The 287,695-nt window shown below is 40.6% G+C and overlaps 10 protein-coding genes across 22 annotated transcripts in view; 6 read left to right on the top strand and 4 right to left on the bottom strand.

The window, feature by feature from the left end:
* Positions 1 to 2,458, bottom strand: part of GPX7 (glutathione peroxidase 7) — a 10,983-nt gene extending 8,525 nt beyond the window's left edge. The window contains exon 1 of the mRNA XM_068406839.1: positions 2,252 to 2,458. Within this exon, the coding sequence (XP_068262940.1) occupies positions 2,252 to 2,458 (207 nt within the window). The remainder of the gene's footprint in view (positions 1 to 2,251) is intronic.
* Positions 2,459 to 5,942: 3,484 nt separating this feature from the next.
* Positions 5,943 to 59,295, top strand: TUT4 (terminal uridylyl transferase 4). 7 transcript variants are annotated; one of them, XR_011048593.1, is made up of 32 exons: positions 5,943 to 6,052; positions 14,469 to 15,144; positions 16,861 to 17,024; positions 20,520 to 20,636; positions 22,813 to 22,990; positions 25,677 to 25,765; positions 26,691 to 26,742; positions 27,546 to 27,615; positions 28,607 to 28,733; positions 29,747 to 29,866; positions 30,250 to 30,471; positions 30,619 to 30,793; positions 32,852 to 33,594; positions 34,108 to 34,258; positions 34,841 to 34,927; positions 36,364 to 36,467; positions 36,845 to 36,902; positions 36,997 to 37,100; positions 37,756 to 37,845; positions 39,690 to 39,803; positions 40,917 to 40,994; positions 41,387 to 41,564; positions 41,930 to 41,977; positions 42,073 to 42,155; positions 44,024 to 44,139; positions 45,806 to 45,966; positions 46,902 to 46,999; positions 49,593 to 50,118; positions 52,712 to 52,885; positions 53,909 to 54,014; positions 55,017 to 55,093; positions 59,259 to 59,295. XR_011048593.1 is itself a non-coding variant. In XM_068405687.1 (31 exons), the coding sequence occupies exons 2-30, from the start codon at positions 14,583 to 14,585 to the stop codon at positions 53,998 to 54,000; spliced, it is 4,881 nt and encodes a 1,626-aa protein (XP_068261788.1). In that variant the 5' UTR covers positions 5,943 to 6,052; positions 14,469 to 14,582; the 3' UTR covers positions 54,001 to 54,014; positions 54,397 to 54,842. The 7 variants fall into 7 exon arrangements, 2 of the variants coding, with proteins under 2 accessions (XP_068261788.1, XP_068261787.1); XR_011048594.1 differs by lacking the exon at positions 59,259 to 59,295 and adding an exon at positions 56,482 to 56,661 and having other exon boundaries at positions 14,472 to 15,144; XR_011048592.1 differs by lacking the exon at positions 59,259 to 59,295 and adding an exon at positions 56,482 to 56,661.
* PRPF38A (pre-mRNA processing factor 38A) lies at positions 55,495 to 59,925 on the bottom strand. The gene is made up of 10 exons (XM_068405688.1): positions 59,745 to 59,925; positions 59,513 to 59,672; positions 58,839 to 58,960; positions 58,233 to 58,318; positions 57,949 to 58,059; positions 57,273 to 57,385; positions 56,714 to 56,740; positions 56,537 to 56,634; positions 56,139 to 56,187; positions 55,495 to 55,901 (listed from the first exon to the last, which is right to left on the bottom strand). Exons 1-10 carry the CDS (start codon positions 59,872 to 59,874, stop codon positions 55,859 to 55,861), a joined length of 939 nt encoding a protein of 312 aa, XP_068261789.1. The 5' UTR covers positions 59,875 to 59,925; the 3' UTR covers positions 55,495 to 55,858.
* Positions 59,926 to 61,052: 1,127 nt separating this feature from the next.
* Positions 61,053 to 80,225, top strand: ORC1 (origin recognition complex subunit 1). The gene is made up of 16 exons (XM_068406810.1): positions 61,053 to 61,150; positions 62,996 to 63,123; positions 64,499 to 64,668; positions 65,087 to 65,462; positions 66,123 to 66,420; positions 68,191 to 68,295; positions 68,640 to 68,841; positions 69,880 to 69,986; positions 70,781 to 70,882; positions 71,383 to 71,554; positions 73,276 to 73,383; positions 74,149 to 74,298; positions 75,540 to 75,659; positions 77,163 to 77,329; positions 78,510 to 78,597; positions 79,968 to 80,225. The coding sequence occupies exons 1-16, from the start codon at positions 61,062 to 61,064 to the stop codon at positions 80,160 to 80,162; spliced, it is 2,577 nt and encodes an 858-aa protein (XP_068262911.1). The 5' UTR covers positions 61,053 to 61,061; the 3' UTR covers positions 80,163 to 80,225.
* Positions 80,226 to 81,548: 1,323 nt separating this feature from the next.
* On the top strand, positions 81,549 to 116,760 carry CC2D1B (coiled-coil and C2 domain containing 1B). Of its 3 annotated transcripts, none has more exons than XM_068407170.1 (25): positions 81,549 to 81,631; positions 82,169 to 82,273; positions 85,270 to 85,411; positions 89,891 to 90,006; positions 90,993 to 91,112; positions 92,223 to 92,360; positions 94,388 to 94,661; positions 95,165 to 95,289; positions 95,430 to 95,505; positions 96,653 to 96,763; positions 97,094 to 97,224; positions 97,510 to 97,582; positions 99,571 to 99,683; positions 100,493 to 100,685; positions 102,965 to 103,137; positions 103,752 to 103,877; positions 104,397 to 104,455; positions 104,716 to 104,832; positions 105,328 to 105,401; positions 106,050 to 106,108; positions 107,936 to 107,987; positions 109,417 to 109,516; positions 112,935 to 113,025; positions 113,754 to 113,884; positions 115,590 to 116,760. In XM_068407170.1, exons 2-24 carry the CDS (start codon positions 82,208 to 82,210, stop codon positions 113,871 to 113,873), a joined length of 2,649 nt encoding a protein of 882 aa, XP_068263271.1. In that variant the 5' UTR covers positions 81,549 to 81,631; positions 82,169 to 82,207; the 3' UTR covers positions 113,874 to 113,884; positions 115,590 to 116,760. The 3 variants fall into 3 exon arrangements, with proteins under 3 accessions (XP_068263271.1, XP_068263272.1, XP_068263273.1); XM_068407171.1 differs by lacking the exon at positions 81,549 to 81,631 and adding an exon at positions 81,819 to 81,901; XM_068407172.1 differs by lacking the exon at positions 81,549 to 81,631 and adding an exon at positions 81,999 to 82,075.
* Positions 116,761 to 118,658: 1,898 nt separating this feature from the next.
* Positions 118,659 to 179,948, bottom strand: ZFYVE9 (zinc finger FYVE-type containing 9). 5 transcript variants are annotated; one of them, XM_068407164.1, is made up of 20 exons: positions 179,789 to 179,948; positions 166,722 to 166,809; positions 163,727 to 163,831; positions 156,245 to 156,349; positions 153,374 to 155,454; positions 148,146 to 148,245; positions 144,253 to 144,429; positions 143,750 to 143,919; positions 142,658 to 142,781; positions 140,790 to 140,912; positions 139,363 to 139,518; positions 131,649 to 131,873; positions 129,201 to 129,283; positions 128,360 to 128,464; positions 125,436 to 125,586; positions 123,908 to 123,988; positions 122,401 to 122,563; positions 121,139 to 121,244; positions 119,983 to 120,159; positions 118,659 to 119,158 (listed from the first exon to the last, which is right to left on the bottom strand). In XM_068407164.1, the coding sequence occupies exons 4-20, from the start codon at positions 156,312 to 156,314 to the stop codon at positions 118,997 to 118,999; spliced, it is 4,254 nt and encodes a 1,417-aa protein (XP_068263265.1). In that variant the 5' UTR covers positions 156,315 to 156,349; positions 163,727 to 163,831; positions 166,722 to 166,809; positions 179,789 to 179,948; the 3' UTR covers positions 118,659 to 118,996. The 5 variants fall into 5 exon arrangements, with proteins under 5 accessions (XP_068263265.1, XP_068263264.1, XP_068263270.1 ...); XM_068407163.1 differs by lacking the exon at positions 166,722 to 166,809; XM_068407169.1 differs by lacking the exon at positions 166,722 to 166,809 and having other exon boundaries at positions 131,649 to 131,786.
* Positions 179,949 to 199,687: 19,739 nt separating this feature from the next.
* On the bottom strand, positions 199,688 to 210,821 carry BTF3L4 (basic transcription factor 3 like 4). The gene is made up of 6 exons (XM_068406772.1): positions 210,714 to 210,821; positions 209,452 to 209,515; positions 208,427 to 208,540; positions 204,964 to 205,165; positions 203,106 to 203,165; positions 199,688 to 202,179 (listed from the first exon to the last, which is right to left on the bottom strand). The coding sequence occupies exons 2-6, from the start codon at positions 209,503 to 209,505 to the stop codon at positions 202,133 to 202,135; spliced, it is 477 nt and encodes a 158-aa protein (XP_068262873.1). The 5' UTR covers positions 209,506 to 209,515; positions 210,714 to 210,821; the 3' UTR covers positions 199,688 to 202,132.
* Positions 210,822 to 211,481: 660 nt separating this feature from the next.
* Positions 211,482 to 221,410, top strand: TXNDC12 (thioredoxin domain containing 12). Its single transcript, XM_068406643.1, has 7 exons — positions 211,482 to 211,668; positions 213,783 to 213,843; positions 218,570 to 218,622; positions 219,254 to 219,327; positions 219,884 to 219,953; positions 220,040 to 220,123; positions 220,565 to 221,410. The coding sequence occupies exons 1-7, from the start codon at positions 211,578 to 211,580 to the stop codon at positions 220,642 to 220,644; spliced, it is 513 nt and encodes a 170-aa protein (XP_068262744.1). The 5' UTR covers positions 211,482 to 211,577; the 3' UTR covers positions 220,645 to 221,410.
* Positions 214,908 to 216,576, top strand: KTI12 (KTI12 chromatin associated homolog). Its single transcript, XM_068406833.1, has one exon. The coding sequence runs from the start codon at positions 214,908 to 214,910 to the stop codon at positions 215,628 to 215,630; it is 723 nt and encodes a 240-aa protein (XP_068262934.1). The 3' UTR covers positions 215,631 to 216,576.
* A 7,665-nt stretch (positions 221,411 to 229,075) lies between the features above and the next one.
* On the top strand, positions 229,076 to 286,520 carry RAB3B (RAB3B, member RAS oncogene family). The gene is made up of 5 exons (XM_068405903.1): positions 229,076 to 229,149; positions 240,369 to 240,596; positions 274,145 to 274,263; positions 282,330 to 282,454; positions 286,134 to 286,520. Exons 2-5 carry the CDS (start codon positions 240,369 to 240,371, stop codon positions 286,319 to 286,321), a joined length of 660 nt encoding a protein of 219 aa, XP_068262004.1. The 5' UTR covers positions 229,076 to 229,149; the 3' UTR covers positions 286,322 to 286,520.
* Positions 286,521 to 287,695: the final 1,175 nt, after the last annotated feature.

Genomic DNA, 287,695 nt, shown 5'->3' with positions numbered 1-287,695 from the left:
GTTGAGTGACTGAACTGAAGAAAATGTTTTTCTCTTCATCTGCCAGAAAGCTTAGGGCGTTTAAAAGCTGGTTTAGCAATTAGCAGACTATTGTTCCAGGGGCTAACTAGTGACTCTCTTTAAAACATCAGTAGCACATACGTACTACTTATATATTATTTGCTTTCTTTTAATAGCTTTAAAATATTATGATAAATCTACATTTTAACATTACTTATCTCACTGCAGATTTAAGCGGGTTTATTTTAAGAAACAAATGGCAGTTTTAATTAACCTTTGTCTAACTTGATATTGAGCTCTGACAACATAATGACAGAAAGGCATGTGTTTTATTGCTGTAATTTTCTTTAAAATTGTGCACATGCATTCTCAAACAGCAGCTAGGCCGAACATTGATAGGTTCTCTGAATGCAAATCTTTTTGTTCCATGCAGAAGCTGGTCATCACTTTTTTGGAATGAACTATTCCATATGGCCTCGCAGAAATCAAGGAGCACCATTCACCGACGGCGTTACCTTTTCCAAGGTACGGCTCTAGAGATCTCCCTTATGAAACCAGTCACACCTTGAGGATGGCCTGGTATCATAGCACCAGTGGAGACAGACACACACCCCTAACCTGGCATGGTCATGAGATTCTAGATCAGGCTCTGCGGCTTGTTCCAGAGTGGATGAACACCCACAGCTCTCTTCAGGGTGGCTATAAGGAATTCCTTTGAGTTCCCCCTTTACTCCTATCCACGTGGATTCTGGCCCTGAGGTAGGCAAGCTACAGGTGGTATTTGCTTATTTAGACAGATTTGCAGATGACCTCCAGACAAAACATGCACCAGTACAGGATTTATTGACAGAGCCTTTGGAAGGAACTCCTAAAAAAAAAGCAAATATTGCTTAATATTAAATAGGTTCCATGGTTTTTCCAATATAGGTATTTGAGGGTGCATCGGACCAGTTCTGCTCTATCTGAATTTTGAATGGAGGCGGAGAAGGACTTTGACCAGTTAAGATTCAGACCTCTCATTTAGTCCAAATCTACCTGTATCCCTTTCTACTGAGCTCAGGAAAATGTACATCTCCTCCTGTGGGCCTTCTCTGCCTTCCTGCCAATGTTTTAGTGACCTGGTGCTGTGGACTAGTGAGCTCAGAGACCTCAGTGAAGTACCTGAGGAGGGGGAAAAGGAAGGTGGAAACACAAAGCTGGAGAGTAAGGGTGAAAGTGAAAAGTGGTGCCTGCCTTTCTGGGCAGCAGCTAAGCTATTGGACTGCCTGGCTGTGTCACAGAAGATGTATCACTTGAGCACTAAGGGTGGTAGTTGTGGCCTTATGTTCATTTTAGCTTCTGTAATTTGTGAACACGGCTATGAAAGTGTATAGTATTATGCACCCCATGTGCTAACCTCCCTTTTCAGTCTTGCAGAGGTACTGATCATCTTTCCTAGATAATCAAACCACAAAAAAAAAAAAAAAAAAGTGGTTACATTCAAGGAAATTGTTCTTAAAATGGGAAGGAAAGCTCTGCCTAGAACTCCTGAATGTAATTTGTAAATAAAATTTAAAAGACGTAAAAGTATATGTGTGCCTACATGACCTTCTTCATATTGCTCTGTCACACTAAAAAGTAACAAGGGGAGTAGCATAATGTTGCTACAATTTCACTATACAGTGATACGAAAATACTCAGTTTATCATGTCTCTCGCTTTTTTACTAATTATGATGAAATCTGTCAACTCCATTAGCCACTGATTAAATCCCATCTTTTTTTTTTAATGCAGAACATTAAAAAGGAATGGGATTTTGGTAAAACTAATTTGCTAAAAGTCATGCAGTTAAAAGGCAGAAATAAGCTCCACACGTAAGTTATACAAAGGTACAAACTTCCTGAGCTTCAAATTTAATAGCCGCAGCCCAGCGCAGTTCACGCTGCTGAATGAAAGGCAGGCAGGCAGGCAGGCATCCCCCGCCTGCCACGTCTACAGGCAGCAGCCTGCCCAAGGGAGAGACGCGGACACACACACACAGAGGTTAGACTGCAAAGGTTTTATTTAGAGTGCAAAGACTATGGAGCGGTATCAAAGGAAGCATGCAGGCAACGCTCCAGATCAGTTAAAGAAGAGCCGTAAACACCAATCTATCTGCATGCGTGCACCAAGTTAATGTACAACCTCGCCACCCCGACCTGGTGCTCGCAGACATGCAAGGACCGGCTGGTTAGTGAGCCCGGGCAGAGCCGCCCGTCGCCGTGGAGACTTACCGAGCCCCTGTATTTCTCCAGAGAGACTAGTTTGCCCCTGATGTTTACAACTTTGAAAGTGTAAAAATCAGGCTCTTTCTGCTGCGTAGCGGAAAATGCTAAGAGCAGGAGTGCTGCAATTGCAAGGACCATGGCTAGAGGGATGAGGAAAACTTTGGGGAAGGCAGAGGAAGGCTGGTGCTCCACACTGCCCTCAGGGTCTCGCATGCTGCGCGGCCGTGCTGCACACACTTGCCACGATAGAAACGCGCTGCCGTAAAGAAAGGGCTGCTGCAAACGGCGCTTTTGCAACAGTCTGGCTTCTGCGAGGGCTGGGGAGCTGCGTCCGTACCAGACCTCCGGAGGATGTACTTGGGGAGGATTCCAGTGCCCTTAAAATTGAGTGTTTCATGGTGGTAGTGGTGTATTAAGGCCATTTATGGGTACAAGACGAATGAAAGTGCTCGTTGGCTCAAGAATAGTGTATGTGTCTGTGGAATACCAGTCAGATTTAGAGATCTGCCTTAACTATGTCCTAGGAAAATAAGGGATAGAGTTACTGCGATTTTTTGATGGTTTTGCAAGTGCCTTTTTTTAGTACACTAACTATAGCATCTAGTAACTACGGTGTAATGTCAAAGGATACCAGTGGCTTGGTTGCTAGTGGTTACTGATGCAAGTGCTCTGAACAACAGCCACAGCATACAGTCAGCAAAAACAGAATTACAAACAAGCCATGCACAGTACCAGGTGAAACAAAGCACCGTTAGCCAGGCCTTCAGGCAATTCTCTGCACGCACCTGGTTGGCGATGAGTGACCAGACCACTGGTCTCGACAGTGTGATCTGGGAGAAACCACATTACCAAAGGGTTTTTAAGCAAGAAAGAGGCATTAAGCATCAGGAATTGAACTTGGTACCAAAGCTTTCAGACATACAGAGCCAAACCACTGCTTCAGTGCACTGATGCCATTCTTGGGTTGTCTGCAAGAAAAAATAGCCATTTGTACCATTTGCTACTGTGCCTGCTGGAAGAAAAGGATTTGTGTATATAAAGTAACAATAATAGAAAGCATTTGATGGTCATTGATTTCTTCTTGGACCAAGAAACAGGTCCTCCATTCCTATGATTCTGATAATTATTGGCAAAGAAAAGCAAAATGTCGTGATTTACAGAACACAATTAAGTAGCACATCCAAGGTGTACTGGAAATCCATCTTTTAAAGAGCAAATTCTATTTTGTAATCTCACTTTGTGATTGGTTTTTTTTTAACTGGGTTTTTGTAGATCTTTGACATCTTGATTAAATTTGGTTAGGTATTTCAAGCATAAGTGGCATTACTGTAAGTGAAGAAGCCATGTGTAACTAGTTGAAAAATTTAATTATAGCTTTTAAACATTTCAGATTTTTCATGTTTTTATGTATTTCAGCTTAAGTAGACATCCAGCATCACAAAATAATGCAATATGCTACAAAAATATATAGATGGAAAATCTTCTACCATGCTGTCTATGGGGAAGATATGCTGTGCTAAGAATGTGAAGTTCTCATCTCATCTTCACAGATAAGTGCTATCTTTCTGTATACTTTCCTGGCTGTAGTATTGACCAAGAACCATTCCTTTAGCAGACAGCCAAGTATGATTTCCTCATTTTATAAATAAATTATCTAAGAAGCTTTAGAGTTTCTTCAGACACACTGGAGACAGAGAATAGGGCTTTAATATAGTATATACATTTAAATACATTTTAAAAACTTAGTAAATACTAAAAATATTTTTAAAGAAATCATTCCAATGGTGAAAATAATTCAACATAAGCATTTTTTGGCCAGAAAATTAAAAATAAATCTACAATATATTTCTACATTTTTTAGGCATAATGATATAGTATTTTATGGGACTGAAAAATGAGGCATCATACTGCAACATGAGACAAGAAAGGTTTTGCTCTGGAAAGGGACTTTTATAAAATCTACTTCCTACAGTTTTAAGATTATTGCCTCTGATTTCTAGGTAAAATTTAGTGGCTTTCAGAATTATATTTTCTAGAAACTGAGCCCAGAATCTTAAAGTTTTTGATCACTGGCACTGAACAGGGAATTCTTCAAATAATGGTCACCTGGCAGTAGAATTCAGCTTCCTCTTTTACTGCCATGTTTCTATATTGCTCCCTGCAATAAAACATTCTTTAACATCAGCAAAGAAGGAAGAATTGCTTCTGAATACACAGAGAGAGAGACTATTGGCTTTATAACGATTCAAGTTTTCAGAGCCAAACTGCACGAACATTTCATATTAAAGTCTACCCAACTATTTGAATTAAATCTGATATATTCTAATAAATTTCAGCTTGCAGGAAAAATGCCAGTCAGGTTTGCAAACTGGTGTGTTTGCTCGCTAGCATGTCTAAATGTTGATCTAGCAGAGCTGTATCCAGGAGCAAGTATAATTTAGCTACTTTTGCAATTTACTCTTTGGCCTACTAAACCTAATAAAAATCTTTGTCAAATAGAACTGGACTGAAACCACCACCCAACTAACCTCAGCTGTCCCCAAACAGCATTGCAGCACTGCAATTTCTGTCACTGCTGACCAGGACTGGATTGGCACACGTTCCTAAAGGTGAAAGCTCTGTGCTTCATCCCATTAGCAACACCCTGAGCTATCCAATCCTCATTTTGTACAATGTGAACTTCAAGTGAACCACAAAAAATCAGATTAGCTCTAAGGTTCGCACTGACTTCACAATACATTCAGAAGTACGTCTTGCCAGTATTTATAGAATCCAATATTACAGATTTTGCAACTTTTGTTTACCTCTACCTACATAGACTCTCTGAGGTAGTGTTTCCAGCACTACTATTCACATTATTTTTCTTTCCTTTGAACCCCTTTATTAGTTCAACATTAATCTTTTACACTCGTTTTTCTGGAAGGGCCTCCTTAGCCTGGGCTAGGAAGTGCCAACAACATGACATTTCACTGCCAAGAAGGGGTAGTACTGTACTGGATCACCGAGAGATTGGCCTTACACAAGCACTTGCCAATGTCTTTAGGTCACCCTCCAGCACTGCCAAGAGCCAGGAGGGCTGGCTCTTCTCCCCCGAGACCTGCGAAACTGCCAGCAGACACACTGGCCAAGATGCTGTCCCCAGCTTGCAGCCGGGGCCAGATTCCTAGCCAAGGTCAGGGAGCCAGGAGCCACTTCCCCCCAGCCTCCCTGTTTACCACAGGCTTCTTTGTGTGGAGAACACCCGCCCTTCTCCACCCAACAGCAGCGTTGGGAGCAGAGGAAAGGGGGAACAAGGCCCAGGCTGCTGCGTGGGGCAGTCCTTCCAGGTGGGCCCTAACCCTGCTCCACAGGGCGTGGGGCCTAGTGTGCGTGGGGAGAGCCCTGGGATGAAAAAGGGGGGAAAAAACTGGGGTGGCTGTGGGGGATGAAGGAAAAAACGGAGCTGCGTGTTCCCGCATCCCCCTTTCCTGCCTCGGCGCTGGGGGAGGCAGACCCTGAATGCCGGGGGAGCTGGGAAGGGGGGGCCTGAGGCGCAGGGGAGCTCCCTCAGCGTCTGGGGCCGATCCGGGCAGGGCCGAGCATCGCCCTCCGCCCGCCGCCACCCCTCGCCCGCCCGGCAGCGCCGCCCGTCCTCCCGGCTCGCCGCCCGTCCTCCCGGCTCCCCCTCCCGCTCTCGCCCCACAATGCATCGCGCGGCGCGGCTGACATGGCGGCCGGGCCGGACTGAGCCGCTGGCGTCGGGGCCTCCAGCAGCCGGAGCCGGGCATGGCGGGGGCGCAGCCCCGGCAGCCCTAGCGCCGCAGCCAGGTACCGGGCTCCAGGGGCCGGGGGGGCCCCGCCCAGCTTCGTGGGCCTCCCCCGAGAGGAGGGGGTGGCTGGGCGCGCTCTGCCCTCTCCCCTCGAGCGGGGCGGGGGGAGACGGGCTCGGGGGGGGCCTGTCCGCGCCGGCGCCCCCCGCCTCAGCCCGCGGCGCCCCAGCTCCGCCCTGCCCCGGCCCTCCTGCCCGCGCCCCGCCTCGACGGCCCATCGCGGCCTCCCGACCCCGCGCCCGGGCAGGGTGGCGGCGCCGGGGCTGCCCCGCGCACCCGGCCGGGGGCGCCGGTCATGGCCCGGGGGGTGGCGGGGGGGCGGCCCCAAGGTCAGCGGGGAATCGGGGCCGGCCCCACGGCCGCATCCAGGCGGGCGGCCGTCCTGAGGGCAGTGCCCGGCTGCGCGCCCGCCGGGGTCTGCGGGGCTGGAGCTGGGTGCGTGCAGCTTGCTGTTCTCCCGCCCAGTGACATTGAATATTGGGGGGAGAGACCACTGCAGCTGGTGAGGCCCCCCGGGGAAATGCGCCCCTCTCCTGGGCTGTCCTCACAAGCTGTGCCCCTCTCCGCCGTTTCTTGCCAAAGAGAGGTTCTCCTTTCTGTGGGTTATGATGTGCCTGAAATGACACACAGGCATCCCTTCGCCTGTGTGTTTGTGCTCTTTTGTTGGCTTGTCTTGTGTACAAATACAGCTGAACGGCTTCTCTGCTTGTGCAATATGTTGCAATTTGCCAGTTGGCTGAATGTGTCATATTACCTGAGGCCTTCTTGCTCTTAAGGTTGTTTGTGGATATATCAAAGGAGGATGAGCTCGTAATGTGCAGAGAAACAATATAATCAGGTTTAGGCTAAGGCAGGGATTAGTGCATTAAAAAGATAGTTGTATCTAAGTATGGATCTAATAATTTTTTTTATATTCATGCCACCTCTATGTCACTCGGCTTCCTGAGCTCTGTGCCCTGGATTCAAGAGTCATTGCATTTGCTTGAAAATAGAGGATACGTGTTGTTTCTGGCTTTGTTTGACTTGTACTCCCAGTTTCAGTAGGTGCTTTTTGGATAGTCTGACCCCAGACAGTTATGACATAATTATTTCCGTGACAAAAAAAGTAAACCAGCCATGGAAGTATGACTTAATTACAGTATCTGGCAGAAGATGCTATATTAGGAGTGAGAAGTCTCCTTTACAAACATCAGTTTGGCAGTGAGCTATTTAAATCATGTTTCTGCTTAACTTTAGTGAACATACCTTCATAAAATTAGTTTTGGGATGAAATTACCATTTCTCAGAACATATGTATTGGGATATGTTCCTAGAAGATAGGTACAGAGGGATCAGAAGGTTCCTTCTGTGTTCTGTTCTTGCACAAAAGGCAGCTGCGACTTTTCTCTCGTACCTCAACTAGCAGAGGAAAAGAAACTGCCAGATGCAACGGGACACCTGCACGGTGCGGGGCATTTACTTGGTTATTCCTCTGAAGGGAATTGCTGCTACAGGAAGAAAGAGAAAGGGGAGCAGGATTTCCCTGTGTCCTACTTGAAAGCATGATATCCCTGGGGAGCTCCTCTTAAATGTCTTGTGGATCTGCTTGTCAGAGTAATGGTTTTGGATTGTGTATTCATATTGATACCGTAAGGCAGTTCAAAATCTTGCCCAGCTGAGAGTATATCCTGTTTTCTATTCATAATTGTGTTTGAAATTTTACAAAGTGTTTCTACTAAATTGACTTTATTTTTGTCCCTGTCTTAATGAAATAATGTAATACTGGGACTGACTTGTACTGAGAACTCATAGAAAGAAGGATCCTGCAATTTGCTTCGTGGATTAATTTTCAGAATGGAAGCAATCCAGGGGAAGTCAACATTTCTGATGCTTTTGGCACATTAAGACTATTTTGTATATTGTTTGATAAATGGTTTAATTGTACAGAAATGATAGATCAGTAACTCTTTTAACTTAGAAGTACAAAAAACTTACTAAATTTAGTAACAATGTATATGAATCTCATTTTTACTTTTTTTTTTTTTTACCAGGGATGCATGCATACACGTATTCATACTGTATCCTTGGTTGATAATCTTGGTTCTGATGTTTTAGAAAATCTTTGGGAAAAAAACAATTTATCAGATATTCTTAGATTTTTTTATTTCTGTTGATATATGAAATAATGTTTCCAGCAAGAAGTAACTTTCATATTTTAGTTGTTGGTGTTATCAAAGCTTGGGATTACAGACTTGGGAGTCTGTAATCAGTTTTGTGTTACAAACTGTGGTGACTCAGTCTGTGTGCCAACTATATAGATGCATTCTTGACAACTTTTCTAAAGCAGTGGTTTTCACCATATTTCTTTCAGTAGTGAAAGTGCTGGATCCTGGTAAGGCAGATGTAAGGATACTGGTAGAAGATCCATTTGCTGTAGTTTGTGAACTAGTTTGTGACTGGTATGAAGGAGTTAAGGGCTGTCCCTTCCTCAGGGATTAGAGTTTGGGTGAAGGGATCGCTATTGCTTAAATACAAAATCCAGGTAAACCTCTATGCCACAAATACATACTGCTGTATTTTTACCGAGCACAAGCACCAAGTGTAAATGGAGGTGTAAGAATTAAGATGGGCACATTGAGTTTAAATGCATAGCTGCCATTTAAGCCAGTTTCATGATCAGTTCCTGCTTCTGGAAGTTAGTTTAGCCTCTGAAAGGCTTTAAACGTATGCAGTGCTCTGCTGTTTTTTTCCAGCCTCCTCACCTGTATTGGTGTACAAGTGTTGTGTTTATTCTTAAAGTTAGAGCTACCTTGGATCGGTTTCCTAATCTGGTTACAGCATGTATCTTAGAGCATACAGCGACATTTGAGGCAGGTGGTACCCCTCTTCTGTCTCCAGTGCTTGCTTAAGTTGGTTGTGAAATGTTTAAAAGACTATTACAGTAAAACATAGGACCAGAACCAAAATGTACTAAAGCATTAGGAATCTCTATATGAAGTACAGAGGTAAGGGAAGCCATTGTAACATAGTTACACAGCTGGTGTGGCTGAGAGAGGAGTGCTTTCCTGAGTTTGGAATGGGAGTCATCAGCAGTAGTAGGTTCAGAAGGTGGTAGTTCTTGGTGTTTGGTGACGTGCCTCCTTTTTACCTTCTCAGTGAGTCATACCATGTTGTAGAAAAGACAGCAGGTGTCAATGCAAAGAGAAGATAATGTGTAACAAGCACATCTTGTATGGATCTCCTATGAAGCACATTCTGCTCATTTAATAATTTAATTGTAAGATATTTGCACCTACTTATGTCACTAAGTTTTGTATCAAGCAATGCCTTTCCTGTTACTTCCGCTACTCAGTAGTACTTTCGTAATTCAGATATAATCCTTTTACAGTTATATATATACACACTTGTTTATCTAATGATCACTCCTTAGAAGTTTTCAATCCTCCACGTTGTAAATACAACATCCTACTGGGTTACATATCTTCATTAAGTCCAGTGTGCTAGTTTTGTTGCATCCCTGTTCTGTGTGTTAAGTTTTGTGTGCACTGCATGGGATTCCTTCTAGATAGGTTTTGGTAGTATTATACTTACTAACCTAAATTCAGTAGCCTGTAGAAGCAGGAAGATCTGAAACACTGTATAGCACTTACATGTGTTACTAAGAATACCTATAGGTTTATTGCTGGTGGAGCCTGAGGCCCTTTAATGGCCAGTAATCTCTGATAGTTTTAGTTTTAAGTAGCTTGGAAAAACTAAGGATTGATAATAGTTTGTACTAAGTTATGTCTAGTTCATCGTAAAACAAACATAAATGTGTGATAACTTTTTTAAACTATTGGCATAAACATGGGAGAAGCTTAAATGATTTGTAGAAGTTTTCAGACACAAAAATGGGCCTAAGGCTGTAAACAGTCCAGAAAAGAGACACCCCCCCAGCACGTCAGGTCTGTCTATAGACTTTACCTGTGCTGCAATCTGAGCAGAGCACAGAAAACAACCTTTCCTTTTGTTCCTGTCTGTGGCTGTAACCTTTGTTTGCTGAATTTCCTTTTATTTTTTGTTGAGGAAGTTCAGCTCGGGTATATTGGTAATCAGCTGTGGGGGAACGAGGTTAATCACCGCACTGACTGTCGGAAGGTTGGCTGGGGAGATTTGAGCTTAAGGGAGAGTCATAATGGGACAGATAAAAGCAGGTTTCAGATAAAATACAGGTCTTTCTATCTCAGAGGAGGGAGTCCTTTATAGGAACAAGGTGATAACAATTATGTTTGTAGTACTTTCACAGTTTATATTTAATCTAGTACTCCCTGGGGAAACAGAACTTGGGAGACTCTTCTCTTACCCTGTAGTTGCTCTTCTACGCTCTTGTTGTTCCTTACTTTTGGACATTTCAGCCAGTTGGGACCAAATTTTAGAACATATTTGAAGTAATGTCAAAAGATCATTGGGTTTCTGTATGTTTTCTGGAAAAATCATGCCTCAGTAGAGCAGGGTCTCTGCTGAGGGGAAAGCAGAAGGAAGTTATGTTTCCTCTTAAGGAGTACCTAAGAACTAGTCAGTGTGTATGTTCCTTCAGCTACAGCATGTCTCCTTTGCTTGCCCAGTGGGCTGTGATTGAAAGTGTGACAGAGGAGCACAAAATGAATGCACAGGAAACCAGATCTATTCAGTTCAGCTGTTGATGAAGTGATTAAAAAAGAAATGCTTTGCAAAAGAACAACTCAGAATGCAAGAGCTCACAGTTTAACTTGGCCATCATCTTTGAAGAGGCCCCGTTATGGCAAAGTCTGACCCAAAATATACGCTTTTGAAAGAGTTAAATACAGTTGAACAACTTGAGAGGAAGGACTGGAAGGGTAGATGGGTAGAAATAACTTCTTGAAAGTGGTTTGTTTTTTCCCTGTTTGGAAGTAAGTGTTACCCTGAGATTTTGCAATTCAAATGCAGAATTTTTTAAGCTAGTCTGAGAGGAGGAAACAAAAGAAACTGGCAGAAATGAAAGTGAAACAATCTTGTTCCTTCCTCTTGTGAGCCTAAAATGAATTACACAGTAGTAAAATCGAAGCTGATTTTAAACATTTTTAATATGATTGCTGTAGGTATGTAGAGGCTTAATAATTTTCTAGAGTTTGAGGTCAGATGGTATCTTGTCTGACCTCAAGCTGGTGTATTTCAGCCAGATTATTTTTCTACAAAGTGCCAGGAGTTGAGCTAGATTTTGGAGGCGTAACGGACACTGTACGTTCAGAAAGCAGGGGAAACCAAGTCCTCTGTAGCACCAGGATATTGAATAAATGGAATAAGCTGAAATGATTTAAACAGGTGAATCATACTTCAGTTTGCAGATGCAGGTGAAAAACTCTGGTTTTGTTGCCAGCCTGCCTGGAAGAAGATTCGTCTTTGATTCCAGGTCTGGCAATTTGGTATGAGCCTGAGCTTGTGAATAAGACATGCCATCCAGGTTTCTAGAAAGATGCCACCTCAGCACTGATTCACTCCACTCTAGTGTTTTGTTTCCAACCATGTTATTCTTTTCGGAGGCACTCCTTTCTCTCCTCCCATTTCCCTCTCTCCCGTCTCTCATATGTAGATGGCCAATATCTGAGAGAGGAGGAAGGATCTTTTTGAGACTGTCTGGGGTTTAGTAGTGGTCTCTTTTTCTGTTTGTCATGTTAAGTTTCATTAGTTCATTTACTTTGCAGTTCTTTGTGAGATGGTAATGTGTTTACTATTGAGTATGTTACAGCAGTTTAGATTATTTTTTGTTTGCTAAAACATTTCAGTGATAAGAGCAAAAGAAGAAAAAAGAAAAAGGCAAAAAAAAAAATCCCAAAGTACAATAACATTATTTATTAGTTGGGTTATAAAGATAGCTTTTATTAGCAGTTTTCTTAATTGTTTTTTCCTGTTACATTTGTACATTTGATTAACATTTATATATTCTCTTCGAATGTTTAACTGTGTATTTTATTGAATGGATGAGATCAAATAATTTGAGCCTACAGTAGAATTTTTGTGGATTTTTTTTTAAACTTTCTTGTGAAATATGAATCTAACAATTTGACACTTACAAAGAGCAGAGCAAAATGAAGCCCCACTTCTCCTCCAATGCCAGAGTTTCATGGTAGCTTTAAGCTGGAAGTGGCGCCAAGAGAAGTTGTCCCCACCCTACTAGTTGTTTGTTATTACCAGCTCCTGCTCCTCCTCCTCCTCCTCCCTGTGCCAGCTTTATGTTAAGCTGGATTTGTTTTCCAGTTTTGTTCACTGCAGAAGGGAGGGAGCAGCCCGAGGACTGGGAGTGAGTAGCTGGGGTTGGAGAAAGGGTGTTATTGCTCCTGCCGGAGTTGGTGCTGACCTGCGCTGCTTTTCGGTGAACGTGGAAGTGTGGCCTTGGTGTGCTCCAGTCCAGTGCTGAAGGGTAGCGTGGATGTCAGAAATGAAAGTGGGAGTGATGTGTGTATGGGGGTTTTTGTCGTTTTGTTCCCCCCGCCCTTTTCAAGTTGAGCAACTAAAACATAAGGAATAGTTTAGAATTTGAACAATCCTACTCTCCTTTCTCTTTTAGTTACATAAAAAACCTTCACAGTAGAGCACATTTTAAAGATAGCGACATCCTGTACGTAGCTCTAACATCTCACCAGTCTGTAGAGCAGTGCTTTATACTGGTGGTCAGAGACTAGAATAATTTAGACAACGTGTGGAGAGCCTGGACTGGTCTTACCACGCTGAGGCTTGAGCAGTGCTGGTGCAGGAGGGCAGTAGTTCCTGCTGCTGAGGTAGTAAGAATTGCTATGGGAAAGACTGGCTGCAATCCAGAGGCAAATACTACTTAATCTTTTCAATTTTTGGTCTTTGACTTCCAGTCTGGAAGTAAGAGCCAGGTGTAATAAGTGCTTCATAGAAAATAGTTGTAATATTAACTAAATGTATTTGTGACATAAAATACTTAGCTGTTGGAATGAATTTAGTAATACAGATTTTTTTCTTTTATATTTTACTGAAGACTGTGATGCTGACATCAACTTCATGAAAATTCTTGTGGGTTTTGTTTGTTTGTGTTTTCTTCATTTTTGAAAGATAATATGCATTTTCAATTATGTCAGTAGAGGCTTAAGATAATAATTTTTAGTATGTGCTTTGTCTCCTGGAGTATTTTCTGATTTGTGTCTCTTTAAAGTGAGAGAGAGATAGTAACTACATTTTATAGCCTGAAAAAAAAATTACTGTCCTTTAGACTGATAATATCCAGAAAGTTTTTTTTTTTTAACCAGACATTTTAATCTGATCCTTCCTTCTAGTAGTTCTTATTTAAGTACAAAAGTACATTGTGATAGTTCTAATAGTTGTAATTCATTGACTTTTCTATTTTTCCTTCACTAAATGATAAGCTACTCTCTAAAGCCCAGAAATTTCCATGGAACATGCTTTTACCTACCAAATATGTAGGTGGCAGGAAAAAGAGAAACTCTCTATTCCTAAACTCCATATCTTGCTATAGTTGTATAAAATTTATTTTCTTCTATGTCTAATACTTCATTTTCCTAATTTTTTATTGCGATCTCAAGGTAATTTAAAAAAAAGTATACCTAAGTTCTTGTTACAGATTCCCCATTCATTGAGGGGGAAATCCTTACAAAAAGATCAACTTATTCATGCTTAGCTTCCCTTTGGAAAAACAATCTTTGAGTTGTCTCCAACATAAAGCTCAGATGATATACCACCTAAAGGACTGAGGTTTAGATAAGTAAAGTTAATCTGCAGCTAAACAAAATATTTAGTATTTGTGGGTTTTTTGGCTAAGCAAAATCTTATTTAATCGATGGCAGTTAACTTATATGAGAATTGTATGTGTCAGAAATATGCATAAGTATCGGTGGATACAGGTGGTAGGTCAGGTTTATTATTAATATTTTGAGCTATATCCCTAAACACTTTTTTTAAAAAAAATCAGTTAATAAAATGGAGCTTGCTTGCTGGAAACCGAATTAGTTTTCTCTAGTGGCTAATTTGAGCCGTGTGCTTATTGAGTGGTATTTTTTGGATGTGTTAAATTTTTTCTTTTTTTTTTTTTTTTTCCAGTGTAGTTGTAGACATCTTGGTTCTTGTTTTTTTCAGAAAGCCAAAAATAGGAAGGAAAGAGAAAAGCAAGCTGTTGGCAGGTTTATCACTGAGTGTTTTTTACCATGTTCTGCCATTTTTCATCTCTTCATATCCTCTCTTCTTTTAAATAGAAGTCAAGATGATACAAATTTTCATGAGTTTTACTTTAATATGGAATGTGTTATGAAAATTCACTTATGCCTGTGGGGGGAACATCCTACCTATAATAATTTGTAGTTAGACTCTTCTTTAGAGAGGTTTGTTTTAATGCATTGTCTACATAGAGCTTTGATATTTTTCCTTCAATTTAAAAATGTCTATCATTATTTCTTCAGTAGACAATCAGCTACTATCCTTGCCTGCATAGTGGATTTAAAATCAACTGCAAATTGCTGAAGAATTGCACTTCAAGTGGTCTCAAGAGACGGGAGAAGCAGGTCTTCACTATAATGGAAGAGGCCAGGAGCTCAAGGAATGGAAATCATGACCCAAGGAAGTCTGTCCGTCTTGTCTGTGAGGAAGGCAAAGCAGTCAAAGTTACAAATAATCAAAATTATAAACATAATAGAAATGACAAATCTGTGAAGGATGTTGGGAGAAGTTCTCCAAGTGGGAATAGCAGCAAAAAAAGTAAACAAAATGATGTTTGTTCTGAAAAACAAGGAGAAAATAAATCATGCAAAGTAAATAGTTGTATTCCTGGAACTAAAGATACGGGGTCAAACATTCAGGATCGAAGTCAAGGAAAAACAAAAAAATCTTCTAATTTATCGTTAGCAGTGGAAAACCTGAAACAGACAAAAGCTCAACCAGTGGGAGAAAACCTTCCAGGATCCCATGTTTCAGGGAATGGGGTCAGTACAGAAAGCTTAACAGCGACACAGAAAGGGAAACTGATGTTGGAAAATCCACTGGGTGTTCATACTTTGAAGACTAGTGTTGTTCAGACTGGTGATCCTGGTAAGACTGCTTCAGATCAAAGAAAAATGGAACAGAAGCCTGATGACTTCAGTGAGTATTATTCAACACTGCTTTATTCAATTTTCTTCTAGTAAAATTGTTAACAATCTGAAATGGGCTTTGAAATGTTTCTATTTGTGGATTTTTTTCACATATAGTAAGTTGCTGATTGCATTTAGAGCGAACGTACTAGTAATACAAGAATATTACTTAGAGTTTAAGAGATTGTGATGATAGCTGTCCTTTGTTCTCATGCCTAAGACCTAAACATCTTTGCAAGATCCTTACCGTGCGTGGGTTTCAGGCAATTTTGTGAATATAGTGTCTTGGGAGGGGGAACTCTTCATAGTATCATTGCCACTTAAGGAAATGCCGGCTATTACTGCTTTTCAGAAAGATCAGGGGAAAAACCTGCAAGAAAAGGCTTTTTTTTAAAGGTGGGGGAAAAATACCTTTTTTGTGTGTGATTGTTTTGCTCTTTTTGTGGTAAAAAAGTTTAAAATATGTTTTGGCAGGTGGCTTTTCAATTTAGGGAGCTCTGGAATACGTACCATCCATCAGTGGCTGCCCTTATGAGTGTTCAATTCTTATACATATTTTTCAATTTCAGAATTAAATATGTGGGTCAGGCTTTGTCTCACTTCAGGTTAACTCCTTAGTTCAGGATTTGTCACACTTTTTTCAAAATGCAGTTTTTTCTAATAAAAATGCTATTTTAAGATGCCGTGCTAGTGCAGACCCTCTGTTTGAAGTGTTTCCCACTATTGCAACAGCTACAGCAGTTGCTTGTATGGAAATACTAGGAAAATATTAAAGTGCATATTTTTTTAACTATCTTAATAAAATTTAACACGTAAAACAAGTTGAAATGGCAGCATCCCGTGATCAGTCAGCTTTTTGTAGACCACTGTCATGTACTGTAGGGACCATCTGTCACTGAGAAACCAGGACTTGAAAACTTGCTCAATTTTGATTCCTAGCTAATCTGGGGGCACAGATCTCATTTGAAAGGAAAGAAAAAAAGAAAAAAAAAGGAAAAAAAAAAACCAGAACATAAAGAACCCTCACTTTTGCTGATGTAAGAACTACTAGAATAATTTAAGATGTAGATGTTTGTACAGATGAGTGGACTATGAACAATTCATAGGCATCTGGAGAAACTGGCCTTTCAGAACTGACCTGCGTGTTTGTAAGTAGCAGCGTTCCAGAGCTCCATGGTTGGTAGCTGTGGGTGGCAAGGTGTCGTGTGTTCAGATGCAACCCCAGCAGCCTTCTAAATTGAGGGCTTGAAATGCCTGATGGCTGGCTCCGTGAGATCATTTGGGTGAATGAAGACAGTTCTGTGACTGTTTCCTTAAAAAATGTATTGTGTAAAAATTTTTCAGCCTAATATTTTTTATTTCTGTTACAGTAGAGCATCAGGATCTTGCATACTCTGTTCTGCATAACAAAAAAGCCCCTTTCTTGCCTTGAACTTAATAGAGACTGTGAAGTTATGACTGAAATACAAAATTAATCTACCATTTTTTTTCTCTTTTTGCTAGTACTCTTAGTAGCAGACTAGTCCCTGAAGTCTCTCCAAAATGCTAGTTAACATACTGGAAAGCTTCTAATATCTAAGGTGATTTTGGCCAGCCTTTGGACAAAAAAATGGAGTGTAGCTCTAATTTGTGTCCGGCTCCTTAGTGAGATGCTCTTAACTGCTCTGTACTTTCACTTTCCCTCTCCTTGAGTTACTCTGAACAAAATAACTATTTCTGTCTCTAGGTAAAATAAAGAATCCTGAATCAACTAAAGAACATACTTTGGAAGCTGATTATTTAGAAAACACTGCTGTTATTGATGAATCTAATCTGACAGCTGAACAGCAACTAGGATTGAAACAAGCTGAAGAACGTCTGGAAAGAGATTATATCTCCCGACTTGAAAAAGTAGGTTGAATTATTTGTCAGATAAAAAAGAAAATGGGTGTCTTCTTTCATTATCATCACCATATTTCTGGTTGGGTGGTATTTCTACTAGAACCTGTTGCCTCTGTTTCTTTCTTCTTTATAATGAATCACTTCAGTGATCTAAGATATTATCCCTAGTAGTTGACTAGTCATTCATCATGGCAGATGATGTGGATGGAAAACTTAGTGTTCCTTTTGTGGCATATGTAACCTTTGTAGGACAGTATTTTTCAATTCTACAGACCTAAAGGTTTACAATTCCATTACTTACCTAAGATTTTCTAGAAAGTCTGGTTACCTGGAAACTCAGAATACAGGATCGAAAGGAACCTTGCGCTATCTTCAGTATATTAGCCTTCCACCAGTCTGAGTCACCTACATTGAAGATGACTCCTTAAAAATGTTTGTCTAAACTGTTCTTAATATTCTTTCCAGTGAAACAAATTTTAAGGTCAGTATAGGTAGCCCAGAAGTTTTTCTTAATGTCTGATGTGTCTCTTGCAGCGTTTTAATGCCTCATGTGCTGTCTTAGGAAAATAAACATAAGTTCATTACTTTTTTCAGCAACTTTCTACACATTTGAAGATCATTACCATTCCTGCAGTCTTATCTTCTTTAGACTCCTTGTTCTTCGGTCTTAGGGATTTTTTAGTTCATTCTTGTTGCTTTTCTGTAGGCATCCGCCATGTAACTGGTATCCAAAATTGGACATGCAATTTCAGCTGAGGTCTTACATGTAAAGAGGAAAGCTGACTTCATCTGTCTGAAATACAGCATTTGTGTTTAGGATATCTGCTTTTTTAGCAGCAGTAGGATGTTGGCTTGTAGTTTGACCAGCAATGATCTCCATATCCTTTTCTTAAAAAATGCCCAGTCAGGTGTTCCCAGCCCTGTATTTTCTGCAGTTGATAATACCTAAGGAGGAAAGATACTTTGCTTTGGTATTATTTAATTGCAGCTTATTTATTCCATTTCTCTCATTTGTTGTGATCACTGAATTTTTGTCATCTTAGGTCTTTTGTAACCTCTCCCAACTTGGTATCTTTCGCATTTGTAGTCAGTACACGCTCTGTTGCATTTCCTAAGTCTTCAACAAAAACTCGAATGTTTCTGACCCCAGAAGGAACCGTGTTGAAAAATACTTGGCACATGCTTTTAGGCTGCTGGTGAACCAGTCTAGGTATGTGTGCTCTGAGGACAGTTTTCTGAGCAGTTTTGCTCCCACCTTACTCTTTATTTAGATAGTATTTATGGTCTCCTTTTGAGACTGACACTATGACAAGTGACAAAAACTTTGTAAAATTCAAGATGCAACATCTGCTGCTGCTCCTTCAAGCCCTATGATGTTATCTTTAAAAAAACAACCCTAAAATTGGTTTAGTGCAATTTGTTTATAGCAGATCAGTTTGTCACATGTGTTTTTATGTGCTTATTAATAACTTATTCTATTACAGTATTTTTCTGGGTGCTAATTCTGACTGGTCTCTAATTCCTTGGCTCATCCTCTTTAGCCTTTTAAAGATACTCTTTCCTAGTGATCTGGAACCTTCCCATTCTCTGTGAGTTCTTTAAAATACAACTGGCTCTGAGATGGATTAGCTCCCTGAATATCCAAGCACAAATTTCATGAGGCCTGGCTTGTTTGGATGCATCTATCTTACTCTAGTAGTAGTCTGTAGCTTTTTTTTTTTGTCTTGCTATTTTGAGTTCTTGCCCCTTTAATTGGTGTTAATCATAACTAGATGATTAAAAAGGCTTTACAGTAAAGGCAAAATAAAAGGCGTTACATGATTCAACCTTTCTGGCAACATCTGTTGACATTATACTGCAGATCAGCATTGTAAAGAAATACCCAATTTTAAAAAATATTATTATTGCTGGTATTCATTCAGCTTTAGAAGAGCGTTAAAATATTTTTGACCTACTTCAGTCATCAAGTATCGAATACTTGAATCTTACGAGCTAGCCAAGTGTAACTGTCTATAAGGTGTGTTTTCCAAATGGATGTTTAATTTAATCTTACTAGGTATCTGTCTCATAGGAAATATGGATGAAGAGAATTAGTAGTAAAAGCATAATGACTGTGTTATTTTGAAGTGATATTTACCCTGCAGTTGGAGGGTATCAGACCTTTTTTTTTTTTTCCAAAAGCAAAAGATCAGACTCAGTAAGTGGAAAAACTTGCCCAAATTTAGCAGTGGTTTAGGTTTCCGTATAGTAAGTCAAATTTGTTTAACTGATCTGTAGTCCACCTTAGTGTCTTAAAATGGTGTTCTCTGTTCGTTCGTTGTTATGTCACTGTTTAAACATCTGGTGTTTTCAGTATACTTTTCAGTTTTAGTAAATATAGATGTATTAGAATTAGGATGAAAATGTTAAGTAGGGTTTTTTCTCTCCCAGTTATAACTGATAGCAGTTATTGGAAAAATGCTAACAAGTCTGGAGGAAAACTAAGGCTTTTTGTTGGGCCCATTTTGTGTTTGCAGTGAGCATGTCAAAAGGTTTCCAATCTCTATAGCTGTGTTTTATTAGAGGAAGAAAATACAGCTGCAGGATGAGACAGATTAAAGTGGCGTAGTTATGAACATCCCCTCATCTTTGCAGAGGTGGCCCTTTCTGCCTTTTAGCTTAGTAGTTCTTGGTGGTTTCCTGGTTGAATGAACTCCACAGTATCCCCTCTTGGACCCTAGGAAAATAGTGATTCCCGCCCCCCCCCCCCATCATCTCTTGAGGCTTGGCTGCTGCTTGCAGACTCTAAGGAGTCTCCCAGGTGGCAGCTCTCCATTTGTGTGCTCCATCTCTCCCAGCCTGTCTGTACAAAAAGATGCTTGTTCTGCATGTTTCTCCAGTTCTGAGCATCCCAAATTATTCATCAAACTGGAATAACTTAACCCTTGTCAGAAGATTCCACCTTATCCAGAGTATAGTCATTAGTAAGTCAGGAACTGGCTCTCTTCCTCCTTGTTGGCCAGCCGCACCCTTTTTAATAGAACAAAAAATGCAGTACTTGCATAGTACGCTGTGAATATGCTAGCCAAACAACACCATCTGTCATAACACATAGTAGATAATGTGATGAATACTACTCTTTTTCTCATAGAGAAAGGAGAATAGATACTGATATTTAATAAACCCATAGTTATTAAAAGCTTGAGCTGACAAAGGAATGGCTTACTTGCCTTTGGGTCAGCCTTTAGAGGCATAAACTCTTCAGTCTTAATCTTGCCTCACTAAAATTCGCCGAGAAGTGTAATATTCAAGTCATCTCAGTTCCTTTCCTCGCTTTCCTCACTTGTCGTAAGGGTAAAAATTTATTTTCATTGTGTTTTTTGAAGATTACTTAGTGTTTGCAAATCACCTTGACATTACAAGTGTTACATAATTGTTAAATACAATTTATTATTCAAAGAATTGAGTTTTTCAGACACTATCGGCAGAAACATTTTCTTTTAATCTATGGCCATTTTTCCTCAGCGCTCCCCAGAATACACCAACTGTCAGTATCTATGCAAGCTCTGCTTAGTTCACATTGAAAATATCCAGGGAGCTCACAAGCATATTAAAGAAAAACGTCATAAGAAAAATATAATGGTAAGTTAACAAAATAAATTTTGACTGATGTTTTTTCTTTTTTTCTTTTTTTTTTTTTGTTTTTAAATATTCTTTTGTTATGTGGTATGTCTTCTTTGGTCATCTTCATTTAGGTGAAAGTTTGTGTGCTGAGCAGAGATCCACAAATTTCTGTTGCTCATTTTCTGTTTGAGAGGAAGGGCTTGGTGATCTGTCCAGGCAGAGAGGAAAGAACATTTTTGCTCGTTGCTTCTGAATTAGTGTCTCTGAGTAGTGGGCAGTTCATCGTACTTTTAATAACAGAATGCAAGGTAACTTAGGTGAGAAACACATTTAGTTTTTCTGTTTCTTCCAAAAATAATATTGTTGGTACCAAGACCTCCAGGGACTGGAGATGGGGTTGGGGATGTTGTTTTTTTCTGTTTTTTCTCTTTTTTCTGACTTGTGAAGTTTTTTTCTGCACCCTTTCTGTGATGGGTAAGCGGAGGGGATAGTATGTCTAGACTGAAAAAAAGAGAGTTGAAGTAGGGAGGGATTAAATTCCTGAGTCTCTCATCATCTCCCTGGGTTTATATATGTGTTCAATACAAAAAACAGTTCTAGGGCTTTCAAAGAGAAAAACAGTTTCCTTATCAGATAGCATGGTGTTACTGTTTGCTTTTCTTTAAAGAACTGTTACATGCATGAAATCCAGTAAAAGGTGCACAGATTTTCTTACCAACCCATTTTTGTAAATGCTGATGAAGAGCTAAAAATTCTTCAGTATGTCGGGTTTTGTGATTGAGATGGTTAAAATTACTCTTCCTAACACCATTCTGCAAAATTCAGTCAATTACTTACTTGTGTTTCCATGTATTTCTTACCATGCTTCTGTTTGCAATTAATGCTCTAATTGTATCATATATGCAAGCCATCACCTGGAAAACTCTGAATGCCATAAATCCATTACCTCTCCAAAAGTAACATTTTTGTATTATGTTTGATTATTATTTGTAAAGGATTCTGGTTCTCTTCTGTCTGCTAAATTGCATCATGGAAAAAAAAGAGAATAAAACAGCAGCAAACCAGCCCCATGTTTGACATGGAAACACTTTCATACCATGCTTTTCATCTGAGCATGGAGATGAGAGTTGAGGAATGAGGTTTCTTTACCGCTGAATGGAAACGCTAGAGGACAGGGAGCAGTTTCAGTTTTTAACACTTGTCTTCAAATAGCTTTATGTTGTGTGCCATGATATAGTGATAAGTGGTATGTAACTGTCTAAATGTTACTTCATAAAATATACCTGTTTTCAGCTCTAACTATGAGGTACATGACTATCAAACAAGCTTAGCAGCAGCTGTGGCTTCCCCACTCAAGAAAAACTCTAAAGCAGTGACATGAAAAAACCCCACAACCCTTTAAAAATGCACATATTCTTTCTTAGGCTAAATTTGTTGAAATAAGAACAGAAGAGTTGAGAGATGCAGCCTAGAATTAACCAGATGTTTTCATACTGGACTGTTTTCCTAGTGCATAATTATTTTCTGGTTAGTATTTATTTCTGTTGTCAGTCACAGATTTCATTAGTTGATGAATTTGTGAAACAAGTGGTTGTTGTACTTGCTCCCAAATGACTTGATGCATCTGACATATTTCTTGCTGCTGGATTAAATTGATTATAATTTCATGCACTAAAAATAGCACTTTCTGGCACCAGCTGTTTAGGCAGCAATGGGACTCAACATATCAAAATTTCTTGGAGCTAGGAATACTTTTTCTGCCTCTGGTATCTTTCCTTCAAGTACAGTCCACTCTGAAAAAATCTGTGTGACTCTAGAAAAACTTTCTCAGCTCAGTTACTTTTCTTATGTAGGAAAAAGTACAGCTTTTAATTTCCTTGGATGAATTCTGTTTCAGAACTGTCAGAAAGTGTGGTTCAGGAATGTAACATAGCAGATTTCCTCCCGAATTGCCAGCTGTGAAACAACATGTTCTCTTTTAAACACTGAGCATCTACTGTCATTTCTGTGAGCCACACTAGCACATTTACCAGTTAGGCCAGGCAGAGTTCCTACCTTTGGAAGGGGTCAGGACGCCGTGTAAACAGAAGAACACAGACAGCAAACAGTACGTTCTAATATCATGCAATAGTATGAGATAACCTTTTTCTCTTAAAATAGCAGTTTTTACTTTTATCATCCAACAATTATTCAGGAAAAACAAGAAGAAAATGAGCTGCGTGCCCTCCCACCCCCCTCTTCTGCACAGTTGGCTGCTCTGAGTTTTACACTCATTGAGGCAGCAAATGAACAAGGCATATCAGACGATGACTTCAGAATTCGTCAAGAAATTGTTAACGAGATGGAAAAAATTATTCAACAGCCCTTACCAGGTATTCATAGTATTCTTCATTTTCTTTAGGTGAAAATTTTTCTTTTTCTTTATTTTTACACAGATTTTGATACCTTCATTAATGGTGAATTAATGCATTTGGGGTTATTTTTATATTATACAATATTAATATATACAGGCATTTTAATACAAAATGGCAGTTGATTTAAAAGGAGTTAACAAACCTATAAAAAGAGGAAAATATGATTGTGCTTATTTTTGCTTCTTTCTGTTTATTGAAGCTATTGGTCCTCTTTGACATGATGATTTCTGGTGAAGATTGGAAATTTCCAGGGCATGAAGTATTTCCTTCCTGATCATGTTTAAAGCCTCAGCCACCGAGAATCTCCCTCAGGCTGTAGTCCTAGAAACCTTTCCACCTATACCTTACCTAGCATTACCAAATATCTGTGGCTGTTACAGTAGAGATTTTTTTTTTTAAGTGCACTTCATTAAGCTAATATAAATGTAGCAGGAGGGGAAAATGAGAAGGAGTTTGAAATGTAGAAAAAAAGTCTGAGTAGGTTAAATGCTTAGTCCCATTTTTTTGCTTCAGTGGGTCAATAAAGTTCAGTGCATTAATAAAGTTCATAAAAACTGTCTGGCTAAGTTGAATAGTAGTCTTCCCCCTCTTCCCCCTTCAGAAGTACAGTATGTTACTTCAGTAGGACATGTTAAACATTCAAATCCAATTTTTACAACTGTTGGCAAATAATATAATATAACAATAAAATAATCTTTGACATTTGCTTCTTTGCATTGATTTCTCATGATCTCTAGTTAATACACTGGGAGTTTGAGAGCTGATTTTTGGAGCTACAGTAATATTGACATTATGTTAACAATGGTTTGTTTTCCGGTGAATCTGAACAGAAGAAAGTATTAATCTCATTGACAAAAAATAAGTTTTTGAACTTTTTATTTCATCTGTATTGAAACTCAGTTGATATTCTATACTGTCCTTTTAGAAATACCTTCTTTTTTCCCTTTGCTCTGTAAAAATACAATAGTAAGAAAGATTTTGTTTGTTTGCTGCACGATGATCAGCTTTAGCTTTAGGAGCTATACTAAATATATGCCTTAAACATAAGGTGCTGAATAGAACAGGGGCTTATAGGGTAGAGATTTGCTAATCTGTTTGCTCTATAATATTGCCATATGTGGCTCCTAATGCAAACTTCTGTTCTGACACGCTGCTCAGTTTTCCACTGATAGTATATTAGCATAAGACAAAGCAAAGGAAATTATTGCTTTCACATAAATACTCAAGAAAATTACTATGTTAGTGTTACTCGGCTGGCTGACTTGTTTGGACTGATGAGCTGATGTGGAGGTGTAGTAGGAGTGGAGGGGGAGTCTGTAGTAGTAAGTGACAATTTGTTATTCCCCTTTTCAAAGCCCACTATGTTTTAGTGAATGTGTTTTCCCAAGTTGTAAATTAGGCGAAAATTAATTCATGCACAGTACAGAAAACATGGGATGTTCTGGCATGATTTTCTTTTGAGCTCACATTAGAACTATGCAAAAATTCTTACTACTATAAAAAGCCATTGGAAATAATTGCAGTGTATTGTTATTATTAACCATACAGAAATTCATTTTGAGAGAGCTGGTTTCTAAGTAGTGAAAAGTAGAGAAAGGTTTGTTTGAAGCTCTGTGTGTATTAGATTTATTTTCTCTTTTAAGAATTATTTTGTTATGGTTCTGTTTGAGAGAGTTTGGTCAGAACACAAATAAAGGTACTAAGAAAAAATATGAGAAAAACCCTCTTTGCTGTGAGGCTGGTTGAGCACAGGCACAAGCTGCCTGGAGAGGTCATGGACCTGGGAGCTTTTCAAAACCCAACTGGGCACAGTTCTGAGCAACCTGCTCTAAGTGACCCTGCTTGAGCAGGGTGTTGGGTTTGGAAGGGCTTGAGAATAGTCTCAATTTTCAGCTGACGTAAATATGTCAGAGCCCTAATATATATTCCTAAGTTTTCATCTACAAAAATTATGTCATGACGTAGGATAAATTATTGTTTATGGAGTAGAATGACATTTCTCATTACATTATTACTGAATAGTTACTTTCTAATTAGTTTAGATCTGTTGTACATCTTTGCAGGTAAGGACCTGTATTAACTATAAAAACACTTACTAAATGGATACTGTACTTTGTGTCTTGGATTATAATGAATTTACATTCCATATGCATGTTTTGTAATTAATTATGCATAGGAATTTGCTAATGTAATTAACAGATTGTAGCACATATACAATTTTTTTGTGACAGAAGTGTATGAAGCAACGAAGAATTTTATAATTGTCTAACTGCTGCAGTGAGATCAAGCTGTAGTTAACAAAAGCTGTTAAATAAAATCCTGCACTGAGATGATGACAGTTATTACTATTTTATATTTAATTTTATATTAAGAGCAAACAAAACCAAAGCTCCATTGCAAAAATACTTTAAAACAGCTTAAAAAATTTTGGACATTTGGTAATTACACTATTTGAATTACCCATTTTCCTGTGGTGCTGTATTATGGAAATGACTAGCCTTCACAGGAGTGAGAAAGTAGTTCAATATTCATTAGTCTGGGGGTACCGCTTGGGAGGTACAGTATCTAAAGCAAGGTATGTGTCATTCATTAAAGAATAATTTATTTACTAGCTGTTAAATAATTGTGTTTCTCTGTCTTCCAGACTGTTCACTGAGGATGTATGGCTCCTGTTTAACTAGATTTGCTTTTAAGACCAGTGATGTTAACATTGATATCAAATTCCCCCCTAAGGTGTGTAGATATTATCTTGTATTAACTCAGACTGTTTTTAAAATCAAGGGCATTCAACATTTATTTTTAATCCATTGCCTTCATCTTCTCTTGGGGCATACAGTGTTAGATGTTTTAGTCACTTGCAGATATATGTCACATCCCAGTTTACAGTTTACTGTGGTACAAAATTCCTGCAGAGCAGTATAACTCACCTTTAAACATTGAAGCTGTTGGTTCATGTTTAATATGTGATATTAGCAGCATGTTCTTGTCAGAGGCACAACTGCTGAACTTGCTCTTTTTTTGACTGTATGTGTTACAGGGGAATTCAAGATACCTGTTTGGGGTACAGACTTACACATAGCATTTTGAAGTGATACTGCAGTTAGGAAGCAAAATTGAGCCCTTTTGCAAACAGTTGTATGTGGAGTGTACCATGTCACTTTTTCACAAAGACTCAAAGGTGGTGCTAATTTTTAGCTTTTCTTTGAACTATTTACAGCTTATCTTTGAAACACCACTTAAGTTGATATCCGGGGAGAAAAGAAAATGCATATAAAAATGACAACCTTTAAAAACTCTTGGGAAAGTACTGACGTTAAATTCTTTACTGTTGTGCATTTCTGGTGGCATATGTTGACATTGAAATTGTTGAATATGTGGCAAGTATTTTGTTTTAATTTTAAGGAGTCTGTTTAATAGAACAGAAATATTAACTAAAAAAGCTGTAAACTAAAAAGGAAGCTGGCTAATATGTTTACTGGTACCCATTTTCATGGTGTGGACAGATACAGTTAACTTTTTAATTAATACTGATGTATGATTTCACTTTTGTGAAGGAACATAGTGTTACTAGTTGTGCAGCCTAAGTAGTTTTAAACAAAGTGTAAAATAAAATAGGTTAGTCTAAACAATCTAACCTGCTCTGATTTTGTCATTTTAGATGAGTCAACCAGATGTTCTGATACAGGTGCTTGAAATCTTGAAGAACAGCGGTGAGTTTTAGTTGCATCTCATTTCCATTTAATTAACATTCCAACTGCTGTTCAGTTGTTTTTACACTTAATTTTTCTGTAGACTTACTTTGGTTGAAAACTAATCCAGTTTTGCATCCGAGCTGTTTTTATGAATGTGATTTTTATCAATACCAGTGCTTGTGTGAGTGAGAGATGAGAACCTGCAGCAGGAGAATGGCAGCCCAGGTAGGACAGTTCAGATTGCCAGAATTTATGGTAATAGTGTTAGATGCCAGGTCAAAAGTGTTTAACTTTGTAGGAGGGATTCTAAGCAATGATCCCAAAAGCCACTTTCCACTTGCATATGAACATCAGTGAGAACTATTACAAGACCTCTGAAACTTGTAGCCTCCTTGTTCTGTCAGGAAGTCATCTAACCCTCTAATCTGCACATCCTGAACCAAGTGACACAAGTAGCATTGCATTTTTGATCCTTCAGGAAATTTTGATAGGTCAACTCTGTAAGTGGTTCTCAGACTATCCTGATGGTTTGTCAGAGATTTGACCTTGTGTCTTCCAAATGTTGTAAAGACAAAAAGGTTCTAGAAGAGATCCCAGCCCAGTTTCCTGACAAGGGTTTTTCTTTTCTTTTTTGTCTGCTGGCTGTGTGATACTGGTGGTGAACATCAAAAGCAAACAGAAAATATTGCTTACTAGTTAGCTACGCAGCACTTAATTTGAGTTGTTCTGTAAAAGCGTGGTATAAATGTAATAGTTTTAAAGACACTATTGGGAAAACTGTAAGAGACTTTCATACATAATGTTTTTTTCTCCTTGCTTAGCTGTCTACTCAGATGTGGAGTCAGATTTCCATGCCAAAGTTCCTGTTGTCTTTTGCAAAGATGTTAAAAGGTACATGTCATTGAAAAGGATTTATAATGAGATACCAATTTCTACTATGCCTGTTCATAGCAGCTGCTTGCCTGCAGTCCTGACAAGAAGTATTACTGTAACATTTAGCTAACGTTCATGTTAAAGGGGAATTGCTTAGACACAAAAATACAATCTAGAAAGAAAGCTTAGCTTTGTTTTTGTGCCTCGTAGAGCTCATTCGTTATAGGAGTCTGAAAATACCAGTTCTACTTTCAGTTAAATAGAGGAAAAGTGGAGTGGTTCTCAGTTTATATTTAAAATTTCTGCCAGCAGTTTAATATAAGGCTTTAAAAACATTTCATAAGGTACACATTACCAGTAAGGACACATCATCTGACAGTTTCAGTCAACTCCTAAGAAGTGGCAACCTCCAAAATGAAACATGGTTGCTGTATGATGTCAACATTGCTTTGACTGGCTAGAGGTATGTGATTGAAACTCCAGGGAAGTAAATGCAACAAGAGTGGGCATATCTTTTCCTGTGTTTGTAGATTATGCAAATGCCTTGGTAAGTACTAAGAAAATAGAAATAATTATTCTGAGAAACAAACTGAAAGTTTTTTGTGCAGCTGTTTTGTTGGACTTACCAGCTCTTAATATGGAGCAGGCCTGGAGGTTTGTTTTATTTATTTATTTATTTGGTATGTGGAAGATACACATGGGGTTTGAGTTGCGTTAAGATTGCACAGTTAAGTAGTGGCAGAACTTAGAGCAAATTCTTAATGTTGTTTTATATTTTTAGGTGTAATGAACTTCTGTAAGTTCTAGATCCAACTGATGAATTAATAGTAAAGAAAATGTGATTATATTCTGTAGCTTTTCTTTAAAAAGTTCAGGTTCTTACATAGGGAGATGCTGGTGCATGTTTTTATTATGGTGGATGTGATGCCTCACCTACTCCTGCCCCAAGCACCATCTGTATACACAAGGCAATAACTTTTTTTAATCTGTTTTACGTTTGTAATTACAGCGGTTTGACATGTAAAGTAAGTGCTAGAAATGATGTGGCTTGCCTTACAACTGACCTGCTGGCTGCACTTGGTAAACTGGAGCCTGTCCTTATTCCTTTGGTTTTGGCTTTCCGCTACTGGGCTAGAGTAAGTTTATAAATATTGAGGATAATTAAATATGTTTATTTCCTCTTTTTAAGTATTACATGCAATGTAATTTATAATATACCATGAATATGTTTGTGGAAAAGAACTTTGTGCCACTAGTTCACCTCTTACCTTAACAGGCCAGAATGAGACTGAAGATTTTGGTGTGAAACTGTAAATAGATATGAAGCTTCCACTGTTCTCTTAGCAAGCTATTACATTAGTTCCTTAAAACTAGTTAATTGATCCTTGAAAACCAGCTCAACAGAGCAGTTGGGTCTTGCAAACTTTCTGCTATAGAGATCACATTGAAAAAAGTTACCTTGCTCAAAAGAGGGTCTGTTGTCATACCCTGCTGGTGCTTCTTACAGACATCAGTGGTGATCACAGGAACCAAGTTATAATGTTCACAGCCAGTGTTTAACTGACTTGTAATTCAGTCCTGAAATTGCTGCCAGCCCATACTTGACTTAAAACATCTTGGCTTCATTGAAAAATCAGTTGCATGATATTATTATTGTTGCTTGATTTAGCAAGGTATTTTTACAAAAATTCCTGGTTTACAACATATAAGTAGCAGCAGTAGAAACTACAAAGAACTGTTCAAAGTCTAGTATGTTTATTACATCTGAGTTCCCATAGAAGAGATCAGTATCAGATTACAGCCAGATGCATAGAATCCCCACCTCCATACATGAGATATCGCACAATAACAAAAACCTGATAGTTGACTGAAATGCTAGATAGGAACATAAATGTGTCCCACAATCACAAAATATGATGAAACTGAAGAGAATAACATATAATAAAATAGTGTAACTTAAGACACTGTATGAATTACTATAATTTGCATTTTGTCTGTATGTGGCATGACAACTGCGGTTTCTGAGATAAAGGATTTTCTGTTTCACTCTAGTATATATCTCTTTTCTTTAATATTTGTTGTTATGTAGTAGATTTTAAATTAAAATGCTGATATTACATCATAAAAGTAATGATTTATTCTGTTACAGCTCTGTCACATTGACTGTCAGGCTGAAGGTGGGATTCCCTCATATTCCTTTGCCTTAATGGTGATATTTTTTCTTCAACAAAGAAAACCACGTATTTTACCATCCTATTTGGGCAATTGGGTAAGTGCTCTGGTAGTATAGTAACCTTATTGTTAAATTGTTGACGTTATTTCTGTGTTCTGCAAGGTCATAAAACGTGCAGAATTTGATTGCCTAAGAATTTTGTAAATAAAACACGTTGGTACTTAATCCTCACACGGTTGATGCCTGATGATTCTGATGACTTTTAAAAAAAAGGCAGCTGCTATAGCCTGTGCAATTGTGTCATGCTGTATTTTGGAGAAAAGGCAAATATTTTCTTCTTTAATTCTCCGAATTTCTTTCTCTGACATCAGTTATTCTTGAGGGGGATAATCACAATTGTCAGTGTTACCCTTGGTGAAAACTTCTGGTTGTATGTGTTATATACAGTCTTGTTTCAGAGCTACTTTAATTGTTGTTAGATTGAAGGCTTTGATTCAAAGAGGCCAGACGACCACCAGCTGAAAGGTATAGAAGAGGAGGAGTTTGTACGGTGGGAGTATAAACCACCAACAAATGGTGCAGCAAAAAACTCAGTTGGAGCAGAAAGTAAAACTAAAGTTGAACAACAAAAAGGTGGTGGTAAAAAGGTAACAAGCTCGGAAGTGGACAACCAAAGTAACGCAAAGGAGAAACACGGCAATGTGAGTCATGGCTTTATTTAATTGAAAACCATATTCTATGCCTTACCCTATTTTTTATCTTTAAACATTAATATTGGATGGAACTAGGAAAAAAATGGGAATTTTCAATTCTGGTTGCAGTTGAGCATTCTTGTCCATGTGTTTCAGTCTCTCTTAGCATTCAAAACCCCTCACCAAGTTTCACTGGGGCAACTGTGGTTAGAACTGTTGAAGTTTTACACACTGGAATTTGCTTTGGAGGAATATGTCATCAGTATACGGGTACAAGAACTCTTAACCAGAGAGAATAAAAACTGGCCTAAAAGGCGAATAGCCATTGAAGGTAGGATAATACCCTTTTAGTTCTGTAGTCATCCTACATTATTATCTTTATTCACCTAATACATACAGGTCTGTCACAAGATGTCTGGACAATAAATTAAATCAATAATTGGAGGAGAAAGTAATTTTTTTTTCTTTTATATTTTGTCAGATGTTTAGTCTGTTTAAAGACAAATTTTCTGTTTAGTAGTACTCTTTGCAGCTCTGGTCCTTGAAGTACGAAGTGTAAATTTGTCTCACTATTTATTAACAATTCTGTTCTTAACTCTATCTGTTTCATTCTCTCTATAAGCTATTATTTATTCCTTTTTAATAATTCTGATATTATGAATTTTCAGCACCTCTAGCTGCAATTCCAAAAACAGCAATGTATTTTGAGTGTTACCAGCTATCAGTTTATTTCCTCTGACTCTAATGCAGACTGAGCAGAGAGGTGAACTCTGATCAGAGTGAACTGGAGCAAACCCATCAAATGCACAGACACAACACCCCCCTGCCCCAGCACCCTTCCTTGTCCCTTTCCCCGTTGGTAGTATTTCCATCCTGTGAAACCCAATGGCATGTTATAGGCTATGCTTCAGGGCCTGAATATCCTGCTAAGGGAAGTGCTTTTTTTCAGGGCGTGAGACTATATGAATTTGAGGATACTACATACCTGAGTTATATATGTTGGGGAGAGAAAGAAAGCAAGCAAATTATTTTGACGATTACTTCTTTATCATTGGAAGACATCTTTATTTCTGTTCCTCGACTCAGAAAAATATATAAACAATACTTAACAGGGAAAGTCACAGAGCAATGCATGGCATTCTGAATTGGCCTTAAGAATAGAGAAATTGTATATTTGAGGAAGGTTAAGAAACAATTTAAGGTAATGTTTTTATAAAAGCCTAAATAAGGAATTTTGGACACTTTCTAGAGACGTTGATGAAGTAGCTTTTCTGTAACACACATGAGGTGATGAAGAGGACAAGGAGAAATAGGTCAACGAGAATCATAAAGATAGAGAATGAGTAACTAAAGGTATATTGAAGGATGAGTCAGTAAGGTACAAGAGGAGCAAGAAGGAAAAGTAAAAAGGAGGGGGAAAAAGCAATGAATTGGTGAGGCACATGTTGAGCAGTGGGTCTTGAGATCACTCCTGTGGCTTTAATTTCCTCTCCCAATTCTTTTTTTCAATCACTTTTAACTAGAGAGCTTTAAAACTAGAGTAGTATTTGGCAAGTGGGAAAGCTAGTATTCTAGCTTTAAAACTAGACTGGTATTTGGCATGTGGGAAACTAAAACCTGTAAGATGAAAGGGCAGATTATTGAGGAAGAAACAGGAAATAATTTCAAAAAACAGATTACATTCTTGTTCTGATACCTGCTATTGTTGGTCTTTTTGTGTGTTTTTTTTGTTTGTTTGTTTGTTTTATGGTTTTTTGTTTTACATTTTTGCTTTTGTGGTTTTTTTTAATGTTAAGTTTGTAACTGAAATTATGAAGTAACAGAATCTCAGTTTGATACTATCTTCCCAGGCAAACTTATAGCAACTATGCAAGTGCTCTTTTTACTTGGAAAACATGTTTGATCTAGAAATCGCTAGGAAGGACTAAGAATGAAATCTGGTGAGATTGGTTCATATAATCCTTATAACCTTAATGTTACTCTTAGAGAAATTAATTTCTTAAGGGAAATGCAAATCCTTCTTCAGTGAAGGAAAAAAGTTCAGGCAGGCCTACATTTATTTTGCCTTTGTATGTTTATTTTCATTTCTAGTTTAGAAATTGACCATAATGTAATGATACAATATACCTGTGGTTTTCTTTTTACATAACACTATGTGGAATGGTTTATGATAGCCAACCATTCATGGCCACACGTGTGTGGTGTTTTGTATGGAAGAAGTCCAAAAAACCTTGTGGGCCCTACATTCTCTTAAGTATATCCAAATAAATTTTGGATTATATTATAAGAACCTCTTTTTAACTGCCATATCATACCTTGGGTATTTCAGCTGCTTTAGTGAAATGTAGAAATTAAAGATTCCTAATGAAATTGCTCTTTTTCTTCCTAGATCCTTTTGCACTAAAGAGGAATGTTGCACGAAGTCTAAATAGCCAGATGGTATTTGAGTACATCCTGGAGCGATTTAGGACAGCGTATAAATATTTTGCATGTCCACAAAGTAAAGATGGGATTAAATCCAAGCCAGATACCAAGAAAAAAGAAAAAGGGAAAATGAACAATAAGAAATCTACAAGATCTGAAGAGCCTGTGGCCAACTGTTGCCTTCCACAAGGGGAAAAAGTTGTAGATAAACAAAATACAGAAAGTGGATGTAACATACCAGAGAATGAACTTGAATGTAATGAAGTGGTAGAAGCTGTAGCCAAAAGATGTACTTCCAAGAGCACGGACTCTTTGCTACTTTCAACATTGGACTCTAGTTATGATGAAGACAAAGAAGAAGCTTTATCCCTTATTTCTAATGAATGCTGTGAATTAAAGCAAAAATCACTTAAAGAGAGGGATGATTTAGAAATTTCAGTTTGCGTAACTGAAGGTGAGCTAAGCCAGCGTTGTAACTGCAGTGAACATCAGCCCTATGACACAAATTCTAGTAATGAATTTTCTGATGCTGAAAGTAGACAGAGTTTGGTAACAGAGTCTTCTCAGAAGAATAAGTGCACTGGCACACCAGCTACCTCGCCCAACTGCAAAGCAATGGTGGAAGCTCATGATCTCAAAGATGAAGGCAGACTCTCTACAGAAGAAATGCATTATGTGTTTGATAAGTTTATTTTGACTTCAGGAAAGGTAAGCTGGGTATTTAAGCAGTGCTGGCCATGTATCAGTGGGCTATTACTTTTAAATCACTAAAACGAAGGGTAAATGGATGACAGGATTCTCCCAGTGATTGTTTCAGTCTGTTACAAATGGTAGCTCTAGCCTTTTTAGAGTACCTGTTAATTCAGGACTGGAAAACACCAAATGTGCATGCCATTTGGATGAGGTGGTCTGTTGCCTGCATCTTATGTAAAGCACTCTGATTTCCACCAAAAAAAAAAAAATCCTGGGTTTTGTTTTTTGGTTATTTTGTGGTTTTTTTTCCCCCCCTCCTTTCCTGCTTTCTTGTAGAGTTTTCAGGTGCTTTTGTGCACTGTGAGAACGAAATGCAGCCTGTTGAGAGGTGGTGTTCTGTTCTTTGGAGAGACCCTGTTGCTGTTCAGATGTTAAATGTTCTTGGTTGTATGACTTACATTGAAATGTTAGGTCTGTTGAACTGTCTTGAAAGCAAAATTGCATTTGTGTGCTTCCCCCCCGCCAAAGCCACCAACTATAGTATGCAGCATCTGCAAACGGGATGGACATTCCAAAAACGACTGCCCAGAGGATTTCAAGAAAATTGATCTAAAACCACTACCACCAATGACAGACAGATTTCGGGAAATACTTGATATAGTGTGTAAAAGATGTTTTGGTAAGTTGGAAAAGTGTTTGTACTCCACTGTAAACTGTGATCTGGAAAAAAATAAAAACTTTAAGGTTAAATTACTTATTCCAGTAAATTCAGTGGGAGGAAGCTCTTCGAGGTACCTTAGGCTACAAATTCACCAATATTTTTATTTTCATATAACCCATCGTTGTGATACCAAATTCTTGTAACAGATTTGAGAAACTAATACCATACAGGATTTTTCACTGGGTTGTAAAAAGTTACTAGTGTTCCCAGAAATTAGGCTATAGGCAAAATTAGTTTTTGTGTTTGTCAAATTCTATGGCTTCTTTTGGAAAAAGCCCCTCTTGGGTGCTGTGGTGGGTTAACCTTGGCTGGATGCTGGGTGCCCACCAGGCCACTCTGTGTTTAAATAATTGCAGAAAATTCAGATGTCTGAAATAAAATCCTAACAACTCAAGTGATATCATAAAAAGGAAAAACACATATTCAAGGAAAATAAATATAACAACAAAAAAAATGTACCAAATACTTTCAGTTAGCCAAAAAGGTTCTTGAGGTTGCTGAATGTCACATCTGACTGTGTTTTAACTTGTTTTTACGTAGATGAATTATCCCCTCCTTTATCTGAGCAACAAAACAGAGAACAAATTCTGGCAAGTTTGGAAAGATTTATTCGAAAAGAGTATAATGGTATGTAACAGTAGGTAGTGATTCTTGATAATGCTTTCTTCATTCATGTTGTCCAGAGCATGAAGATGTAATTTGTCTCATTATTGCTCATTTTCCTTGCTTAAAGCAGCGGCATTTCTTTGCCCTCTGTATGTAAAGCTATCTTGCAGACTGCTAAACTGAACATCCCTCAATGCTACTCCATGGAAATGTCCCTAGAGTGGCGGAAGAGCTGCAAGGGTAATAATGCTGATACAGGACTGTTGCAGTCAGGACAAAAAGAAAGTTTGAATAGGCCCTGGCCAGTTGGGTTTAGTGTTATCTGGGTCATGGTCCAAGTACTTTTGTTGCCTAGTCACCAGTGCTTCAGTATCTTGGAAATCTTAATGAGTTTGTTATCTTCACATCTCTTTTATAAAATAGACAAAAGTATCTTACTGCAATACTGGAAGTCAAGGCACAGAGGTGCAAGGTGATTTTTTTGTAGGTGTTGTAAAACAGTGCTGGAGCCAAGTACCAAACCCAGGTCTCCTGAATTGCAGTCCATTGCTTTACACAGAAGGCCATCCGTTCTGCTGTAGCTGGCCTGTGATCAAGGAACTGTGAATTGCACTTCATCCACTGGCTGTGCCCTCCACTTACTGGCAGCAGCTGAGGATTGAGACCTGTTACAGAACCTTGAAAGACTTAAGATTTTCGATTCTATTAAAGGTTAGGAAAAAGCTGTGCATAGGTGTTACATACATTTTCCTAACTTTGATTTCAGTTGAACAGATAAATGTATTCAGTTAGGAAGAAATTGCTTCCTCTCAGTTATGAAGTTTTGCTTTCCTTTACAAGAATGAAAATACATTATAATATTGTGTTTCAAACAAAAATGTAAACAAAACAATTGGGAATGAATGTTCCATAAAGTATATTAATCTTATTGCTTGTATCTTCTTGAACACTATGTTACTGTTACAGAAACTTACAGGTTTACCAAATTTACCTAGTCACAGGAAAAATATGCAACCTAGATGAAGCATGAGTGGAACCAGAAATACTGCTTGAACTACCTTAAGAGTAGCTCTGTCTTATCTGTGGGGTAAAGCTGTACCGGTGACTGGGTTTGCACATTATTTTGATTTATTTAAAGCAGGAAAGTGCAGTCGCATACCACAAAACATTGCACCACATTTAGAGATGCCATTTAATGGTTATAGTAACTCTGTAACATACCTTACTTGTAAAAATTGCATGGACTTTATCCTGCCTTACTTTCTAGAAATAATTTTTGAAGTATTGTGCTTCCTCCTTTATCAAAGGTGAATTCTTAGAAGTGACATTGTAAGCTCTCTCTTAAAGCTCGTTTTTTATGGGCACCTACACATCTCAGTTAAGCAATATTCCATAGCAAGCACTAACCATTCAACTGTAAAAGAATTTATCTTTTTTTGGTCTGCTCTTTTGATCAGACAAAGCCAGACTTTGCTTGTTTGGCTCTTCAAAGAATGGATTTGGATTTCGGGACAGTGATCTAGATATCTGCATGACGTTGGAAGGCCATGAAAATGCAGAGGTAAGAGTTTTGAAATGGATAAAATTTACTATTTTAAATTCCAGAATTCTTTAAGGATTTTTAGTTCAGCTAAGATTTCTGTACACAGAAAAGGCAGAGTTTTGCTAGCAGTAGATTGGCTTGTTGCACTCTGCACAACTGAAGCAAGATATAGCCTATTTTACTTTTAATGCTGTATAGACACACATTTAGTGTACTGTAGATGTCCATGTAGAAATACGAGTCACCAGATTACGTAAATTCATGTGCTGGCTTATTGCTTACTTCTTTTTGTACATAGACTTTTCCTCTATGAAATATATGTTTGATAGTAAATGTGCTTGTTGGGACAGGATCCATGTTTTAACATCTGAAGCTGTGATACTTGTTTTTCCTAGAAATTAAACTGTAAAGAAATAATAGAAGGTTTGGCAAAAGTTCTTAAGAAGCATCCAGGTAGGTGTGTTAGAGTATTATTTGTTTTGTATTTACATTTACTATATGTGTAGTTAATGGAAATGTTTTATGTACTAAAGTGTTGCTTCCCTAGGTTTGAGAAACATCTTGCCTATAACAACAGCCAAAGTGCCTATAGTAAAATTTGAACATAGACGAAGTGGCTTAGAAGGAGATATCAGTTTATACAATACACTGGTAAGCTTCTGTTTGTGTTTGGTTTTATATTCAAAGAAAGCTTTTTAATTCAATGTAACTCACTCAAATAATCATTTGAGGGAATAATTTGAAACCAGAATTAAAATGCTTTTGTGTGTTTGGTTATTTTTCTACATTATTTAAATTCAGTGTACCACACCCTCAGCCCAACCCAAGTAGCTGTCTAACCTGATGGCAGAGCAGCGTCATGACACACAAAGCATTTTTGTGAATGCTCCTGAAAAGCCCTTAGTGCCACGTTCACCGTGGCCTTTCTGCCATCATGAATAGTACATCTCATCCCAGCTTATATCTAGCACAACGAAATTGCATGATTCCCTATGTAATGGCTTACATTCACCTGTGAAGAAGATGCAATTTGTGGAATTTGTTCCAATGTAAGTCATCCTACAGACTTACTTCTTTGCTGGTGTTTTCCAAGGTTCTTATTGTTGTTACTGCATGAATGCTCTCCTCATTACACCTTTCAGTTATGTTTGTGCGGGAAATGTTGCATGAATTTTACGGAATATTGTTGTGATTTTTTGCCCTCCAATTGTGTTATGCATCTCCTGTGCTTGAATTGCAAACTATACTATAATTAACCATAAATTACATTGAAACATCTGTTTGATTTCCCCCCCACTTTTCCCAGGCGCAGCATAACACAAGAATGCTGGCTACATATGCAGCAATTGATCCTAGAGTGCAATATCTGGGCTATACAATGAAAGTTTTTGCAAAGGTAATACAAAAAGAAGGTACATATGTGTATAATACAGTGTTTTCTGATACAGCCACTGAGTTTACCTTTTGCTAATACCAGCTGGAAAGGAGACAGTAGAATGTGATTAATATGAAGTGCACTTTCTTAAGCTGACTGTGCTCCATCTGACTGTGTGTGTCAGAATCAAGTTCTTTAGTCCTGGTATCTTTTGAAAGATTTCTGTCTAAGAGGAAGCTGAGGAAAGGAAAACTTTCATTTTTTTCAATTTCAAACTAGCTACAATGCAAAAAAAAACCCAAACCCTGAACAAACAAACAAAACCAGAAAAAATGTTAACTGTAAGATGTTGGGGCATGTGACTGTGCATGGGCTTCCCAAGTTTCCATATCTAGGACCACCCCAGAGATTACTGCAGGTTTCTTCTGGCCTGCCTGCCTTGTTTTAGTTGCTATAAAAGTCAGGAGGAGGTGTGCGTTGATGAATGAATGCCTAAGTCTCTACTTGATGTGCCTAGGACATAAAGTTGACTTTAAAAGTTTGGAAATAACAAATACCAAATCTCCTGCATCTTTTTTTCTTACTATACTCTAACAAAGAGTTATACTATGTAACCTTTGATAATTGAAACATGGTGTTTCTTTTTATTTAAGCTATGCTATTACATACACTTCCCAAACACATCCAAAGAAAGCTTAGTGAAACAGGGGCAAATAAAAAACAGGTTATAGAGAGTGTATCATGCTGCCAGATGTTAATATAATAAAATGCATCAAGATGAATAAAATAACTTTGTCCCAGAATAGACTGGACATATTCATCATACTGTCACCAAGACTAGTAATGATTTTGTTTGATGTGGTCACAGTAGTGCAGAATATTGCCATGTCTCTTCTGTGTCCAGATTAAAAATGCCGTGTGTTGATAATAAGGAATCTTACATTCTTTTGTAGTATTGCATACTATTGTATACATTCTAAAAATCTTACTGTAAAGACCAAGTTTCCAAGTTGTGGGACACACACTCTTGCATGTATATGTATGGAGGTGACTTCATAGCTATACGAATACTCTGTGTTTAAGCAAAATGCTTCCTCCTGTGTTTGTATTGGCAGAAAAAACAGGAACAGCTGTCACTGCTGCTGCTAATGTGAAAGTAATTTGTGAATCCCTGTTTTTTCCAGACCTAGGAGGTTAAAAATGTGTTGTTTGTTACGACACATGCTTGAAGCAAAGGGTAGCTTAGAAGCAGGTGTTGTAGAAAGGTTATACTGTAATAAGATTTTCAGGCATAGTAAGGTAATTCACTGATGTTTGTTTTATGCTCTGTTGTGCAGGCTGGACCATGGGTTAATTAGGTATGTGTATGTATGCTAGCAAAATGCCAGGTATTGCCTAAGTTGCCAGTACGACATGGAAATAGTTGCCTATTAATTAATTATTAAAAGAAAAAAGAGGAAAACAAAACAGTAAGGAATTACCAAACCAGCTCTGGTAACATGAGTTTAGGAAAGTTAAATTTTACAGTATTGAAACCTGGACATCAGATGTGGAGGTTTGTTGGGATTTCTGTTTTGGGGGTTTTGATTTGGTTTTTTCAATTTGGCACATCATAAACTAAAAAAAAAATATTTTGGCTACAAGAAGCTTTTCTGGTTTTATGTTAGTCAAATTATGCTGTGGATTTGCCAGATGGCACTTGACTCTAAGGACATTTATTTTTCAGGCTTCATAAAAAAATGTTTAGATATGAGATGAAAGTATTTTCTGTTACTGGTGGGATTTCTGTTTGCTCTCTGACATAGTTGTTAGTCTTGAATAATAAAATGTGAATTCAGTATTTTGTTTAAAATGTATTTTTTCAGCGCTGCGATATTGGTGATGCATCCCGTGGTAGTCTGTCTTCATATGCCTATATTCTTATGGTTCTGTACTTTCTACAGCAGAGAAATCCACCAGTTATTCCAGTTCTTCAGGAGGTAGGTTTTCCAAAAAAGAGGCTATGTCAATAGATGCATTGTTTCTTCAAGCCAAATATGAGAAGTCTGGGCTTTTAGGATCAGGGAGATGAATGAAATACGGGGCCCTTCAGCATTAGCAGGTTCCTAACTCCCACTTGGTTTTAGTGGGTAAAACTTAACAAGAAAATTACAGCAAAATCGGGAATCTGTTGGACCTAAGTTCTGCTGTGTTATTTACTTTGCGGTTTTGGTCTTATGATAATACTTACATGCTGAACAGGATAGAAAAAAAATTGGCAGGTGGTATGGAGAGAGGGAATTGTAATTATGAGACTACGCCAGATGCTCTTGAGATATGAGTCCAGCTCTTCCATCAGTTACTGTTGGAAGCATTATTTATTGCTCAACACCTTATCTGTAAGAGAAAAAGTTTATTTTATGATTTGATGAGGGGGAAAAAAGAGTACTAATGCTTTGGTACAACTTTAAAGATACTGTTTTACATGTGCCAGGAAACTTTATTAAGAAAATAACATTCTGTACCCCCATTGCATGGGTGGGGAGAATATAATTAGTCAGCTATTTATACCTCTTCCTGGATACACTCTGGAACTCCCAAGTACTTCTGAAAACGATCACTTTCTGACTTCTCTGTTGTCTCCATGCAAGAGGAAAATTGGCTTAAGCACTACAGTTGAGACTCAGACTTTCTTGCTGATACTTCAGTAGTAGTTGGGGGTTGTTATTTTATTGCTACCCTGAGAGTGTATTTAAATAACAGTGGAATTTCCCCTTGGCTTGCTAAAATCAAAATGTAATAGGAGTCATATAAAGTCTCCTTAGAGATTTTGTGGGCAAGAGGGATGTCGGAATCTTGATGAGGTAATTGTCATGTTTTCTTAGTTGCGAAAAATAAGCAAAAATAAAATATCCAAATAATCTGAGAGAGGTATAGCAATAATGCAAAAAGACTTTCAAGCTTTTTACCAATGGGAAACTCTGCCTATATAAGAAGTAATTGTTAAAATTAAAAGATTTATATTTTTGTATCATTTCTTACGAGCAAAACTGCAAGTCTTCTGTGGTGACTTTGAATTAGAGTGGTAACTGTGTCCCTCTCTATTTCGGCAGATATTTGATGGAAAACAGATTCCACAAAGAATGGTGGATGGATGGAATGCCTTTTTCTTTGATGACATGGAAGAATTGGTAATATTCTCATTCCAGAAGAGTCACTAAAACTTAAAGCTTGTTTTTATGGGAAAGTAATACATTCCTAACAGTGTAATATGTCAAAGAGTAGTTAAACTTCCATATCCATATTATAATAACTGCCCAAATGAGTCCTGTTTTGCTGAAGTGAGCGTCTGCTTTTTCTTGGTTTATTTTAAATCATTTCTAAATAATATAAATCAGGAAAAATACTTTTTACTCTTAATAAACAGTCCAGGATTGAGGTAGTGTTAACTGTAGTGATTTAACCTTACTTTAACCAAATGAAACTGTTCATGGTAGACAAACTCTTAATTAGAGAGGTAGTTCAGGAGGAGAAGTACTTTAGTAACTGTAGCTGAATAAGTTGTGTCTTCAATTGCATGCAGAAGAAACGTCTGCCTTCTCTTGGAAAGAACACTGAGTCACTTGGAGAACTCTGGCTAGGGTTGCTGCGATTCTACACTGAAGAATTTGACTTCAAGGAATATGTGATCAGCATCCGGCAGAAGAAGCTGTTAACTACGTTTGAGAAACAGTGGACATCCAAATGTATTGCCATTGAAGGTACATATCTGCTGAATTTTTGTTCCATTAATGAGGGAGTGATGAATGCTGTTGCTTGAGGGGTCTGTTCTCCTTGTTGCACAGGATCTTTGTGAGGAAACTGCCATCAATGTTTAAAAAAAAAAAGCATTGTTTGGAAATCCTACATCTTACAAAATAAGATTAGGCTACCGACCTTTAGTATATGTCAGTAAATTGCTCTTACTTTATTATGGTTAGTCACATTTTTAAAACACTTAGCATTGTTTTACTATCATCTACACTGTAAGTGCATTTAAAATTTAATTCTCTGTGTTAAAATAAAAAACTTTTGTTGCAGCATGTTTTTTCCAACTCTGATTTGTTTTTCTCCCTCCTTTACACAGATCCTTTTGACTTGAATCATAATCTCGGTGCTGGAGTGTCTAGGAAAAGTAAGCTATTAATGTCTACTAATGATTAATGTTCACTGATTTCTGGTGTTGTGCCTTTTCTGTTGTTTTCCAATAACTTTGTCTTTCTTCAATAGTGACCAATTTCATAATGAAGGCATTTATCAATGGGAGAAAATTATTTGGTACCCCATTCTACCCAACTGTTGGAAGAGAAGCTGTAAGTTTTCATAGTTTTTAGTATGTTTTTTACTTTACTTCATCCACTGAATTGATACCTCCAAAGCAAATCTCTTGTATATATTTATCAATTTGGTATACACAATATATGTAATTATATATGATCCGCATAAAATGCGCAGCTTAGTATTGGGCTCCTGCAAAATAAAATCCTTAGGAGTAGTTGGATGGCCCATGGATATTTTTGGCAGGTTTGGGGAAAGTAAGCTTGTTTTGGTTTTGGTTTTTTATAAAACTTTTCATTGTGTGACATTATGTATTGCAGAAAACTGCAAAATTGGCTTTAAAACCCAGAAACAGCTTTAGGAACTTTTCTAGCTGTTCATGTAGCTAAAGAAAACAGACTTGTGAGATGTTACATTCTACTTATTTTTCCAGTTGGTGGGGAAAGTAAGGAGTGCTGCTAAAGGAAGGAAAAGGATGATGATCAAGTTGTTTTTTTTATCAGTTGACTTTCAAAATTTGCATAGTGAGTCAGGGTCAGGAATGTGTTCATGCAACATCATATTAGAGAAGGTACTCCTCTGTGCTACAGGGTCGTCACTGATGCATAATAGAGAACTATTTTTTTTTTTTTTAATAGAAGCAAATAAATCAGCTGGAATTAATGTTTTTAACATCTACTTAGAAAGGTGTTTTCTAAGACAGTTTAGAGGACTGTTCTCCCAATGGCTTTCAACAGGGTTTCTGTTTCTAAGGGATCTTGAAAATATTTTGAAAGCTTTTATTTCCCCTCATCCTTCCCTATCTTCTCTTTTCCATGTGCTTACTTTATCTGTGTTTTTTCTGAGTTTGTATTAAATGTTCTTTGATGCAGTGACTGTGTTCTGTTTTGTGCCTAATAAAATAGGACCTGTTTTTATTGGGTCTTTTGAGTACTACTGTGATACAACTAATAATTACAGTGTGGATGTAGTTTTCTGTAACTGACAAATATGTGAGCGTATGTAATAAATATTATTGCTAATAAGTTTGTTTTTTTTTTATTGTTTGCATACATGTTCAACACAAGGCTATAGTGCTTCTGGAAAGCCCATACTGTGTGTTTGTATACATAGTCGGTTGTGTTGTCCTGCCTCATCTCAGATTTTCACTTAACATTTTACATAAGGATAAAAGACAAGACAGAAAGCAGCCTTAGCATGCATATGAGCTATCCCTCATGTGAAGGAAATAATGCCAGTAGTATTACATAGCATTTTATTTCTCCAAAGTGCCCAACAAAGAAGGAGTTCGTGATCTCCTTCCTGAGCCAGTGCCCTGTATTGCGTCTTAGGGGTACAGAGAGGAAACTGTAACAAAAATGTTCAGTAAATTACCTTTCTACAGTAGGACTTTGTTCCTGAACTGGGGTTAGGACATTTCTATTTGTATCTCTATTTCAGTCTTTCAGGCAAGGTAGTACTTTCACAGTGTTTATGTTTCTCAGAGGCTGTAAACTCTGGCCTTTCCACTGACACACATCAGAACTGCAGCTGACTGCAGGGATATAGGCTGCTTCGGAAAGCATACAAGCAGTGACTCAGATACCAAAATAGATCATATGCAAAAAATTGCCCTCTGAAGAGCCTTTGGGGAAGCAGAAGGTTGGCAGCAGGCTGGAGACTGGATAAGCTGTTCTGCAAATTCAGCCTTTGGCCCTAAGACTGAATACCCCTTTTTAGCTCAAACTGCTCCACATCTCTGAAAAAGCTGCCATTATCTAGAGGAAGAAAAGGACTAAGTATATTCTAAGAAGTAGTAAAATTTAGGGAACAATAGGAGATGAAAGCTGTCCATTTTGCTTTCATTTCTCAGTCTTGTAAGTGGATGGTTTATATATTGTATCTGTCTGATGTGTTTTGATAGGAATACTTTTTTGACTCAAAAGTGCTGACAGATGGGGAATTGGCACCCAATGACAGATGTTGTCGTGTCTGTGGAAAAATTGGTCACTACATGAAAGACTGTCCAAAGAGGAGGAGGTAAGTAATATACAAAGCTAATGTAGAATCTTTGAGATAAAATCAGGAGAGATTTGGATATTTGAAATTTTAATGGAAATGAAGATTATGCTGAATTGCAGAGAAAATCAAAGCTTCATACCATATTTTTGCTTTTCTTAAGACTATTTCTGGGCATCTCTTTAAATCTTAGAGTGTTTATGCAAGTACACACAGAGTAAAATCAACAGTCTATATTATGTTAATACTTTTGCTTCATGATCTATATGTAGTTACAGCTTACCTTAAAATTTGGATCACTAAATTATCTTTTTATAGTGTAAACATTCAGATGGAGACCTGACTGCACAATTTGTAACGTATTAAAATGGATTTCCTGTAGTGATCGTGTTCGGAAGACAGTGTTGAATTTGAATTATTCTGTAGATCTGATAACGTACCTCTGCAAGGCAGGTAAAAGTTAATTTATTAAAATCTAGGAGTAGTTAAAATGTACATACTTAAGGTGCATTTCTGTAACATCGTACTGGTGCTAGTCACTTAGTGATCTTGCACTTGTACATTAATTGCACTTACGAGTTTTGGATCCAGCACTCCTGCAAAAGGAGTCCCTAGTACATGGCAGGTCAACATCCCTCCAAAGAGGGTTTAGCAGGAATTGACAGAGAATGTGAACTCCTTGCATTTTTATGTCTTTGGATTTTTAATGACCCATTCAGTGTAGGTTGTCCGACTCCTCCTAAAACCTGTTGAAGCCCTTAGAATGCAGATTAAAGTCTGGGCTTTTTCATTTACTCCCTACGTTCAGTTGTGTGCTCCATAATTCTTCAAAAGATTCTTGGTCTTTTCCTGCTACAAAGTCCTTATTTACAGCTTTTTGTTCAGTCAGCAGAGTTCAAGATGCATGAAACTGGGCTGGAACCCTAAGGTCACAGGTTGACTATTCCTCTCAGCCGCTCCCTTAACATACTCCTCACAAGCACTAGCACATTGAATTGCATCACCTCCTTCCCTACATCTGCCTCAGGAAAAGAAGTTGTGATCTGCTCTTCACACAAACTGCTGCTACAGCACAGCCACACAGAATCTCTCAAATTATATACACAGCTCACAAAATAGTATTAATATTTAGCAATGTTACAGATACCATGTGGGAAAAGACCTTTATTTCTTGTCTTGGTTCCTGATCACTGATTCTTCTCCTGTTTGTATTAGTACTGAGTGTTGGAAAGAGTCTCAGTGCTTTCTTTCACATCCTGTCTAGGCTTAGGATGCTAATACACTCTTATAGAGAAATATGCCATCTCCAGTCAGGGGGAGGTTATATCTACAAGATACAGCTGACTTGTATATATTCTGACTCAGTGGGATTGTTGCATAGAACTACTCCCAAACTAACTGGTAGGTTAAGCCTACTTCACTGCAGGTATAATTCTGTGCTAATACAGTCAGATAGCTTCTGGACAGTTCTGGGGAGCTTTTAAGTTCATTAAGTTTATACAAACAGGTTGTTAACCAGCCCAGGTTCTGAAAGTGTTTTTCTGGGATTCCTAAGATATTTGTATTCTGGTACAGCTGTTGGTTATGTAACCATTTCCTTTGAACATGCCAATGTATCAAATTTACAGAGATTTTTTTTGTGTGTGTGTGTGGTTTTGTGATATTGCTAATAAAAATTATTATTCAGGTTGAAGAAAAAGGAGAATGAGAAAGATGATGAAAAAGAAGTGAAAGAAGATGATAGAGAAACAAGAGAGAAAAGGTGTTTCATCTGTGGGGACGTGGGTCACGTTAGAAGAGATTGTCCTGAATTCAAACAAACCCGTCAGAGAAATAATAGTGTGCCAGGTAAGTTAGTTATGTGGTGTTAGTATAATTTGAAAGTTCTGAGATCCCTTCTCTCTAGGTTTCTATGCTGACCTGGTAATTATCTTAAAAAATTTCTGCAACTAACAATTTCAGTCATTGCAAATACAGCTTTTAGTCTAAGTGATGCTTTTCTTCAAGGGGAGCAATGCCTCCTGAAGTACAGTCTTTGCATGAGTGGTAAAAATGTACTCAGCAGTAAATATAGTGTTCTTCAGGCTGTTGCATTATTTGTCTTCCACTCACAATGGGTGCATTTAGAAGTAGTAATAATAGTAATAATTGAATGCATTTCCTCTTCCAAATATTTTTCAAATGTTAGCTAACACTTCATCCTCTGTGAGAGGTAAGTAAATGTATTTTCATGAAAAATCAGTGGTCTTAAGCATACACGATGCATTAGAAAGCTTTCAAATTACTGTTAGTAGAGACAAGTCTAATTGCAAACCCATTCAAATTAGGCCTGCGGTACTTGAAAAAGTAGAGAAAGCAATCATAAATGAACTTCAGAGAGAACCTTGCTGCTTTTCTATGTCCTGATATCCCTTACTCTTTTTTTTTTTTTTTTCTTTCTTTGCCCAAAGGTTTCTGCTATTGCTATTTAAAATCCCACTGCTTACAGCAATAGTGTGGAAACCTGTATGAAGTAGTGCTTCCGCCTGACAGCAAAGTGAGCTTTGTTCATGCTAGAGTTTGTATTACTCCGAATTAGATTTGGGGTTTAGCTGCTACACCTATTCATGTCAGCTGTTGCCAGTAGAGGGAAAGCTTTCCACTTAAAGGAGAGGAGAGGTTAAAGTGATTTACCTACCGTGTGTCACATGAGAGTTAAGATATCACTGACTCCCAGTTCTGTGTTCATTATTTTGTCCTCCATAACCTTGTGGTTTTTATTAACATTTTTGTTCCTTGATTAGGCACCCAGTTGGTCCGAAACATGGTAAATTCACAGCTAGTGGCTGTGAGTCAGCAGCAAGTGGAACGACCCTTGCGCACTAGACAGTCATCAGAATGTGTAAGTGCTAATTAGCTATAGTATTGAAGTAAGCACACTGTAGCAAACCAGCAGTCCTGGGTCATGCTAGGAACAGGTTTGCACAGATTTTTCTCAACAGATTCTGGACTTTATAATGACAACATTGCACTCTGCCAGTTAATGAAATTTTGATTTATAATGTAGTGTCTCTTGGGGAACATTTATGTCTTTCAATATGGAAACTACAAATTTCATATGGGATAGCTTGCAATTCTGAAAGGCCAGCTTCACTGTCTTTGAGATTTAAGCTAGGATGCCTTTTGAAGTCTTGTGCTTAGTTGTTCTGGTGATGTAGAGTTACTAAGGGAAGTAAAGTATAGTTCATCATTAATATACGGGAGACTTAGGTTTGTGACTATCATGATTCTCCGTGGTTTAAGAGAACTGTCTTAAGGGACTGTCATGAACAGGCAGGGAACACGGATCATGCTCAAGATGTGATACACTGGGCAAAAGTCTGCCAGAGCACACTGGAAGCACAAACAGAACAATGGGGAAATTTTTGGTATTTTTCCCTTAGAATTTGTTGAAGTCTCTATAGAACTAGATAAAATATGTTTAACCTGCTTCTAAGTGGAGATGGATAGCAGAGGGTATTTGAGCAAATACAGATGTTGGCATTTAATGTTTTTGGAGTACAGACTACAGCAGAAATTCATTAATTTTAAGCTAGTAGTCTGAGAAACATATGCCTGCTAATGAAGCTGGCAAGCAAGAAAACATAGTAATCAGGGCTGCTGATCACTAATGCTCTTTGTTCAGTTTACTACTTTAGGTATATAGTATTTCCTAACTGATCATCAAGCATTTATTGGAATGTTTACTCCAGTAACAGAGACTTTATGACATCATTTTTGCTATGATGATATGCTGTTAAGGAGGGGCTGATACAGCCCTAATCTAAGTGAAGGGCTGAACTGCCACCATGCTATCACATAACGCAGGAGTATCTTTTTAGGAGCCTTGTATTTCTGCTTGGGAAATGGAAGCTGGACACGTGGGTGCACACACAGGCACATCATGCACGTTGGGCCTCCTGCATGTGCACATTCTTGTGTCATCTGGATGTCATGGATTCTGTGTTTGTGTTGCATGGTTGTCATTTGGCCAGGATTTCTTGGTGAATATGTGCTGTCCAGGGATTGTTTGAGAAGAATGGGAAGGGGGAATGTTAGTGGAGCAAGAGGGAGAGGAAAGGGAAAGCAGGAGCGTGGAAGCAGACCAAGAGGCTGGAGCTTAACATTTCTCCTCTCCTGCTGGCATGTCCGATGCATGCTTGTTGTGGTTTAATGTTTGCAGGAAGGCTGTAGTCAGTGCATGAGCTCTATTTTTATAACATTTAAACTGTTAAACTAGTTGTCTTTCAAATCCCAGGTTTTACCTTCTCTTCCTGGTTTGATAGAAAGGCATAGGTGGGACTCATGCAGGAGCAGGTGGAATAGCAGCAGGGAGCAATCCCAGCTTCTGGGCTTCAGCTTTTGCCCAAGCAAAGACACACAGCATGCTGCTCTAAGGAACGCTCTGAAAGGCTGGAACGGGGAAGTCCTGCAGACCTCTGGTTATTGAAGAAAAGTGACTGCCAATTTAAACGGACAGGCAAGCAGTCATGGATGGTGATAAGCTGCAGAGACCTTTAACTTCAGATGTTTGACAGCAGCTGAGTTACTTGGACCTTAGATGTCTGCTATAGTCTATGGAGGGAGACAGCAACTCCAGGGGGAGACTGAGATCTGAGATTCATGTAATCGTCTCAGGTTTAGGTAGCTATCTGTCATTTGAATTTCTCTTTGGAGGCACCTATCTTATGCCATGACCATCTTGTCTCAGTGCTTAAAATCAGATTAGGTTAATCTAGACACTGGTAAGAAATTTTGGCAGATAAACTAGGGAGCTCTTTTCCTAGCCACCCCGGTTCTTGAAGTGCTTCTCTGTTTAGTTGCAAAACCAAACAGATGAAATAGGTTCATGCCCGTTTCTGTTGCTGGTGAAACGGAAAGCTTTGTAAGAGCTCTGCAAAGACTGTAATAATTGCTATTTCTGTGCCTTCAGCTGTGGCCTAACATCAGGATATGGGCGGTGAAACTGGGTTTTTGGAGTTTCAATTTCTTGTTTAACAGATTACATAAAAATTAAAGAAATATTAGGGGCTCACTTGGGAATTACTTAAAAATGGGTGTGTAGTAATAAGAACAACTCTGTGTAGAAGTAAGGTAATTAGTTAATGAGATTCTGGGTTGTAAATAAGTAGGGTGGGGAAGGCACTGATGCAAAATCAGAAACAGATGTGTGAGGAGTCTAATGAAGAGCTTGGGGCTAATGTTTGCTCAGAATGATGTTTCTGATGGTGGGATGTGCCACATTAGCAGACCAAATTATCTAATGGTGAAAAACAGTGTCAGTTGAACTGCACTTACTTAAAGCAGCAGGAATTTGGGCATGGTATTTGGGGTGTTGCTGGGGACTGCTTTGCCTTTTTTATGAATAGGCTAATACAGTGGGTGCTTATTAAAGAGAAACACCATTAAATAGCTAGTGAACTAATCAGAAATACATACTTTTTTTTCCCCTCCAGTCTGATTCGCATCAGTCATCTTACTCTCCACAACCTCAACAATTTACACAGAATTCCTCTCAGCCAGCCTCCATTAACCAGACTCAGCCACAACCAATATCCCAGTCTAAGCACGTTCCGCAACCACAGCAGGGTGCACAGCCACCCCATCAGGTCCAGCTGCCTTTGTTTAACTTTCCCCAATCTCCCCCAGGTCAGTATTCCACCTTGCATAACCTGGGACTGCTTCAGATGCACCATCACCACCAAATTCAGCTTCCCAACACTTCTTGGCCTATTCATGGGCCTGTTATTCACTCTGCACCGGGTAACCCTCCTCATTCTACAAATGTTCCATTTTCTATGAGATCTGGCAGCAGCAGCACCACAAATAACCAGAGCAGTGTAAGCTTGAATGATCCCAGTATCATCTTTGCACAGCCTGCTGCCAGGCCCATGGGAATCCCCAGCACTTCTCATGAGGGACACTGGCACAATCCTGTGACTCCAAACTCACTGGTGAACAATGGCACTGTGGGGAATTCAGGTAACTCTTCTCTGTTGTATCAAACCTCTCGCACTTTGTGTACAAATGTTAAGTGTTACAGAAACAGCTAACTCTTTCAACTTGTTTTATATTAAAAATGTGATGCTTAAGAAACTAAGTCATTACCTTCACTATCTTAACATTTTCATAGGAAAAAAATTAGGCAAGTTGGATCATTGTAACTTTCAGGCATTGGTCCTATCTGCCATTAATGGCTGTGCGACACGTGAGAAATCATGCATTCAACTGAGAAATGTTCTAATAACTGAGTCTAAAGCACATTTCTGTGAATATGCTTACAAATACGGTTTCCGTTTATGTTGTTATGTAGTTTATTAGATGAATGCTGAGACTGCAACTACGAATTTAGAGACTGGCAGAATTATGGTTGTGCAAGTTTAATATCGCCTCCTTGCATTTAGTGCAATATAACATGATCTTATGCATTCTTTTTACCTGTAGTTTATCCTGCCACATTTAACTTCCATAATCTCAATGTCGTTTCCTGAAAATAATTCATACAGATTTTCTTTGCAACAAGTGGGCAACTGCCTTTTGCCTCATACCAAAGCCAAGTACCTTTGTATGTTTGAGGCTGAGAAAAACAGTATATAGTAATTAAAGCCCATGCAGTTTTCTGTGCAACATAAACCATGACAGCCCCTAAATTTTAACTGTGACCTTTAGATCATGATAATGGTCTTTTGATTTATTCTGAGTGTGTAACTCCTTCTATGTTTAAAAAAATATAGCCATCATACAATATACTAATGGAGTTGTTCATCATGAGATGGGAATTTTGAATCTCCTGCACAGCCTTTCTCTGCAGGAATGAGGTGATTGACAGCAATGGTAGATTTTTTCAGCTGAGTCAACGGTGTTGGATGAGGTATAATTCACCAGTGAGCTTCAGATATTTGTTGAGATATTGGAGACATATGTTTTTCTATTCGGAGCTTTGTGGGGAGTATATTTTAGAGGATGCAGAAACTGCTACGAGTGTTTTTTCTGTGCCTTCAGTGTGCTTTGTCCCTGCCTCTCCATTTCTGATCTTAATTTTCTGTCCAGGCTTGTCTGTCCCCTTCTCCGTGTCCACCTCAGCTCTGACTTTTTCTCAAGCAGCTCCTTCCAATCCAAGTCTTCTTACCTAGGTAGCTGCCTTCTTTCAGACAAGATCTCCAAATCCTAGTTTCTGCTCCGTTCTCCCTTAATGAGTCCTGTTTTTCATCGTCTAGTCAGTCAGTCCCTGTCTTCAGTCTCTTTTTCCTTTTGCTCTATCTCAGTTCCTTTGCTTCCACTCTCATTGTGCCCGCACAGAAGGTTTTCCAGTTTTCTTGTGCTTCAGTCACAGTATTTTTTTTCCCTTCCCGCAACTTCCATCTATTTCCAATCTCATCACACTCCTTTTCCTAGTTCCCAGTCTTGGTATTTTTCCTCTTTGTATTTTAATCAGTTTTGTTTCCTTTTTGGCTTAGATGCCATTAAGGCGGGGTCACTGGGTGGGTGCACAGTAGAGATGAGCTGTCTGCTCTCTGCTTGAAGCCTGCTTTCTTACTTGCTTGGGTCAGTTTTGGAACAGAAGTTTGTGGAAGCTTTGTCTTGGCTCACATAATTTTGAGATGGAAGGAGCGACTTTACTTTTTGTTCAGTAGACAATTGATTAGAAGTAGGATCATTAGAAGTTTCAGGCAGACCACTTTTTTTTCATGCTTACTCCAGAGCCATGCTTCATGTTTTATTGTATAAAAGTTACTGTTTTTTTTTAAACACATAGCTTGCTTTTATTTAATGAAAGTCCGTCTGCAAGGTTTTTTTATGATGAGCCTGAAGGGGATCTGATATACTGAGAAGGATAGTTACTCAAATTTATTTAGTTAGTTTAAAATGTACATTGATCAAGTTTTTAAATTAGCAGGCATTGCTGTGTTTTATAGAATTGGGAACTATGAACAAAAAGAGGAGAATTAGTAATACAGCATTTAGCATCAACTGTTGTGTGTCTTGCCTCCTTGGATGCTTGATTTCTCATCCTTAATGCTGCAGTAATACTGGATTTGTAAATGGAGTAGCTTACAATTTGTATACTTACTTCAAAAGTTTTAATTTTTTTCTCTAAAAATCAATTTTAAGTTGGTCCAATGATCTGTGTATCAGGTTTCTTAAGCATACAGGTATTAGTGGAACTCCAGTGTACATCCTCTGAGAATTATTTCTTGCAGTAGGATGATAGCTTTCATGTCACAGCTATGTCAGTGATAGTGAATATCTGTGTGGGATCAGATATTAGTAACATTGTTTAGACCTTGTATTTTTCATCATGAGAATGACATAGGAATAGTGAAATTGTAGGTCTTGATTATAGTACTGATTCATCGTCTGTCTTCCCTCCCACAATAAATTCTATTATAGTGAATAACGAAGTAATTTAGGTGGTAATTTTTATTGATGTGTATTTAAAAAAACACAAAAGATCAGCACATCAGACTAATCACATTAAGTCCCCTGCTGTTGTTTAAGATATAAACTGTATTTGTGACTTACTGTTTAATTATTTCAACTTGCAATGTGCTTTTCCCTTTCAATTGAAAAATAGATCAGGGTTTCCAAGGACAGTTTGGTAAAATGAACCCTCCTTCTGTCCCTTGGGACCATGGGACCCCTACCCATTTTCCTCTCCTCCGAGGAGCGTGGCCTTACAATATGCCTCAGAACTACATGCAGCAGGGAAATGCCAGCTACCCACCGAACAAACCTTTCTACCCTCAAGGTACTAGAACTAGTGTATGAATCAACAGCTCATGCAACATGTCTCTTTAACTGTCTCAAAGGCTTTAAAAGCCAAGGAATCATGTTTCACTTGCCAGGCTCCCTGGAACCATAGTGAATCCAAGAGTCAAATCAACGCTTCGGCTTCCTGGATGGATGGATGAAAATCTTTGTGGGAGGGACGGGGTTAAATCAAATTCTGAAATCTGAGCCAATTTGCAGTCTGTTGCACTTCTAGCCTCTTCCTTCTTCACTGCTGCTCTCGCTGCAGAGCCACTCTGCTTCAGTAGAGGTTGATTTGCCTGTGAGCGTGTTAAGAATATGAAGAAATTATTGTCCTAATTAATTTTATTTGGCTTTTGCCTTGTGGAATGACTTACATAGATTAAAAACTTGCAAGACCATAGACTAATTCAGGTTGGAAGGGGCCTCTGGAGGTTATTTAATCCAACCCATCTGCAGTCAAAGCAGCACTAACTTCAAAGGTAGATCAGGTACAGTTATTCGGGGTACTTTGAAGGGCTGACTTTATCTCAGCTCTTTCTGACGCTAGTGAATGGTAAAGGTGTTCAGCATCTGGCAGGATTGGGAAAGGCTGTAGGAAAAAGACCGTTGGCTCCACTAAGAGAGAAACTGTGCCCAAATTTTACTTGGAGGCTTTGCAATTACCATATTGCTGGGTCACCTAGAATAAAATGAGAGATACTTACACCAAATCCTTTTCTCAAAAGCTAATCTATTGGTTGTAGCAAGGTTTCCAAGTGAGATCCATATTTTAAAATCCTGAAATTATTTTTTGTTAAATAACTGAAGTAATGCAACAAAATGATATGTTGATGATTCTGAGGGTATTTTGGAGATAGGATTAATGCATTGTCCCATTAAATGGGCTAGTCGTACAGATAGCATTTGTGTCATTCTAGTAAATGGCTTTATTTCTAAGTAAGATTAATACATTGAATATAGCCAAGCACTGTTAAATATATTTAATTTGCTGAAGTAATTGTAATCCATTTTCTTTTAGCTGGTCCACTGATGCAGAGTAACCAGCGGTTCTCGCTTCTGTCTCAAGGACACCCACACTTGAATCTGAATTACATTCAACAGAAAAAGTGAAATTTAATGGGATGGTGAGTGGGTGGGGGGAGGGGAGGAAAAAAGTTCAGGTTCTGATTTAAAATCTTAATGCAACGTGTTTAGATACAAGATTATTTAAGACTGTTTTTAAACTGTATCATTTGTACATAGATAAGAACTATAGTTTTTACTGGTATCACAAAACTGAGTGATACAAATTTCATCTATTTTATTACCCTATTTTTAAGGGGAATTGTGTTTTGTTTTATCTTGATAAACTGTAAAGAGAGAGAATTTTTAAAATTAAGTTCTTTATTTTCTATTAGCTGTATTCATACTTTGGTTGCTTCAGACTTTATATATATTGTTCTAAAAAAAATAAAATTAGAAGGGGATTTCATGTGTTTAAAAATTTGTCACTTCTATTCTTTACAGAACTATGTAGTGCCAAAAAACTTTTTAAAAGAAAAATAAAACTGCAAAAAAAGGACGTAAGACTTTTTCCTCTTCCCTATTTGTACGCATGCTCACATTGAACTGTAATTAGGAAACCAGAATAATAAAAACAGCTTTAATTTAGATATCTTAGAGATAAAAGATGAGCAGCTTTAATGAGTCATACGCTCAGTATACCTGTTCATCCCCATGCTGGTGTCATCGCATGCACTGTTCACAGCCAATGTGTCTTGCTTGTAAAATACTTGATTTAAGGGAAGAGTATGCCTGCTTTTCTGTTCATTAACTTTGCAAAATAATGTGAAAATACTCTAGAAAAATCAGGCTGTACTATGAAGTAATTTTAAAGAGGGCTTTCCATAAATTCACTTGGCATACTACTTTTTGTGTTGTCAACACTCATTGGGCAATATGTGAAAATACTGAAGCCGTATAAATGCAGTGTTCAGGAAATAAACCTGTCTGTCCCTGCTCCTGCAGCAAGACTGTGAATAAATGGATGGTACACAAGGGGTTTAACACAACTGATTTCCTGTGATACCTAATTAAATGTACTAAGATGAGAACTGTAACTTCATTATTCTTCATTTGAAAAACAGGGACTTGCTGAACGATAACTTCATTGAGAGAAGGTGGAGCTGAGGATAATTGTGTTATATTCTGTCCCCTGTCAGAGGTAGGCCACAAACTATGCTCAAAGTAGCAGTTTACTGTCATTAAATACACTGAGTAACTTCTTGCTTGAAAAGAACTAAGTAGTGCTTTGTACTACTTGAAGCTTCTCAACTGTCTGATAGTAGCGTCAGAAGCAGCATGTCGTTAGACTTATGGATGATTCTTACAAAGGAACCAGTAACAGCTGTGTTGGAGAGTTGCTTTAAGTCAGCTCCTGCTTTTAGCACACACACTGGATGATGACAGCCTTACTTCCTTTCCTGTACTGGAGGTTTGAGATAGTTCAGGCTAGTAGCTCTTCAGTGTTTGTAACTCGAACACACTCTCACTTTGGCAACTGAATGCAGTGGCTGTTTGGCAAAACAAAGCCCTGATTTAAGAATGAAGCCAGCTTCAACTAGGGGACATCTAAACAAAGTTATTATGAAAGAAACAGCAAGGAGCCTTTAAAGACAAAGTGTCCCCCTTTTTTTTTTATTGCTCTTCACTAGTTTTTACAGGCCTTGGGAAAAAAAAAAACCAAACAGAATTTGAGGATTGTTTTTTAAATTGTTTATCAGGAGAATGAGTAACTAACTACATAAAAAGTATCCTTAGCTTTCTTTTAATTAAAAAACGCAACCAAAGATGACTTGTACAAGAGGAGAAGGATTAAAGAAATAGACTGCTAAAGCAGCCAGTACATATCCAGCTGTCCTGTAAAGCAAATAGGACAGTTATTAGACTGCAGTTCAAGGTCCTTAAACTGTGTGCTGGATTTAGTTAGTTATTCATTCCCTCGCCGACTCTTCTTGTGACTCTTCTTAGATCTGAAACAGAAAAATAAATAGTGATTGTTTAGAAAGACCAAGGTGATTCATAGCAGTCAGTGGTGTTTTCTATGGTCAAATATGGATAGTGTGACTTGACTACAACACTGAGGGAGCTACCGTATGAAGTATTTGATCTCCAGCACTGTAAGAAGACCTTCAATCCCCAAGCTTAAATGACAAGTAAGAGCTCCTACAGCAGTACAGACACCCTTAAGAAACAGGCCAAGCCTTTACCTTTCAGGTGATTTGGAATGACTTCTGTGTCTGTGACTACGATGATGCCCTATGAAATGAAAAGGTAACAGTTACTTCCATAGACCGTGGAATTATTTTTTGTTTTGCTAATGCAATCTGCTTCTTCTAGTGACCAAGTGTCCTAGCTAATGCCAGAACAACCCTAGCCTTAATTAGGCACTCAAATTAACCTCCTGGCAAATACCTGAAAAACGTACTCAAGACAATTTTGCATGTATTAGAGGAGTTCTCCAGCTGTGCTTTCATATAACTAGAAGTTTTATGGGCCAGATTAAGCACCTATGCTATCTTCTTGATACCACGACACAGCTTTTTCTTGCAGTGGATGTTCTGCTGATAAAGACTTGCCAGAGTTAATCTGTAAATGACAAAACTACCTGGAGATTTAGATCTTGATCTGTGGCGCCTCTCCCTGGATCTGCTCCGGTGTCGTCTTGGGCTTTTGCTGCGATGCCTCTCCCGGCGTGGTGATGGACTGCAAGAAAGGAAGCTTTTAAGACAGACTTACTAAAAACGCACACATTCTGAGATTAGATAATAGAATAAAAGACTACCTTCTTCTCTTTGGAGAGCGGCTTCGCCTGTAATTGAGGGAGAAAAGAAAAAATCGCTAAAAATCATCAGCAGAACCAGGTTTAATTCCCATATTCTCCAGCAACAGCACCAGGGCTGCCCTTGCACTCCCCTGTGCCCCAGTTAGCCTGTGTTTGGCCTCCTGCACAAGAGGCAGTACACGCTTCTGAACTGGCCCATACAGTGAGCAGATGAGGTCAGTAATGAGTTTTTCCTGGCTTGTTATCAGTAAGAAAATTAACAGGATTTCTGTGCAGCCTCTGGCTTACATGAAAACAAAGCCCTTGGTTCTCCTTAATATCTTTGCTCTATTGTCAAATTTAGCTAAAGTTGACCAGCAAGCTCAAGAGTTACTGAAGGACTAGAGAAACAGGCAGACAGGTTGACTGTGGCTGTCCCCTGCAACTCCTCACTTCAGAAAGTGGCTAAAGGAACTGGGAGGCATAAGAGATTCTGGATGAACTGTCCACTTCTGTGCCTTGCTCCAGCCATCTGCAGTACAATAAGTAAAAACATTGCTCAAGAAGAGTCATGCATCACCTTCTTGGAGACCTGCTTCGGCTCCGTCTGTATCGCACAGCTGGAGATCTGCGAGGTTTGTCAAGGTCTCTGTAGCCTCTTCTGCGGTGGTCAGGAGAGGGTGCTCGCTCCAGCTGGAAACAATGGCAGGAGGGGGGAGAAAGTTCTGTAAGTCTTGTTTCATCAAGGTTTTTATCTATCAGTAAGGATTTCTGAACAATTAATACAAATTACAAAAGTCATGCAATCAAGCTTCCCCATCCTCAAGTATTTCATATTCAGAAATGAGTGCCTAAGCTTGCCAAGTGGAAGTTAGAGTGGCCACATCGGATACTGTTGATTTTTAAGTACAGCAGAATTGACAATGACGGTCATCATAACCTTCATCACCACCTTTAGTTCTCTCCATTATATATGTCTATAAACCAATTTATCTGAAATATGTTTAACACAGAACAGATCTAGATTTGTGAATTTCAGGAAACACAAAAGCTTGGCGAACACAGAGCAGTTGAGAATTGCTTCAGGGTCTAACAAGTTCCCACAAGCAGCTTAGATGAAAATATGTTAAGGGGGGAGATAAGAGTTGCAAGCAGCCTCCTGGTGCCTCCCCTCAAATATTTCTCATCAGCCATAAAGTGTTCTGCGGTGGTTCAGCACCAGCTGTAACTATCCCTTTCCAAAACAGTTCACCAACCTTTTCATCTTCCTCTTCCTCCTCCTCACTAGATTCTACATCATCCATATCTTCTTCCAAAGCACTAACACGAGGCTCGAGCTGCTCAGCTTCTTCCAGAACATATCGTTTCTAGGAGAAATTACAACTTTCATCTTACATAACCCAAGTAAGAACAAACACATAAGGAGGCATCTCGTGTGCCAGAAGGATCTGTATCATCGCTTTATGCAACAAGCCAGTAGCTGATACAGCTGTTGAATCTGATGAAATAAAGAATTCCATAACCATCTACTTTTCCAAACCTGTAATCGAGGCAGAATGATATCGCATACACGTTCCTCGTGGAGTAGTTCATCAATAAATTCATCCACGTGCATCAGTTCAAATTCTGGGGCGAAAAAAATAGCATTTAAAAGACAAAGAAGATTAACACTAGTGGCTAGGGTAAAGATGAAACTCTTCAGACAATTTATGTCAAGTGGGTTGGACAAACAACACTTCAAAAATCATTCTCAAAGATGAGGAAAATCATTAGGCTTATCTTGCAATGAGAGGAAATTACAGCACAGCTAGGATTAGTAGATTCACTGTGCTTAAACCAGCACTCAGAGGGTGGTTCTTTGGTATTTATGGGACTGGACTGCCTTTCAGTGCCCAACAGAAAACACAAGCCCTTGGGGAAAGCAAAATAAGCAAGGCAGTTCTCATTTGTACAAGTCAGCAAAACCAGCAACAGGCTATCCAAAGGATAAATAACTAAAAGTAAGTTTTCAAAAAGGTGGTTGTGCCACAATTTTTTAAGCTGATATTACTGAATAGAATATTTACTTTTATCTAGCATAATATGTTTTTTTAACAAAAGGTCATCTATAAAGTACCAGGAAACCACAACTACATAAAGTGCTTACCCCCATTTCTGTTCTGACTTTTTATTTTTCGATAGTCATTGTACAGTGGTTCCAGATACTTGTAGCAGTCAATGGCAGTGCCTGTCAATCTCATGTACAACGCACCCAGCATTCGGACATACCTGAAAAGCAAACCGTTTCACATATCTGAGCTTTTTCCATAGTTAGTAGTTTTATCAGATAAAAGTTTTTCCTGTAAGTTTCTGAGGAAAATCAGTGCACTAAAATAAATAGAAAACTGACCATTTAGACTTTCTCCTTCAAATACTCAAGTGTGTACATATATGTACTCAAGTATACATACATAACCTCTGTGTGGGCTGCTCATGCATGCAGGAATTGCATTGTCACTCACAGACATGAAAGAAATACTGAAGAAAAAGTAGATTAATGCAGCTCCCTGAATGCATCTCGTTCTAGATACTTCAGGCAGAGGTGTATTATCACAGAGAGCACACGCCACAAAAGCAAGCGGTTCCAGGAGCCCAAGTGACAAAGCGAGCAGTGTTTTGAAAGCAAGAGGACGGATGCGCTTTCTAGCAAGAAGAGTTTATCAGGGCCCACTAAAAGTGAAACCCTGCACCGAGGCTTCCTTGGCTGTTTTGGCCATCTACGTTTCATTCAGTACGACAACCACGCGAGGAGACAAACAAGCCCATGTACTGCCAACGTACTTGAAGTCCTCGTTCTTTATGAACTCCACGATGATGTCCTTTTCGGGCTGGATCTGCAGCATCTTCAGCGTCAAGCACAAGAAGGGCGTAGGCTTAATGTTCCCGCCATAGACGCCCCCCACGTACTTCAGCTCCATGGCCTTGTCCACCACCAGCTCGGCTAGGAGAGGGACGGGCCGTCAGCGCGGGCTCCCCGCCGAGCCCCCTTCCGCCCCCGCCCGCCCCGCCGTACCCGTCAGGCCGAAGCACTCCTCCTTCCAGTACTTGGACTCGTAGATGCGGGTGCGGATGATCTTCTCCACCAGGTACTGCGGGTTGGTGCCGTGGATGCTGTGCGCGTCCTTCACCGTCCGGTTCGCCATGGCCGCCGCTACACCGCTCCCCCCAGCTCCGCGGTGGGCCGCCCCGCTCCCCTTCCGGGAGGGGCTGCAGCGGCTTCCGCTTCCGGGGCGCCGCCGCCGGCCGCCATCTTATGTTCGGGCAATGACATCCCTGCGGCTTCGGGGCGCCAGGCGCAAACATGGCGCGGGTCCTGCGCGGCCTCTTCCCGCCCCTTCCGCCATGTGCGCGCGCGGCCGGGGAGGCGGGGCCCCGGTTGGGCTTTGGCGCGAAATTCTATCCTAGAGCCGGTAGGAGCTGCCGCTGCCACCGCCGCGCACGGGGTCCGCTGAGGCGCCGCGGTGAGTGGGCCTCGGCCCTGCGGTCCGTGAGGGACGCGGGCGGGTTGGTGGCTCTGGGAGGGTGGTGGAGCACCTCGGTGTCGCTGCGCGGGTCCGACCCGGCGGCGCTAATGACCCCTTCCCATGCCGGGGCCCCGCAGGCCGACCGGGAACCGGGCAGCGGCCCGAGGCGGGGGGCGGGAACCCTGAGGTAGGGCCGTGCCTGAGCTCTCCGCTGCCTCTTGTAAACCGACGGGCTGAGGTGGGCGAGGGGGAGCAGCACTGGCGGCGGGGGTGGCGTCTTCTTGAGCCCTGCGGCCTGTTTCCAGAGGGAACATTCTTATTTGGGGAAAAAAAAAACCACCCAAACATAAAAATTGAGCGTAAGCGAAACGTTCGTGACGGTCTCATCCGCCTGGTCGCTGTGGGGTCTGGACGAAAAACAGCAAGGTGAAGTCTTAAAGCGGCCGGCTGTACGCCCCGGCCATCGCGGCGGGCGGCCGGCGGGCCCCCGGGGCCGGGGGAGCGGGGGGGCTTGGCTATGGGCAGAGAATGGCTGATAACCTCCTCCGAGTCAGCGAAGTAGCCACTAACAAGGGAATCGCCTGTTTGTCAGGTGTGTTAGTCAAGCGCTGGACGTGAAAAAAGCCATTGAAGAACAATCCACTGCTAAACACCGTCCCTTTTTCCTCCTCCCTCAGGGGAGGCGTCTGGAGGCTTGGGGGAAGGTGGGCTTCTCTGAGTCAGCCCGTGCACGCCACGTTCGTCGTACACACGGAAAGAATTGATGGTGTTTTTATGTATCTGGCCATCTTGAGCCTTTCCCTGCTTTTATTTTTAAATAATAATTTAAAAAATTGTTTATTTGTGTTAGCTTTTCCTTGGGAATCATGAACACCCGTCAGCAAAGCAAAATTATCTACTCCTGGTATGGAAAACCCATGAGCTCAGACAGAAAACTGAGGACTTTCCAGTACAAGTAAGTAACGTTTATTTCTGGCTTGCTCAGGGAAACTTAATTAATGAAGGTTTCTTTACCTTTCTGACATCATTTAGGTTAATGTGGCAGTCAGTGAGAATATGAGTAAGGTTTTGAGCATTGTGTTATGATATTGTATGTGTGTTACCGGAAAATAGTAACCAAGAAAACTCTCCAAACCAAATGATAGTTTAGAAAGCTGACATTGGTTTATTGCAGCGCTGGGTGCATGGGGGATCTCTCCTCCTAGCATGCACACCTAGGAACAAAAGCTTGCTCCTTATATACGTAATTCCAAGAAAAGCCCACCCATTCCAAAAAAAAACTTATGCATAATACATTATGTAATGCATTATGTAATGTCTTTATGCATGCATACTAAATTGGGGAAGGGGTCTTGGGTGGTCTCTGGGGGTTGCTGGTGGTCTCAATCCCCCTTTAATCGTGCTTCTGCGCAAGCGTGGTTGAGGCCTTCTTGTTTACAAGTACATGTGTTCTCAAGAAGAAGATATCGTTTTGGACTTATCTCTCCTCTGACACGAGTTTATGAATCAAGTTAATTTAGACATCACAAAGTTGTTCTTTACAGTTTTGTTTTGTCTTTTGGCCCTTTTATAATTAGCAGAGACCTTTGTTTTTTCTGGGACTAAGCGTAAACAGCATGAATCATTATTTACTAGAACCTTGTTATCAATCCCATAAACAAACTCTTATCTACAAAACATGTAGTTTGCTTCAGAACCTATTGTTATTCTCTATTATTCTAGCTAAAAGGAAAATTATTGTCAGGAAAGTTTGTTCTGTGTAAAGGTAACACAGAGCAGGCCTTTTAGAGCCTTCTCTGAGGCCTACAGTTGCTAAACCGTTGCTAACTCTGAGGCCTACAGTTGCTAAACCGTTGCTAACTCTGAGGCCTACAGTTGCTAAACCGTTGCTAACTCTGAGGCCTACAGTTGCTGAACCGTTGCTAACTCTGAGGCCTACAGTTGCTGAACCGTTGCTAACTCTGAGGCCTACAGTTGCTGAACCGTTGCTAACTCTGAGGCCTACAGTTGCTGAACCGTTGCTAACTCTGAGGCCTACAGTTGCTGAACCGTTGCTAACTCTGAGGCCTACAGTTGCTGAACCGTTGCTAACTCTGAGGCCTACAGTTGCTGAACCGTTGCTAACTCTGAGGCCTACAGTTGCTAAACAGTTGCTAACTCTGAGGCCTACAGTTGCTGAACCGTTGCTAACTGAGGCCTACAGTTGCTGAACCGTTGCTAACTCTGAGGCCTACAGTTGCTGAACCGTTGCTAACTCTGAGGCCTACAGTTGCTGAACCGTTGCTAACTCTGAGGCCTACAGTTGCTGAACCGTTGCTAACTGAGGCCTACAGTTGCTGAACCGTTGCTAACTCTGAGGCCTACAGTTGCTGAACCGTTGCTAACTCTGAGGCCTACAGTTGCTGAACCGTTGCTAACTCTGAGGCCTACAGTTGCTGAACCGTTGCTAACTCTGAGGCCTACAGTTGCTGAACCGTTGCTAACTCTGAGGCCTACAGTTGCTGAACTGTTGCTAAATTGAACCGTCTGGTATCATGTGTATAACAAAAATGTTATCACAAAGCTCTTGAGTTATAGATTGTAAAATGTATAAACAAAAACATTAATTAAATATGTATATAAGTGTTAACTATCTATTTGAAATATATATGAAAGCTTTTAATTGGGAAACTCAATTGCAGGCTTTGCAAGAGGGAGTGTAACTAGCTGTAAGATTGACAGGCCGTCAGCTTTAATGATATGTGAATTATAAAGAATATGAAATCCTGCTAATCTGCATGTGTGTGGATTCACTTTCTAGAGGAATCCTTATTAAATCAGAAAGAAGCAGAACAGAAACCTGTATACAACTTGGCGAGTTTATTTTAGTAGAAGGGGAGAATGCAGATCAACCTTTTGTGGCACAGCTCCTGGATTTATATGAAGATGGTAAGAGAAACAAAAATTTACTTCCTGTCTGAGAAATCTTAAAATGTTTTAAAGATATCTATTTCATGGGGATATATTTAGCCCATAACCCCATATCACTGCCCTAATTTATTAATGAAATTAGGCTTTGGTAATCACTGCATCTGTATTCACATGCTCCCCATATATTTGGGGCTGATGACTAATTTCAACTGATTTTGATGGAAAAACAGAGAGCTTAAAGACATTGAATTTTTACAACCTTTTTGCTTAGCTGTCTAATTTAAAAGAAATGGTCCTTTAGGAAGGCAGTGTGAGCTCATGCTTTATTTAGAGGTTGGAGAATCCAAATGGAGCAAGAGCACTGCAGCCCTGGCACTTGCATTTCATTGGACATAGGGGAGTTTAGCAATAAGGTACAAGGCTGAATAAATGGAGCTCATTACTTCTGTCTCTTGTAGAACTCTGTTTCTAGAAAAAGGTAGATATTAAAAGATAAATCATGGAAGGTGAGTGATACAAAGACTATGTCGGAGTCTGAATTAGAAACTACTCGTTAGCTATGTCTGATTTCTTTGAACAGCTTTTGTTGTTTGTTTGGGGTCCTCATAATAATTTTTTGAGTTTTTTTAATTCTTTACTTTTAAAAAACATAAATACATGTCACTCCAACTTATTTACTAATGCAGATTCATTGTAATATAACTGAATATTCTTTTCATGATGGACTGTAACCTGTGAAACTTCCTTGAAAAGATTTTCCTTTTGTTATGTATCTGACAAATTTGTTAAAGATATGTAGCTTTGTTTTTCATTCAAAGATGAACACCTTAAAATGTAGAGAGGAACTTAAGATTCAGTTGTAATATGTTTTAAATGTTTCTTTTAGCTCTCAACACTGAATCTGTTCATAGCATTTAGTCAGACTTTCTTCTAGACATTTCAACAGTAGGATTCTCTGGTTTGTTAGGCAGTTAATAAACATGTTTCTGGTTTACCTCTAAAATAGCATTGAAATTACAAATACTCTTCTGAAATTTCTCACTTCTCCTTTTGTGTCACTCTTTTCAGTCAGTGGGGTCTGATTAGATCATATTTATGCAAATAAGGAACCTATTCATTTGTGATAGTGAACTGGTGGATCAGCTGGTCTGCAGGTATTTTGTGATTGAGACCCTATGTAGGCATTATCTTAGTCCTTAAAAGTCTCAACTTGAACATTTTAATTTAGCTTAGAAAATGGGAAGTGTAATCTCCTATCAGATGCTTTCTCACCTGTGTCCAGGGAGGATTTCTATCCTTGATGGCATTTCAGCTAAAGTTACTGAGGTCTGGTAATAACTGTTTGCGATACAATAAAATTCTTAATGTTCGCTGATTTTTTTCATTGTTACAGGTGCTCAGCAGAAACGTGCCGTTGTGCAGTGGTTCTGTCGTACTACAGAGATACCTCAGAATAAACGGAAACTGCTTAAAAGAGAGGTTTCTCCCCAAGAGGTGTTTTTTGATCAAGTTTCAGGCTTTGACACTGATATCGCTGTGGAGACCATTATTAAAAGCGTCATGGTATGTACTGCAACCCCTCTACACACAGAGGGAAGAAAGAAGCAAACAATTTGAAAAGGATAATAGAACAGTGCAGCTACTTTATTCCCTCCCAAACCAAATGTGTGATGTGTATTTGTTGATACAGTTAACATAGGATAGTTGAAAACTGTTGATATTCTGTCTTTCCTCCATCCCAAAATGACTTTGGTTATTGCCAGCCAGCTTATTTAGAGGTTTGCGTGGAAAGAAGTAACGTGATGGGAGTCCTGTAGTGCAATAAACTTATGCTAATATAAATGTAGGTTGAAGGTGTTGCCCTACATAATGAAGGATTGCATGAGTTCCAGTAATAAGATCTATGAATAGAAAATAGTTGAACACTAAATTAACAGTAAATGTTAAGGTATGTGTGTTTTGGTATTTTCTGTTTTTACAGGTAATACCACTACATCTGGGGGAGGAACTACCCGTTATATTAAACAGGGAGCAAACTTTCTATGTAAAACAGTCTTGGGATGGGAAGTGCTTTAAGGCTTTGTCCCCTGACACATTCTCTAAGCTGAAAGAAGCTAATAAGAAAGGAGGTGGCATCCCAAACTCTTCAAACTCATTTATTCAGTCGGACATCATTTTGCCCCTGAAAAAAGAGACAGAGAGAGTTGTTCAGAGTGCTACAAAACCAAAAAACGTTGAGTTGGAAATAGAATCAAAACATTCTGCTTCCAAGTCCTCGCTCGCTAAGGAGAGACATTCACAAAGAATGGCTAATGGCATCAAAACTCCAACAGCAAGGAAGAAGTTACAGTTAAACAGTACGTATATGGTGATATTCTGTCCATTCGGTAGCTTTGAATGTAGTATGTTTTGTGCCTCTTCATTTTGGGTAGTTCAAACAACGGTAATATTCAACATCAGTATTTTTAGCTACCTTATTCAGGCTTTGGGGTTAGCCCAAGCCTTTTGGGCTTATCAGTTGTTTGTCGTATGCCTGTTATTTCAAGCAACTGCACTGCTTATATCCAATTGCTGTTGCAAATGTTTGATTTGTAACTGGTAAGTCTAAGTTAAAGTGCTTGTTGGCTGAAACGCTACCAATCAGCCTAACTTGACCTCGTAATGTCTCACTTTAATCTTCTGACTAATGATGCACTAGAGTGTTTACATTGAGTTGGTTGAATAAGTACATTAATCCTATGTAACATGCCATATTTTCAAACTGGAGCCTACATAAAGTTGTAAGTGATGGAGGTGGGTTAGAAAACTGAAAAAATCAGTTTGTGTTCTATTAACTCTTCTTTTTAGAGGAAGTGTATGCCTTCTGTATGCATTTAGTTACTTGTTCCTGGAGTGTAATGCCATCTCCTTTCACTTACATGACAGCCACTGAGCCAGTCGTGCCGTTATCTTCTGAAAGTTAACCAAACCAGCCGTATTAAAGCCTGACAAAAGTTCATTTTGCTCTTGATTCCTAGGTCCCACAAGATCTCCTAAAGGCAGGCTCCTGGGACATGAAGTTTTGGAACTTTTGGATGATGACTGTGATGATGTAGCACCATTAGAACCATCAGCTACTAAAAGAAAAGTGAAATTCACTGGCATTTTAGGCTCACCACCAAAAATACCTTGTGCCAATGATAAGTCAAAGTCACTGTTTGATACTGCGGAGCACTGGCAGAGCTTTAGTGATATAATACGATTATCCCCCTATAGTAAGGTCAAAGACTCCAGTGAGAAAGCCAAGCATCTTAATATGAAAGATGACACTATATCGTAAGTGATAGCCTTTTTATAATTATTTCTGTATGGGATTTATATTAGTATGTAGTTCTCTTAAAGCACATTTATGAATGACTTCTGGAGAAAAAAGCAGGTGTAGTCTCTGTGTGTGTGACGTTTTGCCTTTTGAGATCACTGATAGAAGTGGGGGTAGCCTAAATAGTTACCAGTGCACTGTGGTGAAGCTCTAGTAAGTATGTTAGTTGGAGGTGAATGAATGATTGGAGAGATCATCAGAGGAGTTGACTTTAAAGATGGACACAAGCAGTTCGTGGTTACAAGAACAGAGAGAAGAAGTTGGAAATGGGAACAGTAGGATGACAGGAAAGGGAATTGAAGTCATATTGATTGTTATGGTTTGTACTTATCAGCATGGATAAGAATCTGTTTCCCTGAAGTCACTGTACATATGTCATACAGGCTCAAATGTGCCCTGCTTGTGACAACTACTGAGATATGCTGAACTATAGAAAGGGAAGTGATAGGCCTCTCGAGAGTTCTCATGATAATTGTATGTATACTTCCATGGTAATTTTTATGTAGAAAGAAATCAAAATCAAAAAGTGGAATTCTTTAAGTATATCTTCACACAGCCTTTCAAAATGGCACTAAGCTGGGGCAGGAGGACAGTGGATCAGACTTTCTTGTATAAAATGTTGCAAGAAGCCAAAAACCAGTCGTGTTCCTCCTTTCTTGCTTTCAAAGAGTAAAGATGTGGGTGCCACACTTGGTGGATCTGCACACCATTTTTGTCACTTATTATATACCAAAAAAACATGTTTACTTTTCATTAATAAGGTAATGGTATTTCAGTGGTATTTATAGAGCTAAAAAAATACTGAGAACTGTCTACAAATAAGTGATTCATCTCATTGTGTTGTTTGAAGTAATGGGAAAGTTGCATTAACAGTGAATTGTTTCAGTGGTAGGGATGGAGAAGTGCCCAAGAAGACAATCAAGGAATCTCAAAACACAAATAGAAAAATCTACTCCAAAGGGCAGATCAAAGAGATGCCCAAAGGAAATCATATTTGTCTTCTCTTTCTCTTAAAAAAAACCCAAACAACAACAAAAAAAACCACAACCAAACAAAAAACCACTGCTGTTTTGAGCCAGTGTCCCTTCAGTTGGGCAGTGTTACAGTTGCAAAATAATTTGGCTGCTAATTCAAGTCTATCAGCATATATTCAGTGCTCTTCACCGATGTATGTGTGTCTCGCTGCAGAAGTGAGGGAAAGCTGTTAATGTGCAGGCAGCTGTCAGCCAATGTGAAATAAATTGCTGTTGCCAGCTGAGGGTGCATCAGGAAACAAAGTGGTATGATGTTGATAGGGCCCAAGTCAGAGACATCTGTTTTGAAGTAGTGCTAGTACAGTCACTGTTGCCACAGCATCATACCTCAGCTAGCAAATTTGACTTTTATGGACTCGGGGTATCTCTTTAGACTCAGCAGCTTTCCTCAACTGGTTCACAAAGCTTTATAGAAACACACTTTACCAGAAAAATCTTTACAGTACAGATCATGAGTGAACTATAGTAAATATTTTATGTTTTTTTTTCTTGGCAAAGTTATATTGAAGAGAGTGCAAGAGAGGGAAAAATTGCGCTGCCCGTATCCATGCCATAGCCAATCTGTAAATAACTGTAAACAAGAATTCATGCTGGATTGACAGCCATTACAGTTGGGCCTGAAGTTTGAAAGGCCTTCTCTCCAAGTGTGATGCAAAGAAGAAATACAAATAGCTTTGTGTTTATTCTTTACAGTTTAATTGGACATCAGGAACTGGGTAGTCAGAGCCCTGTATTGACCCCTTATTCTCGTAGAACATGTGCACAGAAGACAAAGGCTCTCATTGCAGAGCAAATCAGGTAAGCTTTTGCTTTCATGATATCTTATTCAGATTGTTATTGATAGCTTGAAGCCTTGGTAGTTTGTTTAGCTTAATATTCAAATGCAAATGGTTCTAGAGGTACAGCTTAATTGCAGTGTGGGTGAAAACTGTCATGTTCAGAAATGGTTTTCATCAGAAAACTGACTTCCTTTAAACCAGACTGTGAAATAGCCATGGAAAATTAACAGTTCAAGTGGAAAATATGTTGGCTTGCTGATTACAGTAACTACAGAAAAAGCTGAAAATGTATCAAATTATACTCCGTGGTGTGTAGAGTTGTATGTGGTTTTTTTAAACTCATGTCATTTCTGTTTCTCATAGCATATTAAATTCACTAGAATTGAACCAGGAAGAGGATTTTCTGTCTAGCTCAGATAGCTCTTACTGTTCAAGTAGTGAGGAAGAGGAGAGTGATGTGCTCTCTACACCAGAAAAGAAAACTAAATCAAGCAGAACATTGAGCACCCCGAAATCTTCGAGGAAGTCTTCAGTTCACACTCCTGCTAAGACCCTGAAGAAAACTGTAAGGTTCCATTTAAAAGAGCTGGTTTTATTATTTCTAAGCCAGTTATTTGAATGCTTGATGGCTGTGTACCGAAGTAAAGTATCTGAACCTCTTAGCTTTTAATGACACGTTATCTTGATTCATATGAACATTGGCATGAGTAGGTTATGCAAATGTATAGCACACTTGCATATAGTGAATGTTGAGACAATGTTGATCAGAAAACTCTAGCCTAAGCAGGGAAAATGTTGGATTTGGCTGGAGCTGAACAAACTGATGAATCCATTTGTGGCCACCATTTTTGCTTTTGTTGTAAGCTGCACACTGAGACATTTTAGTTCTATTTCTGTACAGTCTGTGTTGAGTGCAGTCTATATATATAGCAGAAAGCCATAAGACCAACTTTGTGGTTGGCAGTAGAGCTATTCTGATTCTTGAAGGCTCTTGAAGGCCATGCCAAAGAGAGTGTGGCCAGCAGTTTCTCATAGTTCTATGCCTGCTGATGGAGACGGGATACCAGGCTACATGAATCTTAGGCCTGACATGTTAAGACTGTTTCAGCACCATAGCTGGGTACATACTGTCAAGGGCTAATTTTTACTCTGTGTTTATGAAATGTCTAACACAGAAATAGTAGCATAACTAGAACCTGTAAGCGCAACAAGGAAGAATAATTAAGATATATGGCTTTTTAGTTGAAATTCAGATAAATCAATTTCTAGTTGCTTCCTGTTTCTTAAGAATCGGATCATTTTGTATCACAGCACTTCAGAAAGGCATAAACAATTTAAAAATTATTCAGACAGTTAAATGGTGTAGTTGTCTTTGTGACCACCCCCCTTCCAGTTTCTTTTTTCCCTTAGGAAGAAAAGACCATGAGGCTTGTTTGGTTAAATCCCTTTTGTAAAGACTGTTTCTCTTTTCGTCTTGTACTCTGGCATCCTAGAGTAGTCTTTGTGCATAAGTAATGTTTGGGAAACTTGTGTGAATGATCAGTCTCCAGTAGAAATTGCCATATGTAGAAAATCTGTTTGAGGTTGTAACTTTTCTTTGCAGCTGTTACCAGGAACACCCAAGACACCTCGGAATGCAACTCCTGAAATTCCCAGGCGCAACCATGCAGCACAGAAACCAGCCAGTATACTAGAAGAAGCCAGACTGAGGTAATGTGTGCTCAGGGGAGGAAATAATCTTTTTTGCATCAGGTGTGCATAGCAGTAGGCTATGCTGAAATAGAGAAATGTCATCTTTACCATACTGAATAAATTTGGTAAAAATGCGTGGTGCTTTGATACCAGAAGAGCATTTATGAATTTACAGTACGATGCTAGATTTAAAAATACTAGTAGTACTGACAATACTACTTTTACAATTTCAGATTATTATAAGCAGTCCATGCTAAGTTCTTCAGAATTAGGCACCTGTCTTTACTCTGTGCAACATTAGAAAAACAAAGATCCTCTCTTACTAGCTTTAGATCATAAAGGTACAATATCTGTCTCCTCTTGGTGTGTGAAAAAGCTTTACAGGTATTGTTGTAGGTCTGACATGCATTCAGGACTCACTGTATCTTTCAAACTGAGTTTTAGTTTTTTCAGTTTCCTGTAAGCAGTCTCACCCGTTTTATCCTATCCCTTGACTTACAAATTTTTTGTTAATTAAAACAGCTAGATCTTTGTTCTGCATATTCATGCTGTTTGTTTACAAATATGACTGTTCAGCCCTCTTAAAACCTAAAAGCACATATAGAGAGACTAGGCTGTTTCTTTTGGGATACTTGACGTTGGTGTTCAGACTTAAACTATCTAAGAGAGATTTGAAAAACTACACACAACTGTGAAAGGTGGAGTGTCTGGCTATTTGTTTTCCTCATTAAGCCCTTCAGGTAGAACTGTGAAAATGCAAACCTTGGAGTTCCTATTTCAATTTTCTTGCTCTTTTCTTTTTTAAACAAAAGGCTGCATGTTTCTGCTGTCCCAGAATCTCTGCCTTGTCGTGAGGAAGAATTCCAGGATATTTATAACTTTGTGGAAAGCAAACTTATTGATGGAACAGGAGGGTGAGTTTGTGAGACTGTAACCAAGATCACATCTACCTATGGCATAACAGCAGCCAGACAAACAACAATACTTTTATTTAAAAAGTTATCATCAGTTGGCTGAATTAAAGTTCCTAGTTTAACTTTCCTGATATTTTCCTTCCTTAAGAAGGGTTGTGCATAGAAAGAATGTGGGCCTCTTTATTGTACAGATTCAAATTAAAGACCAAAATGTAACTAGGCAGTTTTAGATGTCTGGGAAACCATTTTAAAAGAGGCAAATTACATTTATAAAGTATTTTAGGTTATTAATTGCTTCAGTAATAACAAAAATCATCATGATCCTCCAATGTGTTATGTGTCCCAGTTTGCAAATAAAGTAACTGAAACATAGGGAATTGCCTGAAGTGACAGAGGAGCAGTATTCAAGGCTGGTCTCAGAGCCCAGGAATTCCAGCTCATTAATCCTAAGAGTGTTGCCATTTTGCTCAGGCTGCTGAAAAGGTGTTCTCCTTTCGTAGGTGCATGTACATTTCTGGGGTGCCTGGAACAGGTAAAACTGCAACTGTTCATGAAGTAATTCGCTGTCTTCAGCAAGCTGCAGAAAATGATGAGCTACCACCATTCCAGTTTGTAGAGATCAATGGCATGAAGCTGACTGACCCTCACCAAGCTTATGTGCAGATACTAGAGGTAAGTAGAGACTCTTCAGTGGCTCTCTGGTTTGAAAGAAGAGATCTTATGCTTTACCATCAGATCCTCGATGTGTTACAGTATTCAAGGCACTTAACCTATCAATACTTCCAAGTAATCCCTCTGAGAGACTGTATGCTTTTATCTTAGAGCAGGTTAAAAAATAATTAACTTAAGGCCATGGCCAACTTCTTGAACTATTTTGCTTCCAGCTGCATAAGGTCAGTGGCTGGGAAATAGCCTGATTTATTACATCCACTCAGGTTTAAAAAAAAAATCTAAACCAGATTCTTTTGATATTTTCCCCTTCTATAACTTTTTCTGCACATGTATGCTTAAAAAGTTACTGAGATGACAACTCTGGAAGTCAGTGTACCAGTAGAATAATTACTAAGGGGGTCTTAATGGTTAATTGGTCTGTCATCATAGCAATCCAGCGAAAGAGGGACCATCTCTGTCAACAATACTGTATTTCAGATTTCCATGACAAACTAGTCTGCAGTATCTCATCTGGGACTACTGCCTATGCTTGTGTTTATATGGGTCTGAATTAACCTTCTGAGGACTGGATTAAGATCACCCTATAAGCATTAGACAATAACTGCTCAAGACCTTTGTCAGTCTAGGCTAACTTGAAGTCAGTGACCTGGAAATGAAATTATGGTTTCCTGAAGCATCTATTCCATTTTCTTATAAACTTTTGCTTCATTTATTTAAGTTTGACATCTTCTGTCTGAGCAGGAAGTGGCATACATTGTTCTATTATCCCTGCCCTCATAGTTGGGAGTTAAACTTACATCTTTGCATCCTTTCCTCAAACCAGCATAGACAGTGTCTTGCTGAGGGATTTGTTGTAGCCAGGTTGCTGTGTTTCTTTAGCATAGTAAAAGGCTTCATGACAAGTTAATCTATTTTAACACTCTGTTCCTATCTGTTCAGCATTAAAATTTTAATATTAGTAAAGAATAGGCCTTTGGAAGTAAAATTTGTTGCCCCCCACAGGCCCTGAACTCTTTAAGCTAGCCCAGTTGCACAGCTGAGGCAGAAGGAATCAGAGAAATAAGTGGTTCATTTGACTACATGCTCCCCTAAAAGATTCAGCATATATAGTGTAATTTTGAAATGTCATGCTTCGATTTCTGTATATCTCTGGACCTGCAAGGGAAGCGGTAACGTACAGTCAGCTCACCTGTTTTGCCATGTAGATTATTGCAGAAGCAGTTCTTGTTGAAGGTATTTTTTTTAGCTTAGAGTTGAATAAATTATTTAGTTCTAGATCCTGCTGATGATTCATTGATATTTTAAGGGGAGGCAAAGATTACTGAAGTCAGGCTATTCTTGTCAACTGACTTAGGTTTTCAGTAGGTGTTTTGTGTTCAGGGACACCCTTTGAGGTATGCTAGGTTTAGAGCCCTTCTGAGACTGGGTTCAGGATTTCTTAAGGAACCTGTATTTAAGACAAACTGCAGGAAATCATGGTGGCCTTTCTTTTTAGCTATGTATTCTTTTCTTTCTCTTCTGCTTTATGGACAGTTTCTGGTAGACCCAACTGTCTTATGAGCTACTCTTTCTTTTTTTACTCCCCTGCCATGGGGAAAAAAAAAAAATCCAGATTCTTGGTGTTGAGTGTTAGAGAAAAGTTAAAACCAAATAGGAGTTAAACTTCCTGTTTCCAGGGTTTTGGTGTGATTAACCTGCAACATTGTTTAATCCTTGTCCAGTTACTGACAGGTCAGAAGGTGACAGCAACCCATGCTGCAGTACTGTTGGCGAAACTGTTCGATACACCTGGACCAAAGAGGAAGACCACAGTGCTGATGGTAGATGAGGTGAGGCAAAGAATCCTTCATTCTCTTTCCTTGAAGTATCATAAGAAATGAGTTTTTGGAGGATGGAAAAAGACAGATTATACATGCTTAGAGTATATCATATGCTATCTAAAAGGAATAGGCTTAGGAGAGAAGACACACAAATAGTCTTTTTAGCCTTATTAGGAAGCTGAATTTAAATGGGCAAGTATCCTGCTGCCATATTGTTCTCTGACTTGGATTTCATGTTGGTTTGTTTTGTTTTCATCCAAGTCATGGAATGAGTTGTTCTGTCAAGTCCTAAATACCATAGAATTCAACTGTATTTTGTCTGGAAGCTGCTGCTTTTCCAGTGAGAAAACTCACAGTGAAATAAGTCATATCTAGTTTTGAAACTCCTTGAATGTGCTATGTTCAGTAATAAACAAAGGCACCCTTACTTTTTGCTGTAAGCTAATTCAGGTTCTCACATGGAGGGTCTTTTAATCTTGTTAGATGTAGTACTAATATCACAGTAGTGTTTAAAAACTCCAGCTGTTTAATCACTTTACTGTGATTAATACTGTTCAAGCATCTAGTAGGACTGTGCTTTTCCAAAAGAGATTAGAGCCCTAATTCAGAAAATGCAGTATTAGTAGATGGATAAAGGAAACACAACAGAGACAGCTTGTTCAGAATCACATAAAAGACTTCTGTGGCAGAGCTAGTTTTCTCAAACCCCCATCAGGTATTGCAAATACAAGGCCATTCTTTTTCAGTCTAATTCTTCTTTTTCTGTCTCTGCAGCTTGATCTTCTGTGGACCCGGAAACAGAATGTGATGTACAATTTATTTGACTGGCCAACTCAAAAGCACTCCAAGTTAATCATCTTGGCCATTGCTAACACCATGGACTTGCCAGAGAGAATAATGATGAACAGAGTAGCTAGCAGGCTGGTATGTCCTAGTGGTTTTGTTGCTATGCTATAAAATGAGAACAGATGAAATACTGTATGCAATCAAAAGTAATCCAGGAGAAAGGTCGGACTGGTTACATCAGAGGTTAAACAATGCTTTTATAATTCCCTCTCCAGAGGGCTGATAATGAATGCATAAATCTTGGCAAAGTAAGTTTAGGAGCCAGCTTGCTAATCAGATGTTATGCCATGTAAGTACACTATGTTCTTGTAAGAATGAATTAAGAATGCAGATGTCTTTTTAAACATATTAAGGTCTGGATAATCAAATACCATGCTTCGTGGTTAAGCTGCTTACTCTAGACTTCAGAAGAATTCTCTCCTGGTTTCCCTTCCTCTTTCCCCTTTCATTCCAGGCACCTAGTTACTTCTTTCTCTTTGCTGTCATCAGCTGATAGATTTTTTTGTTGGATACCTTTGGACAGAAAGGTATACCTGTGTTGAATACATTTTCTTAGGTCATCTCGTCATCATTGCTCTGAAAAGTGATTTGCAAAAACAGTGCTCTGTGCCTCTATCCTTCTGTGACTCAAAAATAGTCCCACAGTGTGTGATTGCTTCCCCCCCTCCCCCCCCCCGCTAACCCTGTAGTTCAGCTGAGTCCATATAGTCACAAGAGGGAAGAATTTTGCATAAGAAATGCAAAACTGAGGCCTCCTGTAGAATATGAAAGGCAGTGCACCATCTGTAACATAGATTGTCCTTCTCATCTGAAAGCTGTTTTTATTAGCTTGAGCCAGAAGAGGATTTTTAATTCTTGGCTGGTTGCTAACGTGAAGCCGATAGTATGACTGTATACATGTATACAGATTTGCTAAAGGAGAGATGAATATTTTTTTCACAGCTTCTGCTGTTACTATATTAAAAAATAAAATGTAAACAGTTGTAATCAAAAGATTTCCATATTAGGTGTCTCTGATTTGTTTACGAATTTTGTAAGACAAATTTGAATTCTAATAGCAGCAGCGCTTACTCCTCAGGCCTTTCAGTGGGGGGCGGTCCAACCAGTGGTCCTCACTTAGTCAGAGTTTTGTGGATTTGAATGTTTATTTCACAAATATGAAGGGGAAGAACTGATTAAGGATATCACTTGGAGGGGAAGGATGTGAAAGATTGTTCTTATCAGAGAAAATAAAACTTAAATATACAGGCTATGCTTGAGCAGTTGAGAGTTTTCAAGCACTACAAATGCTTCTCACTGTATTCTGTTGTTTACTACAGGGCCTCACCAGAATGTCCTTTCAGCCCTACACCTACAAACAGTTACAGCAAATTATTTCATCCAGACTGAACAGCATGAAGGCATTTGAAGAGGATGCAATTCAGCTCGTTTCTAGAAAGGTAAAAACAGTACAGATCTATGTTCTTTGTGTTGCACTAGGTAAAGAGCGTGGGGGGCAGCAGGGGAGAATTTTGTAACAGTAGTCAGACTTGGTTCTGTGGTTGTGTGTTCTGTATTGGAGACAAGTGGGGTGCAAGTAGCAGGTCGTATATTACGCTCTCTGTAAGGTATACAGGGTATTTTTGCAGGAAACATTGCTAAAGCAGTGTCCTTGCTTTTTCCACCTACTTTGAGAAGGCAACAGTATATTCCAAGAGCTGGAGGCATGACAACAAGAGTAGTGATAATGCATAATGGTAAGATGTCATCTTTCTCCAGTGTTTGGCATAATGTGAGTCATTGGATGATCTTAGAAGAAAAAAAAAAAAATAGTGTGGCAGTGGAAATATCCATATTCATTTTCTTTCTCGAGATGTTTAAAGCCTTGGCATAATAGATATTACCTGTTCTGTTGCCAGTCTTAATACTGAGTTGTACAAAAAAAAAATACATTAGGGATCACTAGCTTCTCAAATTAAGATGTATGCATTGTTTAATGTCTTATGTTAGCAATTATGCATTAAAATAATCTATTAAAATTATTTTAGAACATCTGTCGACCCCTATACGCCTAAACTTTTTATGCTAAGCATCATTGTAAGATTGAAATAGTACTCATAAATATGTCAGAAGTAAATATAAGCATTTGTTTTGTTATGAAGGATCTGCCTTTTTGTAAGAATAATAGTGATGATTTTGCAGACTGAATAGTCTGCAGTGTTTTTCTAGTATGAATTTTCTTCAGAAAAATCTAGAAAAATAACTCACAATTAGTTTTTCTAGAGGATTTCTCATTCTTGGCTCCAGCTGGGTTCTAGGGCTTTCATATGTTATCAGCATCTACTGGAAAAACTAGGCCAGTACTTTACCTAGCGAACGTACATAGCTTTATTAAAATTGTAAACCACAAGTGAGGTTTTAAGAAGTATTTAGTTTCAGAAGTTTCAGATACCTAAAAAATTTTCAGGCACTTGTAAATGTAAATTCATTATCCCAGATGATTTTTTGAGACCTACTAAATAATATTAGTGCGCTCTTAAAATCAATATTCTGTTGAGTATGGAAAAACTGAGGAGTTCTTTGCTCACCCTTTTTCTTTGCATGAACATGGATTGTGGTAGGGTTGGTATTGATAACATTTCTGAAAACTTTTGGTGTTGAACTGAACTGCTCACATCAAATTTCCCAGATTTTTTTTTTTTTTAAACCTCTGACTTGTGTGGTTATAGAGAAAAAGTTCAGTCTTGAATTTGTGATGACTGGATCGGGGCTGGGGTGTGGGAGGGTTGCTTCTGTTGGTTTTGGTCAGTAAGACTGTTATTTAACAGTCTAGTAACATAGTTCACAGTAGCATTGCTCTCCTGTTTTGTGGTCAGGTTTTTTTTTTTTTGTCTATTGATTCTTACTAAACTCTTCTCAACTTGTAGGAAATATTGCTACAAACCTGTCATGTTTACTTTCAGGTCGCAGCACTGTCTGGTGATGCAAGGCGTTGCCTTGATATCTGCAGAAGGGCCACTGAGATCTGTGAGTTTGCTAGCCAAAAGAGAACCCCTGGAATGGTCAGGATGGCCCACGTAACAGAAGCCATAGATGAGATGTTTTCATCACCATACATAAATGCAATCAGGTAAAAATTTCTCAGAGGAATTCCTTTGCTTTTGTGTCTTTTTCACTGAGCTATTTTTTCAAAAACATTCGGTCTGTCCTCACCACCCTTAGGGAGCATATGCGATGCATTGTGCTTTGTTGAAGTATGATACAAAACAAACCTTGCAGCACAGCTAGGGGAGAGATGTATAAAATAGGAATTAAAGACAGGGGAAACAAGCGTAGAAATCACTTGCACAAGTTTATGCAGGATGTTTCCATCTTAGTGTGCTAGCTCAGATCAGGAGGGGGCTTTTGAAATTTCCTGGTTGTCCCTGCTTACTGTACATTGATTTCACTGAGCAGCAGTTTCCAAGTACAGACATTTGAATTCCTACAGTTGGAACCAAATCTGGAAGCTACACTCAGGAACCCACAACTACAAACACTAGTGGTCATTCAGCGTAGTGGACCAGACTTTGAGCTAGACTACAGGAAAAACCACTCAGATGTGCATAGTGTAGGCACCAGTTTCTCAAGAGTCAACTGTTCCCCTCTACATATCTGCTTATATTATGCTACTGTCTTTGCTTGCTTAGATGCAGCCACAGATGTCTGAGCAGAATGCAAGACTCTCCCATTTGAACTAGTTTCTTTCTTTAACATAAAGAGATAGGACTTCCAAAAGGTTTCCTGAGGGAATACACGTGAGGAATTCTGTTGCCCTTCAGTGCTCTGCACAAGCTGCAACTGGTAAAGTGCTTTACCAGGTTCTGGTCAAAAGGAAGAGAATCTGTTTCATCAAGGAGGGGGGAGACTAAGAGGTGCAAATATGATATTTGTTGGATATGTAAGTACTGCTTTTAGTGTGCTTACTTATGCCTGAAAACCTCAATGTTCATTTGTTAATTCATAAATGTAAGTTGACCATAACACACTGTAGAACATGTATGATGTATAGAATGAAATGTTGTGTTCGGATACATTGAAAGAGAGGTGAGGTGAAGTGAATGCAGGGTATTGTGGTGCCAGAGTTGCAGGTTATATTATAACAGCTTGTTGACAGAAACTACACCTCTCGGGTAGAAAAATACCCTGCATTTAAAAATGTGGTTACCAAGCAATTTCCCTTCCAGACTTCTTGATGTTTCATAAGTTCTAAACTTCGCAGATTGATTTTTTTTTTTTTTTTTTTTGGTCTGTTGTGTTTTGGTATTCAGGAATGCATCATTGCATGAACAAATCTTTTTGAAAGCAATTTTAGCAGAGTTTCGCAGGGCAGGAGTTGAGGACGCAACAGTTCAACAGGTACGTTCGTGTTTCAGAGTACTTTTTTTTTTTTCTCTTAAAAAAGAGGGGAGCACTGTCAAAATTATCAGGCAAAAGTGTAAATATTTAAATATTTGGGGGCTTTATTCTTAAAATGATGGAAGACAATATGATAGCAAGGTAAATTGGGGCATGGCTGTCCAGGCCAGGTGTAAAGCCTAGTTGAATGCTACCACCTGTTTTTCAATGGAACTAAACACTTATAGTTGGAAACACCTGCTGTTGTGTTAATGTTACCAGTGATCTGGATGACAAAGTGATTTTTTTGGCCTGCATCTGAAAACATTGCATGCCTCCACCTACCATGCTTTGTAACAGGAGAAATAAAAGAGAACCTGAAAATATCAGGCAGCATAGGAGGAAAACTGAAAGTTGATTCCAACTTCTATGTCACTGTCTTTCTCAGTAGAGGCAGGTATATCACTAGTAACTTCAATTTTTTAGTAGATCCGTAAAATATTTGGCACCAGCAGAGCTGTGAAGACTCTGCAGAGTCCATTTTGTGATTCACTGTATGTAAGCTAAATGTTGATACTTCTAAAAATGTTTAGAACTATATGTTTATGTATAAAATAACCTGCGAGTTTTATCTGGTTCTAGGGGTTTGTAAGTAAGCAGTTTAATTGCATTTTCCATTACTGGCTTCTGAACATTGCATCAGTTGATTGCATAGAAACACTGGGCAATTGGTTCTTGAACTTCAAATAATATTTTGTTAGACTGCTTTGTTGCATTTCTCCCTCAGTTTTCCTCTAACACCAAAATGGTTTTTTTCTGCTTTTTCTAAGTAGAAAAGCAGAAGACCCCAACTGATTCTTGTTACAGATTTACTAGTCTGTATGATTTGTGACAAGTGAATTCTCCTGTGCTTAAAGGTGTATCATGCCTTTCTAAGTTGTGATCTTTCATGTTTGTAGTCAGTGTGACTTGTGTTTACCCATCACTGGGCCTGAATATCACTTCTGAGTGAATTGATATGTAATTAATTATATGTCAACTCTTAATCTGCTGTATAAGCTTTAGTGCACATAGTCCTGGAAGAAGAGGTATAGTAACAGATAGAAAGATATATTTAAAAGATTGCAGACAAGGTAGGTTGCTAATTGTTTTGCTTTTTGGCTATATGAAAAAGGAAACTATAGCTTGGAATTGTTGTTTCCTTGACAAAGTCCTAACAAAGTCCTGAAACAGCAGCACGTGTGCATTTCATCTGAATGGACTGGAGCTGGTTTTTCCTCCCCTCCCACAGATGTGGAGGGAAGGAAGCTTCTCTTTGTCACCTTGGCCTATTCAATTGCAGCAGGAGATAAACATGACCTGTGTCCTTTCCTCTTTTTTTTTTTTAATAGGTCTATCATCAACATGTAGCATTGTGTAGAATTGAAGGCATGCAGAGTCCTACAGTATCAGAAATTATGGCAATTTGTTCAAGACTTGGCGCCTGCAGGCTCTTGCTGGTGGAGTCCAGTAATAAGTATCTTCACATGCGGGTGCAACTAAATATCAGCCAGGACGATGTCATGTATGCACTCAAGGATGAATAAGGCAATAGAGATTTTAATTTTTAATACGTATAAATATTTTAAATATTGTCTATTTTTATTATTTTAAATTGTTGATAAAATGGAAATGGTGAGATGTATTTTTTCTAAATACTTTGCTTAAATGTTTGATTTATTAAAGCACTTTTTTTTTTTATAATAAAGAATTTGCTTCAAAGCATTTTAAATATTTGAAATCAAACTATTTGTTTTTAAAATATTTTTATGTGCTGGTAACTAGTCCCCTTTCAGCTGAGGTGTATGAACTTGAAATTGATGACTTGCATCACACTGCTCATGCTAAGGTGCTTTTTTCTGTTCGGTCTGTTAAGACCAGCAGTGTCCTTGTGGCATTGCAGTTTATGTAGCTTTTCTTCATTGACTTTTGTTGAGTATAAAAGACATTAAAATGTGCTTAAACTTATGTTACTGATAAAGGAATAAAAAGGAACTTTCAGTTTGCAGTCAAGGCTGAATATTTTAATTGAAGAGACTGGCTACCAGGGAAGTAAAAATACTAGAAGAAATTTGTCATTCGAGTAACTAACTTTTTTTTTTTTTTAATTGAGTGATATCAAGGATTGCTTCAAAGAAATTGCCTCAGGTAATGCAGGTCTGTTGAAATCTGCTTTCGTAATCAAACTGTTCACCAAAACGCATTAGTCAGTTGGAGATAGACAGTTTGAAAACACTTTTTAAAGCGGAAACTTTTTAAAATTGTTGCGGTGGAACAGGCTCCAGAAGTTGTTCTTGTTGAGTGATCTTAGTGAATCAAAAATGGAAGTGGCCTAAGCTGCAGGTATTAGAGAAGTGACTTCTCAGAGAGAGCTCACTTTTGTACAGATTTGTAGGTGTCTCTTCAGCTCCCCTGGCAGACTGACTGTGCTGTCTGGAATGGCTGCGGGCTGTATGGAAAACTAAATCTTGTGGCAGGTAAGAATGGATGTTAAATAGACTTGCCTCTCAGAAAAATTAATGTCAGTGGGATTCCTTATTGCAATGCATTTCCTAAATGCTACAGGTTATTATTAATGCCTTTGTTGATGCAGACCAGTAGAAGCGGTGAGTTGGAATTTCAGCCTTTTGGCATCAGAAGGCACAAATGACAAGTGGAGGGGGTGTATCACCCCCAGGGCAGCGTTGGCTGTTTGAAGGGCCAGGGCTTTTTACTGTCAGTGCTTCATTACCGTGACCAAGCTCTACCAGAGCCGGCGCCACCTTTGCCCAGCTCGTCCTACCTGTGCGGCCATGGGGTTTTGGGGGCGGCGGTCACCTGTCCCGCACCAGGGCTGCTCCCGGCCCCGCCTCGCCCTCCCGCCCGCGGCCCGGCGCCGGGCCCCGCCCTCCCCGGGCCCTGCTGGCCCCGCCCCCCGCGCAGGCGCAGTGCTGCCCTGGAGCCGCGGCCGAGGCGTCCCCGTGCCGGGCGGGCGCTGCTTCACCGGGCGCCTTTGCGCGGGCGGCGGGAGGCCGAGGTGAGCCGGGGCCTGCCCGCCACGGGCCGGCCTGTCGCGGTGCCGCTCGGGGCCCCTCGGCGGCAGGCGGCGGTTTATTTACACGGCGCTCAGCCTATCGCCTCCGCCGGCTCCTCCCTGCGCCGGGGCGGGGAGGGCTCCGCAGGGGTACGGGGCGGGCCGGGCCTGCCCCGCCCTCACGCGGCGCCGGGTCCGGCGGGGAGGGGGTCCCGCCATCCTGCGAGCGGCCGTGCCCATCCGCCCGGGCCGCGCTGCGGGGGCGGGCCGGGTGTGAGTGGCCTGTGGCGGAGGGAGGGGTGCGGCCGGGCTGGGCTCCCTGCGCGGGGCGGCTGTGGGGCCGTGGGGAGGGCGGCACTGCCAGGCCTGGGCCCTGGGGAGCGTGTTACGTGGGGTGTGCCACCCACTTCCCTTCATGGTGGTGCCCAGTGCCGGTAGAGGCTGCAGGTCTGCGCACAGCCTGCTCGGTGCTGCCTTCGCCCAGTTTGCAGCGCGTTCAGACAGGCGAGGGTACTGACGTTCAATTTCATGTGCTCTCAGTCCCGTAGAGACACGATCCTCTGAAACTCACGAACCAGCATGCTTGGCAGAAGACCTAAAAAGAGCCCTCAGGCAAAGGGCCAGGGAGCTGCAGTTGCAAAGCAGGTAAGGAAGGCAGAGGGCCAGGGAGACGTGGTTGTAAAGCAGGTAGGGAAACCTCCTACTCCTACTGCTCTTCAGGGTAGTCTCGTTCAGATCTCTTGCTGCTGTTTTCGTCCTAGAATCTCCCATGCGTTCATAAGATATTGCAGCACCATGGAAAAAATTAAATTGTGTGGTGCCTGTTTTCCTGCTTTCTCCTTTAGCGCATTCTTCTTAAAGTAAATATCTGATACGCAGCAGTGGAGGTCTTGCAGGGAAGCCACGATGTTGTAATCTTTGCATAAGGCCTCATGACTCATGCTTATAGTAGTTTCCTACCCTAGCTATATTGAGATTTAATAATAACTTCAGTAACTATATTGAGGTTTTTCTTAGATCTCTTAAGAATACAGAAATAAGAAGACCAGAATATCAGCAAATTCAGGGGCACATATGGGAGAATGTTAAGATGCTACACCAGAGACAGTTAACTTCAATTTCCCTGTGTATGGTCATTTTGTCTTGTAACAGATAGACTGATAAGCCTATGTCCTCCTGTTGCTAAAAGTGAGCTTAGATGTGTCGGGTTTGTTTTCATCCTCTTTACCTTTGGATGTAGTTTCAGAAGCCTTGAGGAGATAAACATGATTTAGTCATGTTTGTCGGGTGTAGGAAGTCAGGCAACAGTGTCAAAATTATATATACAGCCAAGGCAAAATTCTGGATAGCATGATGGAAGAAAAACAGCATACAGTTAGAGGTAAAGAATGTGTTAGAAACAGAATGGAACTTTAGAAACCTTTGGAGGTAGAATAGAGGCAAGTAATATACAGAGGAGGAGTAACTGATAAGAATATAGGGAAATATAAAAAGAGATTGGAATAGGATATTAGAATACAGAAAATAGCTAAGGTATTATCTTTTGGAGATTTCTTAGGAACCAGTATTCTCATACTGGAGGCAGAATGGTTTAGTCAGAGATCCGTAATGTTGCTGTTGCTCTAATATGAAAGTTTGCATTTCTCAGTTGCAGAGGTAGTATATAATTTAGTTCATTTGAACAAGGGAGAAGATAAAAGGTGAAAATATCTTCCCCTTCCCAAAAAAGAAGCCAAACTCTAAAAAGATAAAGAGTAGGTAAAGGATCTGATTAACATATTTTACTGATTTCTAATTCGATAGTTAGTTAGCCTGTCTTACGTCATAGAGGATTGTTTCCTGAAACAAATACACTAATGGCTTGTTCACTTGCAAATTAACTCAGTTTAAACTGTTCTTGTGCTATGTAGTGGATCAGCTGTAACGTTTTTATAACCTCTTGTTTCAGTCTTATTAAACATTTGTTTAATACTGTTATTTTCATTGGAAATGTGCCTTACTGAATAGTTTGAGAGACTTAGAGCTAGAACTGAGGGATTCCGTTCTTGACTTCATTCATTACTGCACTTACTTCCCTTTCTACACTTGCAGTGTAGCAATAAACAGATCATGTGTGCTCGTGATCCATTTTGCACATTGATGAAAGATGTACATATGTTCCATAGAACTGGAATCTTTAGATCACCATTGTAAATATTTCCTAATTAAATCTTGTCCTGACCTTCTTTCCATTCTATCCAAGACTGCAAATGAGTTAGTTTTGTTTTACAGAAGGGAGATGGATAAGGCAGAGGGTGGCTAACTGATCAGCCCAGTGCCTTACAGAATGTCAAGGGCAGGATCAGGACTAGTAAACAAATAGCTGTTGGTTTTGAGTGCTGTTCCTGGTCATTAGAGTTGGTGTTTCTCAGCTATGTTTCACATTCTCCTTTGGGATTATAAAAGGGTTCAAAGTGGGCCACAAAATATTTCAAGGCTGTGGCCACCAGCACCTCAGTTTCCTAAGGGTTAAAAAAAAAGTTATTATTACTGATTCACACTAGTTGATAAACTGACAGGCAGCTTCAGCTTCTGGCAGCACTTGAGATCCTCAGAGGTGGGAGGAGATTGTTAACCCTTGGAATAGTGATAACTGATTTTTACTGAAAGGAGCTGAACTGCTCCCTGCTTGGCCATGTGAAGACAAATAGGCCAACAGGGGCTTGTGCTTTGAAAAAGACTGAGGAGGTCTCCACCTGCCTCACAGGATGAATCTAATTCAGTTAATTCATGTTTATAAAAAAGCTTAGCATACTTTGAATAAAAAAAATTATTTTGGGGCAGTTAGTATCTTAACCAGCAATATAAAAATTGTGATAAAATGACATCTTAGAAGAATACCATTTAGACTGAGACCTCAGATTTCTCTGATACTTATGTCCTTTGGTATGTTTTACAACAATTGAGTGATAACTCCCACCACTTTGTCAAATTCTGATTACTGTTATTCCCTGAGATGCTGTCGCTGAGCTGATGATCTGTTCCAGACAGTTGTTTGTTTCCTCCCGTGTACTGTAGGCATTGCTGGGTTTGCAGTGGCTGTTTCTCTGTGTGTGTGCATGCACTTTCCATGTGTTTATGATTTACAAACTGAGGTAATGAGTAGTACAGAACAGTTCTATGTATGTAAATATAGCTTCTTCCGAGAGATAAGGATGAAATTTCTGCAGTGTATGCAGGTCAGACCTGTATTGTGTGAACGATGATTAAATATTTTTTAGCTTAGCTGTTAAGGAACAGCCCTGAATTTCCCTGATGATATCTGCTTCATGAAGCTCAGTATAACAGACATAATTTTGGGTTTACCTTGTTATGTCAGACTATTAGATAGGCTTGATTTTAAGAAATTGTTGATTGTGTAGAGTTTTAGAGGGAATATTTGTGGCTTATTAAGATTTATGTACCTTATGTCAGTTATGGGTGCCTGATATGCATTATTTTGGTAATAGAAGTGGTGTGATAGTGGGCTTTAAAAAAAAAAAATGAACATAATCCAGAATGCATGGAAATGTCTAAATAACTGATGCAGTGAGATGATTTTGAGTGTCATCTCTGTTCTAACAGCATTTTATTTTTTTTTTTTTTTTTTCCCTTGGCTCCAGCTGGGGCTGTTTGTAGATTTCAACCCTGAAGAGATGCTGCTGGGTGCAGAGGAAGGTGGGGATGACGGGGACCTAGAAGCAGAGCTTGCTGCTATCACGGGAGCAAAAGTGAAAGAAGGGAAATCAAAACCAAAAGGGAAAAGTAAGTTAAAGTATCTGGGTTTTGTTTATTGACAACCTGAATTATTTATTAAAGATACTCATTTACAAATCACTGATTTATCTAAAATGTTTTTTCATCACTGATAGAAGCTGAAATTACAGCTACTCTTTCATTTACTTTGAAAGGTTTAAGTTGTTACTCCACAAAAAGGGTAAGAATTTTTTTGTCTCTGCTCTTGTAGATATAGGAAAAAGATATATGATGGCTAGCCAATTTACTGATGAAATTAAGACATGCTTGTTTAGCATATGAAGTCATAAAAAGGTGTAGTAGGCACTAGAAGAATTAAAAATGGAAATTGTGTTTCCTGTGGAGGATTGGTTGGTTGTTGTGTGGTTGTTCTGTTTTCGTTTAAAGACTGAATTTACTGAATGAGCCTTACATTTTTAGTTACTTGGAGTCTGTAACCAAAATGGAACACCCTTTTAAGAGAGAAATCCTGGAACAAATGGAATTACTGGGAAAATCCTGTAGCTTGTGTTATGCAGGAGGTTAAAGTGTCTCTTGGAATGGATCATTACTATTCTTAATATTTTAAGCATGTGTTAATTTTGTCTGGTAGTGTTTGCATGCAGCTATGCAGTGTTTTACAGGATTGCTGTAATCTACTATAAATGAAGGCTGCTGCTGAGAGGGGCAGTCTCTAGTGAGCATGCTCTACCTCTAAGCTGGTATATGTATTTATGGAGCTGCAGGGTGAGCTGGTTCAGGAAACTGATCTATAAAAATAAACTTACATTGTTGTGCTAGGTTTTCAGCTGAATCAGTTCGTTGATCTGCTTTGCTGCCTGCCTATTTGAACGCTGCTGTGGCTGCAAGGGAGGGGTGGCAGCAAGTGACTGAGATCAGACCAGGAGAATGGGACCTACCCTTGCTACTGGTGTGTGAGCAGATGCTGAAAAGAAGCGTTAGTGCAACTACAGCCTTATTTGCAGCTCTGCAGTAATTTGCCTGTACTGTTTGAAGGGACTTTCATACAGAGCAGCAGAGGAATGAAGAATTTTAAAATATTTAGAAAAAGTGACTGTCTAAACACAGTAATTGCTGAGAAACAGAGGAAGTGTTTTTATCTAAAACTAAATTCTAAATCATTTCCACTCCTCCAATTTCAAGATTGTAGTAAACCCTTAATAAGCAGAATTGTGCCAATAAGCACAATAGCAGAACTTCTACCATTGGACATAGGTTACTCATGGTTAGAACGTGTGGTATAGTGTTTTGAGGATGAAGCTGGGTGTCAGGAATCTCCTGAATTGATGCAGACTTCTCAGATGCTGACTTCCTTCTGGCCCTGATCATGTCACTTAATGTGTTTTTTCAGTCTCTTTATTCATAAGAGGGAAATGAAACTTCAGACAGTGCAAAGTTAACATTCACTATGCCTTCTAAAGGTATGTGTTACGGCTCGTAAAACTATTTTCCAAAATCATTTACAACTATTCTGTTTTTCTGGTAGAATTGGGAGTATATAGATTAGCAGCTTGTGGAAGATGAACAATGAGACAGCTGTCACTGGGGACTCATGAGACCTGGTACAGTGTAGTGATGGGGACATGGTGTGTGGTGGGGACAGGATGCAGGCTGGCATCTGGAAAGGAGGAGGATACAGTAAGGACAGGGGAGAAACAGATCCTGTCTGGAGAAGGACAGAAAAAAGAGAGTCAGTACAATACATACTAGTGCTCGGTTCTTGGCTGAGCACAAGGTGTAATAACTGACTCCTGGATTTACGTTGTAGAGCTCTGAGGGCAGGGCGGAGAAGTGATCTCTCCCTCTAGCTTGAAGATGCAGGCAGCAAAAGCTGTATTGTTGCAGCATCTTAAGTACAGAGATCTCTGCTATCTGTGACCGATAAATGCCCGTTGGTCAGCCGCTCGGGTGTTTGAGATCGTAGCCTCAACTTGCCATACTGGATTAGAGCTGGACTAATCATCCAAGGAGGCTCAGTTGGCTTTTTTGCGTCTAGTGAGGCTTCACGTAAGGGAGACTCTGACCCGTGAAGTACAGCCCAGATGCCTTTGGATATGGCCTACTATCCTAGTTGCAGAGTTTTGGTAAGAGTCAAGTATGTGCGCAACGTATTTGATAGAGGTATGGAAGCATTGATGTGGTAAATTAGATTATTTGAACAGAAACGGCTTTGTACCTGAGTCAATTTTCAGCTGATTCAGCAAATCTAGGGGAAGAATGGGATCCATTTTAGATCCATTTAAATTGACTGTAAAACTCTGTCCTGAAGATCTTTATTCAACATTTACTGACACGGGTGAGTCACAGTCATGTGTTTGCATAGGGAATTATCAGAGGCATTTACGTGGACAGTTGGGATTTGTGTGCAAATAACTTCACCTTTGAGAGTGCGTGGAGGAAGTTGATAGTTGAGGAAGATGTGGATGGCACAGCATGAAGTAGAGAGGAGAACTTGGCAAGGAGGAGTTAAGTAGAGTTTTCAGGGTAAAGACCAGAAGCTTGAAGAGAAATTGCAAGTAGCCAAGAAAGATGTGAAAAAGGGAAAATCTCATGGGCATGAGACAGCAATGCAGAAAATGCGGCAGTGTAGTTAGAGAGGCAGAAGAGACAGCACTTTTTCTGAATTGCTTAGCAGATCTCCGTGCCAGTGTTCTGCTGCTGCTCTTGGGATCAGGACAAGTATGATGCTGTGATTTGGAGCATTCTGTTTGTGTATGCCAATGTGACTTGCAGTAGCGTTTGATGTATAAAACAAGTAGCTTCTCAAGGTAGAAAGATTTTGTCTTCCTTTCTTGCTGTCTTCAAACATATGGATAGTTTGCTGTGCCTCCATACTTGTCCTATTAGCAATCAGTAGTTTGGCTCACAGCTTGTGTTGTTCAGTATGTCTCTAGAATTCATGTTAACGTGCTTCATCAGTTTCAAAGGATAAATATGTACCCAGTTTAACAAGAGATGGAGAGAGAGAGAGACATTCTTGTACTTAAGACTGTAGATTGAGTAAACGGATCAGCTGTTGGAGTCTCAAGTGTAATGTAGGTAGACATGCTACAAAACTCCAATGATTTAGTTAAGTGTAGTTTAATTTGGAACTCTTTGAGCTCAGCACTATTTATGGTAAATGCCTTGAACTTTGTTCTGATTCATGGCTGTATGTGCTGTTGTAATACACACAATAACGTATTTTTTGGCTTTGAAAGACAATGTGAACAGAAGTTTTACTGGCAGGTGTGCTGGGATGTTTATTGCAAGTGTTTGCGTCTCATGCATTTAATTGTTGGGCTAACTCGGTCACGTCCATACATGCAGATCTTTGGGAACTACAGTGCTTTTAACTCAAATTAGTTCAACATGAGGAGAGAAGAAAAGGGACAGAACTGGGAGAAAGAAATAGTTTGTTGGCATTTAAGGGTGGATGGATTTGGACCACTTCTGTTCCATATAGAGTCAGAATTTATTCTGTCAGTCAGGGGCTACACCAGGAGTGAATTACATTTTGTTAGGGTAAACTGATGTGAGCCAAAGGACACAGAACAGAAAGGCCTGACAAGGGTGCTGAGTCCAAGATGTGTTAATATGGACAGTCATGTCATAAATACCTTACACAGGTATCTAGCATCAGCTTAAAACTAGTTCAGATGTTTATTCCTACTGGGGACAGAGGCTTCTCCAGTAATTCTCTTTCATGGATAGAAACTTCTAATCGGATTTATTCATCAACAGTTTATATTTATTTTCTCTTGTGCCACCATTGATTTTTATCTTAACTGAGGAATACAGCTTTCACGTAACATCCAAGAATAGTAGTATTTTCCAGTTTTTCTTTGGAAAATTCTAGTCTTCCATAATGACAGAGTTTCTGTTACTAGTTATTTTTGTAAATAATATCATAGAAGTACTTATCTATATCTTAAATCAGCCTAGGAGCTTGAGGTGACTTCTAGTAATTTTCTAATAATTTTCTTTGTTTTTTTCTAGTTTTCTTTGAAGCAGTTGTTTCATCCAGTCCCACTTGTCTTTCTTACTCAGTCTGAAATGTCATTACTGTGCAACACTACCACAGTATCTTTCTGTTCCATGGCCATGCTTTCTGAGCGCTGTTGTGTCCCACCATACCTGCTAGTCTATCGCAGTGCTTATGGTTTTGCTGTTCAGGCTCCTGGTATTAGTAAACAGATGTTATTTCTCTCCAAGATCTAATTTCTGAGCTAGGTTATTGGATGCAGTCATTTTCCTTGTCTTACTGCCTGCCTTCACTGTCACTCTCAGAAAGACCAGTATTGCTTTTTTCCTGGATGTTGAGTTCCCCAGTCCTTGTCCTGTATCCATGAATAACCCTCGTTTACCTATGACACTATCCCATAAAGGGAAAGCAAGAGGAGAAGTCACTGCTTGCGTATAGCCAGTACCAACTCCTTTAGAATTTGTATCCAGTGACTGCATCACTGTTACTTAGGGTTTATGGCTCCTTGTGGTTTCTTTTTGCAGCTCCTCTGCCCATGGATCATATTGAAAAGATGGCTGCAGAGTGTATGAAGGACCTGAATGAAGATGAGGAGGAAGCAGCAGATGACGAAGACTTGGAAAAAGATACAGACCTGTTGGTATGCATAACTTTGTTAGCAAAAAGTTTTAGTATGTCTTTGGTTTTGTCTTGTTTTTTTTGTTTGTTTGTTTGTTTTTGTTTTGGTTTGGTTTTTTTATGGAACTGTATTTACCAAAAATGTCTGTTAGCTTTGCAGTGAGAAGCTAAAATATTGCAAAAGCATTCCAGTAGATATAAGGCTTTGCAGGATCCAACCCTCTGACACCAGCATAAGAGAGCTTCCTAGCTAACATTCATATGTGTGAGGGTCTTGGAGAAGTGGGGGAACAGTGGGAATCCCATTCCATGTCAGCTGGTGAAATACCACCAGGGCCATTCTCCTTAAAGTGATGCCTGTCACCATTTTGCTACTGCTTTGAGTAGTGCTTGGCCTGGGAGATATCTCCAAAGTAATTCTTTGTCATTTCAGTGAGTGGCAGGGTTTAAGGAAGGAGTGTTAAGCAGTGTTTTTGACCTCCACTGTTAATAGATGCTTTTTGGAAATCTCAAATTTGGGGTTTGAATGATCTTTGTAAAAGAACTTCTCTGATATTCTCCAGCTCTAGATCTCTAACCACAAACTTATATGGTGATCCTGCAGCTGCAGTGTGACTTGTCATAGACTCATAGAATCATTTTGATTGGAAAGGACGTTTAAGATCATCGAATCCAACTGTTAACATAACACTACCAAGTCCACCACTAAACCATACCCCTAAGCACCACATCTACTTGTCTTTTAAATACTTCCAGGGATGGTGACTTTTGAGTGGTATCTGGCTTCCTGTTGTGGGTACAGGTGGAACCAGTGGAAGCAGTTTCATTTAAAAATAAAAAATAAAACAAATTTTAAAAAAATACCAGGTTATAAGATGTTTAGACTCTCTGTTTGGGTTCAAGGTCCATCCAAAGGTTTTGGAGCTTGAGACTTGCTTTTATTTTGTCTTTTGAGGAAATAGAAATTTTTGAGGAAGAACCTTTTGTTGGCTTTTGCTTTTACTTTAGGCAGAATTGCAAGAAGTTCTGGGGGTGGAAGGTGAGACAGGAAGCTGTGAGGATGAAACCATAGCAATGGAGCCATCCACAGCTGAACCAGAAAATGAGCAACCTGAACTGCAACCACAGGTAGGAAAGAGCTTTGTGTTCCTGGCAGTTTTGCTGAATCACTGTTGTCATGCAGCTTATATGAGGGTCACAAACAAGGATCTAGAGAGGTCGTCTTGTCCTCCAGGGAAGGAAGAACTACACTTTTGCTGTCTTCTCTGTGGAAGCCAATGCTGTATTGATATAGGTGAATTTTTTGCTTTGTTCAGAGGATGATTTTTAATGTTAGCATAGAATTGAGGAGGTAAACTGTTGGAATCAAGCATGTCTTGTCCCTCATTATATATATGAGCATGCAGACTGCAGTTCAGGCTTCTAGAGTTTGTATCTTCCCCCTCAGAGTATTCAGTGGTGTGCTGAAATTGTGAGACTTGTTATAACGCAGCATGTTCGACATCTTTGTGGAATTTTCCTCAGTAGCATTAGCTTTCTCAGCTTAATTTGTCAATCCTCATGCAGTCAAATCCTTTATTCAGTTACTGCCATGTTTCTGTTGTGTGCTGCAGATTCCAGCACCCTTGTGCATTGGGCCCGTTAATAAATAGGTCTGAGAGCGTTTCTATAGAGATAATGGCAATAATTACATCAGTAGCAATCTAAAAGGTCTCTAGCTGCGGAGTGTTTGTAAGCAGCTACTCTTAACTTTGCTTAGGCTGCTTTTGCTGCTGAACTAATTCCAGGCTGTAGGAGGAGGAAAAAGATCTCTTGTAGTAAAACCAGGTTGAAGAAGCCTGGAAGGGAGTAAACTAGCATGTTTTAAAAACAAGAAAAGAAGAAGTCAAGATTTGTGCCAAAATACCTCTTCACACCCTCTGTTATGTGGCGTTTGAGAGGCTTTACTGTTCTCTTCACCTACTCCCTAACCACATGGCTCCAATTACCCTGTGACTGGGAGTTTCCTAAATGTCTCCACCCATTCTTCTCTATTAGGCCTTTGAGAGAAAGCCCAGAGGTGGATCCAGGAACTGTTAGTGTAGTACAAGCGCTCCTCTGTTTTAGAGACTGTTTCTTCTTTGCGCTGTTAACAGGAGTGTGTGTAGAAGAGGAGTATTTGTTTTTCAGTGCTGTGGGAAAACTTGTATAGGTGGATGAAATAAGCTTTCTTGATTTGTTTTTATTGTTTTTTCTGAGACCACCTCACTTCCTGCTGTAACCAGTGAGCTGCAACAGACAATAGAAAAGAGAATTGCTAACTACAGGACAGCAATTTCTAACGCAAAGGAGTCAGGTGAGAGTGCCAAAATACGTCGATACGAAAGAGGCCTTAAGGTAAGTTGGATTCATCAGGTATGTGAATGAGGGGGAGGCAAAAACAGTTCTCCAGGGTGTAGTTCAGAGTCTTTCCAGATGTGTGAATTTGTTCAAAGGGGAGAGAAATTCTAATATGCTGCCTTGAGTTACTTAAAAAACATTTCTTGTTACTTACTACTACTCTGATGTAGCAAATAAACAGATAAAATGTAACTTCAGATGCCTTTTATGCATCAGCTTTGTTTCTGTTGAATGTGACTGGTGGTAGCTGGAGGCAGGGTTTGTGGTAAATGCTGATGTTAAACCAACCCATCTAGATCTGATTTTGACTTGTGATGACTGTTCAGTGTTGCCTTAAAGCAAATTTTAGGAGCTTTCCTAGCACATATACCTTCCAGTTCATCACTGATGCCTTCCTTTAGATACCAGCCTTCCCCTCAGTTCTGAGACAAAGGAAGGTGATACCTTTCCCTGAGTGTGTTGGCTGTCCTTGGAAGTGAATCGAACAGGATTTTTCATTAAGGCAATTCCAACTTGCAGCGAGGAGGGGTTTCTTCAGCTTTGCATCTTTTCAGGCAGGTGGCGTGCTTGTAGTGAGTTGGTAGTGCTTGGTGATTACTGCTGTGCAGAGTGCCTTTATTTCCCTGTTTGCTTTCATCTGGTCTTCTGCATCACCTCAGACAGCAGACAGCTCTGTCTTCTTGAGCAAAGCTTTATAGCTCAGTGCTGTCCACTGAGGGAAGAATGTAACGTCTCACTAGCTACCAGGTGTCTTAGGGTACAAAGGGGACAACTGAGGCCAAACCCAGGGGAGGAAATGCACAAGAAAGGAGATTTCTGTATGTGTCCACGGCCTGCTAGCTCTGCAAGGAATGTACATGAAACCACCTGACCTTTCAGAGAGCGAGAGGGATAGGCAAACCAGCTTATTTCATCCAGTAAGGAAGCTTAGTGCACTGTTTGCCACTTCCTTTATTTTTCAAGGTAGGGAGTTTCCCTGTGCCTAAGCAGTGTAACTAAGGATAACAGACTAGATCTCGCTTCACAGCTCACAGTTCCTTAATTAGCAAAGTGACATGCCAACAAATGGTGTACAGCTATCTCTTGTACTTAGTTCTTGGAACTGTGAACTTTAATCTCAGCATTTAATTCCGTTTCCAGTCAGTCTGTCATGCCACATGTGGAGGAGAGAGCACTGTGTGTGGGTTGCTGTACTGGTCTGAACCCCAATCTCACTGCAGTCAGACCAAAGTATCTCCACTGCTGTTGCTTAATAGGTCAAACAATGTCATGGCTAACCAGAAATAGCAGTGATTCTGGCACTGATGAGATTTTGTTGTTGTTGCTGCCTTTCTGTGCTTCTGTTTCAGTTTCTGTGGAAGATGAAAGAAGCAAAACTTTTGTTTTGGCTTAAAGTGCATGGTGGTCTTTTGTCGGAACCTTAAATTAAAAAAAATAAATAATTCTGAGGAATGTAATATTTGTGGTGGAGGAAGGGTTTTAAAAAAATGAGCAGGAGTTAACCCATGTTACAGATGGTGAGAGCTTCTTACCGTAGGTCACCATCTGAAGCTCCATTTCCTTTGTTAGTATTTAATGACTTTTCTCATTGTGTTACATAGGTATGCAGGCTCCTTCCTTCCCTGAATCCACATAGGCAGTGACATTTTAGAGTAATGTATTTTATTTTGTTTTCAAGACATAAAATGCATCTACAGTTGGTATAAATGGCTTCCTTGGTGACTTTTGTGACAAAGCTGAGTGGACCACATCAGCTATCCACTAATTCTAGGTGTTGAGGTACTTGCAATCACGTAGTTTGGGTAACAAGTCATTTGCATTGTGTTGCTGTGATAATTGAACACCTTTCATGAGCGCTGAAGTTGGCCTTGCAGAAAAATAGGGAGCTAAATGGCAGCAATCTGTAGTGGTGTGCGTAATAGATCCCATCACATAGAAGGGAATGGATTTGTATTTTAATGATTTTGTGCTAGTAATGTGTTTGATGAAAATGCCTATTGACTTTGCTGTTCCATCTCTGCCAGACACTGGAAACCATGCTGGCTGCAGTGAAGAAAGGCAAAAAAATCAATGAGGAAGAAATGCCACCTCCTGTTGCAATGGGAAAGAGTTCTTCTCACTCATTTCAAGCCACAGGAGAGGAGCTAGAGAATTCAGGAGATTCAGTCAGTGTCCTACCAGAGAACAAAGCTGAGTCTGCTGCAGATGATGAGCAAAAGACCTCTCATGAGGCAGAGCAGCATCTGGAATCAGAGTCTCTTCAGGGTCATGCAGCTTCTAGTCCTACTGCAGAAACAGGTACCGTGATTTGAGAGGATACGCAGTTGCAACACTGTTTTCATGCTACATCTTTCTTGATATTTGTATTGTGTAGCAAAGCACTGCTTATGTTGGAATTTCCCTGCTGAATATTTCAGATAGTTGTCAGTGGGATGCTGAATTTCTGGCAGTGGAATCAGTTACTGTTATTGAGCTCTTCTACGCACTGTATCCCTATCTTTCACTTAACTTTTCCCGTGCCTCAGTTTCTCCTTCAATATTGTGACATGGAATTCCAAGCTTTAAAGAGTTTTGAGATATTGACTAAAAGACTTTCTTTCTTTTTTTTTTTTTTTAATTGGGAGAAGTAGGATTGTTCTGTCTGGTAGGACTTCTGGAGACTGGAAGGAAAAGGGCTTTTGTAAGATGGCTGCATGATTCAAGGCAAAAGAGGGCTAATGCAGGTTTGACTAGATGGACACAGCAAGGGATGCATATCTTGCATGCTGTATGTAAGTCTCAGCATTGTTTCATTCTCACAGATCTCCAGAACAGCAGCACACGAGCAATAATACTTACAAGGCAGAAGGAGTACAAATTAGCAGCTCTAAAAGCCAAGCAGCAAGGGGACCTGGAGAAGGCGAAGGAATACATGAAGACAGGCAAGGTATGCACACAAGAAGTCCTGAATGTTAAACATACCCTATGCTGTACCCACATGCACTGAGTGTCAAATATTCATTGTGGCAGTTAGCAAGTCTTGGACATACTAGAATAAATCTTCTGTTTCGTTTTTTTCTGCATCAGAAATTTAATGTGGTCTTGGAAGCTTTGGATAGTGGGCAGCCGATAGACCTCGAGAATATGCCTCCATCTCCTCAGGGTAAGGCTTGTCTTACAAAAACCCTTTTAAAAGTCTCTCTGTGTCATAATGGAATGATTCTGAATTTGATTGCAAAACTGTAAGAAGACCTGAAGATCACTTAGGTCTGAGGCTTAGTGCATATTCAAATTGTAATCAAGAACAATGAAGAAAAGTGAGGTTATCATTATTTATATTGAAGTTAGTCTCTGTGAATTACAAGTTCAGTAGGTATTGATGTCCAATATTCCTATTTTTATAACTTTAGATAATAGCAGCCAGTATGTGAAATGGAAGGGAAAGAAGGATAATGGCACATTCTTAAAGTTTACTGTAATATTTGATGGTGTTTTATGTTTCAACTGAAGTTCCTAACATTCAGATTAAGAGATTAACAAACAGATTGCAGTGCAGTAAAGTCTAAATCTTAAAGGAAGTTACCAATATTAAAAATACTTTGATAAGAGAGGGTTTTTTTTTTAAATAGATCTAGTATCACCACTAACAATTAATATTTGGTCTGTGCAACTCAATGTTTTAAACAATTTACTTGAGTAGATTACTTTATTCTAAGAAACTAAATGATAAATTATTTTATTTCAATAAATCATGAGATTTATGACTCTTGAAATTATGAACTGATCATCAAATGGCATTAGAGAGAAACTTTACCCATTATATAATCTTGCCTTAAAAAAGTGCAAGATCTTTGCAGCAGATATTTTTGTAGTTTTCTGAAATAACCACTGTTACACAATGCCAGAAACTCGGGTGTCTGAATAGATGCTATTACTTGCCTCCCTTTTTCAGCACGTCTTTTGTTGCTAATTGACTAAAATATCCTAGTAATCTTGGTCACTCTTTCCATCTGCCAAGATACCAAGTTATATTTTGGCAAGAAAATTCTTAGAATGCTTGAACTGGTTTTACTTTCTTTTCCCTCAAGCAGCACTAAGCTAAAATAAGTCAGCATTTGAGATTTTCTATTATAAAGCATTTTCTCTGAATACTGGGAACCTTAGACTTACCTAGCCACACAGATATTGTTTTGAAGCCGAAAATCTTTCAGGAAGATTATGTGGTCAAATTGATGGTTTTCTGAGTAACATGGGTTGACTTGGTGTTTATGGAACACACTGTGAAACTTCCTGCTTTCCTTACTTCGCAGATCTTGAAAGCCTAGGAAACACACAAGATGCATCCAAGCAAAAGGTACCAGCTCCAGTGGGAAGTTCTCAGGATCTTACAACACCTGAACCTCAGACCCAAGAAGCTTCAGGTAGGACTTCTGGATTTCTGTACAAAACATAAAAATAGCAGGGCTGGAAGGCACTTTAAGGTCTGCCCTATCCCACTGAACTGCAGCAGGATTGAGTAAACCTAGCTAATGTTCCTGAATATTGTTTGCTGCTGATCCTGTCTGTACTTTTGTTCTGGATCAGTAATGGAAATAGAAGTTCATAAATTTTCTTCAGAAGAATTGTATTCATAATAAGACTTTGCAATGAGGTTTTTGTCTCTGCAGAAGGTAAGGAAGGGGAGGAAAAAGGCAGCTCATATGTTTTGAAATCTGAATTATGTGGCATTTCATTGTCTGTCTTTTTTCAAGCTTCCCTGCAGCAGCCAAAAACAGTGCTGGAGGCATTGCAGCAAAGGCTGGAGAAGTACAAGTCGGCAGCAGCACAGGCTAAAGCGAGTGGGGATGATCGGAAAGGCAGGATGCACGAGAGGATAGCCAAGGTAAAATGAAAGTGTAGCAAGCTCCTGGCATCCAGCAAAGCCATTTGAATTAGTTCTCTTGCTGGAGACTTTCTCAAGGCTGAAATAATTTGCGTATTGTCCTTCTATTTGAAAAGAGCTCCAGTAGGGAAGCTGTAAAGCATTCGGAGGAAGGAGAAATAGAGAAAACGCACATATTATAGCAAAATACTGTGTATTCTGCAATGTTTATGCTGGATAAATACAGATGATTGCTAATTTATAGTCAACTTCATTTTATGTCTTATTGAGTGCCTTTGATTACAGCAATACCAGGATGCCATAAGAGCCCATAAAGCAGGGAGAAAAGTGAATTTTTCTGAGCTACCTGTTCCTCCTGGTAAGTGTGAATATAAAATGTCCTAATACCACCTTTTGTATATCTTCTGTGCTGTGAAAGAGGTGTGCGGATATTGCCGCCTCATCCTGTGGAACAGCTCTTCCTTTTTCTCAGTGAGTAGGCTGGCCTTGCTGTTTGATGGCATTGTGAAACTGCTTATTAATATGCTCCCAAACTTTCACACTGGTGAATATTCCTGACTACTGACTGCCTGTTTGACAGCATCAGAACTTGAAACTGACCCTATTTGAAAAGTTAAACAACTTAACCATGGGCAGGTGATGAAAAGGTCACCTGTCTGTTCTCTGTGCCAGCCCTCCTGGAGGAAAGAGTAAACTGGAGTTTACTGGAAGGAGGCTTTTGAAACTGAAAAAAATTGCCTGATGTTTCCCGTTCTGTTGATTCCCAGCAGGAGCCTCAGAACTCTGTATTTGATTAATCATCTTCTTGCAACACCTCACAAGTCAGATCAGTATTGCAGCTCTCATGGCTAGTAAAAGTAGTCTACAGAGACGAAGCAAATCGTGCCTGTGGTCACACTGAGACAGTGACAGAAACTGAACCTGCTTCTTGAGACACCCTGTGCCCTTTTTATCTATCTTCTTCAGCACGTGTAGTGCTGTGTTTGTAAAAGTTTGGGCAAGGTCATCTATGAATGCTCTACCTCTGGTTTGCATGATACTGTTTCTCCCCTAGGAAGCATCATTCCTTTTATCTTGTGCCTGATGTGTTCATCTGAAAAGATACACTTTGCCCTGCAAAGTGGTGCCTAGATTTGTTAAGTGAGAAAAGGGACACGGACCTTGTGGCTTTTTTATCACTGTTAAATGTGGCAATGGCAAGCACTGCAGTAGTAGTAAAGTAGGCAGTGCCAGATCTGTCAGGTCAGGTACTGCTTTGAAGGTTCTCTGATTTGAAGCTGTCCCTGAAAAGCAGTTTAGCATCCCTTGTTCTAGAACATGATCCATTTCTTGATAAATCTCAGTTTCTGTAAGAGTGAGGTGCTCCATATTTGCACCTCTGAAAAGATGGATAACTCCTCAGCTTTCTTACATGTTAGCTGCATGTTTTTCGGCCATCATTTAGAGGCCATATGATTTACATTGAAGACAACCATCAGGCAGTCACTGAAACCGGCAATGAGATTATAATGGATTGGAGCGCATTTCATTGCATCTGGGTGATGATAAGTACGACAGAAATGCTGCTGAGTAATGGGTCAGATGTCACGTGGGACAGCAGCATAGGCTTCTGTGTTCTGTCAGCCTGTGGTCTCTGTTGGTTGAAGCTGACACTGGACTGTGGTAGCGTGGAAGTGAGAGTTTATCTTCCACCATAAAGCCTCCCTCCCATCCTTACAAGGATAATAAAATAATCAAAAGGATTATTCTTCATATACTTCATATTTAGCTACTGGGATTCTGCCTTTGCAACCTCTGCATTGCAGTAGATTTTCAGCACAGGCTGATGTTACAGTGTGTTACCCAGATGTCAGCGATGTACTGTTTATTACTCTCTGGTGTAGCATGGATTTTCTGCTGGACTGTGTACCAACTAAGGTGAGGCAGCAGGGAGAGGGGAAAAAAAGAGCCAGCAAGTTTTTGTACATTCCACTGTCCTTTTGTGCAAAGGAGAGAGACTAAATTCGTGGCTGGTTCTGGGGGCATCTCTGTTACCGAAGTCTTGAGGTTGTGAGGTCCCTTGTCTGGCTGCCAATTGCTGAACTTAGAAAACCATGCTCTGTTATTGCATCATTCTAGCATCATCCCTGTAAGCCTGGATATCTGTGAGAGATCCAGTCTTAAGCCCACCACTCATACTTTGTCTAGCAAGGCTTTGTGGCCTTGGACTCGGTCTAGTTACACTGAATTCTGAAATATATTAGATAGTAGATATTTGGATAGAAATAACTTTACAGAAAAGAAGAAATATGGAACACAGAACATAGGTCTTATGCAACTCTACTTCTATATTCCTTTCCTCGTCAGGATTTCCCCCTCTCCCTGGTGTTGCAGCAACGGATGGTGACAGCACAGTAGCTGCTGTTCTGGAAAGTGCCAGCAAGCTGGCAAACATGGAGGAGAATGATGAAGAGGAGGAGGTTAGTATTTCTTAGTAGGATGTGTAAAAGTTAAAATGCTGTCTGTTATGGTATGCAGAGATGAGGCCATTGGATTTCCAGTCCAGGAAAGGTACTGAGACAAAACACATTTCCCAGAAGCCTGAAGAGTACAGGATCTCAGTAGTAATTTCAGTTTGCATTATAGTGTGGCGGGGGAGAGAGAGAGAGGTGAGATGTTATTACAGTCAGTACTTACAGAGTCTATGAGTCCAGAGTTTGGCTCTTTCATAACTCTCTTGTGTGTGGGTTTTATTTTCAAAGCAAAAACTTCAGATCCTGGCCACCCATTTACATTTCTCTAAAGTACTTAAATCTGTACCTTGATCCTGCATCCCAGTAGCTCCTATGTTTGTGCTTTCCCAGGATGTTCAACACTTACTGCTTTTTGTCAGGCAGCACCAGCCTTTCGACTTTGGTTTGATTTCTTTATCTCTCTGGATTTAGTTGCTGGTTGTTTGTGCTTTCAACCAGAGTAGCTTTTAATGGAGAGCGTTCCTGGATGATGGTTTTTCTGCATGTGTCTGCTTTTTTTTTTGAAATCACTGCCTTGTTGAACATTCCTTTTGTCCCTTCTGTAGCGGAGGTTTGATGCTTGCATAGGTCAACTACCTACTGGCATGGCATGGCTCATAAACCCCTAGAAGTTAAAATTTGCTGTCTGGAATATTATGCTCCACTCGGAAGTGATACCAGAAGGCTGATATAGTGATAACTGTGACTGTTGATGCTTGAGATGCTGTCCTCAACTCTGGAATAGATTTAATATTAAATTCTTTTTGTTATGCTAGAATGAACCTCTGACACAGGCCCCAGTTGCCAAGAAGCCTGCTCAGCTGCCTGGAAAGCCGACTCAAGTTGTAAAGCCAATTACAGTGCCATCTGCTGTGGCTGAGGAGAAGAGCTCTCCTGAACATGTGAAAGGAGCTACATCCCCCTCTGCCCTGCACAAGGCAGAGTCAATGGATCATCTCCCTCCAGCTGGTAAGGTGAAGGGATCATCATTCCCAGGGATCCATGTGCAAGTCGTTTGCACTAGTTCAGTTTAATACCTTGGTACAGACTTCTTTTAATTATATTTTAGATACGAGCCTGTGAATGTGTGGCATAGATTTCCTCTGACAGGAGCCTCAATGTATGTGTCTGCGGGAGGCAGATCCAGACCAGCCATGCAGCTTTATTTCACAGAGGCAGCACGTGTAATTATAAGGGTGATTGGGTTTTTAATTAATTTTGATGTAATAAGCGTTATCGATTCATACTGTTTAACTCTGCTCAGAGTTGAACTCTACATATACTTTCATTGAAGTGGACGACTTGCCAGTGTGAATTATTCATTGATCTAATGCAGTTTTCAACATCAAACAGTGGTTTCTGCCTAATGCTTCATCCAAGGATCTCAGACTGGTGTGTAGACAGTAGCTCATCAGTCTCCAGTCCTCCTGCTGCTGAGGTCACTAAACAGTTGTCTGTACAAGATTAATTGTACAGATAGTAAGGGACAGCCACCACCTCACGGTGTGGTTTGGGCACACACTGGCAGTGTTCAGGCTCTCACTGATTCTGTTGTCATGCCTTGACTGTAATCCCATCCTTCTTCCCTTCTGCCCAGGGTAGTTCTCTCAAGACAAAGCAGAACTGCCTAGTTGGCTGATGCAGGTTCTTTTGCAGAGTGCAAAGGCATTTCACAGTGCTGCTGTGATTAGCTCATAACTCTTCTCTCCAGAAAATTCATGGCTTGTTTTATAAAGACCACTAAAACATAGTAGTTGTCCATTTTGGCTTTGGAAAAATCTGTGAATCCTCAGGAGATTTGTCTTTTGCAATTTTAGCTGACATATGAATCTCTTGAGTGAATTGCCCTGGACTTACGCTGTGAAGGAATTGATAATACCTGGTCTCTGGTGTTACAGTCATCTCTCCTGGGTATTTCAAGTATTTTAAAATAAGACCAATAGGTGCAACAAGAACCTGGACGGATTCATACTGTCTTGATTTTCACAGCAAAATATCAGTACTTCACTATTGTGAAGCTATATTTCAATAGCCAAAGTGCATTCTGTGATCCAAATGTAACCTCCTTCCCCCCAGAATTACAAAGTGCAGCTTACAGCTGCCCATAGCTGGTAAATCAACTGTGAAAAACTGTCTCCTTCTTGTTGGAGAGCACAAGGCATAGGGAGGTGTGGGAGTACAGTGGAACAGTTGCACTTAAGGCCTATACCAGGAAGGTCAAGGAGCCAAGATCAGTTGGATTAATGGCTTTGCTCAGTCCATTCTCCACAGGTTTTCTTTGAAAATACCTGTGCTCTGTGTCTCAGCCTCACAGAGCACACTGTGGGTTTTGTCTCAGTGTAATCTGGGCTAGGTACCTTGTCTAATTAGTTTGGTTTTGGCTGATTGGGCAAATTGCTAACAGCAGCAGGACAGCGGGCTCTTTTGCTGGGATGGGAATAAGGTGATCGTCATTTGACAGCACTGAACGTAGCGTGAGAGTCATTGGTATACTTATTTGCTGAGACTGGCACCTCTTGCAAGTGGTGTTTAGCTCGTGTGATCGCGAGTAGAGTGCAGTGGTGAGTATAATACGAGTATATTTGGAAATGGCTGTAATCAGCTCATGCTGTACCATGTCCTAAGTGAGGTATAAGAAGAGGCAGGATGCACTGACCTGGTACAATGTAAAGCAATCTTTTCTAACTTGAGTGGTTGTCCTTACTGTTTTGGGAAGGAAAGAGGAGACACAAGAATTAATAAGAAACTAAGATGGCAAGGAATTACAAATAAGCAGGGGTGGATATGTCTGAATGTGCCTGCACACATTGGTTCATCCAGGTTTTTTTCTGCAATATCAGGGGTGAGGGAAGAAATGAGTACAGAAGATGCGCGTAATATTTGCTGTCTTTTAGAAGTTAACGTGTCAAGCTGAAAGTTTGAATTCAGCTTCTGCTTTGGACCAATCAGCTGTACTGGAGTCTGTCTCCTGCCTGCAAATAACGGGCTGTAATTACTGTTGTGACACTTGTGAAGTGCTATGAGGTTTTTTGGTGAAGGATGCCATGATAGAAGGCAGGTTTTTTTTCTTTTTCTGATACTTGAAATGGAAAGCGGCCAAGAAACAATTAAGTGCAGTAAGGACATGGCCTTATTTGATATCTGTACTTTTCCTCTCCTTTTTCTGGCTATAAACTGAGCATGATAAACCTGTTTCAGGGGCATGGCAGTGTCAGATGAGTGAGGGTTTTTATACAACTGTTTTTCAGCTAGGGAACAGCTGGAATTTCTGGAGAACAGAAAGAAGCAATACATGAAGGCAGCCGTCAAAGCAAAGAAGGAAAATAACCTTGAACAGGCTAAGATGTATCTCAGAACAGCTAAGAGCTTTGACCTAAAGATTGTGCAAGCAAAATGTGGCAAACCTGTTGATATTTCCAAGGTTAGTAAGACTGTTAGTATTCTGCCTTGTTTCATATTCTTGGACATCTAAGTGCTTACTTCAAACAGGGAATGATTTAATAAATATTTCTTGACACAAATTAAGTTAGTTTGCTCAAGTGACAAATCTGGATACTGAGCCCTGACATTCCCCTATATTTTTGTTTCCTCTGCTGCTCCTCAAATGTGCCAGATTTTGAGAAAATTTAGTCCCCGTGAACCATTTGCTCCTTGATTTACAATGGCACACCTAAACCATGCAGCTTGGAAGTGTTCCCTGGGCTTAGGGTGTGAGTACATCTGTGTCCTAACTCCATTTTGGGATGAGGATCAGGTGCTTGTGATACAGTGATGCCCTGATTTCTCATGGTGTTTGGGTAGGTGGGGAAACCAAACTGCACTGTAATAGCTCTTGTGACCCGAATAATCAGGGAACTAGGTCTGTAAGACATTTTGCAGGGTTTTATGACTTAAGCAGTTGTCAGGCAGTGGTGTAAGTAGTGGTTGGGTTGGAACGCAGCTCCCTTCACTGACCTTTCCATACATTCTGTCTGCTTTTTGTCTGCTTCATTTTTTCCCATAAGGGCTCTGAAATGTGGTACTCTTGTGTTGCAGCTGCCATCACCCCCTACAGATGATGAGGGTGATTTTATTTTCATACACCATGAAGATGTCAGAGTGTCTCAGAAAGCAGATGAAGTATATGCACAGCTTATAAAATTGCTGAAGGACCAACATGAGGTGACCGTTCTATCTTTTTAAGAAATGTTTTGGGGTTTTTTTACATTTCTCTGGGTTTTATTAATATTATAATCCCATTATTGTTTCCGTGGGGTCTTTTTTTTTTTAATAGTTTTGGTTTCGTGTGTCCTAAAGTGGTGGAAAATTTTTAGAGTTGGATTCTCTACTAGTTGAAGTCAGAGGGTGTGCTTAGAGGCTTGAGACTATCAAATTATCACTATTATATATGAGCACTCAAGTTTGAAAATAGTACCTGAATGATTAGGACTAGCCCTTGGGTGAACCTTGTATCTAGAAATTAACTGATTAAAAAGTAACAGGGCAGAACAGGTCACGCAAATGCTGTGCTCAGCTTTGGGCTTAAAGGACTGGGGGGGTGGATGTTTTGGGGTGACTTGGGAAAACTCTTGGCTTTTCTTAAATTAGGTTGTCATCAGCCTCAGAACTCTGCCAGTCATGAATCTGTGTGCAAGGATCACTGAGTGCATCTGTTTTGTTTGGTTTTGTTTCTGTTGACAGAGGTGTTTGCAGTATTCCAAGCAATTCATGCATCTGGGCAATGTAGCAGAAACGACTCGGTAAGACCCGCTGCCCACTGTTAATCACCCCACAATGTCGTCATTTCAGGCTTGAGTCTGCCTGACCCCCCTAAAGATGATGGGGGTTCAGGTTGGTAAGCATCTCATTATGTGAAAGAGTCAGTAACTGTGGGGCCTGCATCTCCAGTTTGCTCTCAGACCTCTGGTCTCAGGCTTACTCTGTGGCCTGTATCTGGCAGAATGCTCTGATGCTTCAGTGTGTGTGTAGCTTTTCCATTGTTTGTTCGCCTTTTCTATAGGTTTGAGAAACTGGCACAAGGTTGTAAAAAGGACATGGATATCCTACAGCTTGCACGAGCGCAAGGAATGGATCCTCCAAGCCATCATTTTGAGGAAAGAACTTTTAAAATGATAAGGTGTGGAAAAACAAATGGATTTCTTAGGCAGGCTGGAATGAGTTTTCTGGTTTCTAGCTCTTGTTCAGGGAATTGTGGGCTTCAGCAAGCTTGGGTGGCACTCTAGGGGTAGGCTCAGCATTCCTGAAAGGACACTCTCAACTTAGAGAACAATTTCTTTGTATTTAACTTCTTTTCTGGGTTCTTTTGTTTTCAAAATATCTCCAGCTTCTTCTCTTGTATTCTACTTCAGCCACTCTTCCTTGCTCTGTATTTCTCCCTCAATCCTGTTGCCTTTGGGCTTTGTTTGTGGCATTTTTCACTATACCTCAGAGATGTTTTTATCTTGGTTTGTGCTCTTCCCTTACTCTTCTGTAATTTATAAAGATGATCTGTGTAGGAGTGCACTATTGAAAGAGGTCTGACAAATACCAGTGGCATCCTGGTCTGGGAGTGGATCAGGTGGTTGTGGGCTACTGGGATGAATATGCTTTTTTGTCTTTATTTTTTTCACAGGATATTTTCTGAGCTCAACAGCACAGAAATGCACCTTCTTATTGTCAGGGGGATAAACCTACCAGCTCCACCAGGTATGTACTCGAAAGGGTGTGTGGGCTTTTTCCTCTGAGTAGGTAAGGAAAGTAGTGGGGAATGAGATTTTTCTACCTTGAAGACCACTTCAGGAGTCAAGACTTTTGCAGCCAGCACTCATTAAAACAAAATAACCAGGTTTCAGGCTCAAGCCCCAAAAAAACCTTTAAATGGTATTTAATAAAACAAACAAACCCAGAAGAATAAAGAGAATCTGTGTTCTATCTGGAGAGAGGGAAGAACTTTAAATTGTCCTGTGTTCACTCATAACTGAGTCATAGTTTAAGTTTCATGTTTATCTCTTATTTTGTTATGAGTTCCTGCCTTAACTCTGCACCACCTCAATGTGTATTGACCCTTCAGTAGACAGGAGTTGCTCCTGCCAATGTTACTGCTTTTAGTCCCTTGTTTCTGGGAGCTTGTAAACCATCCATGCTAGACTGTCTCAGGACTAACAGCATTAAGAACAGTAGATGTTTTCCTTTGGATGCCAGCTTTCTATGGATAGGTTTTTCAGTTGTCAAGAGACAGGTCATGAGTCCTACTGAAAATCAGTTAGGTGCTCTTGAAAATCCTGCTGAACATTACGGATGCAATGAAAATATCTGTATTGGCTCTTTGGATTGGCTGGTTGTTGTCTCATTCAGGTGTATCGCCAAAAGATTTGGATGCATTTGTCAAGTTTGAATTTCAGTACCCGAGTGCGGTGAGTGTGTGTCCTGGCTCTTCTTTTCCTCGGTCTGTGACCCTTGCCCCTGTATTAGCTTGTGAGGGCTTCAAGGAGGAAGCATAGGTTTTCTTCTAGAAAGAGAAAACACTTCTAGGCATACTGCCTGAATTGATTTTTAAACCAGAAACTTTTTCTGAGAAGCAGAACTGCTGAATCTGTTTCCTGCAGATTTGAGCTTTACTGCACCCTTCCCCTGATGTTCTCCATGCCTTACACTTAGTAGTGTGGTGTCTCCTTCAGGCTTGTCTGTTCTCTGGCAGGCTGACCACCAGTAATGCTAAACAGCATTCACAGTGCTAAGCCATGCCCACCTTTCCCCTCTGAAGACACTAATCAGACTGTTTCCAGTGTTCACAAAATTTGTAGAAGTTCATTTCATTCAGGGGTGTGAATGCACTGGTAACTTCAACTGAACACAAGGGCACACAAAGTCATCACTAGGGGAGAGGGGCCACCTTATATGTGACCCTCCTCTAAGTCGCATTCCTTGAAGAAGACAAGCTTTTAAAGGCATTGCTTTTGGACATCTCTTATAATTCTAGAAATGAATTGAAAAGGTTAATCTTTGTCCTCAAATAAATGCACGTGACTCCTGGTGATTTAAATAGTAAATAAATATGTGCATATCTGGAGAAAGTTTCTTGACCTTACTAATTAATACTTATGAGTATGTGCATATATATGTGTATGTATATAAAAAAATGTATACATATATATATTGCTTCTTTCCTTGAAACTCCCCAGTGTCACCCTGTTCCCCTCACCTTTAAAAGCAGTCTCTGGTCTGAAAAATACTGAAACCATTGAGCTTAGAAGGGCTTCTAAGGAGGGCTGTCTAGTCTTACTATCAGTAGAAGCGCTGGGGCTTCTGCTGCTTTCCCTGTAGGGCAAAAACAATCTTTGCTCTTACAGGACTAATACTTAGCCCTGTGAGAGCACAGAGCCTAGATTTTTACCTACTAATAATTTTTGCAGCAATTCAAATAAAATAAATTCAATTACCTCTGGGAAATTGGGGATGATCAGGTCAGGTTTGTGTTTAGGTTTGAGTTGCATGAGGACTTAATGGAGGAGTCCTCCCCATCAGGGTGGCTGAAAACAGAATTGGTCTATATGAATAATTTTCTGGGGAATAAGTAAGAATCAGCATAGTTGCTTTTAATCTGTTTGTTTTTAAAAAAAGCCAGATCTCTACTGCTTAGTGAACAGTCAAATACACCACCTTTCTCCTTCATAGCTGAAGTAAGTCAGTTTTGCAAAGTAGCTGCAATAATTAGGTCACGTTGTCCTTGTTCAGTCCCCAGAGATTTAGTTTGTACTCTGCTTTAGGTTAAAAGTTAATTCATTTTGGTGGCAGATTGATTGTCAGGCAAATAATAGTAGGGCAATTCCCTGAATGATTTGTGATGAATTCCTTGGGTAGCTTATTATTCCAACTAGTGCAGAAGGAACAGAATTACTGTGTCGTGGAACGTGCGCAGTTTATCACGTAGTTTAACAGCCACAGTCAGTAACTTTATGATGATTGGATTGAATTGAGTGTGACCATGTAGCCTATCTGTGGCTCTTATACAGAATGTAATGTTTTGGCTTATTCTTTATCTAGTATTATACTTGTTACTGCAATGAAATCCAAATATTTTAGTCTTGAATGTACCATGACTCTTCTTACCATTCAGATAACCCCCTAAACCTCATGTTTCTTGTATAGGTATAAAAAAGAGCTGGTAATAAAAATGGTTACTACTCTGTATTTTGAAACAATATCTGATGTTTTTATGTAATGTGTGTCTCTCTTAATAGGAGCAACCTCAAAAGAGTAAAACACCTGTAATTAACAATAACAATTCTCCAGGTTAGTACTTTTTCTGGGACAGAGGGAAAAACATTGCACCTTAGGAATCACTGGAGAGTACAGGCTAGTCTCATACTGTGAATCGGGCCAGAGGGCCAATTCCACCTTTTGTCTTCTTTCTTATGAAAGGGCTTGTTGGAGGGTGAAATCCAGCTGTGTTGGCAATTTCTTCACCCTCATCCCAATATTGGTGGTGGTTATTGTGTTATGAATTAGTGAAATCATCGAGTTACCAATCATGCTCCAGCTGTTGCTGTCAACCCTGCTGGGAGATGGGCCAGATAAATAAATTTTCTTTATTTAATAAGTTAAATTATTAATTTTAATATCTCTATGGATCAGATCTTTTTCAGTCGGATTTTGTGTCCTGTGAGATTGCCAATTCTGTCATGATTTTTGCTAATCAGCTAACATTTCTAAACCTGACAAAGCATCATTGCAGAAATAGATCTGGGTTTTTTTTTAAGACAATGTGTCTTGAAACCAACTAAAATACTTTCTTTGTACCCTTTGAAAAATACCCCTTTGTACCTAGCCATTGAACTGGTATTAGACTCAACATGCCTTTTAGAATTAATCATCTTGCACTCCAGGTTTGGTTTATTGCTCTATTTTTTTTTTTTCAATTCTTGCAGTAAGCAACCATCTAGTATCAAAACAACTTTGAATTCGGTATCCAAATTGCTAGTTGTGAATTTATCTCAAGAGGTACATATAGGTATATATATCTTTTGAGTTTATATAGATTTTCTGTTAAGAGTAGAAGTCCTGAAGCTCTGATACTGAGAGCTGTGTCCCAGGTCTTCCAATAACTTGATCTGCACTTGCTGAGCAGCCACTTAGCTTCAATGTTTTGGGTTCCCAGGCTGACAAGCAGAGATGAGTGTTCCTGGGTAGCACTGCAGATAAGTCTTTGAACATTAATTTTACAATGTTGTGAGACTTTTCTGATAACAAGGTATCCTGTGACATAGTTCTTGTCATGCTCGTTAATGAAACTGGTGTTAAAACAGTATTAGTTACATTACCGAAACATTCCTGCCTAGTCATTCCAACCTTCCTATGCTTTTTCCTTATTCTTTGGTACCTTTTTCTTAGGCACGGACACTGTTTAATTGCCCAAACACCTAGATTCTCCAGTTTTCGCTCTCCAGTAACTTGCTGTCACCTCCTCATGATGACTTGGTTTTTCTGCAGTTTGATTTCTGTCCCTGTAAAGCAGGGATGACAGCTGAACTGTTGCACAGGGACACTAACTTGTTAGTGACTGAAATTACCTCCTGAGAAGGAGGCTCATACAGATGTGAAATGTCTTTCACAAATGGGCCAAACTGAGATAAACAGAGGTCTGAGTATGTGCATGTTATAGAGCACTGTACATAGTTTGACTTTCACAGCTTGCTTTCATTTTTCTTTATCTTGACTGTAGAATATAATCAGTTGTTTAAGTTGAACATCAACCGAAATCACAGAGGTTTCCGACGAGCAATTCGGTCCAAAGGAATTAAATTCGAAGTATTTCATAAAGGGTAAGTCCAGTTTGCTCCCCGCTCATTGCTTCTCTAGTAACAGTTGAGTGTTGTACCTGAGATTTATGAAGCACAATCTTTAAGCTAGCGATAGAGAGTTGTGTTGTTCTCATGTCTGAGAACTCCTTTCAATATGTGCCTGAGCTCTGTATCTTCCCCTATGGGGGTGAAAAAAAGGCAGAAGTTGAGTGAAGTTGGTTCATAACTGGCAGATCAGTTGAATATTAGTGCGTTAAGAGGAACTGATGAGACTGAGAAGGTAATGATTCAGCTTCAAATTGTTTTGATTCTTACCCAGTCTGGTTTCAGTCATCAGGACTAGAAGATTTAAATGTTATAGGGGTTAACTTTGTGGAATAATGCATTACAAGTGGTAGCAGAACATTAACAGCAGATGACAGATGATGGCAGAACTAGTGTTATGTTTTTGTACTTCTCTTCATTCTGAGGATCCTACAATATTTACTGAACACTGCTCGCAAACTGTTAGACTGTCTTGAGAGAGACAGATTCCCCTCATCTCGGAGATCAGGATGATGAGATGGATGTTAACAAGTGGTAACGTTCAGGGATATCAGCCTACGTCTAGGCTCATTACTGATTTATTCAAAATCAGAGTGGCCTATATTCACTTATCCCCAAGTTGCTTGTGATCCATGACTTAGATGAGCTGTTATGAGGATAACCTGGTTTTGTCTCAGTGGCTCTTTGTGCTATTCTTTGTTTCTGTTACTGGGACATGCAGAAGTGATCCATAGGTTCTCCAAGATGGTTTTCAAACTGTAGATGTTTTAGTCTGAGCTGAAGTCCTGGTGTTTTTATTCCAGACCTTCCATTTACATCTCCATTGAAACAAAAGCTTATTTTCTTCCTCTTTCTTTATCAATCCTGACTGCTCTGTTGTTCAGGATTTCACTGTTAGAGATCCTGCCTCTTTTGCATAGAACTGTGAAGTGTTTAAAACTCCATCTTTTGTGTACCATTGCACGTATGGGGCATATCCTATACTCTTACCAGCTGGAACAGTGCTTGTTTTTAAGGTCTGAGCTCAGGTTTAAGTTCACCCATTGCAAAACACTCATGAGTTGCATGCCAGCTCCAGATTGGCCTTTGAAGCCTTTTTGAAGATGAGTGAAAAAATCTGTGCGGGTTGTCTCTTTTCTGGCTCAGAGATTTTTTTTTTTTGTTCTTAGAACAGGAATCTAACAAGTTCAGTATGTGCTTGCTTCTGGATTGGGGTGGAGGGTGGCAGTTCCTCTGGGCAAATGGCAACAGGGAAGGAGAAAAAGAAGAAATGCCCACTGATCACCTTCACCTTCCGCTGGCCATCTTCTCAAGAGAGAGGAGAGGATTAAGTGATTCAGTCTCTTTTCTAAAGACTTTCTGCTCCCTGTCTTTCTTCAAGACTAAATGAATAATACTTTCACAAATGCTTGTACATCTTGTAGTTTCGGGGTCTCTGATAGCTCTTTGACCATCTCCCAAGAATTATTTTCTCTCAGTGAGCAAAGGAGACTTGTTTCAGGTCATATATATTAAACTTCAGTTTAAAAAACACTTTCAAGTAAAAATCCAGCAATGTATTTTTCCAAAGGAAAAGTCTCTCCTTAAACCTTTCCTGAAAGCTTCTGAAGATAAAAGGAGATTTCCCCAGAGCTGTTTCTGAAGCCATGGCCTAGAGCAAGTTCCATTCTTTGCTGCAAACCCCCTAGAACTTATCAGGGATGAACCAGTCTTTATTGTTTCTTGAACTATAAAATGGAAAAAGGTTTTAAAAAAGTTCAGCTAGAAGAATTGCTGATTCTCTTTTTAAGTTTATGAACAAAGTGTCCAACATACTGCAGTACAATTATGTAATCCTTCTTCATTTTAAGGTGCTTGTGAAGTAAAGGAAGTATTCTACCATGTAAGCTAATAAATTCTGAACTGTTCTAAATGATTTTGTGAGTCTACTGTAGTCTCATCGATCGAGAATACAGTCTCATCTTTGGAAGGCTTTCTGTCAACAAAATTCATAGGCATTGTGTTTGTCGGCAGCGCTGCCAGCCCTTGAGGTACTTGTGACATTGTTTTTCTTTACTACAGCAATTTGTGTTGAGATGGACAAACTGACAAATAAGAACCAATCTGAACAGCTGAGCTGGAGTCTTTCAAGTCCTTCAGCAACAGGTTTTTGGAAGAGATGTATGCCCTAACAGTGACTCGCTGCACGTTCCAGTGCATTCAGAGCAGTGGTCTTGCACTCCTTATCCCATCTAGAAGTGTCTGAGCTCCCTCCTGCGAGCTCGCTGCGGCCTGGGCTAATGGTGCCAGACCATTGTCCTCCTAATCTATAGAGACTTAGGTGCTACATGAGCCATAGCATTCCTGACGCTGTTTCTGAACACCCAAGCCAGAAAGTGAGGTTGAAGTCTGGATGACAGGTTTCTTATACTGCAGTTGATACGAGCTATTTGGAGGATATATGAAGGAAGCAATCATTGAGGCGGTGGATGTGAGGAAACAACAACTCGTTTTCCAGTCAGAGATTTTAGACAGTGGGGTTCACAGGTGGTCACTTGGAAATCGCAGGCACTGATGACAGCATCAGGTCTGTGCATTAACATACTGGTTACTGTTGCCACAGATGACATGATCGTGGGGCTCCATATAAAATTCTTCAGAGTTTTCCTTGCAGATGTCAAGTCTTGCTTGATAATATCTTAGTATTTCTTGCTGATGAGAGGAAGAAGGGTGGATGTTTTGGGGTTATTTTTTTGTTTGTTTGTTGGTTTGCTTCCAGATGGATCTGTGGCTGATAAAACTGTTAAACAGAAGTGACTGTAGCAGAGAAAAGTTGATGGTTTTCCTTGCAGGATAAAAATGCTCTGTGTTTAATTTCAGCAGACTAGATAGTCTAAAATGATAGTTCTTGACTGTTAAAAATACCAGAATGAAGATGAATCAAAACAATAGCTGAAATGAAATGTTCTTACTTGCTGAAATTGAGTGGTTTATCAAAACGAAACAGAATGATTCATGGGACTTTTTTCTATTAAGTAGTTTGCCAAAACCAGCACGTGCCTGTGAAATGTTTGTTTTGATGAGAGCTGCAACTTCCTTGGGAAGTTTTTCAGCCTGTTCTGTTTAACAGCCTGTTGCAGAAGGTTACTGTCTGTCCTGGCTGTTAGGCCATTCTTCACTGCTGTCCTGATCTTTAATTTGGTTGCAAGAGAATAATTAAAAAATGAGTACTTCTGTATCTTGTCCTTGTAGTCTAGTTCACTGAGGGTTTGCCCCTTGCAGCCTGATTGATGGGGTTCTAGTAGCATGTCTTGACTAGCCCTCCTGGATGCGGTGATGGTGCAAATAGCTTGCTTTCTCTTTCATGTTCTGAAAACCCTTACCCATTCAATTAAGGAAGATTTCTTCAAAACAGGTCCTTTTTCAGAAGTGACAAGCAGGTGGGGACAGCACACTTGAAACTGGAGAAGCTGGAATCAGAATGTGAAGTTAGAGAGATCATCGAGGTATGTTTTTGGGGTGAGGTGGGTGCTTCTACTAAGTAGTATTTGGACACAAAGGAAAAACGAATATTCGCATTGCATAAATGTGTGTGTGTACAGGTGACAGTTGTGTATTGGATGAGATGGATAAACAGTGGGCTGTTCTTTGTTTCATCATCTTTTGAAGCTTGTCTTAGCTGTTACAGTTCTGGTACTGGGATCTTCTTGGGGACTTTCTTCTGCAAATTTTCTGTATTAAGATAGTTTTCTTTGTCAGGACCAGAAATTCAGGTGATACCCAAAAACATTTGTGTTGGTAGCTAACAGATCCAAGGGTTACGGCAAGACTGCCAGAGTGGATAGAGAGCTGCCCTAAGATCCAGTAGGAGATCACTAAGTGGAGCCTTGGAAAAAAAAACAATCTCTCGGGCTGCATCACAGACATGCTCAGGACACCGCTGCCCTCAGTGTCCTCTGAGCTGCCCATGGAGTCCATTTGTACTTCAGGGGCTTGGTGTGCGGCAGGCAGAGGTGGTGCAGCCATGCACGGGCTGTGCGGGGGACCTGCTCTGCTGAATTATGAGTCCGGGGAAGCATGTGGCTACGACAGCTCCCAGCACTGCAGTCCCTGGCAGGTGATCTCTGTCATCTTTTAGTCACGGGAAACAGAGTCAGTGGTTGCCTGAGGCACTGTAGTTTGACGTTGTCATTCATTTGTGCGCTAACTGCTCTTCTTTTTGTGGTTCTTTCAGATTTTTGATGGCAGAAAGCCCACTGGAGGGAAACTGGAGGTAAAAGTGAGACTCAGGGAGCCCCTCAGTGGTCAAGATCTTCAAACAATTACAGAAAATTGGCTGGTCCTTGAACACTAATTCTATCTGAGGTATGAATACTGTGTCTAAAGATGGTCTGGCCAGAACTTCACAGGGCTGCAGATAAACTCTGCTTGAACAATGTCTTTTGTTGACATTGACCTAATTACATAGCTCTGGCTTTGATAGCATTCATCTTTGTATTTGTAGTGGTGAGTTGACATGATTTCAGAAATATGAGGTTACAGAATCTCTGATTAGTTTGTATACTAAGGATGCTATTTCATAATTGCTTGAAATACAGGGAGAGCTTCTAGCATCACTTTTATTTAGAATAATATTTAGAAAATAAGATCAGCAAGTCCTTTCTAGGAGGGAGGGTGCCTTCTTTCCATCCTTATTGTTAGCTAAAAACCTTTCAGAGTTAGCAAGGACCCTTCTTCCCCTACCAGAAGCTGGAGAAGGGCATTTGTTTGTCCCATGAAAGTCTGCTTGACTTCATCTGAAAGAGAAACTATTGGAGACAGGCTTTCTTCTGGATACTTGAGACTTCTGGGCAGGGAGAAACTGTGCAGTTGAGTACAGGGTGCCTGAGGAACTGCCTGGTGCCCACTTTGCCCTTACCAAGTACAGAGGAGGAGCTGTGTGCTGCCAAAGTGGCTGTATATTAGAAGGATGAAGAAGAGGTGGGCTTCCTCTTCTTGCCAGCCTCTACGGAAACCGCTTGTTTTTGGAGCTTGTCTTCCTTTCTCATACTCTGCTTTTTAGATATCACCAATTCTCCCTTCTTAAAAACACAAGCAAATAAATACCAAAAATTCTGGTGTCTTTTTTTAAAGTGATTTTCTACGTAAAGTTACTGAAAGATAAGTACCACAAGTCCATCTGCCTGTGGAATCCCTAATTCATCCTACATTTACATATGTGTCTGATGTTTGAAACGAATTCAGATTAGTTGGACACAATCACTGATATCCTGAAACTCGGGTCCTCGCTTCTCCCCCGACTTAGGTTCATAAAACCACGGAGAGGACACTGACTTGCTAGGGACAGTCAGTTCTCCCTTTGGTGCACGTTGCCTGCAGTCATAAGGTGTTGTTGGCAGGGCTGTGACCGCGTTGGTCCCTTCTGAGCAGGCATGTATTGTGCTGTGACAGCACGTAGAGCCCTCCTCTCGGACCATGACCTTGCTATACGAGCATGGAACAAACCTCACCTTTTCTTGTGGAAAACAGATGATGTATAAATAGCAAGTCCATAAGTAATCCCTCCTCATTTGCTTGAGCTCCTGGTCTCTGTGCTCCCTCTTCCTTTGCATATTGGTTTGCTTTGCTTCTATAAATGGCAGTTAAACTAATCTTCATCAGCTTCACAGTGACATCACGTTTGCCACACCTTTGCTTCCAAATTGTTAGATTTGACAGATTGACAGGTCTTGTTTAACACATGAGTCTGAATTTGTAGCACCAAGGGGACTGTTTGTCCAGTGATTTCATCCCCACAGCCAAGGAGGCTGGTAAGCTGTCCCTGACTTCACAGTTTGGCTGTGAGTGACATGTTTGATGGCTGTATCTGAAGTAACAACTTGGCCTTGTGCCGTGACTGGACACCTAAGCGTTTTCAATTGCTAGAGCTTAATAATTTTGCTCCATTGATTTTTCTAGTTGACCATCCAGAAAATTCATGTCAGCATTTTGCATATAATGTGACCTTGGATTGTGAACATCTGTCAAGTACTGCATCCAGTAATTTTGTTGGGTTTTGTTTTTTCCCCAGATCCCTTGGAACGTTAAAAGATGTGGGATGAACGTACGTAGAACGATGCTGCTAGCTGCAAGCACCAAAGATGTTCAACGAATGCACTACTGAACCTAACGTCTATTTTGATAACAGCCATAGTGCTTATTAATAACTTTAAGGCAAGCGTAAGGCTCTGGAAATTCGCTGCTGCAGGGGATTGTGACTAGTCTACCCAAAATAGACAGAATTGCCTTAATGTGGGACTACTCATGTAGCACCAGGATGAATGTTACATTAACTATGCATAGCGGTGTGTGAAAAGCTTAGCCCCTTCAGCATTCCCTGAGGCAGTACAAAAGCTGTTCAGTCAAGTCACAGGTAAGACCTTTCCTAGAATTCATTTTTTTCAAGTGCCCGTGCAGCCAACGCGGTACAGCGAGCAGCCTGCTCCTGCTTTTTCTGTTCTCCCTCACCAAGGCCTGTTCGGGTTTTTTTGTTTCCTAAAATAGAGAGAACTCAGGCAGCAATCTAGCGGCACCGTGTCCCTCCTCAACGTGTGCCATTGCAACGTGAAGTTCAGTGGGGTGTTGCCTTTCAGAAGGAGAGGAGAGACTGCTTAGCAGCAGGGGTTCACAGAGCGACATTTTTGGTCTGGCTACCAGTTGTCTGCCATGCTGTGCTGCTTGTTCAGTGCAGCCCAGGGACTGTGCCTTCATCCTTTTTTTTTTTTTTTAAATTCAAAAATGAGGGAAAAAGTAAGCTAGGCTGTGCTGCTTCCCAAATGTTCCTTGTATTTTTACAAAAATAGGCTTTTACAGTTCTTCCAGGTGACGTGGAAAATAGCCACTCTTTGTCGTGTAGAAAACCGGATTATGACTATTTTCAGGAATGCTTTTGATCCGCAGCATACGAAAAATGGTACCAAATATGTTTGTGTTTTTCAACCTCTGTGAGCTACCAGAACTGAGCAATCCCAAAGGACAGGACGTGCCTGCACGGGGGAGTCGGAGCGCTCCTGCACCAGCTGTTTAGGTAGGGCAAGTTTGTAGACAGAAAAGAGCCCAGACAAGTCAGGCAGCGTTGCCTCTGTCTTCCTGAGCAGATGAAGACAATACAGTGTTTAGTTTTTAATTTCAATAAATTTAATATACAAAACTACATGTTGAAAATAAAAATATAATATGCAGTTTTTTGCAGTGTTAACTAACTGAATTTTAAAAGTACAACTTTTTTGTAAAACAAGTACTCATTTCTTAACAACATGGTAATTAAGGTCATTTAAAAGGCTATGGTTGAAGCAAACATGTCAGTCACCAGTTGATAGTGTTTTGCACAAACATAATCCAAACCTAAAAGACTTTTGGGGCAAAGGAAGAGAAGATAAAAATTTTTCACCTCTTTTACTGCATTATTAAGCATAACAATGCAACGAAGGGAACCGGAAAGCCGCTGCTGTGGCCAAGAGCTGGAGCACAGGCTCTAGAAGGAAGATTTTTACTTAGTTTATGGAATGCTTTTCCAGGTAGCAAATCTTGCCTACACCATGTAGTGCTGCGCTGTGTCCCTAAGTGTGCAAAAACAGCGTGCAGAGGGGAGAACGAAAGTAACCTTAGTCCTGCTCCTCTGCACAATGACAGAGGAAGGCTAGCGAGTGTGTGATAGCTTCAGGTGTGTCCCTCATGGAACACTAAGTGAGCCGCGTTAAAGCAGCCACCTGTGCCAGAGCTCAGGTTTTGCTTTGATGAAACCCTGACCCTTCCCAGTGCAGTAGCGTGCTACCGCTTGCTGGCCAGCTTTCATTGCTGGAGTTGGACTCCAGTTCTCTGGCCTGCCTTCTCCAAGCGTTGGGTGGGGACAGCTGTAATCTGCAATATTGGATGTGTCAGACTTTGCCTTTTAAAAAAAGCAGTAGCCATTTATTCACAAATGCACTCTGTACGTACACTGGGCTGCCTTTACATAAACTATATCGCTCCGTGTACAGGCACCTCTTCCTTTGCCCAGCTAATGCTGTATATTTGTTTAAAAATATAGCATCAGTCTCACAGTAGCCTTGCACTTCCCTTTGTGTTCGAAAGGACGCCGGTGTTACTCATACACAGCAAAACCAAAATAATCCCTGCTGCATCCACCAGAACTGGCTGCAAGCAGGGACGATGCAAGGGCTGAGAGACTGTTCACCATAAATTAGCCCCTCTCTTCCCAAATTAATTTTCTGCATAGACAGGAGGGGAAGCCTTTGCCCCCCCTTCTGGGAGGGACTCAAACAGCTGCTCTGCATGGCTACGGCTAAACACACCGAACCCCTTCTCCTGCTTTCAGCTCTTGCCACTGGTTAGCAGCTTTCCACAGGGACAATAAGAATGTGGAACGTTTCCTCTGGCTGATTCTGTCATGGCAGACGTGAGCAGCTGCTTTCCTTCCTAAAGCCCTCTCAGCTGAGACCAAGAGCAAGTGTTCAGAGCTGACCAGAAAGCCTTTTTCAGCAGAACATGCAAAAAGAGCCACTCTATACTGTTACCACAGGTAAGCTTTTACATGGTGCTGCTAATATGAAGTGCGAGCTGTCTTGTATTACATGACGCTAGCGTTACACTACAGCGTACAGCAAGGAGGAGACAAAGCTGCCCTGGGTGTTACTTGTCTTTAAAAAGCAGGACCTACTGGGGAAGAGGAACGAGAGAGAACTGCACTTTAGGGCTAATATTTCCTCTGCTTCATACAGGTTTGTAAACAAAGTACAGAAGAGCAGAGTTGTTCTAGGAGATTATAGAAATCTGCTGAGGTGACGGGTTCTTATAGTAAATAGAGGAAAAAAGTAAACTAGCCTATGACACACAGAACTGCAGGTACAGAATTACGGCTCTCTGAGAGACGCCTGCCCTTCTGCTCGTCTGGACGCCTGCACAAATGCAGTTATGGCTCGGTCATCTTTCCGTATCTCTCAAGGGCTACTCCAAACGTATTTCAACCAATAAGCTGGTCAAAACAATGTAAACGTTACTTTTTAATGTCTACAGAATAACCACAAATGGCGTTACGATGAGGTCAGAATGGAGGTCTTGATTGTTGTTTCTTACGTGTCCATCTACAAACAGTACAAGGTTGGAGTTTCACTTTTTATTTACGCCCCAGTGATCTTTGCACCCGTTTGAGCATTTAGAGTACACGACTGTAAGTCTTTAAACATGAGCATTTTTCTAAACAGTAACAGAAGTGTAGTAGCTGCAAAGATAGCATAGCCATGTTGTAGTATAGAAGCTGCCCTGATCCTCTGTTTGTTGACAATGCATAGAAGATTTAGAATTATGGAACAACTGTCCCTCCCTCCTCCCCACCCTCCCCCAATAGTGTTAACAAAAGCTTAATTTTCCAGTTTTAAAGTGCAAATGATTCAGATACAACTGCTGCTGGAACAGGTCTGAACAGAAAATGAAGTCCTCTTATGAGATGTTCTCCAGAATATAAAAGATGAGCTCCATTATGACGGGCCCCTCACTCAACTGACATGCCCCTCCATGAATCACTGGAACTAAGGCACTGTCCAGGTCATTCATGTATTGAGAGGGCAGTGGCTGTCCATTACTCCCAGCTTGATAACCGACCTAAAAAATACAAAGTGAGAGTGGGTTTTACAGTGAGTAGGACACCAGGCTGTGATTCAGCGAGCAGTAAGGGGAGTGCTGTGTGGGAGGATGAGCTGTGCAAGGTGCTGTGGTCTCTGCACGGGGAAGTCTGGCACTTAAACAGGATCTAGCAGGCACTAAAGCAGTTTTTCCATTCTTCTCTATGTTCCCAGTGGCTGCCTAGACAAAAGTAGCTCTTTTTTCCTCCTGCTTTGTCAAAGCAGATCGTTCAGGTCAGCAGCAACCGCACCCTGCATGACCAGCTTACAGCACGCAGTATTTAAAAGCTGGTTGATACTAAGAACACGTCCGCTCCAAGGCAAGGCTGGCTGTCTTCCCAGGAGACCCTTATCTCTGCTTGTCACTTTTGCTGTAGAGCACTCGTGAGGGGACCTTGCATCTGTTTCTCTGCCTCAGAGGCAGGGTGATAAGAACAGCCATGCTTGTGAAGAATGATGTGTGCTCACCCAAGAATACACTTAGTACACTCCTGTCTCTAACTTCTGATGAAAAGGCCAATTTAGTCTCCTCTGGGCATGTGGCAGGGCTGTTCACAGGTCTCTGACTACAGAGCAGGTGCTGCTACTGGCATAGAGGGGTCGAGGCTGGTGGTAATTCGGGCCAGGCACCAGCTTCCCAGTTCTAACAGACGGCCCAAAACACCAAACAGCCAAGCCACTAGACTGGCAGGTGATAGTGGTACTTCTTTAACCAAGAGACTGGTTGAAGTGTTGTGTTTCCTTTTTGGGGAACGAACAAGGGAATGACCCCCCACACTTAAACCAGAACTATTCAAGACTTACTTGATCTGAGTCAAGTGTAACACGCAGCCCTAGCTTAGTCATTCCATCTTCTTTCAACAATTTAAGATGAGGACACAGAGCTAAACAGAAAGCCTTCGCCACGTTTTCAGTCAATCTGCTGTGATCGGCTGGGTCACTCAGACCATTATGTTGCTCATCATTTTCCAGGAAAAACACCTGAAGGAAAGAGTTAACACAAGACGTAACACTTGGCTTTTCTAGAAAATAAGGTCACTGAGATGCCATTTAAACTTTTTACAAATGAAGACTTAAAGAAGAGCTGCTCAGGGAAGACCAGCAAAAGACCCTGAAGACAAGCTGCCTTAGGGGGGGGAAGATAACTTCAAAAGAAAGATTTAAATAGTCGTGTCCTCAAAAACCTTTCAGTTCTGGTCAAAAGCTTCGTTATGGAAATTCACTATGTATTGCACATAGCTTTCAATAAAAAACTGCTTTTAAATAGATGTTAATTTCAGAAAATTCACATCTTTAGTAGAAGCCATTCCAGCCCGAAGATTTGTACTATTGTTGTCACTGAAATGGTCTCTGTTGAGCCCAGCTGACCTGGGGAAAAACGGACACTAAGGTGGCAAGCTGCTGAGTGAGTAATGTGGTTCCTCCTGGGCAGGTTAAGTGAAACACTTCAAGAAATCTTTTAACATCAGCAGTTCTGTGCTGGCAGAGTCACAGCTAGCGTCAGCAATGCAAGGAGTTTCTTAATAGAGCAGATGCTGCAAGTAGTATGCCACAGCACCTTCATTTTAACTTGCAACATTGAAAAAAAAATAATTATTAAGATGTGGCTCTGTTTAAAAAGGTAGGTTTTAACATAAATGCAGAGGAAAGGAACTGTTCCATTGAGTAACACAAGCAAGTGTTTTTCTGGTTGCCCCCATGTTCAACAACCACATGCAAGGAGAGGTGGCCAGTGCAGAGCAGGCTGTAGAGGCTGTGACAGCCTGAGCTGCACATCACTGATGGGGTATTTTATTCTGCACGAGGCCATACTGGCAGCAAAGGTAATACAGGTTTGTTCTGAAGAATTTGCTGCTTTAATTTTTGGTGACCAGGGAGAACAGGTCCAAAGACTAGGCAGTAGTTGCAATCCCAAAATGCCAAGTGTGGGTTTATGTGCAGCTCCATTTGACTGACTTACCTCTGTCCACCGAATGACCTTTCCGTTTGCCTTGTACTCTGAGCCGTGAAATATCTTCACGCTTGTTATAGACTCCATGGATTTGCCATCGATGGGGCTTACAACACTGAAAAAGGGAGGGAAAAGGGTAAGTCCCAACTTAGCAGAAGACGTGAGCTGACCAGAGACCACTGCAAAAGAGACCTACAGCGGGAGCAAAGGGCGGCTCCTCTGCTGCACCTGACGACTCCAGCTGCCTCGCTGCAGGTTTTCGGAGTGTTCTGCAGTGTGAACTGCTGCTACACAGCCACTTACCACATCAGCTTAATGGGGCAGACACCAAAATTAGCCTCAGAAGGGAACTCCCCAAAGGCTGCTCTCGGGTGCCAGAAGTTGGATGCAACTGCTAATTGTGATGATGGCGCTGGGCCTGGAGCTTGACAGTGAGCAGCCTTTCTGGATCGGGCTTCTGTGGGGCTGAGCAGGAGGGAAGGGCCGAGAGGCAAGGAGCTCCCTGCTGTCCCCTGCAGCTCCCACCCCTGATACCTGGCCCAGGCAATACGCACAAACCAGCTGCAGGGAGGACCTTCATGCAGGTTTTCAACAGAGCTTTGCACCAGAGCCTGGATCTCATAAGGTGCTAACACAGCACTGAGGCATTTCATACAGAGTTGATTTTTATTCATTTGTAACCTCAGTGTAGGCCAGCAATACCTGAAACACTACTTACACAGCCCAGAATTTAATTACAGAACTTAAGACCGACCTGGAGAGCCTGAAACTACAGGAATATCCTTCTTTCTAGATGCTGAGCCCTTAAATATTGTATCTGTCACCACAGCACTTCACTGCCGTAAGTACTTCAGCTGCCATATACACCTTTCTTTTGGCTTAACTATCCAGAGTCCAAACACACTGTTGATGTTCAGCAGTTCTACTTTCAGCACCACTTAATGCAAGCTAAGCACCAAGAGAGCAGTGACCACAGTGTGCAGGGTTCAGCACTGCGTGTTGGGTGACAGATTAGTGGTTTCCAATAACTGGATATTAGCAATGGCAAGAAATCCATAGCATTGACAGCTTCCTAAATTGATGCCCCAAAGCTCTGTATCTCAATTCCATTTTCATTAAATTTAATTGCATCTTATCACTCAAAATAGAGGCACAGACTTGTAATTCCTATTGAGTTGAAGACTTGTGAGCCTTATAAGATCAATTAAAATTTTTAACAAATACAGTCAAACAGTCACCATTCAATGCCAAGCCATCACTCCTCTACTTACCCCTTACTAAAGTTTTTATCATCTTCTACCCACTGAATATGAACATGTTCCTGAGGATCTTCAGCATCTACTTTGCCACAAGTGATGGTGAAGTCTTTCATCTCTCTCAAGGCCTGCCTCAAAGAGTCCATGTTCTCAGCGGTTATCTGGACCATTACTCCATCTAGGGAACCAAGAAATCCTCGTAAGCCAAGATAAGCCACACTGAACAGAGCCTATAGAAAAAAGAAATAAATATCCTTCCTCTTTTTGCAACAGAAAGGTTAAACATCTATTTTAAGAGTCACAGGCAGCAACACTATGTAAGACCATTTCTGAGCTCTAAGGTTCCTAAAACGTAGCACTGATGAGCCTTGACTAGGGCAAACGCAAGGATAACGTGAAGTCCAGCTACCATGTAAAGTTGGCTACAGCAATGGCCAAGTTAGTTTGCCTCAGAACTTGACACCTGCTTTAGGCAACCCTCAGAAATGCCATGTGGCCCCCTGCCATTTAGCTGTCACCCCAGTGGGCACTGGAAGCAGCACTCCAGTGGTGACAGAGTTTTTGGGAAGTTAATGCTTGCCCGACAGTGGCAAAAGATACAGAATTTGGATTGGATCAGTCTAAATTACTGCAGAAATAACTTGGGAATGATACGTTTCCCCCAAGTACAGCCTCCTTGCCTGAATCCACCTCTACCTCTGTCTTGCACTAAACTGCCGATTTGGACACAGAAAATGGTGTAACACCCTACTTACACTGCCTGACAGTCAGATGGCTGCTCTTCAGCCCTGGCTGACCACTCACCCATGGACTGCACCTCACACAGCTGCACGCTCTCAAGTTGGAGCAGCTTAAGGAGTTCCTGCTCCTCAGTGGAGCTGTGCTACCTGACTGCACGCACGGGCTTCTTGTATACCTCGCTCACAAACCATAAGGAACACACTTAAACCACTACTGTCTGCCCTGTCACACCTGCAGTGAGGTTAGGCTACGATGGTCTGTAGCCCAGCTAACAAGCAGTAACGGCTTTCAATGCAGCGTGCACAGTCAGCATTTATTTCTGTGCTATGACAACTGGTAAAAGAAGAACAAACCAAATCAGAGAGGTACCAGCTCAACAACTGTGACTTGTCATGTTCTCATCTGCCCACATACAAGCACGTAAACAATGCATGTTCACAATCCTGCATAGTGCAGAGCTGGCTGGGAACAGAGTAGGTTTAGCAGGGCTTCCGCTCCTGGTCAGCGCAGTACACATTCCGTATTTCTTAGGCTCACTATTTCCTCATTCAGCCCAAACCAGTACACTGCTCACAAGCCCGGTATTTCATATCTTACCCTCATTTTCTCCTCATTCCTCCTCATTAAAAGAAACAGGGTTTTTTTTGGCTAAAAAGTAGGATAAAGCTGAAGCAGCAGCATGATTCAAACACCCAAGACATAACAGCAGAGCCCTGATAACTCCAGAGCTGAGCCGTGTTGAGGAGGGCAGTGTGTTTTAAGCAAGCAGTTCTGTTCTTACCTTCCACTATGCTGGATTTGGCAAGGTAGCCTGAAGAGGATTTTAAAGCTCCGCTGAACACGAAGAAGCTGGCACCAGTCACTGCAACAACAATGACGAGAGTGATGTAGTGAGGGTTTTGTCAAAACAATGCCTTACTCGAGAATGGGGTATCACAGCTCTATCATCCAGAGAGGTGATTAATCTAAATCGGGACAAATGCTGCTTAGAATTAGGGTGGCTTTAATGCACATCACGGGCTTGGATATGGAAGGGCAAATCACCCAGTTAGTTTCTAAACTGAACAACAGTTTTTGTCAACCTTAATGAATGCTCATATTTCATCACTCTCCCTCTCCCCATACACACCTCTAAGTTTCAGGACTAATAATTTAGGGTAACCAAGTACGTAATTAACTTCTAAATGTTCCCATACAGCTGGCAAAGACTATGAGTGAGCTGTTTATGGATCAACCTGTAACACCAACCCACTGGCAAGGCCACAGCTCAAAGCTACCTGATTTAAAGTAAAATCATCTTAAATGACCACTAAGCATCATGAAATTCCTCCTGGAAATCCCTCCTCTTGTCCCATATGTAAAATGAACAGAAGTCAGATGAGACCATCAGTCCTGAGTGACAGCCCATGCCAGTACGCTCACTGGAGTGACTGGGGATACTTGCAAAACATAAAACTTGGCCTCTGTCTTCCTTGCTCTCATTTGGAAATAGTATAAATGTATTTGCCAGAAATTTTCCCCAAACCCACAACATTTAAATTCTCAGCACACTGCTGCTGCAGCCTTTCAGCCTACTCCAGAAAAATAAAGCCTGGAAATTAGATGGTCTAATTGAGGTGAACACAAAGAGTTTCTTAAAGATGCATTATTACATAGTGGTGGTTATTCCTATTTACCTTTCTCTCATACTAAACCTAATCTTCCTCCTTTCACATAGTTTAGGTCAAGCGCAGGCAACCACAGCCTCACCTGTAGTCTCCAATAATGCCAAAGACAGCTCTCATTATTAATGCAGAGGTGTTGCCTAAGCCAGTCAGGAGCACTGCAAGTCCTGAGCTGTGTTGTGCAAGCAGTGTTACCTTATTTTCAAGGGAGCAAGCTGTTACGTGCTTTATTTTATGTCTGCTTGATCTATGAAGTTGCTAGAACAGTTCTCAGCCAAATTCAGAACAGCACCACTGACCTCGAGCAGCGTGATGTGAACTGTACACAGGGTGCAAACTGCACAGTGTGCCCCCTGACAGCTGAGAGCATGGATTCTGCGAGGGGAATAAAACACCAAGGGGGTAAAGGGCAGGTAGAGCAACGTGTGACCATTCCTTGTGTTGCACGTCTAACTCACACAGCTGCCCGTTCAATAGGCCAGCAGTCAGAATTATTTTCTCTGGACGTCTCACAGAAACTCAGTGAATGCAGAAAAACCCAGTTCTGACCGATTCACAAAGCCACATGCTGGAACAGCAACATAAACAGCAAAGTCACGCAGAGCACGGGGAGGGACCGGCCTCCTCGTGAACCCCCGTTCTCACCCTTCCTCGGCTGGTTATGGATGCTGATGGCCTGTGTCTGGTAATTCCCGTCGTCATTCTGAACGCACACCAGATGCGAGTCTGCTTTCTCATTGAAGCACGCTCCCCCTGCTAGAACGTGCTCGTTGGATTTGTTCATGGCTTTCATCATCTGCAAACACAAAAGGTTTACCATTTCTGCCCTGTTCATCAAGCACTACCATAAATAGGTGCTTCCTGGAACAGTTTAATTGGACAGAGCAAGATTCTCAACAGCACTCGTATCCTCATGTCACATTTTAACACTCAGAACCATAAACTGCTTTTGGAAAGAGAGTTCAGGTCTTGTATCAACTAGATGGTTTAAAGTGCCACCTTTTATGTCATTGGGAAAAATGGTATAAGGGACAGCTGAGCTATAGGTTGCAAAAGCTATTGGCTCTAGCTGTTTTAAAAAAATAAAGCCACAGGAACAAAAAAAAACACCAAAAAACCAAAAACATTAGAAAACCATTGGGAGGAAATATCTGGCTTGCTTACACGATGACAGTTGCTTATGACATAAATCATAAATGCTGCCTCCACAGTTCAGTGCTAGACTGGCACTCGGACTTGTGCCATTTAATCCTGGTTCTGCCATGACCAGACACCAAAGCTTTAGTGTCTTCACCTGCATGACTGGGTGAAATTGGGATCCATGTTCCCATTTTGAAGACTTTTAACAAAGATCTGAATCACAGACATCCAGAAATAATTTTAATGCTCTGCAAAGGAGACCTCCAAAAAGCATCTGTGATGTATCTGCACTTCAGTTTTGCTGATTATCATCTAACATAACACCTAGTTACATGCCTTGACAAAATATTCTTGTAAATTATACAGATTCTTTCCTTTTCTCCTCTCTTCCTCTTCATGGAGGCTAAGACTATGAGATTTTCGATCCAAAAAGAAAACTGAGGGAGTAATCTACCTCTGAAATTTGTTTCAAAACCACAAATTATATGTTTGCTTAAAAAAAAAAAACAAAAAAAAAGGCTAATTAAATTACACACACACACCCCCACACACATCCCCCTCCAGTGAACACCAGGATGAGAAGGAAAATGCTGAATTATGTGACATCTCTTAACAGCATTCATCCTCCCATCCTCTGCTCCCTGTAGCTGATGAGCATTCACGCTACACACGGTGCATTTGTCTCTCTAACATAAACCTTCATTATGGTGTCAGGAACATTACCTGCTGCTCACTATTGACAAATGTGCACAGGTGTAATGTTCGGGGAGGAAACTTAATTAAGATTTTGCATCAGACAACAGTGTATTTCATTATCTAGTTTATCATGTCATGCTCCAGAAACAAGATTCTAGCTCAGGAGCAGCCATCTTTGTGGAGCCCAGTAGTTGCCGTTAGCGTAACGAGAAACAACTGGACATGGCACCTGTACTTTGTAACAAGGCAACTGATTAAAAAATGACAGTCACCTGTGCTGAGAGACTAAACAGGCAACTAAATATCACCAGAAGTTGTAGAAAATTTAAATAATTTTGAACATAAAAATATGTATTTAATAATAAAACTATACATTAATATTTAATTTGTTAATCACAGTCTGAATTTTCCACATTTAATCTGTCCATGAGATTCAAAACATGTTTTTCACTTTCTAGATAGTCTGAGTGACACTCTTTTCTAATTAAATACCTCTTTACATGAGAAAAATGTAAAGGTCTTGTGGTTTAACTCATCTTAATTCAAACTATACTCAGATGAAAAATCTCTATAATTCCATCTTTCAGCTGGATTGCAAGCAATGATGTTACATGAATAACACTTTCTCCATTTAAAAAGCTGCATCCTTGCTTTACACTGGAAGGAGAACCCAAGCACGACGCAGAGGTTTTGCTAAGCTGTGTAACAGGGATTTCCTCACGGTCCAGCTTCGTGCCATGTCAGATGCAGAACTGAAGCTGACACACGTGCAAAGGCAGGCACAGCTACACTCACTGAACTGCACCTTGTGTGCTGATCCGTCTTTAATTCATGCAAACTTTACTGACCTTTTCCATTCTCTCACAACTGCATCCAGAATTAACACACCTTTTAACAGACCCTTTATCTTCTTGCTTCATCAGTTTCATCTTTTTCAAACTTCACATAAGAATACTTTTTCCTTTTTTTTCAATTTATTTCTTTATTCTCACTGTTATTGTACTCAAATGCTTCTTGCAAGGAAATTCTCTCTTGAGATAAAGCTGGGTTCTGCTCTGGTATTACAAGAACTTCTACAAATACCATTTTGCCCAGGAACTTTGCTCTCACCACAAATGCTGATTGGTTTCAAAATACCAAGTTATGCCCTTCTCTTCAGACAGACCACAAAATCAATCAATCAATCAATCAATCAATCACCTTCTCCACTGCTCTTTTTCATTACTGTTCAAATATCTTGTCACTTGGCTTTCTCAACAGCACTAAATCCTGAAGACACTGATTGATTTTCTCACACTAGAAATCAAGTATAAAATTTAGATGCTGAGAAATATTTTACATCCAACAAATACTAATGAATGCTGCAAGTGTGCACATGCAACATCAAAGATGAGAACAGCTAATACACTTTTTCCTCCTAGTTTACCTCAAGTGTAAAGTTTGTCAACTTATTTCCTCAAATCAAACCAGTATTTCTATTCTTTACAATTACATTTTATGTAAACAGTTAAAAAATTGAAGTAAAATAGTTTAAGAGTTTAATTAATACTAAATTGAATTGCATTTTTCCTGTAGAGCCTCACTCACTCTCAAAACGTGTGTGCATCATGCATTTATCATCTGCTTTTGAGGGAGTTTTCCCTAGTGGTAGTGAAGAAAATAAAATTCCTTTAGATCCCAGGTCCTCCAACCCCCAAGAAACTGTACACAAATGTATTTCTTATAAGTGTTACCTCATTGTATCTGTTGCTAGGAATTTTGATGCTGGTTTTTCTGACTTCCATATCAACCACTAAACCTTGGACCACAGGCAGCGTGTACTGGTAATTTCTGAAGTCCTGGTAATTAAAACAAGTTTTTAAAAGTTAGGCATGATGATCATCATTAACACTGTAGGTTTCATAACTATCCTAGTGACTACCAGTTAGCCCATTAAAATAATTGTAATCAGTGACTGAAAAGCAGGAAGGGAGGGAGGGAGACATCACAGCTTGCAACCTACATAATTGAAGTACACAAATGAAAAAACATCATCATGGCTGTTAGTATTTCACTGATTTCCTTACATCAAAATTAATATTCTCCAGCCTTGAATGTCATCCCTGTATGTAAGAAAATTTGCTCTCTGTGTTCTGTTACATTACTGTATAGAGTTATTAGTTTTTCTAGCAGTGAAATTAAGTCATGCATCAAACAGAATTTTCTATATTGAAAATATTAGCAAAGTATGAAGAGCTAGGAACTTCTCTTCAGTTGAAGCTCTGGTGACTGCACTCTGTGATGATGCAGCACTTCTGGGGAAGGCATCTGAGCAACTACTGTGCTTGTTTCAGGATCCAAACATTCTCAGGTGGCCAGGGTTTGGATGTTGATTTGGGTCCCTTTTTACAAGTCACTGTGTTGTCAAAAGCTAACATCCAGTATCAGTAACAGCAGGTAAATTCACCCAAACGCCCACTATTGCCTCTTGTCATCTTCTAAGCATGCCAGCTACTACGTGCAACAGGAGTACAGTTCACCCCACATTGATGCATTCACACAGATGGAATGTGCAAACTCAGTCTCAGCACTTACTGCAAGAAGGTTCATAATCGTGTGTCCAGTCTCTCCAAACAAAGGCTTACGAAATCGGACACTAAAAAGTGGGCATGGATAAACTAGGATAAAATAAAACAGAAAAGATCAGATTCAAATTTGCATACGGAGATTCTGCAAAACCAGCCTCAAACACAATCTCCTCAGTTGAATACTGTAAGCAGCAGCAAAAGAAGAGATTGGAAAGAAGACCAGATTTTAAAAAGCAAAAGGGAAGAAGGGTTTAACACAATAACACACCTTACATGTGAGTCAGGGCTCCTTGCCCACCATGCTAGAACAGTAAGAATTACGTGGGATGTTTACAAGTGCCACACTGCAAGACTGAAACCGAGCGATCTAGACACTGATTGCAAAAATGACCTTTCTAAAGGCTTTTCTCAGGCTACTTCTTGGAAATGGCTTCTCCCTTTTTTATGACCAGCCTGCCTCTCTCCACTATAGCATCATAAGCCTTTCACTTCTGTAGCTGACATATGTGACATTCAAGCGATAATAGCGAGATTATCTCATTTTCTGTTTTCATAATTTCATAAGAATATGGCCAATTCTCTACAGGAGTATGTCAAAAACAATTAAAATTACATTTATGGTATGTCAGCAATGCAAAATTCCTGCATTCCTCGGCTGACTTAAGCATACTTGTAAAATATCCATGATGCAATTCTAAGTGTAGCGTGTGGATCTGGCTACATTTCATTATGTTGCGGCAGAAGCCATAACAGCGCTTGAAACATGACTCATGCAGTAACATGTAATGCCAAGGTTTTCTAAACGCATGTTTGAAGGAAGGCTCCTAAACTATCCTCAGCAAACACTCACCCTGATTTCCCAAAATGCCGCACATCTTCACAGTACCCACTGTAGTCAGAAAGGGCTGCAAATGCTCAGCAGCTTTGAATAACATCATCAGGATTTCCTGATAGAAATAAGCTCCAGCTTCTGCACCCTGATGATCTGGAAAGCATTACGGCCCCTGCACACACACCACATGGCTGACCAACTCATGGACAGTGCCCTGAGGCACCAAGTGCTGAATTTCCCGTGTCTGCCACCCTGGCTGCATACAGCAGCTCAGCTACATCCCAGATGCACTGAATTCCCTGTGCTCGAGATGTACAGTTGATCTGCAGATGCTCAGCAGATGTCTTCTGGACATCTAGCAACCTGGAGTGACTCCTGCATCTGATCTGCTGTGCATTCAGCAGCACCGGAGAAATGGCCAAAATCTGACAATTGCACCAGAAAAGAGGATGTATCCAAGGAAACCTGGGACACAAATGCAGCCCCTTCAGAGAAGGGACTGAGGAAGTGATCTGCAGTCACAGCTGTCACAGAACAAGTGAATATGCCTGAATCCAAACCCCAGCTCTAGAATTGATTCAAACCCCACCTTCCCAGCATGTTCAGAGCAGGTACTTCTGTCTGTGAATATCAAAACATTTGTTTCTGTGCTCAAAAACAGATGTCACATCCAAAATATAAGCATCTTTGTTTTTCTAAATGTTGACAGGAATAAATACACTACTTAAAAAACTCATGATACACACAAAAACTCACACACCTTTAACACTGATGTTTCTTCAGACAAGTTTAACCTACAGTCCTTATCCTCAGAAAGCAAATTTTGAAGCGTCACGAGTTACATTTACAAATCCCTACAAAGCATATTCTAAAACTTATTTCATTAAAAAGTTTTGAAAAAAAATTAACAACAGACCATCTTCATACTAATTCAGATTTACGAGATGTGTTCATTAAAACAGCAAATGAGCAAGACAGCAAAATTTTGGCCCATTGTGGTGGCCAGACTTCCAGTAATCTCTTCGCTCCAGTGATGGCAAATGTTTTTTGAAAAAGATTTTAACCTAACTTTATGCTAATTTCATGCTAATTGCTAAGACTTTGTTCAGCTGAAACACCCTCTCCAGCCTATTTGTTACTAGTTGCAACAGAATTTTTACAACAAACTGCCACAACAGTTGCCCCTGCACACATATTGTTATTCTCTGGAAAATGAGTGTGGTTTTAAAAACCTAAAAGCAAATGATCTTTCATTTCGGCACAGAAAGAGCTCAACGTCTCAAAGGCTCTCCCTTGTCCTAACTACACCAGCTAAATCAGACTTGTTCTGCACGTAACTCTATTTCAGGTCACTAAGTGAACTACAAACAGCTGCTCAGAACTAGGTTTGTCTCCACAAAAATCTCCGATAACCAGTCCAGTTGTAAAAAGGCCATAGGTCCTATCACCACCTCCTGCTGTGCTGTTAGTGGGATGCAATGTGGGTATGAAATACAATTGTCACTTGCCTGTTTAAGCTTCTGTCGCTTTGAGGTAACAATTTAGGGCTGGGTGTGTGTGCTCTAAACCAGAATATATTCTCCTGCACAAATAACTGCAGCTAAAAGAATGCGTGTTACTTACGTCTGTATTCAGCTCCAAGTCTCAACATCAGCCGAATGGGGAACACTTTAGCCCAGGGAGTCTCCCACTTCTGAATGAGGATGCCAAACAAGTACGGTGGGGTTGGGAGCACCAGGTCTTGCAGGGACTGATACGTAGCTGCAATGTACAAGAACCCTCCATGTTCTTTGCTTCCAAGGAAGCTCTGGCTGAAAAAGGAGTGTCCCAGGTTGCCCACAACGTTACCTACGAACAAAAATGCTCATTACTTCACTGGATTGAGAGCTACATCAAGAATTTAAAGAGTTTTTCAGAAGGGAAAAAAAATTCCATATTAAACTCACTTTGCTTCCTGAAGCATTAATGTCTATTAATTACACAAGAAACAATGATTTGCTGCACATGGGGGCTTAGGTTACCTCCTGTGCACAAGTCCGTAATCTGTTATGGAGTAACTGTAGGAAGTCAGTTCTGTAGGAACACGCACACACGTACATACACATGCCTGCGAGTGTTACCAGCACGGTACGCACAACCACAGACCTACCACCTCTCCTGGGCGAGCAGGGAGGGCGGACCAGCCTCAACTATTTCTGTGATCTGCCTGTTTCATGGAGATCTGCCTGTTTCAAGCAGCAGAGGCAGTGTAATGGAGGGGATGATGCATCCCAGGGATAGCCAGGGAAGAGGAAGGAGAGGTCAGGCCAGCATGGCTGCGAAGGCAGCGGTACCTGCAACCTCCCCTGAGCACTACAAAAGCACCCAAAGAAAGCCTGTTTTCAGTGTCTTCCAGACATTCAAGGGCTTTCCACTGCAGAAGCTGCTGTTGACTGAACTAAACTTTTAGACACAGCTGCGATTGAAGGAGAGATGTGTGCCTGGTCAAACGATTAATGCCCACTGGCTGTCCTTTCATTTAGGCAAACCACTTGGGTGCCTGCTCAGACACATACTGAAGATCTGGGTCTTTTTAAGAATTACACAAAAGAGTGTTTATTTAATTAGTATACTTAATGTAAAACGCAACTGAGACAGACACAGGGGAGAAACATCACTCATTTTTACTCACATTTTTATTCTTTGATGCTCTTAATTTCCAAAAATGTTTACACTGGAATGGCTGAATGAATCTGAATGTTGATTAGATTATTATAGCATCTACCGCAGCATTTAACATTGAAGCAAAGAACCATGGTGTGATTCCTTTTATCAAATTACAACAACAACATGCAAATAATGTACAGAACAGCTGATCACAATTCTCCATAGGAAGATGTGAATATTAATAGCGCTATTTGCTCTCAAAGAAGAACAGAAGTAATTTCAGAGAGCACGGTGTGGTTGATCATACCACTCATGAGGAATCACACGGGTTTGAGGCACTCATGCAGGCCTCCTGGGCTTCTGCAGTCAGCCCAGGCTTTCCCACCCGCAGACAGAGAGACTGCTAAGTAGGAGCGTCTGCTCTTTCTCCACCACCTCATAATGGAGTGTTTGTATTTGAACTCAAGGCAGTGATGTGCATGTCTCCAACGTGCACATCAATGGGACGGTAACTGGAGGGTTTCTCCCTTTCACACACTGGAGACACACACAGACACACAAACACTAGGTTTAAGTAAGTAAAAACATAGGTCGCAGAAGTGCAACTTTGACATCCTCAGTAATACAAGTACGATCTTCAAGTTAAGCCTCGATCTTCAAAACAGCCTAAAATTCATACACATGCATTTACAAATGCAAGAAAGATAAATACAGTAGGTACAGTTTTGGCCAGCAAAGGAAAGGTTAACCAATGAGTCCTTTCAATTCTGTCCTTTACACTGAACCTCTATGAAGGTCCCAAGACAGAGCAACTCTCCATGAAGCCAGCGCCAGCATGAGAACAATACAGATACTCCTGCCCGCACTCTGGAGATGTGGCCATGCTACTTTGCATCCTTCTATACCACACTGGCACAATCACCACTGAGTATTGCTTCCTTCACATGACCTTGGGACCTCCAGCTTTAAATATAGCTACTGGCAGGTCTGTAAACAAAAGGTTCCATTTATACTCTGACTAACAAGTAAGTTCAGGGGTTTCTTTGCCATTCAAATTTGTGCGCACCTCAGTGGAATTTTTTTTTTCTCCTGTACCCACAAGGTGCTGCACAAACTAAGCTCTGAAGTTCTCTGTTAAAAGGCAACAGACTTTGGCACCCAGGCACCCCATGGCAGGGTGTGGCTCCTTCATAGCTTGCCGCTATCCTGCGAAGCTGATTTGTAATTTTACAGATACACACAAGACAGAGCTGACACCGCCAACCCAGACCCAATTCCAGAACTCCTACAGTGGCTACAATTTCTGTAATGCTCAGCTGAGCATATTTGATGAAAAGTAGCTACTGGTCAAACTGAAGGACTAACGTGATTAATAGAGCCACATCAAATGTTGTCAGCTGCTGAAAATCATTGATCTTGCCCATGTGCAAATGCCTTTCTCTGTCAGCCTGTGCTGTGACACTATTGCCTGCTCAGTGAAGACACTGCTAATGCACCAACTCAGGCATCTTGCTAGCGAGTGCAAATCAAGGTATCAACTGTGGTTCATGAAAAAGATTTTCACTGATCCAAAATAGCTGCTGGCACCTTTCTATCTCAGCTCCACTTGTTTGCTTTTGCAGTTCCCACCTACCCTCACTAATCTCCTCTTCTTCATTTATATTTCCTTTTTCCCTTCCCATCTGTTCTTACCCAAACAGAAGCTCCAGGCCTGATAGTAAAATTACTTGGTGAGGTTCTCTGTTCCAACAACATGACCATAATAATCCTTTCTAACCTTAAAATGTACAAAGTGTATGAACTGCTAAACTGAGCTGAATTCTGCACCCCTTTCTGCAGTATTTTCTGTGTCAGAGGCTAGGCAAAGTGAAGCCGTACAACACTGTATGGTTCTGAGATGTGCGGTCCTGCCCACTGGGATGACAAAGCAATCAGGCATTTCCACTTGTGACTGATGCCAAGTGCTGCAGCAGAAAGGGACGACTACTTATTTTTTCCGTTTCAGGAGATGCGAGCTTCAAGGCTCACACGCTTGGGATGCCTTAACAAGAATTTTTTCAGCCAACAGAAACATGAAAAAAACCCTCACAGTGGAATCTACAACTCAGCTGTTCAGGACTTTGCTACCATAAGCCACAGCATTATAAATTACTCCTTTTAACACGAGCAGCTCACACAGTGCAAGCTACAATAGGTTACCACTATTAAGAGGACAAACAATTGGAATTACGTAGCTGTGCTGCAATTCATTATTTGTAAGAGTGTGCAAGAGCTTGCTATGTGGAGAGCATGGGAAGAATCAACCGTTTTCCTACACCTCTAGTGCTCTTTTCTACCAGCAAAGCCAAGTCAAAAAGCCACTTTGGGCTTGTCCCACAAACATTTCTGCACTGACCAGGGGTTGTCAGCCTTTCCTGCCACGCCTTTGAAGGTGCTTCCAAGTCAGGGCCCCACTAATAAGTTGCTATTACCAGCTTGAGATGGTCAAACCCAACCTACTGCTCCATTACACATTTTAACCATAGAACTGTGTTTCAAAAGCTTGTAGAGAAAGTGTAGCTGTCAGAAAAACCTTCAAAAAAGCTATCCTTCTCAAAAGCATGTAATTTAATTTACAAAACATCACAACTTCCTGTCTAAAGAGGTAATCTCAGAGTGAACAGAAAGGTGCCTTTGCTTATATTAAGTTCCAGCACCTGACATCGGACAACTGCCATTATTTAGGAAGTGCCTTAAGTGTGCACGATGCATCTAAAGCAGCTCTGCAGGAGGTCAGTACTTACTCTCTTCTCAATTACGCTGGGTTACCCTTGACTTTAAATCCTAAGCAGCTCTAGAAAGTCCTTTAAAAAACCATGCTTTTATCCACCAATGACTTTCTCTTCAGTCATGATCCATGCTGTTTTGAATTCTTCACTTAGGTATCTTCCTCTGATGAACAATGTACTTTGCCTATCAGCTTGGCAATCCCTTCTGGACTCAAAAAAAAATAGTTTATGCCAGGGAAGGTAAAGAAAAAAAGATTCCTGCATTTGTTTGTTGCCCTCAATATGTGGTGAAGCCAGTTAGGTACTTTTACCAAAACCAGTGAGGTTCAATTCCTAAAGTACACTTCATATCTTTTGGTTAATCCCAGGTCAAAAAGCGGGTATTAGCATCCAGTCTCAGGGAAGGCATACACGTGTGGCTTGGGGAAGTTAGCTGCATCTGTCCGGCCTCATTCCACTGTCGTCACTAACAACCAAGAACTGCCAAGTACCAAACACCATGCCAGCATCCTGAAAACGCAGGCATCCCAGTTCTGTAGCAAGAGATGCAAAGCAATATTCACCTGGGAACAATCTTGCCAGATGGATTTTCTTTAAGAGCAAATGAGCACATACTCTTTGGAAAAGCAATACAAACCCAGTCATTACCACACCAGGAGCCACAGAGACACAGAAGAGACAAGACCGTGAATGTAACTTGATGGCACAACACATCTGTAGCAGGTGCCAACATAGAGAAAAAAACATATGAAACTCAACATTCAAAGTTCTGACCATACTGAGCATTTTTTTATTGAAACACATCAGCAAGTAATTTGGAAAGAACTTATTGTCAAGGGACATAACGCTTCACTTAACTATCACTGTGAGTAGCAGTTACCAGCATCCAGAACTTCCTCAGACTAGTCTGTGGCAGTCTTCCAAACAATCACTCTCACACCTTACACGATGTTTGATTTTGTATCCATCTCTCCACATTACAGTTGCAGGGGTGTATTATTCACTCAGTTAACCTGTTCTCTGTTCAGGTTCTTCTTTAGACATCTACTCTATATTAGATACCACCTTATTTAATTAAAACCAGGCTGGGTAAAAAATACAAAAATGTGAGTGGGATAGATCCCCCCTCACCCAGAATATCCCCAAAATCAGGGTGATCACAAAGCCATCTCAAGCAGTTGCCAGATTTGCATTTTCACTACAAAACTAACAGTAGCATTTATTGTATTCCACCAAAGAGTTGATGCACTAGGGCATATCTGGCAGCTCTGTATTAACACATCCAACTGCTTCAAAGTACCCACTCAGACGGACAGAAGTTCTCATTTTTCCATTCACTGGACCTCCTGCCAGGCTTACAGCCAACAGACAAGGATAATCATGGGATTACTACTACAACAGTACAACTACTACAACCACAACAGAAATCATTAGCTTTCAATTTCAAAACAAAAAAAGCAACACAGCAGGGAGCTTGATGACAGAGGGGCCAGAGGAAAAATAAAGTGATGGAAACGGAACAGCAATTAATACTTGCTTTAATTAACAACTTTACAATTTATTATAGCTCACATGCATACAACCTACAGTGAAAAATGCCATTTTTCCTTCAAAATCTCTCATCTGTTTTACAGTTATAAAGTCCTAACACCAGATCATAGCTTGACCATGCACAAAAGGGGAATGCTGTATTTTTCAGCTGAAAACAAAAACAACAAGAAACCCAAAATCACTCCAAAACAAAATCAACATCACTAAAAGTAATTCTTGTTTCCATTCCAATAAAAAAATACTATGATGTGTCTTTGTATTTTATAGCTTTTTAAGAAAACATTTACTAAAGGAGATAAATAAAAACAGCCACAGAATTTATTCAGTTTCCTCATGGCAAAATAAATTTAAACCAATATATTATATAATGAAAAACGAAACCGTGAGGCAGGGTTTTAAATAGTCTCTAACTTCTAATGGGAATTCTCATTTAGTCTAAATGTCTATCATCTCATCGCCAGGAGAGGTGCAGTACCTCTGAAATGAACTACTTTGGAAGCATGGCTCCACCTACAACAGCATGCGAAGTGCTAACCACTTCCAAGGGATTACAGCCACCAAACTGAAACCCCTACAGCATCACAGCCTGTCTCTGGCTGAATAATGTTTAAAACAGCCAGAGCTGCAAATATGCTAATATATACTTCTCCCTCCCAAACACGCACGACTTGCAAAGAAAAAAGGATGGATATTGAGCGAGTGCATTACAAAATGCTATGGGAATTTATCAAGGTGCTGTGTTCTACACAGACTTCAGTGCGGTTTGGTATTGTATAGTAACTCAAGGTGTCTGTCTACTTTACTACATGTCTGAAATACAACCCAGAGCAAATCCTACCAAAAGAACGTTACACAGTGGAATTCTTAAACAGTGAAATTTGGTTTCTGATTAAGAATTGTACAATAGTAAGCCGCTCTTTCCACCGGTGCAATTGTAGGATATCAAATTACTACCACTAAAGCGCTACAAAAAGAATTCCAAATACATTATGTAGGAGTTATAAATTATGTATTTCTGTAGTGTAATTATACAGAACTTCATTGCAATATACGCACCAAGCTGGATTTATATCTGATAGATTTATACACACACATACGCACGCACGCAATGTTTCGTATCTATCTCCCTCTGAATAACATCATAATTAGAAGATAAAGCATTGCAAATGAAGTGAGGTTTGGAGAGGTTATTTGTTTCCAGTGTACACAAAATCTACTATGGTATGTGATAATAGTACATTCTGAACCTGGCAACCTTTCTGGACAAGCTGACCTTTTCTGCATTAAGACATTTTTGGAAACAAAGATCTTTTTCATTATTTTATTAAAATGTTGGATTCAGTCACCCCAAAGGCAATGCAAATGATATGTAGAACCCTTCGTAAATGTATTTTCAGTATACGACTTTAATGTGATCCAATTTCACCTCTGGAAAACTAGCTTTATTTTCTAATCAGTGGAACCAAATACTTACATTTTTCCTTATGAAATAATTTTTGAATACTAAGGTCCAACAATAGCAAAAAGTGGAAGCCCATTTCCTTAGCAAGTGTAAAATGTGTAAAGGTTTACATAATACAACCTTGCAATTGAGATACTAAAATTCAAAATTCAGGGATAATTTCTGCAATGCCCTACAATTCATTCCAGGCACACATATACATATATATTTGTATTACTTTATAATATAAATAGTATCTCCATAATGTGGCAATAGACACACTGTGGGAATCAAATTTCTACTCAAAACTACCTGGTTTGGGGATATTTAACATACTATCCACAAGGATTCTCAAAATGTTCTTTCTGTATCTTTAAAAAAGCTACCCTGACTTCAAGCTGAAACAAAGAATTATTAGAAGCAATGTCATTAGTGTACCCGTGAGCCCCGCTGAGGATCCTACTACACTTACTGCTAAATGAAGTACAGCACTAATTTCAGATATGTGAGCCGTATTCAAATTCTTACGCCAGCACCTAGCAGAAGCAGCCAGAGCAGACAGTCAGCAATGGCTGCTGAACACAAAGCTGTCACAGGCAGCGTTCTCCTGCTCCATTGCTGAAATAGTCTATGCATGGCCTTTATAGCCCAAACTTCTTTGTTCCGCTGGCACGCGGAGGAAGGCTGGAAGAATTTTGGAGCAGCTCCCCAGGCTACCAGCACCTCATTAATACTTTTAGTTAGTGAGATGAATATAACACTGGATACTAATAATAACCAATAACAACTCAGCCCCCTATCAGCTTTGATCCTTATTCTCTTTTTATGTTCTTTTATACAAAAATAGCCATTTGCTAAAATGACAAAAATGTGCATATCTGACCCAGCATGATCATCTATCCAAACCATTTTTAACAGAGAGCATTCCTACCTGCTAAGGCATCCCGGTAAAGTTGCACAAAATGGTTAAAGATATCCTTAGGCAAACATTTCTCATCAGGCAAACACTGCAAGAGAATGACTATCTCTGACTGCCCCACTGCATGCATGCCTTTTGTAGTGAAACACCAGCACTTCCTGTTCACATCTGCAGAGAGGAAAACATGTGTCAGAACAGAAGATCACAATTCCATAAAATATGCCTAAATTTCACTACAGGAAGATAGCTCTTTCAAGAATCAGTTTTACAGCATGTTTGTGATATCTGTCACACTGACAAACTAGGTTCTAAATCTTGTTACCTTGCAAGCAAGAGCATCCAAAACAAAAGCAGCTCAGTAATTCCCATCTTACAGCTAAGGAAGAGCCAGAGTTCTTGGGATTAATACCACAGAGCAAACTTACAGCAAGTCAGATCTTGGGATTAACACCACAGAGCAGACTTACAGCAGTTTCTGTACCCAAATTAAAGGACAGGATTTAAATGGGAATGAAGGAACCTGGGAAAAGGCCAGGCTGCTGGCTGTGCGTATCATGATCCTGACAGCTAAAGCAGTTTCAGACAGTGATACCTCTCTCTCAAGATGGATAGCTGAATGTCAGGTGTTTTCGTGACATGTCACTGTGTTGTTCTGCTTCACATGGATGTTAGTGATGACACATGCTCTAAGCTTCACAATTCGTTTGTTGAGAATACTCAGTTATTGAAATAAAATCTTTCGTCTAATATGTGTATATATATGCATACTAATGACATTTTTATATATATGTAAAAAATTGTACTGCTATCTAACCAGATGCTGAAAGGTTTATAAACAACATCTTAATTTACTGTATGAACTTTTCACAGAACCAAAACATTTTACTGCAAAACTGTCCTTCTCAATTTCTCAAAGAATGTTTTCTTATCCAGCAGAGATCAACTGAGGTACTAACATGAGAAGCAGAAGCCACCTGTGTGCCTCCCCATTCACTCCTCCCTCCCTCAGCACATGTAGACACACACATGCACACACGGACAGTATAGAAGAGGTGCACAGAGGAACAGAACCTGTGTATTACTATGGGATCCTTTCTGCTTTTTCCAGAATGGGATGACAGGGAAATGAGTTAAGCAACCAAAGGAAGAACAAGTGTCAAAATACATTGCCCTACCAAGATGGACAGGAGACACCAATCTCCAAACCTGAGGCTGGAGGCTCTATCATCAGTCTAGTTTATATACTCAGAATTATCTGTATTGACATCTAAATCACTGGAAAAGAGCCTTTTGTAATTTAACTTAATACAACTAAGTTTTCAGTCCATGCACATTTTCAGAGACTATCCTACCAAATAAAAATGCTGCTGTTCCTACTAATAATATATATAACACTTCCCCTGTCATACCCCAAACCTTATTTAATAATAAAAACTTACAATTTACTATTTTTACCATGGACAGCAAATTAGCATTTAAAACAAATACAAGAGGGTCAGGGCCACCATCCTCCAGCTGCTGCATGACAGAGATCTGAGAAGGTCTCTCTTCTACAGCATAGTCTATGAAAAAAACAAGTAAACACACAGTGAAGTCCTTAACTTACTGGTACAGTACTCTACATTCTAATCAAATAACTCTGATTCTGATGCTTTTTGCTTTTTTGACCTTTTACAAAAAGTTATTTAAGTATTGCTGGTTTGATTGATTGCTTCCTAGGATGGTATTTTCAAACTTGAATAGCATTTATGTGCATAACCCCTGTACATCCTTTAGAAAAGTGCAGCTTGTTTTATAAATCAATTTTCTCTTGTATCAACTGGAGGAGAAAATAGAAATCAAATTGAGAAATGTGTCATGGTGTCAACTGAAATCCCAAATGACAAAGAAGTTAACAATTGTTATTTCCATCACAGTAAAGCACAACATCAGTCCTGGACTACAAACACCAACACATGGTGTATCTCAATGTCACATAACTTACACTTCCTGTGCATTAGCTACTAGGAAGATAACAAAGGGGGGAACACTACATAAAACAACATTTTTTATAAACCATAGAAGGTCTAAATCCAGTGTAAAATGGATCCCAACGTGATGACCTTAAAGGTCCTTTCCAACCAATACGATTCTATGATTCTATGTCTGTATTGCCCCTCTATGATTAGACCCAGGTGATTAGCAAATTAAAATTTTTCATCCATGTGATTATAATCTACTCTGCATTTAACAAAAAATAGTTACACTGATGAAAACCGATTTTGAAAGAAATGTATTACCTTTCCAGCTAAAATTATCTAGAAAGAAAGGTAATTTTGCTTTCTAGTATGAAAAATATTTTTTTGATCTTTTTAAATAGAATATCAGAAGTAAAACGCTGCAAAGAAAATCCAGTATGTGACAGCATATGAAACAAAATCAACTTAGCATACAAAATATGATTTATGTGAGGTTATCTACATAAAAGCTGAAAAGTATACTGTAGTTTCACTCCTTTTTTGTGGAGGAGACTGAATAATCAGGCACCCACATGAACAGCTAACACAGGATGGAACAGATTTGTTTTGAAATTAAATGCTGCTCACATTTTGGTTTTGACACTATCCTGCAATAAAAGGTTGCTTCCAGCTTAACATTAGAAATGCACAGCAAAATATTTAATAGCAATAAAAAAATCAAAGATGAAAAAATAAGTTAATCCCAGGAATGTATTAAAGGATGTCACGAATCAGTCTGTGGAAAGTAATTGTCAGATAAACAAATATATACCTTTTTTTAACCTTTTAAAAATTAGTTTTTAATTTTCTGAATCCTCCTCCATTTGGATACCCTGGGAGGGGACATCACAATTACCAAAAGCTTCACTGTGGGCCAAGATGTGCAGTAGAGCTGTTGAATGCAGTGCTCGGGGATGCCTCAGACAGAGCGGATGTTCCAAGAGAATTTCAGAGAAGGGAAGCATGAATATTCATAAGGCTAATTAAAATGTATGTATCTCTGTGTGAAACATTCCCCACAGTCCGATTACTGAAGAAATTAGCACATATTTCTGGACTGAAGTTAATTTTCTTTTTGCTTTGTGTTTTACTTCTTACAGTAATTTCATTGCAAGATGGGGTTCTTCCTGGATGCTAATAATGATCCGTGGTGCAAATCAGTGTCACTACATTTAGCCACAAGTACTTACTGTGAATTTCTTCAAATATTCAGCATATTGCCAGCATCTTATTTTTAAAATAAACACAGTAACTATTAGGTTAATTGCACCTGGTAAGCATAAAAGCTAGCTGCCAAATTATACCCTCACCTCCTTTTACTCCAGTGGAGATGAGAATTGGAGGAAGACCATCTTCAGGAATTAGATTCATTGCACTGCCAACAGGACTGCCAACCTGAGTTATATTTCCCGAGAATACAGAAGCATTATCAGTCTACAAGAAGCAAACAACAAGAAAGGACAACGTTACAAAAGTAATAATGATAAAAACATAAGAGCTGGCTGACTGGATTACTAGATGTAGGTGAAGGAGTCTGTGTCTGCTGAAGAACCACAAGAACCAAGTAATTTGGCTTTTTAACATGTGATGCGATGACTCCTGTATGTGAACTACTACTAAAAGGTCTGCTTAGACAGAGACTACACCTCCCTTCTTTAGCACCACACATACCCCTTTCTTTAAAAAACCTAAATGTACCTATGCCCACTTTAACTTTTTGCAGTCTCAATTCCACTCACATGGGGTATGTTGGATTTAACAATTAGATTTTATCTGCACTTTCCTGCATATATCATTTTATGAGAAGTGTCAAAGTATTTTTCTGCTTCGCACTATGACAATCTTATTGTTTTGAACTCCTTACTGACCATGACTCAGCTTTTTTAAAACATGCATTCCACAAATATCCTTCATACACAGGCTGTAGAGCCAAACACTTGGAAGCCACCTAGCACACAGACTTCAAACATTGCTTAGGTGAGGGTAACCGAACACTGGAACAGGCTGCCCAGAGAGGTTGTGGAGTCTCCTTCTCTGGAGACATTCAAAACCCGCCTGGACGCGTTCCTGTGTGATATGATCTAGGTAATCCTGCTCCGGCAGGGGGATTGGACTAGATGATCTTTCGAGGTCCCTTCCAATCCCTAACATTCTGTGATTCTGTGATTCTGTGATTGCTTAGTGCTCTGCCCCATAATAGTTCAGTTCAGTTCAAAATATATGGTTGTTTCAGCACTGCAAACATTAAAATAAGCGAGGACACGTACTAGACAACATACTGAGACAGGCCTCAACAGATTGCCTACATCAGTCTTACTGAAATCACCAAAGAAGCTAATGTACTATTCATGACCAAAGCAAGCAGGGTATTTTGAGCGGTGAACAGCGTAACGCTTCCTTACTTCTGCTGATAAAGTGCTGTTGGTCACGGGCTTTGATGGATCATGCGACACTGCTAAGGTTCCTGTGGAAGTTGTTCCAGCCACTGTCAGTTTTGCTGCATCGGCAACTTCTCCATTGGGTAATATGCCATCAGCAAACCAAACACGCCTTTGTTCTCTAGGTTGAGCCACTAGAGAAAACATAAAAAAAAAAAGGATTTAAGATTCAGAGCAACACTGACTGGAAAATTTGAGTACAGAAGAGCAAAATGGAAAAAAATAATAAACAGAGAAATATGGACTGGAAGGGACTTAAGACCATCTAATGCATTCCCTGTGGCAGTTATCATGTATAAACACACGTGCTGAGAATAGTTTACTTGTCCTTAAAAATCTGATGGCCCTACTGAGGGCAGGAATATCACAACTGGCATTACCTAGAGTATTTCGAATGGATGAAGTGCAGGTATTTTTTCCAAATTCTTACTACAGGTAAATTGAAAGAAAAAAAGAAGTACTCTTACCTTCTGCTCCAGGATGCTTTAAAACTCCCACAGGTACCATGACAGTGGGAGGCGGAGAGCTCAGGGCGCCCGAGGCCTGAGCCTGCTGCAAAGGAGGGATAGTAGAACAGTATTCAGCGGGATTGTTAGGGTTAGGACTCTGGCTTGAGGCACTCATCATGTTCTCCCAGGCTTGAGCTAAAGCAAACAAAGAACAAAAAACATGAACACAGAGGAAGGTATCCAACAGTCCAAAACACTGTGTTAAGTTCTTAGCTATAGTAGGTATGGACCCTGCCACCTTCCAAAGACCATCTCTCTTCCTTTATTTAAAAGCCCAGGAGACTGTAATTAAGCAAGAAAATCTATAGCAGGAGGAGAAACAGCACTGGCCTGTGCAATAAAAACATCCGTTCATATAGATACATTTTCTGAAAATTATAACAGTACACTTTGACCTGAATGATGATTAGCTCCTCATGCTTCATTTTGTTTCCTCTTCAAAGATTTAACTGAAAACACTCAATTCTTATATATATGTATATTTATAACACTGTATGGAGAGATGGACATTCCTATTACAAATGTTTTATAACCTACAGGACACTTGAGCAGATTTATCTTTTGTATATGAGAAAAAGCACCTTGCATTTCTTTATACCCAGGGCAGATCAGTACAGATCAACAACTTATATTCTTAACTGTAAAAAAAACCTTATGCTATTAATTCTGAAGGCATGACTTGAGTCTTAATTCAATTGCCAAAAAAATAACACATAAAACTTCTTCGTCACCAACATCCATCACAGGCAAATCTCTCCTCTAGCTAGTGAAACAGACTCTATCTCCACAGTACTACTTGTTTTTCATCTGTAAGGAAGCCTTGTAGCTATGCAAGGTATCAGAAAATTCCTGTGTGTGCTTGCACCTTTAACCATATCAGTATGTTACACATAAATGCTTTCCTCTAGGCAGGCACAAATATCATGCCACCTAAGCTCTCAGAGCAGCTGTAAAGCCTGAATAAATCATCTGCATCTTTGGGTTCCTTTGGCTATGAATTGTCAGAAAACCAAGGTGAAAATAACAAGACCAAAAAAACCCAAACAGAACACAACAGAACATAAACCCCTCCTGCTTCCTCCCATCAACCTGCAAAACCAATAGAGTGAAATGCCGGCCAATGGAAAAGGTATTGACATTTCCATTTCAGAAGATTAATTAAATTGAAGTATTTTTTTAACAGCAAGTCTGTATTCACTTAGAGTATAGGTCCTGAAAGAAGGAAGTGTTAAAAATGCACAAAGAAAAGTTGCATCTCTGGGATCCCTTTATTAGAAAAGTCATAGCACTGTAAAAGAACATTTTTAAAGCCTTCTCTCAATCAAGCGAAGTGCCAACTCAGCATAGCCACCAACTGAAAATACAGTAAAAATAGCATTGGAATCTTATTAAACACATAGCCTGGCCATGGAAAAGTGCCAGAAAACATACAGCCCTGCTCCCACACCCCAGTGAAACACAAACCAGATACCGAGCAACCAAATGAAATAACTACTTTTAAAGTGCGATTCCTACCCCCTGGTTCCAAGACTGTGCAAAGATTAATGCTTAACCTGCTGCACTGAGTGGAAAAAAACCCCACACCCTGTACTGACAAAGAAACTGCAAAGATCAGGAGGGATCAGATACGATCAGGCTCCAGGTTAACTAACCAGTAACCAAAAGCATCACCACAAAGCACTGCAGCAGGGATAGAAACAGAGAGGTAGCCCGGGGCAAGTACACCTAAGTATGCAGGCAGCACTCTCCCAATAATAAACTAAGCAGTGGTGTCACTGTTCGCTGCCGTTAATGTGTATCCGTCCTGGCAACAGGACAGAAAGGCTTTTAAAAGGAAATCATTACAATAGGATCGATTTTATTATGCCTTTTTACAAGAACACTTCTGGTTTCAACTGAAATATTTTCAGATTCTTCCCTTTCTCCAGAGTAAAACAAATCCTACTCACCATCAAAAGGAGCCAGAGGTCTTTTGCCAGGTGTATGTGTAATTCCCTGTTCTTGTACACCTTGAAATGTGTTAATTTCTCCATCTCAAAATGTAACATTTTAGCACCCCTTCAATGTCACCATCAGGACTCAGTTTTAATTTCTAGATATTACAACCTACAATTTCCTGTCACCTTACACATTTGGCCTACAGTAAAGAATTATTAATAATTAAAACCTACCACTGCACAGTGATTAATCTTTAATCTTTTTGAAACAGAAAAAAAAAATTTCCTGTTTAATAACAGAAACCGTCTACTAATTTTGGACGCTCATTTCAAAACTAAGCACTCAGTTACGTTCGACCGAACCTGCATAATACTGGGCTTCTTTGGAGAAAAATTAAAGCTATGAGCTTCTGAGGTTAGGTAGATGCTCAACAAATTAACAGAACTTTCTGAAAACAGCTGCCCAAATAATCTACTATACAGTAGCATGTAAAGATACCATCAAAATTACCTTGTTTGAACACTGACATGAAAGAATTTTCCTAACTAATTCTTGGTTAAAACTACAGCAGCAATCTTTTATCAAAGTCTCCAAAGTTTAACTAAACATCTGCAGCAATGGAGATTCCATGATAACCATTCAATAATTATCAGGATAGTTAGATATCCAAACGGTTAAAAGTTTGCATTTAGAACCTGAATTTGTCTTGACTTCTCATTCTACCTACATATTAGAGCGCATCTCTCAGACCTTCCTCTACAATTGAAGTAACTTCTGTCATCAAGTTTCAGTTATCCAGATACATATTTATGCCTCAAGATCAAGTCACCTCTTCATCTTTCCATTAATAAACCACAGAGCGCCTGGAATTTCTCATGATGAGACAGGTTTTCTCATGATTTAAGCACTCACATGGATCCTCCCTCAACCTAATCCAATTTTTCTACCTTCTCAATTCAAGACATAAAAACTGAACATTGAGTCTTCACCAACAGCTCTCTCAGTGTCATGGAAATAAGTCAACTGTACAGCATAATCACCCAAAGGTAACTGCCAGCGCAGGAAGTTCTTGAAATGTTCAGAGGCCTCAAGATACAGTGGGAAGAATACTCTGTGTCTGCCCATATTTATACCACGTATCGGAAGTGTTAATACTATAAAGGACAAAATACAAAATAGATTCCATGGCCCTTCGGTCAAAACCAAACACAGTCTTTCCTTACACCAAGCAGAGGTAATATAACTTCTTGTTTGTTCTGCTTGTTAGCTTCATAACTACTTGTGTGACCTCTCTGATATGCCCCGTGTTCACATCAGGCTTTTAGCCCCAGCACCACCCTGGGTTTGACAGACTCTCCAGTAATGTGCCCAAAGCAACAATCCAAACTCAGTTGTCCACATTTGTGGACAGGTTTTTAGACAAGACCTCCTAATCTAGCACCAAGGAATTAAGGAGGAAGAAGAGCTGGATTAATTTGTGGATAAATACTACTTCCCAGTTTCCTATAGTGCATAATCTAGAAGAGGCACAACTCTATTACTCTTCTCTTTGGCATCCCATACAAAAGTGTAACAGGTTATCTACTCAGGCATCAAAGGACAGAGAGTAGGCTCCTGAATTAAAAACCAAAAAACAAAAAGACCACAAAAAATCAGAGTTTCTGCAATCCTGGTATAGCACTCACAAACGAAAGCTTTCAAACTCATTGCAACCTTACCAGTTTTTGCCTTTTGTTAATCATATTTGGTTTAGGAATCCCCACTCTCCACAGGGATTCCACACTGATCTCTCTCTGCTGTTTTAGAATACTTACCCATATGAATAATGTATTTTGATAATTTTTTTAATTGCATCACCGCAGCTCAACACAAAGCCAGTGAAGCGCTGCATCTCAGATTCTCTTTCCACTTACCATTCATCAGTACTGAATGGCAGATGACACACACTCGGGCTTCCTTTCGATCCATGTACAACAACTTGCACTTCAGGCTACAGCACGCCGCGCAAAACACCTGGAACCGAAGGGGAAACAACTTAAGTGTTGTTCAAAAATATGTCATGAACTGATGAATTCGGACAAGAGAATATCTGTAAAGCTCTAGACATGCAAAATAAGGAGGTAAATTATCAGTATGCTCCCATTAAAGCCACAATGACTAACACCTGCCCAGGGTACCTTTCCTACTAATCCTGATGAAGCAGTATTATGTGGAACACATAAATGCAGGTTGTCCTGATACTGCACTGTGGTGTTTTTAAAATATGTTTGGCACAAATTACAATGGGTTAATAAATTCTTACCACTTTACAATCCCTCATAGAATCAACAATTTGGGAATTATTTTCAGTCTTAGAAAAAGCATGAGTACTTTCTAGAATCAATTATGTTTAAATGCACAAGTTTTCTCTACAGAAGAGATTGCTATGGCACGGATTAATTCAAACAGGTCATTTTTATTTGCAGCAGGGCTATTCATCTATATTAGCAACTCTAGCTATTTAATCTCTTCATATATAACAAGCTATTCCTCAGCTGAGACTTAAGTGAACAGTGATGTATCAAAATGTTTTAAGTGTACAACATATAAAACAAGACATTTTTAAAAGCTGAATGACATTGGTACTGCAAGAAAATCTTGCTCCATTCATACATAAAAAAGAAAGCTTGTATTTACATGATTACAAACACTACAGCATCACAACACTAGAGAGAAATCGGGAACTGCATTTTACGCACACTGGCTGCTAAGGGGGGATGCAGTGTAAAATCCCCGGGAGGACAACCGGCTGCAGAGATGCAGTTGCATTGCTAGTGCTCCTCACCTGAACCAGCTCTAACAATTCCCCAGTCCTGGGCTGGAAACAGTCTTGAAGCTTCCTCCAGACAAGCAAAACCATAAAACATGAGCATGGCTTGTGCACCAAAACAAACACTGGCATGCAGATATGATCCTACAATAGCAATTGCAATCTCAAAATCCTGCAGAACAGACAGATCAGGGCGCCCTAATGATTGCTTATTTGTTCTAAATAACAATATTATCTTTTTTTTAAAAAAAACCAAACCAAACAGTATTTCCTCAGGGTTATTGTTCAAGTGACGTGAAGATAGTAACAAATACCCATTCCATGCAGAAAGGTAATGTCACACTCAGGAAATCCAGAAACAGCAGCACCTACCTAACAAATGAGTTCAGATATCAAGAGAGAATTTCAAATTTTAATTATAGATGGATATTCTATCTACAGTTCACTATGTGTTATTATGATCTGTAATGCTTTCTTAATCAAAAAAAAATATTCTAGCATCACTTCAAAACAGCATTATTTCTGTAATACACACGAGAAACTACATAGGATTCTCATATAAATATATGTAAGCATAACTAAATTTCAACCAAGTTAACGATCACACCAAATTACGACCACTTTGCAGCTTGTTACCTTTGCAGTCTTTTAGTGGCAAGTGATTAAAATAAGCACATATAAAATAAGCTCTGAGTTCACCACGGAAGCTGAAAATCAAACGTGAAGAAAGAAGTGCTCACCCTGTCTCATTTCAACCAGTTTTAATGTTTCCTAATTATGTCAACTTAAACCTTTCAGAAACAAATATAAGTGTGTATACACTGGCATTTTCATGCAAAAATAAAAACAACCCTTTTGCAGATGTGAAAACCTTTTAAAAAAAAGGCAAATGTACTTTAAAAACCTGATTTTTGCATTTACACCTTAATGCAATTTACAAGCATTCTAGGGAATATTAATAACAACATCACAGCATATTTTAAAGACATTTGACATCATTTCAGTTCTCTGGGAGAAACTTCCAGTTGAAAGTTCAGTATTGAACATGGAAAAATCAATGTCTTCAACCATAAATGAAGGACCAACACAAATTAATATCTAATTTAGGACCCTTTATCAAACAACACAGTGTGCATCCAGCAAAGCTCCCAAGTGCAACGATCTAAATATTAAAAGAGGACATAGAAGCAGTGACTAAACGTCTACACCTCCTCTCTTAGGCTGCATCAGCCTTCAACAGTAGTAACGCAGAGGAAAAACAGGGTCCAGCACAACTGACAATTCAGGCTGGTTATTAACAATCACCAAGTCATGATCTCAGTATATCATGCTATAAAAAAAAATAAATAGCAGTGTCAAAGCAAGTTTTTATGTTACTAGGGTTTTCAGGTTGACTGGGAGTTGTTAAAGCATTAGTTGCTAGGGGGTTTGGTGATTTTTTTATATTTTAGTGAAAAAATACAGTTTTGGTTGTCAGTAAAAAGATGACATACAAATTTTCTGGTTTTCCTATCAAGGATGATGGTTTCATCTGACAACAGAAAATACATAAATACATAAGGTAAAATGTATGAATGTGTTCACACACGTTCTTCACATTCTTAATTTTAATTCAAAATTTACTGTAAGTGTATTACTTTCTACCACTCCCCTGAGGTTCGTATCTTCCATTAATTTTGCAATTATTATCCTGAAATTAAAAATGGAGACAGACTTCCCAGGTGCCACTCAACTATTTTTAAATGCCATTTTCATTCCTAAATGAAACAGACACATTCACCTCTACTACAATGATTTGTCATGATGCTAATAAAGCTTAAAAAGAAACTGTTGTGCTAAAGCTTGTGTTCAAAAACATTTAGTCCCATGACCTCCCCTAGAAACAATCAACTGCAAGAGCTGAAGACACTATCTCCCCAGTTCTTTAAGTGGGATTCATACATTTAACAGAAACAGCGGAAGCGTCACGGTGATTCAGTAGTAACCTGCACCACAGGCACATGGTGAGCATGACCTGCTTTGGGGATGGTTATCTTAACCAGAAAGCAAGAGCAGACAGCTGAGAACAGCTGTGTCTCAAGCTACCACAGCTAGATTCATCAGAGCTTGCCTGTTGAAGTCTTTGGTCTCTTTCCTCACGGAATCATTACAGGAATTAAGTGTTGTAAAGCAACTTCTAGTAAGTGCTACGTATTATTTGACTTATACTGATTCTTAGCATTTATTAATGAGTGACTTTTTTAAGAGAAAAAAAAACATAGAAAGGCAAGAAAATCCAGAATTTTCTGCCACATCTTTTGACTGCAGATGTGCAAATTTGGCCCAGACAACATTAGCTAACAAAAGCGTCTAGAAACAAGTCAATTTTCTGAGGATTATTGTAAGAACACTCTGAGAATATTAAATACATGATGTATTTTTCACACCTGAGAAAAAATTTGACTACAGAGCAGAGGACCTTTTATTTTATCCATTCCCCACGTATCATGCAAAACAACGCTGGTTGTTCTTCTCAAGGCTTGTCTTCAGTAGTTAAAAAAAAAACAAAAGAAAAAGGAAAAAAAAACCCCACACTACATTTTTTGGCCTTGCTCTATCTAGGCATGTTTTATCCACCGTGTTTACAGATATTTTCATTTTCTGCTTCTCATTTGTGCTATTCAGGGCTTCAGTCATTACAGGGAAGTAATTAAATCCAAGCAGTGAACTTGTTTAAAACACAAAAATAAGCAGAACACATTACTGTAAATTAAAATTGTAGTCATATTTGTTAAACTCATAAAAAACAAAAGCACGACCTAAATAACTGAGAGTACTAGTTAATACATCAAAGCTAAAATGATGGATATACCTTTAACTTACATACCTTACAGATTCTCCTTAACTGCAATGAGAAAGAGCTTGAGCCCTTTGATACTAACCAAAAGGTACACAAAAGGTAGGCATGTACCTCATATGGTGCTTATTGATCGCCTGTGGTTACTAGCTCCGCAACAGGACTTCCACTGCAAGAGGATGGGCAGGAGCAGGCAACTGGAAGTCCTGGACCAGTGCACACGAATGTCTGATTAGCTTTTAAAAGTATCCTGGGAATGGTTTTTCAGCATGTCTCAAAATCAAATTTGAGTAAAATCTACTTATCTGGTGTTGCAGTGCAGAAATTGAGTGCTATGCATTTTGGTTACTAAAGGGCCACTACATAGTCCATTAGAGAGGAACAAGCCTGGGTTTTCTGCTAGGCTGTTTCCAGAAACAGGCAGCATAAGGGTTTGAACTTTCCAGATACACTTGCTTCTTTTAGGTCCTTTGTTCAAGTTATTCTGCTTCCCTGCACTCTTCTGGTAGCTAAAGATCTTGCCCATAGCAGTCAGGAGGTCTTCCAATCAACTTCAGAAACCTTTGGATAGGGCCTAAATGAACCAAAGTTACTTTTACGCTAGTTTTTAGTGGGTTTTAATATTTCTTTTCATCTTAAAAATATTAATGAATATCTACTTGACAAGAGTGTTAGCTTACCGCTTTTGAATCATCATATTTTTTCCTAAGTTCCTACTTCCCATAGGCCACTGACGTGTATTTCAGTAACAAGATATTTGGAAATACTTTACAAGCTAATCATTTACCATAAACTTGCCACATAAGAATTTGTGTTGACCTAGATGGCACATATATAAAACGTAAAAAAAAAAAAGTCAACAATAAAATATTTCTTACACAACACAAAATGATACAGACATTGTGTTTTAGTTGTCTTCATCGCAAAATTTGCCACCACATGTACACGTATCAGGTTACAGATAATTTACTATATTGTTTTCCAGGAGCGAATGTATATTCTTTAAAATAATGTAAGCAATATGAGAAAAGTTAGTAAAGAAGACTTAAACGAACAGAGTTGATGAGCCATCTAAACCAGCAGGAATGCCAGCAATTTAACAGCACACTTCCAATTCCCATCAATAGGTTTCAGTATCTTTAATGGGATTATTGATGCAGTAATTTCTGCAAACTAGTTTCCTGCACTTAGCCATTTTATAGCAGTTCTACATGAATCCAATGATGTTGATTGTTGCAATCAACAAATACACTGCTCATACAGGCTAATAATTCTTTCAGTTATAAATAACAATTAGTTATTCTCTATTAGAACTCTGAATAGATTAGAGCTTAGAAACTCCTTTTTATCCTTCACAAATCAAACACGGCTTTTTAGGGAGAGATGTCACAGGTAACTATAGTCAGCGGCTTAAGAAGACCTCTGATTTGATTTTATGCAGTATCAGAAAAAAAAAAAAAGGGTGCTTTGGGCTTACTCACAAAATACAAACTTACCTTCCCACAAGCTCTGCAATGATGCCTTCTTTTGGTGAATGTAAATCTGGCCTCGCATTTCATACAGTTTGGTGCTTGAGAATCTGGAACCCAAACTGGAGCCACCTCACCCAAAGTCGTAAAAGGCTTTCTGGCTGGAGCTCCAAACTGACCAGCTCTGAGATCGTTATCTGGACTATCTGGGGCTACTGCAAGGCACGAACTACTAGAGACTCCAGATTCATACTCTTCCAAATGTTCCCCATTAGTATCAGTAACAGAGGCATTTGAAGATGTTTCACCAGGAAACGTGTTTGCTGTATCCCCTAATTGTGTCTTACCAAAGAAATTTTTGTTTTTACTATTACCTCCACAATTTGGGGGAACAAGATCATTTTGTAAGTGGTCCGATAATGGCTTCGGAATCTGCAGTTTAAGATTTGTAGGTTGTTTAGGTCTTGCACCACCAAAAGGAACACTAACAGATTGCAGATTAGTCACTGGTTTTGGTGAAGTTTGCCCTTGCATGGATGAAACCTGACTACAAAGATTATGTAAATAATTTTTCTTTATGTGGTCACCAGTGCTGTTTAAAATAAGACTGCTCCCTTCTGTGGTCTCATTTCCTCTCTGTTCATAAACATTAGTGTAACATTCTGATTTGCTCTCCTCTATCTCCTTTTCCTCTGTTACCGAGTCTTCCTTGGAGGGTAAAGTCTTTGGAACATGAGCAACAACTGGGTTCTGCATTCCATAGGAATCACAACCATTAGACAGAGAGCTTGCTGATGATGTAGCCATCACATCAGAGAGACTGGACCCTTCAAGCTCACCCATACCAGTCCCTTTTAAGTCTGTGCCTGCCTCCATCATCCCATCTCCACCTTCTTTACTATTACTGCACGCCTCATCAGGCTTTTTTGTCTTCAAAAGTCCCTCACTCTCTCCCAGAGTTTGCTTACTATTCATCTCATTCAACTTTGTCAGTTCCCAATTAGTCATCTCCTGAGATTTAGGGTAACACTCTGCCATGCTGAGCAATTCCGTTGTGCCAAGATTTTTATCACATTCATTGACTTCGCTTTCAGTGGCACTAACATCCTCAGGAGCAAAATGTTCTGCAACACGTTCCTTGTAATTGCCACTTCCAGTCACATTAGGCTGACAAGTTTCGGTGAGCCCAGGTAGCCTAGACTGTAACTGTTGGGTTGTTTCCTGTTCTATGATTAAGCTTCCATTACTTGAAGCAGAAGAAGAGTTTTTAGCTTCTAGGTCCGTTCTCTGAGGAATGGCTTTACTAGTAAAATTTTCAACTGATACACAATTTTCTTGCATTTTAACAGTACCATCAACTGGTCTCTGTAAGAGAGTCACTGCATTAACCCCTGCAGTTGTAGCTTCCGAAAACTGCGAATCTTTACTCATATTAAAATCATCCTTCAATCGAGAGGAGGGGCATGCAACAGTCAGGCTTTCAGACGAAGCATTAATCAAATGACTTACAGAGTCATCTTCAGTGCACAGCCGATTTACTTGCTTTTCTGTATCTGTATCTTTTTCCGTGGATCCATTTACAGTAACACTAAACTGATCACTCTGTCGGTTTTCATTATCCAGTGTAAAGCTAATAGTGTCCATTAGGGACTGACTGTTGTAATTTTTACAATCAAGCAAATCGCCACTTTGTAGTGTTCTTCTGTCACAGTTATGCATGACTGCCACCACTAGTACATTTTTCTCTTCTGGCAAGCAAGCTATATTACCACATTTCTTTTCTCCTGTTTCCACAGCGTTACGCTGATCATCCCGATTACCATTTCTTTTAATCAATTGATCGTCTGCTGCTGCCTGATCATCAATCCACATGACTGGGGTCTCTGGGCTTATGCTAAAATCCTTTCCATTAGCACAGTGATCCTCTCCCCCTGTTGATGTAGTCACTGAATGAGACAAGGAGAAAGACTTTAATCTCTGTTGACATTCATTAGGAGTTGTGGTTTCATTCACATTGGCCACGGTCGGGTTAAATGACAGACGACGAGAAGGCGGATCTAGAATCTGATTCCACTTTCCACCCAATAGTGTAGGTGAAACAGCAGCATCTGAAAAAGTGTTTAAATAAGAGAACTTACTGTCCCATTAATGCTACAGGTGCTATCAACTCTGTTGCATTAGAATGCCCCAAATATAAACGTAGAGATGTTCAAATATGGGTACAACAGTAAAACACATCTGCCATAACTAACACCCTTGATCAACCATTAGTAGTGTAATTGCATAACGTTTCTGGAACTCAAGAAGTTTAGAGCTACACCAATTAGTATCAGGTTGAATTTGCACAAGCAACTTTAAACTATTGATTAATATACTTTAGACAGCTAGAAATGCCTAGAAAGATTCCCATTCCCATAAAATGTTCAACTTCCTTGACAGCACAGAAGTAGCGATTAGACTAAGCAAAAAATTTAATACTTCAAATATGATAACTTTCATTATATGATTTATGTGACCTAATAAAACACTTCTATGCTTGAGTCTCCCAAAACTGCAGAAGCAGCTTAAAATAAGTTTTGCCTAATTTGTTTAAAATAAATTATTAAAACATTGCCACTGAGATTAAGCTCCAAAAACCTTTCTTTAAAAAGTATATGGAAGATTTTCTATTAAAAGAGTAAGAAATTTTTAAAAAGTAAACAAGATGAACGGAAACAGAAGAGAATACCACTAACAAATACTGAAGACACACCATGCAAACTTAGATGTTTTCTGCAAGTTCTGAGATTAATTTGCAACTCAAATCCAAAAAGGGTATCACAGATCTCTCCCTTTTCAATAGTGTTCTCTGTAGAATACATCTAATGTGCATCTACGATCTTGTTCAAAATGACTCACCTTCGTTTTGCTCAAATTCATCTAAAACCTTATCGAGGTTGTATGCCTCTGCTTGGAAATAGTTCTCCATTTGTCAGGGAAAGACCACCAGATTCTTGTCTGAACCTGTCAGAGAACAAATCACAATCAGATATTTAACCTTCAGTCAGCAGTGTTCCACTACATATTGCCCTGATTTAAGGGGAAAAGAAGTCATTTGTAAATCAAATTTTGCATACACTACCTGCATAAATCAAAAGTATTTTCCAGGAATAAAAATTATTTGTGTGCTCAAACTTGCTTAATTCAGATTAACAACCTCCCCACACTTGCTTTGGATTTTATTACCTCCAGTCTTCCAAGTTTACAAATACGGGTTTTAAAATGTTAAAATTTAAGCAAAATAATGTTTTTAAAAATCCTGCAACACAGAGATAAAAAAATAAATGTGTTGATGTGAACCAGGTGTCTGCAGCAACAACATTTGAAGAACACAGGTTCATTTTTACATGCTGGCTGTCACAGCAACAGAAAATATCCTCATCAGATGAACAAAAGAATACTAAGCAAACTGAGTTTGCAAATCCATGTCAGTTCAAAGTAGAACACATTCCACACCCCAGAACTTATAAAACAATATGCACATCTGTCCCTATGCTTAATTCAATGCATTTTCCATTTAGTGTGGCAGATCTTTTTGAGAGGCCAAAATAAAAGGAAATTTTTTTCAGGATTTGGGAGAAAGTTATATGTAGGCAGCATGTCAAACTGAATTCTGCAATTTAGAAATTCCCTGACTGCTTAGGAACTTCTCTTTAGGGCAGTGTAACAAAAATGAAAGCCATGCAGTTCCTTCTCATGCAGTCTTTGCTTAGGATCTGCAAAATCCAACCTACATAGGAAACATAATTTTTCTCGTATCTCAAGCTTTTATTTTCATTACATCTCAGTGCAATTTTCGTTATTATTTAGATGACACAGATTTTTTCCACCACAATAAACAGGGAGAGCGGGAAGAGGAAGAATTTTCATCAGTAGTTACCAAAGCACTGCCACTGTAATAGATGAGCAAAGGTATGTTTAACAATAATGCACTGAACAACGTCAAACCCAGTCGCATGCTTCTGCCCTCACAGCTCGTTATCAATGCTCTCTAAGCATTCGAAGCCATTGCCTCAACTTCTTACATTCAAGGAAAACACTGACCTCCACCTGAGCGTTTAAACAGAACAGTCATCAAAGCCAGGAACAGCCTTGAAGGTATTTCAAAGCCCAAATGATGATGGCAGTGCAATGCCATCATTAATGTGGCATTGTCACATTTATGTGTTTAAATATCAGGCTCACCATAATGGTAAGAGCAAAACTGCTCCAACACTGGTCAGAAAATAGTCTAGAGAACCAGAAAGCCAACTAACAATCTCAAGATCTGGTTTCCAGTTCCATGCTACCAGTGATTAGCTCATATGGCTTTGAACAAGTAGTTTAAACTCTCCATGATTCTGATTTTTAATGTACACTAGGCTAGCAGTGTTCTGTGTCACTCTTCATTTCCCAGAGATGCTTCAAAGGTTCATACTTGTAAAAGCTGTTGAAGGACTTAATGGGTGTTACTTGAATTGTGCTAGCTCTTAAAATGCCTGCTTTAATAATCCTTGTTTCCCTGAAAGGCAAGCACTGGAAATCAAGCAAAACATGCAGAAGTAAATAGTCTCATCAAAAGATAATACTCTCAGGCTAGAAAGGAAGATGACAAGGGAGAAATGAAAACAACACCCAACCCTAAGTCATTAAATAACTTTCCACAACTTCACATAATAAATAACATTTCTGCCCTAACAGCAAGAATACGGTCTTCTTGCTACCACAGGCTTGTAGCAACAAGACACCCTGACTCATTTTTTAAAAACACTTAGTACCAGTGAAGACATTTTCACTGAGAAATGTGTGCCATAACCTATATACCATAAAGAAAGACCTTGATTTGACTCGTTCTCTGAAATCATCCAGAACAGCCTTATTCTATTCAGAGCTGGTTTTCAATGTTGTAAAGTAACGAAATGGAGAAGCAGAGGGTGGGAACCTTGTTTTGCAGTAAGGAACAGTGTTAGATCTGACAGCTAGACTCCAGCTCAGTTAAAAACCTGCTCTTTTACACTAGAGAGACAACAAACACAAGAAACACATCAGAGGAAGTTTCCAATTTAAAACTATACTTTACTTTAACATTATCCCATAGTATCTGGATTTGAGGAAAACATCAACCAGTTTTATGTCAATGACTACAACATTAAAGACAGCTTTGTGTTTATTGTGGTCAACAGCTACAATTAGGTTATAGGTACAAAAAGATGATACGTTAAAATACCACAAAATGCAGAGTTCAAGTTTTTAAGGTTGACCTCAAATTTGACACATGGTGTTTTTAAAAGACGATCTAAACACATTGCTATTTAATATAATGAGATTAAATTATGTTTTAAAGACATATATAAAAAGTCAATTTTAAAGAAAATTAGGTTAATGGCACCTTAGAAATTGCAATAAGCATCACCCCAAAAAAGAACATTTTGCAAAGAAAATCAGAGATAAACTAGACGTCACCTTACAAACTCCCAGATTTGTCCTCTGTTCTGAGATTTTAAATTAACTCCTTCTTCAAGGAAAATAGATGATTGGCCATATCATTTACTGTACACAGGCGCACAGATTATAACAAAAGCAATGGAGAAGTTGGCCACCTTGATCAAAGGTTGCATTTCAGAAGTCTAAAAAAGCCCAACATTTTATATTCTCTACCAAAAGCCAGGTTCTGACCTCTAACCGTGACAGTGTACTCTTTGATCCCGTAGATACCTATGGTAAGGCCTTCCAGAGCTATCCAATCTGCCCAGCACGTCATTGTATTAAAAAATTTTGTACCATTTTAACTGAAACAATTACATTTACTACACACATTTCAGTTAAGAGAAAATATTTTTAAAAAGCAGATGCTTCTCCTTAGACATACAAATACTAAATTCATTCAAACTACATCCAAACTGCGAGAGTTTTGAGGTTCTCTTGCACCTTTCCCTCCACCTCATTTCAACTCCTTAATAGGAAGCATCTTTACCAGCTCAGTAAATATCAAATATTGAAAAGTTAATTACAATCTGTCCCAATGGATATTTCACTTGAATTTTTTTTTCAATTCAGAGTTCTAAACATCAATCAAAATTAACTCACTATAGTGAGACTGTTTTGTACAAAATACCATATAATTTCACAGAATCACAGAATCAATCAGGTTGGAAGAGACCTCAGGGATCATCGAGTCCAACCATTGCCCTGACACCACCATGTCAACTAGACCATGGCACTAACTGTCATGTCCAGTCTTTTCTTAAACACATCCAGAGATGGTGACTCCACCACCTCCCTGGGCAGCCCATTCCAATGTCTAATAACCCTTTCTGAAAAGAAATTCTTCCTGATGTCCAACCTGAACCTCCCCTGGCCAAGCTTGAGGCTGTGCCCTCTTGTCCTATCGCTAGTTGCCCGGGAGAAGAGGCCAACTCCCACTCCACTACAACCTCCCTTCAGGTAGCTGTAGACTGCAATAAGGTCACCTCGGAGCCTCTTCTTCTCCAGGCTAAACAACCCCAGCTCCCTCAGCCGTTCCTCATAGGTCAGACCCTCCAGACCCTTCACCAGCTTGGTCGCCCTCCTCTGGACTCGCTCCAACACCTCAACATCTTTCTTGAAGTGCGGGGCCCAGAACTGAACACAGTACTCAAGGTGCGGCCTCACCAGTGCCAAGTACAGAGGGACGATCACTTCCCTAGACCGGCTGGCTACACTATTCCTAATAGAGGCCAGGATGCCATTGGCCTTCTTGGCCACCTGGGCACACTGCTGGCTCATGTTTAGCCGGCTGTCGATCAGCACCCCCAGGTCTCTTTCCACCGGGCCGCTTTCTAACCACTCTTCCCTCAGCCTGTAGAGCTGCATGGGGTTGTTGTGGCCGAAGTGTAAGACCCGGCACTTGTTCTTGTTGAACCTCATGCTGTTGGTCTCGGCCCATCTATCTAACCTGTCCAGATCCCTCTGTAGGGCCTTCCTACCCTCCAGCAGATCGACACTCCCACACAGCTTGGTGTCATCTGCAAATTTACTGAGGGTGCAAAAATTTTCACATCCATTTATAATGTATTTAATTTACATTATAATGATAACATTCCAGTCTAGTAAACAACTGATGAAGTTGTGAATAACTATTCCTAGGCGAAGTCCTACTCCTAAGGTCAATGATGCAAAGAGTGTTTGTCAGTGAAGCACTGCAAGACTGAAAAAGTGTCATACAAAATTTTTATGTTCCACAGAGTTAAACTGTGACGCTGTCTGAAGCCACCGCACTCAGATTTCGATGCACTTACAAAGTGAAAAGGGGCATTTGGTCAAAGCATTCTCTAGGACATAAACACAAACTCTGCAATATGGGTGGCCCCAAAGAAATAGGCTACAAGCATTGATTTTTTTTGTTTTGCTTATTTTAGAGAAGATAATGATTACTGACAAGCAAGTTGATGGGGAAGGAATGTGATGCTGATTATATAGTTGCTGAAAACATGTTTCCAAGTAGTTCTTTGGATGACGGCATTTTGATTCTGCGTAAGTTTCAAATGCTTAGAAAAATTCAGACCTGACCATTCATACAACTTCAAAACCCTACTGAAAGCCTGATAAAATTACTTCAGAGATAACTCAAATTTATGCACATTGGACTAAGCACAGTATAAGCCACATCTGCCTCTAACATTTCCTAAGTCTAGTCCTATATTAGCTTGTTTTTCATTGTCATACACATCAAGAACAAAATATGCCTAACCAAAGAAAGCAGTGTTAGAAGTTCATAATAAATATAATAATTTTTATTGACTTTAGTCAGGGTTTGGCTTTTAAATTTTGTATTAACTGTGATTTTATAACACTAGAAAAATACAAATATTCAGACTTAGGAGACCACATGTTTAACAATAACAAGGGCACGTAAAGACGACTTAGAACTTTGTTCCCACTGCCTTACAATCCAAATGTTAATACTTCATAGCATCTCTGTGAAATTATTATTTTATTAACATCTGTATTAACTAATATTAAACATTTGGTACTTGTGAGTTTAAATTTGGTCCAATATGACAGAGGGATTTTTTCTATATTTTTAAAAATTCTAAGTAGATAGAACTACCTGTGAACAAATATATGTAACCATATGAATTCTGAAGCTCAAATACTGGTGCACAAACACGCAATGAGCCAAAATCTAGACTGATGGATGCTCATAGTCCAAACCGAACAGAGAAAAGATCTTTTATATCATTATTGTTATTTCACCTACTGATGTACCAGGATATATGGAGACTCTTTTCTTTTTAAACGCTCAATCACTAAGCTGACAGCCACTCTGAATGAGATCTCATTGTCAATGCAAGTAGGTACTTCTCAGAAAAGGTCAGCTGCAAATCTTCAGGTCTAATATCTACAATTATTATTATTATATAAAAGAACATAACCACCTCCTCAAGCTTTTCCAGAAGTTTCTGTCCAAGGGCAAAACACACTGCCAAACCCACAAAAGTCCTTACTGCCCTCTTCCTGACAGAAAAGGAGGATGAGTACTCATGTTCCTAACAGATAGTCACAATGCTTCTTGACCAGTACATTGTCAGCAACTTGTATTTTTGCCAGTTTAAGATCGAATACTTCAACACTGCAGAGCCAGCAACTCAAGATCAAAACAGAAAACACAAAATGCTCTAACACAGCATGCTATAATAATTGGTAGCTGTTTTCCCCACAGTTCAGAGTTTAATTTTATTTTTAATATTTTTATGAAATAGCCAACATAAATAAAAACAAACATATTCCTTTACAGGTCTTTGGAAGCTTTGATTGTAACTCACAGGTACCGCTATGAAAGTTTGGAACAGTTTTAGAATTATTCTAGTCCCAAACTTCCTCCTAGTACAAAGGTTGAAATTACATTTTTAAAGGATCCTTGATAGTTGTGAAACTCTTTAGTATTGCTCGATTATTCCAAGCCATGACATGGAGAGAAGCTGACGAGCAAACACACAACTCAAACTCTGGGAAAGTGAGAATAAAAACATGAGCAAATCAGGAAGAAATTTCAATTGCAATTTTAGCTGTATGCTGCCAAAAAGGAGACACTTCCTAAATTAGTATATATTGGGATGGGCAATATGAAGAAGAGGATATTGTGCCAGTGCAAGGAAAAGGAGACATAAATCACCAATCCAATGAAAAGCATAAGATGGTTTTTCAAAAATACAGTCCTCCATGCAAAGATTTGGCAAAAAAGACTAATTATAGCCAAAAAAAAACCCCATTAACTAGTAAATCCTTTTTTTTCTGTATCAAAAAAAAAAAAAAAAGACTACAATGGCTACCATCCACTGGTACAGTAAGTCCAGAACCCAAGATCACTTGTTACCTATTGCAGAGTCATCTTCTGTCTTTCATGGCAAAAAGCTAATGAAAATATGCAGCCTGTCAATCAGATTATTTTCAAACTCCTGTTGGGACACAGCTCACGCATAATTCAGAAACTCTTTGTTTTACTTATCAATTTCTTCATACAACAGCATGAACTTACCATCATCTTCATCGCTAAAGCTTAAGAACTTATGTTTTATCAAGCTTACATGCTCTACTCTCCCCTAATGTCTAAATATAAAGGTACATGTACCAGAATGTCTGTGTCATATGTATCCAGAATTACTATTCTAGTCACCATAGCATTTAGACATGATACAAACTTTAATTGATTAGTGGGGAGGGAAGGGGACAGAAGTAAAGGACAGAAAAACCTTCCTTAAAATGAGATGATATTCTGAACAGGCTTAACCTTGGAGACTGCCTCTCAAGACAGCTCAGATATCCCATATGCCACCTTCTTCTTGGGAAATGATCAGTACAAAGAGATAGGCCTTGTGTTATACCTGCAAAGCAGCAAAACTCGTATTTGTTTTGGTCTCTGTGATAAGGAATTATGTAATTCATGATCTTCTGCAATGCACGTCCTAAATTACCCTCAAGATTTTTTCACCTCTGGAACTGACAGCCTTAAGTTGTCCCCTGGAAGGAAGAAGTCAAGCACCTTTGCTGTAATGAACAGCTTGTTCAGAGAGTTCAGCAATAGCTGCATTTTTAACTGATGAGATCTGCCTACAGCACAGACTGAGGAAGCCAGACTTGCCCACTTCCCCCCTCCCCCAAACAAAATAAGACACATCTTTGCTCTAAAACAAGGCAATTACTCTCAATAAAAAACAAAACAACAAAATGCTAAAAATACTCCATCATCCTCTATATAAGCTATATATTCATATATAGAGGTGTATGTATATAAATATATATCCACAAGCATACATAAAAATACGTGCAATTCAAGTCCTTACCCCTGAATCATTAAATTCCAAAGCAGAACTTGCCTCTTACCTTTTTCTCTTATACATATGTTAAGAAACGAATGACCCTGTGCCTACTCATGATGACTGCAGCACAACCAGCCAGTTCTGCTGAATCAGTGTGTTCCACTTGATCCTAGAAAGAAAATATAAACATGTATTTTATGATTGGTAATTCTGCCAGAAACCATGTTTTTTCAACACATGACTGCAACTAGCACAGGCACATTTGGCAAATGCTGCAAGCCTTCAAATGACTTGGATTACATTCGCAGCTTTAAATTCAGGGATCTATGCACTATGCCACTACCGCACTCCAGTATTCTGGTGAAAAAAGCTGCTAATAAAAAACACATTGCTACCTACCTATTATTATTCTTCATTTAACTGTAAACCCACAGAGTGAGGCAGCAACTCCAACTGTCCTTGTATCCCTGATGACCTTGACTGTAACACTTAATTTATAAAACTAGCCTCTGAATTAATTATAATACACTACAACAGGCCTTCCAAAAATAAAGAGCTAGTAGGTTTGATACTCAACAAAAAATCACGGCCCTCTGAATTCTGCAAACTGTATTCATCAGCTTCCCACTGATTTTGTTACAGCTAAACAACTGGTTTGTCTTCAAATTATTCCCCCTACAGTCTTAGGCTCCCTTCATTTCCTAAAGGCTTCTTCTCTCAAAAACCACAATGGCATCAACCTTCAATAGCAGGGAGCACTGAAGCAAAAAAAGAGTCTTCAGAAGAAACTGTTTTTCTCTCCCAACTACAGCATTTCTATAGGTCAGGTGCTCACTTTCACAGGCTGCATCCTAACAGTCAACACAGCTCAGAAATCCAACACAGCCATTAGCAAAGAAAACAGACTAGTTTATGACAAACAGTGCAACAAGAAGGAGTGAGATAAGTTAAATTCATGTTTTAATGTTTGCTAGTGCTGGTATTTGACCTGTTAGGTAGCTGAAATATTTATTAGTGCTCTGATGAAGCAGCAGCATGTTAGAAAAAAATCTTAAAACTCCAGCAAAGTGAACAGAGCTAAAAAAAAATCAGTTCTCTGTGCATGACAGTGATATGCAGTGTTATACTACAATTTTCCCAGGGTTGTTTATTATTCTTTTCAGAAATAAGCTACAGTAATAATTCCAGGAAACTAATGAACTGAACAGTGGCACTCTTAGCAGTACTGTTTCCAAACTCAGAATCAAATCCCACAGGTTCGTATGCCAACATAACTGTTCCTGTACACAAGTAAAATTTCTGATGCCATGAATATTGCTACCTCCATAAGCTAAGATGAATTTTGGATATTTGGGAAATAATAGAAATTATTATATTACAAAGTTCTTCAGATAGGCTTCATATGCATGCAAAAATGGAGATGAGGGAAATTTAATTCCACTGAAAGGCTTCAGAATGATAAGCTTTTTCAAAGGGATGTGAAGTACATATAGCAGCGGGGCAAGGTTATCTGTACCACCACCATGTCCCCTTCCTAGGTGGAGGAAAATGATTCAATTTTCATGACCCCTTTGAAAAGATGGGTCAATTAATGACAATTCTGTTTGTGATTTATGACAAGGCCTGTCAAGTGCACCACGAACATCAAACACATTTCACATGAACCAGTTGGTCATAAATTAACCACAAACTTCAATCTTTGCCAATCAGAAATGGATCAGACCTAGCAACCTACAGCTGAAACATGCTGAGCTGTTACCAGTGCTCTAAGCCAACAAGCCTTCTAAGCAAGCAATATTCAGGGCAACAGTACAGCTTTATTACTCATTGTTTTTATTCTGATCCATTTTCCTTGTTCCATTCTTCCCAGGTAATAACTTTTTTGTCCGTAACCATTCAATGCAGAAGAACACAGATCCAATCAGTCGCTACCAGTCTCCAACAAAAGCTTTGAAGAGATATTACCTGGAGGTCCTAGAGCTTTTTGTTTACAATTCAACATTTACTCTTGGCAACCATTTCCCTTTACAAAGATCAATGCAAAAATCAAAGCATGCTTACAGATATGAATGTAATACATTTAAACAAAAAGCAATTTTAGAAAAGTAAATTATAAGGTTTGGGTTTCCTGAAAAAATGAACAACTTGACAACAGAGCCAAATTCTTTTTCCAATTAGAAGTTAATGTAAGAGAATTATATTAAAATAAAAATCAAGGACAAAAAGAATAACTACAAAGGAGAGTCAAGAATATTCACAACACTGTATAACCTAGTGATTATTAGGTTTTTCACAAATCATACACACTGCTAAAAAAGAATTCCATCACATCTGAAAAAAACCCATACATTTCCACCTAAAAATTATGTGCCTCCTGAGACCTAAGACCATTATAAATGAAGGAGGCCCAGTGCCTCTGCTGTTCCAGTTTGCTTACTTTGAGCATTTTACAGTTTCTTATCTCTTCTGCTGACGGTTGGCTGAACTCTTCTGCCTCCTGCCCTACAGTGGTATCACTCAGGTGCTGCTTTGGTTATACCCTACATGTATGATTTCCCTCAGGAGCTCCAAGAGGGCGACTGCCAATTACTGCAAAAGCAAAACAGAAATTGAAGAGAAATTTGACAAGCAGAGATGTGCCCAGAATAAAGGATGAAGAATAGAAGAAAAGAGCTCTAAAAATATAAAATTAGAAATATCTTCCACAAAAAAGAATGTAAAAAATGTTTACAAGATCAAATGGAAGTAATCTGAACTAGCAGCTTATAATAAATGGAAAGAGACGGAAAAAGAAGCAATTTTGATACTATGTTAAAAAAATGCGGAAAAAGCTCAAAGCATGAAGAGCTGCTAAAAAATGCTTCCATCTACTGGCAAGGATCCAACTCTTAACTACACTACAGATTCTCTATAATGTGCTACCAGTGAGAAGATGTCTTTGAGTAGGCATGAATACATTTGCAGCCATTTTAAGGCACTTTATTATTGCTAGATTAGGTGAACTAGGCATTATCTTAAATGCAAAAGCAGATTTCAACGCTGGTATCTTAACTTCCTACCTTGTTAACTCTGGAACAATCAGATGGGAGATTGAGAGAGACCACAGATAGGGAATATATTCAGGTCCCAACTCTGCAAGAATAAAAACTACAACAAGAAATACTATAGCACAGGGTTACATTAATAGGAAAACAGTGTACTTCAAGAAGAGGGGAAACGGGTAGAAAGTTTCAGGACACGCATCAGTTATACAATATGAATTATTTTATCTAATTGGTTAATCTGGAAGCTAAATCTTCACAAGTGGAAAAGGTGAGGTTTCTTCATTCAAGTGATGAAATGCTTGGAACAATGATACTTTACCATGTGCACAACAACTTTGTCACTTCCTAACGGTTCCTTCTTGGCCTCTCTCAAATGAAGCAGCAACTTCCAGTCAAGCTGCACATGAACATGTGTTTGTGTTATTTTTTAAGAATTAATGTAAGTAGGAAGACTAAACACTACGCAGGAACGCTCCTCCCGCAAAGGCAGTCCTCCAGACCTGTCTCAGCATACATTGTCACACCAGCACCCAGAATCCACATGGACGGTGTATGTCCACACTAACTGAATGAAAGCAAGCTTCATTTTCCATTGCTGTTATCTTTCCTGAACACTACATTGACTCTCAAACAGCTATTCATTCTGTACAAAGACAAAGTACAGGGCTCTTTCTACCTGGTGTGTGCCAAATAAAAGAAAGGGCGGGTGTTATAAAATGTTTGTGACACAGCAATAGCAGTATCTGTGTCACACACGTGAAAATACCTGCAATGGCAAGGACTTTGGGTTAGGCCCCAAATGAAACATTTCAACATGAACTGTTCTATTAATAAATTAAACTAGCAGCCATGCAATGCAACCAGAAAAAAAAAAGAATTGTTTTTAAAACTCTAATTTATTAAAGGAGACTCAGCAAATAACAACAATATTTTTCAAAAATACCCTGAGAAACAGTTCAGGATTAGAAAATCCCATTAAAACTCGCCATAAATCCATTTAGTAGGAAATACTAAAAACAGCTGCAAGAGATTAAATCTAACAAATATAAACAAGCTACAGTCACTGCTAATCCTTTTCCTGCACCAAAAGCTCAAGATGACCAAGTATCCTTCGGTTTTATTTCCTATAAATTGCTCATGTTCCTGCTACTCAAGGTAAATTAACCACAGAGTAGACTGGGGCATGGCAGGCTATTTCTGTGTAATACAACACTTTGTACCAGCTCACTACCCCTGAATGCTGACAAAAGATAAACTATTTCAATGTTGCATTGGTTTGTCTTTTTTCCAATCAACTGCACAAATAGAGTTGGACAATGCCTAAAGCAGAACAGTCTCTCTAATTATTTCACTAGTATTTGCATCTTTTCCCTTGACTTTTCCCCATGCCATTTCAAAGCTATTATTTTCACTTTTGTCTCCAGCCAAGTTTCCATAAGGAGACATTCACGCATGCCAGAGCAGCAGTAAGGCAGTCAAAAGAGCAGCAACTTTAAAGAAGTGTTATAGAAAGTATCACAGTCAAAAGTAACAGGGAGGCAAGAAAAATTACAGCAGCGTTATCAACCTTTGACCTCCAGTAAATAGGAGAAAGCAGCCCAACTGAAAAGGACACCTGCTTTATAACACTTTACAGTAGAAAATAAATTCCATTTCCTACCCTTTTTACAATTACAAGGAGAAAGAAATGGATTTATTTTCTTGACACAAAAAACGGCCTTGCCAAAAAGCCCGTACTTCCCCAGCACGCTGGGAAGGCAGCACCTGGAGACACGAACCATGCGTCCTTCTTCTATAACTACTTTTGACTGCCTCGAAAAGCATCCATCCCAGCTCTCTGGAAGAACAAATAGACAGGTTTACACCGCAGTGCTGCCTGCAATGCAAGTTTTTCCAGAGGAATACAGCTGGAAAAAAAGAGAAAATCCTTTCCTGAACTTATTCATATGCTCATAGACCTCACTTCAAAATGTAGTGGTTTATAAATCTAATGTTTTACACCACTTTGTTTCATACAACTCCCAAGTTTAAAATATTGTATACAACAACAAAAATAAGTCACAGTGTATTAAATATGAAATCATGTTTCTTAATTTGTGCATGGATTTCATGTAATGTCATCAATGTAGCAATGTGCTTTTTAAAAAAAATCAATACATTTATCAATACATTTAACATACTGAACTGAAGCTGTTATTTAACTTTATTCAAATACAAACTAAAGTAAAACACATAAAATAAATAGGTTTATGAGATGACTTTTTATGATTCTATATTTGGGAAACAACGGTTTGACTATTAGAAGTTAATGTTTAACACATTTGAAGAATAAAATTATTTAAAGTCACACACTATGTATCTCAGAGTGGATTAATCCTGTATTTTAATAGTTTATGAGTTTTTCTTCTTTCTATTGCAGGATAGAAACAAGAATGAATCCCAAACATACTGATCGTTGTTTCAGATGTTTTTTAGATTTGGGCAATACGGGAAAAACTGACTAAGGTCCCCTAGAATCACTAATTAAATGCCTACAACTGCCAAGGAACTGTCATTTTATAAAACCCATGAGGGGCCGATATGTGCAGGTGCCGTGAGCAAAATCAGTATCTGATAACAAAAGCCAGAATCGCCACATAACCAGAATGGGACAGATTAAAAGGACAACAGGCAAAGAGGGAAACTGCTTTGCTATCATTCACTAGCCCATCAATTCTGAGTTGCACCCACTGGGGAGAGAAGCTGCTGGAAGCGACACAATTTATGCACTCAGCTGCTCTTTAGAGAAAGGACAACCTGTACAGAGACAAAGTCTGAAAGTCTACGGTCACTTTCTACTGAAGAGCAGTCAATCAGTTACTAAAGCTACCTTTATCAACACACGTGGACACATCCTCTTTCCAACGCTGCTGCGGTCATTTTTACTCATTTGATACTACATAACATAACAGTGTTCTAAAATCTTCCACATACACATTTTTAAGAAATATCTTGATTATAGACAGCAAACAGTTACCCTCTCAAATCCTATGTTATGTAGAGCTGGATTACTGTGCATCCCTGAAAATACATTCAGAGACCCATGAATTTTTATCTCACGCTCCCTTCAACCTGAAATTATCTCAAAGGAAGTAACTTTTAATTCCCATTAGCAATTTCATCTCTCCTATTGTGTTGACCTTTCTATTCATATCATGCCAAGATTAAACTTACTTATATACAAACATACAATACTAGCACATTATAAAATACTGTTGTTCATGATCTAACAACATTGCTGATTGATGTTCACGGTGCGCTATGTCTCAAGTCACCTGTAACTAGTAACTCACTCAATACAACTCAATACATCCATGGCAACAGTGTGCCCTGAAACTGCTATTTCTGAGTACCAGTCTCATTTATGCTGAGGTCCATTAACACGCTTCTAACAGTGCTGAAGAGACTAAGTGCCAACCAACAGAAATGGTGAGTAACTTGCACCCAGATTCGCCGTAAAGCTTTTTTTTCATTGCTCCCGTGGTACAATATGCCAACCAGGACATTTACTTAAAATTTATGTAAGACTCAGAAAAGCTTTAGTTATAAAACTAAGTGCCCGTGATTCTGTATTATTGTTGGCAGACACAGGAAATAAAGGCTTAACAGATAAAAATTTAAAAAAATTAAAGTGTTATTAATGAGTCAAAATACAGTTTGCAGAAATTTTACAGAGCTCTAGGAACACCAAATCCTCCGAAACTCACGTGCAACATTTCGCAGATAGTCCAAAACTGAGGAACCTCAGCCACTTCTTTTGCTCACTGATATGGTGGTTGATTCTGCTCAGCCATGAATCCCTACCTCTTTTCTTTACCTCTCCTTCTTAGACTGTAGTATATTATTGTGTTCCATTTGCTTCGCTGATTAGTCTTATTTTCCTCCCTCAAACACATTCCTTCCTCATTCACTTCTCTCTGTGTCCGTTTTCTTTCTCCCTATCCATGCTTCCTTCCTTCTCTGACAAAAAAATGAGACACCCCATGTGTTTCAACATCACTGTTCAGATCCACTGGTATAAACCAGTTGCAAATTACCTTATTAACCACATGATATTATTCCTCACTTCTAAGAATGATAGGAACAAATCCAGTAACAGTGGTGATGCGTTCACTTTGCAAACATAAATGAAAGCCTTTAGATAAAATAGTTATAAAAAAAGAGAAAAAACCACATGTGGCCAAAATAATAGTCAAAACATAAGACATCATTGTGACTGTCGACCTGCCTTCTACCTATCCTCATCATTATTCACTGATGTCATGGCTCCTTCATGAATTCATTTAAACACTCAGCCTTTAAGACTGTGAAATACACTTTCTGACACACACACACACTGGATGTCCAACATCTAGGATCAGCACAGCTACCTGCTTCCCTCAAGCATCTATGTATTTGAAACCTCTAGCTAAGACAAGTTTTATTAATCACATAGGAGCCACTATTTATACATTTCCTCAAAACAGAAGGTACAACTGCATCTACAAGCCATCTATACGTAAATTAAGCTTAATGGAAAAAAAAAAAAGAGAAAATATAACACAAAGGGCATTACAGGAGAAGAACGAGGGAACAAAACTGTTATATATACACATATTTATTGCCCATGAGTCTCAAGAAAAAATATCTAATTCTCATCATAATAAACTCCATGTTCATTCTACAGGAGTATACAAAAAAAAATCTATGTACAAATTCCAGCAATAGGTTAAAATGCATTTTAAAGGTGACTTGTTAACTAAAACTAAGGTAAACACAATATAGAGGCTATTATGCCAGTGCACTAATATAACTACTTGAAAGCACAAAAGTATGTAGGTAGACTGATGCTTGAAGTTAAGTAAGTAATGACCTTCTAAAGTTACATTTATAAAAGAATCAAGAAAGAACTGTAAAATACATGAAGTATACTGGGGTTTTATTCAGCCTTCATCACTGATACAAAAACACAGTATGAAATTCCTACAATGAATGCAATTTGATGTCTCAGTTAAGAGGCTGGTTCAATATACATACTATTTAAAGCAATCTGTTAATAATATGACCTAAGAAGTGGGCTTTGCACATACTTTCAAGTTCACCAAATAAGACATCATTAAAATACTCATTTTGAATTAACCAATACAGCACTCACAATGTAACTTCCTAACAAGATGACAACCAATATGCTCTGCTAAACTATCAAACTGGCCAGCAAACAGAAACAGTAGCTGTGTCCTGAAGTATAAACCCCACAAGGGTGTAGGTCAGATACTTGTGCCTCTCTCTAGAAAACACAAGTCTCAGAAGCAAGCTATAGCATATATTTCTACTGTATTGCAGAATAACGTGCAATTTCAAAAAAGACTGCTAGATAAATGAAAAAAAAAATAATAGGCAAAGAGGGAACTTTCCTCTTACACGATCTCAATTCATATAAAATGTTCATTTATCTGCATTACAGTGCAGATAGGGAATAAAAAATTACATTGACATGATTGGTTTGCTGGGTATATTTTAACCATATAACTTTTGTGTCTCCTCCACCCTACAAAGAAAACTCAGTATTCATAGTCTCAGTAACACAAATAAGAAGAGGACTTATGTACTGGAAATTGAGATTATGGGATCATAGTGTTCACTTACTATTTTTTATGCTCATCTTTCCCACCTCCAAAAAAAAAGTTCATGAAAATTAGTATCTGCACAGTAAAAACAAACCCAAATGACTGTCCTTTGGGGGAATAGCAAGCTGCTATATGTATTTTTGGCAGCAACCTGCTGGGCAATCAATACCCACACAGCTCTGGAAAAAACAGAATTATGGTGTTATGTGAGAAAGCTGGGGTTACTGCAGAGGGGGAAGGAAGGGAAGAGATACTAAGGGGCAAAAAGTATTTAAATCTACAGAAAAACAAGTTTCTTTCATGCCACTGATGGCAGAACAATATGCTTACCAATAAAGTATCTCGAAGGACTTGGGTACATATAACATCAGATTCAGTTTACACTATAAAACTCATTCAATACATCTTCTAATTCAAAACAAAACCTAGCTCTCTCCATCTCCAGATCTTGTAAGAATTTCCCTGCTACTTACAAAATCTTTCACAAATTCTAAAGAATTATGGGTGGAAAATAACTCCTAGCCATCAGAAACGAATCTGGATTTAGATTCCCACTGTTTCAGCAGAGTGATGGGAGCTCCCAGCACACTGCACTGACTCAACCCAAGAACCACTAAGCTTTTTTGAGCACAGCTTAATCAAGCCCAGTTCTCTGCTCTCAGTCTTGCACAACATCAGGCAACATGCACCCTGGATCTGTGATGTCCTAAAAAGACAGGTAAGCATTATCCCTATTCAACAGTTAGTGGAACTGACACACATAGAGATCCAAGATACACGCTCTTCTCTTTCATATCATGATTATTTAAGAAATCACCAGCACCAGATATCCACCCCTCTTCTGCGACAGATTACTGAGGCCCACTTGCCTTTCCTTCTCTATAACACAAGCAGAAAACACAAATGTGCTATGTCTTCGGTCACTGTACTTCCCAATCTGGTGCAGAAAGAAAAATAATTTGATTTTGTTTAAATTGATATGCAAAGCTCAGAGCTGCAGAACTTGAAGAGGGAATCCAAATTTAATTCTGCCAGGCATCTTCAGCAGATGACTGGGGCAGGGATGACCTGTGTCACCCACACATAGATCATCAAAGTCTACCTCAGAGATACTGGATGTGCAGCACACCCAAGATCAGAATGAGGTCTGAGCACAACACAGACCAGAGGAATCTAGATCACCAGAAACCTGGCCCCATATCCTACTGCTAATGACACCATTCTTAAGCCATCCTCCTAAAATCCAATAATTCAAAAAAAAAAGAGAGAGAAAAAAAAATAATGAAAGCTGTTGAAGAAGAAAAGGAAACAGATGAGAGAACAGTTTCATTGTCTGGGTTAAAAGAAATGTAAAAGTACAGTAAATAATAACTAAGAAACAAAAAACTCACAGATCTGAAAATATCTGCAATTTTTGTGCTGTAGTATCTCCCAAACTTCCAATAATCTGACTGGCCAACCAATCGAGCAATAAATTTTATGCATAGTCACATGATTTGCCAATTCTTCTTGAATTTATAACTATATACACTATAAATTCATAGTTTCAAATGGCTTGGCCTTATTTTAGTGAGCCTAAATCAATCATCTAGATCACACTTGGAGTGCAAACAGGTAAGTCAACATGTACGCTAAGTTCAAAGTGGAGTTTTGACACTACAAAACTGAATCTGGAAACAGAAAAGCTCCTCTAATAGTCAGTGTCATTCACAGATAAAGAGGCTATTATGCGATTTAGAAAGCTCTTTGATCTGCTTCTTACACTGAACACTACCAACTCCTTTCAAGTTCATCATACTGCTTTTTAGAAAAATGTACCAGTGTATGTTCCTCCATTCATAATCTTCTATGAATTTTCTAATGTATTTCACCCATATTACTTCCCCAAATAAAATTTTAAACTTAAAGTGAAATATAAATGTTGTACTCAGATCACCTATATAAAGATTGAGTTCTCTTATTTATAAAAACAGGCTGTGATATATCATAGAAATAAACAAAAACTTCCGTACTAGAGTAATTTTAAAAATTGCAAGAATCCAGAAGTAAGGCTGGTAAGTATTACTAGGGCAGCTACAGCACTTCTGTAATTGATAGAGCACTCGTGAATCTCTGACATAAGTATGGCCTGATTTCAAATTATCACCTGATAGCAAATGACCTCTGGATTCTGAAAAGAGGGAAGGATAGTTCCTCCCAGCTATCACTTCACTAACAAATTTTTTTCAGGGCACTGAACTTATGATATATACTAAACATTTTGCCTTTTTATGTAGGCCCACAACTGTTCTTTGGCAAAATTAAAGTACAAGAAGTCAATAAGTAAGACTCACAATGAAGCATTACCAGTAAGTATAGTCATAATTTGGTAGATAGCATTTCTTTTCTAACTCTTAACTGGACAAGGGATTTTCTCAACACAAGCAAAGGCTCAAAACATTTCCAGCGCTCTGATCATGCCGAATTCCTCTGTCACTAATGAAGAATAGCTAGAGAATAGTCCTAAAATAGTTACCAAACTGAAGTCTACAACACCGAAGTATTTTCATAGGTAGATAACAGCAGAAAAAAAAACAGTTCCAGCTTTGTCTGCATTAGGCTTTAGGGCTTTTTTCTAACTACTGCAAATGCCAGTTCAGCTCCAGCCAGGCCAAAAACCAGGAAGACACAAGTGAAGACACACTACTGCATTATTTTATATGCAAAGCCATACCCTAAACCAGGGTTCAGCATCACTAGCTAAAGTACCAGTTGATTCCTCAAGCCACTTTCAATTGTAAAGTCCTACTCAACTTCATTATGCAATCAACCTCTTAAAAAAATTCATCAAGCCTCCTGTCGATATTAAAAGGAGGGGGGAAAAGTATAGAAAACAGAAGCAAAATATATACTAGTAGCATGCAATACAATTCTTGATGGAAAACCTAGACAATCCCAGCAGAGCATACTGGAACGCTTCTGGACCTTCAGCGTATTCCCTTAAACAACTGATACTACAGTGACCCCACTGACTCGTAAGGTAGACTTGTACCTTCAGTTGTCATCAAAACATCAGAGATACAAGTAATATTAACACATAGCAAACAAGACAAAGATATTTATATATTCTATATACAATACAGAGATAGAATATAGCCATTAGCATTATCTGCAAATAATTCAATATGAAGGTTAGTAATTGCTACTCAAGAACACAGAGACAAACGAAAAACCAATGCAAGCGGAAATCCAACACTGAAGTCCATGTTTTCATTTGCCCAACACACAGTGGACACTGGAGATAGAATACGTGAAAAGTTTAATATATGGACACCAAAACTTCAAAACATAACATATGGTCAGACTGCCACATATTGAAAATTCCAAATTCATCAAATTTTACATGGAAGTAAAACAACCTTAAAGTTTCTTTAAGCTCTCTCCTCACTGGCCTTCATAATTAAGGCAACTATTGCCTTAGTTTTTACTTAGACTGAAGATATCACACAAGCTATTCAGAGAGTGCTCTAGCTCCACACTTTCTAAAACACAGAAAATCTACAGACTGTTGACTCCACACCTGTTTTTCACATAGTTTATCACTTTTCTTCTTTTTTTTTTTTTGCCTTTTTTTTTACTCTAACAGAACTATGCCCACATAAAATTCAACTGCCTGGACTTACTTCTTTAAGTCAACTCCCACCTGAGCAGATGTAGATGAAAGAATATGGAAGGAACAATTTACCCAGTGTTGTCACCCGTAAGTTCATGGCCACCCACTGTCTGTCTTTAACCTATATTTTAAAATGAATTAGATTTCTCTAGTAACAACCTTTAAAATAGTTTAAGTGACCCTTTATGGATTTCTTCTACCGTTCACCTTCAGTCTATTTGATGCTGATGTGCTAGTTGGAGGGCTGTTATTTCTGAAAAATAAGTATCAATATTACACATTTCCACTTATCTCTTATAGCAACACAACAGTAATATAATTACTATTGTAATACTCCAGTAATAAACAATACTGGTCAGTGAAAGAATACATATAAACTCACCTTAAAAGTATTTTTCCTATTCCACCTGTCTGCTATAGCAGTCTGAATAGTAGCATTCCTAAATATCCCAAACACCGCATGTGTATGATGCAAGAGGGAGAAAACATCATAAAGCACATTCAGGAAACAAACACCTGTCAAAGATAAAAGCACTGACTGCAGCATTCCATTAATCCCGATGAAAAGGTCCTCAGATCTGCAATGTCTTGTAATTTTCTCTAGAAACTAACTTTTAAAGGAATAACATAGTTTAATACCCTAGGTATGACAATCACACTCATTCCTTCCCACAAACACTGGTCGAGAATTAGACTCATTAAGATTTAACAGGGCACCTCAAAATCTACAAATGTTCAATGTCTAAAAAGAATCTTAACAGCTAAATTAAAAAAAAGAAATTGTGTTACACTTCAGTTTTAATTGAGTGACACCCAGTCAACCAAACAATACATAGAGAAGTACTTTATTTGTAAAACCAGAATCACTCATATCTACAAAATACATAATAATTATTATTTATATATAAAAATATATTTTTTTATGTATTATAACAGTTATTTACTTTTATCACATTGATTTTTCAAAGTGTGCTATTCTTTTGATAACCATATAGCGTGCTTTGCTCTAGCTGCTAGTCAAATAAATTTGTATGAATATGTATCCTGAATTCTAATTTAAGTAGAAACTACTATGACAACGAAGGATGCTTGATATATCTTTTAAAACTTCCCATCCATTTACATTAATTGATGTAATTGTCCCAGTGTTGCAAGATGTAGACAACACTTAAAGCCAACACAGAAGGAAAAGCTGTTTCTATCACCTAAAACTCAATACTTTAACTTACTTTCAGCCATTTAGTCTTGACTATATATTTCTTACCAATACAAAAAGCTTTGTAAACTTTTAGTATCATTGTACGGACACATTTCTCAATGCTTCACAAAAACAACAGGAGGGAAAAGTGAGCATGTTCACATTTCTGTTCATTTCAAAGTTCAAGACTCATAAAAAATCACAAATAGAGCTCTAAAACAGGCCACCTTTCAATTTCTTGAGAGACTTTAATCTTAACCACATTAAAAATATAAACAGTAGCTTTCATATAAAACTTTCAAAGCAGTCTACGAACATACTGGTGTCTTCCAACAATGTTCTGGAAAAGATCACCAATTCATCAGCACACAGACTAACCATGCACTGAAATTATTATCCCTCATCTGATTTTCTGTCAAGAAACTCACTTTTATTTGGAAGATTCTCAGCTTAGTGCATCGAAAAGATTTTTCTGATCAACCAAACATGAACACACAACTTATTCACAAAATCTACTTCTTTTTGGCCAACTTTTATTCAAAAGGAGAACTTCACTCTAATCCTTTTGCAAAATAATTTCCAGGTAATTTTTTATAGACAGCCTGTAAACCAGAAAACTAACAAGCTATTTTTTGCTGAAGTCGGCACAGCTAGTGGACAGGCAACAACAGACATTAAAAGCTTATCATTCTTTGGCCACAAGTTTTAATGCTGCATCTTTGTTCAGTCTCTACCTTTACTCCCTGAGACAATCACAGTCAGACTTTATGCCAAACTAAAAAAATTGTATTTCATCTCAGTCTTAGCCCCAGGCCTCAGATCCTGAAATGTGCATTTGAAAGTATTTAATCCCCAGCCTAACAGCTGACTCAAAGCTAACACACAAAAATAACACCCAATATCAGGACTCAGCATTGCAATTTTGGGGTGGTTTTTCATCCTTTTTCACACACTAAAGAAGGCACCATAAAGCAACAGACAGAGAGTCAATCGCAATGTGTCAGAACATGGTAACAACTTAGGTGCACATCAAGGCTTGAATTAGATGGAGGCTTGCTCAAAATTTTAGGCCCTTATTTAGCTTCTGTTTCAGATTCCCCAAACCTCTGAAGAGATGTTTAATTTTGCCTCTCCTGGGTCAAAGAGGCTGTTCTTCTCATTTTGTATCACATGCCATAACTTTATAAAAAGAAGTGCACTACTGGGCTCAGGCGTTAACAAAGGATTTTGATGTTGTTTCAGCCACTGAAGGTGTATTTAAAATCTGGATTCATTCCATGCAATCAAAAATTATTTGCTAATAAAAGTTAATTACAATGTTTTAAAACACTGCCTAGTCAGTAAAATGCTGCCTAAAGAAAATAAAAGCTTTTATTCAAGTAGAGCATCTTTTTTTTTTTAATTATTATTTTACTTGTTTATACAGGGCCCCTTCCAGTTTTGGATTGAGCCTGGACGGAAATATTGAGGGTAGTGTTATTCAGAAATTCTAATCTAATACAATCATACTTAATAAAAAGATTGCCAGAATTTGAGATTCCGTATTCAGTCAACTTCTAATATTTGAACAGAATGAAAATATGTGTAAAAATCAAACCCCCTGAAAAACCTCTGTCACAAAGTAATCGGGAATATGTTATCTATAAATAAACAAGATAGTTAACACAAAAACATAAAAGTCTATCAATTCCCATCTGCTACTTCTCAGTCTGGTTAACAACATAAAAGCACTTCTTCAGCCACCCTCCATCATATGCACCTATTTCACCGAAACATTTACGAGCAAGTAACTAACCCACCTCTGCAAAAAGTCTGACATGCCAAGAGTGCCAGTTATTCTTAGAGTGAGACATGACCACAGTTTCACGTAATTAGAGATGTTATAAAACGCATCCCGCCCGCTCGCCCCATCCCCCTCCACCACTACCACCATTGCAGGAGTGACTTGTTACACATCGCGAGGAGCAAGTAACATTCCCTGCCCGGCGAGACAGCGCTGATCAGGCCATAAAAAGGGCACGGGATGCAAACAGGGATCCTCCCCTCTCCGGGCCGGCGGCCGAGGCTGCCCGCCGGCTCCCGAGCGCACGGCGCGGCCCGGGGAACAGCCTCGCCTTGCCCCGCACCGGCGGCACACGGGGGGTCCCAGGGGGAGCCCCGATGGAGGACGGCAAGAGCTCTTTCCCTTTCTCCACGATCGCCGGAGCTGGGAGAAAGGTGCCCCGGCCGCGCCGGGGAGGGGGTCACCCAGTCCAAGCACCCGGGGACGGAGCGGAATGGCGGGGAGGGGGCTCGAGAACCCGCGTCGCCGCCGGTGAGGGCTCAGGGATGATCGCTGCTTTCCCCCCCGGCGGCGAGGCGCCTCTCCCCTTGGCGGCGTGCAGGGGACAAGGGCGGCGGGGTGAGGGGGCACCCGGAGCCCCCAGATCCTGGGCCGGCGCGGTGGCGGCGACACGGCGACTCCGCTGAGGCGTCGGAGCCCTCCCTGCCCGCCCGCGGGGCCTCGCTCCGGGCGGCGGGGGCCCGGGGAGCGGGATACCCCGGCCTCCCGGGCCTGGGGGCGGAGGGCTGGGCGCCGCTCACTCACCTCGGGAGGCAGCAGGCACCGCCGGGTCTGCATGGCGAGGGGGATCCCCCGGGGCCGCGCTCCGCCGCCGCTCGCTCCCGGGCGGGCCCCGCAGACCCCGCGAGCGCTGGAGAGGCCGGCGCCCGCCCTCACCGCCTGCCAGCCGGGCTCGCTCGCTGGCTCCGCGGCCAAGGCCGCCGCAGCTACCGGCAGCCAGCGCCCCCTGGCCGGCCCCAGAGGCAGCGCACGGCACTGCGGCACCGCCGGGGAGGCAGTGCGGAGCCTGCCGCACCCCCGCCCCGCGGCGCGGGGGGCCGGGCAGGCCGCGCCGCCACCTCCGGCCCGGCCGCCTACCGCCGGGCGTCACGGGCGGAGAGCGGGAGGAGTCACCCGGCGCAGGAGGACGCACCGCGGAGGCAGCCTGCCCGCTCACCCCCCGCGGGGTCCCGCCAAGCCTGCGGGCCACCACCGAGCCCGCGCGGCCCCGCAGCCGGGGCCTCCCGCCCACACACACACGCGCGGAGGGCGGCACCGGGGGGCGCCGCAAACCAACGGCGGGCAGCCCGGCAGAGGGGCTGCGGGAGGCGCAGCCGTGCTGCTGCCCACGCCGCGGGGAGTCACCCACCGCTGCCCGGGCAGTGCGCGGCGCGCCGCTGTGCCCTCGGCCGAGGGACCTGCCCCGCAGCCGGCTGCAACTGCACCTGCACACTGTAGGCAGAAGGATGCGCGGCTGGAGCCGTTCATCTTTTATTTCGCCATTTCATATCGAGCACCTTCAAAATCAGAGAGGGACCCCCTGTCCCGTGGGACACCCACAGCGCCCACACGGCCGCCCTGAGGGGTGCATGGGTGCGCGGACGCGGAGCCACCCGCTCAAAGACACGTTAACTCTTCAGCAAAGCAGGATTCCAGAAAAAAACACGCTCGTTCCTCACAGAAACAGCCTCAGAACTGCGACGGCAAAGTGACCGGTTATGCCAAACCGTAACTATGCGCCCGGAGTCTCACCGATCCTCCCTCTGAGAAGAGGCGGCCACGGCGGCGAGCGTGCTGGGAGCGGGACACCTCCCCCCGCCTGGCTGCAGGCACTCGGGACCTCGAGGAAATGTCACTCTCCCCCGTGTGACTTGCGGCGGTGCCGGGGGTGCGACGGGGCGAGGGTTGGGGAGGGCGGCCCGCCCCGGGCTGCCGTACCCGGCTACGGCGCGCACCGCCGCCCCCTGCTGGGCGGAGGGCAGCGCCCCTCAGCAACGCCTCACGCCCCTCTAACGACTCGCCCCGCCGGCGGCCTCACCCTTCCCGCGCGAACCCTCACCGCCTCAGCAGCCCCTCGCCTCGGGAGCCCCTCGCCTTGGCTCCCCCTCAGGAAGGGCTCGCCCCGCGCCGGGGAAAGGGGGAAGAGCCGCCGTCCCCTCACCTTAGGACAGCGCTCCGGCCTCCTAGGAGGCAGGGAAAGGCGGGTGTGGTGACTGCTAATGCAGTTGCACCGCCGTTCCCGCTTCTCAGGTCTTTGCACTTGCAGGCTATAACTTTCCAGCAGGTTGGGCTTCTCCATTAACTCCCTACATACAGCAGTGAATATGGTGTAATGAACCCCGGAGATAAAATCTAGGCCTTCTTGCTCCAAGAGCATCAGCCCATCCCATTTGAAAGGGAAGCACTTAATGTTTATTCATTGATTCTTGTAGAACTATGTGCTTTTCAAGCAGAAAATACAAGATACTCCAAATCAACTGAATCATCAATCCATGGGAAAAGAGCTGAGGAGATAAAAATATGCTAATCAATCATAGCTGGTAGTAGCATGTTAATGGAGATGGAATTTATTTTCTCCCATAAAGCGTTCCCGGTTCACCCCGACTTGGCTATCTCTTTAGCAATTAGTGGTATCATGCTTGTACAGCACAGAAGCGGAGTTCAGATCAGTCCAATACACTATTACTATCCTCACAACAATTTTCATGAAACACCTCAGACTGCTAAACACACAATATGCCTGACAAACAAAAGGGAAATAAATTAAAGGGTGAGCAACGTAACACTTCATACCCTCTGGCCAAATGCATGCAAACACATAGGTTTGCCATCTACATATGTGTCACGGAGGCATATCAGTACCATAATTTTGTTCTATTTTAATCCCTCTGCATATAGCCATTCATTGGAATGTTTTCTCACCAAACACTGAGAGTTTTTACCTGAAGGATATCATAACTGGCTGTTTTGCAAGAAGGCCATCTCATGAAAGCATGCAAAAAAGGAGTTAGGAGTGATGGGAAGCATCTCTATGAGTTAAGGTGATGGGACATGGTCTCATGCTCTGTCCCTTCTCGATATCTGCATGTATCTTTGATGCCACATGACTTGTTCTCAATGAAGATGTATCTAGAGGAACAGGAACTCAGCAAAACTTAGGTTGCTGCTCCAGGCAGTTGTGGTGCCAGACACCTGAGCTTAAAGCTGGGAGATTGCTCATCCTGTGTTCTCAATGTGCTCCCTCTGCTAGTGTCCAAACAGGAAACATTTGGGTATGGATAGTGAGAGACACTATAGTGAGAGACACTATATACAAACCAAATCAATACTTTTGATCCCAAGCCCCAGCAAGGCTATGGCTTTGCGCATTCAGTGCAAGTGTCAGAGTTACAAATTCTCCAAAAAATATCTTCAGCTTTTCCATGTACATCAGCCTCATGTCAGTGAGCCTCCACAGCGTCACGTTAAGAAAACATGCCTAATAGTACCCGACATGATAGCATGGACTTTTGGTATTGAGTTTACCACCTCTTTTCCCAAGTCTTTTACCATCTTTGCCCAGCTCTTCACGAGAAAGGACCAAGGAAGAGGCACGAAGGAGAGCATAGGGAAGAGAAGACTCTAACTTGCAAAAGGCAGGGAACTGGAAAATATATGAGAAGACCACAGTTAGAAAGGTGAAGGGAAGCTATGAGATGCCCTAGTTGAAGAGGGGAGCAGAGAGTTACAGAGTCAATAACAATGTATGTACACTGGGAGCTAGGAGTTATGGGCAATTGCTACAGGATTCAAAATGATGCAAGAGTAAGCTATGAACAACGGAGTTAAGGACAAATCTGGTCTGTATTTGAGGAAGAGCCAGATGATACATGAATATCATGTGATGATGATGAAATACATTCCATTACAAGAGGCACTGAGGAGGATGTTAAACAGAAGCTAATAAAGTTGGGCATCAGCAGGTCTAGGTAACTTGCATCCAAAAGTTTTAAAAGCACTGGCACAGAGTATCTTTAGACCATTAACGCTGATTTTCAATAAATCTTGAAACACTGTTAAAGTTCCAGAGGACTGGATGAAATATTGTACCAATATTTTAAAAGGGTAAACAAGGTGACCAGGGTAATTACAACCTGCCAGCCTGATGAGAATTCTGGGTAATATAATGGGACATTATCTACATTACTTGATTAAAAAAGAATTAAAGGATGGAAACAAAATAAATGCAAATTAATGTGGAAAATAAATCTTGCCAAAATAATTTGATTTTTTAATGGCATTAGCAAGTTTGGTTGATCAAGGTAAGCAAGTCTGCAAAATATTTGTTTTGGTACCTTGCAGCATTTTAATTAAGAAGCCAGAATGATACAGACTCATCACAGCACATATCAGATTGTTCTGGCTAACTGACAGTTACAAAGTGAGGAAATAAGAAATCATCATCAAAGAATGTGTTTCTGGGCCCTGTAGCAATTAGTTCTACGCTATATTGTATTTACATTAATGGCTCTAAGGAAAGCATAAAATCATCACTTACAAAGTTTGCAAGTGATGTAAGCAATAGGGAGTGATAAATAACAAGTCATGATGTAAACTGAGGCAGCTTGATAACAAGTAATATGCATTTGTGTACAGCCAAATGTAAAAACATGCACGAAAGAATAAGGACCATGATTACAGGATGAGAGAATTTGTGCTCTAACAAGTTAATGCTCAAAAACCTCGAGAGTCATCACATACAATCAGAAGAAAATGAGCAAGTGGTGTGGTGCTGTGGCCAACAGGTTAATGCAATCCTTGGTTTTATAAACAGGAGGATATAGAAAGATGTCTTTATTTTTATCTGGTACTAGTCCAGCTGCTCCTGAAGTCTGATATCCAAATTCCTTAATTCCTTAATAGAAGCTGAAAAAAGATGGTTCAGAGAAGACCAATAAGAATGATTTAGATTGAAAGTGAAAATGTTCAATCTATTTCAGTGGCAAAAAAGAGGATAAAGGAGTGACTCAATCACAGGTTTTAAGTACTTCCAAAATTCAGTGACTATATGCTAAAGACAGATGTATTCAGCTTCCTGGTGAGATCTTCTGTGAGTGAAGGTAATTAATCACTGAGATACTTTAGGGAGGAACAAGTTAGATTTCCCAGCACTGGAAATGTCAAAATCAAAATTAGGTGCTTTTAAAAACTATATTTTAAGACAAGCAGGAGTTCAGTCCTGTAAGTCTATTACCCATGAGATACAACTACATGATCACAGCTGTGGATTCTGGTTACCAGTCTATGCAGAAGTCAATTTCCTTGGGCACTGAAGTAACAATCTGTCATCCCTTTCCGCATCATCTGACACAGATCATGTGCTCTTGATCACATGATGGGAGCAGCCTTGGGGATGGTAATGTTTACATGGGTTGAAGGGATGGGTGGACTTGTTCACAGAAGGCAAATCCTTTGAAGCATATTGCAGACAAAGATAACATTTCTCACTCAAGAAGTCTGAGACAGACGTTGCTGGAAGCTGGGAGGTTACTCCTGACAAGTGTGACTATATGATTATCCTGCTACTAAACTCTTTCTCTGGCATCTGCTTCTGGCCACTGTCACAGGCACGGTACTCATCTTTCACATACCAAGCAGTCTCTCAGGTCCATACCAAAGCTGACCCACCCCTGGTCTTTGAACAGTGGAGTGGGAGTTTTAGTGGGAGCAGAGAATAGATGCTTGATGATAAATAGGCATAGGTGTAGGAGAGGACAAGGACCAGGGGAGAGAAGAAGAGGAACATTTGATATTAGAAGGTCAAAGACAGACTTGGGTAAGGGATTGTACACGAGGCTCTGGACCTTCTCAGAATCTGGCATTGATTGAAACATTCACAAGTCTGCTGCTCTGATGTGGTATCATCAAACAATTAGGAAACCTCGCAGCAAAATGTTCATTACTTTCCCAGTGTATTTCCTGATATAGATACTCAGTCTTCTACTGATATGCAAGATCTCGAGTAGAAAAGGCCTGTGCTGTGAACGTAAGCGTCCAAACCTCTCGGGTGACTGAAGCTTTTATTGATAGTTCCATGAATGTTGACTTCTTTCCATATAGTAGCTAGCAACTACTTGCATACCACACTCTGACAGAAACAATACTCTAAATGTTCATTGCTACCACCACTGCTAGTAGAGTGCTTAGTCATCATTTAACCAGCTTCTGTTGTAAAAAAAACCAACTCGCTGATTACACCCAGAGAAAGACACCAAGAGACCTTCAGTGAAGGTTACAATGTCGTGATTTTGCCCTCAAGTGGCTGAGTGACTAGTCCAGCTCCTGTGGCATCTGTCTTAATGCATCTTTATTACCTCATCAGCCTTGGATCTTTGATTTTTCTAAATTTTGTGCAGGCTTCATCCATTATACTCTAGTGCTACCTGCACCAGAACAATCTGAATCAATAAAAACGCTTGGCTAAACATCGTCAGAATCCTATATTAAGGTTAACTCAGTCTTAGTGAGTCATACAATAAAGCCACTAATACATGAGCACTTAATTAATCTATGATGCATTTTCCACCAGATATGACTTAATCTCTAGAAAAGAAAAAGACCTGCTAGGTCACTCTCTCATTGCATGGGTCAATTTAGAGTCATTCCATGCTGAATACCTATTCTTATTTTGTCCAGTTTAAATTTTAAACATGCCATGTATTCTTAGCAGTAAAAAAAAGATGGCATTTTAATCCTTTCCAACAGTAAACCCACATAGGTTATGCACTTAAAAGGGGACATAACTTCTTTACTGTCTATGCTGGCTACATCTTGAAACATCCATCACTTTTCTCTCCATATTCCAGACACTTGCCTAGAGGCTCTGAAAGATCTATGTCTGTATCTGTGTCAAACTTACGTCTAAGCTTGAGCAAGGGTTTTGGACTTTAATTACACCTTGAATTTTTTTTTTCTCTCCCTCTGGCACCCATTTTAGCTTATTAGCCCAAGCTTCATAAGGAAAACACACTTATTCAATTAAATTGTCTTTCTTTTCCCCTCCCTCCTTCCCATATCTTTAGGATCTCTTGGCCAATTTCAGCCACGGCTGAAAAAGTGGTAAGTCTCAAAAGAAATTAAGTTCTTACAAGTTTTGTGGCAATCTGTGGCCAGGCACAGAGGGGGCGAGCCAAAGCGAGTCCAGCTCAGCTGGTACATATTCAGTGCGGCAGCAGCCAGTTTGTCAACCAGCGCGTGCTCCGGCTGCTCAGGCAGCATGCACGCACCGCCGCATTACGCCCAGCATATGCTGTTTCGGCCTAGGAGCGTTGCAGGGAATGTGGAGGAAGCTGAGGTCATTGTGGTAGGAGGGTCATCATGGACGTGGCAGGGCAAGGGTTATTGCAAGGAAGAGATCAGAGGGTGAAGACACAAATCCATGTGCAAACAAGGGCTATTTTTCCAATACTCAGAGGACAACTTTTCAAGGGTTGTTATTTGGACTCGGTATTTGAGACTGAAATGTGATACTTAGGTAATTTGAAACCCTCTACTAAGCAAGAAGTCAAATTACATGATTTAGTAGTCCCTGTTAACAATAAACATTTGAATCACTTCATTCTTATTGTTTATTTTGCTATTCATCTGTATTTGGAAGCCCTGGAAATGCTTTAGTACCTTTCTGATCACATTCCTGGTTTGACCAGAAGCTGGAAATGCCTTTAGTGAATACCCATGGGGATCGAGTATTTGTGAGGGTGTTCCAGGTGAACATGTCTGTGCTCAGTAACAAAAAACCTGCCAGGATTTGGAATCGGGAGAAACAAGTTCTTGTTCAACTCCTCAGCTGACTTGCTGAGTGACACTTAACCCATCTGATCCTCTCTCCTTGTGTGTACACTAGAAGTCGTTATATTTACAGCATGAGTAAGTATTGCATGAGACCTTATGAAGGTCTGTGAAACCACTTTGAGAGTCTGCTATGAAAAGTGTTATTATGATGATTACATGAAAAACTATCATTTGGAAGATATGAAATCATCACCTAAATATGTGCTTTCTGGTTTACTGAAACAAAAGACCTTTGAGATTCAAAAATGAATAAGAGTTTGAAAGATTAGCTCCATCTAGAGAACTTCATCTTCCTAAAATGCTGAGACATATGCATCTAAAAGTACTTTACAAATAGTTGAAACCTGTTAGCGCCGCCCCCCCCCCCCGCCCAAGGATTAAGCAAACTGCTCCATGTTGCTCAAAAAACGCATTTAAGAGTTTGGATGAAAATCATAGAACTCTTGCTTTTAGATCCTATTCCGTGTATATTGGGATATCACTTGGCTGTGATGCTGTTTAATTTCATCAATCATATAAAACCTTCCATCTTTCAAAGAGGATAGTACTCCAGGAATAATGTTGGAGCTGTGCCAGAGGATGGTAGAAGGTAGGAGTATTGAGATTCTCATTGTTTGGATAAAAGTCGTAATTCATGCCACTTTGGTCTAAAAAATCTGCGTTAAGTATGATATGTTGGTGAGGAGGGAGGGACCGGCATATCTCACAACTTCTGGAAGGAAGTTTCTAAGTTGTTGATAGCCCTTTCTAAAAAGCCATATGCATTTTTCCCATACATGCCACCAATATATCTACACTTCATGGCCAATAGGAAGCACAATGGTGAAGAACAGGTGATTTTTAAACTGAGATTCTCCAAAACTAGACCAGATATGGGCCTACAAGAGAGCTTACAAACCCATAAAGTAGGTCTACATAAATAAAAGTCTCAGGCACTTGTGTGGGCTTCAGCGAATGTACTCAGTGCTCGATGCACTCACTCGTAGAGGCAAGACTTATTCAACATGCTGGCTGAGAACAAACTGCATCAGACACTTTAGAAAGGAATTCCATCAGCAAACAGTAGCACAGAGGATGTTTTGTGGAGGATTTTTGAATTACTCTTTTTGTGAACCAAAACCCACTCCCTCCAGTCTCAACACATCAGATGCAAGGAAAATTTTAGGAACAAAACAATTTTAGAGAAATCAAAACACTACAGTTCAAACTTGACTTGATTTTAATTATATATAGTACAAAATAAAACTATTTCAAACTGAAAAATCATATCACCATAGGTATTATTAAATAACCCATTATTAAGAATGTTGAGGTTATATCTTTTGATGTGAGACTTTTCTTTTGTTTCTTCCAACATAACTATATGCCATGACCAAAGAAGCTGTCAGATTTTTTTACAGATTCAGTATACAAATGAAATAAATCAGTTCTTTGTTGTACTTATCTAATATAAATGGATACACATTTTATATAGAAAAAATCTAATCCTTTTTAAATCCCATTTTAATCTGTGATGTCTTGCAACAGTGAGTTCCACGCACTAATTGTGGTACTTTAAAATTATTTTCTTTCATCAAATGTAAATGCTCTACTGCACAATTTAACTTAATACCCTTTTTTTCTCATATAGGAACAATCAGTTTTACTTTCTCTATATAATCCTCCATTCTGTTTATTTCCGCTATGTTCCTTCTGATTCATCTTTGTTCTGCAAAAATTACGACATTTCAATTTCTCTTTAAATCACAAGTTTCTCTGCATCTTTATGTGGTGTCATGTTCAGTTTTTAGATCCTCAGTTACGTCCTTATTGGCAGGCTGAGGGCTATGGCCAGAGCTGAGAGGGCCGCGTCACCCAGTTAGAGCAGCATTGTCATAGCCGTGGTGTTACTGCCCTCTCTTTTGGAGGGTTAACAGTTACACAGCAACAAGCAGAGCTACCCACATGTACACCAGACCAGCTGAAAAATCAGGTTTTCTTCTTGGATGGTCAAACCTGAAAGTTAACACATCCCTCTGGAACAGCTCTGGACAGCTTTAACTTGCTTTTGTCAAAAACACGTAACATTCTGGAAATTCACCTTAAACATAAGAAAAAAATTCTCTATGGTAAGGGTGGTCAAACGCTGTCGCAGTTTGCCTGTAGAGGTTGTGGAGGCTCCACCCTTGGAGATACTCAAAACCCTACTGGACATGGTCCAGGGCAACCTGCTCTTGCTGACCCTGCTTGAGCAGAGGGTTAGAGACCTCCAGAGATCCCTTCCCACCTCTACCGTTCTGTGATTAAGTGAAAGGCACCTAAATATAAATCGAAGAACAAGGTGGGAACACAGACAAAGTAAACAGATGAAGGTCAGAAACTACTACTTCTGACTTCTTGTGTAGCATATGCTGTAAGAGCAGCACCAAACAGTGATGCATCCCATCTCTGTGGGCCTTACATACATTTGTGTGGAGCACCAGGGCCCTGAGAGGGAGTGCTACAATACATTTTTTTCTCAATACCTTCCTTCATCACCAAGTCCTCCAGATCTGCAGCTCTGTGAGTCTGAGGGAGGAGAGAGAAAGCTTCCAGTCTCAGTGGGAGGAGGGAGGACACAGAGGGAAGGAGCCCAGTGAGCCCTGGGGCATAGGAAGGCAGAGGATGAGGGACAACAGGAGCAGTGAGGGCACATCTTGCATGAAGCTCATAGCTTCTGCTTGAGGTAGGAAATAAGTTTCAGAAAAGGTCTTTGGTCCAAGTGTAGCGTTGTCAACATGTCTGTGAACATGCAGTCACATTTTTCCAGTATGGTTGGTTTTGTTTGAGGGGTTTTTTTTTGAGGGTGTAAACAGGAGTATAAACCTTAATCTAGAGTATCTTTTTTTCTTTCAGTGTTTATGTGAACGGTTTGATCTAATATGTATATATGAATTTATCCTTTAGGTCTTTCTGGATTCAAAGGAAGAGCTGGATTGTCTTTAGAAAGGAGAACTGAAACTTACTTGAAAGGAAGTGGTAGATGTAGTTGGCTCATTGTTATCTTAAGCATTTCCCTTCTTTGTTGTGCTGGAGATAACCAAATAGCTACTATGCATGGACATACATGACTCTCAAGCTCTGGTTCATGATTTTTTGTAATTAAATCATTCAATGCATAATAGAGTCAAACTCCAGCAAAAGGGATTTATTCTTGAAAGAATCTGGGAGGCACCACTTTTGCAACACTGTCTTGGGTTATCTGCTGTTGGCATGCTGATCTTTTCCACCCTACTTCTCCTTAATGACTGTGGGTGCGGTGGGCATCAAAACCACCATCCTTTGTGCATACAGTTTTTTTAAGCTAAGTCTTTTAAAGAAGAGAGGCTCACACATCTGCGCTGCAGATACAGGTGTATCTTCCTTTCCCCTTTAACAATTCAGGAATATGTTGCTTAACTTCAGACTAGACTTGAAAGAGGCAACTGGTGACTGCTACAGGAGAAAGTCGCAAATGACTGCCGCTACGGAGGTCACAGCAGAGGGAAGGCAGCCACCGTAGTAACTTTTAGCAGCGGGTGGCTTGTCAGTCAGCAACACGTAGGTCTAGACTTCTTTGTATGGTTATTTCTGCCCTATCAGAACTGCCACAGGGAATACAGAGCCCATACCTCAGAGGAAAGGTGTGATGGAGGGCAGGTAGAGAGGAGATGGTTAAAAAACATGGGCTCCTCTTGCTTTCATTAGTTCTTTGAGCAGTGAAACTGTTCACACACACACAGATTTGTTTAAGTACACCCTAAAGTATTCAAGGCATTAATGAAAATCCAAAGCATCTTGTTCATTTCAATTGCTTCTCCACCCACATTCTTCATTGAATTAAAGGATATCCTACACGCGCTTTTGTTTCACTTATTCCCCAAAGAGTGTTTCATCACACACCAGGCAAGGATCTTCAGCATATTCATAGTAACGTCTCAGTCATGGCATTCAGCATTATGATGTTCCTGGCACAAGGAATGTTATTAAAGGATTGAAGAGATGAATAGACAGCAGATTTCCCCAGGGCAGCACATGAGAAAATGGACATCAAAAGAATCTGGCTCAAAATGCAGTCAGTATTACCAGCTTCTGGCAGATCCCACTCACTTCTGAACAGTAACACTGTCAGGCTATGTTAGGGATATGTCCATCCTAGAACACCTCTGTAAAACTATGTTTGCTTATCCAGTAAAAGCACTCCCATTTCAACACCCACCCCTCTAGCTGAAGACAGCATAACCTTCATTAATCAAAAATATTTTGGGCCAAATCCAAATACAATCTTACTCAAATCATTAGCAATATCCCAGAGCAAATATGGCACAGGCTCTGTAGCTGTCAAAATTACCTTTTGTTTTCTCCAGTCATTTTTCACAAACACAAGTGGAATGCCCTTGAAACCCTGCAGATCTCTGAACGTGTGAATATCTCTTACAGGACGTGTAGTTTGTCACATATTACGTGTCACCTTCACAGACCCCAACAGGATGACAGGCCACAGTCCGGGACAGAAAATTTTTTAAATTTCTATTTCCTCTTTCACCAAAAACTTGTTGGATTTTATTTTCTTAAAGCTATTTTGAACCACGAGCAACAATTCTTGAGTAGGCATTGAGGAAGGAGCAGCACATATACTGACATGATGTCACCACCTGAATTATTATGCTGGGATAGAAAAATACTTTAAAAAGAAACATGGCCAAAATTATTATATCATTTAATTACAACCTATTTTCATGACAGGCCATCAGTTAATTAAGAGTGTCAAAATGCTGAATTGCCTCCAGCTTTTACATGCTTTGCAAATGACATGGAAGTCATCTTTTTAAATAGCAACAGCTTAACTGAAAATGTAAAACCCAGAGTGAAACACTTTGAAAAATGACGCAGTCACCTGAAGTGACAAGAAATTCCCACACCATAAATTTACTAGGGAAGACAGTTATAACCCATTTAATTTGCTCTCTGAAGATCATATTCACATGACAATTTTTTTGGTGTTCAAAACTATTTTTCTGAAATTGATATAATTTTAAGAGAGTTATAAAAAAGGAGCCTTAAGTGACTGTGGTCTGTGCACATGGCCTGGCACCTTCCCTCCAGACTGCTACAATACAGGCAAATGTAAAGCAGGAAAAGGCTTAGAGAAAGGATTTTTTATTTCTTCAGAAATAACTCACCTTCACTGATTCTCAAGTAACACATACAACACTAGAGAAAACTCTGTAGGTGGAATGATGTTTGAATAAACTTCAAAATGATGGAATTGTTTTACCCATTTATTATAACCTGGCACCAAATCCCTTATTCTCTTTATAGGAGAGTCTTTTTAAATAAATGATTTTGTATAAATTGTATAAGATAACAGTTTTATGTAAATTGTAGCAAAGCAAAAGGATACACTGGAAAGCAGACTGGATAGAAAACTCATGCCTGAACCAACCATCAAAGGATAAGAACAGTGCCCAAATGCGGAATTAAACTGAACATCTTGAAACCAAAATGAAAACAGTGCAGTCCCTCTCCCTCATTCCCTCTTTGGTAATGAGGTGGCCCTTTTGTTGGACAGCCAAAAAGAAAAGGTTTTGGGTTTGGTTTTTCTCCCAAGGAAAATGAGCGCTTAACACAAAAAAAAAACGCTGATGAGCAAACATCTCCCCCTATAGTTCGCAAAAAGCTGAGCACCTTAATAATACTAATGAAGAAAATCCTCTCTCTTGGCTGAAGAAGGGAACCAGGCTAAAACTGAGCCAGAACTTTATGTGGTATGGCAACATGGAAATGTATAGTTCAGGGAGAGTGCTTGAATAAAAAAGGATAAGGCTACAAGACAGCAATCTAAGAATGGAACAGAATTGTGGCAGGCTCGTGACAATGTCCAGGTGATTAACAAATTAGGGGTTGGAAAAGATGAAACTGAATTTCAAGATAATTTAGGTGTGGGACTAAGGGGAGTTCATCAGGCCTGTAATTTATGCAATAGGCAAAGGACTTCAAATACTAGAAGGAAACAAATGAGCTCCCTAAGCCGAGTTCAAAGTGCTCTTTATTACTAAAGACTTTGATCAAGAAAGTATTTGAGCTTGGTAAAAATGCCATTTACTATAACAGGCTGTGCAAATGAAAGCTGACCAGTAAACAAGAAGGGTTCACCTTGCCAGGGTAAGAAATATCTCAAAGCAATTTTCACAAAACTGTGATTGTTCAACAATTTTCTGTCTATTTCAAAGGGAGTATGTGCTGGATGGATCCTGTTAACAGGGTCCTCTCATGCTGTTTCTATAAGGAAGATGCCCTGAGCCCTGTAAATGGATTTTACTGCCATTTACAACTACTGGAAACCAGTTGTCATTAATTTGACTATACCTTAAATGATAACCTTCACAGGGAAAGGACCATCTTTTATTCTTGTTTACAGAAAGCAGTATATAACAAGGAGTTAGTATCCAGCAAGGCCCATTACACAAAATGATGATGCAACATTAATTGCACACTGTGCTCTCCCCTGAGCACTATCTTCAGCATTCAACAGACAGCCCTTGAGATCCAAGCATTCGCCCAACTGTGGCTGGAATGGCATTAGCTACACCCATTTCCACTAATGGTGGAAAATATCCCATTGGTGGCAGCTGCACTGGCTCAGCAAATGCTTCAGCTATCAGCCTGTGCTAGCCCTCTTACTCATGAAAACATACCTAAAATTCCTGTTTGCCAGGTGTGGTGTTGAATATGGACTGGTGAGTCTGGAATCCTGCAGGCATTGCCATATAAACACTAAATCACAGAAAAATTGAGTGCAAGAAGCAATAACATCACTGGTGTTATGTAAAGATCTCCTTGCTGAATACAAGTCACTAATTATTCCAGGCAGGTTTTGCCCTCTTCCCCATCAGTTCATTTCTGTTTCACTAGTACACATGAGGGGAAAAAAAAAAAAAAGGCAGAGACAATAAATGACATGATCAAGATGAATGTAAGTCAGCAGTGATGGCAAACAGGGAACTATTTGGTCTTACCGTCACAGACAAACCCCACCACTAAATCCCATGGCAGTGTACACATGTAGAGAGAACAGGGTCACGAGTACATATGCTCCTTCCACTTCTCCTATGAACTCGATGGCCCTGCTTGAACCTTCCTGTTCTCCTAGCAATGTTTTGACTTCACAGAAGCATGGCAACTCCCTGCTCAAACAAAAGGACATTGCTTCACTAGGGGTAATTAAGACTATAAAAAAAAAACCAACAGGCTTATTTATGCCTTGCTAAATCACATGATTGAGATTTTGTGGAGTCCTGTGAGTCAGAGCACTTGGGAAGCCCTGACCAGGTATTTCCTCAACATCTCAAAGAGAGATGTCTGTAAGTTGTTCAGCTTTGTAACACAGAAGTCAGTCAGCTGAATGTTTTGAGTTTGCTAAAAAAGGTTGGTACCCCATTTCAAACTGCCAGAACCCTTGCAAAACAATTTTGACTACGATCAGGATTAAGCACAATGTTAGCCAGTAGAATAGGGCACAGTAAATAATAGTATAAACAGCAGGAAGATGCTGGAGGGGGAGGGAGCAGAGAAAGAAAAAAGCTCTTTGGCATCTTTGACATCTGTCCTTTATCTTGCTTTTACCAAACAAGAGAGACATGCTGAGTATAAAACCTGCAGATATTTTTGCTTCAATAGGATTACTTAATGGTAGGAGCAACTGTTAAAGCTTGTTTTTATTGTGCAAGTAGATAGTGCATGTAATACCTCCCACGGCAATTTTTCATGGGACTGCTTATGAGGGTAAAACTAATCGAGGACAAGTATTTAATCACCTCTTTCTTATCCTGGCTTATCTAAGAGTTAACACAGAAGTACAAAAATTTAACCAAGGCACATCTCATACAAATTTTAAACACAGATTAATGTCTCAGCTGAGAAACTAATAAAAATAATTTCTCACCATGTTTATTCAATGCAAGTGAAGTCTTGTTCTGAATAGCTACTAGTTCACTTGTTCTTTCCTGACAAATGCTGGCCATCCCGAACCATAACGAACCTGAGGGCCCAAGCAGTTTGAAAGTATTAGCATACTGCGATGTCAGGCAGCCCAAATTCAACAGCTGTTTCTCAGGCAATACTCACAACAGCTATAGAGAAAGGAAGGTGACAAAACTAGCAGTCACAAAGGGAAGTGCACTTGGTATACATTCCTGATGATGGTACTGTGAGCCATTGAGGAAATGGGGCTATAAGACATCTAAACCTTTTATTACAGCTTACTGCAAACTCATGAGGTGCTTGTGCAGATTAAAACCTAAAAAGTGTATGAATTTTTTCATGGAAGAGTTTCCATCAGTGAAGATGCTAATGATGTATGCCTGCTTGTTCCCAAAGAGCAAGCAATCTTGTTCAAAGTCACTGAGTTCTCAGTGACCAAGACTGCACTATAAAAATCCTCTAACAAAAGCATCAGGATAGAACACACATACCACTAGAAACAATACCTCGATTATCCCTTCAAATTTGACTATAGCCTTTAAAAGAAAAAGAGTGGATGGAATATTTTTATGGAAAACCCATTTAAAGGTTCTCAGGAGAACTGAGCTAGAAAATCACCGTGTAATGGGATAAACTATTACGATTTCAGGGCTGGAAGCAGCCAGCATGATTTCTCACTGCATGCTGCCAATGAAAGCAACTCTGCAATTCAAAAGGCAGAAGGATAGAGGTAGTAATATCCCAGTGTTCAAAAGTTAATAATTTACAACAACACAGAAATCATGCAGCTGAAAGGTGATGTAGAAAAGACTAGAAAGTGTAACACATTCTGTTTTTCAGAAAACAGACATCACTTTTGTGTCAAAATAGAAGTGTCTGCAAAATATCCAAATACCCAGCAGCAGATGTAAAAAACCTGATGTCTTTCAGTCAAGCTGAGGAAGCAGGCTGTGGGGAACTTCAGACAGACAGGGGAAGAAATCCTTATTCAAAGTAAAAATTATTTTAGGCCCTATTTGTTTCTTTCAGAAACATGCAAAAATGCAAGCCATTGCTAATTACAACTGCCAATCACACAGAGCAGACCAGTCTCCAGCAATAGAGCACATGTTGCAAAATGAACAAGAGAAGAAACTTTAGTTGCATCACTATTCCCCAGACACTGTAAAAATGCTGTAAGTTACAGCTATTTTCAGTAAAACGTGTCAGAAATCATTTGAAACCAGATCTTGTCACAAAAATGGAAATTCCCTATTAAAGATCTCAGTAAATAACTTAAAAAGTGATTTTCAGTGAACAAGAACCTGCAGCATGAATCAAAACCTCAACAGCTTGCCCCCAAAAAATCACTGTTCATCTAAAAAGAGACACGCAAAATGGGCTCACAGGGAAGGCTGGATTCGGTGCTGTGCAGCTGCAGAGCAGTGGGATGGCTGGGTCAGAGGGCGGCTGTGGTAATGGCACACTGGGGACACATGCTGCAGCTTATCAGCCCACGGTGCAGGCCATGCCTGTGTCCCACAGGCACAGTGAATTGTACTGAACCTCTATTTCACAATTAAAGTTTAAAACAAACACCAAGTTACAGTCCAGCTCAGTCACCCAAGGCATCAATATGGCAAATCCTTCCCTTCTTCCCAAACTCAGTATGACCCTGGCAGCAGCACCCCAAGTTCCCCTGCGCTGTCTTGCCAAGACGAGCCTTAGAAGCAGAGCAAGCAGCAGGGTTAAAAGGCAAGTTCAGTCTGCGAGGCTGGTTTGTGTGACTGTCATCTCTACCAAGCCTGCCCAGAAGGACTGTGTGCAAACGCTTTCCTTTTAAAGGGAGGGGACCATTTCTTTCACAGACATTTAAAGCTAGCTAGCAGGCGGTAAGGCAAAGACAACAGAGATGGACCTTGAAGCTACAGCTTCCTCTGCAAGCACCCACTCACGCAGAACAAACTGCGGGAGCTGCAGGTTCAAACACTGCTGCCATGGCTCAGGATGCAGTTTCACAAGCTACTACGCCAACCGAAGCAAGGTGTCAGGAGGAGGAACAGTTGAGCTTTTACCATGGGTGTAACTGCATAGCCACTCTTAAGAGGAAGGTGAGCTGAAAACCATCTGAAAACTAACTTTACAAAAAGTAATTTAGAACCAGAAGAACAAGCTGATCCAGCTGACCTCAGGCATCAGCTACTACTGCGGGCGCTTGGGAAAGCAAAGGAAGGGGAAGACTTTCTCCCTTGGTGGCAGGGAAGCCTGGGATCGGTCAAGGCCTTTCAGGGAACTTCACTCTTGGTGTGCAAAGGTCTGGTATCCCACTGACAATCTGTTGAGATTTTAAGTCTTCACTTACCTACGTCTGGCAATAATTTGCATCGCTTGGAAATTTCCAGCTTCACACATGGCCTCAAAATCAGACCTGATGTTCTCAAAATGTAGTTTGCACCACACTTCCCAATGTCTGTAGAAAGCTGGTCACATGGCACTGGCTCTTCTTTGTCAGCTAAGTTGCATTAGACAGAATCTAAAAATACATTAAATACTTTCTAATATTACTTTTTGACATAAGCAGTTACTATAGCTGCTGCAAAATGTTGCAAGAAAGGGCAAGAGGTCGCATAACTCATTCAGCAGGGATATGTGCACTGAAAGGTAAAAAGACCTTGGAATACAATTTTTTGTTTCAATGTTTGCCTTAACATTGGTAGTTCATCAAAAAATATCAAAAACAACTTCAAGAACTCAAATGAGCAGATAATCTCCTTCTACTCCAAGGAGGCAACTTATTTAGCATAGTTAAGAAACCCATCTGCAATGAAAAGTTCAAGGAAATGCCGCCTAATATTTGAGAATCTGACAGATACCAGGTTGCCAAGAAAAAAAAAAGCACGTGAGCAAGCTGTGGGTCTGTTGTCTAGTGAGAATGTTTAATAGTACTGACAGCCCACCAAACAGTACGCGTTTATCATGTGGAAGTAAAGTAGCTTTTTGTACCATTTGCACAGATGATGCTCAATTATCATCCAGATTTTGTGTTCATTAATTTACATAACGTACTTACAGGAGGTAGAGCAGTACTGCTGAAATAAAGGCAAACCAAGGCACTGGAAGATGTAAGAGTTTGTTTTTTCTTGCCAAATACACAGTGCCAGAGTCTGAAATGAAAGCCCAGTTCCCAACAATCCTGCTCTAGCTATCAACCCAAGCTTCCACCCAAACATACCAAGACAACCCATTTTAGAGTTAAGTCTCTTCGCTTGCTCTGCTTGGCTACCCAAATCCTTGGTTGATGCTGCAGCCCCCACGTTTCTGAATAAATCCATGAAGTTTTTTAGTGTCTGTAAACCGGTCTTTGCGAGGGGTGGGCAATAAAAAAAACAATTACTTTATGGGAAAGTAAACAGTTTAATGTGAATAACCATTCCCTGTACTTCTGCTGTCACTTCCGTTAAGTTGCTATGGCTGCTGTGATGTGCTTCTGTTCTGCATCACTTCGTTTGCTCAAGTACAAAACGTGGATCATTTAATTAGTGCAATCTTGATCTCCAGAACAATCTGTCTGTTCACTTAGTTGACCAAACCAGTATTGTCTTCAAATAATAAAAGCAGACTAACCTTAAGGGCCATGGGAAGAATTCATTCACCCACCTTCACCTACGGGGCAGGTTGCTCAGCCCTTCTGTACATCCCTACTGTCTGGAGCAGTGCAGCCTGATGCCGGGGGAACTTAGAAGAATCCTTCCCAGGACAGCCCTCAGTACAGGCATGAATCCATCTCTTAACATACAGCACAGATTTACTGTGCTGTTGTAACTTCATTTCCTTGGTTTCTTCCTATTAACAGCAATACACTGGTCAATCAATGCACCGCTCAGTAATTAAATCTTCTGTAAGACCTCCAGTGCTCATTTGGTGTATACCAAATCCAAAATATTATTTGTGAAGATCCTGGCAGAAGGGAATTCATAGCAACTCCTAGTTCCCATGGAAAGTTGACAAACACCAGTGAATTGTCAACACATGTCAGTAAAACTTCAGTAGCAGTTCTAAATTCATCCTTATCATACTTGTGCACTCTTCAAATATTCCTACATAACAAAAGTTAGAGTCAGCTGAACCCCATTTTTTCAAGGTCTGTATTGTATGTTAAATGTTCTTTTTGTACCAACTCCTTCCACCCTGCCAAGACTCTTAGCTGTTACCGAGTGCTGCATGAGAAACCCCTTACCAGCACTCAGTACCAAGTCTCCAGCATCACTGACAGTAATCTCTGCCATCCATCATACGTGAGCATTTTTTTTTTTTTTCCATAGAGCAAATGCACCACAACTGCAGGTTTTTACAGACTTGCTCTCCTGCCTGAGAGAAGCCAGCCAGTCCCGAGTTTCCCATCCATAAACTAGGGAACTGCACAGATCTAATAGCAGTCAGGGCAGAAAGATTAGCATTTTCCATCTTACACATTGGCCAAGTTCTCGATTCTTTCAGTCTTCACTGATTCAGCTTTGATTGTCTCGCATACAATCCAAGAGATGTTTCAACCTAAGTTCTGCTCTACTTTCCTGTTTTCAAATCATTGCCAACATCTTTAATATGTCAGTATCTTTACCAATATCTGTAATATGTCAACAGTGTTTAAGTAGCAAGTAAACTCAAGGGCTTCAGAAGTACAGTGGTTATCATACTTTAAGCCAAGCAAAGAACATTTTAATGTTCACCTGTTCACCTTTACTTGGGGAGTTTTTACTGTACCAACACTGCCCAAAACTGCTCTTAGTAACTTTGCATTTCCACCAGCATGTACACACACTGTTTGAGTTATACCATGAATAAATAGGAAGAAAAATAGCTTTTCCCACAACAGCCTTGATGGGTTACTTTTAATTAAAATCAGTTTAATGATTGATAAGCTCTAGTATTTCCAGCAGCAAATCATAAGTGGTTGACTGTTTTCATATACAGTGAAAAAACTGAAGGTAATATAACTATATAAGCTAGCATATTTAGTTAGTTTACTGGTTATCAAACATAGGAAAGTGAGGGTTTAACATGTAAATTGTCATGACCAAGAGCAAAAATTAAATGAGTATTTTGTAGGAATCAAAGTTCAACTAGATAAACTTACAGAATCGTGGTTTCCAATGCTTACTCTTAAATGTCTCACAAAATTACTTTCAACATACTTCCTACATCCAAACCCAACGAGCACTAATTTTCAGTATCTCAGTGTTTAGGAGGAGGGGTTGTCCCATACATAAACTCGGTACAGTTGCTACTTTGAGATGTTCTTCACTCAGGCCCCCTAAGCAAATGGAAGAACACTGCATGTACCTGTTTCCTAGTATCCTTCATTTGCTCTTTGAACTTACAGAGGCAGCAAAAGGCAATTCAGTGTGCCTGCGCACACATTAACGAACACATCTCTTCCTTATAACCAGAACAAATGCATCTGCAGCTGATTTGAGATTAGCCATACAACGAACCAAGGTTTCATTCAACACAACAAGGAAAACAGGCAAGTGGGTATACGGGAGTGTGAAATCCTAGAGCTCTAACAGGATCCTCCCGAGTCCTGCATGTATCTTCCTCAGTCACTGTCAGCAAGGATGTAGTGCTGTTTGTAACAGCCACTGCATCCGCCTGTCATTCCTCAGCTGGTGCTGGGGGGAGGAGGAGACGACACACAAGAGGGAGCATTTCCTCTTTTGTACTGTTATTTTATTTTGTAGTAAGATCCATGTAGTATATAAAATATAACAGGAGAAACTGAACAAAGCCTATAAAATAAATTAAGTTCAGATGACAAACCACTACAGCTCTGCTTTCGTGGCTTTATGATGATGTCACCAGAACTCATGTACTGTTTACCTTGTACTTTTACAGTTCTCTAACATTTGAACCTACATAAAAAGCTGATATGTTCCAATTAAGCCATAGTTAAGTGACAGATGTAGAGGAAAAAAATGGCTTTCTTAAGCCACAGCTGCCCTTGACACAGGTTACAATGATGTCTAACTATACCGTAATGCACGTTACATCAAGAACCTCAAAAGAGCCTCTGAGAAAACAGGTTCACATTAAGCATTTTAAAGAAAGGTCATAAATACTGCACTGTACCAACAGTACCCTCCCAATGTCCTCCTTACACCCGAGGAGCATTTGCAGTTTTTAAGAAGCTACTACATAGATGACACCAAACCTAGAGGTAGGTTTATAGGCAAAGGTAAGTTACAGGCAAAAAAAAATAACCATCCCCTTAGAGCTAGTCATTGCACAAACTGCCCAGGAGGAGGCAAAATGTCAACAACCCTTTCCTCCCACCTTAAACATTGCTCAGACGGTGCATTTAATTCCAGTGCCATAAGAATGACAGTGGATCGTCAGCTGCTAGTAAATGCAGTCATGCCAAGAGAACAGCTTGAAGTTATTCAAGCAAAGATCTGTTACTGTGTAAAACTGGTGCACTGGACTGTTACCAACTGGACCTCCAAGTTTAGGAAGTGACCTGATGGTAGAGAACCAAGGTGTCTGTTTTCCTTTTAACATGGGAAATACTCTACATAACGAACAGGAGAACATACTGCTAAGCCTACATGGAAGGAGTCAAACACCATCTTGTCTCAAACGGTTAGAGAGACAGGAAAAAAAGAAAAAAGTTGAGAAAGGTTTAAAAAAAGCCCACATTTCTGAGACCAAGTTTTCTCTTTTAAAAAGTTACCATACCAAACAAGCCAGTAAAACAGCTCGTCTTCGGTATCATCTGGGATCAACATAAGGCTGATAACGATTATCATGTGTACATTGCAACAGGGATGAGAAACACATCTGCAAGTACAACAGTTAACAGCAAATTAAACTGAAGTTTTAATGGTGTAATGCCTCCAGGTCACAAAATGCGGACAAAATTTTAATCTTAACTACCTTCTGTGCACTATTTGGTGATAATCAAAAAGTAACAATGCTGAAGATTCATTTTATTTCTACTTCCAAAGGAAAAGGGGAAAAGGTAAATAAGTGTTCTCCAATTTGTTCTCCACTATATGTACACCCACACACATACACACACGCACATGCACACACCCCTCAAACTGCACTGACATTTCTTTTTGACCAAAAGAGTAGATCCTGGGAGTAAGTGCAAAATGCAAAATCAACTGACAGAAAATGCTGAACAAACAGCATCATAAAAATACAAAATATTTATATTACTGAACTATTAACAGATGATGTTCTCTGTTTCTTTAAAACTTTGGAACCACATAGCTGATTTCTTAAATCTAGTCCATGCCAGCTTCCACAACTATGAATGATTTAGTTAGCTTCATTCTTTGATGCTTCATCAAAGTTTTCTACGAGATCTGAAAGAGATGAAGATATTTAATACAGTAATACCCAGTAATATTACCTTCATAAGTTTAATGAAAATGCATATATTATAGGAAAGGTTAAGTAGTTCTTAACTAGACTCATGTGCACCATTTATCATGGGCAAATTGCAAAGGGCTTTAGAAAATAGGGATTGTTTGAACATACACAAGGAACCAGAAATGCAGGAACACTCAGAAACGTAGAAGTTCTAACGTGAAGTGATTAAGATCTGATTTTCAGAGGTGCTCTACTAGCTGCAGTTGAGCCTTCAGCCACCAGCATTCTTTAAAGAATGCCTGAAGTGAGACACCTATTAACTCTTGTACTCCAGGAAACAGAAAATTTTGGAAAGAACTGAGTTCTTATGCAAAGTCACAAAGAAATAAACCAGTGCAAAAACAGGAGGAACTGAACCTCTGGGTCCACTAGTTTGTTGTTTTAGCTAATACACCATACTGACGGATATCGAAGAACGTGGTGATTGATAAGAGTTACTGACACATTAAGAACCTACAATATTTATTTATTGATAAACTTTCAGACACTGATATAAGCTTTGTTTCTTCTACTACAGAAATAAAAGTCCCCACCCCGACTCTGATTTAAAGACAACCTGATGAGTATGTCAATCATGCCATTTTGCAGCCCTAAAACCCTATTTGGATATTTAGATCACCTGTTCAACCTCCCTCCAAGTATTTTAATCTATTTTCACTTAAGAATTAAGCAATTTGCACAAAGTAAATCTGTTTTTTTTTCAAAAGCTGGAATCCAAAGTCATCCATGTTTTATTGCTGCCCAGTATATGAAGACTCCCTTACAAGTGAGAAGTATAATCACATTAAAAGCTAAATATTTAAATGAATTAATTGAAGTATTTATACATTAATGGACATATAAGCGTGTATGTGCCTACCTGGGACATCATCATCTTCTTCATCAATATCTTCAGATTTTGGTGCTTTACTATCCAACACTATAAAAAGAAATTTGGTGCTGAGTTCTCATTATACAGAAGTAAGGACAACCACACAACAAAATAAAACCCATAACATACAGGTGAAAAATTAAAGCATTTCCCCAACACCCAATAGTGAGTAACATACAAATGACTGGGTATCAACAGTAAACAGTACGACCAAAAGGTCTACTTGTGAACATGCTTATAGCAAAGTATTAGCACAGCCATTTTCAAATGCTTAGGAGTATTAAGGCAGAGCTAGCAAAAGATCAAATGATACAGAAAAAAAACAGTGTGACTAAATCTTCTAACTGAAGTCATGTGCTTCAATACAATAATAATGTGGTACCAATGAGCGACCAACATATGATATGATTCAATTACCAAGGGGCCACAACTGTAGGAAAAAGTATTTCCATATCAAGGGTCTTGCATCAAACCTAGTTTTCTGTAAGTCATGAAAGTTGGAACATGCTACAAGTAATCTAGAGAAATGCAAAAACTTAAAAAAATAAACCAAAGCATTTCTTCTCATTGGCCTGACTTCCTGTACTATCTGAAGAAAGCACAGTAAGTATCTATTTGGTACTGAGGTTGTATCAAAGAAATATGCTTATGATGATCCATCTTGCTAAATTTTTAAAGTTATTTTTTACATATTAGTAAAGAAGGAAAATAAACCCTTTACTTTCAATTAAACTCTGAACATGAAATATAGAATAAATTAAAGTTATTGATTTAGAAAGAATAACTATTTGTTGAAAACATTAGAACAGGTAATGTATTTTCCAGTTCCAAATACAGACAATTGCAACATGTCCAATTACAGTCTTTTTAATGGCCATAACACTCTAAACAGTATAAATATGAGAAACAATTTTTTGCATGTCCAGCTTCAATGGAGTTTGATATTAAGAACTAGTTTTTAGCAATATACAACATGAAACATGAACTCTGATACAGCTACTTGTAATGAAAAGTGTACCTGTTCTGCAGTCTAAGAAAGCTTTTACAAATTCATAGGAAAGTCAGACTGAGTACTTGCATGCTTTAAAGCGCTCTCATGTTCTGATTTTGTAACATACACCATTGGAAGAATAAATTTCCATCTATTCTTAAATTACAAATTTGCTTAGGAAGAATAGTTGAGACCTCTACAAAACATGCTACAGTGCTTCCCCAAGCAGGGTATTCTAAAAGGGATTCTTGCCCAGACTCCATTTCTAAATGGTAAAATTACAGTAATACTTATACCACATTATATATATACACACACACACACACCATGCTCCCATGGTTTTAAAGTGAGTAGAAAAATAATCACATTAAAAACTTTTATTTTTTTTGTAATCAAATCTTCAATTTTGAATTAATTTTTAAAAGTTTTGGTTTAATTCCAAAGCGAATTATAGGGTAGAAGAACATGTTTCCTCCTCTATATCCACAATAAAAATATGTTTTGTATGAACAAAGAAAACAGAATGGGCTCCCTGACAAAAAAAACTGCTGAGTTTTTTCAAGTAAAAGCGTGAACTTGCTTTCCTAAGTATTTTGTCATATGGAACTTGCTTTCCTAAGTACTTTGTAATATTATTAAATCAAGGCCTGTCTACGTACAATCTTGAATCAACAAGGGGGAAAAAAAAAATGTTTTCCCCTCTCTGCTGTATTTCCACAACAGTGGCAAATAAAAGCACATATGCTTTTGATCACTTTTTAAGTCACACATGCTGCCATTAGATTTGGGTTAAAACTTTTAACACTTCAGGTATACTTCTTTAAATCAGCAATGAAAGATTCCAAAAAGACCTACCTTGTCTTGGGAATTGTTCAGCTAACTTCCTGAGACTTGTTAAGCTGTCAGCACCAAGCTGGCTTAAGATGCCTGGAAGCATTTCTGTGATCGGTTTAGCCTCTGCATGACCAGTAATTGCAAAAGTGTTAGCAGAGAGGGAAGCTTGAACCTTGGGGTTGTTGAAGTGAATAACTGTTCCATCATCTTTTATCATGTTCACCTGTTCAAATATATTAATAACATTTACCAAAATGTTGCAACATCTTGTTCAACAAGCATGACAAATTATTAATTCAAATCTAGATTTAAAATATTTTAAAAATCACAAAACTACTGCTCCTCCTAGAGCATAACCATATATAACCATATTATATAACCATAATAAAAGCATCTGGAATTAACAGCACCTAAACTGGAAGCAAAATACAAGTTAATGATAAAATATGGGTTCATACGTACTATATGAAAAGGTAGAATTCAAGAGCTATGGTTCCTTCATAAAATATACTTATCTGAGCACTAAATAATAAATATGCAAGGATTATATTATCATACAGTTCATGTATATTTTTAACAAAGGCAAAACACATACATAGGTTTTTAGACTTTAAGGCATAAACGAGTTAGTATCAGGAAGGTCTAGGGGGAAAAAAAAAAAAACAACCAAAACCTTCAACTCCGTGGTAACTCTTTACAAACTAAAAGCTCTACCAGAAGAGCCTTGCCACATCAGTTTAAGACATCACCATTCACAGCTGTGTCACCTATGAGGAAAATGTTATTGTTACTGCAGCAGAATTGGCAAAGGCACAAGATTCACAATCTGGCCTACTTGCCAAATCTTCCCGAGGCAAGGATGCTTCCTGCACATTTACACACAGAACTGGAGGTTTACGTACCAACTGCACTAGAACAGTCTTCTACGCTGTCCTGGTTTCGGCTAGAACAGAGCTCATTTTATTCTTAGTAGCTAGAATAGCGTGTTTTGGAATTAGTATGGGATTCTGGTACAAGAAGAATGTTTACAATACACTGATGTTTTTAGGTGTTGCTAAGAAATCAAGGACTTTTCAGCTTTCCATGCTTTGCTACTGCACAGGTGCACAAGAAGCTGGGAGGGAGCACAGCCAGAGCAACGGATCCAAATGGGCCAATGGAATATTCCATATCATACAACATCATGCTCAGTATATAGATCAGAGCTGGCCGGGAAGTCGGGCTCGCTCTCTCTTCCAGGATTGCGGTTTCAGGATTTCTCTCCTCTGGGATTGCTAGCCAGGGACAGGCTGGGCATTGGTCAGCGGGTGCTGAGCAGTTGCACTGTGTATCACTTGTTTGTATAATCTATTATTATTTTCATCATCATTATTATTATATTTTATTTCAATTATTAAATTGGTTTTTATCTCAACCCATGAGTCCCTTTACCTTTCCAATTCTCTCCCCCATTCCCCATGGGGCAGGGAGAGAGTGAGTGAGTGGCTGCATGGTATGTAGCTGCCTGCCAGGTCAAACCACGACATATGCCTTCCTAGTAATTCCATGATGACTCTTTCAAGACTGTACACCATACATTGATCCTGCTCTCTTCCTCTTCCCTAGTCTTCTGAATCACCAATAATTAAGTTTCACACATTACAGCAGCCTGCTTTGCTCCTACTGTCAAAGTTTATACTGGTATATGAGTTTATTTTTTTAACCTAAAATGGAAAAAGTTATAAAAGTTAAAATAGAAAGTTAAAAAGGTTTTTCTTCTAGCTAAACTATGGTTAAGTGGAAAGTAATTTTGTCAGAAAAAAAGAAGAGTTCTATCCTTTGAACCAAACAGCAGTAATAATCTTATGTCACAGGACTCGTAAGTATTGGTTTTAGTAGAACTTACAGGGAGAAAACAGAAATTTGAGATCTAAAATATACAAATATGTAAGTTATCAATCTTCACACAGCAGCAGAGTTCAAAATATGTTTTGAACAGAAAAACCAGGTGTGTTGCTTTCCTGCAGAACTAAAAGATGTCCTGTCCCTTACACATGGGGAAATGGTAAAGGCTTCAAGCACTCATTCGCTTACTTAAAAGCCTCTTTTAAAAACCACACAGATGAGCTACTGCTGTTTGACTCATCATTACTAACCTCCCTACTCTTCTATCTACACAGTTTACCAAGGTCAACTTGTGCCCACCTGAATACAACTTACTGCAATTATGTACCTAGTTATCAAGGTAGAAGCATATTGCATTATCTTCCTTCACATCAAGAAGTTTAAAATCCTTAATAAGTGTGTCTGAATAAAGATCTTACACTCTGGGGGGGGAAGAGAACAAGAACTGCCCAGGGAGGTGGTGGAGTCACCATCTCTGGATGTGTTTAAGAAAAGACTGGACATGGCACTTAGTGCCATGGTCTAGTCAACAGCGTGGTGTCAGGGCAACGGTTGGACTCGATGATCCCTGAGGTCTCTTCCAACCTGGTTGATCCTGTGATTTCTGTGATTCTTTGGGTTCGTATAGCTCAGCATATACATGTCAAGCTGACATGTATATGCTCATGTACATGTAAACAGACAAATTGAATTGCTTCTGTAGCAGAGGTATGAAAACTTACAGGCAAACCAGGCTTCTACACTGAATCTGTATTTGCCTTTCAAAGAAAGATATGCACCAGGTGACCTCTGGAGGTACCTGCAATCCTGCTTAAATTAATTAATCACAGATTAAATATTATGCTTCTTTAACCAAGTACTACAGTAATATTGAGTTAATGATGAAGGAGCACGTCCTCCCATGTATGAGCATTGCTCTCTACGCTGTTATGGAACATGTCAGTGTTTCGGTTCCCATTTTATACACGTAAAATAAATGTATTCAAGGAATGTCTTTATATTCCTACTTACATTAATACAGAACCTGGTTCTGTAAAGTCTTTGCTGTGTTGTAAGAAATATCTCCTGTGACTACTACAAACAATTCTGGTAGTTTTGATGCAGTAAAAGGACCTAATTTTGATAATACAGACTTGCAAATTCTTACTCCAGGTATTTTTATGGTTTTCTTTATATTCTGCACCACACAACCCTTCCTTTAGATATGCCTGCACAGTACACGTGCATTTACTACTCTTCTCTTTAAAGTAGGGAATCAAATTCATGAAGCCAAGAATCAAGAAAAGTTTTGTTCTGCAATGAATGCAAGACACATACATGACAGCCTACTAGCTTCTACTATCACTATCTGGACAGCAGAACCTCCTTCCTTCTTTCTCTAGGTGTGTAGGCATTAACATAAACGAGACAACAATCAAACAACTTTACCTATCAGTAACCAGACCTGTAAGTTTGAGGGGAAGACAAAACCGTTTTTAAAAAAAAGACACCACAAAAAAACAACCAAACGAAAACACCCCAAAAAACACACAACACACCACCACCAAAACACCACAGTGAATTTAATTTCAAACATGAAAGACTTCTTTTATCACTATACCTCTTCAATGCCAGCAATGTTATTTACTGCCAGTTTTTTGAGGGAACTCTGAAGTTTTTTGTCATCAGCTGTAGCTGTTCTGTGCACCACCTTCTTCTTTCTGCGAGCTGTTCCCTGAAAAAGAACCAAGACACAACAGTCAGCTATTCTCAAAATCTCAACACTTTAATTTTTGAAAGTCATATCGCACTCTGAGTAACCTATGAGATAGCTCTGTAGTCAAAAAATGCTTTCCAGCTTACTTCCCCTTCACCTACAGCTTTAATAGTCAGTTTCAATTTTAAGGTTTTTCCTAAGTGTAAAAGACCAAAAAGACACTTAACAGCAGCAGCATTTTTCCCTTCCCACAAGCTAGATTTTTAAAAAGTCCTATTTACTATTGATCAATATATAAAGAGTTTCCCCAAGAACTTTATTTTTTTCCAAGATGAAGCACACACACAGTGATTTAATAAGGTCACACCTTCATAACCAAGTAATTAACATTTTTAAACTGATCCACAGACAGCAATTTTGGAATTCCTACTCTGCAAACTTTTGTACAACCCCACCTCCAGTTAGGAAATGAAAACCCATACTGAACAAACTATATGCTCTTTTTTTTTTTTGGTCATATTAGTTACTTGCTGGCTCAGAGAAAAGAAATAGCTCCATGGAGAGTCAGATAAGCCCTGGAGCTGGCACAAAGGAAGGAACTCCCCAGCAGGGAGAAGAAAAAGACAGAACTGGAACAATCAACACGTAAGCTCAGCTTGGGCTTTCACAAGTCACAACAAGTCACTGAATTAAAACACAAGCTTACACATTGTGGAAGCTACTCATCCAGCAGTTGTGAACTGAAAGAAAACTGCATTTCAGGTAGCAATACTACGATCCAGATCACACAAAACACGTATTTTTCAGGCCTTAAACATATGTATTTTTTTCCTCCCTCCCATGAACTAAAGCCTATGTTTTGAAAAACACAGGCTTCTCCTTCACCTTGTAAATTACACGAAACAGTGCATCTCTGGTGGTTTTCTTACCTTTCCTCCTATTCGGACCTGCGCTTGAAGCTTGGCCAGTTTTTCTTGGTTCATAGTGCTGTGTCTAAAGAATAAGAATGAGATACAAATACAACTTAACCATAAAAATATTAAGAAACAGTTTTCCACAGTCCATTTGAAAAGTACTCTTAAAATTGCAGTGGGTTTTTAAACTTATAGAAAATTCTCCAAAACAGTGTATCAAACACATACACCTAAACAAAAAGCTTTAAAGCCACATCATCGAAAAAATACAAAGTGATCCAGCAGCGGTCTGTTTAGCTGAAGCGTCTGTACAATGATGAGGCAAATTAACAGGACATTTCATTTGCATCAGAAGTACTAACTAAATTTCCAACTATGCCGGTTTACTGTTGGAACCATTTGACTGAAGTACTGACTCAGAACAGACCCAAATCAGCACGTACAGCACGAGTGCTTCTACAGAAACACTACACTACTTTGAACACTATTTCCAAATAATTAATCTCTGATACTTTTAACTAATAAGCCAGCTCCAAACTCAGTGAAGTTCACGTCTTGGCAGATCTGTATGACCCTCTAGCAGCTATTCATCCAATTCAATAGCAGGGAAGTTAGTCAAGTGGCTTCTCCAACGGGTCAGGAGGGACCTTCAAAGGCTGGAAGACCTAAAAAATCTGTAACGGGTGAAAAAACACCTCCAGCCTTCCAACACAAGGAAGGCATTTCGCTGCTCTGCCCCAATAAGTGATCAGTGACCCCCAGAATGAAGGGGAAACCCCCCCTTGTATTTGCATTGCGGCGGGGAAGCGATGGGTGGGGGCGGAGACGGGGCTCCCGCGGGCGAGCGGGGACCAAGCGAGGCCCCAGCACCGCCGGGAGGATCACCACACGGAGAGGGACCCGGCCGGGGAGGCGGGAGAAGGGGCTGAGGCGGGCAGCGCGGCTCGCTGGCTACCCGCAAAGCACGGGGAGCGGGAGAGAATAAAGGCCCCCTCCCTCGGGAGCCTGGGCAACCCCACCCGGCCGGGCACCGCGGCCCCAGGGGAGAGAGGCGGGCCGCCCGAGCCAGAGCAGACCCCACCACACCGCGTCCCGCCGCACGGCCTCGCTCCCTTGTCCTCTCCTCTGGGAGAGGCCGGCGCCCGCGGCCCCGCCACGGCCCAGCGCGGCGGATGGGTACGAGACGCCGCCGAGCTGCCGCGGCGCCCCGCCCGCCCCGCGCCAGAAGGCGGCAGTGGAAGGGGGGGCCGTGCCGGCGGGCGCGGGGAAGGTCTCACCTGAGCCCGGCGGAGCCTCCGCAGCCCAACACGCGGTGAGAACAAGATGGCGGCCAAGGAAGGAAAGAGAGGCGCACAGAGAAAGGAAGCTCCGCGCCACGTGACGGCGCCAGCCCGCCCGCGGATTGGCGGCGCCGCGGAGTTATATTTGCATAGCAGCAGGGGCGGGGCCGCGGGGAGGCGTGCGCGCCGCGCGCGGTGCCTCCCGGGAGTTGTAGGCTCCGGGGGCCGGCGGGGAGCGGGGCCCCGGGGCGGGTAACCCAAACCCGGGAGGCGGCGGCGGCGGCTCCAAACGCGTCACTTGTAGGCGCGCTCTGCCCCTTGGCGAACCCTCCTTCGTACACAAGGGCTTGCGGTCGGTTTTACCTTCCCAACCGGCTGCGCAACTCTTGAGAGCAGCGGGACAAAAGGGTTTATTTGGGAGGAGAAAACCAAGCCGCTACCCACCCCTCGCTGCCCGCTCACCCCCCGCTGCTTGCTCCCGCCGGGGTAACCCTCGATTTTGTTCAGGGGAGCAACCAGGGGTTTGGGCACCCGGTGTGACCGAGGTACTCGTGCCCCAGAGGCCACGGCTACCCGCGGGGAGCCGAGCTGCTCTGACCGAGAGGGAAGCATCTGAACCCCCCCCTAGAGAGCCGGGGAGACAAATGCCCCCAGAAGCCCCCCGCTCCCAGCCCGCCCCGGCACCTCCGAGCCGGGAGCGCACCGCCCACATCCGCCTCACATCACTTCCTGGGCTTTAAAAAAAGGGGGAAAAAAAAAAAAAAAAAAGGAGGAAAAAAAAAAATCACCTAAGCTGGCCCGGTCCCGTCTCGGAGGTTTAGGGGCCGTACCCGGGGTGCCGCTGCTGCCCGCGCCGACACCATGAAGGCTCAGCCCGCGGCAGGCTCCATCTTCTGCCTGTGCCTGGTGCTGGCGGCCTCCGCAGCCTCCGCCGCGGAAGGGCTCGGAAAGGGTCAGGCAAACGTTTTCTTCGGGTTTTCCTCTCAACTTTTGCCGTTGCCGTGAATGGGATACGCCGGAGCCCGGCCAGTTCCCGCAGCCCGCGGCGGCGAGGTGGGGGGCGCGGGGGGAGGCCGGCCTGGCCTGGCACGGCACTGCCGCCGCGGTTTAGGGGGAGAGATGGGGGGGGGTCTTTAAGCGACCTTTGCCGTCGTGGTTCTGTTCCGGCTAAACCCCGAAGACTTTCCCTTTTGAGGGGTCCCGCTTTTAGGTGGCGAAGGCTGGAGGGGGGGGCGCAGCCCCTCTGTGCCCCCCGCCTGGTGCGGAGGTGCCCTGCCCGCCCTGCCCAGCCGCCGCTGGCCCCTTCCGCGGGCTCCTGGCAGGCGATGCATGGCTCGTCCCTCCCGCCCTCGGCTTCCCTGTTCCGTCCTGACCGCTCCTCGCCGAGTTCTCCGTGTGTAACTGCCACGGCCAACAGCCTAGTGCGGTCAGGGTGCGCCGGGGCCCGGAGCTTCACCGCAGGTGGTGGCTTTAGCCTGTCTTAGAGAAAAATACCCTCCTCAGGGCTGGCAGTAACACAGTTTGACCAGTGACAGCACAGCTTTGCGGTGTGCGTCCCAGGCATTGCCCTTTTGTGTTACAGTTAATTCCTCACATGGCTTTCATTCCAAAGAAACACTCCGTTATGTGTTGCGTAATGCTTTTAAAAACATAATGAAACGCGCCACAAAGTGGGTTTTAGTTTAAAAAAAAAAGAAAAGTTTTCAAAAAGCGTTTCCTGGCTAAACAGTAGGAGGTTTTCCCTGTTTTAACGTGTTGGCCTTTGAATGAAATAGCTGACGTGTCAGTATTCTGAGTAAACGTGACTTCTGCTAACCCGACTGGTTTTTGCTCTGCTGCGTTCGGCTGGTGCAAATGTAACCTTGTGTCTGAAGCTGCCTCTGCAGCTGATCCGTGGGTGTGACTGGACATGGCCGAGGCATCCCCACCTTACTGCTAGCTCAACTCAATATTTGATGTGTTGCATCATATGTGTTCACAGTTGTTCATATCAGGAGAGAAGATAAGGTAATAAAAGTACTGTGCCAAGAGTTCAGACCTCCCGGATGCGGAACTAGGGTGCCACGAGGTTTTGCTGACCCTGTTCTTGGCTTTCTCCAGCTTCTTGGCTGTAGTCATCTACTGGAGACAATGTCCACTTTCCCGTGTCAGCACTGGGCAGCCTGTGACTCCTGACCCCTGTGTAGCTCCTGAAACCTGCCCCCCCCCCAGCACTGGGGGCACTGGGCATTGCTGACTAATCCAAACCCTCGGTGTTGGGAAGGGGCAAGCAGAGGGTGATGTTTGGTCATCCAGCAGAGCCCTGCATTACTGGAGCGACGAGACCTCTGAGGAGTTCTTCCCAGGGAGATCCCCTAAGAACAGTTCCCAGATCTCCTTCGTCTCAGCTCTCCGGGTGGCTTTTGGCCATGTGAGGTAGAGCTGTGTTGGCTACAGGGCCAAAAAACCTGGCAGTCCCTGCTGTGCAGTTGTTAAACGTATGCTCGCTCACTCTTTTTCTCCAAGACCTGTTATCTGGGTATGGGATAAAATATTTCCTGCGTCGTTCAGTCACTGTAACATTCAGAAACCTGTGTAATGGCATTCTTTCTTCCTCTTTGATGATAATTATCAGCAGCAGTAATACTCGGCATAATAGTTTTAGGGCAATTAATGATCATATGCTGACCTAAGAATTTTTAAGTTTAGGGTTAGTTCACATTGTGGGATTTAGGAAGGCAAACGCTGACGTGTTTAATTTGTCACCAATCAGTTAATAAATGTCCACAGATTGAAAAAGAATGGGGAATAATCAGAAGGCTCTTCAATTTTATCTGTTTGAGGTATTTTGGTGTCATTTGCATATATAAATATTCATGAGTGTGATATGTTTTTTGTTAATTAATTTCAGTGGGATTCCTCATAAGACTATGTAGGTTGTAAGTGCAAAAGTCTTTCCAGGACTGGGATTATAGATTGCTTTAAAAAAAGAATATGAGTTGAAAATATTCTTAGGGGTTGGACTGTTTTCATCTGTTAGTTGACATGTTAAATTATGCAGCATTTATAAACCCTTCTCTCTGGCAGGTTTTGGAGATCATATTCATTGGAGAACACTAGAAGATGGGAAGAAAGAGGCAGCAGCCAGGTATGTTACCAAGCTTTAAAGACAGAAAAGTGTGTGTAAAAACATTAACCCCAGAAAATAGTAATTAACAAACATGAAGGTGGTTTAGCAGAGTGTTCAGATCCCTGTAGCTTATTAGAGAGCATTTTGTTAACTTTGCTGAGGCACCACCTAGGTTTAATGACTGAAGTTCTAGCATGTCTTTGAAGTGACAAGAAAATATTTTTTTAGTATTTATCATAGTAAAGAAGAATGCGCATCTCAAAACCACAAACGCATGTTCCCCTCGAACTCAGCAGTGCTAATGGCTTCCGTAAAATTCAATGTGCCGGTAGAGGTGAGGTGTCAGTGTGAGATGAGAGTGATTTTGTTACCATCTGCAGAAAATGTCTGAAAGTTTCAAACTATGGTGAACTGGTAAGTTAAGTAGAACCTTTTCTGGGTTAAACTTAAACTCTAAAAAGAACAGTCTCTGTCAAAAGGTAAAAAATGACATTTTGACACATTTTTTCTCAGAATTTCTTCTGTTTCTCCATCTGTGAGAAGGAAAATTATATGCTTATAACTTCTACCTTTATTTTTAAATTTATAAGCTAGATCTGACAGTGCTGCCACGAGCAGAAATTCATGATGCCTTCCGGGTTTTCTATTTAATTGAATTTTGCTCTCAAACTGATCCATCTGGCGAGTTCCACTCGCCATACAGGGTCTAGTGTAGACACCAAATTGGTACAGTGCAGAAGTCCTACAAGCGTTTATAATTGGATGTTTTAGCACTTATTTGGTGTACTTGTACAAAAAAATAGACAATTTCAGTATTTGCAGGAGTAATTGTAGCATTCTGGTTGCTGAACCCCTGCCATGCCCCGAGCCCGGGAAGGAGCGGAGGGCGCGGGGCTGCGAGGCGGCCGGCGGGGGGGTTCCACGAGAGCCCGGGGCACGGCGGGGCCTCACGCCACGGCTGCTCGGGAGCAGGCCGCGGTTGCCCGGGCGACTGCGGCGGGGGGTGTGTGAGTGCCCCGAGCGGAAGCAGTCGCCGTCGCCGTCCGGGTCAGCATGGCGGCGGGGCGGGCGGCGGGGGGAGGATGCCGCTGGTGGTGCTGTGCGGGCGGCCGGGCAGCGGCAAGAGTCGGCGGGCCGCGGAGCTGCGGGCGGCGCTGGGCGGGCCGGAGCGGCCGGCGCACGTCGTGGCCGAGGCGGAGGGCGGCCGGGCGGAGCTGCGGGCCGAGGTGGAGCGGCGGCTGAGCCGGCGGGACGTGGTGATCGTGGACGCGGGCAACGAGCTGCGGAGCATCCGCTACGAGCTGTACTGCGCGGCGCGGCAGGCGGGCACGGCGCGCTGCGTCTTGCACTGCGCCGGCGGCCCGGGCGGCCCCGACGAGCCGCCCTTCGAGGCCCCCGACCCGCGCAACCGCTGGGACCGGCCGCTCTTCACGGTGCACGGGGAGGAGCCGCTGCCGCTGGCCGCCATCCGCGCCGCCCTCTTCGAGAGCGCCCCGCCGCCGCCGCACCGCGCCACCCGCACCCAGCCCCTGCAGTCCTGCGGCTTCCTCCACCACCTCGACCGCGTCACCCAGGAGGTGCTGGCCGCCGTCATGGCCGCCCAGAGGAGCGGGGCGCAGCCCGGGGAGGTGGTCCGCGTCCCCGGCGTCGCCGAAGGGCTGGTGCTGAGCCGGCCCGTGAGCATGGCTGAGCTGAGCCGCCTGCGGAGGCAGTTCATCAGCTACACCAAGATGCAGCCCAGTGACGAAAACTTGCCCCAGCTGGCCAGCATGTTCCTGCAGTACCTGAGCCGCAGCATCCAGTGAACCCTGTCACCGGTGCCACACACGGCAGTGGCCGTGGTCCCGTCCCAAAGTACTATTAGCAACCTTGCCTTCCAGCCGCAGACCCCGCGGAGCTTGGGTTGCACCTATCGCGTATCATCATGCACCAACAGCGGCTCTGGGAAGATGGATGCCATGTCCCTGCGGCAGCTGAGCAAGCTATATAGCTAAGTGGGTCTGTAGGGATGCTGTTCCCCCATCCCTGCTTTCTCCTTGCTTGCATCTTTTGAAAAGGAGAGCTACTGTTGCATTCCCAAGCAAGTGAAGTCTCCTATGGAGACCTAAATCCCGGTAGTCAAATAGTGTCTGAACATGAAAGCCCAAAAGATGGTGACGGTACAGAGAACTTTTCTCTTCCACATTGGCATGTGTATGTCTTGAATAAGAAGATTGTTTTTCTGAGGCTGTCTCCAGATAATGTCAAACTGCAGAAGAGACTTCAGGTCCAGAACTGGAACAGGCTGTATTTTTAGGATGTGGCTGATTCAAAAAATCCTACTGAACCCAAGAGATAGATTTGCAAACTCTGTGCAACAGAAGGGTGCGGCTTAGCAAACTCAAACCTCTCTGTTTCAGGTTTAACAATAAAATATGTGCCTTAAATGGAGTAAAGTCTTAATTTACTGCAGGACTATTTTATTGAAATAACTTGCTATGTCTTTTTCTGCAAGGTTATCATTAAACGCCTGTGAAAACTAATTGTTTAAGAATGAGTGCTCTCATAGGAAAAATGAGCTAAAATGACAGTGTCTGTTCTGGGTGAAACTCTCCCATAAGTCTGTACCAGCTGTGGCGGGTAACTTAGTTTTGCGCTTAGTTTCAACTAATTTCAGTGTTTGCTATACCACATATATAGCTTACATAAACTTTTCACTTTCTGGTGGATGCTTCATCCCTCATTTTAATAAATTGTGGCTTTTGATTTTAATTGTATGTGTAGTGCTACCTGGGAAGAAATGGTAAAGTGGGGCAGGAAGGGTTACTTCAATTACAATGGCTGTTTATCCGACATACCGGCTGCTAGGTGGACTTAGCATTGCAGAACTGAGAAATGACTACAAAAAATGTTTTGATGTAAATAAGTTTATTTTCCCAGTCAAAGAGAATAAAGCTGAGAAAATGCATTCAGTATTTCTAAAACTGTGAGTTCTCACTGGCTAAGAGTTGGTATTTCAGGACTGCGAGCACTTCCATTTAAAATCTACTTTGAAAATCTCTCTTAAATTTAAAAGAAAAAAAGTATGTTGCAGTACTGATTACCAGATGATTGAATTCTTCTGACACGAAGCACTGCTCCTTGATGATACGAACAATGTGTATTTTCCAGACTTAAACCAGCCTCTCCTCAAAGAAGCAAAATCCTGCTGGACTGTATGGAAACAATGAAAATAAAGTGTTTTTTCATCATCAGGGAGAGGATGCTGATGCAATACAAGCTTTACTAGGGAAATGTGTATTCTTGCTCCTTACTGCAAACAAGAGTCCTATGTAAAGATGATGATAACATATTGGTTAGTTATAAATGGCAGACTTCTGTTTGAACTACTCAAAATGTTAATTGCTTCCTCTCCACCCTTTCCTGGTTCTGAAGGCCATAACTGAGTGCTGCTAAGTAGAGATTTCCTTTCATATTTATCTACACCTAAAGAAAAATTCGTGCTTCAGTTCTGCTAGTAATTAATTTAGTTGACATCATGTGCAAAGGTATTTGTAATTTCTGTGTTTGTGAGAAATTCATTTTTAACCCCCAAAATGGTAACAGAGTTCACAATAGCAGAAAGCTTAAACTTTGCTTGTTTGGTATATCCTGAAAGAAGTATCCATATAGTATGTTCTCTGTGTCTTATAGAACACAGAGTATCCATATAGTATGTCTCTCCATATAGTATGTGTCTGTCTTGATTCCTTCTTTTACTTCACCTAGTTTTAGGCTGCTCTTACTGTTCTGGAAGCTATATCATTATTACTGGCTTCCCTTGGATGCTCTTCCGTAGCTTAAGGGGTTTATTGGTAAGAAAAAAGGGATGAGATACTAAATTCTTGTGCTTAGTCTGTCTTAGTTTATTGCCCTAGTCAGCTTTCACCAGTTCAACTCTTGGAGCTTAGAGAAATTGAACTTGGTAAGCTTGACTTTGTCAGAAGGTAAAATGCTAAAGGGATTTTTGAAGAACAGGGTGAAATAAAATATATCTCAGGGCGATGGAAACATCCTCTGGGTAGTAGAGGTAGTAAAGGTCAAGTTAATTATTTGGGAAGAGAGAGAGGATAATAAATAACTTTGGTCCTTTTGCATTGCACTTCCTTTAGGCTGCAGTTCCACGCAGCCGCCCTGCCTCTTTCTCAGTCCTGGCACTTGTCACATCTGTCACAGATTTGTTTCAGCATACCAACATGCAGGAAGCTCGCCTGGCAGCCACAGGGTTTGCTAGGTTACTCTGATTATTGCTCAATGAAGGGTCTTAGCCACAGGAGGTGACTGAAACATACAGACTGTAGTGGGGAGAGGGATGGATGTATGACTGTCATCCACTGGATTGCCTTAAGCAGCCACAAAAATCCTTCTTGAGATCTTTCAAGCAGCTGGTGTCACTAACCACTTCCAATAAAAAAACGCGTGACCACTCACGTATCTGAGCAAATCTAGGCTAATAAGAGCAAATCTTCCAAAGAGAAAGTCTCCTCCTCTACGTGAGCAGTTCTTGGCTGGCCATTACAATAAATTGTTATCATACATGTTTTAAGATTGGGAGAACTTTTTGCAAGACAACCTTAGAACACGGCAGAATCTCTTTACATCTCTCATTTTCTGTTACATTTAGCCTTTGTAGAAGTCTTGGCTGTTAAAGTGTACGTGTAATAGAATTGGTTTAGAGGCTTAACCATAAGCTTTCTTTGACAACTTTCTTTCTTTCTTTTTTTAGTGGTTTGCCTCTTATGGTTATCATCCACAAGTCTTGGTGTGGAGCTTGCAAAGGTAAGTGTATTTAATACTACAGCTTGCTGAAATTTGTAATGAGCTTTTGTATACAAATCATGTAACCATGAGAAACATGAACTTTGCATTCACAATGTAGCTACCGGTATTTGTATTTCGTTTGGAGCGGTATAGTATCGCACCACTTCACCTGTTAGCACTGCCAAAAGCCAGTCGTGCCTAAATGCCAGCGAACTAGAAGCTGTAATGATGCACTTCTGTAGTGGCTGCAATTTCTCCTGCACTTGGCTGTAAAAGATGGAACAGAATGAATGATCTTCAAGAATTAAGTGTAAATTCCCTTACTTTCAGCTCGTGGTTCTTCGAAGGTGAGGCTTTGTCTCTTTCAGTATCGCAAACGAACAAGCTGGGCATAATGGCTAAGCTTAAAGGATGAGCTGGTTGAGTGAGAATAGTGGTTTATAGCAAGCTTTTTGCATCTGTTCCATTGGTTCAAATATATTTGATACATATATTCCATTTACTCAGTACTTATTGAAAAGTACCAGCTCTCCAGAGGGAGGAATGAAGTCGAGATTTTGATGCTGACCTGAAAACATGAAATCTTTTCCACTGTCTTTATGCATCTCTTATTTTTCTTTTTTTTTTTTTCTTTTTCCTCCTTAATTAGCTTTAAAACCAAAGTTTGCTGAATCCAAGGAGATCTCTGAACTGGCCCATAATTTTGTTATGGTCAACCTTGAGGTAGGCTGCCCTCTGATTTGTATCTGTGTTACTGCCTAGTAAGTAAGCATTTGGAATCCTGCTTAACTGGTTGCATCCTGTTTTGTGTACATCCTAAATCATACACTCCTGAATAGGTATTCAGGACTGACTGATATAGCTGATTGTTTTAAAAAGAATTTTCTTCAGTCTGGTTATTTTAATTGTGTTTATAAACCTGGCTCTCTGCCATTGTCTCTTTAACAATTTGTACCTTGTGTCATTCCATTGCCACAATAAGGGAATTTATATTTATTCTCTCATGACATATCAAACATTCCTACACCAAAGTGGAGTGTTTAATGCAAATTGACAGAACAGAGAAAAATGTTATTGTTTTCGCAAATTATACTTGTTTAGGCAAAAATCACTTTCCTTTGAGAGTGGAAGATACTGCAGTTACCTAGTGTCTGTTCAAGATGTAGATTGCTCAGGGTAAATGGAATCTGAAGGCAGTAGCTTGTTTCTTTAAAACGAGTGCTGTGCTTTGTTAGATGCCTTGCTAATATGTTCCCTCTCTTCTGTCTTGCTTTGGTAGGATGATGAAGAGCCAAAGGATGAAGCCTTTAGTCCTGATGGAGGTTACATTCCCAGAATCCTTTTCATGGGTAAGGCATTGACAGCTGTTGTATCCACTCAGGACTGTGGTCTTATGTAACCACCTAAATTTCCTGTTTGATTTCTTGTTTTGTAGACCCCAGTGGAAAAGTCCACCCAGAAATCATAAATGAGAAAGGAAACCCCAGCTACAAGTATTTCTATACCAATGCTGACCAAGGTATGTGCAAAGTAGTTTGAAGTGCATTTTTAGTGACATGAAACTCTGGGTGTGTCCTGAGTGAAGGATACACCTTCACTTTTGAGTGGAGAAAAATCATGATACTTTACAGCCTTACTGGGAGCTGTAAGATACGACATGAGCGAGTGGTACTCTTATGCCTTAAGGAACCATGTTCAGAATCATCATTCACCTTAATACCTACTATAATGTCTATAGGACCTAAACTTTGTCTCCATTTGTGGCATGGAATAATCATGCAATTTGCATGATGCAGCTACAAATAGTTGGGAAAAGGGCACGGACTTTTTTTTTCCCCATAGGTTAATTTGTAGATCCACATTCTGTAACTGTGTTATTTTAAAACACTTTCATTACCAGGACACCTTGATGATTTCATCGTGAGATTAATAGTTGCTGTCTCTCTGTCTCATCTTTCAGTTGTCCAAGGGATGAAGGAGGCCCAGGAGAAGCTAACAGGTGATGCTTTCAAACAAAAACACCTGGGAGATGAACTATAATGAATACACTGAATGATGCTTTTCCATCACTTCAAAACTCTAAAAGGAAATGATTAAACAGATGAAGAATGTAGAAGCACTGGAGGGACATAATTCTTCTGTCAACAATGTTAGGTTAAACCCTGTTTGTAGTTCACACACATGCATCAATTACAGTGTTACCTCCTCCTCTGCCTGGCAGTTTGTACTGTAATGGTTATTTGCAGCTAGGTGATGTGCAAACATATCAATTTGTGTGTTTGAGCAACCACTAATATTTGGTGTTAAAAGGGAGGTGTGTAGGGCAAAATGTTAATTTGAGGACAAACAGCGTAATTGGAATAACTAGAAGTAGCCGACATTTTGACACTAAATCAGGGTCGGATCCCTCTTTTCTCACTGGTATTGTGTGATCCCATTGTTTTTACTTGGGATTCCTATGAATGGGGCATGTTCCTGGCCAGGTGTTTTCTAGGCATCCCATCTGCCACTAAGCCAAGTAGAATGAATTTCATGAATGTCCAAGTAGCATGTGAAATTATTAGCTCTGCAAACATATTTTTGTGTAAAACTGTGTATGATTCATCTTTATTGCCTTTGGGCAGAAATTTAACTCTTTTTCCTTGTGCACTCACCTTTTGATTGTTTTATCAAGTGAGGGTGGGTTATGTTGAAGCTTTATGGGGGTTCCCCTTTTATTCTTTGAATGTTTTTTGGCAAATGCCTTGCCATCACATTGTACTGTATTTTTGTACCAGGGTGAAAAATTAAACCTTTTTAAACATAAGCATGCAGACAGTGTTTTGTGGTAAAGGGCGTAGCTTTCCATTCTTAAGGATGGGGGAATATATATGCTGCAGTGGTTATTAATGTTGAATGTCACAGCTGAAGAAGGTTTCTCCTTTTTATAATTAAAAAACAACAGTTGTTTTTACACGTAATTACAGTTCAGCCATTCTTATACTACCTATGTGGTTGAGGGCAGGGTAATACCTAGTGTTTATCTACTGGAACTGAAAAGAAAAACAGAGAGGAAAAAAAATCACCTCTCTTGACCTGCTGGTAACGCTTTTCCTCATGCAGCCCAGGATGCTGTTGGCCTTCTTTGCCACAAGGGTGCATTGCTGGCTCATGGTCAATCTTCTCCACCTGGATGCCCACATCCTCCTCTGCAGAGCTGCTTTCCAGACAGTCAGCCCCCAGCCTGTACTGGCGCACAGGTTATTCCTCCTCAGGTTTTTGCATTCGCCTTTATTGAACTTCCTGACAGCCCTCTCTGCCCATTTCTCCAGCCTGTTGAGGTCCTTCTGAATGGCAGCACAACCGCCTGGTTATCAACTACTCTCCCCAGTTTTGTATCATCTGCCAGTTTGCTGAGAATGGACTCCGTCCGTTCATCCAGGTTGTTAATGAAGATGTTAAAGTATCAACCCCAGGGTCACTCCACTAGTGACGAGCCCCTTTCAACTTAGCGGTTCTGCCAGTTTTCCGTCCACCTCACTGCCCATTTATTTAGGTTGTACTTCATCAGTTTGTCTGTGAGGATGCTATGGGAAACAGTGTCGAAAGCTTTAGTAAAGCCAAAATAAACAACACCTGCTGCTCTCCCCTCATCCACCAAACTAGTCATCTAAAGGAGAAAATCCTGTCCAAAAGGCACTTGCCATAACTTCCCATAGCAAACACAGAGAATTTTCTACAGATAATTTTTGAAGAGCTGAGGACATTAGTTGAGGAAAATTGTTGTATACAATAAACCCAACTTGTCTACTGAGTCCATTTTTACTGTTCAGTAGTGTTATGAATTTTTCTTTCCAGACCAGTCTGCCTTTAAGGGATTTTAGACACCAAAACTCAATTGGGCACTAAAGGACTCAGTGGAAATAATGGGATTATTGCACATTACAATTACCCTGCTCAGCTACTAAATGTTATTGTACAGGTTTTATCCTCTGCTTCTCTGGCAAATTGTCTAATAAATTAACCATAAAATTGAACTCGGCAACTATTCTCAAGTTGTATCAGCCTTCAAAGTAAATAATTCTATGTAAGTCCTGAAAAAGGATTTGTGTTTTGCAAAATTGTCTTTTTTTTTTCCCCAGCTGTATCAGTTGACCTAATAAAAAATAGGTCCTGTCTGATGCTCCTGTTTTCATTTATAGCCTTAGATTGACACGACTGTAAAAAATCATTGCTACGTCTTTTTTACTTGCCACCAGGGGGAGGACTCTGCTTGTTCATCTGGGATATGATTCAACAAATAATAATTAAAAAACCAATCTCTGATGCAAAATAGCAGGGTGCACCTCTGCGATTTTCCAGGCACGCTTTTGCAGCAGCTCTGCCCTTGTCTTATCTCTGCAGTGAAGTTATGGCCTGTGAGATATACGTCATTTGTCCCAAAGCCTTGCTTTGCAAAATGCTCTCGTCTCAGAAGCAACATGGCCTCAAAGTAATTTTTAAAAATAAGTTCTCCGTCTAGAGAGATCTCCTTTCAGTGACAGATGAGGGAAATTCGGATTCAAAATTACTTTCTTTCACTTCTGATGCATCTCCTATCCTTCAGCACTTTCTGCCTTCCAGACTTGCTACTTCCAAAAGAAAAAAATAGTCCATAATCCTTTTTCCTTTGTTATTTGTCTGCCTCCTTCTCTCTAATCCTTTCTACCCTCTCTATGTACAGACTTGGTGAGCTGGTACATCTTCCCCACCCTCCCTTCTCCTTGCTCTTTTCTAGACCACGTGTTGTCCTCTGTAGCAAGATGGAGGTTGGCACTTGCTAGCCTGCTTGGTATTTAGCTGGCGTCTCAGTAGAATATGGCGTACATGCTGCCACAGCTTGATTGCTAGGGGCAGCTGGTTAACAAGTGTAAGAGCTGTTTCACATCTCCAGATTGCATGGTAAACTTACTTTTGATCTGTTACTTAAATATTTTTCTCTTTCTACTTGTTAGTTTTAGACCTGGATATTTTAGTTGCAGATTCTTTGCACTCTTCTAATTTTTAATCTAGATCAGGTGAAAATGCTGGTTGGCATTTTCTTCCGTGCAGAGGGATACATCTTGAACCTTCCATCCAACAGTTGCTTCATGTACGTTGTGTAGCTTTATGTACGTTGTGTAACTTTATGCACGCAAACAGCTCCACAGGGTTTAGAGGAGCTGCTTACAGGGCAGTTTTTATTGCAGTTGCATTTAAAGTTAATCATACACTGTAGCAGCTCAATAGTGCACAGTAACCAAGGCCTCAGATTAGTTTTCCCCCATCAGTTTTGTTTCGTGTGCTGTCCATCTGCATATGACTTGCAATAAAACCTGCATACTTGCATAACTTCTTTAGATACATCCCAGAAATCCCCTTGGATTTGCAGCTCCTACTCCTTTTATGGTGATAACAAAACCCAGAGACGCTTCAAAATTCTTAGTTTAGACCCAGGGAACTGCCAGGCCAAATCAATGTCATGTAAACAAACATGCTGTCAGCTCCCTTTCTCCCAGAAATAACCCACAGAGGGAAAAAAACCCCAAAGTTAATTAAAGAGTGCCTGGATTGCAGCTAGCCATCTGGCTGCCTGGGAGCAGAGGTTGCTTTGTGCACCTGGGGCTGAACAGGCTGTAAGGAAGCGTCAGCTGGAGACTCTGGAAACCTTTCCTTTGCCATGCTTAGCAGCAGGGAACAAAAGCACAACAACCAAGAATGCCCGCACAGCCAGAGTGTCCCGTCCATCATCCTGGCATGTTGAGTTTAGGAGTCATCTGCTTCAAATGCACTTTTGTCCCTGTGGCTGTTTGTCTGCCATCATATCTAGCTTGTATCAAACTGCTAATGAGCTTCATTCATTGCCCTCACTTACAGCTTGTGTAATGAATAGCTCTGAAGTGAGATATTATTAAACCCATATGAATGTAAGGTCATAATCTTTAGAGGTGATGAAACTTCTCTTAACTTTCGGCAAGAGGATAAGTATTTGCATTTGCGTTATGCTGTGATATTTATTCGCAGCTGACCCAGTATTATGCCTGGTTGGGTTTGCCCAACCAGGAGAACTACTCCAGGCTATTCCTTGACAACCGTGGCTATACATGGATGAAAACTTGAGACCCAAGGATGGAGATTCAGAAGGCAATAAACATGGAATGACACCAAGCAGAACTCTACCCAGAGAGCAGGGTAAAAAGGGGAACTTCAAGTTCATGCTCACCTCAAAGCAAGCAAAGCCCAAGGATTAAGTTTATCTAAAAGGTTGCATCCCACTTCCAGACAGCTGTGTAAGTTGTCTTTGGGGCTAACTGGACAGGGGAGCTTGCTGCGTGGAGGGAACCGGGAAACAATCATGAAGGTGTGTCAGAACGGTAAAAGTCACTTTGTCTCAACACTATTTGGCATATTAACTTACTCCCCCTTTCTTCCTCCAAGAAACAGATGCTGATTTGTTAAGCAGTTTAGTCAAATAAACTCAGTTTGCTTTTCCTTTCAAAGTTTGTGTAGCGTAAGGAGTGGCTGCGTACAGTTCCCAGGCCTACCATTGTCCGGGGAGCACCACTCCTGCACCGAGGTGGTGGTTCACTCTTGCAGCGCCAGCCCAGTGCCACCACGTCAGCGTGCCCCGCGGAGGAGAAATCTCTACTGACAGCTACCAGCCAGTTCCCGTGGCCTGTCACGGGCAGTGGGACTTGTGTGACCCTCTCCAGGCTGTGACGGATGTCATGGCACAATTTTGCAATGGCTAAATCTGTGGTAGATTCCTTCGATCAGGGACCAAAAAAAAAAAAAAGAGAGAGACCCCAAACTTTTCAGTTCATAACTATGCTGGAAGCAGGGACTGGCTGACCTGTGCTTGCAGCGTTCCAGGTTCTGACTCAGAAGAGAAAGAGAGGCTGTTACACACCACCCCATGCTGGCACTCGTCCCAGGACGGGGCAGAGCGGCCCATCAAGCAAGGTGTGGGGAGCAGGCAGGGTATGTCCCGGACATGGGATCACCGAGGGGGTAGGTGCTCTAAAAAGAATCAAGCATTTCTGAGCTGCTCCTGTGTTCTGCTTTCCTCTGACCAACACGTGTGTCTCCTCCTCCATTTCCCGTGTCCCTGCCATGATGTGGGGGATGAAGGGGAGACGACTTCCTAGAATTTCCCCCTTCTCAAAAGGGCATGATCCCATTGCTGCCACTCCAAGCCAGGGCAAGGGAGCAAAACCCCACAGGAGCTGCGGGAGCAGCTGGAGCAGGGCTGGAGGGGCAGCAGAGTGTGGGCTGAATTTGGCTAAGGCTGGAGGTAACTGATTCCTGGTTAGAGATCTTTTGTTGGTATATACTCATTTTTGGACCATTTTGCACATGCACAGCATGGTGTAGGTAGACGCTGCAGAAATACTAATCGATAAGAACTGCAGATGTTCTCCCTGCTTTCTGAGTGTGTTTCAGGACACAACGTAACATGCTGTGCATAAAAGAAGCTGCATTGGCAGCACAGTCCAATCTGGATGTCACTTTATTGTGCTATTTCTAATATTATGAACAGTTTTCAAACTCCCATTTGTAAGGATTTTGGTGCATTAGCCCTGTTAAAGAGAATGAAATACGTGCATGTCTTGGGGACACAGCATGGGTCATACATGCTGTTTATTCCACACGGAAGTGAAGAAGCCCCTGGGTGAGTGCTACCTATTCAAATAAGGAGGATTTTGTTTTCTCCTTGTGGCTGGCGTGTTTTTACCTAGCTTCCCCGGACAACAGCTGGTAGTGAGCTCAAACCACTGCTCTGTGTGCAAACTGTGCTGCTTTGGGATACAATTTTGTCTGTGTATGCCCAATACTTATCATGAGCTTAGACAATGAGTCTTTTGGACTCAGGGCCATTAGTATTATTACTACTTACAACATCGCACATAGCGGACCATCATCCTTGATTTAAGCGCTTCGGTGCTGCTCTTGCTTTAGTAATAAATAATAAATAAAATACTGGTTTTTAGAAAAGAGGGAACTGAAAAGATTAAAATTGTTTCCTTAGATCAGTTGCACTGTGTGAGGATGCAGTAATTTGAATTAGAAACGTTGGGAGAGAGCAGAGTCTGCATATTGTGCTTGATAAATGTGCTCGCATGACTACTGTGAGAGAGTGAGATAGATCCACATGTCAGAAAACAAGATGAAGCATAACATCTGCTCTTCCCTTCCACCGCCATGGGCTTGTGGGAGTTCTCTCCTGTTCCCTCATTTGCCCATCTGTAAATCTAAAATAATACAGACCTCCATACAACATTAAATCCTGGAAGGGAAGTGCACTGGGAGAGCTAACAAACAATATTCACTCCATAAATTACAGAAAAGTGGCTAAACAAAGTGATAGACAGAACGAATCACTACAAATTCCCCTGTCTCCTAATTACCTGGGTGCATCCCTTCTTCTTTCGGTTAGCCCTGAGTGAGAAAGGGTTTGTATATAAACACTGGCATTTCAGGGATGACATGAAATCTGGAAAAGCCTTTGGAAATTAGGCTGAGCTGTGGCTCTGTGCTTGTGGCTGTGGTCATGGGGTGTTAAATCAGGTGATAACTAAGCAGATGCCCAAGTGTGCCTAAGTCATAACGTGCCCTTTGCATCAAAGGTGTAGGTATCTGCCCATGCCCACTTACCTTCCATGTCGGTGCTTTACAGGGCTGTTGGCTCGCAATGGTTTTTAAGACTGAGCATCAGTCAGCAGGCAGAGGGAAAAGCGTTATCACCATCACCGCCGACACCGTGTTGGGTAGAGTGGAAGTCAGGTTTTCGAAAAGGCAGAGATCACATTTCCCAGAGCAATGAGAGGATTGCAAGGAGCTAAAAAGACTTTTGTAGGTGTCAAGCCTGTTAGGCTGTCTTTGAAATAACTATTGTAATGAGTCTGGGATTTTGTTACACTATTGATTATTTCAAGTTGCCTACACAAAGCTGACACCTTGCTTAAGGCTTAAATCGGGGCCTGGCTTATATAACAATAATTGTAGCTGGGGTCTTGATGGCAAATAAACATTGTCATTCTAGATTACGGTAGAAAATTACTCCAATGCTGGGTAGAATTGTTCCCTGGGCCAACCGGCAGATAGCTCTGGCTTGAATAAAATGGAGAAGCTGTATGGCATCTCTGATCTGCAGTGAGAAGACGTGTTCCTCGAAGCTTCTCTGCGTCTCTCCTGTGATTGTTCCTAAAAAGCACACCTTGGCTATACACTAGTTATATAGCACTACCGTGCTCTCTGGCTTTCTACATTCTCACGATACTGTTAACTAGTCAACCGCCCTGGGGAGAATGTAGCAATAAAAGCAATTTACAGACTCCTTTGAAGTGGCTGAACTGTTATAAAGCTAAAGCTTGTCCAAGGGCTGGTTGGCCTACAAGGCAGTCCAAAGATGGTTACTGAAAATCACCAGATACGCAAAAAGCTTTCACGAGTAAGACAAAGCAATCTCAGTCCTGTCTGGGCAGTGTCCAAGCTGAGTCAAAGTGCTGCACATCAAACACAAGGCACACCATGATGAGACTGGGCAGGATGGGAACAATGCTCTGAGGGATATGGCAGGGTGCAGATGCAACTGCACCCCCGATTTTAGAGCCCTGAGTTCAGAGGTGGTCCCTGGAGGCTGCTTAGCTAGTCAACAAGAGAAGATAGGAGCCCTGCAGCTCCAGTATCTTTAGGTGGCTCCTGCTCCAGCCTCCCCTCACGAGGAGCCGCTCTCTCCCCGGGCCGATCAAGAACCTTGTCTTCGTGCTTAGGCACTTAAAGCCTAGCAGTAGGAAAATGCGCTGCAGTCTTTGCTGGCTGTTTGGGAAGCACCTCATTCGTTATGTCAGAGACACGTTTAAAACGACCATGATTTCATTCGCTTTCTCTAGGGGATCATCTCTGAAAGCTGTTTTGGTTTCCCAGCAAGGGATAGGCCACAATCAGGTCTCTGATTTTGAACTTGGGGTCTGTTTGTAGGATTTTAAAGCCAAGAGAGTCTGCTGCAACCTCTTAATCCCACCTCCTTCAGTTTAAGAGAGATCGCAGCGACTGCCTCATTTTTTTGTCTTCTCACGGATAGAGATGTAGTTCCTGATGCCACAGCCGCCATCACTAGGCTTCAGAGTTAACAGTTCTGCTGAAGTGTATTCCAGGCCATGTAGAGAATGCGACAAGAATGGCAAGTTCGGGTCGCACCCGGGACGTCGCTCCTTGCCGCCGGGGCTCCCGGAACGCCTAAGGTGATTCACATCCCCCGGAACGGAGCACGGGGCGGAGGGCGAGCACCTGGACGGGGCCCCCGGAGGGCTCGGGCCGCCTGCCTGCCTTCCGCAGCCGGCGGGGACACCCCCTCGGCTCCCGCCGCGGCTCCCGCGCTCCAGCCCCGCCGTTCCCAACCGGCCACCGCCCGCCCCCCGCCCCGCCGCGGCTCCGCCCCCGGGGCCGCCTCAGGTGTCGGCGGGGGGGCGGCTCCCGCCACGCGAGCAGCGGCCGCGGGACCCGCACGGCTCGGCTCGGCTCGGCGCTGCCGTTCCTCCGCCTCAGGTAAGAGCCGCGGCCGCCTCGGGGCGCAGCCTTCCCCGTCGGAAGTAACGGTGAGGGGGGACAGGCGGCGGGGCGTCGCCCCCCTCAGGCCCCCGCTGCGGGGCGGGAACGGCGCCGCGCCTCGCCTCACGCCTCGCCTCACCTCACCGTCCCCGCCGGCGGCCCAAAAACTCTTCCCGCTCTCCTCGACCCTGAGCGTCGAGGTTGTCCCCGGGCTCCGCGGGACGGCGGCGGCCAGGGCGGGAGGCCAGGGCGGGTGGCAGGGGGTGCCCCGGCCCCGAGGAGCCCCCGCGGGGCGGGCGTGGGCGGCGGTGCCGGTGGGTGCCCGGCAGGCAGCGGCTGGCGGGGTGGGTGCTTTGTGCCCCGGAGGTGTGGGGTGAAAGGCAGACCCTCAGCAGCGACGGGGAAGGAGAAGGTGACAGCAGGTACATCTCTAAACTAAATATTTATCAGCAACGAGAGGTGATATAATACTGCTTTATCTTTAACATATCCTGAGGCTGGAGACTGGGGCCTTCCCGGCTGTTTCGCAGCTGGTGAGTGACCTTTGTGGGTTCCCGTTACCCTGGGCGGCTGTTTTCTGCTCAGGGAGTTGCAGCAGTTAAAAACAAGAACTGTACAGCAGTAAAACACGCTGCCGGGGGACGCGGGGTGTCGGTTTTGTTGTTGCTGCTCCTTGGAGGGGAGAGACGTGCTGCTGTTGGCCGGACTGCACGGCTCCGCTCGGCGCTCGCTGCTGAACACCCACTCGTGGATCCGCGGTTTTGCCGTACGGGTGGAAGAACGGACTCGCAGGCGGTGTGTACGTCCACGCTGCCCTATGGCGGTAGGCAGCGAGCTCATTACGCAAAGCCAAACGCAACAATCATTCTAATTTAATTCATAAAAAGTATAAACTCTCCAATTTCTCCAGTTTATGGTGTACAAAATACCTGTGGTCTTTTTGCCATATGTTCTAAGACTATGCATTGTTTTCTCCCCGGTGTTTTCTCTGTGCTTGCCGTCAGCAGGGCAGCGGCATCCGATGCGCGCGGTAACATCGTGCTGTGGGATTGCAGGCAGCAACACTAACACCGGCACAAGCGTTTCCACCTCTTTGCCTCCCAAGGTTCTGTCTCCACGCCGTCCTTTCCTTCTTACGGCACAAGCAGTGGTGTGTGCAGTGCATCAGGTTGATCTGACCTAAATTAAGACTAACCTGACTGGGGGGAAAAAAAAAAAGAAAAAAAAAAAAAGAGGGGTTAATTTTAACCTGGATTTTCCCTTGGCCTGAGACAATATAAGACCGTGGCCTCGGAAGTTTAATTCATGTTTCTGTGCACTTCTTTAGTGGCAAACCTGGTTTCAGCCTCTCCTGCTTTGCTCCTCATCGCTTACTCCTGACCCAGTGCTGCACTCTCAGTTGTGCTAATAACAGTGTGGGGCTTCATAGTAGCCTGGATTAGCTCTGGGTTCAAATAAACCTCCTCTTTTAAGCGGGTTTTTTCCTCCCTCTCCCTCCCAAGGTAAAAACGTCAGTGGAACTATGGTCTTGATCTGTGTATTTGAATCTATACCCAGATCACGGGAGCACTGGTATTGGATTATAGTGGGTACAAGATCAAATCCATATGCTGCCGTATGTAAGTGTATAACTAAAAAGCTTTTATTTCCTGTTACTTGTGCTTGCTTTCCTGGAGTGGCTGTGTATGCATTTACTGAGACCCTGGTGTGATCACTGCCTTCAGGACTGGTTTATCAGGACAATTTGTAGTAGGCAGATAAACCAATCTTTAAATCAAGCTTCCTTTGCAATATTGACAGAACTGTGCTGCCCTCTTTGCAGATCCGATACATTTTTGGGTAACAAATGGACAAGACTTACTAGCATTAGATTTTAATAGCAGTAATTCCTGCTACATCTAGGTGTAGCAAAGCAATACATGTAGTATTCATTAGCATGCTAGTTGTCACTGTCATGCAATACTCATGCTAGTTGACTTGTGTGTGTTTCAGATAGTTTTTCCTACTTTCATTTTCACACGATCTGGTGCAGCCCCAGATCAAAATGGGCAGGTCACAGCATCACATTTCAGGGTCTTGCATCACGCTGGCTGGTCGTAGTGCCAGGGAAGAGCAGTCACATCCACTTAACTCTCCCTCGTAAGTCCATGTCTGTTCTCTGTTACTAGTTTGGCCTGAGGAAGCAGTTTTTTCTGAGGCAGTTCTCAATAGCAAACATTGAGAAATGTCCTGAACTGGTAATTTCAGATATGCTTCTTGCAGTAAAAAAGTATCTCGTGCTTAAAGTTCTGCAGTATTTAGTGAGCTCTTGTAAATGTGTGCTTAGCTTACTGCTGTGTGGTAGTGTTTGATCTTTGACGTAAGCAATACGACTTATGTTTGGAAGATTTAGCTAATTAAAACATGGGAATTGCAAGGGCGCTTGTTCTAATCCCAGTTAGCAGGTGGCTTACTTTGCAGCACGGAGAGCATCACAGCACAGAGAAACGAAATAACTTGCTCATCACAGATTTTCTGCTTGGAGGAGGAGGACAAAAGGCAGAAAATTAAACAACTTCTACGCTGCAGAGACATCCTGAGCTGGCCCTGTCTCTGTATGCTTCTGGTTTACAGGTGGTTACTACAAGACAATATCAGTCTCCGCTCACCTGACTTGGTCAGGACAGCAGCTCGCTTTTACCTATAAATGAAAGGTTTTAGACTTGGTGATTCAGAAAAATCTGTAACTCTGTCTCCTGCGTACTGCTGAAGGGGTGTCTACCCTAATCTGCATATGGCCTGATTCTAGATCCAGACAGTGAGTTCCATCTTGTACCTGAACTTGCCTTATTTTCCACCACCATGGGAGGGCATGGTCATGGCTTTCCCCGTGGAGGGCTGTATCCCAATGCAGAGCATAGCTGTGCCCTGCCTTCCAGCTGGGGAAGGATGAGCAGGGAGTTACATGTGTCCTGTAGCAGAGTTAGTACAGATTCATCTTGTGTGTTGTTCTGAGTGCTTTTATGTCTCTGCTACTTCAGTGTATTCAGCAGTGAGATACTCAGAAGTATTTCACTATTGACAGTTCATTCTTGGTGAAACCGAGGCAGAACTGCAAGGCTGGAGAGCTGACGAGCAGGGGACTGAAGTCCGTTATCTCGGCTGTCGCTGCAATGTTTGTAACAGGAAGCAAGGGCTTTAATGACGGTGAGTTTTGTAATAGCAATCAACCTCTTCAGTGCACGCTGTTCTCTGGAGACAGGGCTGGATTCAGGGTCAGCCTCAGCGAGCGCTTCTGTAGGTCTAGAAATGGGCTGGCTCCTGGGGTTCCCAAACTCAGTGGGAGTCAGGGAATTCCAGAAATCTCCTCTGCATCCCCTCTTTCGGCCGTAAGGAGGATGTAAATCTATTGTTCTGTGCATCCTTTGGGAGAGAGCAGAGCTGGGCTTGGTTAGTGGCTCCCCTTCAGAAGGTGAGATCTTTGTACTGTTAAATATTTTTCTCTGTATCTTCTGAAGTAGTGTGTTTGCCAACAGGCATGGAACTATGTCATGATAAAGGAACCACAATGAAAACACTCATAGAAGAGAGTAAAAAATGTGGCAACTTCTCTTTCTTCACATATTTTGCCATTGCCAAAATTAGAGTGACTAATTCCTCCTTCCTGAGAGTTTTGTCGTGGCTCTGAAATGGACGTTAAGGATGTTGAACATTATGCAGGAAATGGGAGAGGCATGGCTCCAGACACAGAGAGGCATTTGGCTCAGGGGAATCTTTCTGACAACAGTCCCAGCCTGCTGCCTAACAAAATGTAGTAGTAAAGTTAGAGAGTTGATGGGAAAAGGGTGATATCCACAGGTTCTTGACTTCTGTTCCACACCCAGCAAATTCTTAGAAGACTTTTTAAAGCCCATGTTCCCAAATCTGAATAGGTAATAATAATAATAAATAACCACCTACATTGTTTAGAGGTTTTTGTCCTTCAGTTGTCATGCATATATTGAACTCATTTGTAGCATGTGAATTCTGGACCAAATCCACTACAACCATCTTCTTGCAAAGACTGCTGGACTCAGTAATAAATCAATTTTAGTTTTTGCTGTCAAGACGAGGGGCTCACATTTTTAAAGTAATAAACATAGACTTAATTTTCTTTCTGTTTACACTGTTGAATTATTTTTATTCTAGATCTATCAATTAAGTTATTTGGATGACACCTCAAAATCAAGTTCTGGACAGTACTGAAGTGCAAGCCAGAGGCTATCACAGGGAGCAACTGTTGCAGAGGGCAGGGGTGTGAGAACAGAAGGAAATGTAACAGATATCGAAAAATGTGCAATGCTTTGGGCAAGAGCAAGGTGCTGTCTTGTTGCCAAGTGAGGTGATTGTCAATTGTATGGATCGTGAGAAAGGATTTGTCCTTGTTTGATCCAAATTCTGACCTGGAATAGGTGGCTGCAGCTTATTATTTACATAAGGTCTGAGTTTGTCCGTGTGTTTTGGCAGTCTCCACAAAGCAACATAATGTAAGTCAAGATGACAAACGGTGGTTTACCTTTGTTTGCTGGAGAGGAAATGCACCAGAGACAAAGTTACTCTTTAGATTGTATTAGCCATGAAAAAGAGGACTAAGTTCTGTTAAGTTTTTCTGCTCTAAATCTGGAGTAACTATTACTTTAAGGCAGTTACTTTTGTATAGATGTGCTGTAAGTTGCAGACATTTCCACGTCCTATTGCAGTTTGCCTTTGCAGCACAGTGGACTTTGACCCAGGCTTTGTGCAACACACTAATGTATACAGATGTATTTCAGCTGCTCCTTGGTTTCCTTTACTTTGCTGCCTTTCTGCAGGAAAGGTAAGGTGTAATGATTCCTATCTGAGGTTTTCCATCTGCTTGTACGATTTATCTGGAACTTTTATTTTGGATTAATCTAGATAATCTCCCTTTAATAATTTTTAAACTGATGGCATCAAATATCTGCTATTACCTTAATATCTGTCACTAACTCAAGCACAGTTTCTGTTCTCTTTGTACGCTACAGGGCTTTCCCTGTTACCTTCAGTGAAGGAAGCTCAGACCTTCACACAGCAGTGTGTTCCCAGTCTAACCTGCCTACCCGTTAGTCTCTTACATAGTATTCCCGTTATCCATCTTTATTGTAAACATCATAATCCTTTTGCTTCTACATCGCAGGTTCAACAGTGTGACCACTCTCTTGATTCATATACTCACAGCAAAGCCTCCATCTGTCTCATGGATTATAGATCTAAATTGGTAACTATCACTTGCTTGCAATATTTCTTAGCAGTTATGTTAATTGCTCATACTGTGTTTTCTGCTTCTGCTAAATCTCTGTTGTAGTACAGCATTTGTATAAGACTCCTTAAAGTCACAGCCTTATTTCCTTTATGAGCTTTATTCTTAGGACGGCATACATTGGCTGTAAAAAAATTCCATTACTTGGTAGAAATCTGATTCAGGATTTAATTCCTGAAAAAGAAAAACAAAAATATTTTTATTCAGATGACAGAGCACATAAAGGAGTGAGTTTTTATAATAGAAAATTGGCTTAGATGTGTAATTTGTGAACTAGAATATTTTTAGTGTAGATGCACTTCTTAAGACTTTTGGGGAAAAAAGCCCCACAAGGTATTAACTCTTTTGAAAAGAAGTTATGTTTCATGTCGGTAATGTCTCTCATGGATTACTGCTAAGCTGTAAATATTAGAGATGAAGAAACCTTTTGGTTTAGCTACTTTTTTGTTTTTTCCCTACCACATAACTTACGGAATAGTTTCCACAGCCTTTTAGCATCTTCAGACCTGTCTACAATGCTCCTGTCCTACGTTTCTGTAAGAGCCTTGGCACGTGTGTGATCTATTTGACTTTAGCACAATGTACGTGGGGTTTCTTTTAAACTTCTACCTTTATTTAGCCTTATTATTTCTGCTTTTACCAAATGAATGAATCTAGTAATCTCTTTTCTTCCTTCCACACTCCTCGGTGCCTATGGATAGCCAGGAGTCTAACAGGTACAGCTGTGTTTGTGACTGTGCCTCCTTCTCTTGTTGCCTGCTGTTACCACTTACTCCCTCTAGACTGATAGTCGTTAACTTCCTTCTTAGTTTTTCTCTGGCTGATTTTGAGCATTGGAACTCAGGAACAGTAAAATGGAAGTAAGGAAAAAGAAGTTTGGACTCTGAAAGAAAGGAATGGTTTAACACTGATACCTCTGTAAGGCAGTAAAATAGTATGTCAGGAGAAAAAGCAGAGACTCAGCTGCTGAACGCACAAACCGCGTAGCGTGCTGTCATAAGATCTTTGACTCTTAGAAATACAGAGGGGTAGTTTCACTCCCATCTTCTCATCTGCCTAATAAAAGAAATGTGTGTGTGCTAGCAGATATTGATGGAACAGTTATAAACAGTCACATTTAGATTGCCACTGGTCCTGTTTAACACAAGCCATATGTAGTAAATTTCCGTTTTGGCTTTAAAAATGAAGCAGTGACAAATATTGTTTGTTGTTTTTACTGTTAGAAATGCACAGAACTTGTAATATACAGATTACACAGGTTTATAACAAGTTGAAATTGCAGATATGTCCTAGTGTGTAGTTTGAAGCGTAAGTTCCATAAGTGTGACCACGTTTCATGGTTAGCTAAGGTGACTGACAGCAGACAAGGAGACTTTTTTCCAAATTCAGACTTCTTCCTTGCAATGTTGTGAGAGAGAATGGGACATGGCAACGGCCATGTCTGTGAACAGACCCATGTGGTTGCTAATACAGAAGCACCTAAACTTCCAAGGTAATGATCACATTTCTTGTTTCTTGTCTGTGAGAGGATAGAGAAGAACAGCCGTCCATTAGTTTTTAGCCAAAGCCATAAGGGCTGGCAACACTTGAAGTCAACCTTAGTTTTTTTCTGGAAATAAATGGATGGCAAGATACACCAGTTGATTTCTAGCCAACACTATCAGCTTTAGACAGTTCATGTACTGCTTTTCACTGAAGCTGGCTGTAGGCAGTAAATTCTGCACAACAGGGGCAGCAGTGACCATTTTTAGTGATTTGTAAGAGCAGTAACACTTCAATGGTTTGTGTTGCGCTACAAAACAGTTTGATTCTTCACCATGATGGTGGTCACAAATTAAAGAGCACAGCTGTGTGGAGCCATCTGTATGACACATTTCAGTGAGCACTGAAAGCAGCGAAGGCTGGTTTCCCATGGAGGTGTCTTAGGTTGATAGGCTTCTTTTTTCTAAAGTTCATTAGACCAAAATAGAAAATAAAGGCAGGAGAGCCACCTTGACTGAGGAACATATTCTTTGGTGGCTAATAACCTCTGATTAAGATTTTATTGCTTTAGTGCATTTGTAGCATCCTCCTCCTTTGTGATTTCTCTGTCTAATAAAAGATGACCTCACACTGCAGGCTTTTTCCTCAATAGGGAAATAATAAGGTATCTCGTAGCTACATAACTGCCTGTTCTCACAAAACTAGTTGGAAGCAGATTTGTTTGAGACCTTGTTCCCATTGCTAAAGCATATGGGGAAAACAGGTTGTCAATATTAGTATGCTCTTAGGTACAAAGTGGGCTACCCAGGCAAAGAACTACAAGATGCAAGGTCTCATACTGAAATGTTCTCAAGGACAATCTGATTGGCAGCTTTTTCTCCCATGTAATGGGTTTTCTGTAATGTAGCTAAATCTTTCCTGTATAGGTATTTTCTTGAGGATTATTCCAAGGCAGTCAAAATGGAAACAGTCACGAGCCTCTCTTTTGCACTCTGTGTGCTGCTCGTATTTGACTTGGTCTTCTGTAACAAAACCCTGGTGAGTCTGCATGTCCTTGTAAAACAGCAGAGATGCTGCTGTATTTGGAGTCATCCTAAGCAAAGGGCGTATGTAGCTGTACCCAGAGAGCAGGGGGTTACACTGCCAGCTAAACGTCCTTTCACCAAGGAGGGAATAAAATCCTCTGGGAGCAATGGCTGCGCGAGCTGTTCTGACAAGTTGGATGGGAGCTGCCCAATGTCAGTACGTTGTCACCTTTTCCCTCTGGTGCTGAATCTCCACCAGGCACGGAGGGCCTGCAGGAGATGCGATTTCGTGGACTTTTGTCTCAGTAGCATAGCAACTGCCATCGCTTCCCACCGCTCAGTCCCCTCCACTTGGCTCCCTCAGCTGTGCTGGATCAGGAACTGAACCAACTTTAAAAACAGCCCCAAAAAACAGGAGAAGTTGTAGGAGGATTTATTTTTAGCTGGGATCTCTCTGTTCTCTGAACCAGCTCTCCACGCGATCCTCAGGACTGGCATAACTAGGGAGTGCTTGGAGCAGGAGTGGGACAACAAGTAAGGAAGAGGAAGGAAGGGGAGGAGAGTTGGGAGAAAGGTCTGCTGGTTCCTGGCTTCAGGATTCAAGCACAATTCAGGGGCAGCCCTGTGAATGCTTTCAGCCCAAATGCTGGTGGAGTACAGCTTCAGTAATGATCTGCTATCAGAGGAGGAATCAGTAATTAGTACCAAAGTCCATTCAGTTTTGCTCTGTTGACCAGAGGAGGGGAAAGGGAAAACTCAAATTTAAGCAAGAGGATGGAATTTTCTTTGAAATTTTTGTGCTCTGATGCTGCCTTTAATGATTCAAGGAGCTGGCCTGCAGCATCTTCAGCGTAGCACAGTGGCACACGCAGGCCAGCGAGTGTTGTGCTTCTATGACAACAGCCCCGCGTTCTGTGCAAGTATCATTTGATCTTATTTTCTGCACTGTACGTCTAACAAAGCTGCTCTAGCTGGCCGCATTCTGTAATTGCTTTTTTAACTGAGATGCGAAAGTCGCATGTGTAGCCAGGTACACTTTTGATTGTAGCAGTCTAGGGGGGTTAATGGAAGCAACGGTGTTTCATTTAAAAGATCAGCTTGGAGCGTGCGGGCGGATTCTGCAAAGGCAGGGGTAGACAGAAGATATTGATTCCTGTATGATTAGTGGAATACTTCTTTGTTAAAGGTCTGCCTCTGAATCTTTAAATGACCAGGCTTCAAGTGATGAGGGCATCTCACTTTTTCAAGCCTCTGTGAGTGAATAGAGAAGTAGAGATTTAAAATTTTTTTTTCTTCTTTAGCAAGTGCACGTGTGTTCTCAATGGCATTTGTGGAAGTTGTGTATGTGTATGAGGAAGATAAATTACTCAGAAAACTTCTTACTGTCTCCCAGTTTGGTGATGGTACAACTCAACTAATCGTCTGGATTCATAATTTTTGCAGCTGAGATTTCTAACATTTGGACTGAGGCAGTGAATGCATTGGCCTGAGTGTGTGCGTGAAAGTCAGTTGGATGTTGAATTCTTCATTTTAGAAATTCCCGTTATGAACCACAAGACATGTGTAGAAGAGCCCTTTTCTGATACACTGGCGAGAAGAAAATTTGTAGTTGTGTTTTCTGGAGTGCTTGCAAAGGACTGGAGCATTACTGAATAGCAGCTCAAGTTCAGAAGAGTGTGTATCAGAATTGTGTTGTATCCTACAGAGGATCACTTGTGGGAAGATTTTGCTGCATTCAGTGCAGCTGTTGACTGTTGAGCTACTGATAAAGTTCTTCAGAAACTGTCCTTGTTAACGCAATCTGTGAACGAAATTGCTGTACCAACCCTTTTCTGTGTGAGAAAGCTGCATGTGTTTAATCAGAGATAAACCATCATGCATATTTTACTGAAGTTTGAACTGGGTTGGTTTGGTTTCCCCTCTGTTGGGAATTTAAGTTAAATTGTCATCCCAATTTAAATTGCCTTTGGACAGCATTTTGGTTTGCAGCTGTTTAACTACAGTGAGTTTTGAACTGTTTGTTTGGTTTTGTTTTGTTTTTCAGTGAGTGAGTGTAGTCCTGTGTGCAGGTGAGACTTGCTAAGGAAAGTATTTGGAGACATGGTGAGAGCAGACGTTGGTGGGAGTTTAGTTGCCAGAGGTGCCCATGAATTTGAGGTGAGGGGAGAATTAACTTATTTCTTTGGATGCTGGGGGAAGAAGAGACTTCAGTCTCCACTCAGTGCTTTCTGACACTGCACACAAATAGCACATGTCCTAGTTTGGATGAGTAGCTGCTAATCAGACCTGTGCTGTCATTGCCCCAGTTTGCACAGCCCTGTGACTGGTTATAAGGAGCTGAGACCTTTGCTTGTTTGATGTTGGGTAAATTTTGAAACAGCATTAGAGATTAAAAGTGTGGTATATCTGTTAAAAGATGAAGTTTCCTTTTTCTCCTCTCTGTAGTAATTTGGTCTGTGTAGTTGTCTTCTGCTCTGTACAAACAGAATGAAACGTCAGGGCCTTGCCTTCTCCCATGAGTGTCTGAGCTGCATATGTTAAAGCAGCCAGGGCTGCTCAGTGAGTTCCACCTGTCTTGATATTTCAGATTCCGCAGTTGTTTTTTGGCTTCTGAATGCAGTTCAGAGTCACAAGAGGAGAGATCTCTGAGGCTGCATCTTCCCCCCTCCCCACCCCACTAACGTCCCCAACTCTTACATCCCCATAATAAAAAGGCATAATTTATCTGTTCCAAGTGCCCTGCTGAGCCCTCATGTTTTATGCAGGTGCTGTTTATTTTAATTGCAGTCTTGAGAGTAGATAAATGTTGGATGGATTAAAAGTTTTCAGCTGAAATTCCTGGTGTTTCATCTTCTCTCATTGCTTTTTTTTTTTTTTCCTTCTGTACATGTTGAGGACAGAACTTTTCTAAGGATAAAATGGTGGTAGTGCATGTGCTAGAAATGCAGATTTTCCCTAGTTGTCATAAAAAGAATTATTTAGGTTTACCTGCCTTGGAAGCTGCTTAATGAATTGCATAGTTGGATGCACTGTTAAAGATTTTAGTTCTTGGTTGCAGTACTCCGGTTTATTGGAGCAGCAGAAGTGGCACCCTGCCACAGGAGTAAAGAATGCTCTTTCCCCAGTAGTATTTGAACAATCTGCAATAGCCATCTGTTATTCTTTGAAACACAAAGCAGTGCAACAGGTGTATTTCTTGGGTTTGGAAATCTTACCAGTACAAGTGGATAATAGAAATTTAAAGCCAGGATTTAAAAGAAGATTTCAAGGTGTGTTCCTCTTTGTTCAGCAAATATAGTGGTTATGATATTAGAAAGAAGAGAGATAAGCTAAACATATGGTACACAGTTAAGGAAAACAAATGCTGAACTGGTCTTAAATCTGTTCTTTTTCAATGTTTGTCATTTTCTTAGATGGCTTCGGTAACAGATGCCAGATACAGGCAGAAAGATACTTCAGACCAAAATTTTGATTACATGTTCAAACTCCTGATCATTGGCAACAGCAGCGTGGGTAAAACATCCTTCCTCTTCAGATACGCCGATGACACTTTCACACAAGCCTTCGTTAGCACAGTAGGAATTGACTTCAAAGTGAAAACAGTCTACAGGAATGACAAGCGGGTGAAACTGCAGATTTGGGTAAGTGCCAGCATTTTCAAAAATGCTTTATATTAATCCCAGCAAAGATATGATGGTAAAAATTAGCTTGTTTGGAAGTAGATTTTTGGATTAATATAGATTTTGATTGTTCATAAGTTTTGTGTGATTGTATCATTTGTATCCCTGCAGTATAGCTGAGTAAGTGCTCTTTGTATTGTTGTCTTGTTCAACTGGTGGGACTCCAGATATGGTCTTAAGCAGGTGCTCTACGTTCTCAGGAGTCAGTGTACTATTAAACTGCAACAAACCCAAAGCAGGTCTGGAGCCCTTTAGTAGCGCTTTTTGAGTGAGCACTAGTAGGTGAAGAAATTCAGTGAGCTCTCAAAGAGTGAACACTACACATAGCTTCTACATCAGAAGAACATTCAACTCTATACATCAGCTTATATCCTCCAAGTAAGATACTTGTATCTTCCTGCAACTCACGTACCTGCTCAGGAGCACCAAGCCAGCTCCCTTCATCCACCCAGGATTCCTCAGGGTGAAGACAGAGGTATGCTTCAAACCATCTCTGCTGACACGACTTCTTGGTAAATCGAACGGGAAGAGAACTTGTGCAGGTAAGCTGGAGGCTCCCTCTGCTCAAACACCCGGTCATGGGACCTCTTCAGCCTTTTTGAAATTACAGCATCCTGACCTAGTCAAAACCTGAGCTGCAGGGTGACAGGCCAAGGCCAAGCAATTGTCAGTAGCTTATGATGTTCCTTTTTATGGAAAGCAAGTGTTTTCTTTTATTCTACTTGCTGGCAAATGACTTAAACCCTACGGTGCAAACATAATTTATCCTGATGGTGCTTAAACGCTCCGTGTCCCGGTGAGTTACTGAGTGTGTTTAAAAAACCTAGGCTCAGATTGCTGTGGGCTCCAGTGGGGCTCCAGCTGGAATTCCAGTTAGTAGGATTCTTCTGTTTTGCATAAAAAGAAAAGATCTCAAATAGAAGATATGAGGCTGACATTCTCTTAAACAATTTCAAAGAGTTAGCTTACTAACTCAAAGTAGCTGCCTAATTAGTGGTTTCTCCCACAAGTTAAGCTTAAAGTTCAGACTTGAAGATGATTTGAAACTGTATAGCATTTCTACCCAAATCCTGCCTCAGCATGGTCTTCTAATTGATCGGTATACACTTGATTTATAATTAATCTTGAATTATTGCATTTAAATGTAATATTATAGTAATCACATTGTTTTTTTTTTTTAATTGTGATGATCTTGAATAGTCACGATAAATTAGGGAGAATCTAAAATGAGGAACTTTTATTTTTTCCACAGCAACAATGTGATTCATTTTATTTCTGTGTTGCCAGGTACAAGGTACAACAAATTATTTAATAAAAGATCCTTTTCATGTTGCAAAATTCTGGCATTGAAACTAATGTAGATAACATGACATGAAACTGGTTGATTCAATTTAGGGTTTAGGTAATAAGAATGTTTGGACTTCAGGCCCTGTAAGCAACTACGGTTGATTTCCATCCGGTTTGTCTTGAAACACGAAATTCTCTAAGTTGTGTAAAAGCAAGACAGAAGGCACCATGAAATATTTGTGGTTTTTTGCAAAGCTACTGGGATTAAAATGAATTAAGCAATAATCTTAATTAAATCTATTTGAAGGCTTTGAGGGGAAAAAGGCTATAATAACCTTAAACTTCTTATGAAAAGACATGTCAGGTGGATTCCTCAGAGGGTGCTATCTATAGGACCTGTAATATTGGAGTTACCAACAACAGTGTTGATTTAAAATTTATTTTCAATACAAGTTTCATGTAAGTGGCAGTTTCCAGAGTGACTCCTGTTCTTTTCTTCTCTCTTTCTGTGCTCCTTGGCATGGATTCCTGATGTGAGTCGTGACCTTAAGGACCTTAACAAAAACATTAAGTGTGTACCTCTGTAAAAAACACAGTATTTGAACTTGTTTACCTCCTGCCTTTCCTGAGACTAAACTTGTAATTTTAGTGTATTTTTCAGGGTACATGCAGTAGTAGTGGGGTCCATTAGCGTACCAAAACTGTGTGTTCTTATGTGTAGGAAGGAAGAGTTTTCTTATCAACCTGTCTTCCAATTATTTTTTTAAATGATTTACAGCTGCTATTGAGTTTCTGTGAGCGTGAGACTCTGTGGCTCCATTGAGCACTTTGCTTTTACTTACAACTTTCCAGTTATGCTGACATTTTTTAAAATGATGCTCCCCCTAAGCTTGATGTTAAGTCTTACCTGAATCAGGTTTAATTAAACTAATGTGAAACTAAGTGAAGAAGGAGAAGGTACAAGTGTTTAAATTAACCACTTCAAATGTCTTTATAAAATCCAGAGAGGAGCACTTCTAGGAACCTTTAATGTTCTCCGCTCGGTGGAGCCAGGTCTCTTTCATTTCATGGGTGCTTGTGGAGCTCTGAAGTGTATGCAGCTGTGGCAGACTGGAGGTGCTCAAGGCCTGTGCACAAATAGCCTTGGTTTGTGTCCTACAAATCTCAAGGCAGGGGGGGAAGTTAGTACTGCTGTGCTGTGATGCAGAGAGATCAGTGATCATTGAGACTTTCTACATTGACTTTCGCCTGTGTTGAACAGAAGAGCAGAATATCTGTGTGTAGGACCCCAGCTACAAAGAGCTCCTTGGGTTTTCTTAAAGCTAAGAAAAATTCACACTGCTTCAAGTGCCAAGCAGCTGCATGTAAAGACTAACAGCATGTTGCTGTGTCAGTAAGTGTCTTTCTGTCCTGTCTCACGGTTGATGCCTCCAGTAGAAGTTGAGCATTTCTAAGCTAGAGATCTAACTTTTGTGTTTGTACTGTATTTTGTGACTCAGGATTTGACAAGCTGTCAGGTGTAATGATCAAAAAGGAGTGCTGCTCTGTTTAATTTTGATGTTGCTGGTGGGCCTCTTGTTTTGTTGACATCTAACACCTCGATAACCCAAACTGATATTTTAATAAGATTCCTATTAGTTGTGTGAGTGACCTAGCAGTCTGGGAAATGATCTGCTCTGAAAAGACTTGAAAGCAGTATCTCTTTCTCTTGCAATTGAGAGGAATGGGATGCAGTAAAGATATTCATGGTGTTTTTAAGGTAGAATGATACCTCTGCTGCTAGAGAAGAAAACAGGAAAATGGTCCAGAGGGGTATTATGTGAAATAATGTTTTGTGGGGTTTTTTAATTCATTAAAGAACTCCAAGATCAGTTGACCGTGTTTTAATTTCAAGTCTTTTCTGTCTTGTTTAGGGATGGTGGTTTTATGTAAATTAAATAAATGACCTTTACTGAGAAAGTTAATTTTGTAGTTGGATGAGGTTTGGTAATGTAAACATTTCTAATTTAAAATATTACTTATGTAAATATATGAATATATTATGTAGATATTCTAACATCTACATAAATATTCTTGGATTAGAATTTCTTTTAAGCCACTGCCATCTAGAATAATACTTTCATATAAAGCATCTCCCTTACCATATATTTGTAAGGAGCTGATTTATAATATCTCTCTGCATGCGGGATGTACATGTGGATTATTTCTTGACCAACAGTTTTGTATTCCTAGCGTCGCTAATTACTGATTACTGAAGGAAAGCTATTATATTTTCAGCTAGGTATGTTGTTTATTATAAATCTCAAAGGTAACATTGTTATATTCTTAGGAAATGTGTACAGTTAATACTCAATGCAGCGTTCAGGTTGCCTAGCAGCTAGAGAAGGCCACTTTGTCCAGATTCAGATGGAAGCAGGGTGAATGAATAAAAGTGATTTTTGGTTTCAGGTGAGAGCAATGTGAGATTTCTTTTTTCCTCCTTCTGTGCATTTGTGTGTCTCTTGGTGGTAAGTAAGCAGCAATAAAGGCAGAACTCTTGAGCAATGTAGCGTTGAGGTTAACTGCTGAGGGGCACACTCTGGACCTTCGCGCTGGCCCAGACAAGGTTAATTCCATGAGCTCTTTGGATAGTAGCACAAATTTACTGGCAGAAAATCGCTGGCAGTGTTTACCAGAACACTTGCACACCACAACACTTTGCACAGCAAACAACATGCGATTTGTGTGAGGAATTTCATTACACTTTCATTATACTTTTGTACAGCACCCTATACAATGGAGTCTCATTTTTGTTGCACATACTGTAAGCATTCATGTGATTAATAATAAACATAATTAAATACAGGGTTTGGCAGCTGACGTTACAGTTGAAACTACTTTCAACCCCTTTTTTCAAAGGCAAAAATAAGTTAAATTTAACTTCAGGTAAAAAGGCAAAAAGGATATGATGTTCAGATGGAGATAGTATATTTAGACTGCAGTATGATTTTTCTTTTAAGGTGCTGCTTATGAGATTTAAACTGCTAGGGTGAGTACAGCTTTTTCTTTCTCATTAGCAGAAATGTTTCTATGGGTTAACTGCTGAAACCTGGAGGGGTCTGAGATTAGCTGTAGTGGATATCTGAAATGTATTACAGCTTTCAGGCACAGCTGGGAAGAGGTTGCAAAGCAACATGGCTGGTTTTGTGGGAAGGATCTTTACAAACAGAAATATGACAACTGCTAATTATGCTGAGTGGCAGTTATCATTACAAAACAAAAAAAAGTAACCAAACTAAACCCCAAGCTGTGTAGCCATCCAGAAGGCAAATATGCAGTGTTTTTAAAAGCTTTTTGTATCAGTTGTCGCCTGGTTGACAGGATGTTACTGTGCAGTTCGCCTCATAGGGAAGGGATTCAAAGAAGTAACACTGGTAACTAAGTTAATTCTTTCATTTAAAGGAGGTAAAATTAGAACACTGTCATACTTGATTGTAAATTTTAATGTTAATTGCACACTTAACCAAAAGCTAATTATGCATTTCAGATGAGAGAATCATCTATTCCCTTGGCATTCCAATCATGTTTTTGCTAAGTTCCTTATAAGCACTGACTTTAAATTTGAATGCTTGCACAGAATTTGTATCTAAAAAAAGAGATAATAAGAGTTCTGTAATTTAATATATAGATGCAATAGCAATGGATATCTCTAAAGATCTAATGGGCCTGATCCTGCTCAGCAGATTCACAGCTGTTGTTAAATCCTCCAATTTGCTGTTTAGACGAAGAACTAAAATGGACAAAGTCATGACAGTGAAAAGAACAGGTTGATCCTTGTAAGAGAGGCAAGGATTACATCTTATTTGCAGCATTGAGGACTGAATGGGTCCCAGGAATGAAAGCTATTGAGGGTGGGTGGACATAAAGCACTACTTCTGATGTTAAACCACAATGCAGTATATTTGACCAGAGAAGAGATACAATAACAGTGTCTGTAATTCAATTCCAAGGTCTTGGTTATATCTCAAGTAAAAATACTCCTGCTTTGGGAAGAACTTGGTGCGCATGCCACTCTGAATGGTCAGATTAGAAAAAGATTAGAGTTGCAAGAGTCATACAAGGGAGAGGAATAAAAACTTAAAAATAAAAACCTGGGTGATTAGTTCTCTCACTCACTATTGAATTTATTTAACAGCCAAAGGTTGCTGAGCAGGGCATTCCTGTGTTTGCAGTTAAACAGTTGACATGGAAGGTTTATTTCTGTTTATAGTTAATTACCTCAATCCCATTGTTATCTCATTATAACTCCACATTACAGTGAAGGCCAAATTCAGCTTCAGTCTAAGCTCTGTTACTCCTGCTTACAATACTGGATTTACTCTCACTGCAAGGTATAGTATCTCTTTTTGTGCTACATCTTTGCAGAGTTACTAGGCATGTGGAGTATTTGCCCTTGCTTTGTGCATTTCAGTAAAATGAAAAAAGTTACAATATGCATTCACAGGTACCAGGCTGTATCCAGGAGCAGGGTTGAGTGTATTTGTGTTAGTTAGATTAAGAACTGCTGATAGTTCAAAGGTTTGGACCTTTTCTAGAGAAAATGGGCCAATATTAACCGGTTGCCCAGTAGAGGAAAAGCTGTATGTGGGAAATGTAGAGGGAAGTTCTTCAATTGATGTAGTAAGGCAGTTAAGCTTTAAAAGGACAAATGGGTTGCTGGATTCCTGACATTTTGCATTTAATGCTTTTTACAGCAGAAATACAGAATAGATGTTTTGTAATCATTTTACATAAGGTCTTAGACTCGCGTGCCTCAAAAGGTTTTTCCGTTGTTCTTGTCTTATCAGAATTACCCTCATACGATTTTCTTTCACAATGTTATCTTCTGCATAATAACTAGGTATATTCTATATTTAAATATTCTTGGCTACACTGTGATCAGTTAAGAGATAATACACTGGGTGGAATTTATGAGTTCTAATAGTATTTGTCTCAAGGGAGCACGTACTTAAACTGTGTCATAAGTTTTTGGTCAAATGGGAAAATACAACTATTTGTTGAGCTTATTCACATTTATAACTTTCATGCATTGTGTTGCCTACTGCAGTGTCATATTTATGCAACACTCATGAGTAGGCTGAATGGCTGATTTTAGAGATAAAAACAGGAACCTGAGACCACAAAAACTGGTTTTCAAATGTGAGAAATTGTACCCTGTAGCACAACTGGAGCACTCAGGAGTTTAGCAGTGGGGACTTTGTCATTTATTTTTTTATTGTCCAGCTATTTAACATCATTCTGATTCATTAAACAGCGTGAACTAAGCTTCCAGATGTTGAGCACTGATTTTCTGTATTTCTGTCAGCAAGGCTGTTTTCAGTCATGTGGAGGGAAGGTTGTGTGAGTATCCCTGAAGCACCTTTTGATTTGTTAGAAAGGGAAATGAGTGATGACCCTTCCAGCGCAGGGGAAATGGTGATGTTATCCCCTATCCACAACATAAAATCATCTGTGGCTTGTTTTTTTTTTCTTTTAATAACCAGGTCCTCAAAATGACCTCTTACCTGGCTATTGTAGTTAAACTGTGCTGAAGCTGCAGTATAACCACAGTGTGCTCAGAGATCCATCTGACTGCTCCGTGTAGTTGTGTTGGAGGGCAGCAGTTTTGGACTCTGCAGATGTGTATGATGCTGACAAAAGGAAAAACTGGACAAAAATGCAGCATGCTCCTGCAGTGTGGAGAATTTGGAGGCCTATGGCTTGGTGGGTAGGTTCTTCCATCTGCAGAACAACGTAACATTTACCGGGAGACACTGATCTCAACCTAGATTTCTGGTGAGCTGTTCTGGCTGCCAAGCAAATATGAATGAGAGTGGCAAAGTGGGAAACGTATAAATCCTGTTTGGGGATAGATATATCTTTCACTAGCAGCTTAGCACCTTGCATTTATAGTCAGGGGCCACTGCATCCCAGAAGCATATCCTAGGCATCCTAGTGTATCCTTCTGTGCGTCTGTCACAGTCCAGGCTTTGCTGTGATGCTCAGATGTTCCTCCTTCCAAATGGAGGTGCCGGTCCCAAGTGTTTTACCTAGCTCACACATGGCATCCTGTGCTTCTGTTGTGCACTTTCATCTTGTTTGAAAAGTCTCTAGTTTTGCTAATTCTGCATCACATCCATTTCTTTGCTAATCAGATACTCGCTGCTTTGTTACTAATTTATGTTAGAAACTGAAACAGGAGGCGGTAAGAGTGTTTGAGACTTGGGGGGAGCAGGTGTAAGTGGAGCAGATAAATGCACTATATTATGAGCTGCTGTGCTTTATTAACTGAAATAACTTCATATGGTGTAAGACTCAAGAGATTAAACTTTGTGTATTACTTAAAGAAGGCTCAACGATGGTATTTTCTCAGCCAAGTGCTGGCTGGCTGGCCGCTCTCACAAACTGATAGAGACATCTGTACCAGTGCTGGAGGGTAAAGTCATGGAGAGAGTGTGATGTGCGTAGATACGTGTGTGCACATATGCTACTGATGTCTGTCAAGTGTTACTGTCTCACTGCTGTTCTTGTAGCCAGCGTGATTAAAATAAAAGAGAACATACAGGGAATCTGTGCATAGGTTGTTTACTATGCAGGATATTCACCCTAATGCTACTTTTGCTTTTGCATATGCTTATTCAAAGATCCACCTGCTGCTTCCTCTCCCTTGGTCCCTACATCAGTGGTAATGCTGTGGCAGTTCTGAAGTCACCAAGCATTCGAGTGCCATGGTAACTGCATCCTGCTCCGCTGACTGCCAGCGGGCACTGAGCCCCTTCCCAGTTCGGAAAGGCAGAAAGCGCTCCATGGAAGGTCCTTTACCAAGTGGTCTGCAGGTCTATCTTTTTTTTTTGTTTTTGTTTTTTGTTTTTTTTTTGTTTTTTTTTTTGAGGGAAGAAAGAGAAATAACTCCCATCAAATGTGTTTTGGATTTTTTTTTAAACTCTAAAACTGTCCTACATTATTGAAAGGCTAAAAAAATACATTCCTATTGGAATTACTACCAAATGCTAAATTGCTTCCTTGCTGTGCATTTTAGCCTCATGCTGCATGCATTTCTGTAAAGCTATGCCACTTTTCCTATAATTTTCTCTTGGTCCTGTGTTATGCACCCTGGCTTGCTCTCGGTGAAATCAGATAGCACCTTTGTAAACACTTTTGCATGAACTGTAAGGATAGTTCTCTCAGAGTACTGTTGTAACAGAATTTGAAATAATGGAGCTGTGCATAAGAGTGAACAAGGAGAGCTGGGGAAAAGAGAGGAACTCAATTTACTTGTTTGCTTTTTAGAGAAGAAATAATTCTGACTATAAGATAGCACACTGCTGCATCAATTGATTGCATGGAATAACAACACTGAAAATTTACAGCCAAGCAAGGCTCATTAAGGAATGCATTTTCTATGTGTCTCTTGCATATGAGTGGAATGAGGGACCTTAACCTTTATGCTTCTCTTAACCTCTCTCAGCCTTTGCTGGGCTGTAGAACTACAAAAACTGTGAAGAAGATCAGACCACACGATGTTCACGTGTGCAGGTTTTAAAGAGATACTCTAACTTACTTCTGTTGTTATCAGCTTCAGGTATGATAATGGTGACAGCCCCACAGAGGCTAACTGAGGCTAAGTGTGATTTGGGGTGTGAACTCATGTAATGTCTTGACAACTTTGTGGACAGTACAGGTAAACAGAATCAGCCCTCTCTGGAGTTGTCTCCATTATCATCAGGTGTAGACACTTCTGTTTGTTCAGTGTTGCTGTAAAATACAAACTTCTTCAGCTGGAAGTCTTTTACACCCACTCTCTGCTCCCTTTGTAGAGGTGTAGCTGACTAAACAGAAGGCAACAGAGGATGGGGAAACAAGAAAAGAGCTAGTTAGGGGTCAGAAGGGGTGATTAAACTTCCTTTCTTTTACTCTAACTACTGCAAACTGCCTCTCCACTGCAGCACAGCATGGCAGGGTTTGTTCCAGTTCCTAATGGGACGAACACAAAGTGCTAGTTTCAGTCCTGCCCTCTGTCTAGTTTATTCCCATGTTATTTCTAAGGTGCCCAAGGCTGAAGGCTTGTGTCACATGTTGTTGGGAACGTTGTGCTATTTCAGAAATTGCTGCTTGCAGGACTGTGGAAACTGATTGCCAGAGAGCAAGTTCTGTCCGTGTGCAGCCATTAGAGAGAGAGACTTTAGCAACTATTTAAGGTACAGAAGTTGAAATGCCATTGAACATTTGGATTTACAGTGTTTTTCTCCCATCTCCAATCCCAAAGACACAGTGCTAAGAGTTACCAGAACAGTAAGGAAAGTGTTTAGATATTATTCTAATCACTTACATGGTGCAAACTTTGAGGATCTGCAGGACAGGCTTACGTCACGTGTAGGGTTTAATCCTTCGGTAACCTGGCCGTGTGCATCCAGCTGCTCAGCAGTATAGTAAAACACTGAGGGGAGATGCATTGTCTGAAAGCAGGAAGGTTGTGCTTAGTGCAGCATGGCAGGGGACTTGCAGCAAGCCTAATTTAGCTTAAGCACAGCTTCGTGCTGACACAGCTGTGTCACCTCCGCTTCTGGAGCCAGCTTTGTCTGTGGTAAGTGAGGGCCCATGTTGACAACTCCACTGTGCAGTGCTGACATGCCCTAAAGCCAGCGAGTGAATGGAGTGAAAACTGGCACAAAATTAGAGCAGAATCAAAGCAGGACCATGAAATGAAAACCGAAAAAAACCCCAGTACCTTTAATGATTATGTTAATTACAGTGGAAAGCAACACCAAAGAAGCAGTGCTCATAAATGCTGGCTTGCAAGCAGCAAGGAGTGGCCCCAAGCAGCAAGCCCAGGAGGGCTGGGTTCTGCAGGGATGGAACTGCTGTGGCAGAAGTGTCAGTCTGCATGAGCACCATGTGGATTCCAGCCTTCCTGGGAGGTGGTTGGTGTCTGGGCTTAGTGCTTCCTGAGATGAGGAAGGTATGCAGTTGGCAAAGCTCTTAAAGCCTGTTTTTATACACCCTTCCTAGGTTGTTTTTCTAAGTGTGAGACATGGTGTAAAGCACAGAAGGGACTTGAATGAGTTGGCTGATTATAGGAACTCAGGGCTCCAGATGAACAGTATTTCTATATGGATGCTAATTCCAACTGTTGTGCTGTAATTATGCGACAGCTGAAAATCCATACCTGTTTAAGGTTCCTTACCCTAGCTAAAATGGTTCTTCTCTTTTATAAGAATGCCCTTTGTCTTGAAATAGCACGCAGAAAGAGTCTCTACTGCAAAGATATTAAATAAGGTAAATTTCTGAGAACTGCTTGGTTCCCCCTGGGTCTTCTGAGGTTGGAAACGTAAAATTAATTGTGTCCTTTCACTTATGATGATTAATGATTTATTTAGGGAAAAGTGAGCTCTTCCAAGGGAAGAATGCATAAAGTTCTGCCCCCATGATGTACTTGCTACTATTCTGAGTTGCATATGTCCCACTCCACAGTAGCATGTTCAAAGCTGTGGCCATCATTCTGAAGTCTTAGACATGTTTGGAATTATTTCAGATTTCCTGCTAAAATTCTAATGTAAATATGCATAGGAGCTAGTTATTATTCTATCAAGAGACTGCAAGAAATCTAAAGGGAACAAATTCAGCAAAAATAATCCACACCATCGTCATGGCAAAACTGTGATTTGAATAATCTTTCACCTAAATCTGGAAATGGCCTTGGTCTTCCAGATATTTTTTGTTTTAATGTGAAATTTTACCCAAATCAGTGGTACTTGCAGAAGCTGGCTGTAACTTGGACACAACAGCATCTTTGCATCACTGTGTCGTCATCTCGAAGTCACGTAGCAGTTCTCCCATCTTCAGTGCAGGCTGTGGAAATCCTCTCCACGCAGCTGGGAGACCGGGAAGCACAGTAGCTCCAGTTGCGTGTCAAAACCTGATGTTGCTAAGTGATGGCAAGGTAGCCACCTGCCGTACCGTTTATAAAATCCAAGTGCTTGAACAGAAGGAAATGAATAGTTTCATTTTCCACTAACTGCATGCAAGGTGTTTATTCGCTCTGGTACTGACAGTATCAAACCTATGCATCCCTTTTACTCCAGCTGGGATCTTCAGAGTTTTAAAGTTCCTGCTATTTATCCTGCCTGAAAATGTGACCTCCAAACATATAATATTACGTTACCCTACAACTGCGAGAGAGTCAGTGCAGTGAGTTTGATGATTTAAACAAAACAGACTTGTTTAAAAAAAACACAAAACACAACAGCTTTTTTTTTATCACCTAATACAAAGGCAGAGAAGAGTTGGTATTTGTTTTGTTGGTTAAAATGTCAGAATTTGTGCAATGTGGCCCTCTGCTTTTTTTTTTCTTTTTTTTTAAACTATAGTGTACGTGTCCGAGAAGTATTACAGCATTGATTTCTTTTTTTAATATATTTTTCGTGAAGGAAGGTGAGAATAAATCCAGGCTATCATATTTGCTAACTGCTTTAGGACTGTTACTAGGAAATATGAGAAGCAGGAGATTTTTCACTTCTAATTGTCTACTTATTTTATGGATATTAAAAAAAATGGATAAAGATTTAATTGCTCTCATACCACAGGTGAGTCATATGTGTTCTGCTAAAACCTGTCTGCTCAATAAAGTATTTGTTCAAAAGAGTCTCTCAAAGGGAGATGCTGAGCAACTTTTTCAGTCATGACTTACTGGATCTCCATTTTTTAAATTAAAAGATTCCCAAGACATGTCAATTTTAAGATCTCATCTATTAAATTCTTGATTAATAACAATAAGAGTGTTAATTTGACAGTGTGTCAAGGCTTGAGGGATTTGTATAACGGGTGTTCTCTTTTCAGAAAAGGAGGGATAGTTAATTTTTTACCAGAGGTGGACTTGCACAGACCCAGGTTTGGAACTAGAAACTACCATCTGAGAGAGCAGAAGCACTGCAGTAGATTGTCTCCCTGTGCGGTGCAATCAGGAATGCATCTCCCCATCTGCATGGTCTCTCCTTCATCCAGAGGACGTAGAGTGCCTGGGTATCTGCAGGGGAAGGGACAGGGGTTTGTAGGAATGAAATCTGTATTGGCATCAGTGACTACGCCCTACTTCCTACTCCTCAGAAATGAGCTCCTCTCAAGTTTTGCACTTCTGCGCAGCACAGATTGCGCTTTGAATTCGGACTTGCAATTTGGAGCTGTTTCCAGCAGGGATGTCTGACTCTAGAGGAGCTTTCTCCCAGAGTCAGATATGTGTGCTCTGTGTAAAGAAGTGTTTTCTGTTGAGAGGCTTGATGCTTTGGTTCTTAGCTTTGGCGATCCCAAAGTATCGCTCAACTCTTGCAGGTTGCTGCAAAATTCTATACATTTAACATCACTTTTATGACTGACCTCTTCATTCATTATGAGTAATGAATGGAACGGAAAATTGTGCTTCTGTGTTTTATTGAGTAACAAAAGAGAAAATTGTGCTTCTTTTACTGCACAACACTTATCAAAATAGCACCTGGCTATATTTTGGCTCTTTTTCTTTACTATTATTTTACTATATTAAAAGCAATCTTTTTTTCCCTTTGGATTTCTTTCCATCTTTGTGCCGTGAAGCTTCAAACACCAACTTTTGTGCATCATATAAATGTTCTGAGACATCAAATTAAGTAGAAACTGGAGAATGAGTTCTCAAAAGGTTGTGAATGCTGCTGACGTCAATGTCGGATTGAAATAAGAAAGAAGATATAGCTGGCAGATTCTGTGAGCAAGACTGTAAGGGCACTTATGCGAATTCTGTTGTTGGAGCAGAAATTGTGTTTTTATAAATGAAGGCAATAGTCCCAACTGAAGATTTAACAGTCATTCATCTTAGTAACTAGATGATCTTGAGCTTTCATACTTTACACTGAAATTTGCCTTCAGCAAATTCAAACAAAATTGCTTGGAAGAGACTAAAATGAATGGCAGCATGCTTTCTGCTTTCAACTTGTAATATAATTCAGTTTTCCAGCTCTACTTTTGCAGAATTCCTCCTTCGAAGTAGCATTGCAAAGTATGTTTGTTTTTTTTTTAATTGCATAGAAGATTATGAACAGATTTAGAGAGTTTTCTTGATTGTCTATGGGAGAGAACTGAATTTTGAAAGTAGCAAGGAGCCATGAAAATCAATACGTCTTAATGAAACATTTACCTTTTAGCAAGCAGTTAGTAATACTGTTTTTGAAGTTAAATGCATGCAGATTGTTTATCCATACCGATTTGATGGTGCTATTGAAACTTCCTATATGTGTAGTGAGAAGAGTGCAAAAAGTGCCTAAAAGAAAAGGATGGTTTCCTTGTGGAAACCACAAGGAAGTCATTTGCTATTAGCTTATCAGTGCAGAATGCTTTTATGTGTATGCATGTTTTGGCTTTAACAAACATGACAGTTCAAAGTTGATGTAGATATGCTGATATCTATATCAGATAACTGATATACTTGTTGACTTACTTTATTGTACCTCCATTCAGACAGTTCACTGGAAGCCTGCATCTAATTGTTAATTAATAGTGCTGCACTGATCACTCCGAGTCTAGATGTGTTTTGACCGAAGGTATGTTTCCACTGGTGAAATAGGAGTTGAAGATGTTCAGCCGTTTGTAAAATAACACTCTATCTTGGAGAGCATCTTACAGCAGCAGATACAATAGTGTCAAGTTCAGAGAGACCAAAGTGAATTGAAGTGAGCCCAGAGGTATTGAAGGAGCAAGGTAATGTGATTGCTGGTTAACTAGATCAGGACAGCAAAGTGAATGCCTCCATCAGGTTATCTGTATTGCTGTGCTCAGGTGCCGTTCTGGTGCTGTGAAGACCTTTCGAAGATTTCTATGGAAAGTCAGTTTACAGATTGGTGGCATAGCATCTACCTGTGCATGAAATATTGCAGTCAAGGCCAGTATGAAAATAAACAAGACATATTGCTTCAAATTTAGAGATTAAATACAGGCTGGATTTACCTGTAGGTAGCCAGTAGGAATTCAATAGGAAAGTAATGAAGAGGGGCTGTCTAGCTGGCTGCTCAGTGCAAAACGTACTTTTGCTTTGAAGCTGAGAAGAGTGCAAGGGAAGAGGTTGTGGCTCTTGAAGCCTGTGCACAGTGTTCTGTGAATAGAAATACCAAAGAGCAGCAGCCCCAGGAGCTGGCGCTGCTGCCAGCTGCGGGGGACACAACAGTGAGCCCATCCCAGGGCTCATCTCCAGCCACAGGCTCCTTCTGGGAGGGGCACCAAACTTCATCAATTTATGGTTGTCCTACCATAGTTCCTTGGTTACCATTGAAAGGGAGAGGCAGGCAGTGATGACAGATATTTGACTGAAAATTTATCAGCCAGTGGGCTATGAGATAACTTGCCTCATGTATGTGATGACAGTGGATTTCTAAGGCTTCTGACCAAGAATGACCAGAGGGTGTCTTGTAGTCACAGTATACAGTTTTACCAAAGAGGGAGGGACCTGTAAGGGGTGAGATTGTTTAAACTACACCTATAGGATTAAGAAAAAGTTTTAAATTGAGAGCATCATGTCATAAAATGTGTCTGTGGAATTTGTCTGATTCTGCATGTTTGGCTGTATAGACAAGGGAGGAGGAGAGATTTCAGTGTGTCAGTTTTACATGAAACAGTATTGAAAAGGAGATCTACTACAAGCTGGTTTACTGGTGATTGGCTTCTAAGTTAGGAAGATGTTTCCCCTGTTGGTAAAGTTTTACATAATTGTCCTTCAGTGAAATTTTGTATCTGTTCCAGAAACATCCATTTCTGAGTGCCTTTTGAATCAGAAGCTTGTGCTGTTCAGGACCAGATGCTGAAACACTTCACCTGCTGATCTGAGATGGCACGGTGATTTCTCTGCCTCACGGTGAATGAGCACAGGGGCCGAGAAGCATTTCTGTTTCCTGAAGCTGCCTGTTTCTGGCTGACTAGCATAGAAATGAATATCTGCTGAATTGGTGCTTATCAGAATTCCTAAACAACTCTTCTGCCTCCAGCAGTGACACTCGATTATGTTTCTCATTCCTAAGCCTCTTAGGGGTTTAGCATTTATGAATCTCTTATAAGACTGTTTGCTTGACACATTTGGTTAGGCATATGACAGTGATCGGTTGAGAGAAAAACAAGTCTCATCGAGTACAAGTTGAGGCTTCTAGTAAGGAGAGTGGAGAGGCAAGCAAAAGTTTCCTGCTGTTTGAAGTCAGGTTAGAACAAGGCCATTAAAATAACTGAAACGGATTTAATATAAAAAAGGGCTATATGTCCACTTCCCAGCCAACTTCAGACAGTCCACTACAGCTGGTTTTGTTAGCAATTGCAGTAGAGAGGCTGAGGACCGAGTAGACTATAGGGTGGCTTGGCTCTTACCGAGTCCCTCGGGATGTGCGAGCACACTGGTGGTGTGCGGTCTTACACTTGATGTTGATTCTGCAGCTAAGCTGTGGGATAAAAACCAAACCCAGATCTGGGAAGGGCTGTCTGCTCAGTGTCTGCTGGGAATGCAAAGCAGACGATCTAGCAGGGAGCAGGCAACTGTAGTGCTGATTGGGGTGGTGGTTCCTGCAGCTCCATGGCTGTGAGTGCTCACTGCTGATCCTCCTGGCCAGGCACACCTCCAACAGCGGCTGGAGGAGGTGCTGCTTGGCCAGTCTGAGTTACCTTTCTGCAGTGACTTCACAATGAAGGGTCCTAAGCATTCTTGTAATATAAATGATGTTAAGAAGTAGTTGGTATTGTAAGCAGGTGCATTCCAGCTCGGCATACCTTGAAAATTTGACAGCAGCCAGATGTTTAACTAGGTAGAGTGAGTGATGACTCTAAATACCGTCATATAAAACTTGCAAATGCTACTGGAGCCAAGACTCCAGATATGCCTTGTGAATTGTGATTTCTCAGAGGTCCTGTTTGATCAGAGTAATCTCTTGTCTTTAACCCTTGATTGGACCCAACAGAGACAGCACGTATTGTGATGCATCACTAATGACCAGTTTCAATCAGTTAATTGATCTTTTGGAGCTGGACAAGGCAGGTTGAAAATAGTTATACAAAGATTTTCTTAGTATTTTAATGGAAATCGACCCAATGCTGCTGTTAGATGTAGCTGCAGAACGAAGCTTTCTACAGCAGCACAGTCTTGCTTTGGTATACATTTCAGCCAGCATATGGTATACATTTTAGCTGAACACATGGAGAATTAATTTGATTTAAGTTGATTGATTTTGATTACTGACATGAGGATATGCTAATGAGAAACAATCCAGCATGTCTAAAAGACTGTTTCAGTTTCTGGCACAGCTGATACATAATGTTTGTATGACAGGCATGAAAAGTACAGGAAAAAATGTGTTGGACTATTTTGAAATTTTTCTCAGTGGTTTCTCCTTGATGAACAGGAGGGGATGCATTATTCTGGTTGCAGCTTGACAGCACATTCTTCTGTCAGTACAAATTAAGACATTGAATATATCTAGCTAGGATAGATATATTTCTTTACCTCAGAAAATTGATAATACTGGTAGCTGAAAAAAAAAAACCAAAACAAACAAACCAAACCTGCTAACCTGGCAGTCGTATGGAGTTTGGGGGCTCACAGCTTTGCACTCCCATGCTGAGATGTGTGAAAACCTCCAGCTGCTGGATAGTAGCAGCCTTCAGCTGCCACGGTTTGTGGTGGAAGAGGGTAACCCACTGCTGTTTTTCAGAAAGACTTCTGCCTGTGGGTCAGGAGGTTGTGTTCTAGGGGCAAAGTGCCCAAGTAACCTCTTGTATCTACAAAGTTTCAGAAGAACATTGTTGAAATGAAATACTGAACTCCCACTAATGGTGTATGAGGTCTAGGTACTCATCTCAGACCAATGTCCCTTTAGTTTTTAATCTGCTGGAGCCTGTTCGTTATAGATGTTTGTGTACATGTTGCTTAGGGAGAAAAAGTGTAATACCATAGTGGAGAATTTCAAGAGAAAGCAGACTGTTGGATGCAACATCTCAAACCTGGGGCTAAAAACTTTTTCTTGTGAGCATTCAGTTACAGGTAGGAAGCCTTCCTGTTGTATTGTGTGGGTATAGATCAGCCAGGGTATGAAGTGCTGTTCTTCGTAAAGTAACTGGAAGTGATAACTCCTTCCTTGATGTAGCTATTCCTCCTGTCCTCCCAAAAAGTCACATCAACTTATCTATGTTGTGATCCTGCAAATGCTTAATAAACATGCTCCACTATAAACATACAAGTTAGAACAACCAGCTCTGCTGTTCTAACCTGTATGAATATGGTATTGAAATAAAAATCTTTCTGAATGGCCAGTAAATTAAGTTGTGTCATAGCAAGTCAGCTGCTGTCATTATGGGAGACTTGGCTGATGTCTAGGCCCTGAAGTGTTTTCCACCTAGCCAAAAATAGCCACTTCATCAAGGAGGTATAAACCTTATTTATATAAGAACATTAAGTGATAATCCACCATATAGTCATTGATAGTAACTGATCTGACTTATGCAAATAATCACTACAGACATGGCTGCTGCAGGAGAAAAAAAAGTGTGTGATGTTTTACAGCTGTCTCTGTGCAAAGTTTTTGATACAGCACTTGAATAACACACTGCCTGTGCTACCAAGATGAGCCATGCAAATCACATTTATTTAAGTAGACAAGAGCCTCCTGTATTGAGCTTGAGCAGGAGGAGGGGAGCTCTGCTGCTTTTTTCCCCCCAAAGTCCCTTGGTGGGGTCAAGCTTTGTGCTTGGGCAGGAAACTATCCCCCATGGAGAAGAAACTCACAGGTAAGAGAAGCTGGCGAGTGCCCACAGATGGAAGAGCTGTAACTGCTTGCTCCAAGGCAAGTGCAGCGCTTGTTGCACTGTTGGCACCACAGCTGGCAGTAACGCCAGTGAGGTTGCTTTGAGGACTCTGGGGATGAAAAAACTCTGGAGTTCTCTTGCCTTTAGGCAATGTGATGTGTCAAGAGGATGAGGTGGGACTCCTATGAAGGAGAAAGTCCCACTGACATATGAAGGGTTGCTCCATAGCTAAGCGTGGTGTTCTCCTTGGGCACAGAACAACGCAACCTGAATTTTCTGCTTTTGCTGTATGCTTTGCAGGAGTCATTCACGTGACGTGAGCACAGTTGCTAAGATCAGGAAGAGATTTGCTGATATTTAATCTATTCCTGTCAAGCAGCAGGATGGCATCTCCTCCTGAATGTAGCAGATGACAGTCTTGACATGTCCATGAGGCAGTTTGTATATGATATTTGGAAAGTATAGCTTGTCAGTTAACACCTTTATTCATTCAGGGGGGTAGGCAGATGGCAGTAATGGCAAATGAAGCATACTCTTAATGTGAACCTGTGAAACCTAATGTTTCTCTGTGGCAAAAACAATGTACATTTCAATATAAATGAATAGCTACCTCCAGACTGGTGTTTCTTGTTCTTTTTTTTTTTTTCTTTTATATAGCAACTCTTTATTCCTTGAAAGTGAATTCCTGTTTTACTTTAGGAAGTACACAAAGTAGTCCTGGACATGGCTTTGTCATACCTGTGTCTATAGATATCTGTCTCTCACACGGCCCAAATTCAGGTCTTCTCTGCAAGGATGGTTCGGGATACAAGTAGGTCTAGGGTACTGGAAGTGGGCAGAAGTAATCAATGGAGGCAGGAAGGCGATTGTATAGTTGGGAGGAAAACACTTGCTAGTAAAAGGTCAGCGAAGAGAGAAGGGTCCTTGCAAAGACTCAACAGGACTCCCAAAAGGTCCTGGCAATGTGCCCTTGTCTTCCTTGCTTTAATACTGAATGACATGCTTTCTCTTTTTGTTTCCCGAGCTGCCCCTCCGGCGCTGTCCATCTGGAGTGACAGGAGCATGCTTTGTAATTGGCAGGGTTCTGTTGCTGTTGAGCAAGTGAATAAACGGCAGATCAACTGCTAATCTCAGCTGAGATCAGACAAACCCAGAAAACTCCAGCTTCTACAGCAGCATACCCGAGAGCAAAATCTGGTTCAGATGCTTTGTCTGAAGTTACCTTGGAAAACTGCATCCAGAAATTATTTCATTTTCAAATTGTGGAAACTATAATGAATTATGAATAACAAGCCGGTGACTCCTGTGAACAAAGAAATTCTGAAAAAATCCTGTGCTGGTTATTGCGGCTTCCCACAGAAAAGGATGAATGAGTTTACAGTGGAGAAAGTACAGCTCCATGTTGCCTTTAAAGTATTCAATTTTGTGTTGAAAACATGAAGCTGGAGGGAACAATGGTACCATGGTAACTTGTGATCTTTTAGTCTTTCTTACAAGATTGTAAAACTGTTTACCATGGCAATATCAAGTTAATATAGCACATTCTTTCTGAATTTCTTGTTTTCCCTTTTATTATAATGGTGTGTTTGAAAACTCTCTGATGCTATATACTGCTATTGAAGCTTTGTGATACCTTAGTAAAGCAAAGATGCTAATTATGAGCATTTTCATTACTGCACCTAGTTGAATTTTTTTCCTTCACTTGTTCATTTTCTTTAACAATCCTGTTAACACCTGAGAATTCTGACCTAAGCCCAGTCTTAATAGAGACACAATGTGAAGCCTGTAATTGAGTTTCTGTTTTCATTAGATAATTTCATTAGTTGTATTTCCATCATTTGCTCCTGAAATCTGAGAATGATGTCTGAGAAATGGCTTTTCAGTAACCACATGGATGTAGAGGTGGTGACAACTCTGCTTCTTCGGAGTGTGGTTATAATTCTCAGTGCAGTCCGTGTGCTAATCTGCGTGACCATGCTATGAAATTGTTCAACATTCAGATGATGTCACAAGCTGACAAAATGGAAAAGCTCCAAGAGGATGCTGCATGCTACAAGCATATGTCACAAGGCATCAAATCCTGACCTGAGTCTCTTGGATGCAAACAGAGAATGAACAAAATGCATCTTCAGCTTCGAATGTCTTAAGCTTTACCAGATTTCTTCACAACTCTGTGGGTGCTGAGGTTTGGCCAAACCCCTGGAATTGGCAGAAGAAACTCTACACAAAGATTTAAAAAACAAACAAACAAAAAATCCAACAACCAGAGAAAACCACCAGCAGAAGCAGAGGGCTGTGATTGCCAAATAAAATAACCGATTGAAGAGTTTTCCTCCTCTATTGAAAATGTAAATAGTGAAATGGGCACAAGTCCTAGACCCAGTGAGATCAACAGCAGTTCTTTCATCTTATTGACTATGACAAGGGTAATACAACTTTATCATCTTTAGTTTCTAATGTTCCTTGGGAACTGCAGAAGCAGAGAGTCATTCAAGCTCAAAGGAGAGACTGCCTGAAGACCTGGTCCTGCCGATCTCTGGCACAGCTGAAGAAGCCTGTCCCCTGCCTATGGAAACTGCTTGTTTTAGCTTTGCTGAAACAAGCCTTGTAACATTCTGGAATGATCGTTGTTACTTAGTTCATCCAAACACAGCTCACCCTTCCAATGTTTTTTAATAAGCCAGCCCTCCCATCATCTTTTTTGCTGTTCTTTTGGCTCATTTCAGTTTGTCCCTTTTTCGTCCACCACGACGTGTCATGAGGTGTCTCCTTCCCAGTAGTGCAGTCTCTGCAGCAGATCCCATTCCCTCTGGAAAAGTCCCGGTGTATTTCTAGTGTGATCCCTCCCATTTTCCTTCACGGGCACAGAGATGAACCTCTGCGTTTGCCAGATGCACCTTTAATACCTGCTGGTTTTCTTCTTCCTGCACAAAAATGCAGCCTCTTTCATTTTGAAAGTGGCAGAGCAATGGACGTAGCACTGAAGCAAGTGTGGGTGACAGGTTGTTCCTGCACCTCTCATCAATAAACTGTTTTGAAAGATAGGGCATATGTGGAGGTTGTTTACGTTGACATCTCATTTCTTGAGAAAGATTGCAACTAGTCTGTTCATTAATTAAAAGGAAGTAAACATTTGCCAGAATGTTGCCTGTTCTTATCTAAGAGATTTTATATAACATTTGCTGTCTGTTGCTATGACTGTCCTAATGAATGCAGGGTTGATTTGATATGATATCATTAGCGAGGTGGAAGGACACTTTGAGATTGGAACAGTGTATATTCTTTATCATCTGTCTGACTGTTTGACTCCAGGAAGAGTACATACCATGGATGAAACTTTGCAGCATATTTATTTATGCCCCACTTGATGAAGATAACTAGGATCTAGGAAATTTTTAGTCACTAAGCATCAGGAAGGCTGGCACAAAGTACTGCTCAGCTGTGGTGGAGACTCTTTGTTGAGGATTAAATTTTAGGATTACCTTCCCTCAGCTGCAAGTATTGGCAGGAGATGAGCTCTGATGCTACCACGTGGTCTGCCAAAAAGGCCTGGTTAAGAGTGTCTGAGATTTATGGGAGCTCTCAGTTTGTAAGACAGGATGCACTTGCCCTCACACATGTGCTTTGTCACTGTGCAGTGAGTGCTGGTAGGACAGGGATGAAGTCTTCTGCTTTCCCTTCAGGCTTTGTATGAAGAACTAACAAAAGGAAACACCTGGCAAAGAGATCTGGGTATTATTGTGGCTTTCATAATTTTCAAGCTGACTTGGAAGATGAAGAGAAAACCACTGGTCAAGGGAAATTACTTTCCCTTTTGTACACTGGATGGAGGAAGAAGACCTGGGTGCCATGTGAGCAGAGAAGCTGGATTTATTTCCTTTCAGTTCTTTGTATTAATTTTAATGCTTTAAATGGGGATAAATTTTGTTCTCTGGACTCTCTTCTGAGAATGGTGATTGTAGTATGAGTATACCAGTGAAACAGGAACTAATTACCAGTTTCCTGCAAGACCAGAAATCAGTTTGTTCTGCAGAAAGGCCAGATACTGGCACTGCCTGAATCTTGATATAAAGAATTAGGGTAAGGTCCCTAAATATGAAGACGTGCTTTTCATCACTAAGGTCCAAAACATCAACTTGTTGTACCTTTTCCAGACAAATCATGTAGCTACACATGAAAGCAGAGGAGCTCAATGTACCGAGAGGTTAGTTCTCGCTAAGGAAGCTGGTTTCATTTGATAGATATGTCAGTATATGTTTTCCCCAATGTAACAGGACAAATTCATTCCTAAGCTGGGAAGTGTTTCTAAAAGTGCGCTGGTAATGGAGTGTAGAATTGCCCTTTGCTGAACTGAGCCGGTGGTCTGGAGAGTCTGTTGTCAATTTTCTGCTGGCGGATACTCTGGGTGATTTAGGAAGCAGCATAATGTTTATGCATGAACTTGTGCTTGTATTGTGCCTGATACTATGATTGCTTCAATTACAGATTTGTTGATAGACCTTTGCTTGCTTGGGGTGATGCTGTGCAGTTTCCCTATTTTATGAAGCTATATTAACGTAAAATTGATAGAACATAATGAAGAATGATGCCCCCACGTTTTTGTTGATCTGTAAAGCATCACACACATTTAGTGTTCTGTACAAATACAATCTCATGCTGTCTCTGTTGCACGTAAATTTTTCATTTGCTTTAAATAAGACAGGCTGGAGTTGTCATTAACAGCTCTTTTTACAGCCTTCTTTCCTTGGGCTGAGGTCTGTTATATGTTTTGAGAAGCAGATCACGTGGAAAATGCTGTCTCTTCTTTTCCTTTTATCTAGAAACTTAAGAGTTTCATGGGAGAGAAGTCAGGACCTCTGCATATGCAGGATTCTTCACTGAGGTCACTGGATGCAGGCAGGACCTTACAGTTCTTCAGGGCTTATTTTATGTCAAATTTCAATTGCCAAAGGGCATCACCCCAAATCTGTGCTGAACTCAGTGGTCCTGGTGAGTACAGGCAGTAGGCTGTGCTCGAAAGCCTGACCGAGGTCCCACTGCTGTGAATGGCGGGGGACAGATGAATGTGGAGGCATGCAGCAACATAGCTGCTCTCCATCAGAAAAGCAGGTAAGTGCACCATGTGGGACACCGGCAGTCCCTGTAGCACAGTCTTCTCTGCCCCATAGATCTGACCCTGATAAAAGCAATTCTGTCGTCTTCAGTAGAAGCTTGCTCAAATCCTGTAAAAAGTGTAAACAACGGTAGCAAACATTCTCTGTAGCTAATGTTTTTCCTGCTAGGATAATAATTCTTTGACCCTTATTACTTGTGTACATGTGCACATATTAGTGTAGCAGCAACTTGGGTTTGAAATGGTCTGTTGCTTTTATGGCTCACATCGCTTAGTAAATAATTAGAAATATGATAGAGTTCTCCACCAGTATTTTTCTTGTCATTATTAATTCTTTATTGGTTGACTTCAACTGTATGAGATTCACACTGGTGCGAACATCCATTAGTGCTCGTTTTCCAGCTGATTATACTCAAAGGCAATGTAAGGTGGGCCAAGCAGCATCTGTCCAATCTCAGTTTGGGCCAGGATTTCTCACTGAAATCCTGATCATGTGAAGTGCTGACATGATATTCTCATTAGTATTAGACTTTTGGGCCTGCTGCAGAACATGCTGTGATTGACCCAGCTGTACTCTGCTTGCTAAATCTGTTTGAAATGTATTCTGGCTTCTTGGGGTCTTTTTCAATGACCCAGGTCTTCAAAGAATTTTTTGGGGGTTTTTTTCCCCCTTTAGATAGGGCTTCCTTTCCTCTGTTTGCTGGGTTCGTTGGCAAAACCATTTGTTCTTGAAAAAGGGACTAGAGGAACGGATTTTGGCTTGGTTTGCTCCTAAAATGGTCTTGGGTGCAGTATCTTTAATTTAGAAGAAATGCAAAGTGATTCCTGCCAAGAAGAGCTGCTAGAAGTTTTCTAAACAGCTGATGAAGGAAGTAATTGGGACATCTCAAGTAGGTAATGGTGGTAGGGAAAATCTGACCATAGCCCCGTTTGATCTTAGAGCAGGGTGAAGCAGTTCTTGATAGGTGGGACTGGCTGGGCAAGGATTGGAACTGGGTAAGAAGTTTGTTTGAATGTCAGATAAATTATAAATATGTCCTTCCTTTTTTTTAATGATGCCAACAACACGTTTTCTTCAGCTGGGAAATCTGTTGTGATTTTCCTCTGTCTTTCTAAAAAGGTAAATATGAAGATGTGCTTTTCATCAGTAAGATTTGAGCCACTCAGGCACTTAGCGTGTCTGCTGGCCAAAGGCTAGGAAGCAGTATGTGGCTTATGTAGATCAGGGAGGTGTCGTGGTGATACCCACCAGAGTACTGTAGGTGATTAGCATAGCAAAAATACCAAACAGCAAAAAAAATCTCACATATGTATCACAAAGTATTTGCTCATGACCCTCCTTCCAAATGGGAAGGAGCAGACGGCATCAGCACAAAGGTGAGTGAGCTTAAAACTGTGTGAAAAAGGACCTCACACCAAGAAACCCATAGGCACTGTAACCACATGACAGCCCCAAAGAGACCTCACAGCTGCTTACTGAACTGCCCTCAAGAGTGCAGTAGAGCCATCTGCAGCTGCTGCACAATGAAATTTCTAGTGTAACATCTGGACTGTGTGTGGATAATAAAAAATATTACGGTAAATGGTAGCAGGTTATTTTCTTTGTCTTGTGCTATTGCAGAGCATCATCATGCTTGTACTGTTGTGGTTGACAAGAACTTGAATTCCAAGCCTCTATTTTAAGGTGTTTATGGCTACTCCAAAATAGCTGTCCTTTAGCTGAAAGTTTTCCTTTCTATTCTCAGCAGAAATGTGGGTTTACTTGGAAAGTTTCAAATTCCATTTGATTGTTTTTTCACATTTTTGTGAATTTAAACAAAAACCCCGTCATATCACCAATAAAGAACTGCATCAGATTTATTTATTGCATTGCTTTTCAAAGTATGTGCATATTTCTATCAAATATAAACTTATGAGATAGCGGAATCTATGTTATTGCTAATTCCAGCATTTGGAAAACATATTTCAAACTCCACTGAAGTGAGGTACATAGCTTTTCCTGTTCCTTTTTATTTACCTTCTGATTTATGAGCTTCAGATTGTTCTTGGGTTTTGTTGTCTTTAAGCTTTCATTCCACCCTCTTGAGTGCCAGAACCTTAAATGTCTTTAAATTTTGCTTAATGCTCACCTGAATTCAGCAGTGGGGCTTTTTTCCTAATTTGGGAGATAATAAATTGGAAGTTGCCTGATCAACTCTTAATTCCTACCAGATCTTGAAAAATTACACATTAGGTTTTAAAGACGTTGAAAGAATATTATTAATTTTGTTATTGGTGTGTCGTTCTTAATATAAATTGTTTGGTTATTTTCTTTTTGTCTTGCTGCTGCCCTTCAATTTAAAGCACATATTCTTGCCTCATGGTTGTAATTTGATTTGCTATTTTAATCTTAGAAATATCATAAAAACCTGCCCAGAATTTCTGAGCACTTTGTCTTAGAATTGACCCCCTTGACATAATATCTCTAGGGGGTTCTTGTGAAGTATGAGGCCCAGATTTAGCCCTAACCCACTACTAAATAAGATGAAATCTTCCTTTGATAAGAACAAGCCCTAGGAGTGATGCTCAGAGTACTAAGTTTTATTACAATTAGGGGTACTAACAGGTCTTCCAGGCACAAAGTCATTGAGCTTCATGAACACCTTTGGACATAAATATTTGCTTTGTAAATGAGCTAACTGAAGGTCTTGGCGAGAGTCGTGCAGCCATGGTCAGGGCTGGGTACCACCGCGATGCTGCCTGGGGACCAGAGCGGGCGGCTGCTGTCCAGCCTTGCGCAGAGCCTGCTCCACACAGGCCTGAGCAGCCCCTCTGCTGCCTGGCTCTCTTGCTGGTTACCATGACATTTGATCACCTAGAAATAGGCTCCAGGAAGTCTGGGTCTTGTTCTGCTGCTCTCGGAGCTGGGATTTGCTCTGTTTTGCTTGCATGCGTTTGAGGGGGAGGGAGGCCGATAGCGCTATAACGCTAATTCCCTTCACCTGTCCTTGTTCCTTTCCAGATCAAAGAACCCGGCCACTGAATTTAGACAGACTTGTACCACAGATCATTTAACTTCCTCCTCACAGGTTTTGCATTTGTTCTTTTGGCAGCTGATTAATAATGTATTGAGATTTTCCTTTCTGCTGTACCTCTCTATGGTTAGCAGACTGCTGTTACGACCCACACAGTGGGAGCTGGACTGTAGCATGTCTATCCACTGCACTGCAGGACCATTTAGGATGTCCACACTTGCTCATTCACAGGAGGGTAGGGCTGCTTCTGAAGTACTCTGGCCATGATTAATTTATCTGCTTCTCAACAACCCTAGCTAATTAATAATGCTTATAGTGGCTAACATTGCTCAGACATCTGTGCGTGGTACAGCTGTTGTTACAGTGGTTGATTAACAGAATTAAAGGATGTATGTGGGACAACCAGAAAGATATCGCAAAACTGGCAAAGCATTCTTATATAAAAATGTATTTAGTGCCTAAAATGCTTCTTGTTCTAGGATCTCACTCTTAATATTTTCTTAAATATTTTTTTTATTATAGCAGTGATGGTTTTATCACTTGCCTGCAGTGGACGGGCTTTCAAATGCATCATGCCTCTGAACTTTATTTGCGATTACCTTCTGCTGTTTGTTTGCAGCTAGAGAAGTGGAAGTTGGAAGTAGGTATGTGGTGTGGATGCTACATACTTTTATTACTGGCATATCTTTATTTTTCTGTCAAGGTAACTGGATCAGGAAGAATCAAAAAATATCAGACTGATCTTCATATTAATTCTTAGTCATAAAAAACAAGACTTTTCAATTCTGTAAGGTTTAAGAAATGTGCACAAAGAACTTAATCTTTGTGTGTACCTCTTCATGTGATTTCTCTTTTGCAGCCACTGCCTTTTAAATAACAGAGAAACTCAACCTACAAAAAGATGAGAAAAGCAGATAATGTTCATATGCAAGCAGCCCTATTTCAGTCCTCCTCACTGTTTGACAGATCAGGAAGGTCAACTGCTGCTAATCTTTGCTACAATCTCAAGGCACCTGGGAAAATGGAAATAATTTTTTAGCATCTTACTAGGTCATGAGCAGGAGTGTTAATCACAGTACCTTGGCCTGATTCCAGTTTGGAAATTACATTCAGCTGAGCAAATGCACCCCGTTGCATTTTCAGTGATTCACTTTTTGTCTTAAACGGTGTGGAGTTGCTGAGCAAAGTTAAAGAACTGAGGCTTCCCAACCACCAGAAATGTTTTAATAGTGGATGAGGTCAACCTACACTAGCTTTTCCTCCTTGTCCATCAGCTGAGTTTACAAAAGTACTTTAAAAATAAAAGTAAGTGCAGTGCCTCATCTGAAGGGACACTCAGCCACTGAGTTACAGGGGACAACTTCAAAAGTGTGTGTGTGTATCAGGGAAGACTGAGGCCTCTGATGACTGACCAGATATTGGTGACCTCCCGTAGGCTGTGTATGTATTAAAAGTCTCTTTTTGTAAAAATTCCGTCTCCATGGTGGGAGCAATGAGTGTGGGAATGTTAGAGAATGTTAGAGACAACAGGGTGGTAGGAGCTTCTGTACAGGATTAGCACAACAGGATGGGAAAAGTGAAGCTTCTGCAACTGGTGGTACTGAAATTATCCCAGGCTTCTGGTTTTACTACCTCTAAATAGTTGAAGTGAAGATAGCCATAGTGGGGAAGTGTTTAAAAAACACTTTGCAAGGATAGAGCCTTTTATCAAAAAAGACAGGGTGTTTTGTGTTGTGGTGGTTTTGGGTTGGTTTTTTTTTTCACAACAGAAATGTTTTGATGCATATTGCTAATATTGCTCAAATGAAACTGGCTCTCAAGGTATCTAAATATGTCTGAGTAGGTTCCAGTGACTCTCAGGCAATGGGAGCACTCAATAACAAGAGAGGAAAAAAACATACTTAATATGATCTTTTGAACGGGAGCATTTTAATCAGAGCTGAGCTCTGAAGGAACCAGGTGTTATTTTGCTCCTGGCAGCAACTGAAACTTCACAGGCTTTTCATGACATCACGTCTTTTCCATGTCTTAACCAGTGACTCATCTTGCTTGCCTGTTTGTTCCTATTTCTAGCTGCCAGCAGAAACAGGAAGCTCAATGTTAGCTTTCTCTTGTTGATGGCACATACTAGGCAGCCCAAGGTCACTCTCTTCACTCACCCTTGTGGTTCTTGGTGGGTGTTTTTTTTCCCCTCTTTCCTCTTTCTCGACGTAACTTTTGTTTAGCTGATTCTTGGTGGCTTCCACTCAAAAGTCTACTTTTGCAAAGGAAGTGTGTGTGTGTGTGTGTGTGTGTTAATGTAACATCCAGGAGGTCCGATCGCAGAGCAGAGCCCTTCTGCGCTGAGCACTGGGCAGATGCACGGCTAAGGAAGTTCCAGCCCCAGAGAGTGTGCAGTCTGAAATGCATAGCCTGACATGAGAGTAGTGGGATGGGAACATAACAGCCACCTCGCAGCAGACATCAATAATATTGACCAAAACAACTAGAATTGCTGGAGATCATAAGAAATTTAACATCTCACATTGCAGCAATCCAGGAAGGTAAGCAAATGCTTGCTTTGAGCAGCTAGCTAGGTCCAGTGAGGAAGGCAGAACAGGGCAACAGTGGAGAAGGCTACATGAACAGTTTGAGAGATCTACCTGGAGGTGGGAAGAGAGCAGGGTGGGACAGAGGCTATGGGTGGCAGATTGGCACTCTCACTGTTCACAACAGACACCAGCATAGCTCCGTGCAAGCGTGAATGTTTCCTCATCCATACAGAAGGGAAAGTAAACACGTCTTGGACATAAAGGGGTTGAGTATTACTGAGTCCCAGATTGGCCTTTAGCAGGACAAACAGCCCTCTGCGTTCAGGATGTGCCTTTATTTCTTGCTTATTCAGGTTATCTATCGCGTAGAGAACAGGAGCTGAGGTGGCCAGTCGTGCTGAGAACTGAGCTGTGTTTGCAGAGACTCAGATGTTTCCTGTCACTTTGATGTTTAACAACTTGCTGCCCCTATAGCCGTGGGGCCGTGAAGTTGGTTATGATGTCTCCAAGGCTGACCAAACTCTGAACAAGGTGCAAAAAGCTATAGCGTAGGTGTCACAATGTGACGCTGAACAGCAGGGAAGAAGAGGTCTCTCCTTCACCACAGCTAATGAAGACCCAAAATTGGGACTGGTGCTGGTTATTGGGGTTGACAGAGCCTCTGCTCTGACTCTGAGCAGCCTAAGCAAGGACAATGCTAAGTACATGCATCTTGTAATTGTTGCCAACCAGCTGGACAATAGGTGACTCTTATGTATTATTCTTCTTAAAAAAAAAAAAACAAACAAACAAAAAAACCCAAACAACAAATCAAACCATAGTCCTTTAAAAAAATCGAAAGGTTTATTTCTTTAGAGGCTGTTTGTCACGTACACTGCTAGAACAGTCATGGTGCTGAGGGGATTAAATCCAGTACAGATGAGAAGTTTCAGTGCCATTTTATTTGGAACAAAGCACTTGTGGCTGGAAATCCTCACTAAAAGAACAATGGTTCAGAATCAGGGATTCTGATTTTTTAGACCTGCAGCAAGAGACTCTGTCATGATTTAAAAACTAAAATGTTTCCTGTGTAAGTACCTTGCTGTTTCTGCTGAGATAGCCAAGTAAATTTAAGAAAAGCTGGTTGTGCTCCTATTGTGAATGTTTAGGTGATGGATCTTGTGAGTAGAGGGTATCTGCACACAATGCAAATACACTTAGCTCTTTGTCTCCTCTGATAAACACTGAATTTTGATTGCTCATTAACACAAAACCTTCAAATTTTTGTTTCAAGCTACCAACTAATGGTCTTGTGGGCGTTTTTAGTTGTTTGTATCAAAGACAGGCGCATATGTAGGCTACAAAAGAACAGAGTTGTTAGCACATCAGTGTAAATACACCTCACAGAGACCCTTCCATGCTTGGTTACAACCAGACCCACCTTCTGTGCTTGGTTACAATGAAGCTATCTGATTCCTCATCAGGGACAGCCAAACAGGCTTCTGGATGCTGAAGGCTCAGGCTATCCTTCCTAGGCATTTACTAGACTGTTAATTAGAGCTACACCGTGTTTCTGCTGATCCCTGCCTGTGCCTCATCCACTTGCCTTCTAATGAGTTTGTGGTCTACCTGGAAATCTTGCGAACAACTTGGGGCAGAAAAAAAAAAGAAAAAAAAAAGCAATCTGCGTCAGTTCTTTTCTCCTTCATTAGATAAATGTCTTGCACATAAGAAACTGAAATGCCTAATTACCTAAGGTCTGTGGTGTTTTAAACTGATGTAAGGGCAGCTACTGCTGAAGAATGCTAAAGAAACTGAGCTCAGATTTTGCAGTTTGTTTTGTTTTATTTATGTTGAAGTATCTGAGCGGGGGGCGGGGAGTGGTCCCTGAAGCTAGCATAAAAAGTGGTGTGAGTCAAGAAAATTAAGCAAGTTTATAGCTGTCTAAGAAGCTAACATAACCTGAGGTAAAAATCACTTGAGGGTGATATTACAAAGATTCAAATGGTTTTGGAGAAATGCAACTAAACCCCTCTAAGGGGAGATGACATGCTCTGTACCTGTACAGTAACACGGAGTGAGGAATCCATCAGTGACTCACGTAGAGATGAATCACATCTCTCCATTGTACTACATGGCTACCAGGGCAAGGTTATGAATAAACTTTACATACCATGAAATATAGGATGTCTTCCCCCTGCATACACGCCCTCTGATAACCTGAGAAGTGCATGGCAGGCACCTAAGTATATACTAATGAATATGCAAATCACCTTCCTAATGAGCTAAGTGCATTGTCCACCAGAGAACAGGTTATAACTAAGCAAATGCACGTAGCCCTTTGGGGTTCTGTACCTCCTGCAGCCACGTCCCGGTCTCTCGCTAATGTATAAATCGGGGCCCACCCCCACACAGGGGCTTTGCAGGTAGAATGCTGAAATCAACAAACCAGAATTACTAAATTTCGGAGCTTTCAGGCAATAGCACAGTTTGCCTTTAACACAGATGAACTCTGTGGGGTGAATCCAGTTCCTCATTGAGCCGAGGCACTGAGATGGTACCAGGGCAGGTTTTGGAAGCCACCCTCAGAGTCCTTTGGGGCTGCTTCCCAGGACAGCCTGGATGTACCTCCTCAGAGCTAACTCCTTGCTCCGAGCTATTGTCAAATTTAATTTCTTTCCAAATTATTCTGCGTGAAGCTAGACAATGTGTCTCGTAGTTGCTTGCTGCCTGGTCACAGCCTCATGCCCTAAGCCAAAATGAGCGCTAGTTAAACACAGAGCAGAAAATAGAAGATGAGATTTGGGAGGTATAAGAACCTGGTAATGCAGGTATAAAACAATAATGCTGTGAGCATGAGAACTGAAGAAGCCCGACTCCCTGTGGGTTTGTTTGTTTTTGTTGATTGAAGGACCTGAGAAGTTACTAATACTGATTTAGGTCTTTCTCCTAATGAGGCATGAAGAAAGCCTCTCCCCCTGGGGGAGGCTGAGGGCTGTTCCCGCTGAGGGAACAGGAGGACTATTTCTCAGCCAATGGGCAATGCCTTGCTGTGAGGAGCCGATGGACTACCCTTTCTTGAAATAAATGCATGAGTTTCAAGGAAAAATCCCTTTTTTTTTTCAGGGGATTGGTGGAGAAACAGCAAGATTCCTGCTGCATAATCTCTCCACTGGGAAATTTGCTGTGTGTTACAGCTGTGGGTAGTCTCAGAGTAGTGCAATAGGCAGAGCCTTTTAAGTGAGCTGCAGGGAGCTTATTTACAAGCGCTTTCTTCCTACAGAGAACCTCTGTGATATTCTGGTGCAGAACAACAGGTGATCATTGATGTCTTCCCCTTTCATAGACTGTCTGGCATGTGTTCTGGAAGGGCCAACACTGTCTCTTGCATGCAGCAAAAACAAAGCTGCAGGTATAGGAACGATGGACAGGAGGATTATAAAGCTGAGTAGTTTCCCACCCACAGCACCTTGTGTGTTTTCTGGGGTTGTGGTGATGTGCTGTGTCTGATCAGAAGCTGGCCCTATACTCCTGCAAGAGTGCTCTACATGGATTTATTTTACTCTTCCAACTAGCTATATGATTGATAAGTCCTTTAGGGTCTTTTTCTCTAGAGAACAGAAACCTTAATCACATTTGAAACCAGCGTCAGTAAATGCTTTCTTAAGTGAGGGTTTTGAAGGACTAAAGGACCATTCATTTCAGAACTGCTGACCCATAAGAGCAATTAGCAGTCAACACCTTATGCTGAACATGCACTTTGAAGGTAAGGCCTTTTGCCTCCCTGCAACTGTTTCGCAGAGTTGCCATTTGCCAAAACATGGATGAAGTGTGTTTGTTCAAATGATAGATACCTCCTGAATGAGAGATATGTTAAGCACCCAACTTCTCTCCTTGGTTTGGAAGGCAGGTCCAGAGGGAGCAGATTGGCTGCAGGACTGCTGATCTGATCATAGAATGGTTTCAGTTGGAAGGGACCTTAAAGATCATATAGTCCTCAGTTTAAGAGCAGGCACCTAAAATATGAGGAATTAATGTTGTTGGCATCCAACAGATGGTATTTGACGTGTTTTTTAGCTGTCACAAGTCTTTCAAAATTCTTCTGTTGTATATGCCAGAATTTCACCTTTGTGCTGCCAGGCTGAACAGAGAAATGACAGCTGCAGGTAGAAGTATTCTACAGCACTCTGTAGGTAAAGAGAATCAAGTTGAACCAACAGAAGAGGATTAGTAAATCTTAAATTAATATGTGCACCTCAGACATTGTGACTGGGACATTCCACATTAAATTCACTTTGTAGAATAATTTTCATTGCATCAAGCCTTTAATTGTTGTCTTTAACCTCAGGTAAGAACTGAGTCACCACAGCATTTATCTCAAGGACATTTTCCTGACCGTGACACTAAATTGCAACACGTAAATGTCTTTTGCCTGGTACAGTCCTGGCCTGTTTTCCATTGCCTCTGCTTTGAAGTGTCAGCTTTCACTGAACTCTGCTAACATTTTATTATTGCATTGAGGCTGAGGCAGAGAAGAGCAATTAAAAGGTTGACATCTTTGGTTATTTTTTTAATAGTACATGTGTCAAAATGCATTTAACAAATCATAGTTGATGTAAAAGCCCATTTAATGCTAAAATGTAAGTAGAGTTCATTTCAGTGGGAGTAAATGAGAATTTTAAAATACATAATAACAAAACCCGGTTGTCTTATTTTAGATATAGGACCTAACTATAACTCCTAGTCTTAAAGCCTAAATATTTATTTCTGTTCCAGGATACAGCTGGACAAGAAAGATACAGGACCATCACTACAGCTTACTACCGAGGAGCCATGGGCTTCATCCTCATGTATGATATCACCAGTGAAGACTCTTTCAATGCAGTGCAGGACTGGTATGAAATAAGTTATTGTTGGTTTTGAGTTTGTTTGGTTTTTGGGCAATTCTCTCCTCGCAATTTTTTGTCAAGAAATTTGACATCCTACCCTTCACAATGCTTTGCATCACCGTATTCTTTCCTCTTCATCTAAACTCTGGGATAAATAATTTGGTTTTTAAACTCTCCTTAGAAAAAGTTCTGCAGTTGCTCTTTAATGAAAACATTACAATTCAAACATAGTAACATACTATAGCAGTTGTTACTTTTAAAAGTCCTCATTTAATGTAAAGAAATTCGTCCTTTAATACATGATTTGGGCTTATGAGGTTTCTGGCTATGCTGCGAAAACAATCCAATTTAACAGTGGTTGTTCGAGTCAAATCTCATTTAAAATCTAATAAGGCTAAATCTTTCCAAATTGCCTTAAAAAGTTATTTTTATGGAACCTAAAAGTGTAGACACATGGAACAGTATTCACCTTGCCTAACTGGAGATGAGATAATTAAGAACCTAACTTTAGCCATTTAAAACTTCTGAAGTTTAAATTAGTTGTAGTAAGAGGAGGAAGAAGCAAAGTCTAGGACAGAAAGCAAGCATACCCATTAGTAGAGGCCTGTCTGTTACCACTGGCTGCAGAAAGCACCTGAACAACTCTGGAAGGTAGTGCTCAGTGTGGGATGGGGGAGAAGGAGTTACCTATTAAATGGAAAGGGTGGGGACTTAGCCCTAAAACTAGCTATGAAACAGAATCTCAGCTGTTATAAGCTCCTCTGGCTCCACTGAATTCAGTAAAAATTCAGAAAATTATTTCTGGACTTTCTGATGACAAAAAGCCAGGAAATGTTTTTGGCTTACAGTGAAAAAAGAAAGCACCAGGTCAGTCACTTTGAAAACTCCATGGCAGCATCAAAGCTGCATTGGTACCCAGGCTTGTCTTCCCCGCATTTTGTTGTGCACTTTGCCTTCCCTACCTGGAGGCTCCCCTTGTAGCTCGTGCCACCTGTCATCTTCCCCCAGAAGAAATGTCCCATCTCACCCCACACTGTGATCTGATTTTGGAAGCAGAGCTATGGCCCAGACCTTCTTCCTGCTCTCCTGCCTTCCAGACAAGTACATGTACAGAGCAGGAAGAGTAGTGGTCTTCCCAGAAGAACCAGAGAACATGTCATTGCTGTGGCCATGGGTACTGGCTGCAGCTCCTTCGTGGTAGCTGATGGGAGGTGTTTTCTCAGCAGGGACCCAGCACAGTTCCTGGGGTGAAAACATCTGAGCTGCTGCTGTAAGGTAGTGGCCACAGGCACAGCACAGACAAGCAGAAGGCTGGACCCTGTTGCAGGAGATCACGTTCTGCCATGGCATCCTCTCAAAGGGACACCAGACTTTGTGTAGGAAATACAGGACATGGGGAGGCAGGGGAAAGGCTGTGTCTATCCTCAGAAGTAGCACCTCAGTGGCTCCCCTCAGATGTTCTGCAATCATTTCTTCTTGTTACCCTGTCGCTGTATACTGCAGATAGGTACGGTCAGTGTGCAAAGGAAGGCAATGCGGTGGTTAATGTAATCTCCCAAGTCTGATAGATTGATTTGCAGTGATCTCAGTGACCTCCCAGGAGCATGTGACAGCAGCATGTAGGTGACTTAAAGATCTTCTTACCTAAACAGATCAGAAGAGCCTCCTTCTCCTGGAACATATGCTGGCTATGGCACTGGGTCTTAGCATCCATCTTAGTCTGGCTTTTTGTCAAACACCTATTCTGTATCCCCTAATCTAGGTTGTAACTCAAAAGCTGCGACAATGTGATTTGTTTCTAGTAATCTGGTCGTCTTCCAAGGCTGCCTGTTATTTGTACTCACTCTCCACTGAAGCAGTTGGTCATGATCATCACATCTAAAGATGTAGTCTCCACTTTCACTGCATCTCCAGTATCGTGACACCACGCTGCAGGAGGTAAACTGCAACACCTTCCCTGAGCTAATGATAGAGATAGATATTTTTTTTCCCTGCTAGAAACACAAACCCAAAGGCTTTGCCAAAACCAGGTTCCTCCATGTGGCACACCAAGTTCAGATGAAGCTGTTTCTGCAAGTGTCTGCACAGGGATTTTTTCCATAGCAGAGCAGGCATGTGAGCTGGGGCAATATCTTTCACTAAACTATATTTTCAGCTTGGTTCCCTGATGAAACAAAGTGTATGTGACCACACAGTTCATCTACCTGTCTGTTGATTTCTCTCTAGTAAGTCTTACTTACCCGTCTTAACTTAGCCAAAAAATACCAAATCTCAATCTATGAGCTGCTACTATTTTAAAGTTTGTACAGGTGAAGTTTAACCTGAAACTTTGTACTGGAAGTTGTCTAACCTTGGTTCCATCAAAGGCAACGGTGCAAGAGTGTAAGAATTGGGAACGGTCAGCTTTGTGTATTTGACTTCCTGTGCCACAGGGGCTGCATGAGTATCTGTGCTAAAAGCACCCAATCAGCCACAGGACAGAGGTGAACCATCACTGTTGGTTTTTACTGTATGTCAGGGATTTTTCCAACCATCCGTTTTAAGATTCTGAGCCCAAATGATGCAGTGGGGCAGATAAAACCGGCCTGTGGTAGCCCGTTTCCTCCCTTTCTGAAGCTTGTTCACAGGAGAGATGAGGGCTACAGCCAGCATCGCTGTGCCAGCAGAGTCCTCTAGCGGCAATGGGGCTAAGAGGTGTTTTTCCCAGTCTGCAAAGTTGTTTTCAGAAGGGACAAGATATGGAAACGAAAGCTTTTGTCTGGTGCTGTGATATCAGCCTCTGCCATTTGCTAGCATAGCAAGTAGGTAGGATTTTTTTTTTCTTTTTTCACCGTGCTGGGTGATACAGTTATGCTTCAAAAAAACATTACACTGGATCTGGTCTTCAATCAGGAAGTGTACTCTCCCTGGAAAATTAAGGTGTCTACTACTTGAGCTCCTTTAGCTCAGAGCCTTTGTCTCCATGAGCCTAGGCCCTTCTTCAGGTCAAATGCAAGACAGCAGCAGCGTATGCGTAATGATAAAACCAGAGCCCTAGCAGTCCTGCGGTGCTTCTGTTCGGTGTTGGTGAGAGGATGGAGTGACAGCAACTGGGAAGCAGCACAGGCTGCAAAGTCAGTAGCATGCCCCTGATGCTCAGCCCTGCCTTGTCTCGTTCATCACATGTGGATAGGACTGCCTTCCTGCTGTGCCCAAGAGGGAGGACCTCCGCAAGACTGAGAGGGCTGGAGCCAGGAGTTTTGGGACATGAGATGGGCTGATGGTTCAGTGCCTGAACCACCTCTTCTCTGCTAATGAAGCTGTTACCCTCAGTAGCATTGCTTCTAGATTCCCAGGAAATGGCAGTTGCAAGGAAGGGGTGTGGCCCGACATGTGAATTGCCTCTCTGCTTGCAGAGGTTTAGGTGAGGCTACAATAAACCATGCTAGTTCTAAGACCATACTTCAGCCCTCACTGAAATTAAATGGGGCATCCACCTAGAATATATGCAAAAGCCGACAACAAAGCTCATCCCAGGTCTTCTTACATCCTGCAAGTTTCCAGAAATTACAGCAATTAATCCTACACATCCTTTCTCACTTTTAAGTGTCCTGCTATCCTAGCTGGCTAGTGATGTGTTTTTCAGTGTCCAGCTACAGTAAATAAAGAATACTGTTAAGTTGAATATTTTGTCATAAATGCAGCATGACGCAGCAGATCAACTGACTTTTTAGACATTGATAAGAAATCAGCAGTACTTAGTTAATGTGAATTAAACCCAGTAAGGAACCTGTTATCCTTCCCAGTTATTTCTAAAATAGCGTGTATGGATGGAATGTGAGTGTTTCTCTGGCATAAAAAGATGAGTAAGCTACCTGCCGTGTGATCATGGGACTAGGTTCATAAAGCAAATACAATCAAGCTTAGGAGGATACCTCAAGAAAACCATCAGCAAATAAAATATGAAGTGATATCCCTTCCACTAACTTTTGGCTGCTGTCCATCCCAGTCCCTTCTCATTGGCTGGTAAGAATTTCCCACCTAAACATAATTCCTGGATCCTAAAATTGTACCCATTCACAACACCATGGAATGGGTCAAGTTGTGTACAGTAGTCATCTATGTGTTTTACAGCAGGACGTTCTCCAGTCTAAAACTAGTTCCTTCTTGCTGGTGCCCTGCCTATTGCTCTTTAGTGATTCAGGTTTTTTAAGATGCTGTGTAAGCAGGCTGTCAGCATGACTCTCAGTCCTTTCTCACTGCTTTCTCTTGTACCATCTCTTCCTGCAGAGTTCCCTACAGAAAACAAGCCAAAATCATGAACAAACAGCTGAACCAGAGACCTAGCGCTCCCAAGTAAGCTCTTGCCCATGACAAACCCTTACTTTCTGTTGAGCTCATAGAGGTGTACATAGATCTCAAAATTCATCTTCATATTTACACTGATGTTATGAGAAGGTAGCCTTGTGCAAAGTCAGCTCTCCATCAGAGAGAAGTCTTTTCCCTTCTAGACCTCCCCAGCGTCTTAGAGCTCATATCCTCCCTCTAGCTGGGAAATTGCCATACCAGGTTGTGCTCACTAGCCTTATTATTCTCCAAGCCTTTGCATGAAACTCCAACATCCCCTCTAAAACTGCCTCCCATGTAAGTACGGTGCAATTTACTGCTCACCTCTGGCTCATTGGCATGTGACTGTTTTAACAGCCTCCAGACCTGGCTTCACCTGCGCACAAGGGAAATGAGAATATCTCTTCCAGTCTGGCATATGATTTCTTCCTTGGGTGATCTTTTTACTGCACCCTTCTTATGGGTGGATGTCCTAAAGAGGATTCTGGTTTGCTTTGTGTCACTCCAGAAATACTCCACCTAAATCAAGTAAAGGCACTCTTTCTCCTGAATGAGGAGGATCATGGCTGTATATCAGGTATTTAGACAAGCTCTCCAGGTAGCTTATGAATGTGAAGTACAGTCTTCCTTCATTCACATGAATCACCCCAATTAATTATAATTATCTTAAAGCAGCTGAGAAAGACTAAGATACACAATTTAAATGCAGTTGGGAATATCTAGGACATGACCTGTTCTCTTGTTCCTTCACTTCATACAATCCCAGCAAATTGTATGAGAAGCCTTAAAAGATTAAGCCAGAGGGATTTTTCCTTACTGCAGTGTGGCAAGAGTACAGTCAGGTTATTTTAGAAGAAAAAGACTAAATGGGCAAAAGCAAAGACGGATTTTACCTGATACTTGAAACTAACTAATTGTTTTGTTTTAATAATAAGATGTCCTTCCTGTAGGGTGAGTGAAAGGGTTAAATGAGCTTTTGTGGCTTTCGGCTCAGTTTCTAGATTTTTTTAGTAGGTTCCTTTGACATTATTATTTGACATTAGCTTGATAGTTTTGTGTGTAGATACATCAGTGGTTTATACCTCATTTGAAACTGTACTGAAAGGAGAACATGCTCAGCATTTGATACTGTAAAGTAAATAGAAAATATTATGGAAACTCTGCTTTGGCCAATCTAGACAATTTCATGGAAGGGAAGAAAAAATTGGTTAAATTTAACTCAGGTTTAAGTGACAGCTGGGTTCACAAGTCATCAGCTTTATTTATCTTTAAGGCTGATCTCCAAATTAGGTTGTTGATATATTCATGTAACTGTGAACCTGAGACTATTTTCTTCTAAGTGTGAAGCATAAAACCCATGCTTTATCGTTAATTTGGGGAATTCAGCACAAATAAGGCACACCGTTGTTATCGTGTCACAGAAATATATTTTTCCCAGCGTATATGTTGGACTGCCCTGACAGTTGTTGAAACATCTCAATTTCACAAGCCTATTTATTTATTTACCTTTCTGAAAGCTTCTGGAAATTTGTTGCTTTCTTTTTGTATGGGGAATCAGAGTTTCTTCTTCATAACTTTTGTTTGTTTGTTTGTTTTTTATTCCTAATAAGTGTAAATGTCAGTGTTCTGTGAGAGAGGTTTTTCACTAACTTGTACAAAACAAGGAGAAGGATGAGTTTCTGTGGGAGATCATGCTTTGTTCTTTTTCATTTTCTAACTAATTCTGTTTAAATAGCTACAATTTGGCAGTGTGTCCCCACAGGACCCCCCAGGGGCTGAAATGAATCCAGAGAGAGGACTGGGAGTCAGAAGAGGAGCTTGGTTATAGGTGTTTTAAATTGAACCTGGAGAGACTTTTCTCTATATTGCTTATGCAGGGAGACTGGGGAGATTTCATCTTCCTGGGCTTTTGGTTGATTTCTGAGGCCACCTCCTTCTGTGATAAGCCTTGAGAAACCAGAGTACCACATAAATTCATCACAGACTCATATTAGCTCTCACAGGGCCTGTCTACATGGGGGAACTCAAAAGGGTGAAAGTGGAGGAGCTGAAATGGGGATTGGAGTGAGTGCCTTTCCAGGAGGACACTAAGAAGAGTATGAAGTCTCACTGCACAGAATCTTTTTTTATTTTTGCGTGTTGCAGTATGGGTCTGGGCATGTGCGGTGGGCTTGGTTTAGGTTTGTGTTTCCCAGTGCAATCCAAACAGGCTGCTGCTTAAAGGCAAGTTGCACAGGGAAATGACCCCCTTTTTCATAGATATCTGTGGAGTAACATGACTGGCTGCTTTCCATGGAAAAGGCAAGTAAGCAACTCAAACTAATTAAAAATTATCATTAGTGGATCTGAGCTGGAGGCTGCTGCTAATTCAAAAGAGAAAGAATCAAGTGCTTTATTGTTAAGGGAGTTCAAGCAAACTAAATGAAGTAAAAATCTGAGGGGAATCTTGGCACTCCTGGGAAATGGCAGGTTTGTCTGAAACTGTAGTGTCCTGTATGGAGGGGTGGCGATTAGGGACAGAGAGTGGGAAGGTGAGTTAGGGACTGGAGGGGGGGTGGAGGAGAGAAAGAGTGTATTGCTTCTGGTAGAGCAGCCTAATTATCTTTGGGAAGAAAGGAGTCTTAAAAGATAGAGCTAGCTTGGTGAAGATAGAATAGGTTGGGCCAGTCTGAAAAAATGGATGAAAGTGAATGCTCCCAAGCTAAAGCTGTTCTGCTGCTGACTCTGTGGCACCTCCCCGAGGGTGGTGGGAAAGGACTGGGCCCTCAGGATAAACAAACAAAAAAAATCTTCTGTTTTGTCATAGAAAAACTATAAAGAGACCAAATGTAAGGTCAGACTCCTGGGATCCACAGCTAGCTCCACTCCAGTTTCAGCACATGAGCCAGAGAGAGCTTTAGAGGCTTCAAGTTCATCCCAGTGCTCCTGCTTAAGCTCCCATGCACTTGATCCCTCTGACATTGAAATTAGCATTTGTCTGACACTTGGTGTCTGTCATTGCATCTGCTGTTTCCTGCCTTAGGTATCACTTAATCCTCCTGGGTTCAAATATTAGCTCACAGAGCCTTACCTTGATCCCATATCTTCCTGATTTGGTAAATTTCTGTTTCTCTTTAGCAACTGTTTCCACATTTCTGTGCAATTTTCAGTCTCCATGAACCAGTTTTCCCGTTCAAGCAAAGATGACTTGATGCTTCCATCTGTTTGACTCTCAAAACACACTTTCTTATGGTGGTACTAAAACTGTGCAGCAAATGAGCATCTTTTTTGTCTGCTCTGAATTGTTGTTGTTATGTATTTTACAAGAAGTTGTAAATCTAGCATAAAGTGTATATCTATTGTATGGCTTTCTCTATAGGGACAATAAGAGGTGTAATTGACTCGTTCCTCTGACAGATTACAGCGGAGGGAGAACGAGCTTTAGAAGAATGCGTTTTAGTCCCTAGACTTCAAAAATTATTCAATTCAGCTTTTTATCTGGATCTCATGATCTTTAAAACACTTGCAAAGTCTTGACAAGAAACTTTATTGTCACATAAAGTTAAGGAGTAGTAAAATAGACTGGTGCTATAAATTACATAGTCTGCATTCTTGCTTTATGTGTCAACTTGGTCATTTGTCTTTTAACCAACATACAGTCTGGAGATGTTGATGTTGTCATTAATGGTACTTGTTTTCATCCTTAATATACGATTGTATTTTGGCATGGCTGATGAAAGGTCACAATCTTTTTTGACCTGCTTTAGGGCCACACAAATCAAGACTTACTCCTGGGACAATGCACAAGTGATCCTGGTTGGAAACAAATGTGACATGGAGGATGAAAGAACTGTTCCTGTGGAGAAGGGGAAACATCTGGCGGATCAGCTAGGTACGTATCAAAGCTTTTCTTTCTACTCTTTTTCCTCTCCTTCTTTATGCTGTGTTCCTTTTAATTTGTACGATAAAAAGTCCTTCCAGCAGCAGTACTTCAATAATGCTAGCACAACTAAGAACCGTAATATATTCTAGGTCCATATTTTACTTGCTTAATGCTGAATACTACCTTCTTGTAGTGTTGCTGTATCTGCAAAGCTAATATCTAAGGATATAAGGAAGATAAAGTTTGTCTGGAGAGAACAGCTTTTATTAACTCAGTGGCATAAAAAGAGAAAAAGTTTTTTCATAAACACAATTCTGTCTCCAGTTCTCTAAGTACCATATGGTCATTTTCAGAATGCAAACATTGATTTTTTTGTAGAAGACACTTTTTTTTTTTTGCAACTAAACAATGAAAAAATAAGTTTATACATCAGAACTGTAGAGTTGAGTAAAATAATTTTTTAAATGTACCAAGCTTCTCTATCCAGGTAGGGAAATGACATTATGTTATTGATATGGGATAGAAAAAGCAAAACAGTTCCATTGAGAGGAAGCTGGGATTGCAATGAAAATTTTAGAATGAACAGCAAAGTAAACTCATCCTAATTTTGCATTTATTTATCATTTTTCGTCATATATTATAGCATATACAATCTTTTTAATATGGAATCAGGCCTTCTGTGTTAAGATCTACCTATACTGTCATCTTCTTTTAAAGAATTCATAGTGGCAAGTAAATCCTGTTAAAATTTAATTCAGTTAACAGTGGAGACCCTTACAGTGGGCATACTGTAAATATTTGTTTAGCTTGTAAGAGTAGAGATTCTTACCAGACCCAAAGGAATCACCATCATCCCCAATTTATAAAATCCTGTGTTGTCTTCAATTCTTAAGCAGTAAGTGAAGGGTGCATAACATATTGTTAAACTGAGGGTACTGGAGCTCCAGTACACACTGCATACATTGTTGTAGTTTGAAGTGTGACCTTAATCACATTGCCAGTTATGGTTAAATCTTAGATAATGAGTATTTGTTAGTTGGGGGTTTTGTTATTGTTGTTTTGTTTTGGTTTTTTAATGAAGGGAAGGTATAGAAACCCTGCTCATAGAGAGTATAAAGTATGGCTTTGTGATTGGGACCTGTGTGATATAAACAAAAAGATGGTCACTGTTCCAAAGTGTTAAGAGCAATCAGATTATTTTTTCATGTTTCACATGCAAAAAAAATAAGTATGTCTGCAAAGGCCTGCAGGTTTAGAGCCTTCAAGTGTAAATTCTACATATGCTAAGCACAAAGGGGTCCCATTCATGACTGGAGCTTTGAGGCACTGCCGTCATAAACAAATAATGACGGCATTATCAAACTAATATCAAACTAAACTCTCTAATTTCCCATCATTATTATTATTGTAATAATAATTCTTTACATGTAGGACTAGCAAAGCAAAGACATGGTTAGTTTGCAAAATCAGTTATGAGCTCTTTTTTTACACATCAGAATTTAATTTGCTTGCTTTTGAAAATATGAATGTGAATAAACTCAGTTCCTGGCTTGCAGACTCCCAAAACCCGTTGTGAATGCATGTGTGCCCACATATTTTGCAAGAGTAATTACACTGTTAGTAGTTGAAAATTTGTCCAGAACAATGTAACAGCAAATAGAGAGTTTTACTGGAACTCCTACTCCTATTTGGACTTCTAATGTTTTTACTCCCCCCAAAATTCCCCTGTTTGTTTAAATACAAACTTGGCATCTAGAATCTGAATCCTTTACATATGGGACACTTCAAAACACACACGCGCAGAGTTACCATAGCAACTGACTCCATCAGCAGGGAACTGTTCTGCTGAAAAATCCCCAGTTCTGCCCCCGACCTGTCCTCACGCTTCTCCAGCTCACCTGGGAGAAACATACCCCAGTGCAGAGCACAACAAAAGCTAACCATACCTTTGGCAAGTGCTGTCCCATTCCTCCTCTTCTGTAGCCTCCCAAAATACCAAATGCTCTTTTTAAAGGGGCTGAAAAATATATGTGGTTTTATCAGTCAGTTTTTCCTTATATTAACTGTGCTACTGTGTACAACATTATCTGAAATTACTTTGTGTGTTAGGTGGGAGGAATCTCTTTACTTGACTATCAACTGCTTAAACTGGTGCTTTCATCATACTGAGCCACACAAAGGTTATTCTTCAGCATGTTTATCTAAGTTTGTATAAAGACATTAACATCATTGAAATAATTTCCTAATCAGATTAAGAAACTGTTATTGGCCTGAACATGAACTAAACCAAAACAGATTCAGCCCCAGCAGAAGCTAAACCAATGTTGGACTGACAAATATTGAAGTTCAGTTCTCTGATTTCTCATGTCTTTTATACACATTTTTAATCATCATCAAAGACAGCAAGTGGGGCAGACAGAACCCTCATCTGATGCAGGACAGCCGAACTTATTTAGTAACGAGGCAAAAATCTCCACCTGTTGTCCCATGATTTTTTTAAAAAGTATTAGAATGGGGTAGATACCTACTTGTTATCTCACACATCAAGGTGACTCAGTCTACCAGCAGTGACGGACTAATTGTTTAAGATGACTTAACTTTCCCTTTGTTTGTGGCATGTTCAAAGAAAACTGATGCAATGCAGAATATCCCCAAAATGAAGCACAACAGAATGTAGCTTATTGCAAAATAAACTCTCTGTGGTGCTTGAGCTCTCGCTGTTGGCAATATAATAACCTGGTAGAACAGAAGCACCAGCCATTGTCAGTGATGGTTGGCCTTTGAGGCCCCTGGGGTTACAAAGATAAAGAAATGCTTCACAGTTCAGCACGTTTCTGCTGGCTGAGGCAGGGTTCAGGCTCGTCTGTGAGACGGCTGGTTCTTGCGTAGCACAAGGTGTCAAGAGGAGGCAGCAGGAATAGCTGTCTGTGTGCCATCCCCACCTTGGCATAACTCCAGCCTTGCTGTGGTGGTTTTTTTCAATCAGAAAGGGTCAGTGTTTGAGAATCTGTACTCATCACTGCAGCTAGGAGCTGGCGACTGGACACTGAAATTACTCTGGAGGAGGCACTCAACATTATTTGTAATTCAGCAGCGCTGAACAGCCCTTGTCAGGATGGGTGCTCTGTTGTGACATGTGCTGTACAAGTATTAATGACCCTGAAGAGCTTTCCATCTGATCAGACAAAGGATGGGAAAAACAGGACCAAACTCGTGTACCGTTTTGCTCACCAGTGCAGAAGTTGGTCAGCAGAAGGAACACAACCACGATTGTGCTTCTCTTTCTGGGCTCTGCTCTTGCCAGACTGCGGTAGTGGTTTGTAGAGTAAGCCTGGCTCTGTCACGCAGGGGCGTGTGGAGCCCAGGAAGGCCCCTCTGTACGTTACCTGTTAGTGGCATTGGGAGAATTCCACTCCCTTGTCCTGGGTTTATTCAGATCTGCATCACCTGCAGATGTGCTTACTGGGGCGATGGCAAGGATCCATTTATGCCTTTGACTCTTACAATGCTTGATAAATTTTAGATGTATTTCTGTTCAGTATTCTGAGATTGTGGGAACCAACTGAGCCTAAGAATTGTCTAATGTCTTGTTTTCTTAAGGTGAATTCTGAAAAAAAGGTTAGTATTTTAAAAACCATCTCCATTATCATCAGTTTCTATTGATTTTTTTTTTCACTTTTTCTCACAGGTTTTGACTATTTTGAAGCTAGTGCCAAAGAAAACATCAACGTAAGGCAGGTGTTTGAGCGTCTGGTGGATATAATCTGTGAAAAGATGTCGGAAAGTATAGAATCTGACCCTTCCAGGGGCACTTCTGGAAGGAGCATGCGACTCACAGACAACCCACCCCCTTCGCAGCAGAACTGCTCGTGCTAGTGACCTTCCTGGCTGAGAAATGTCCTTCTCCTGTCCTGACTAAATTTTATCTTTTCATTTGTGGTGGTGCGTTATCATGTAGTCCAAAGGCAGAAGTCTCTGTTGTAGGAAATTGGTATGTTTGTTTAATGTGCTGAAGTGTTAATATTATGTATTTCCTCTTCCAATAATTTAAAAAAAAAATCTGACTAAATATTGTAAGTGCATCTAGTGTTAATGTGAGTTACACTGAAGAAAAAGAATTGTATAGTGTTGCAAATGTTATTTCCACTGAGAATGTTGCATTTTTAATTATAAATTCTTCTGCTGCAGAAAGAGGGTTTTTTTTGTCAAGAACAGCAGCAAACAAAAACCCATCAGAAGAGACCAGGTCTAAAAGAAAATGGGGACAAAAATCTCTTACAAAGCAAGAATATGCTTTTCTTTTTTTACATTAAAAAAAAAAAGAATCCCCAGAAATTTTGAGTCGTTGCTGTCCTCTAGACATGGACCTCAGTTTTTCTGTACAATGGAGCAGAAAGCAATGTATTTCTGTCTGACGGTTTGAGGTCCTCCAGAGAGCCAAGAGCATGGGGGGTGGATTTTGTGTGGGGAGGAATCAAAGCTGCCAGGCAGGGGAGGAGGAGGAAGGTGGCCTTGCAGCCATACCTGCATTTCCCTGTGCTCATGGTTGGTGCTGGGTGAAGGAGCAAGAGCCCTTCCAAGGGCTGCCCTTGCAACCTTCTCCACAGTCACCCGTAACGGCTTGCAGGGAGCTGGGGGTGCTGCTGTGCTCGGCACCCTGCTGTGCCAAATCGTTTTGTTTCTAGAAGCCCATGAGCTGACTGTCCTGCAGCTTTCCCCCTGTATCCTGTAGTCTTACCGCTCCAGGTTTGGATCTCTCTAATCAACTGCTTGATGGTGGATTTGTTGCAAGACGAAGGAAAGGAGGAATTGGCTGCTGCATGCTTAGTTGGAGGCAAAATCTGACAAGTGAGACTTGGAACAGCACTGTTTCAGAAAGATAAAAATATCAGGAGCCAAAATGTGAGTGTTGGCAAATATTAGTGCCAATATTATTAGATTTTCTTTCTGCATTTTGTTGTGTTTTTTTTTAAATTTTGTGCTAGATGGGTGTGTGTGTGGGGGGATAGTTTTTCTAGTTTCAGATTCAACCACAAAATATAATTTAAAAAAAGGAAAATTGATTAGTAAAACATAACTGCAAATGAAAAATGGCAAAGACGTCCTGTTAAGAGTTATTCTATGGACGTTTTGTTGCATCATTCTTTGAAGGGAAGAACAATTTTGAATACTTAACATCTAAAATATTCTTATTCTTCCAACGTCTCTCAAATTACAAACCTTCTACATCTGTGTGTAGAACTCTGTGTG

Source organism: Nyctibius grandis, chromosome 8 (assembly GCF_013368605.1).
Source record: "Nyctibius grandis isolate bNycGra1 chromosome 8, bNycGra1.pri, whole genome shotgun sequence".
Lineage (NCBI taxonomy): Eukaryota > Metazoa > Chordata > Aves > Nyctibiiformes > Nyctibiidae > Nyctibius > Nyctibius grandis.
The sequence above is the reverse complement of the archived record's forward strand: the minus strand, read 5'-3'. Positions and strand labels throughout refer to the sequence as shown.

Coding starts and splice junctions, on each gene's coding strand:
- KTI12 (XM_068406833.1), top strand. CDS start 214,908: ATGCCGCTGGTGGTGCTGTGCGGGCGGCCGGGCAGCGGCAAGAGTCGG.
- TXNDC12 (XM_068406643.1), top strand. CDS start 211,578: ATGAAGGCTCAGCCCGCGGCAGGCTCCATCTTCTGCCTGTGCCTGGTG. Junction 211,669..213,782: donor CGCGGAAGGGCTCGGAAAGG/GTCAGGCAAACG, acceptor TCTCTCTGGCAG/GTTTTGGAGATCATATTCAT. Junction 219,954..220,039: donor TCCCAGAATCCTTTTCATGG/GTAAGGCATTGA, acceptor CTTGTTTTGTAG/ACCCCAGTGGAAAAGTCCAC.
- ORC1 (XM_068406810.1), top strand. CDS start 61,062: ATGAACACCCGTCAGCAAAGCAAAATTATCTACTCCTGGTATGGAAAA. Junction 68,296..68,639: donor CTCATTGCAGAGCAAATCAG/GTAAGCTTTTGC, acceptor TGTTTCTCATAG/CATATTAAATTCACTAGAAT. Junction 74,299..75,539: donor ACAGAGTAGCTAGCAGGCTG/GTATGTCCTAGT, acceptor TGTTTACTACAG/GGCCTCACCAGAATGTCCTT.
- PRPF38A (XM_068405688.1), bottom strand. CDS start 59,874: ATGGCGAACCGGACGGTGAAGGACGCGCACAGCATCCACGGCACCAAC. Junction 56,741..57,272: donor CGAAGCAGGTCTCCAAGAAG/GTGATGCATGAC, acceptor CCTCAATTACAG/GCGAAGCCGCTCTCCAAAGA. Junction 55,902..56,138: donor CATTCCAAATCACCTGAAAG/GTAAAGGCTTGG, acceptor TTTCTGTTTCAG/ATCTAAGAAGAGTCACAAGA.
- RAB3B (XM_068405903.1), top strand. CDS start 240,369: ATGGCTTCGGTAACAGATGCCAGATACAGGCAGAAAGATACTTCAGAC. Junction 240,597..274,144: donor GGGTGAAACTGCAGATTTGG/GTAAGTGCCAGC, acceptor TTTCTGTTCCAG/GATACAGCTGGACAAGAAAG. Junction 282,455..286,133: donor ACATCTGGCGGATCAGCTAG/GTACGTATCAAA, acceptor TTTTTCTCACAG/GTTTTGACTATTTTGAAGCT.
- CC2D1B (XM_068407170.1), top strand. CDS start 82,208: ATGCTTGGCAGAAGACCTAAAAAGAGCCCTCAGGCAAAGGGCCAGGGA. Junction 97,225..97,509: donor TGCACGAGAGGATAGCCAAG/GTAAAATGAAAG, acceptor CTTTGATTACAG/CAATACCAGGATGCCATAAG. Junction 105,402..106,049: donor AAACCTACCAGCTCCACCAG/GTATGTACTCGA, acceptor TGTCTCATTCAG/GTGTATCGCCAAAAGATTTG.
- BTF3L4 (XM_068406772.1), bottom strand. CDS start 209,505: ATGAACCAAGAAAAACTGGCCAAGCTTCAAGCGCAGGTCCGAATAGGA. Junction 208,541..209,451: donor AGGTCCGAATAGGAGGAAAG/GTAAGAAAACCA, acceptor GTTCTTTTTCAG/GGAACAGCTCGCAGAAAGAA. Junction 202,180..203,105: donor AGAAGATGATGATGTCCCAG/GTAGGCACATAC, acceptor CATCTCTTTCAG/ATCTCGTAGAAAACTTTGAT.
- TUT4 (XM_068405687.1), top strand. CDS start 14,583: ATGGAAGAGGCCAGGAGCTCAAGGAATGGAAATCATGACCCAAGGAAG. Junction 17,025..20,519: donor ATATCTCCCGACTTGAAAAA/GTAGGTTGAATT, acceptor ATTTTTCCTCAG/CGCTCCCCAGAATACACCAA. Junction 41,565..41,929: donor CAAATGTATTGCCATTGAAG/GTACATATCTGC, acceptor TCCTTTACACAG/ATCCTTTTGACTTGAATCAT.
- ZFYVE9 (XM_068407164.1), bottom strand. CDS start 156,314: ATGGAGAACTATTTCCAAGCAGAGGCATACAACCTCGATAAGGTTTTA. Junction 155,455..156,244: donor TGAATTTGAGCAAAACGAAG/GTGAGTCATTTT, acceptor ACACTTTTTCAG/ATGCTGCTGTTTCACCTACA. Junction 129,284..131,648: donor ACTTGGAGCTGAATACAGAC/GTAAGTAACACG, acceptor ATTTTATCCTAG/TTTATCCATGCCCACTTTTT.